Below are 288,358 nucleotides of genomic sequence, written 5' to 3' on the forward strand. Positions count from 1 at the left end.
GGGGAGGGACACAGCTCAAACCACCAAGGCTTCCTCACAAATAAGTGCACTCAGCAATAGCCAGGATAAGTGGGTTACTGACTGATAGTTGACTGACCCTGCTTCAGACTGACCTACAGGACACATCCAAACACTCAGGAGCCAAAAACTCAGAGGGTTTATTTGCTGTCAGAGAGGTGAGGGTTATCAGCTTAGCTCCAAGGAGCAGAAATGATCCAAACCTGCAGTTTGGTATGTTTGTGAATATAGAAAATGCATCAGTAGCCCTGGACAGTCTCTCTCTGCTCCTTAGAACAGGGAATCATTAAGGTTGGAAAAGATCTTTAAGATTACCTAGTCCAACCATCCATCTATTAACAACATTGCCCTGTAAATCATAGCCCTCCAGCATCACATCTCCATCAATCTTGAACACCTCCAGGATCAGTGATTCCCTCACCTCGCTGAGCAACCTGTGCCAGTGCATTACCACTCTTTCAGAGAACAAATTTTTCCTAATATCCAACCTGAAAGGCACATGTATAACCATAGCTTCCCATAAAGCAACATTGCGGAAGCAGTCAGCCAGATCCCCCACTGGGGAGCACATACATGAGCCCATGGACACCACCATCCCTCACAGAACCAATCTGAGGGTCACCCGGTCATCACCACCAAAGTTTGATGATGCCACACCACCTCCGCATGCCCACACTGCACCATGTGCAAGTGGAAGCAGGAAGGTCATCTTTCATCACCACAGCCCTCTGTGCTCTTCAGTCACCACTGCGGGTTACCACCATCACATTCTTGGTACAAGGTCAGACCTGCAAGCACACATGAAAAGCTTTTCAAAGCTTATGGCAGCAGTGAATGGCCCTGCAGTCAGGGTGACTGATGAGGAGCAGGCTGCTGAGATAAATACTAATATCCTTGGATTTTAAATGCATGGGCTCAGCACCACCTGTCCCAACCTAATTTACTTGAGGGAGACTGTGAGGCATACCTGACATTTAGGAAGGTTCTGCTAGCCCCCCTTCCATCTCCTCTTTCCTATCACCTGCAGTGGTGGTATGACAGCAGAAGTTGAGCCTTCCCGCCAATATTCCGTTACATGTTGCCACATGACAGATAGCAGCAGAGGGACAGCCTGACGCAATGGCGTCTGACATGGAAGTCCATGTGAAGCCAAGGCGTATCATTGAATTCTTCCATGCACAAACAATGGCACCTACTGACAATCATCAACACTTGCTGAACATTTATGGAGAACAACCAGTGGATGTGAGCACAATGAGTAGTGCATTTCAGCAGTGGCAACAGTGGGTCATGTCTGCTGGTGTCCGTATCTATAAGCACAGCATACAGGCTCTTGTTCATCAGTGGCAAAAATGCACAGCTAATGGCAGCGACTATATTAAAAAGTAGTTCTTCATAGCTAAGAATTTGATCTATCTAGTTCTTTGTATCTGTTGCAATTTCCTTGAAAATAAATAGGAGGCATTACTTTCAGAGCAACCTACATATAGCATCAGACCTTTTTGTCACAAAAGAAAGATTTTATGTGGAAGTAAATGATAAAAAAAATATATTTTTTTTTCCCCTCTCCAGGCAACAAGAAAGCATCATTTTCAGCATGAATTCTCACAGAATCACAGAATTGTAGGGGTTGGAAGGGACCTCCAGAGATCATCGAGTCCAACCCCCCTGCCAAAGCAGGTTCCCTACACAATTCTGGAGAAGTCCTGCCTAGGAAAGTGACATACTGTCAGAAGTAGACCCCCACTCTTGAGTCTAATTAGAAGATTAGAAACCTTCACTGTTCAGCAAGGTTTTGAGAGGACAGAAGCCTGAGGCAGCTAGATGTGGGAATATGAACCATACCATATTCATGCAGCTTTCTCATGTTCTTTCTGTAACCAAGATCCATCTGTTTATCATCAACAGAAATACATTCTGGGACAAAGCACATTGTTAATAGGGTGCGTTTGAGAGGAAAGTCACAAGGAAGTGCCCTAAACTAAGTGATTTCTGAAGGTAATGGCTATACAGTTCATACCACACAGTAGCACAGCTCTAATAGATATTTTACTTCAGTCATCACCATTAACAGTGTGTTTCTGCAGGCCAGATTCAAAACCAAAACAGAATAGGTGGCAAAGCAAATTCCCTGGTTAAGAGATAATAGTTCATAAAAAAATATTTTCAGGCTTATAAAATATGATACAAGATAACTGCAAAATAATAGCTATATTTAAGAATGGTGAAAGGAGAAGGATAAAGAATTTACCTAACTCAACCAAGGATGCAATCTTTCCTCTAGAGAAGCATGAAGATTCTGGATCCTTCCAAAGATTTCAAACCTGGTACCCACTTTATCATTTTAAAAGGTAATAAATGTGAAATAAATACACAGAAATTAGTATTTGTGAAGCTATAAGCACATACATACACACTGAAGAAAAGGAAACCTCATAGAACATGGCACACTCAAGTCCACACATGCTCAGCTATTTGAAGACATTATTTTCTTTCTCCTCCTCATGAGGAAAACAGGACTCACTGTACACAGCAGAACAATTCATTTTGTCTGTAAGTTTGTCTCCAATAGTAACTTAAGGCAGTGTTTCAAAGTATGGAGACTATTCTTCAAGAAATAGTCCTATATTATCTTGCACCTATGAAACTACATATTAATTCCAAAATATTAACTCATTTGAAGGCCTTTTACCCCTCATCTCAAATTCCTCTGCTTCTAAAATACCAATATTAATGTCAGCACCCAGAGATCCTGATTTTAGGCCACAGTCCTACTCCATTCAGAACTGTATGAACATGAATGGTGAGATCACGCTAACACGCTTCACTGAGGTACTGTAAAAATACAGCTGAAGCGATTCCTCTGAGGGATGCCCCACGCTTGGATATTACACACAGTTGGATATCAGTTTGACTGAGAGCTGGACATTCTCCAACATTTCAGAAAAAAAAAAAAAAAAAGGAAAACAAGAACATCTCAGAGGTTGAACAGTTTCTATGTGAAGCAGTCAAAAAGTCAGTGACCACAAAAAAAGATTATTGTATTTACGTAAATAATATATTACACATTATATACATTATGTATAAAGGTATATATATGTCAAGAGTTCTTTCTACATTCATCTGCATGTGCGTAACTACTAGATTTCTACCAATAAAATGCAAAGGATGCACAATAACACAAGGGGCATGGGGTGAAATGCTGTACAAGAGAAGCATGTTAATGGTGAGCCTAAAGCGCACAAAGTGCACTCTAACCTGCAAGAGGATTTAAGTCTTCTCTCCCTAAAGCCTGCACAACTCAGAAAGAAGCATTTTGCAAGTGACACGCCCGAGTTTAAATCAAAGGTTATGGAAAGATTTTTGTTTTCCTGTTGCCCTTATTTCAGCTTCTAGTGATTTAACAACATGCTGCGCTATCAGTCTTCATTTGCCATCTTGATTTCCTGCCTCTCCCATTGTAAATGCAGTTCGGACTAACTTTACTTGTACAGTTGCTCTTAGGTTCACAGAAGGTTCTCTGAAGACAGGTAGACACTAGAGTAACTCAAGCAAATTATTTTATCTGGTAACAGATTTTATATGTATACTTATTTTATAAATGTTTATATCTTTGTTTTATAAAAGATAAATAATAAAAATAAGTAGCTTCCTTTTCTACAACTGTACCCAAATGAAAAATGGATTTGTTTACTGGTAGAAGCTTGACTGTATGAGTTAAGAGTCAGGACAGAAATAAAAGCTCAGATTGGATCTTTTCCAACAGGACCTAAACCCGGAAGAATTACAGTAGTCTTGTGATACAGAAAGAAGTTATATAACACTTGCCATTCCCTTTCAGTAATTTCCAAAGATGACTTCACAGTTTGCTCTATGGACTTGCTCTGTGTGCAAGGTGATCTACTTTCCAGGTTCAAGTTGCTATTATCTATGACTGAAACTGATGACCCTAGCATAAGAGTCAATTTAGTTCCCAAATTCACTGAGTTGAACAAGTTCCTTGCATCATACTAGATCACATGGCTTGTATAACAGGTCATTTAATCTCTGCTCATCCCAGTAGTTTGTGTTTGATTTACAGGCATACAGTCTTGATCTGAATATTTCAGGAGATGGGTATCACTTTGATCGGACAAACCAAGGCACTGCTAAAAATATAGGATGGGCTCCACCTTCAGTCACAGCCCCAGGACATGAGCATGAGTGGATGCCAGTCACCTCTTCCCTCCTGTGGCAGGAGCTCTTCCCATACCTTGGGAAGCCTCCATGGCTGCTGCCAGTCCTCTGACTTCTCTCAGTTGATTAACTCCAGCATGAAGAACAAGCAGCAGTGGAAAAGTGAATATAAAACATTCCTGCTTGTACAAGTGGGAGATGAGGCTCATTCCTGACAGAACATATCAGCAGAGAGGTGGGAGGCCTGTTTACATACAGAGAAGTAGAGAACAGATCTAGCATTTCTCCACAAGCTTTAGCTCCTACTTATTAATCACTATCCCTATTTAAAGCAGAATGTGAAGGTAAAGAGGAGAAGCCACTTCATTCCAACCGACTCGCAGAGGCATGAACCTGGTCCAAATTGTATCCAATTCTTGGGTTTGTCGGTAGCCTTCTAATGGCCAAAGAATCTTCCTCTCACCTCCTGTAATATTGTAGAGGTGTGATATTACCAAGAAGGGGGCTTTGAGCTTTCTTACAATGAGTTTTGCCCCAGAAAACAAAACAAACACAGCCAAATGGATGGCAGCATCCTGCTTCACTGAAGCAGTAGAGTACTAAAAGCGTGCTGATCTCAAGGCAGGCCTTATTCATGCAGACAGGCTCATTAGCTTAGTCAGGATGAAGAAGCAAATAAGCCAGGGCACTGCCAGCAATCATTGGTAGCTTTTTGTGGCAGTGGTTCTTAGAGAAAAGGGAGGGGAGAAGTCAGTCACTTTGTGAAGCAAAGAGTTCACTTGCTTGAGCCGATTATTCTAGCCTGAAATCCAAAGCAAGTTACAGCTATACAGAAACAAACCTCAGCTGCAGACAATGAAAAGAGAATTCCCTCTCAATCTATGAAAGGTGGTTAACTGAGGCTTATCTTTAAGCAGGCCACACTTCACATCCCACTGCAAAAGGTTGGATGCTCTTCCCTTCATCTTCTACTTGAATTGCCACAGAAACCACCATTAAATGGTACTGTACTTCAGAGTAAAGTAACCCCCAATTCACTTTGTATCACAGATGACTTGTGGAGGAAAAGCACATTCTTCCAGCTGTTTCCATTTCATCCTGCTTTTTTGTTTTTGAAGGAGAAGAACATTTGTTTTCAATTTGTCCATAAATAAATGGAAAACACAGCTGAGAGGCCTGGTGTGATTTTTATAGAAAGTTCATTTTTAGAAATCTGATAAGCTTATAATGACATATGTTTAAAATCACAATAATATAAAATACAGAAACTTTAAAAAACTAGTTGTAAAGCACTTTAATATTTATTTTATCTAGCACTTAGCAGCATTTGTCAAGTATTGCATGTTGGGTGAAACTCTGGACCCGGATTCTGAAAGCATGAGGAAACACCTTGCAGATCTTCAACAAGGTACTAACCCAGAAGGCTCTCCAACCCAAAAGATACTGCACATGTGAGCAGCCCCTATCCAGAAGGAGGCTTGCTCATCTGAAGAGCGTTCCAGCACAATGCTGTGTCAGGACAGGCTGCTGCTGTCAGCTTAACTGAGAAACAAATCGAGAGAGCACCTGCAATGCTAATCAGATATTTGCTACCAACTGTCTGCTGCGACTTCAAGGACTATTACAGGTCCTCTGGCTGGAAGAGGGAACTAACAGACTAGGACTTAACCCTCCTCAGGACAAAACTGCTTGGGTTTTTCCCAAGCTTGAGAGTTACCTCACAAGCCAGCATGAGAATTACTTGCTCATGTTTATCAAAATGACTCATGAAAGCAATGGACTGCACCTCCATTTTACTCAAACTGCTTTGACACAGACCAGACATAAGATTACCAATGCTACTGATGACATCTGTTCCTCAACCTCTCAGCCAGTAAAGAGATAAATCTACTTTCAGATGCGTGAGAAAGACTAAACAAGCCCTGATGACAGCCAGAGCACAACAGCAAACCAACTAGCCACCTTATCTTCCCATAAAGTTTTAAAGTATTAAAAAAAAAAAAAAAAAAAAAAGAATCACCATCATCAGGAGTTATGCCACCACTGTAGCAAAATTGTACCAGAAAATTTTCCAGCCTGAAGAATTTTTTCCTGATCATTCAGTGAGATCACTGATTTGTGGTAGGTTTAAACGCAGTAGAGCAACCCAAGGAGAATGGGACAAAAGTCAGAGGGGGGCAGAACATAGCTCCAATATAATAGCATATCTTGGAATGTTCAAAGTCCCCCTCTGCAGTCCTAGAGCTATAAAACTGTACGTAATCTTCTACTTTGCTAAAATATAATCACTCCATGTCATGCCTATGTCATTTACATTATATGAATAAGAGCTTGACAACATAACATGATGTTAAAGAATATTTTGAGTCTGACTTGAATTTTAATCCTGAGTTGCTGAAGCTATAAGAAGTGCTGTTCTTGAAGAAAAGCGATTTTTAGCTTGCACCATGGCTTGTGAAAGCTATGGGAAGCCATTAATAAGCAGAGAGGTTTTTATTTCATAGGCTCTGGCTTCCACCTCTCAGGTTTTCCATGGAATCAGAAATCCTGGCCTGTTAGTATCAGAACAGTACCTGGAAGAGGTACAACATGCAGCCCCGGGAAGCTTCTAAATCTGCACAGGAGATGCTGCACCTCCTACATAAGGATGCATGTGCTGTGTTAAAGGAGATGTGAGACTTGGGGGAAGTTTCCTGTGGAAGATTTGAGGTCAGAAAGGAGCACCCTGTCTCAGACCAGCTGGCTGGGTCCAGCTCTCCAGCATAGGGGAACCTCCTCAGAGCTTACAGGAACAGTCAGGCAGCAAAAAGAGCCTCGCTCAAGGAACTACAGCAGTCATATCCATCCTTTAATCCAGAATAAAACCCCCATCTTAAAAGCAAAGTCTGGTACAGAATAGCCCAGAGGTGATTACTGCAGGGCCTGAGGGGAAGAAAACGGGACAGCAGCCACTGCCTCTCAGGGATGGTCAGGCAACCCTTGCTTACACGTCTGGAAGGAAGGAATGGTTTCCTTTTTTGCTTTTAGGCATTATTTCCTAAAGTTTTAGTGGCCATCTAGCACACACACACAAATATGATATCAGTTCCCTCATCACAGCCTGTGTAGTTGACAGTACAGATTGTGATTCTATCACATATGACTTTCAAAAAAATTGAAAGGGAACTGCTGACTCACAGCCTTCTAAGGCCTTCCTACAGCTGTGCTGCCTCCCAAAGAGGCAGACAGTGCTTTTCACTGTAACTTTAGGAGATGTTAACTCATCATTTCAAGAGAACCTTCTGTTTCCAGATAAACACGTGGAACAGGCTGCTTAATGAAACAAGACTTCTTCACAAAAGAAGTTCAGCATGGCTCTCTGGACATAATCTTGACTGTGAGAGCCAAAAATAACTTCACTGAAACCCAATGGAAGCCTTTAAGCAAAGTTCTGTAGCCTTTAGGTACCTCCTGCTCTAGTGCTTTAGCTCCCCTTGATCTAAAAGCATTGAATTAAAAATCTCCCACAGCCTCCATCTTTGTAATATACTGATTCACATTACCCACACACACACACCCTGTGAGGACATGACAGATTCGTTCCCGTCATCTTCTACCACTCCTTAAGGAAAATATGTCACCAGCATCCCACCTGTCACATACTGAGTCACCTCCCAGTTAAACATATTTCTTATTCGGATTTTTTTTTTTCCCCGATTCAACAGATAAACATACTTCATTTGTCAGAACAGCTCACTTCCTCAGGAAAAGAGCTGAAGGTTATGCTAATCATCTGCCAAAACACTTGCTGTAAAGCATGTGCTTATAAGTGTTCCTGGAAGCAGTGAAAGGTATGAGGGATCTGTTTCAATCAGATACTGAGGAAAGGGGGCCTCTTACAGTGGATAAGAAAAAGATAACTCTGCTTATGGACAATCCTATCATATGGAGTAAGGATTGCTACATGGCAGAAGGATGTTACATGAGCTGGTTTTATACACTATAATCCAACTTAAAGCATGTATGAGAGCTGTTGATGGGTGCCATAGGACCAGACAAGCTCTTCTTGCATGCAAGCTGTTTGCAGCACCCCAAGATGCTAAGTCTTCATCCTGACCAGGAGGCCCAAGAACCTGTGTATAACAAGCTATTTCCACCCGTTCTGTGATATTAGTCTCAATTCTGAGGTGGACACAAAGCGTGAGGATTATATATGGGTTATTTGCTCATGGAGCAATCTGGCAGCAGAATTAGGAGCAAGTTTGGCATTGCCACTCTTGGCTTTGTGCTTTAATCAAACTCCACAGAAGACCAAGGAGGCCCAGGAACTGGTCTTCCTATCTCTAATGTCAGGAACTGATTACAGAGGCACCATTGGCTCTTGTTCTCACCAGTACAGCTCCAGTCTGATTGAAAATTTCTTGGCTAAGGGCTGGTTCAGAAAGGAGCCATAAACTGATAATATCCATTACTACAGGAACCAAGAACTTAATCTCTGATGGTTATTTCCCAAAGTAAATATTTAAATAAACTAACATCTATAAAATAATAAAATGTCATTAGAGATAAGCAAGATTCTAGAACTTATTCTCAAAAGTTGCAGGAAATTTTATTTCCAAATTCTCTCAACATATGAGAAGCTGAGAGAGCTGGAGCTGTTTGGGCTGGAGAAGAGAAGGCTCCAGGGAGACCTGAGAGAGGTCTTTCAGCATCTAAAGGGAGGCAGTAAGAAAGAAGGGGACAGACCCTTTAGCAAGGTCTGCTGTGAAAAGACAAGAGGAAATGGTTTCAAACTAAAGGAGGGGAGACTGAACATAAGGAAGAAAGGGTTTGGTTTTTTTGTTTGTTTGGTTGGTTTCTTACAGTAAGAGTGGTGAGGCACTGGCACAGGTTGCCCAGAGAGGTGGTGGATGCCTCGTCCTTGGAGACACTCAAGGTCAGGCTGGACAGGGCTCTGAGCACCTGATGTAGCTGCAGGTGTCCCTGTTCATTGCAGAAAAGGTGGACAGATGATCCTTTCCAACTCAAACAATTCTGTGGTTGGATTGAAAAAGAATCACTATGTTAGAAATAGACAATCTAAGAACGTTTTTCTTGTTAATAGCAGAAAAAGTTTCCTGTAAGCAGAAGTCTGTGAACAGACCCTAGCAGAACAGTTAGGTTTATTTTAGCACTGTCTTTAAGGAACATGGCCCATACAAATAGCCTCCCTATTTGCACCTGCTTGTAGCATCCAGATTGATCTGTCATCATAAAATACTCCAAGACTCTCATAAAAGTTCTCTCTCATCCAATAATCCAAGAAGCACTATGAACCTACAAGCTTCTTCATTCCTTTTTTTTTTTCCTCCTCCTTTCTGAGATGAGATTGTTTTTTTCTGCCAAAGATCTTCAATTCCTAGTTCCAATCCCTCAGTTTGCAAAATAAGTAGTCATCATTACTCTGTCCATTTGTGTCATTGCCTTATGACATTTAAAATCACCTCAACAAGAGAAGGAAGACACTGCATGAAACGTTTCAGCCCCAACCTCAAGAGCACAGACTGCAGTGAGCCTCGACCAGGCGGAGCCGAGGGAGGAAGAGGAGGAGCAGAGCCGAGGGCTGCAGCAGGTGCAGGGCTTCCATTCACAGGCATGCTGACCCTCTGTAAGAGCATGGCAGGAATTTCAAATGGGATTAGCCACCCAGACAAGAGAAAGGTCATACTTGACATTTCCCCTGGAAATTCTTATGCAAATAGACCTCTGATACTCATGACATTTTTTTCACACACATCTAATAGCCATACATATGTAAAAAGAAAATGATAAAATGTGATGACTAATTTATGTAAATCTCATAAAGGCAATAACATTGAGGGCTGACTAGCTAGAAACATTAGTCAGGCAAAGGAGCACAATATTATTGTGCTCCTCTTGTATTTGCTGCTATTTGAAACTAGTTTATTTTGGTAGGGTTATTTGTTTAGCTTTCAGCAAGCACTCAGTGCCATGCAAGGAGGGGACCATAGAGCCCTGCTCATTAGTAATGAGCAGAGCAATTTCACAGCTTTATTTTGAATGGCTTTGGTTTATGCAGTGGGGGCAGGAGATAGAAGTGTGAGAGAGAGAACCAAAGGGAGGCTTGTTTTGCTGTCTGCAAAGACAGTCATACCCAGCCTGACTCTGACATGAATTTTTGTACTCAAATAATAGCATCTGAATCATTGAATGGCTTACATTGGAGGGAACCTCAAAGATCATCTAGTTCCAATCCCTGTCATGGGCAGAGCTGCCTCCCAACAGATCAGGCTGTGCAGGGCCCCATCAAGCCTGGTCTTGAACGCCTTCAGGGATGGGGCACCCACAGCTTCTCTGCGCAAACTGTGTCAGGATTTCACCACCCTCTGAGTAAAGAATTTCTTCCTAACATCTAACTGAAATCTCCATTCTTTTAGTTTAAAGCCATCCTGAATATCCAAGGAACATCCAAGCAATTCACATACGATACTGCAGTAACATGAAGGGTATATGGAGAAGCCATTTGGTTGAAACAACCTTTTTCTCACCTCAAGGAGCCTTGACAAGAGCGTTAAGGTCACATCCACCTGCTCCCAAAATCTGCAACATCAGCTTGCAGTTACTGCTATTTCTACCACTAACTTTTATGAGCAAGTTTCCTGTCCCTGTTTTCTTTTGTAGTTGAAAAACTAGATGTAGCACAAGTGCCTGAAGTATGTTAGAAGTGCAGGCTGAACAAAGTAAAGGGGACTGATATTTTGGTTGCCATGTCAGCAAACCATGAGGAGTGCACGGCAGCATTTGCAACAGTCTCCCACTATGGTAGGAAGCTGAATCAGCCAAAGCTAAATATAAACTAGGTAGAGAAAATCCAGCACTTTCAGAGGTCTTGCTTAATTTAGACTGCAGCTAGGAACAGGTTTTACTTCATTTGTTAGCATCACTTACTGTACTTCAGTGCATTTATTCCAGTACCAAAGTGGTTTGAAAGGGCACTGCCTCATTTTACCCAGATGGGGGTGAGGGAAAACGTTTATTAAACTCCCTCAAGCTTATTTATTTTTCTCAGAGCTAATTACCTGCCCACACTGACTTAATTCAGTTTATTACAAGTTTTAAAATGACAAGTTCATCTGAGACCGGAAAACAGTTTACTTTAGCAACAACAAAAGGCCAAAATCCTGCAAGTGCTTACATATATGCTTCACATTTTGCATGTAAATAATCCCATGCTTATAATAATAGTAATCCCAGTTCATTGAAATGAAAAGACTGAAAAGCGATCATTGTTTTCCCAGGCAAAGAGTGCAGGATGAGAAAGAAACAAATTAAAAATATGGATGATTAATTCATTTCCCCTCTTCCACTAAACACACACATATCCTGAAGCAATTTCAGATATTTAGAGTTTCTTCTGTAAACAACCTAGTTTGTCAGAGTCTTAGTAATTCTACAGAGCAATTTATTTAGATCCAACATGGCAACAACTTCAAACTTGGAACAACTAAGAAAGTGCTCCACTTGATATTCAGCCTCCCTTTAAAAGGGAGAGGGGAAAAAAAATAAACCACTAAAGAAAATTATATTTGAATGTTATAGAAAGGAAATAAATAGTAATTCCTTGAGCTTCTCACTGAGATTCGTCTCTATTACTTGTTTGCTGGGTAAGCCCAGGTGCATTGCTACAAGCAGAGTCACCCTTGGTTAGAGCTGGCAGAACTGATCAAAACACAGCCAGCATACTTGACACTCAGGGCAAGGCCCAAATTCCATGTTATGAGCCAGAAGGAGGCTTGGACTGGAAGTGATCATTGATTTAGGGCATGAGTGTCCAACTTTTTGGCTTGCCTGGGCCATTTTGAGCAGACAGGAATTGCATATACAATATGTAATATACTTAATGTGCATAAATAACAAAAAGCTTCATTTAAGTATTTATCAAAATGTAGGAAACAGAGCAACAAAAACATGAAGCTGGAGGGATTTTGTTTCCCTGTTTTCACAAAACTATTGCATCAGTGTCTTGTTCAATGGAAGTAGCTGCAACTCTCAGTGAATTATCAAGGTGCTCATCAGATATTTTTGATGACATTACTCTTCCTGTGCTTCATCCTTGAGAAGGCTTGGTCACAAACATACGTACTGCCAAAAAGCAGTTAATGAATAAAGTGTGATTGTGAAACATGGAATATCTTTCTCTGTTAAAATAGGTCTTATAAAAGTTCACTAAAGAGCCACAACTAAGTTTTTCTTTGAGTCTGGTTGCAACTCTATGTGTTCCATTTGGAAATGTGTGTGTAATGCATTTATGTCAACTGAAAATGGCATCACAAATATACCCCCCAAAAAACCAATGTGTTTCTTGGAAGTCTTGAAACCTATTCTCAAATACCCTTATCAAAATGGAAATTATGTTCAGAGGACTATATTTAGCCAGTGCATCAAAATACATGAAATCATTTGCTGCAACTTGAGCATGTCGTAACTTAAGTTTCATTTCAAATGCCCACGTGGTCTGAAACATCACACAGATAAATTCATTTTCCACCTTGAAGACAGTTTAGCTCATTTAAACAAGAGGTTAAATCCACAAAAAATGCTAGATCTGTAAGCCATTTCTCCATCTTCACATTGTGGCATAAAATTTTTTTGTTTCCATAAAGAACTTGGTTTCATTTTGTATACCATAAAGCTTTTTTTAGCATTTTAACTCAACTTTGTCGCCTTCAGAAAAGTAAATGATGTCCCCCCCCAGTCAGCATCCATACTTTCAAGGAACTCCTGGAACCAGAAAAGAATCAATCCATTGGACTTCATGAAATTCACAGCTTTGATGACATTTGCTATTTTTAAAGTTTTTGCACATAAATTTTCTTGATGTTTGATGCAATGATAGTTCATCAAACATGAGTTGCTGGTGGAAATTGCATTGCCTTCTTTTAAGTTTGTAAGTTTGTTTTTTTTTGTTTTTTGTTTTTTTTAAATGACCATCACCCAGGGCAACACTGGTAGCAACATCAGATATGTCAACAAAAGTTAAGAAAATGACCTTAATGTGTTTTGTTTTTCTTACTGCTTCATACAAACCAAGATGTTTATTGTGCCTTTCAATGACATCAATGAAGCCATTTCTTCAGTGATATTATGATCATTATCAATACCTCTGATGAAAACAGCTAGTTGAGCATATCTGTAGCACCAGTATTCAGCAGTACATGCAGACCACAGGCTCAACATGCCTCATTTAGGGCATTAAATGACCACGTACTGACATGAGTTAAAATATGGCTTCTTCTATGAACATGCTACCACAGATGCTGCAGAGAAACTGGGTAAGATAGTCCATGTTAAAGCCAGCACTTCTCTGGTTTGCTCACTAAAATTCCATCTGGCTTGCATCTCTCTGCACTACATTGCAGCCAAAGTTTTGACATGTATTTGAGACCTCTAACGTGTGGGCACAGTGAGAGAGCCCAGACAGGTAGCCCACAAGATATGTTCAGTGGGCAGAGGGACATCATTATTTGTGGAAAAAAAAAAAAAAAGCCTGAAATGACATGCAAATATCTAAAAACAACATTGCTAACGGTCACAGGCAACTTACCAGATACTAAGAGCAGCAAAGGCATTAGTAAGTGGAAATAGCCCTATTAGATAAACGTGGGTTCCTGCACAGGATGATGAGAACAAGATACCCTACTTGGCCTGACACCAGGTCATGCTTTTTCCACTTGGTGTAAAAAAAAAAAAAAAACAAAAAAAAAAAAACACCACTCTTTCTGAAGTTTCTTCTGCTATTTTCAAACTTTCAAACCTGACTTTCATATTGCCATCGCTGAACCCATAAGAGATCTAACAAGTGGAAAGAATTAAAACATTTTCTTGCATGAATTTTCCTATAACTGCTCTTCATCAGATTCCCATAACAGAAGTAACCTAGATGTGCACAAACAGTAAACTTGAATAAAGTAATCTGGAGCAGGATAATTGCTCTGAGATTCCTCCATTTTCACCAGATACATACCTGTTTAGCTATTACCAACAGAGCTAGTCAGCCCACCGCAAGCCAACCCATGGCTTGCTGACAGGCCACCCCATATAACATTCCTGGTACATCAGACAAAAAGAAAACAGAGAGTAACACAGCTGCCTGTTGTACTTGGGAACAGTCGAGAAGAAAAAGAAAAATCATATGCAAAACCTACTCCAGATGGACACCACTGTTCAGCATCATGAAGCTCTCACACCCCACATCAGCCTGAGCTTCCTCTTACTTACATGTCAAAGGCCCCAGTGACACATAGCTTCCTGCAGCATAACAGCGTTAGGGGTGGCCCACAGCTCTCCAGACATGGCTGGTCATGCAGGTACCCTAACACAGAGCACTTCCGAGTTCATTTTAGAAATAAAACATATTATTCTTCAGAGGTTTATTCTCACACATTTCATGCCCTAAGGGTGTGATTAATTGCATAATAAAAGGGCAAGTACCACTTTCCAGTGGATAGTTTTGAAAGGCTATGAACACACGTGGATGTTTTTCCTACGGAAAATTACGTGGCACTGAAAATCTTTATGTATCTGCATATTCAGACCAACCTGCATTATCTAGTGAGCAATTCTCTAATAGACTTCAAGGCGGGGGGGGGGGAAGTACTGTAAGATGTAAGCACACTCAAAGGAAGTTGCACAATCTGTATCAACATTGCCAAATTATTTAACATAGATGTATGGAGCACAAACAACACAAGGCTTGGATCACAAGATCAGGTATACGTTTACTATGGTATCCCTGCCGCAGATGTCACCAGGGCACTCCAGCTACCCTCCCTGTTACCCCAACAGAGTAGCAATAGTCAGAATTAACAAGTTGGCATTGAATCAGCAAGTCCAAGAGAGCATTTTTATACATTTATGTATAAAAAGTTACTTAAGAGAGGAGTACAATACATAGTGGTAACTAAAGATAAATTATCCCCTTCAGAAAATTCTGACAAGATTGGGTAAAAACAAGAATTGCTATAAAAGCCTTGCAGAAAAGCGATCTCCCTCCTTTAATTTCTACATGGCTGGAAGTCAGATACAGTTTTTTCCTTTCTGTTTCAGACTACTGAAGACTAAGCCTCTTGAAGACGGATTGAAAACTTAATTTAAAAAAAAACAAACAAACAAAAAAAAACATACTAATATAGTTTTTGGATGACTGAAGAACGTATAACAGCTTTACTCTGCTGTATCTAAGCCAGACAGCCAGTCCAGAGGAAGGCAAAATAGGAAAGGGGTCTCAGCTTAAGCTCGTGGGTGGCTCACCCATTTTCTTCTAACAGGAAGATGATTTTCTTCCCTCCCCTCCCCTCCCCCCCCCAATAGAAACAGTACATTTTGTCTTTAACTGAAAATAGCAGAAGAGTATAAGATTCATATACTAAGAGAGGTACAACGCACAATCAAATTCTAGGGTGAGGTGGCTTCGTTGTTGTATTGTTGGTTTTCTTGGTTTGTTTGCTTTTTTGCAGATTTCTGTAGTATCTCCTAATTTCCTTCCCATTTCATTTTACAGAATTTCTTCCATCTCCCTTAAACAGACCCTCTTTAAGCCCACAGATAACCAGGAAGCCTCCTCTTTCTGACTCTATCAAAACTGCTTTTCAGAACCAGAGAGGCATTATTTCCTCCAGGGCCTGAAGGCATTGCCCCAGAAATAACTTTTCCAGCCTCCCCATCAGGGAAACACAGCAATCCAAAGCTCTGCACCAGCTGGAGGGCGGGGGGCTCCTGCTCTGGGGGCGGGTTTTGGCTTACCTGACTGCACAACCCCATCAAAAAGAAACAAGGAGCGGCTTTGCTTCCCGCTGCTGAAGAGCTTGGGAAGGAGCACGGAGCAATTTGCACGGGTGTGCAAGATTGAATGTTAAATAAAAAGGACCAACAAAATTTGTTTTGCAGTTTATTAATGGGAAAGTTTTGCTATAATTAATCAGGGCCCATGAGGCTGCTCTCCAGCGCGCCATGCCTCCCTGCCCCCAGCCAGCCCCACGCGGCCTGAAATTCTGCAAAGCCCCACATTGTTCTCCCTGACACCGGATCAGCCAACACAAAAAAGCAACTGCCAGCTCAAAAGCAATCCGGCGATAGAGCCTGGTGCTATCTAATCAAGGGCAAAAGGTCACTTCCGAACAACTGGGCAATAAAAGATTATTTCCAGCCGCGGAACAGAAAGGCCCCGTGGTGGATGCTTGAAAGGGGGGGTTGGAGGAGGGCAAAAGGGCTCCCGTCTGTGGGAGGAAGTGCATTGAATACAGCCAGCAGACGGGAACCATCTGGCTTTGTGCGCGGTCTGTTCTCCAGGAGAGAGAAAAAGCCCCCTCAGCGGGCCGCTGACTCCACGCAACAATTCAAGCCTCTGTTTCCCCCCTCCCACTTCCCCCCCACCCCGAATTTAAGAGTGGCTTTCCCAGGCACGGCAGGACCAGGAAGGGGAGCTTTCCCCAGGGGCGGATGCACCGTGCAGTGCCGGGCCCTGGCTGTAACGTGGTCACAGAGGGCTCAATTCAGGGCAGCCAGCCTGCAGACAGCCAGGTGGGGTCTTCTGGCTGTGTTTTTCACAGCAAACAGAGGTTTTAGCCCTTCACTTCAGGCCAGGCAGGCTACAGGCCACACGGCTCCTCTCAAGGCACAGCACACAAATCCTGCAAGCAATGGGTCCCAGTGAGCTCAAGGCTGGGGCCTGAGCTAACGGCTGCCCAGTAACCCTGTTGCACGGTGGGAATGAAGCAGTTAAACGCTCAGTTTATCAACAGAAAACAACAACTGAGCCTTTGTCCAAACAGGGTGCATTAGGAAACCGCTTGGCAGGGCTCATATGCATGAGAAACCAGGGCAGCTGGGAAACACTGATGTGCGCGTTTTTGAGAGCTGCGAAGACATTTGGTGAGAAAAATACTCCCTGCATTCATTTTCTCCTAGGTCAGCTTCAGAAAGAACTCAAGAATTCTGAACGTGTCTGACACAGCTTAGCACTCAAAGGGTTTCATTGAAAAAATGCACCAAGAAACTCCTCAAAGCAAGAGTTAAAAGTGAGAAACATGACAGAGCAGGCCCTCCACCACACCCTGAAAAAAAAAAAAAAAAAAAAAAAAAAAGCAGCAGCAACAGCACTGTGACCAAATGGTCAGAGCAGGGGCTGAACAGCTGCAGCATTTATTCCCTCCAGCTCTGCAAAGCTGAGGCACAGTGCAGGTACACCTGTGTTTCCACTGCTGTCCCACCAAAGGGCTAGGTATCAAACAGATAGAGAAACGTGCAGGTTATCGTTCAGAGACAAAAGGCTGATGGAAAATCTTACAGTTAAAATGCATCACTGTAAAAGGGTAAAAAAAACCTAAACACCACCATATTGTCACTCTCCAATCCACCTCCCCCCTTCCCTCCACCAGCTGAGCCACTCAGTATCTATTCTCAGTTTCTAAGCAGCTAAAGATTTCTAATTAGGCAAAGGCATCTTTCTGTAAGGATTTGAAATGCTCATGGATATTGAGGAAGCATAGGCATAGGGCTCTCCCTTCACTTCCCCTATTTCCTTAACAGCTGAACAGAAAGCACTACAGTGTTCATCGGAGTGAGGTTACAACCATGCAGCAGACATGGAAACCACGTTCCATTGGCTGTGCGAGCCCAGTGGGAAAACAGCCTGAAGGTGGAAAAAATACATATACACAAGCAGGTGAATCTCAGGTCGAGCCTGTTGCTGCTTTAATAACAACTTTCAACACTTCAGGAAGTGAAACCACTTACCAGAGCAATAAAAGTCAGGGCAAGGAGTAGTGCTAATTAAGCTTGTACCCAGAGCAGTCCACCCACAGACTAAGCCAGGTAAGATGGTAAAAGCATCATCAGGAAGATCACAGCTCCAAAATCCCAGAGCACATCCTACAACAGGATTTTGCACAGAGCTTTTAAGGAGAAGCAAACTACAGATTTCCACAAGCATCCCAAAAAAATGCCTCCCCCAAAGGGATGCTTCTTTGCCCCAGCATTTCAGTAATCATACTTCAGTCATAGTCAAGCCAAACACGTCAGACTGGGGGCAAGCATATTCTCCCTCAAAACACCAAAAAACAAAACAAAAACAAACAAACAAAAACACCAAAAACAAAAACCACCAACAGAAGTGATTACTTCAGAGCTATACCAGCATCCCGGGAGATCAGATTACATCCCCCTAGCCCTGTGCTAAGCAGCCATCTTCATTTCCAGTTTGTGTTAATTACAAGCCTCTGCTTTAGGTAGCCTAGAAACTTGGTGGTTCAAGAGGGGAAACAAAAAAATAATAATTCACATCTTATGAGAAGCAGCCCAGCAACCCAAAGTCTCTGAGAGGTAAGAAGCCATCTCAGCATAAACAAACAATAGAGCTGCACTTCCATACAGGCAAGTAGCATGCAAGTAGCTGCAAATACCACAGGTAGCTGCAAATACTGCAAATAGCAATTCTAAGCCACACTGCTTCCTGGGGCTGCTATCAGACAGTCCATGCCCAATAGCTTCCCACCACCAGCCACATACACCACAAGGCCTGCAAGGTTTTACTCCTGCACTATTTGTATCACAAAAGCCTCCCAAAGCTCCAGTGCTGATGGTGCTCTTAACAAGCACCATGCAAGTGAGCTTACCCTCATCAGATAACTACCACAGCTTAGTCTCTCTGGAAGTTCTTTCAGAGAGTAGACACTGTAATTCACACACTAAGCAGCTGAAGCTCAACCACGGTTCGCAGGCCGGCATGGTTACCCACACACGTCAGAAAGCATGCTGCTACTGAACCTAATACCCCAGCAGAGACTCACCAAACATTCACCACATGCTCCAGAGCAACTCCAACACAAAAGGAGATGGTGCCATCGCAGCCATGAAGGAGCAGTTGGTCCATTTCAGGTAACAATGTAGCAGAGCTCGGAGCAGGTCTGGAGAAGACTAGGGCACTCACATCAAGTGGAACAGCCCTCTCTTACCTCTATATATTAGCGAAGGCACTGTTCTGGGTGTGCTCCTCAGCTGAGATGAATTTGCACCTGATGACTTGGTGCAGCTACCCTCCAGGTGCAGAAACGAGCCCCACACAGGGGCCTCTGATTGCTCACAGCTTTCAGGACAAAAGTTCTCCATTCCAGCCCAGCTCACTGAGCCTGCCGTGCCCTGGGTACCCTAACCTGCCCAGCCAACAGCCTGCAGGTACACTGCTTGATCCCACTGCCTTGGGATGCTTCAGGGAAGCACGCTGCAGTAATCTCCTCTGCAGATTAGCCACGCAATCGCTATTTCTTACATCCAGTTGTAAATCACAGGGTTTCCTGCCTGGGCCTAGATAAGAAGATAACCCCTAGGCTACACACTAGCTGACAATATCAAGTCTTTTTGTTAGAGAAATGATTGCAGATGACTAAGTGCTTTCACCTGCTTCTCTTTGCCAGGTGATGTCTCAGCCCTGTGCCCCCAACTGAGCTAGGCCTGTACTGACAAAGCTGTGGGGGCAAGGGGAGGCCACGGGGCGTTAAGGGGAGGCTGAGGCCCAGCTGTGGGCCAGGCCGCATGGTCACCAAAAAGCAGCTTGTTCAAGGACAGGCTGGGATATCATTGGGAGCTTTCACCATTCTGCCTTTTGGTGTGCTACCCACTTGTCTGGGAGGCATCTGTGAAAGGATATCATGAAGGTCACACATAACCAAAACTGAATAGGCAAGCATTTTCCCTACCCACCGTTGGTTTTGGCAAATTAACGTTCTCTGAGTATCACAACGGAGACACTGCTTTCTGCAGCAGCGTACAGGTAAGGCTGGCAACCAGAACAGCCTGCCCAAAGACATGGAAAAGATCTTAGACGTACGAGAGGAAAAGCTTTGCTGTTTGTTGACTGCATTTGCAAATATCTCCGCATATCCCCTCTATGCCCACAGAACGCAAAAGCAGAAATTGTTGCCTATTGCACAGCTAGGTCACTGGATATTCTTTTTACTGTGAGTTGTATTTTATGTAAACACTCCAGAAGAGGCAAAAATATCTCTCTTTAAAAACATGTCTCAGTGGAAGCCAGAAAGTGAGCCATTGATGTCAACTGCAGGACAAAATGAATTCATTGAGCTAAGGTGGTTGCAGCTAAGTCACCTCATGTCCCTCCAGCCACCCAATCTCAGCACTTGTGACAATCAGAAAGATCAGTGCAGTGGAATGGTGATCTAGGAGGTGTAATGACAAAGGGTCTACTAGTATGATGGAAATGCATTACAAAGGAAAAGTGCTCACCTGTCTCCAAAGATTTAGGCTCACAAAGAAAACTCCACCAAGGAGGGATCTCCAACCAGAGATCCTTCCCCAGCAACAGTCAGTCCCCCTTCAATCAGGTCAGGCTCCACCCCTTATGGTTGCACAGCTGAATTGCCTTCACCTGTGCTCCCAGGGCTGATCCAGTCCTTTCCCCAGGTGCTTAATCAGTGGTTCGGGCCATGACACAACAATTTTTGTTCCATTTTCCATTCCACATTTTTCTTTCCATTGTTTTAATTAGCCTCACTTAAATTTCAGAAGTAAAAATTAAGAGTATCAAAGTTTACAAGACTTGAGATACTAGGCATGTAGATAGACAACAAAATACACCTCAGTGTTCCTGTTCATTCACACCCCTGCAATTGTTCTAGTCTCAGCTCTTCTACTATGGCCCCTATGCAGCAGCATCCATGCCCAGCCTTATCTTGACTATTCCAAGGTATAAACTAAAGGCAAAATGAGCAACAGAGGCCCATCCTCTCATTTGTTCCTGCTCTGAAGAAGACATACATCCTCTGTGACTCTGCTTTCCTGTTCTCCACTGGGGATATTTTTTATTGCAAGATTCACAGTCAGACAATTCACTGATTCACAATCAGTGAGGTCATAGAAGGGAGAACTGCAACAAGAAGGAGGAAAAACATCGGTAGGTTACAGAGTCAGCCAGTTATTCCAATAGCCTTGCAGATGGTGAGAACAAGAGGCAAAAGTAATATCCCCAGTTAAAGCTAACTAAATGCTACAAGCCTCATGGGAAACTCAGAAACGAAGCTGTAAACTGCAGAATTGCTTCTTGCTTTCATTTCTTCCTTTTTTTCTTCTTTGTTTTCAGATAGTTTGCTTACACGTTCAAATTCATGTAGATATCATTCATGTACAGAATTCTAAAAGGTGCTGCTAGAAAATCTTGCCCTTTTTTGGCTCATCGATCTGAATCATTCCATGTGATATCAGTAACCACCTACACAGCTGCACCTTCAGGCAGGGAAGTGAGGAGAGAGCAGATGACTGCCCAGAGCCCATTTACCATGGAGAAGCAGCTTGAGGCTGAGGCCTCCAGGTATGGCCATGCGTGGCATTTCACCGGTGCCAAAGTGAAGCATCACAAGTTCTTTTCTTTTCCCTCTAAGGATCAGCTGTATCAATGTCACCAGTGCAGACAGCAGGCTCCAGCCAGTGGTGCCACCAGCAAGCAAAGCCCCTGGCTGGCAAAGGCAAGCAGGACAAAAGCAGCCCTGGGGTGGCGAGTGCAGTAGATGAAGGGCTGTGCTCCTGAGTAGGACTGCTTGCATCGGGCCAGAATAACTGGAGCAGGTTTTGCCGCCGTTAACTTTTCATCTCTGCTCTAGCTTTAGCACACATCGTGTTTGCAGATGCTAAAGGCAAGAGTGCATTTACATACCGGACACCTACATTATGTGCGTGCACGACTCTCCTGCCTATTCAGGAAGTTTCCGCATACGCAGTGAGGCCAACGAATCAGCTTTTCGTGCAAACCGTCAGTTTTTTGTGTTGTTTTGTTTTTTGTTTGTTTGTTTTACTTTTTTTGGGGGGGGGTTGTTTGTTTTGTTTGCTTGTTTAGTTTTTCCCATTTTTTCAACGCCCGCCCAGCCGCTACCCCACAGCCTGCAGACACGGAGCCCACTCCTAAGGCTGACGTTCATTTTGATGCTAATCTCTCCCCGGCTCCCTGCGGGGAGCCCAAGCATCCCCATTCAGACGTTTCCTCTCCGCCCCAGCCACGTGGGTGTATCTCTAGATACATACAAATCATGGCGCAAGAGCATCTTCTTTGGCAGCTCCTTTCCAAGTGCCCACAGCTCTGTATTAACGAGATATGGTAAACAACGGGCGCCGTATTTAAGATAAGCTGTAAAGAACACGTGTTTTCCTAGGATTGAATAGACATGAGAAAATATTTAGCCGTCCTACAAAAATGTCAGCAAGGTATGAGAAGTACGCACCTAATAAAAGAGATAGAAGATACAATAAAAAGGGGCCCTAATCAAAGAGCAGGTCCGTAGCAGCAGCAAACACTCGCACTGATGAAGGAGGGCGGCCTGACCGGGCTTTTCTGCTCATCCTGCAGCACTGCTAGCAACCTAACGCCTCTCTGCCCTGTTTTCCCCACTATCCCTTTGGGTTTATGTGGGACCCATCGTGCTGTGACCTGGCACCGCGGCCGCAGAACAGCGGTGCTGTGTTGGGAGCTCAGGGTGTGCTTCTTCCACCTCCATCAGTCTTTTTTTTTTAAAAAAAAAAACCGCAGAGCAAACATTATCTATTGTTAATTACCTGTAAAGTAGGGCTTTAGCCACTTCCCCAGTTTCTAAGAGCTCTGAAGTGAAACCTGAAAGAAGCCACCCATTGTTTTCAATTGTGCAAGAGCCAGGAGCAAATAGGGCTCAAATTGCAGCTCTGAAAGGCAACAGGAAATTGGCATCCCGGTAATCTGCTCCCGACTATTCATAGTAACAAAGGCTACATTCCTCCTAAAATATTCCCCATTAGAAACCCAAGGCTGATCTATTTAGTAAGGCCCACAGAATAAATCTGTGGAAATAAAGGTTTTTAATTAGAAGGCCATAGGATATGGCTCTAGCTTCCAGCCCCGCGAGCACCGTGTCGTATTTAGAGCCCTGCCTCGTTTCCCACATCTCCAGACACCCGACGATCAGGATCACTGCCATTTCCAAATATTAACAAACCCCAAACTGACAAACCCGGAGCTGTTGGGACTGCACAGCACGCTATACCAAGGGCATTTACAATTGGCCCCTGTGCTGTTATCACATACCTTTCCACATAGGAGTATTATCGCTTCCAAATCAGCGCAGTCGGAGGCACACACCTACACAGCCTGTGGCACGTTACAACACCCAATTTATAAATACTCTCCAGAAAGTGCTACAATGGCAGATGCTGACTGCCTTCCCCATTCATTCATTTACTCGTTCATTCAGCTTTCTGTGCAGCAGAGTGACTTTACAGTGGAACACCACACTGCAGAGGGAGAGCTGCTGCCTCTGGGGCTCTGCGCAGCCCTCTCATCTTGGTCTTCCCCGCAGCAAAGGGAAACGCTTTCCTCAGAGATTTTTTTGTCATTCCTTATGAAAAGAATGCGTTTTCAGTACAAGCTCAAAATGCTCTGAGCTACTTGGTGAAGAGATATTGCAATTTTGGCCACCCGAACAGATAAAGTTGTCCCCAGCCAAGTACATTAGAGTTGTCAGCAGGCAGAGCAAACCGGATTAGCGATTACAGGGGATGCTATCTGCACCTGGCAGTGGTGATGTGATGAATGAGGGGAGGAATCACCACGTGAATGCTCCTGCTCCAATATGAGGCAAGAGATGGAAAGGGGAAAGCAAGCCTACCGATTCAAAAACTCAGGATTTGAAAAACTCACACAAAAAGATATACGAGACTCCAGAAGGACTTCATCTATGTCCCCCACTTGCTCCTGCAGTGATCCTTTGACTGGTTATTACAGCAGAAATGGTGCATTTCCAGCTGTAACAGTATTTCCTTACGTAGCTCTGCAGGTTGGTAAACCTAAGCACAAACACTAGGTGCTGTCAAATTTTGGCACAGTTCATATCTAGATCTGAACTTTGAACCAAAATGAAAACCTGAGACTCAGCTGTATTTCCCACTCTGGCTAACCAGGATCATCATCACTGTGAATTTAAGGGAGACAGATCTTGCAGAAACACATTACAGCAGTGAGTGCCCAGTAGCTGAGGGGTAGGTGACTCACACAACAATGTTCTTTTTTTTTCATTCAGAAGAGCTTTGCCTGCGTTGTAGAACAAGGAACAAGCACACGATTCTCTGAAAAGAGGAGGTGTGCTACAGGACACAATAGGAAATGGATTTGAGTAGGAAATAGATTTTGCTGAAAATGGAAAATGGCAGCTGGGAAGCCTTGATGTTAAAAACAAGATACTATGCAACCTACCAAAATTCAGAGAATGGAAAAAAGCCACAGCACCTCCTCCGTTGTCCCTTGCAAGTGGATTATTCATTTTCATCTTCAAGTGTCCTGCTCAGAGCATGTAGATCCAAAAGTATCTCACTGAACACTGTCAGTAAGAAATAGTGCTGTTGAGAGGATCTTTCCCAGGCCAGACAACATCAATGTTTTTTCCTGCTTTAAATGTGGAAGAAGAATCCCCATAGTGTCAGAAGGGCTGTCAGATGGTCTGAATCCTGAAGTGTTCTCCAGAAGATGCACAATTTCTTTAAAGTCTGTTAAAGAGTTAATCAACCAGATAATTTCAGCATATGCTTGGAATATTCCAACATCTTTTCCCACTTACTCTGACAGATCAACTAGGAACATGCTAATACTGATAAATCTTAGTCATTTATAATACAGCATTCCATGTAAACCAATCTAATTAATACCATCGCCGCAAAATAAAGAAAAAAAGAGAAAAAGAGAGAAGAAAACCAGCACCAGGATGGAGCCCACTCAGTACTGGCTGCTGGGCACTAGCTACTAGTGGCTGTACGTTGTCCTCAAGAGAACACAGGAGGTGGTGTAAATCTGTTGACTTCATTCAGAAGCAATATTCTGTGTTACCAAAGCAGCCATACTACGGTCGTGGCCTCGAAAGGTCAGGCAGGATGTGAGCTCCATTGTTTTCCCTATTGCACAAACACAATGTTCAGCCCTTTGGGGTAGAGCCCCTGTCAAACATTTGTGCTTTTTGACAATGTGTTCTGTAGGATATTTGTTTTCAGAGTTGCAGGCTGTACACATATACAAAGACAGTGCAAGAGAGGCGTGCTTACCACTACACCTTTCTGCAGTGGTTAGACAAATGTATGATTCTTTAAAAAATGAGCAATTCACAATAATTGTATTTTCAAGCTGCAGATAACTAGCTTTGTAATACATGTAACAATGCCATTCCCCTGGGATGGCACCTCTTTCCTTTGGCAACGCGGTCTTAGGTTTTATTCCAGATGCAAGTGTATCAAGAGCACTGACAGATCATAGCACTCAGTATGGCTGGGTTTCGCCCCTCCATACTTAAACCTAGTGAGAGTATGTGTGGTTTACAGGAAATCTGTCCCATGTTTGTATTTACTAATAAGTAAATGAGGAAGTTTCTCATCTGAAGATACCTGCACCTGGAGAAGCAAGAGTGGCAACTGCAAGTGTTACACCGGGGAAAATAACAGCATTGTATCTCTTGGTCATAAATATAAACTGAGCAACGCACATCACTGGGAATAAAGCTAGGCTAACAGGCTACCTACTAAATATGCTACTGCTATCAGTGAAAAAGGTGAGAAATAGTTGCAGCTAGGAAGGAAAAAACTACCTCTGATCCGCCCTGACAGCAACTTGACAAATGCTAATCGGGACACCTGCACCACCCACACACTTTATAAGGCTGGTAAATCCAACTGCGGGATATGTGAACAGAACTGTATCCCAGGTTTCTGGATGCACCACTGTGACTGTGTGCTCCAGCTGGAAGAAAGCCAACAGTTCTTCAGGATTCCTTAGCATCTTGAGGTAATTTTAGCAGAACAAGAATCACAAAAGCATCAGTGAGTCCTGAACATTCCTCCAGGACAAAAAAAGAGAGAAAAAAAAAAAGAAATCTCTTTCTTCATATAAGTCCATTAAAACATTTCATATAGCCCTTTTAATCCCTCTTAACAGATTTGTTTTATCACAGAGAGAGGAGCTAATCCTCTCCCACCTGTCTTTATGATACGGAACCATAAACAAGAGCAAGTACTTTTCATTTGTTAAGCATTAACCTCCCCCCGGATAACACTATCACCCACACTAGAATTAGTGTAATGAAGCTACCTTTAGCCCAACACATGAACTCTCCAATTTTCACCCTAACAATATATTCTTGCAGCAAGGAACATGGAAACTTAACATGCTTCCCAAACTCATCTCTTAGCACAGTTTTCAAGGTGCTAAGCAAACACAGACCTGAATCCCAGCCTGCAGAAGCTTCCCTTTTTCCTTCCTCACAGACTCTACATGAGAAATTTCAGCACTCTGCTGCATACAACCAGATGGCCAGCTTGTTCAAATCCATCAGTGACCTATACAATTAGGTTAGTAGGTCAGCTGAACATCTTGCCTAATTACACATGTCCAATCCTTTTACACACCAAGTGCCTTTTTTTTTTTTCTTCCTCCAAAATAAGAGTGATCTGAAAATGGTTAAAAAATCATTATCATTTGCATTGTAACAGCGACTGGACCTCAGACAGTCTGACTTGTGGAAAGTAACCTGAGCAACACTGACAAGTTCTGAAGAACTCAGTCTCCCAGTCACCAAAATTTCCATTACCATTTGGCAAGTCTGTTCAGCTCCTGACATGACACTGTATCTCTAGGTGGACATTCCAGTTACTGTATTGTAGGAAGTAGAACTGACCATAATGCCTGACCATTGTGAGCAAATTTAAAATAGCTTCTGTCTCTCCAAGTCCTGGAGGCTTCTTCGTGCATCTGTCAGCTTGCTTAACGCCACCACCCCCAGAAAGACACCCACTTGCTCTCACGTGATCCTAGTAGGTTCTTACATCACAGAAATCTGCCTGAGAGGACACATACACTTCCATACATTAAGGCAATCAATACTGAGTTCTGAAGGACCCAAGAGTAAACCCAAATATAGATATACATCAAATACAAAAGATACAGCACCTACAACAATCTGTTACTTCCACTGGCTCAACACTGCCTTCCCTAGGTTCACAGCACTTAGAGTAACAATTAAGACATACAGTGAACGGTTATCGTTTGAATCTGCATAGGTCAAATGTTCCTCCTAAGAAACTGCAAGTCCCCACTTCAGGTACTTGGCTGGAAACGAGAGGCAGAGGCCAACAACGTATATTTCTTTCCTCGAAGAGGAAGAACCTGCACCATTCCAAGCAAGCTTACTCAATGCAGAGCTGGATTGTATCCAGTTATGGAAATGTGCTTGGCTCAGTATTTTTGATGGTCAATACATAGTCTTAAGAACAGTCTTATCTGACCAATGGTGACTGCTTGACAAGGATTTCATTGTCTCTCGAGGGCTGTTTGCAGCTGCCACTGTTGGAGAAGTATCAGTGATAAGGAAGTAGTTCAAAGTGAGTCACTTACTCCTCAGAAACATTCTTTTCTTGGCTTTGGTTCATCTCAAGAAGAACAAATCTTGGAAAGCAGATTAAAGTACACACTGCCATCCCACCAGCTTCCTCTCCTGTAATTTCTGTCATGTTTACATGCAGGATTACCAACTGTATTCCACAAAGCAAATGGTTTCTTAGAAGCATTCATATTACAATTTCACTGCATACCTTGAAGAAATCATACAATAAAGAACACAACTTCCAGTCAGCTCAGACAACACTGGATCGAGTCCGATGGAGTTAGATACAAAAGCCCAGCTTACTCAAATCATCAGCATACTGCGAGTTACAACAGCTTGAGTATGACAATTCAAAGCAGCGAGATTTCAAAATGCAGTGACACGTTTGTCAGATTATTACTATGCTCTTTAAGTGGAGTTTCTCTAGAACCACTTTCCTGGAATACCACGTGCAATTACATCCCTTTAATAAACCTTTTGCTTTAAAAGAATTGCGAGGTTTGCCTTGACCCACACGGACAGAAGAGTGAATGGGGAAACCTCTTAATGAAAAGCTTTTTTGTTGAATACGTGTTAAATGGCCACAAACAGCCGTGACACTTGGGTCACCCTTAAGAGCCTTTAATTTAAAGACAAGGTAGACTCAGTTGACATTGGGAAAACTATGGGAAAAGAGCCAAGCAAGCCACACACATACGTACGTTCCCATATGCATACACAACCTTCAAAGCTAGCAAGCTGCAGAAACACAAATGTTGTTTTATATCCTGCCTCTTGGTTTTTATTTAGATTTGAGCTTAATAGGTTCATTGCTTCAACTGACATACAATTTAACCAGCCAAGAAGTTCCATGGAGGAAAATTTAAAGTACTTTTACATGTTAATTTGGAATTCTTTAAAAAAGGAAAAAAAAAAAAAAGAGAAAGAGAAACCCTTGAAGTTATGGTTTCCTCCTTCACAAATAAATGTCCAAATGCTATTAAGTAAACAGGGCCTATACCTCCTGGCACTGTCCAGCACAACGCATACATCCAATTGCAAAACCTTGCTTGACAAGTAGTTAGCAAACTTAAAATTAGGTAAACTAAACTAGAGCACACACTAGTGGTTTTGAAGTAACAACAGGAAGTTACTTGCTACCTGATATCCCACTAGGAAGGAAAAATAAAAATAGAAATCAAGAACCCAGAATATGCACGAGTAGCTCACAACTTCTTGTTGTAACAAAAGAACTCAAGAGCCATTTTCATTAATTAATATATTTTCTGCATTATAGTTAACATATGTACTTTCTTCGTGTCATCCTTATTTCGTTAAGTATTGATATTTTGTTATATCAGACATGAGTACATTTTCAAAGTTTTTTTGCAATAAATATCATAAAATAATAGAGATTCACATAATAAATATTCTTTACAATAAAAAAAGTTTTAACAGACTTTTGTCTTAAAAATAGTTGGGATTCAACTTTGTGTTTTATACATAAAATATACAAAAAAGGACCACAATTTGTGGCTAAGGCAATAAAACAGGGAACAGAATAAAATTATAAAGTACAGAGCAGAGCTAAATCCACTAAACCAAAGGATCACGAGAAACATTAAAGATTCTAGAACATTTAGGTGACTCAATGACACCTGAAGGCTGTCTGGATACATGAACACCACCAACTTTAATATCAGCATGATACTGATGGACTAAAACAACAGGAGAAGGGTGGAGTGAGCAATATCCTTCAAACATTTGACAGCAAGAGAAAAACAAGTACAGTTGCAGCCATAATGTCTCCAATGTGAAGATCTACACAGTGTAGCAAAAACCAAAGTTGTGTTAGGAAAGAATTAAAAACAAAGCAATAGGAACAATTGGCTAACTCTCAGGACTGAGAATATTGCAAAAGTCAAAAAAGGAGGAAAACAAACAAACCAGAAAGCAGGCTGCTTACTGAAGAATCAGGCCTTTTGTTTGGTAAAGCCTTGCATCTCTCTCCGGAAAGAACACAGACAAGAAGTTATTTCACAATCCAGCTCACTCATGAGAGTTATTCCGTGGAGGTACCCAAGGGGGTCAGAGGAAAAAAAATATATAAATTGCTGAGAATGAAAAACATCTTTGGGAAGATATTCAGAGCAAGAAGCTGCAAGAGCCAAATTAGCCCTCACTGTCTCTTTCAGGAGTGGTTCAGTTACAGACTCAGAAGACCCTGCCAAAGTGGGTGGCAGACACAGATACCAAGTCCACACTTACCAAAGAGCAGCAAATGACTATACGTAAAACACTCCACACTCAGTTGACTCAATTACAGGAGGAGAACAAAGATTCAAAGGGAATAACTTGTGTTTTTGAAGGAGGGGGGGGTGAAAGAAAGCAGCCCCCCTTACGCACCCCTAAAGGGGGGAAGGGAAGAAAAAATATTTATATATCAGCTACAACCTGAAAAATCAGAAGTTGGAGGAAGTAAACCTCCCTCCAAAAATCATGACGGCTTGCCCTGACCCCGGGAGGGGCAACTCTCCAGTTTACAATAGACAGTGTTGGAGTTCTTGCATCGGCAGCCCGGACGATTGACGCGGTCGTAACACCCTCGACACAGTTTTAGGCATCCTTTTGCAGGAGGGTAACAGAGCAAGCAAGGCAAAAACAAGGACATGGCTCCCATGCACAGGTACCTAGAACAGCAATGTGACTGGGAGCAAGAGCAGGGATTATCCGCGTATGAGTCCCCTTCATCGTCGTTAGAACAGTGGTAGAAGATCCCTTTGACCAAACACATGCAGGTGCCATACTCCACCATGCTCTCCGCCGAGCACAAGCACTGCCGGTTGCAGGCCAAGCAAGAAGGCAAGGCCCTGGGGGCTGTGCACTCACCACACTTGCACTTCCCACACTGTTCGCAGATAAACTTGTGCTGCGTCAAGTCCTCTTTCAAAGGACCCTTCAGGTCATCTACAATCAGCGACGACTGCTTGGGTTGCGTCTGGATTGTCCGCTCGGACCTGTGGCCCGGCCACGATGGAGGTGACCGTCCCAGCAGTCCTTGCTCCGAAGAAGCACTGCTGTTGCTCCCAGAGCTGGCCGCGCTCCCCGTGCTGGTTGATCTGCTCAAAACAGGGACCCTCGCATTATGCTGATGTGCCACGTGCCCCACGTGGCTGGGTCTGTGTTCATAATTGTTATTCACATTAATCGGTATGATCTCATGAGTCCTTTCGTGCTTCTCTTGCCTCGGTGCTGTCCGCGGACCGGATTTTTTCACCACAGATGGACCCTCAGTGTAATCATTGCTGCCGCGGATCGCCTTGATCTGGTCCAGCGACAAGATAGCTGTAGGCTGGCTCTCCCGCTCGTACTCCAGCCGCTGCCGGCTGTCCAGAGAGGGCTGCTGAATCACCACCAGCGAACCACCACTGCCGTGCTGGCTTTGGGGCTCCATCTGTAGTGATCTCTACTTCTGGCATTCAGCAGGAACCTGGCATGCATCTGAAATCCTAGAATAATAACGAGAAGACAGGAGGTATAAATAAACATTGCTTGTGTACATATATACACGCATACACAAGATCAAGCACAAAAGAGGAACAAAGAACAGGATGCTGTCTGAAAATAAAAATGCTATAGCAAACCACAAATTGCCCGAGCCACCTGGTGCCGAACTCTTTCAGCAGGGGATTACAGCAACGCTGAGGATCTGGCCAAAGTCCAGCAGCGAGGAGAGCCCGGGCATGGCATCATAGGTGAGGAATGCTGGAGGAGACCCCTCGCCATTAAAATGAAAACTCAGAAAGAAAATAACTATAAAAATCACTATTAACCTGTGCACTAACTTGGCAAGCCATACAAGTGCGTGCTTCTCGCGTGCTACCGAACTTGGTGTCTACTTAGCAACACAGTTCTGCCTGCCCCCAAAACTAAGCTGGAAAGGGGAAAAAAGCTCTGTCAAGTCAGCGCTCTGCTGGCAGAATGAAGGGCACACACAATCCTTGCGTTTCTGCCAGGATCTACAGCACCAGAAAGCTGAAGAGATCTGCACTCCATTGCATTTGGGTACAGCTCCTCCTGGAAGCAAGTGTGCACACAGCAGAGCCTCAGAGTAAGTCAGGTGGACAAAGCATTTCCTACAGAAATTCAGCATCCAAACCTTACAAAATTAACATCTTCAGATACTTTCTCACCAAAGGGCAGAGAGTGAATATGGATACAAGAGTATAAGACAAGCTAAGTGTCTTAGCTAATCTAAGCTATAATAAAGTTCTTCACTGACTCTCTAGCTAAAGTGGATAAACAGATCCCTTCGTACAAGATAAACCAACCGAAAGCTTCCCAAACACAACCCTCACAGTTTATCTTTCAACTACTGACCCAAAGATTACAAACGCTGACCAGGAAAACTGCAGTGACAGCACTGCACCCGTTTAAGAGCTGCACGAGACCCACGTAAAAGCTGCCGCTCTTATACATAAAGCTAAGAAAATAAACTGCTTCCGCTTAAAAGAAAGCCCAGGACAATTCACTCCCCTTTCACCCCCACAAGGTGTCACACACAAATGCACAGTGGAGCGGACAGGCAGCACTAGGACACATGCTGCGGCCAGGGCAAGGAGCACGTCCCGCTCCCAGAGCGCAGGGCAGGCAGGCTCGCTGCAGCAGGTGGGGATGCATGTCCGCTGCCGACCACTCAGAGAAGCGGTACCCGTTCATAAGGATGCAAAAGTTCCCGCGCTCGTCTGCCCGGTAAAGATCGCAATTCATATTTAGGGTCAGCAGACGAAGGAAGAAAACATATGAAACGGTTCCACGCCACCGCGCTCTTTTCAATTCATCCCACACCACGAGCCGCTCTCTTCCCAGGAGCCGAACGCGAACCCGCGACACGCACCGAGCGTGAAGGGAGGTGAGAAGGGCGAGACGCACACGCAGCTGCGGCAGCCCGGATTGAGCTCCCGGGGGAGCAACACGCGATCTCCTCAGGAAACGCGACAGCCCCCGCTGCCTCCTCCGGGGGACGCGGACTGACAGCACCAGCTGCGGGCCGGGAGCGGAGAGAACGGCGAGAAGGTCAACCTCCAGCGTCAAAAGCGGCCGCCCCCCCGCCTGCGGCCAGGCGCACGAAGTAACACAGCGCACACGGGGCAGGAGAGCGCGGCGCTGCCCCCTTCCAGTCCCTCCCCGTCCCGCCCCGCTCCCGCGGAGCTCGGGCGGCCCCGGGCGGGCGGCGCCCTCTGCGAGCGGAGCGGGGAGGAAGGAAGAGGAGGGGAATTAAAAGAAAAAAAAAAAAAAAAAAAAAAGTTATGAATGAAAACAAGGGCTGCCCCCCCTTCTGCGGGGGGAGGGCGCAGCCCGAGGTCGCCGCCGCCTCACGAGGGCGGACTTCCCGGCGTTTAAAGCGGCAGCGCCGGCACGGGGATTCCCCGCCGCCGGCTCCGGGGCCCCGCGCAGCCCCTCCAGGAGGCGGCCGTGCGCTCCTTTTCGGGGCGCCTCGGTCCCGCACGAGAGCCGCCCCGCAGCGCGGTCCCGTCCCGAGAGCGGACCCCAGCTTCCCGCCGCGTGGGTTCTGTCAGGGCGCCCTCCCGCCCGCGCCCCTCTGGCGGCGGCTTTCCCGGGACACGGCGGTGCTGCAGGAGGCGGAGGGGGCGCGCGCGTGTGCCCGTGCCCGGCGGCACCTGCTCGGCTCCTGGCGCGTGCATGCCGCAGGCCCCCGCCTCCAGCTCCCCGCGGCTCAGACACCAGTCCCCAACGTGCTTCTCGCCACGCAGCCGCCGCTGACGGCGGCGCTTGCTGCAGCTCGGGCTGCCACAGATCGCGCCCGGCGGGCAGAGCACGAAGCCGCGTCGGGCGGCACCCAGCGAGCGCACCGCACGGCCGTCAACGCGCCGAGAAAGCCCTTTGCAGGCGCTCTGCACCAGCCGGGCTCTCTGAGCCGACCCTGCGGGTCGCTCTTCCTCCGCCGCTTCGGAGCTCATTCCCCGCGCCGCGCGCGGTCCTTGCAAACGGGCGCTGCGCCGCACCGCGCGGTCCTCGCCGCGGACGCGGAGCAGCCCGAAGCGCTGCGCTGCCATGTGCCCGCTGCCGAAGGCTGACACGCTGCGAGCGCGCCCGCACCCCGCGGCCCCCCTGCACCTGCCTCGGCCCCGCACGCCCGCGCTCACCTGAGGGCGAGGAGGCAGCCCGCTTCCCGAGGCACATTGGCGGCCGCGGCGCGGGGTCCAGCCCGGGCAGTGCAGGCAGCCGCGCGCCGCTCCGCGCCCTCCCGGTCCCGCCGCCGTGCCGGAGTGAGGGCGGCCGCGCTCCGCCGCCTTTCAGCGCGCAGCCCCCGCCCGCCGCCCGGCCGCGCCCCCGTGATGTCAATGTGTCACCGCGCGGCGCCCCCGAAATCCCGGAGTGGACTCCCGCGCCCTCCCGGGAGCTGCTCCCGCCGCTCGAGCCGAGGTCACGGCCGCCGGCCTCCTCCCTCCTTCCTTCCCTCTTTCCTTTCTTCCTTCCCTCCCTCCCTCCCGCCGCGGCCCTCGGGCGAGCTCGGGGCGGGGCAGCGCGGCGCCGCTCGGCACAGCCCCGGCCCAGCGCCTCCCGGCACGTGCTGAGGCCGCCCGCCCGCCCCGCCCGCAGCGTCAGGTGGCGGCACCGCCCGGCCGGCAGGGGGCGCCCTGCAAGAGGGCACTGCACGGCCCAGGAGGGTCCGGAGCTTCGTGCCCCGCTGAGCTCCGTCAGCCAATGACTTCAGAAAGCATTATGCTTATAATCCGTTACCCTTGTACCCATCCACTGGATGGAAGACCACTCTTTGCGGGCAGGTACTGAAGCACTGGGGATTTACAGGGCTCACTCCTTGGCCTCACTGCCCTCCCAGGCCTGGCTCTGCAGATGTCCATGGGAAGTTTGGCACTTGTGGCCTTCCTACTATGATGATGGAGAGGGCGCAGCAATGCCTTCAAAGCCATTGTTGCCTTTGCTTAATGCTCTCTCTGATACACGCTATTGTTTGAGTAACTACAGAGCATTAAAAAGCAACTACACAGAGAAAAATCATGGAGCGACTAAGGTTGGAAAAGACTTCTAAGGTCATCCAGTCCAACCATTAACCCATCCCCACCATAGCCACTAACCATGTCCCTCAGTGGCAGGTCCACATGGTCCTCTCCGGATGGTGACTCCATCTCCTTTCTGCGAGAAAAAGAAATGATAGAAAAAGAAATCAACATTTTGAGAGTTATAAACAATAACGCAACATACTGGGATGTGCGAGACTGTTAGTACCTGGCTAACCATGCCCGAAGTCCCCAGCCTGGAGCACTGCAATCAGCTTTTTGCAGTCTTTCTCAGGAGACTGATATTCTGCATCATTTTGTCCCAAAGCAAAAAATAAAAACACATTAAGAATACACAAAGCAGCTTAGGAACCTTCACCCAAAAGCAAATCATTGTTACAGTGCCAGTACAAAAGTATTTTGCTGTCACATCTTCTGTCTGCCCAGACCACACTCTCACAGTTCAATTGCATTAATCTAAGATTAACTAATCTTAATCTAAGATTGAGTTAATCTAGATTAATTGCATTAATCTTCACTAGGCTTGTGAAGAAAATGTCCAGGCTACACTTTTTGTTTCTGCTACTGTACTAAAAAAAAAAAAAAAGAAAAAAGCTTCAACCATGAAATAAAAACATTTTTGCATTAAAGTTATATACTGAATATAATTACAAACTTAGAAGTAGTAAGAACAGGCGACTGATAAACACAAGCCACAAATACTGTCTTCCAGCTACAGAGGTTTCAGTGACATCAGCATGAAAATCTTAGGTACTGCCACAAAGATAGGCCAATTCATCATTGATATTGCTAGGGAAATTAGGCAGTGTGATTGCCCACCCAAACCATGCTCACCGCTGCGAGCGGAAAGCAAAAAGCTATTTTCACTGAACCCCATCTGAAATTTGTGGAACCTATCGCTGCTCAAAATAACAATAAACCCTGCCGAACAACAAAAATTACTGTGGAACTTTGCTTTGTAGTGCTTTGTAGGCCAGTACACTACATTTTAGATGTCTTTAGAAACAGCATTTCTGTATGTGTGCTCCATGCAGTAATTCTAATAGCAACATCGACTGTAGGAGCATCAGAGGCAGCAGGAGGCAAACTGCAGGCAGACTGCAGGTAACCATGCTGCTGGGGCCATAGAGCCAAGAATACTGCACCTAGCAACCAGCTGTCTTCTCTTAGGAGGCAGAGTGCTTTTTTTCCTAGGAAACTGCTATAAAAACACTGCTAAACACCTTTTTTTTTTTGCACATCGCTAAAGCAGGTACAACCTTAAAAAGCTATGCCAAGCGTAACAGCTTAATTTTAGAAATACAATACAGGGCTTAAATGGGTGGCTAAAATAATCAAAAATACTGGCAACAGTCTACTATCACTTGGCACCAGAATTAACACTCCATTGCAACAAGGCAAAACCCTCCAAATATATCAGAAGGCTCTCCACACATTCAAGCAAACATGCCTGCATCTCCTGCAAGTCATCTCAGATTTTTCTTGGAAATGATAGCAGTAAAAACTTTCATTAGAAAATGGAGAGCTAGAATTCTGGAGAATAAGTTGGCAACTTGGAAGAAGACTGACACACCTTATGACTACATCCTGGCACAACCTTGCTTTGAGGATTGACAGACAGACAGGAATCCAAGCTGTCCTGCAGGGAGCCTCTCTCTTATACTGACAATTAAAGGAGTCAATAGAGACCAGCCCTCTATGCACAGAGTTAATCCTCATGACAAACCTCTGAGAATTAGGTTCAAGAGACTGAATGATCGCTGATAGTCATGATTCAGCCCCTATTTCCACTTTCACTTGCGGGATAACTACAGATAATCTCCTCATTCTGCAGTCTTGTAGTGCTTCTCCCTGGTAGTGGATGGCTCATTTTTGTTTGCTTGTTTGTTTATTTTTCCTAATCCACACTTTCCTAACTCACTCGATTGACTTTCATAGATTGTGAACCACACCTCTGTAAAGGTGAACTGTGATCCTCCCGCTACCTGTGATTAATAACAGTGCTTCCATCCCACTGAGGAGTACCTTTATACATCCCCCAAGTGACATCTAGCCCATGCTAAGGCACACATCCCAACTGAGAAGGGGGATGCATTCTCGGACCACACATCAGCACCTCACGCCTCCTCCTCAGCAGTATGAGGTTGCTTCATCTGCAAAAAGCAAAAGCCGTCCCATCTATCCTCACACGGTGTCATTTCAGACAAAACAGGTGTCCAACAGCCTATGCTTGAAGAATTCGATATTTACTGTTCCCATCACTCATCTTCTTTGGTGATAAGTATCTTAAGCCAATATGGCTTTGAGGAAACTCAGCAGAGAAAGTGTTTATCTTTGCACAAGTTATTTGTCAGTCACCTATGAACCTTCACAGCTGTAACAACAATTATAAAGTTATACAGGAATTTAAAAGCAATTAAAAAAACAACAATGCAGATTAGCATCTAAAGCCAGATACAATTAGAAGCAAAATTGCTGTGCCAGTCTCCTTACCTGTAGAACGTGTAAGTCATGCATTCACCCGTGCTGTGCAGAGGGAAGCTTGCAGAGGCTGTGAGGAAGAGCTGGGCTCTGCAGCTCCAAGGCCTGTGTGTGTCAGAAACACAAGAAAGTACTTTGCAGCTATCAGCACTGGGAAGCTCAGGACCCACAGTGTGCTCAGGGAATCTCTGAAATGGAGTGCAGTGAAACTGCGTGCTCTTGAGGAGAAGAATTCACCAGCACTGCGAATAGCTGTTGAGCACTGCTGTAATAATTGGACATTTTCCTATCAGCTCACTGGAAATCTCAGCAGCCCTGTCTGAAACATGGCATGAAATAAAGATGTTCCGAAGAGCCGAAGTGAAAATCATACCTGTGATAGTGGAGGCACACCTTGAAAGACACAGGACACCTTGAAAGACACAGTGAACCATTCCAGGGTAGGAAAGAGAAAGTGAAGGAGGTTGTGAGGTTGTGTTTCCGATCATGCTTTCTGCTAGACAGGTTGACCTTTATCTGAGATCAAAGGGACCAGCGGCTGGGGATTTCTCCAGCTACCGTGCAAGGAGTGTTTTGAGAGCTGTGTGAAGAAGCGCAGCCACGTACAGCCACTGCTCTGTGCTGTCAGTGCACGGGCTGGGAGCAGGCACACAGGAAATTCTCAGTAGCAAATACAATCTTGACTTTTCTCTTTAGAAGATAACATCAGTTTTTCTTAGAGGCAGATAGTACGAGGCAACAGCCAGGCGAACCTCTGAGAACAAAGGACTGAACCTCAACTTGAACCTGCTTTGTGAACACGTGAACATTGAATCAAAGTGCAGGGGGAAATGTTGCAGAGCGAGGGGCTTGCTCCATACCCACGTTTAACGCTAGTTGAAAAGAAAGAAAATCCAAAGGTTCAATAAGTTTAGAGTTTGGCAAAGTGCTGCTCTTCCCATCTCTTGCATCAAATCAGACAAACCAATGTTTTCAGTGCATATTTCTCCCAGACAGTTCTGTGCTGGGGTTAGAGATACAACCTGAAAACAGAATTTTGTAAATGAAGTTTTTTGAGAAACACCAGGGTAGGCCGCAACTCAAGTAGCACCTGTATCACTTTTTAGCCTTCCCCTGTGATATTTTGTAAGGCAGTCTTGCTTTTGCTGTGAAGAATTAGCAAAGTAACTTTTGCTGCCAAAAATGCAATTGAAGACAAGCAGCACTGAAGAAAAGCTGTAGGAATGACAGCACATCTGCAGAGACACCTAACAAGAAGCAAAACTGTTTGCTCTTCAAAGCACAGTGTGTCTGTTCACTGCTTGCTATTTGCTTGTCCTGTAGGGAACTGATACATTACTTTTCCCCTTCAGAGTCACATTTATTCGCTTTCTGTTGAGTTTCTCTCTCAGAGAACTCTTTTAAGACCTTGTGTCTAGCTGCTGCACTGATTGTCTGGCCTTAACACAAGATGATTCAGTGCAAGCAGGAAACCTGAGTAATTTAATTTCTGTAACTGCATGAATTTAAGTAGTTCCTTAAGCCTGTTTTTCCTTTTCTCTTGCTTTCTCCTACAGCTGAGTTAGGTAACAAACAGGTAGAGCTACAAAGCTTCTCACAGTGGGATTAAGCGCTGTCGATCTAGCTGCGTAAGTATGTGCTGAGAGCTGACTGAAAGGAGGTGGCTGTTTTAATTATAGCTGATAAAATACCAGCCAGAGGAAATCCACCAGGTCTGAATAATAGCCTTGCTCTTCAAAAACAACCGAGGAACAAACCTTTCCCATTTCTGTTCAAGAAGTGGCCGCTCCCTGGGTGTGGACTGTATTATCACAGGAAGAGTGAAAGCTCTGTGCTAATTCAAAGACATTGCTCTGTGCGTGTTTTTATTAGCTCACCACTTGTGGAGACTCGGCTATTGGTACCTCAGTACATCTCTAGGAATGCCAACTGTTGATCAGGTTGTGCAATCTGTCACCGCCTGCTAAAGGAGGTCTCAGGAGCAGCATTTCCAATTTGATTTGAAAATATACATGGAAACCTGAGACTGCTTTTAGCAAGAATGATGGGGTTGGCCTGATGAACACAATTTCTTTTGTTGTTCTCGAGAACACTGTGTCAACAACTAAGTTCAGATTCCCTCTGCAGCTGCAACAGCTTCTGTAGGGAAGCTGTAACTTATGTCTATGTCACATTCTTGGTTCTGCTTTACCAATTGAAAGCTATTTCAATGAGATTTTAAGATACAGCCTTCAGTTCCCTGGAATGCAAGAAGGGAGGAAGTTTATCCACGGATCCCTCAAAAAGAAGTTCGTACTGAGAGATGATGGTTTTTTTTTCCACTGACACCTCTTCCTCTGCACCTTACTACTGGTAATAGTGCTTATGGAAACGCATATCTAGAGAACCAATTCTCCCATAGACAGGGCACTGTCATGGACTTGGGGCCAGAAACTGGCTGCAGGAAAATAAACGTGCCACAGAATGTCCTTACAGGCAGACACATGCATTTCTGGCTGCAGCATCATCCCCTTCAATATGTAAGTATCTAGGGATTTTGACTTCTCATGGGGAAAAAAAGGAAAAAACAAAAAGAAACAACAACAAAAAAATTTCCTTTACTCTTTTATGGCTGAAAAGACATGGAAGAGATCTCTCATCCAATAAGACAATTATACAATATCATTTTGATATATATATACATTTTTTTTTCTGGTCTTCTTTGAAAGATATTATTTTGTATTTATCAATTCAAATATTAAGCGCCTTATGTGTTTAATGTGGTTTGTTGTACTTTGCTTTCACTACCTCAGTGAGAGCTTTCTAGTCACATCTTGGCATTTTTCTTCGCAGTAACAACTGTCTGACCAGGAACAGTGAGCACCAAACGCCTGACTGTTCCTTGGGAAAGTGAATGTTAATCCTGGCTCCCTCTGGGATTCATGAAGAATTCTGTGTTTTGGGGCTATCTGTGTGTTTGCTCTGTGCTGTAGTTACTTATCTAATATATCTATATATTCCATCTATACATAAATATTAACCCTCAAGGGCTTTTGTTTCGAAACGGTCTGATTTCTCTTTACTTGACAGTAAAGAACATGTCACTGCACATACCACAACGTTACTGATGGAAAACCTCGTTTCCATTGCGGTGGGAGACAGGCCAGGGATGACACAAGAACTGTGCTTCTCGAATTGGGCACGGGCTGATAGGAAAGTCTGCTGGGTGTCACCCAGAAGAGCACGACACACTAACAGGTACATGTTACAACACCAAAAGCTGGGGGTGGAGGTAGGAGAGGTGTTTCCCTCTTAGACTTCCTCAGTAAGTTTCTTTGGAAACTACAATGTTTCTTATTTCTTTCTCTGATTCATTAAACGTGCTGGTCTTGAGAAGCCAAAGAACTTCAGTGTGTGAAGACCGCATCTCCTATTGAAACATGCACTCTTTACAGTATCTCAAAGCCTAATCAGCATCTCGTATCTATTGCTTCCCAGGTTCAGGAAACTGAAGCTCACTGGTTTTGAAAGTTATTCAGAAAATGGGGTAACTACCTTCTGAAACACCACATTAGCACCACCACAAAGTGAGCATTTTTGGACCACTGCTATACTTAAGTATTATAATAATAATTCACGTGACTGGTGCTTTACTGTTGCTTACAGCTGGTTGCGTATGGTATAGTCTAGCCCAAAAGAAAGATCTGATTAAGTAGAAAAATATGAAGTGTGCCCCATTGAATGATTAAGAACTTTATCCAATGGAAGAAATGAAAAAATACAAAATGCATTGCCTTTTCCAGCATTCTTACTGAGCATGTTCCCACTGGCTTTTGTCTTAGCTTAGAAATGTGGACGTCACTGCCTGACTGAACTCAGTGTTTGCAGTTATTTCCTGTCCTGTTGTTAAGTAAATAAAGAAAAAAAAAAAAAAGCAACCAGAACAGCTCCCTAGTGGGCTCCACTCTGTTATGCACAGCAGACCAGCCAGAGACCTCAGAGTATTCAAAAAGGTCTTCAGCTTCAGCAGATATTGGGGTCAACTGCTGCTTATGTCTGTATCTCTTAAAAGTAGTGAGACAGCTCCCATTGCCAGGAGTAGTTTTCTGCTCAGTAGAGGATAATTATCAAAACATCAGCCTGTTAGAACTTAAACACCACTCTTTTCCTATAGCTAAGATTGCTTTTCTAATGTTTCTCCAAATGCCTAATAACAAACAAACAAACAAAAAAAAAAAAACAAAAAAAAAAACCAGAAGCCTATCATATTCTTATACATATAAGATACGGTTTTCCACATATTGCTACCATATTCTGAGTTTTTGATGCAAGTATGGTACAGATTGCCCATTGGGACCTTCAAAAGACAGTGGTTTTATCACATAAATCAATGGGAAAAAAGCATGAAAAGTAAACAAAAAACAAAAATTTCAAAGCTGGATTGGTGTCAAGAATTAAAACTATTTACCATTCTTTTCTAAACTTGCCACACACACAAAAATAATTTGAGTCAATTACAAATACTCCCATAGACTCATTAGCTCCTGTAGACTTAATTTTGCAGGGTGCCAATTGCTTTAAAAAAAAAAAAAATAATAATCCCAGCACTTCTTAGAAAACCAAAGAAAGAACCAGTTGCTTAGAAGTTTCTCCTAAAGCAGGAAGGGAGAATTAACCTCCTGGGGCAGATCTTGAAAACGTTGTCTTTTACAAGAGTTATTGATACATACCACCAAAGCACTAAAAGGTACCAAGTAGATTCTGTGGCAGTTATCATTCTCGATTGGATTACATTATTAATATCACAATGACAATAATCTTCATACCAATCTTCATACCAGTTTAAAAATGGGCATTTGAAAATGTTGCAGAAATTTTTCAAGTACGCAAAAAAATTCACCTGCAGGGACTTACACTGACTTCTGGATATGAGATCCCTATCATATCAAAAGAGCAACATTCTAAAAGGAACATGGATACCCAAGAAAGAAGACCTTGCAGCCAGTCTTTCACTTTGGGGTAAGACTGGGAAGTCAGACTGGCAAACAGAGATATGTCAATAAAAGCCTATTTAATCTCAAGTGCATTTGCAGGTTCCTTGCCAACTGATGCTTGGAAACCCTGCCTGCAGCAGCAGGGTTGGAACTAGATTGCTTTGACATCTCTTCCATCTCAAGCCATTCTGTGATTCTATAGCTTCTGGAAGTTACACATTTTCTAAATTATATGCATCTGTCATGCACTGTTAGTTATTCGGATACCAGTATGTATACTAGTTTATTCCTATAAAGATGTGAGAGAGGTAGTGAATGAAAACAATTTATTTCAACTTTGCTCCCTGTGGAACAGATAAACTGTAAAAATTATGGGTAGTATACATAGAGTGCTGTTGGACCATTAATTCTATTACAAGCTTAGCCTTCAAATTAAAATTAAAAAAAAAAAAAAATAACCACAGGATTTCCTCTGTGCGTATGATCAAGTGATCTCTTATGACAAGCAAAGTCAAAATGGTGAAAAAGGAACAGACAACCTTCATCAACCATTTTAAGAACATGAAGAAAAATGTATTTGAAAGGTAAGTTGAAGAATAGGCTCCAAAGCAAAGCCATCCAACAGCAGAGTCCAGCCAGAATTCACACGGTTCTTCTTGGTCCTTTGACAAGCTGCATAAGCTGCAGGAGAGCCTATACTTACTGCAACTCTTTCAAACTCTTAGGAAAAAATAAAAATTAAAAAAACACTGGAGTTCCTAGTACTGTGGACGTTATCAACATTAAATGCATTTTTAATATTGGTAAAAAAAATTGTCATATCAACTCTCTGAATAGTAAAATTAGTGGACAATGCTTTAGCTCTTTAGAGCCAGTCAGATTTAAATGCCGGTCTACTGGGTCCTGAAGCAGGCCCATAATACGAAGCAAGACCCACAGCTTAGGAAACCTCATGGACGTTTAGTGCTAACACGATTGGCATGTTGCTTTGTCTTGTTCCCAATAGATTCCCTGACAAAGATAATTACCAAAAAGTGAATCTCTGAGGAAAACAAAAGGAGCTTTTCGTGAAGTATTTTACAGTTGTAAGCACGAGCCAATTCTTACAACATTCAATACACACTCATTGTTTCCAATGGGAAGTTGGATTGCACCCTATTTTGCAAAACCAAATGCAGTATAAACTTTTTCAATGTACTTTTTCACAATTTACTCTCTCAGAGGACTTGATATGTTTATCAGAAGAATGGTTTGGTCATAAGCAAATAAAAGTAGACAAGTAAAATCCTGACTGGACGACATCCTCATCCAGTTCTCTATGGCACAGCTCTCCCCCTGACTTTACAGGAAAGGATGCCTCGCTGATGGCTGGCGGATGTTACTGTGCAGATATACTGTTTGTTTGATGAAACATGCCATCTTTCAGATCACTTCCACATCACAAATGCTTTCAGCACTGCTTTATGCTCTGCTGAGCTGCATCTAGGAAGACGATCCCTTCTGACAGCGGATGGCAAAAGGAGGCAGAACAAGACAAGAGGAAAGGTGGAAAGGACAAAAACAAATGATGAGGAAAGCTCAGCAGAAGGAATAGATCAATAATGTTGGACTTATCTTTTTGGCAGCAATGCACTAAGCTCTCGTTCCACATTTCACAAAGGAAGCATGAATAATTCCTCTATTGTCAGCACCTTTCCAACATACTTCATACCACTGTGCTCCAAGAGGGGAGATAAGTGAACAGCTTCTAGGTATAAAAGAGGCAATGACTGAGCTCCTGGAGGAGAACTACCCCTATGGTATGGTCTGTGCACTGCATTATTAGCAGTCATCAAATTAATCGCTGCATCTGTAAGCAACAGAGCAAACACAAATTGATAGGTACCATATATGCGACTGACAGACTCATAAACACACTGGGCTGTTCCCACGGCATTGCTGAGTCCAGCTGAGAGAAGTATGAATACTTTTGAACACAATTTTCAAGAGCAATGATTACTTAGGACATTAATATACCCAGCAGCCTTTCAAACTGCCACTTAATGTCAAAAGTGAAATGAGATTGCACTGGGAAGTTCACTGCCTGCGATAAGGCACTAGAAATCACTTGCAAAGAGGGCTTGTTTCACCAAAAGACGTGCCAAGGACAGAGCCTCCATTACTACTTTCAGCTCTCCATATCACAGCAAGACTTTAGTCAGACTACATTCTGTTCTAACTTTTTCTTTCACTGTTTCCCCACCCAACTTCACACAAATTCTTACAAAGGTTATGTACAGACTTGTACAAAATTGAGATTGACACTAGCTGCTGGAGAATTTCCCAGAGCAAGTTTAACAGAGATTATATAACATGTTAAATCTGTGTTGTTGTTGTTGTTGTTTTTAATACAGTTATTATACTACTAGTTTCTTCTTCCTAGCTTAACCTTCTAACCACCCTTTCAAACAGTTAACTGTGTTTTGTAGAGATTCAAAATCTGAGGTTATTATACACATCTTGTTTGCAGCCATTACATAACTCAGGACAAATGTGTTACAACTGGAGGGTCTTAGCAAGTCGTAACAACTATTATTTTCTTTCTGTATATACTACTGTGAAAGTCCTGGGAGGTGGAAGAAAATCTTTTTTGCAGTTGATGTAAAAGCAGACACACAAAGCTAGTGTAGAACTTGACTTCTACTCTATTTTTTAATCAGAGATATGCATCCAGAGACCACTATGGGAAGCAAAAATGACTGAAATTGCTCCAGTGCATGGCAAGCTGTGCCAGATGAGAAGTCATTTTGTATATAATTTGTTCTGACTTCCAAGCTCCACAGGTTCTTATCTCACTTCCAAACAGAATTCAAAACCCTGATAATCCTGGTCTGCACAGCTCTGCTTCATCTCAGCTGTTGTGTCTCCTGGGTCCCCAAGATAACATAATAGGATAAATTCAGCTTAAAATTACAGCACAACATTAGAACATTAGAAGGCACTGGCTATACCCAAAACATCAGGCTAAAGAGTCCAATGCTGATAGAAATGATTTCAAGGTGTAGAGCACATCTTTGTGCAAAGCCATCTCCAAGACACCAAATCAACAGTTCTGAAAGGATACCCAGAGCAAAGCTGGCTGTATGTCGTTCCAGAGGAATCACCAGGCAAAACCCTGTTGCTTTTCTTGGACATTCTTGAGAGTCACACGCTTTTACCATGCAGTAACATGGAACTTTCTTTTTTAAAATAATCTATGGAGATTTCTTTTTATAGCATTGGGGCTTTTTTAATTTCAGGCTTAGGGTAAAACCTAAGGACTTTTAGGAAAAAAAAAAAAAGAAAAAAAAAAGCCTAAGAGTTACAAACACCCCTCTTCTCCAGCTGATGCTCACTCACAAGGTTGATTTTGTCATCACACCACACCAGTATCTTCCTGAATTCAGAACGCATAACCCCAGGTTAACTTAAAATAGTCACTATGGCTACACCAGGGTGGATGCTTAAATGCAAACTGCCTACAGCTCGTTTGGTCAGTATGGCAGACCTTGCCAGTAGGAATGGCCAAAGGAATGGCCCAGGGCATTGTCTCAGTTTCTCCTGAAGCCATTAGGCTCTGTGCAGCAGAGTGCAGAGCAGTGCAGGGATGCTACTCCTCCCAACGCTCTGCTTCAGCCCCTACAGGTGCTGTTCTGGGACCTTACTCCAAGTGTCCCACAGTTGAGAAGTCAGTTGCACTCTCTCGTTTCACACGGCCCACAGTTCTAACTTCACATCTGCTTAGCACGTTCTTTTCCACAAAACAACCATCTCCTATCACAAGATCTCAGGGGACAACCAAGAAAACTTCCATGAAAAACAGCAGGGAGGAAAAAAACATCCTGCTGGAGGTACTGGATCCTTTTGATGGTTACAAATACTTATAGGAAAATAAAACTTTTTTGAGCTTAATGATGTACTGTGGGCTTTCCTTCCCCATCTCATTGTTTTTCACGTGGAGTTTAGAAACAAACAATGAGCAGACTTAGAAGGAGGAAGTTTTCCACATATGCTTTCTATTAATTTTATTTCCTCCCCAGATTTTCTTATATTTTTACTCGCCAACATTTTCCTTCTGTTCTCATTGAGGAAAACAGGCAGAATTCCCCTCCTTTCTCCCCTAGTTGCTACTAAATTTCTGGAAGATCCAGAAGACATTTCATTTATTCATTTATTAAAAAATAAAAAAATAAAAAAAAAATGTTTCTTGCAGCAGTGCTGGCTGCTGCCAATGTTATTATAATGAAATATTTCCAAGAGGATAAGAAATCTGTAAAAATACCATGATTTCATTCTGTTCTAGCCATAACAGGTACAAGCAATGCACAGAAGTAAGCCATAGCACTGTACAGGTTGGCTCTGCTTTATACTCTAATAAAACACTCCAGTAAAAAGATGACATCAGAAGATGACATCTGGGGACTCTCTCACCTCAGGAACAGAATTCCATGAAGGTCATCTCTCTGCATTACCCAGAGACTTTGAGACCAATGCAAAAGCCAGTGGGTTTGGCCTAGGAGAACTTAATCGTAGAATCATAGAATGGCCTGGGTTGAGAAGGACCACAATGATCATCTAGTTTCAACCCCCCTGCTATGAGCAGGGTCTCCAACCAGCAGACCAGGCTGCCCAGAGCCACATCCAGCCTGGCCTTGAATGCCTCCGGGGATGGGGCATCCACAGCCTCCTTGGGCAACCTGTTCCAGTGCATCACCACCCTCTGTGTGAAAAAATTCCTCCTAATTTCTAACCTAAACCTCCCCTGTCCGTCCCTGTTTAAAACCATTCCCTCTTGTCCTGTCACTACCCACCCTCACAAACAGCTGTTCCCCCTCCTGTTTATAAGCTCCCTTTAAGTACTGGAAGGCTGCAATGAGGTCTCCCTGGAGCCTTCTCTTTTCCAAGCTAAACAAGCTCAGTTCCCTCAACCTTTCCTCATAGGAGAGGTGCTCCAGCCCTCTGATCATCTTAGTAGCCCTCCTCTGGACCCGCTCCAAGAGCTCCACATCCTTCCTGTACTGGGGGCCCCAGACCTGGATGCAGTACTGCAGATGGGGCCTCACAAGAGCCGAGTAGAGAGGGACAGTCACCTCCCTCTCCCTGCTGGCCACCTCTTTTTTAATGCAGCCCAGAACACAGTTGGCCTTCCAGGCTGCAAGTGCACACTGCTGGCTTACGTCCAGCTTAATCTTGAATTCGATTTTACTTTGAAAGAAAGAAAACATGAATCATAATCTCAACTTAAGTATTTGAGAGAGTCGGGTTCCAGTAGAACATCTGCTAATCCAGCGTTGATGAGGTTAATGAGATCAAAGCCAGATCCCACTGAGAGTTTAACAGAGATGCTTCCTAACACAGGGCAGAGTGACTACAGCTCCATTTCAAGGTCACAAACACACCAAAATCAGCATCAAGATGACACAGATCAGCCCTTGCTCTGATTATGCTCTCTATTCCCCCCCTTTCTGCCTCCCACCAACTCCCTCAGCCCCTATCTCTCCAAACTAAAATCAGTCAGTGTTTGATTTCAGGGCAGTAATTCACATGATCATCTTCAAGCATTTTCTCCATCTCCTCTCATCCCTAGCCTCTACTAGGCAGTGAGGGCTCTTCGGGCTCTGCTTCAGGCACTTACCTTTTTACCCCGCAGGCACAGTGACCCAAAAGTCCAATCCCTTCAATTCCGTGATTCTGCAAAAAGCTCAGACCCGCAGCAGTCAAGTACATGGGGAGCAACTCTCCCACCATCTTCTTTTAATTCTCCCCAGCAAGCAAGGAGGGGTCTAACAAAGCTCTATGCAGCCAATTGTGTTATCAAGGCACTTGGCACTACCAGCTGACCCTTGATTGCTATTCATGCCTCGGGAAAATAAAACACTCTTTTGTAGTGAAAGTGTAACTGGTTACTATGATGCATTACATTAACAAAAGCAGCTTTTAACCAAAATTATGGATGATGAAAGCCTGGATGTGGGCTCAGACCAAGGTAACCAGTTGTTTCTACACATTTCAGACAGCTTAACCAAGATTTTCACAACACCAAGAAAGAGGTGGATGAGTTATGTTACATGTTTGTAGAAAAAACGTCAGTGAGTTCTGTAAACCAAATTTCAAGGATTTTCTGTTGCAGGAATTGTTGTGTGGCAGCACCCTGTGTACACAACGGCCAGCACTGCAGTAACCTCAATATTCACAGTGTCTCTGGTATTTTTGTGCTTTGCTTGAAACTTACATAGAATGTTTTCATATGCTTTTATATTTCTTTTTTTTTTTTTTTTTTTTTTTCCAATGGTACTGCTTATTAAAGAGCGTAACTATCTGAAAGGTAGTTATCTGTTGGGTAGAAGGGTAGGGTTTGCTGATTTGATGGAATAAGCACCATTTAGGTGGTGAGTAAGCATTTTGGCACATTAAAAGTTATCTTTGTGTCCTAATCTACTGTGAGGCACTCCTTGGCCTTCACATCCGCAGCCCTGTTATAGGGATCCCTAACTCTCAAGGCAATAGCTCTCCATTAAAGCTGCAGTTTAAAGCCCAGGTTTGGGTTGTGGCAGTGCAGCCAAGGGGACATTCACCTGAAAGGAGCCCGATGGCTTTGGTCACCTCATCATTCTGCACCCAACACAGCCAGCTCCCGGCTAACACAGCAATCCAAATGCCACAGAATGCCTCACACATAACTCCACGAGGCCAAATGAACACATTTCATATCCTCAGCTTTGGGAAAGCTTGCTGACAGGGAAGTTGCTTTCCATAGCATTAAGCAGAGAAGGCTGGACGGGAGCAGCTACCCTGTGTGAAACTTGAGGCTCTCTCCAGCAGTGTAGAGAAAAGACATGACCTCACTGTTCCACAACCCAGATAATCCATTCCTGGATAAAGTGAGACTTGATGAGTGCTTCACCTTGAAGGTTATCAGAGTTTTCCACACTCCGTGGAGGTGCTTGCTTCCCCAGGCAGGGATGTGAGAACTCTTCTGTGTTAGTGAAGGAGATAAAGCCATCAGGGGGTGGCAGCTGAGACCACACAGCCACGCCACACAGGCGCAGGCACTGAGAACTACAGCGTTTCCAGGCCTATTCATGTACACAGGACGGAGGTATGTCGCTCCGAAAGTAATGCTTCCTAATTTCCACAGAAACAACAGCTACAAAGAGCACGATAACACTAATGATAGAGCAAATTCTCAGCTACTCTTTTTCAACAGTCATCACCATCAGCTATGCATTTTTGCCAGCTATGAACAAGAGTCTGCATGCTGTGCTAAATCACTACCTGGGCCCTCTCATCCCTCTCCAATGACTGCAAAAGGAAGCGAGAACAACCTCATTCCTCTAGCCTTATAGTGAGAGGAATTCAAGCCTTTCTGCTATGGGTTTTGAGGCAACGCACTAACCTCAAATTTTGCTGAAAAGACCCCAAAACTGCTTGAGTATTGGCTTAATGGGAAGGAATGTCATCTGGTTGCCATTGCCTTCCCTTGCAGCACCTGCACTCCTGCTGGAGGCCTGCCATGTGAGCACAGAGTAGAACTCTTCCCGCATCACTGCACTCTTTGGCAGATGGGTTAACAGGGAAAACATGCCTCCTTCTGCTGTCGGAACATTGCAGGTGCTGGGTTTAAGTCTGCAGGCAAGAGTGACACAATTTAGAATACTCAACACAGAACACACGAAGCACTGGAGAAAATGCATGGCCTGGTTTCTTACAGAAGAATTTGTAATAAATGAACAGGCAGAAGTTGCAGAAGGAGCAGACAAAATCCAAGATTAGGGGTAGGTTTCAGCTGAAATATTTCTCTTCCACATGCCAACTTGCCATTCAAAAGTATGCCCACATTCAATTACAATCCTGCATACATTTTGAACCCACTCCTTAAGAACAGATCTTTACTGAGCTGCATTTATGAGATCACCTTCAGCATTTTCTTTCATGTCAAGGAGAAAAAAGGCATCAGCAAAAGCAAAAGATTTTATGGTTCCTCACAGACAAAAATAATTGTAATTCATTTCAACCAACCAACAACTGTAAGCACAAATAGAGAAGAGCCAACCAAAAGCCTTACAACCAGTCTCCTTCACCTTGCCTATTGCAGTAAGGAGGGGTAATTTTCCTATTCACAAACTCACAAGTATCCCCATCTAACTCCAGCTCAACCAGACAGCACACAGGAAAGCACCGTGCTTTACCTGTCAGCTTCCTCTACCCTTGCCATGCCCCATCATCATGGGGTTTGCACAGAGCACCATCCCCACGCAGCCTCACTCACAGCACTGATCGCTGACGCTGATCTACAGGAGCGTTGTGTTTGGCACATGCCCAGTTTCTAGAGGAAGAACCACACTTTGACATTGAAAATAAGTGAAGCAACTAAAAGGACAGAGCCAGAATACACAAACCTGAAAAATCAGCTCTACAGACACAAAACTCGTAAGGGCTGACAAATTTGCTGATTTTAAATAGTCATCCTTGAAAATGAACTCAGCAAGCCTCACGTTCCATTCACGCTCACACTGCAGAAAATTATCCACAGTAAACTTCATTCTTTTTCCAGGATTAAGAATTGTGTATTGTGCTTGCAGTGAGAATCTGTTTTACGCATTAGGGAAAATACAGAACTGGATGTCTTTCAGGTTAAGCGAAGGCATTTCTGCATGTTGATCGTAAATATTCTCTCGGTCATTCTTTGGCAAAACTGTCAAAAGACATTTTATGCCATTTTTCAAGACGTTGTTATTGGAGGAAGAAGTTAAACTCTGTATTTAAACAAAATGTGCCTGAAACATTGAAAAGCTGATTTAATGTTAACAATTCTGCAATTCAAGCAGTACGTGGGCCAAAAACCAGCTCCAAAAGATAATGGCCGGCAGGAAAAGGACTGCATTCCTAAAGAATGTAAAGAAATAAGTATGGAAACCAGTTCAGGAAGTAAAGAGGGAACGGGAGAGAGATGTTCCTCTCAAATGTGTTCTTTTCTGTTTGCCAAGCTTCTATCATTTTATTAAAATAATATCTCACGCACACACCCAAACAACAGTAAAGGTGATTAACCCAGTAGTTGAAAGCACTCCTCTATCTCTGATTTATTCTGAAGCATCGAGGTATTCAGGCTTATATGGTCTCACACTGCAAGCAGCTTGATTCGGTGCCAAGGCACAATGTGTGCATGAAAGCAGGCTGTGAAAAGTTCAGCTCTGAAGTGAAAATGGCTCATGTCAATGCTAGAGGAGTTCTGAAGTGCCCTGTCCAGCAGTGCCCTTGTCTGCCTCTTCCAATGGGAGCCTGAGGGTGCAGAGGCGCTCGCTGGAAGCCCACCCCTCAATCCCAGCCAGTGCAGTAGCCCATTTCATAGAAGCACAGAATCATTTCAGCTGGAAGGGACCCTTAAAGGCCATTCAGTCCAACCCCCCTACAAGGAACAGTGACACGTACAGCTACATCAGGTGCTCAGAGCTCCATCCAGCCTGATCTTGAGCATCTCCAGGGACAGAAGGATTCTTCAAGGAGGTTTCAAGATGATTACAAAAGGGCTCTCATGCTGACAAGCATTGACCAAAATTGTATTCCAGCAGGAATTTGGGTTTATTTTCCAGAATTCCGACAAGAAACATCTAAATGTAACGGTTACTATAAATGGCTCTCACATCCTGAACTCCAGGTCGAGAATACATAATTTAGAAAAGGATAAAGGAGTTTCAAATGTGGCCTGGATCCCCAAGGCAATTTTTCCTGTTTTCTTTTTTTTTTCCCTTTGCCTGCTGAGTGGGTATGGGAAAGAAAAAGAATTCCCTGAACACATATCAGAACTAAGTAAACTATTTGCTTTTCTGAATCTTCTAATCCTGGTCAATGACAGTAAAATTAAATGCTAATTATAACAACAAGAAGTTAAGCTGAAACTAATAAAAAGTTATCATTATAATACATAATGAGATTTCTTTTTTAAAGGCTACAAATTGCAGGCACGGTGGAACTGCATAAAGAGAGAAAAAACATAAGGCCAAGAGATTACTTCTTACCTTTCATACTGATAATATCATTAAATGTGATAGAAATCTCTTAAGTGTATGCAAATTTCTTACTAAAAACCAGACATTTGTAAATAAATAGCACTCTCACGAACAGAAATACAATGGCTGCAGGAAAGAAAGGTCTTCAGAACCATCAATAAATAGATGCCAAAGACAATCTTACACTTGCTAAAGCCTGAAAAAGATCTCTCCTGCTTACTCCAAGAAGTAAAAGCAGGGCTTGCCTAAAATTTTGACTTGTAAATTCTTCTACTTACCTGCAAAGCACAAAGGAAGCACAGAATTAAGCAATGAAATTCTGGTTTTTGTCACCTTTTAGAATTTTTGTTAATGTTCAGATTGGTTTTGTTGCATTATTCCCTCTATTTTTCATTCCCAGAATAGAAAAGCTGCCTTTCCACCGTGGGGAAGAATGCTGAAGATCAATTTGCTTAATTAATTCTTACATCAAGTGCAAGAGCAGGGAGCCCAGAAATATCTGCTGCTGTTTCAACAGGTGATATAACAAAGAAGTAATTTGAAAAGATCTTATCTGTCCCTAAACCATTTTGTGGTCATTTACAGCACTTTTTGTAAGGTTTTCTTATTCATTTGTAGCTGTGATTTCCTCTGACTGACTGGAAATTACCAATCAACGCTCATATTTACGCATGTTGATGGAAGCAAACAACATCATCTTTCACTGATGCCTGGAAGTGGTTTCAGGTGAGGCAAGAATCAGATGCAGGTTGCTTTCTGAAATGTGTTGGAAGCCTGGTGATGTACAATTTGTAACGTGCCCGCTTTAAAGCACGCGTGAAACACTGCTGCTGAAGATTGAAGATAAATGCTTTGCTGTAATCAATCAGGGAAGTGCTATGGTCGGCAAGCCTGTTTGGCAGCTTCTCTGGAGATCGTAAATCAAAAGATTCAGAATAATTTCCAGCATTTTTGTAGTGAGGCCACTCCCCAAGTCTGTGCAGTGCTGGGAGGGTCCCTGGGATTAAACTGGATTTGAGGCACGAACAAACGAAGGCAGCAATGACACTCACTGCAGTTCTTTTAAAGGCCAAGAATCCACTAAAACCTTAGATTTTGGGAATTACTTTTGGACTGATGGGTGTAGACTCAGAAATACTGAGTTAAACCAGCACTCTTACGGCCTCTGAAATGCAGATTATGCCACTGGAAATGTAAAATACAAAGTTTAGGTGATTTCTGTTAAAAATCCACATGGGCATTTATTATGATGATTTCACATTTGAGTAACGTTGGACATTCCATGTACAATGCAAAATTCTTCTGCTTTTGTCAGCTTTACAAAGGAAATTTGCTATTCACACCATGAACAGGCATACGTATTGGTTTGCCTTTCAGAGCGCGTGCAGTCCACTTTGCTGCTGATAATCTGCATAAAACTGGATTAAGGAATCGGGAATTCTTGGTGTCACAACCATCAATGCAGCCCGAAAGTGCCGTCCCAAGATACGTTTGGCATTGATGTCTTCTTGAAGTGCCAGCAGGGCAGCTTCTCTACAGACTGCTGTTATCTGCAACGACACAAAGCATCCCACCTTGTTATTGTTTTAAAATGTATTGCTTGAAATGAAGAAAGCAAGCATGAGGTTATCAGCACATTCCAAACACCAGATACCCATAGGACAGAGTTTCTCTGACACTTTCTTTTTTTAATTTAAATAAATGAGGCTGTGGGTGATTAGCACTTCCCAGCAACGGGATAGAGCTCCAAATTCAAACCACAGTAACATTACGTTTCATGCATGAGTATGCTGCAAATTACTTTAACTTGATAATCACATTACCTTGCCTTAACCCCTCTGCAACACCTGATAAATTAAAACTCCAGAAAGCAGCAATACATTTTTCTGTCCCCAAAGCACAAGAGCAGATATTCCCAGGCTCTGCAGGCACTTTTCCTTTTAAACTTTAAGCTGGGAAAGAAGTAAAACCAATTAATTCAGCAAGGAAAGCTCGAAGGAGAGGGGTATGTGGAAAGGGAGGGGGGTGAAGGTCTCGTACCCTGAAATGTGTTTTTAAGCTCTCTGGACTTCAGACAGCGGAAACAGACTGATGCCAGTGTCATTCTAAAGACACATTGCTGTGGTGAAAAGAGCTTGTGGAATGAAAAGAGATATTGTGATTTCCAGTGCAACAGGGAAAACAGTGATTGATATTGACTGCTCCCTTATATCTGTAAATGAAAGAGCCAGCTGAAACACATTTGTCCAGCTATTCAGCATATTTTCTCTGTTTGTTCACTTACTGAAAAGAGTTCCCCTGCTTATGCTGTGCTAATGGTTGCCAAAGCCGTTTAGTAGCTTTTTAGAGGATTTAGCCGCATGTTTAGGAAGCTTTCACAAGAAAACATGCATGGATTTAGATGGCTTTGTCAAGTTTCAACAATATTACTTTTAGTTCCTTGCTGCTCTAATGAACAGTGAAGCTAAACACTGCTGTTATGCATTTTAATGCACTTCAGAGACAGTTAAAGGTGGAAGCAGAGCTGAGCTTTAGTGCCCTGGCTTCTTAGGGAGATAAGCAATGCATCTTTCTGGAAAGTAATGCAGGTACTTCAGTCCTTCCATTCAGGTTTTTCACTAAGTAGGTGGTGTGACTATTTCCTATTTTCCAGCACAAACACAAAGATATTGGGAAATTTAAAAAGAAATAAAATAATAATAATAATAAAAAAAGCAGAATACAAAACTGAGATCAACCCCCCACACATCGCCACCTCTGCTTGAAACCAAACATAGCAGTCTTTCAAAAGAGAGAAGACTCAGGATGGAGAAACAGATCCCAGACATCCTGGACTCCAAAGCTGTGCTTATCCTTAAGGAAGGCTGCGTTCTCCCTTGCCAAATGCAGCACTAAGGGCAAGTTTTGCACAACACAAAGAGGAAGAGACCTCTGGGTTCTGTCCTTTCAGTTCTGCTCACACAGACCAACTATCTACAGCACCAAAATGATGAAGGGTTCTGAAGTTCAGTTGTTCAGTTAGTGATATATTGCACTGAAGAAGAAGCTAAGTAAAGGCTGTCACACTGGCAGATCCAAAAAAGAAGGCACTCTATTGCCAGTCCTATCTCTTCCTGTTTCATTTGCGCAGGGATACATTTGGGAGGAATTTGCCCATAAGCCAATACTTCTGATGATGTCTAGATGCTTTCTTTGAGCTGTACAAAGAGTAGCAGTAACAGCAACCATAATTAAGGATTTTTTTTTCTTTTAATTGCATTCAGAAAGACTGAAACATAAGTTCTGTGGTAACCAAAAATTATGAGACATGAGGAAAAACCAGAAAAAGATATTCTGTTATTTGGTATTCAGGTATATCTGAACTGCTTTTAAGGGAAGAGGAAAAAATTTTAAGGCATAAGTTATCGTCCTCTCTTTTCCTGGCTGCACTCAGAATTTTTGTGAACAATATCTTTCATATAATTTTGAGTAATAAAGAGTAGGCAATATGGGACAGTGTTTAAAATTCAGGCCCTTGCACATGGTCAAAGAAGACCCAGGGCATTGTTTCCATTCCTTTGCTAACTGAGGACATCAGGTCTCTAATAGATACTTCTTGTCATAATCATACTGGGACATCTCATACCAGACCAAGAAACGGAAGGGATTTAAAACTTCATTTCTTCCTGGATTAAAGCACAGTATATGTCAGGTTGAGTGAGACAAAGAGGAAAGGGAATAGAAGGGGCTTACAGACACACAGAAGAAAATCAGTGGCTTTTCAACACAGTGTGCAAGGTCCTTCCCCACAGGACTCAGCATCACTCCCACACCAGGCCCTATATCTAGATCATGAGTTTTAAAACCTTGCAGCAGACTTTTCCTCAGTCTGTCCAATTACTTTCTTAAATCACTTCTCCTTTTGGCCTCCATAACATCCTGTGATGAGTGCCACAATCTAATCATGCACTGTACGAAAAAGCACTTCTGTTTGTCTTCAAGTGGGTAATTTCAAGAAGTGCCTCCTAGTTCCTGTGTTATGAGAGCAGCGACTCATCTGCTCCCTGTTCATCTTCCCCGCATCATCAGTGATGGCATGGACTTTCACTATACCCCCCTCAGCCAGGTCTCCACAAGCCCTCAGTGACAGTCCCTGCAGAGCCCTCAGGTTCTGCTCTGCCCTGTGCCTGGAGCTGCACCACGGCACTGAAATGCTTTTGGGGTGATTTTTTTTCCAGAAAATAACTCATAACACCTTCAGCAGCTTTTTCCGTGCAAAAACACCTAATTTAGACCTCATACTTGTGAGTTTGAACCCTGTCTGACTTTCTTTTCTTTCCACTGCACTTATCAGCTTGAACAGCATCTGCCTGCTTGAGTAGATGAATGCTGTTAAGCACCATTACTTACTTGTTTTAAAGCAATTCTTACCTATTTTCAAATACAAATCCGAAGGATCACAATTTCTGTCTTTTCAGTTAAAAAAGACTTTCAAATCTCAGCATGCTGTAAAGAATAGGAATAATGTCCTATTGCTGTCCCAGAGACAAAATTGCAGCTAAGAACACTGAAGGACAAAACAGGTATTCTCAGCTTCATCTGAATTGAGAGCAGCTTTCAGCAATGACCATTAAAGTGGTGATGAAGACATTAAGCGAATGTCAGAAACAACACTGCTTGAAAAGCAACAGGCCAGGCAGCAGGTAATTAAACAAGTAAGGGGTGAAGGTTGTTACAGCAGGGATGAATAGCAAGCCAGGTGGGGCTGAATATTACTAAATCTATAAGTGCCGGAATATATCCTATGTTGATTATTAGCATCATTACAAATGAAAATTTAACAGACATGTTTCTCATTTTCAATTCAGTGAGAGCAAATTACTGACCTGTTTACTGACATTAGTCTGATGTCTGGTCTTAACACGGAAATAATTTTCAAGCCTGCTTTAAAGAACAAATTACCATTTTTTTCTGGTTAACAACAGAGTTGAACATAAGGAGTGATTTATCATCTGAGTGAGTGCTTCCAAGGTCAGAAAGTAAGCAGCTCATTTACTCCTGCTTGAGGCCCAAAAGGCACTGTGTCAGGTTATCCTGGGAGGAACAGAGAGCCCCAGTGAGCCATCCAAATCACACAGCTCAAGTGCAACCAGCAGTGCCACACACAAGCTTGCAGCCACTGCCCAAGTAACGGTGGGTCCCAAAAAGCAACGGGTTTACACTGGCTCCACTTCCAGCAAGTACAAAATGCCGGGTGCTGGCTGCAGCCCCCTGAGCAAGCAATGCTCAGCACAACCCATCCTTTCCGTGCCATTTCACTGGGCTGGCTCTGCCCACTCCTGGCAGCGAGCACCAGACCTTTCCCGGTGAATGAAAGTCCTTTTCAGCTTTTTTGTGTTTAAAGTGCTCTAAATAGCTTTAAAGAATCTTAAAAAAAAAAAAAAAAAAGGAAAAGCAAGAAAGAAATGAGCTTCTGTGTTAAAGCCTTAGGTATTCTCAAGAAGGTGGTTTTGTTCATGCAGGGTCTGCGGGGAACACCTGTGAATGTCGGCTTTAATTGGGCTGCAGCTGGTGTCAATTGTGCACACAGTCCCTGGCAGACACTGCCTGCACATTGTGTTTCATTCCTTTTTCCTTCCTTTTTAATTCACTCCTCCACCCCACCAGTTAAAGTTGTAAGGGATTGTGTGTAAGAGGGATTAGGAGGCTGGAAGCAGAATGGTGCCGTGGACTGTGAATAGCACGACACGGCGTGCTGCCCTGCAGGAGGCTACCTGCGAGCTGCTCCGTGGCACCAGGGCAGGCTGCTGGGCCCCGAGGTGGGCGCTGACCCCCAGTGTGGTCCCATGAGGGGACTGCTGGCCCCACTGGGTCCCTCCGTGGTGGGGAGCGGCACCGCAGCCCACTCTGTGACCCTCTGTGCAGACACAACCCACTGCTGGCCACAGCCTCTAGTGTAGGTGCAGGCACGAGGTTGGGCCTTTCATACCAGGCACAAACCACCAGACCACTGGGAAAGCAATCCAGATGCTGGCTGACCACTGGGTTACTGTTCTAACAGCATCATGCTGCTTCTGATGGGCAGAGCAGTTGGGGTATCACAGCATGACACTGGCAGCAAGGCATGCCCCAGATAATGTTTGCATACAAGATGCTGCTTTGGAGATAAAAATGCTGTCTTAAGATGCCATAATTGCCATTTTATTCCCCTTGAAAACAGGGGACAAAATTGAGTGATTTTTAAGTGTTGAGAGGTAGACTTTTGATGCATTTCAAAAAGTCTTCAATTTTGTATTTCTCTCATGTTTCAGCTTTCCTGTTTATATATAAAATAGGAAATACAGGATAACATGCCTTTCTTCTCTGAGAAGATTAATCCTTACAGCCCACTACAAATCTTGCTCTGTTTAGGAGAACAAGCTTCCAACACTAGGAAATAATTGATTGCCCCGTGATAAATTTTCATCTCATCTTTGAACAACAGAATTACCCCTATATGGGCACCTCTTCCTTCCACTCACTCTGTGATCTGTAGATTTAAATCAGATGGGTTCTGTGTTCGATCATCCTGAAAATGGAAAATCACATCTTCTAAATGGAAGACAATGAAATATATTAGTGCAATACTTTTCATACAGTACCCATTCACTCCGAAGACTCGTGCTGCACCCATCACTGGAGCTTTGCAGGGAATTGACTTAAGAACTGGTTGTCTCTTTACACAACTTTCATAACCTGCTACAGCAATGCTAGAAAAAAGCAAGTGTGCAAAGCACTCACTGGCCATGTAAGCACCCCAGTGAGACAGAGGCTTCTCTGATCTCTAAGCAACTATGTTTTAAAACATTATTAAATGTTTTCCTGAAGCTGAAGTGCATACATGTATTCTGGTTCTGTGTTCATGACCACTGCTCCTATTCGTATTGAAACCATTCTCTGCAATGAAACACTGTATTCAAATATTATGTTCTTACAGAAAGATAGGCTTCCTTCTTCCTTGTTTATTAAAAAGACATTTAATATGAGTCGATGTTGGACAGTTACTTTAAAAGAGAGAGGAAGAAGCAAGCACCTTTGTAATTCTTAAATAAAAAGGATAGGTATTATGTGTGTCTTGTGTCTCTGATCCAACAAACCGAGCTAATGATCTCTGCTATTCCTGATTTCTTTTATGAGAGGTCGTTAAGGAAATGTAATTGAACAAAACCAGCTCCTTTAATGATCACTATAGGTAACTTCAGAATAGACAGGCTCAAGTCTTCACTTAGTGTTTAATCTGCAGTGTGCTTATTTGCGTAACTTCACAGATTGATGCACTTGCCACTACATGTGCATGTGTACAGAGCCTACCTGATGATCTGCACCAGGGACATTAAGTTTTCATTCTACCTGAGTACACACAGTCTGAGCAGGACAGCAGTCCCCTTGGATCTTTCCATGGTGGCCACAGCTACTCTGGGGCTGCGTAGAGACCATGTCCTCCTCTTGGTCTCAGCCAGGGGGGCTGGGCTTCATGCTTGTTTGCCTACTGTGGTCATAGCACGTGGCACACCAGTGAGGAACCGAGCCAGGCCACTGGTCCTGTGCTTGCCGCTGGTCCTGTGCTCTCATGGGGCAGCAACCAATGATCACATAATGCTGCATGTAACTGCTCCTACAGGACCAAAAACTGAGCAGGGCTGTGCCTGGGCAGCAGATATTATCGCATGTATCAGTAGCTCTTAATATTCTATGAAGTTCAAACACACACAGAGAAAAATAAGGAAAAGATAAGGTAAGTCGCCAAAACTAAGCATATGTATCATAACTATAACACATGATGACAGCTAGTGAGAATAAACCAGAGCCTTTAGTGGTACATGGTAAGTGTCATCATACATACCTCTACTCATCCCAACATGTTCTAACAGAGCGAAACTTCGAACCCATCTGTAAGCTTTCTTTATTCTTCTTTCCACTCTCTTAAAAATGTTAGTAGATGTGGTATCCTTCCAAGCAATATATAAAACATGTAAATTCCAATTTAACTTCTGTAACTACAAGCCCAAAATGCAGCTAGTTTCCAAAACGTACTGTGTCGATATGGATCCCATCACTTTGGTAGAGACATGTCATAGCTACACCTTTCACAAAGGAATTCCGTAACGAAACGAGTTTTTACATGCTGGGACTAAATATTTTTAAACAGCGCTCTCTGCCAACTTCAAGTTTCAGCTATATTTGTGCAACTGAAAAAAGAATCACACACATGTTTCTATACAAGATTAAGCTGCATTTCTGGTTAACCTCAGAATTATTTCATTTTTATATAAACATTTAATGAGAAAGTTTAACTTCTTCCCTTCAGTGAGAAAAAGGAAGCCAAGCCACTAGAAAAACAGTCTTTCTGTATGTACACATACATATGTGTGTGTGTTCATTTTAATTAAAAGTAATTAACAGAATACTGTGTTCTCACTCAAAGTATGCTGTTACTACAGAGGACCTGCACAGTAAGCCAATGCTATTTTGCTGAATGCCGCTAGCAAGGTGGATTGAATTATGCAACTAAAAATTTAAAAGACTTGGAGAAGATCGTTAGCTGTAGCCATCAGAAGTTTCTCTCTAGAAAAGCAAAACAAAAGAAAAACAACAGAACAGATTTGTCAGCTTCTACCTGAGGAAACCTATCAGTGTATGGGCATTAATTAGCTCTTTTGTTTGCTCAGCTTCTTGCAGATGATGAGGCTGAGCAACACATTCAGCATATTCCAACTTTCTTGCATTGAAAAATAATGCTTTTGCTTCTTAAGCCAGTGTTTCCCTTCTTAAGTTTAACCTAGGAGAGCAGCAGAGGTCTTAGACTCCTATCAAAACAAAGCAAATAAATTCAATTCAGCAAAAGGAATTGGGAGACGTGTCCTCCCTTCCCTAAAAATATTTATTCTTTTGTCAGTAGAACTCAGCCAGTCTAGAACTGTCTTTCAACTTGTTTCAGCTCCAGTAGCATTTCTGTTACATTATGTCACCAGCAAAAGATGGCTGAATCCACTCAACAGAAAGCCAAAAAAAAAAAATCTTTTTCATGGTTTTTGAAATCCTGTTTTCATCCTGTTTTTAGACCTTCCACTGTGGCAAATACTATTTCTGATTTGGATCTGGTATACCAAGTTAACAGCAAATATATTTATAGTACCTATGTACTATACCATAATACAGTACAGTAAAATGCAAACAAACTCAGCTAAAAATACTGGCCACAAAATCTAGGAAATCTTTTGTAGTCCTTCTGTTTCTATCTGTTGGATAGAAAGCATACAAGTCATAGGATAATGAGAATAAAAGGGATGTTATACCTTCTGTTTTTTTCTGTATGGCTATTTACACACACATATATATCCTGAATTGAGGCAGGGAGTGGGAAAATACATTTGTTGCGTAGTGCTTTTAGACTGAAAGATGAATTATGTCCTTAATGGGAGCTCCCTTGCTTTTCATTTATTGGATCTCAGTTCCTGGAAGGTGCGAGATGTCTCTGGTGGAGTATCTATTTCCTTGGCAGAGTGCTAGAGGAATTTCAGACTGTTTCTAAGTTTACCTCTTGGAGCTTCCCATGGTACCCAGCTGCTCATGTTTCCCAAGAAAATCAGAAGATTGCATGCCTGCATTCTAGGGAGGCAGAGCAGTCAGACCTAAGAAGCAATGCTGTTGCCAAAGGTAGATCCCTCCGTGCATGGTTATTACTCCTTAAGGAAGAAGCAGAAAGGCTGGTAAAGAACTTAAAAGTTAAGCTTTAGGTTCTTAAGTAAGGCAAGTTTTGCTAGTGCAAAAAAAGCCTAAAAGGAATCAGCAAGAAAAAACAAGAAATGTCATAAATACAAGGAAGAATAGTGGCGTGCAAACAATTACTTCTAGTTAAGGATTTATTTAAGAGGCATACTTTAGTAGAAATAGAAAATAGAACAGAAGATCAAGAAAATAGCAGTAATACAGACGTGACAGTGAAAGCTGTGCTGCCATGACAGATGGTGAACCTAAACAAATGACACAGTGGCCACCTTCTCTCTTTGATCTGCTCCCTTGATGAGCCCGTCCAAGGGCAAGGGCAGAAGCCTAATCCAGCTGTACTGAAGAAGGCAGCTGGGGCTGCTTTAGTACACTGAACCAGCTCACTCAAGCTGCAGGGCAGTGAGGAAGGATATTTGGAGTTATTCAGTCCTAAACCATTCAATACAATTCTGTTGTCAATAACAGCCTATCTGCTAACTACTTTCTGTTTCAGTAAAAGCTTCCAGCAATATATTTCAGGTGTAGCCCTGTTGTGTCTGCTGAATCACTGAGTGCATACATTGAGGAATTCATAGCACTGTCCAGAGCAGTGTGTCTCTCCAAGTAGCACAGATTGTCACTGGTGTGGGCATACCTAGCACACTGGGAACAAACCACAGGATCACATGAGGCAAGAACCTGTAGTTGGAGCTGCCCCTTACCTTCAGGGAGATGTTGTGAGTGACCAGATCAACACAACATCTGCTGTTGCAATGTTAACATTAAAGGATATCATTTGAGTGCCCTCTTGCAGCTGAAAAGATTGACTCCATGTTATGTCTGAAAATCACTTAAGAATTCTGGGTAACTGAATCTGATTGTTACTCCTATGATAACAGATCTTGCTTAGAAAATTTTTTCATTTCCTCTCCTTCGTATTCAGAAACTCCTCAGTTTGTGCCATGGTATTAAAAAAATCTCCCTGGTCTCTGGGGTTTTCTCCCTCTCCTTTCTTGTCTAGGCAAGACAACATAATGCAAATTTCTACTGTGACAAAGACATAGAAAATGCATCTGCATTTCTCTGTAAGTTCAAAACTTACACTCAGCATTTTTTACATTCATTGAGATAATGTCAGGCACCTCCCAGCTTTCCTGGCAGTAAGAAAAAGGTTTTAAGGTTTTCCAGGACAGCATCTTACAGTATGACAGAGACCAATACAGCAGGGAATCACGCCCAAAGGAATTGGTATGGCTGCAGTGCAGCAGAAAATGCCACAAGAGTGAGATGACAAAGATCCACTATCACAGAACTAAGGACCACAGCTAAAAAACCTCTAAAGTCAGTAAGAAACATCAGTGACACCAGCAACAGGTCTGTTTTGTACTGCTGAGGGACCCTGAGCTGACAGGTGCCATGTTTGTGGGACAAACTGAAGCTACCAAAAGTTTACCAAAAGCAAGTTTGCCTCTTTCTCCTTCCCTGATTTACCTTACAAAGAGTAAGCTCTGCCAGCCATAACATAATGGTTCCCCTACTTTCCATAGCTGGAGAGTTATCCCAGCTCTGTTTGTGCTAACTGCTACAAAGAGAAGGGAGGAAAGAAAGATGAAGGTAACAGCTATCATGGAGTGCAATGGAAGAGACAAGCAGGACCCTTGGACCGGGAAAACTTTTGGCAGAGGGAACCAAGAAGAAAACGAGAAGAAAACCCAACACTGTGGGTTGTGAAGATCCTAGCTTTTCCTCAAATCCATAGCCTGAAGAGTAAGAACATAAAGCAGCCTTACCCATATGTCATGTTTCATAGTTCATACAAGAACTATGCAAGTTTAGGTCTTCAAAATACCTAACAGTCTGCTTTGGGAGAAGCTGGTAAATACACAGAGAAAAGCTCACCTGTTCCTCTTACCTGCAGAGCTGTGGATGCAATCATCCTCATACAGCCTGCAGCACACATGGTGGCCTTCTGATGACTTGCCATACATATTTTACTTCACTGAATTGGGCAGCCAAGCTATGCAATTCCACAGTCAAGCATCACTGCACAACCAGCACTGCCTCTTGTCAAGAGATGAGTTTGTAAGATTCACCCAGGAACTGCCTACATGTTGGAGAAAGGGGGAACTTACCGGTGAATTACATCTACTCATTTTATGTTGGATGCACAGACACCAGGGTTGCAACGGTGAGTGTTTCAGTGCCTGTATAAACACAGTGAAAGAGTGAGGACAGCATGTATGGGGTGCTAGCACAGAAGCACTGGTTTACATACTGAACTGAAATACTATACTCTCTCTGTTTTTTAATGAGCCTGTAATCTCAAGATTCTTAGCACTTCCTACTTGAAATCACATTCAACATATTTCATGATATCTGGAGGACTTTGTCACGTCAATGATCCGCTGTGTCTGGTATGAGAGCATCCAAAATGCATGAGATGTCATGAGGAAGCTGGATTTCATTGCTTCCTCTTCATGGTGTGATGCCACCCAACCTGTCTGGTGCACATACCGCAGCCTCAGACTTCTGATATTTCACTCAGGTGTGGGTCATTCAAAACCCCATGGAAGAAATATTTCAACATTCAGACTTTTTCTTTTTTTTTAAGAGGAAGACCTTCCACACCTCAGTGGACATCGCATTCAAAGCACACTGCCAAATATTATGTGATGTCCTTTCCAGAGTTAATTTTTAATTTCCTGACTTCTCTGCATGAGAAATTTTCAGATTGTCTTGGCAGTCACTTGACAGCATGTGCAGACCTAACTGCAGAAGTGAATGCAGTGTCAGCCCAAATGCAAACCTCCAGACTGAGTAATTTCTGCAGAATTAGTTAGTTTGCTAAATAAAGTTCCAGAAAGCACTGCAGTCCAAGAAATGATCACAAATATAAGGTAAAGGGCACAATCCTTACAAACCTTGCCCCAGTCTGCCATGCACTAAGGGGACACAGGTGTCCTGAACACATCACTCAAAAACCCGATGATTTTCCATTTCATTTTTTAATGCCGCGGTTCCAAACCCACAGATGTTGTGCATGGCTATAAATCTTGGCACCCTCTCCGTTATGGAAGAATTTCCCCTGGTATTCAGCGTTCCTTGTTTCACCTTAAGTCACCCTAATCATGCTGACATCTACTATCGATGATTATATTAGCCCTAAAAGATCCTTAAACAAATGAAAAGGACTGACTTCCACTCCTAAAGTTCTGCTTCCAATTTTCTAAAGGAAATTAAATAATGTATAAATCAAATGCTGGGCGCAAGCCCAGGCAGCTGAACATCGCTTTGTCCTTTCAAAGTGAAGAGGAAGTGTCTGCTACAGAAGGGACAAGCCAAGAGAAATAAAGTTTAACCTCAGCTCCATGTGAAAGTGATTTGGGATAATCGAGGGAATCTGCAAAGAGGTTAAAACTGGGACCACATAGTAACAGCGGAACGTTACACAATGATCAAAAATCTATCAGGGGCTGACCTTCACCTGGGGGAACTGTGTGGCCCTCGCAGCTCATTATGCTGGAGTGGAGCGTGAAGGGCAGGAGGAAGAGCAGACGAGCAGGAAGGGGAAATCTATTTATAGCGTGTGCTTGTCATGTCAGGGTAATCTTACCATTTTTCTCAGGTTTGCTATATTCATAAATAAGTTCTGCCTGACAACTTTACAGCAAGGCGGCTATGCAGGAAACATTCACATTGCTTTCCACTTCTTCTTTAGCTAATACACTAATACACCTCAGACTGTTGAGGCCGCCACCAAGAGACTTCTTAATTTATGCACTATTGATGGACTACTGGTCCTTCTCTATAAGATGGTATATATCCATAAGGGGAAAAAACACTAAAATTGTGCTAGACATTTTCCTGGTATAATCTGCTAAGCAAGAGATGGCTGTAATTGCCACAAGGTATTTCATAAAACTATTGGAACATATGCAGTTTGTAATATGATTTCCATATTAAAAGAAGATTCTGATCAAGTTTACACGGTTTCAAGAAGACTTTGCACTGACATTTTTGCACACGGAAGATCAGCACTGGACTTCACAATTAGGGTCAACATAACCCTGCTCACATAACCCAGACTTTGATGGAGAGACAAAGATGTGACGTCCAGCTATTAACACTTCAACTATGTACATTCCTGCCCATTTAGAAAATCTTCCTCTCCTCAATTTTAAAGGCTATAGAATATTTTAGATGCCATGCAAATAGCCCTTAAAAACAGTCTAATCCCTTCACTTCCTTCAGAAAGCAACAAAATTATTTTCAGCACTGTCACTTAGTTGTTTTGTCTGTCAAAACACTAACTGAGCAGCTGGCAAAGCATGGATAGCCACATAACAGCTACATGCACACAGCAAATTAACAAACATCCTGCTTAGCTGTTGCAAACAAGTCAGGAAATGCTTCACAGCTAAAAAAATAAACAGAATAAAAACAAATACCCCTCCCCGAATATCTTCTTTTAGTTTTCCCTTTTAAAAAGGCGAGTTCATAGACATACTCCTACAGCGTAGAACTATTTTATATTTAAAAAGCATAATGACTGTCATTTAAATCTCGGGATGCAAACTCGTCTGAACATTAGCACAACTGATTCAGAAGAACTAACAGATTTACTGGGCTCGTAGACTTGTAATTTATCAACAATTATCCATACACTTTAGATACCTATAAAAGATTAGATCAGACTTCAGGAACACTTTATTAGCATAAAGAGGCAATTCCATCAGCTGCTATGAGCACAGAGCTTCACCTATCCATCTATCCATCTTCCACACTACCTCCCTCTCAACAGAGCCTGTGCTAATGAAGTGTCAGCCTGTGCCAAGGCTGTTTAAAAGAGCAAAGCAAGCAAAGGAAGTAGGGTTTTAGTGGGACCACAAGGCTTTACACAAACACTGCTAGAATAAACGCCTCCGTAAAGACCTCCAAGTTTCTCATCACTTTGTCTCGGCAGGTTACCAAATCTTGAGAAGGAAAAAGAAAACAACAAAAAATAAAACTTTAAAGGAGGATGGAAAATAGTAGGAAGTTTTCACAGAATGTGGTTGTTTGCCATCCTTGAATTTAAACAAAACCAGGTGCACAATATGTTACTCACACATGAGAAGAGGAGAGCCAGCAAAAGAAGGAGATCTGTCTCTCTCTCTCTCTCTCTTTTTTCCTCACTCCTTTCAAGAAAGCATCCCTGAAAGCTCACAAGCATATGCTTCGGGCTCCACTGACGTCAGTAAACACCACTGAAGTAAAGCTTATGCTTACACACATTCCAAAACACATCTGCTGTGTATAATTGGAAGCTGAATGGAAGCTATAAATCAGAAACAGAATGTATTCAATCAACAAACAAGACATCTTTTGTCTTTAAGGTGATGGTACTCATTCCAAAATTTTGCACTCATTAGAATCCACTGTTAAAATGAGAGACAATTTCTAACACTGAATTCAACCAATTAATTTACAAATGCTAAAACATTTGCACTAATAACAGAAAGACATCACAATTAGCACCAATGTGTCACATTTCTTTGGTTCTTTGTAACTAAACCCCAGCATTAACATTAAATAGTTAAAATAGTTACAGATAGGTTACTGCATGCAAAGCACCTGACAGCAGTAATTGCATCCTGGGTTTTCCATATCTCTGATGTACTATGTATTTAACATAAAGATCTTCTACAAACTACTGTAATTCATTTTACTGAATTCTCTGTTCACAAGGTGCAAAACCATTTGCATTTCACATCTACACATGCTAAATACCTGACACAGGAAGCCTGGGGCTTGCTGAGAGCTGCAATGCACACAGGGCACAGGCAATGGTACATACTAGCCCACCATGCATTATTCTCTGCATTAATGCAAAATTAACCAGTAAGGGCTTACACCTATTTCTTTAATCAGAAAAGTCTCCAGTAAAAGGAAAAGAGGAAGAAACACGAAGGTCTGGTACAAGGCTACCCATTCCCACTGATGCCAACTGGATAATCTGCTCCAGTTCATTAGATCCCATATGGTAACGTCTGTGCTGCGATAATCGTCTTCATACAGGTAGTTACTTTTCTTTAAAAACCTATCATCTGTCTACTGGCAATAACAAGGTTCACCATGGCCTGCAGTGACTTTGAGGTTATTACTGTCTGTACAGTCATTCATTATTTAAGCACAGGACATTGCCTCTCATGTCTCGTAACACAGAGCAAAGACAACCTGACCTGAAGCTGAACGAGTGTTAATGCATACTTGAAACAGGCACAAAGCATTACAGTTCTCACTAGAAATACAGTTTGGTGCAAGCATGAAGGCACGCAGCCTGTAACACAGTTAGTTGCACGTGCTTTTATTTGAAAATAATCTCACTGTGGTAGAGATCTCCCAGAAATAGAGAACAAGCTTTGCTATGAGCTATATCAGTTCCAATACGGGCAGTGGGCTGATGGTGGTTTCTATGGTGCTTGGTGTGGCCAGGGCTAGCCTTGCCTAAGCAAAAACCAGTCCTGAAATAAGATACTGACTATAGAACTACTTTTTCAGAATGAAACAGTAGCTCCAAGGTGGACAAAAGAAATGCAGATTGCAATATGCTTAACAAATAGAGAAAGTTACCTTTCTCCTGTATTTTGCTTTGGGAGTTATTAGTACCTGGATATTCTCCATGGTTGAAAGTGCATTAATGAGCTAAAAGACACAGTAATTTATCCTGCAGATGACCTACATGCAGCAGCCATGTGTGTTTATGATCACTTCATCTGGCAATGAGCATTTGACACAATGCAAAGCTGAGGTAGAAAAATGCACTGTTCCTCAAGCTGACTAATTAAATCTCTACTTAATTTGGAAAAGGGCACTTTGAAAATAAACAATAATTTTCAGCAGACTGTAAAAAAAATAGGCAACAAATGAATCTCATAAGGTAAGGCCTGAAAGCTATTACAAGCACCAAAGAAGGTGATTTTAATTCCCACAATACCACTCTGAGTGCTCACACAAGTGCGCCTCTGACATTGCAAACAGTACATTCATGTTTACACTTTATTACTAAAAGAGAAGCCTAAGTGTGCGTTTTGTACTTGCAGAAGTTTTCCTTTTGTTCTGCTTCAAGAGCAACAGAACTCCAATATCTGCAGAGATGATCAAAGCTTACGTTATAATTTCTATGAATCACAAAAACAGTAAGCGATGGCTGAGCTGAAATAGTACCCACCATTCATGTGTTAGGCATCAAACTATGGCTTGCATCTAAAAGCAACACTGTCAGTTGTCACCCTCTGCATTTTACTAACAACCGATAAAACAAGCAGGAAGTCCCATTTTCCCCAGGAGACATGGGTGGAAAGAGCAGCCAGGCCAAGCCTTGCCTCCCCACCAAAGGCAGCTGGGGCTTCGGTGCCCCTCAGCTCCCACCAAAGCCATCCCATGGCCTTGAGTCACTTCAGCAAGGCCTCATCTACACAGGATGTTATTCTGGAACAGCAACCGCATTTAAATTCACTCCCTATCTCATTCCAGGACAACTTCCTCACGTTGACGTGCCCTCAGAAGTACAAGAAAGAGCATTCGTCTGTGGCTGCATTTAGCCCGAGGCTGAAGTCTCATGAGGTAACAGAGAATAGAGATCTGGCTTTATCTTATAAACGGTGTGAATATATATCACCACCCTTTGGAATGAAACCAACATTTTCTCTCTAATCTCCCAACCGTTTCCCACAGAAAGCGTGTACTTTCTCCAGCCCAGGAAAGAAGGCAAGGACATTAGGAAAATCAGAGGGATTGCAGAGCACAGAAAGCCTGCGTCAGCTGCGTACAAAGAGCACATTTCCCAACCCAAGCTACTGGAGCTATGAAATGGTCTCTGTCACTGACTGGGAAACTACCAGGATGGCCAAGAGAAAAGCAGTGCAAAATGTACTGAGAAACAATACCGCAGAGCTTTGGGACTGGCTCCCCAGATGGAATTAAAGGTAAGCCAGATAATACAGATAAGCATGGAGCAAAGTACGTGGGTAGAGATTGAAGCTTTTCACGTATATTGAAATGACAATGTCAAATTACAGTTTTTTGTGGCAAACACAACTGCCACCCTCCCACTCACACAGCCGGTGTACAAAGTTTGTAACTCAGGAGTTCTCGTGTGCTCCTTAACTCTCACAGGAAATACATTTTTTGCTGTCCTGGCAGGTCAGACCGCTAACCATATCCCTCAGAGATCATCTGCCCACTTCCCCTCTTCCCTGCACAAGCCAGCAAAGAGGCTCAGGTTTCCCAACACAAAAGGAGAACTCAGATAGGGACACCACGGCAGACATATACATCCTGGAGTACAGCCGGGCAAAGTTGTAATTTGTAATGGCAACAGGAACATAGAGATGCCAAATAGAAAACACGAATTAACTAAAAGCTTTGGTTTAAGGAGAAGGCCGTGCAGGTTGAAATCCACACAGAAGTGCCAGCATCTGCTGCAGCATCAAGCACGTGTGAGCAAATGTCACAGAGGCTGCCAGTCTCCTTTGCACTTCCCCCATTAAACCTTTTCAAATAAGGATTCTAATTTTTTTGGGGTTTTTTTGAATGTGTGTTCCCAGGTCCACGAAACATGCTAGTTCCCTTAGAAGAATTCTTTCTCTTTTCCTTTTCCTTTTTTGTTCTGTTTCTTTCCTCCTGAGAGACGAGTTACAACTTCAAACTACGTTGGGCTGCAACTTCAGTGCTGCAGAATCCCCGCTCACCCGTACTTCTCTTTCCTCAATTCCTCCCTATCTGATTTACTGTTTACTTGGAGAACATATGGGAAACATGCACGGAAAGCATGTATCCGGGTTCATGTTCAGAATAAATACTTTTTATGACTATTCCTGTGACCTGCAGCAATAGACTAGATTAGTCACCCACAACTATGTATAATCATATAATCATTTAAATACGTTTTCAAAACAGAATACGTTTTAAGGGACAGATCAACCTCTATAGTCTCTCTAACACCCATTTCCTACAACTTCACCATTTTCACCTGAGATAAAAAGCATTATCTTTGAAGTGTGGAGTTCTCCCTCAAACATACAGTGAAGGAATAGAAATAAACTTGAAATTATTAGTGCTATCCAGTCTACTCAGTTTTCTTAAGGAAAGAATGATGAAGAATTGCAATAGATAAATATCTGAAAACTGATGCTGAGGCTGAAGTAAATGTGTGATTTATCAACATGTACAAAGTAACTTTTTTCACAAAAGTAACTTCCAAAGCAGAATATGCAATTTAATCTAAAGGCAAATAAACAAAAGGCTCAAATATAACCTCACCCATTATACTTAGCAACGGAATTGAAAAGAAATCTTAACAAAGCCATTTTGAATTGAAACATGTTAAATCTTTTCAAGTCAAAACATTCTGAATTCTTCTAGGGTAAAAAAAAAAAAAAAAAGTTAAGGACAAAAATCCTGATTTCCTAATTTAGTTCTGTATTAGTAACAAAACAGCTAGGTCCTGCTTTACTGTGGTTTACTTTGGGTTTTTCTTCTCCTCTCTACTATCATTCACCTTGGATTGCAGAAAAATCTGATGTATCTCTTTTGTTGTAGAAAATGGTCTTGATAATCTTTTAAGGGCTGTTGCATATATAGCTACCAGCCGTGAATGCTGCTTGCAGCTTTCCTCCTCATCTCTTCACCATCCACCACGCAGAAGCCAGAAGTCACCTGCCGCAGGAGAGCTACAGAACATCTCTTCAGCCAAACTGCCCGATTGTTTCTGATTCCAAGGCTTAAGCAAGCTACACAGACATTTTCCTTTTGTCACAATCCAGTCATATCCAAAAGATGAAAAACAGAGAGATTTCATAAGGCTACTTGGCTTTTACAGCTGTTTTTTTTTTGTATGAAACAGACATCGGGTGTTATTTCTATAGCTCCAAGTGCTGCAGTAAATCTCTAAAAATGAAAGCGGTTTTGTTTTCTTACTTTTTAAGAAATGCTTCTCCCATGTGTTTCTAGGAGGGTTTCTGAGGCACTCTACAGTCTTTCTGTCTCACCACAACAGTGCAGTTCAGAAAAATACTTGAGCAAAAGCACACTTAAGACTCCATTTATTCCTATCCAGCGTAAAGGATTTTGAATCAAGAGGAACTTCAAGCACACAGCTTTCCTGAACTGAGGTCTCTCAGCAGGTTAGCAGTCAGGCACATGCGGACTCGTGGTACTGACCACACTGCTGAAAAAGTCACGCTGTTCTTGGAAGAGTGGTTGATTGATCTCTGCTGGCCAGCCAGTCCCTTCACCAGCTTCATCCGCACTCAGAAAATGCAGTCTCTGGAAAATTATTTGAAATAACAGATTTCCCTTCAGCAGGCTTGCTTGTTGTTCTGCTTATTTGGGGAGCAGAAGGCTGCTGTGAGGGGAGTCATTATTTGCTGAAATGCAAAAAATTCATTTTCACATGTAATTACTTCTATTAATATGTATCATTTTACATACATAATACATCTACATACGGAATCTATTATTATTGAGGAAATGATTTTTTAATGGGGATGACTGAACAATACTTGAGAGAAAATGTTCAAACCAATGTTAATTTGCAGCAAGAAGTCTGGATTTCATACCCCAGACCAGCCCAATCATCCTATGCTTACACCTTGAGAACAGAATTCAACTTGTATGGCTTTTCCAGGCTCTGCAAACTTCCTAAGCCTAAATTTAAACTCTGCCTCTGTCAAAGAGCTTTAAAAGTTAGAAACTGTTTCAGCTCTACAGAAGAATGAAGAGGTAGCTCACTGTATTTCTGCATTCTATCCATGGAAGTATTTTTATTCTCCCCATTTTCTTACAGAGCCTGTGACTGCCCTCCTCTCCTAGCCTCAAACTCATACAAAAAAAAAAAAAAAAAAAAAAAAGAGAGAGAGAAAGAAGAATTAGGTAATACAGTTACTTCTGTATAAATGTAGTTAATTATATTCTCAATTGCTAAATTGCTAAATTGTTTGTTTTCTCCCTCCCTGCATGCTGGGGTTAATTAAGCTCCTTAAATGCTGCATATGAATTAAGAAGGAACAAACAACCAAAATAATACTGGCTGTTCTCCTATGAAAAAAATCTGGTGGTAAAATGTCTTGGCAGGCTATACATTAGTAGAAAAATACTGCTGAATTTTCAATGGTAAAAATAAAGTGACTAAAAACTTTTTGCCATCAAAAGGAGAGACTTTCAAGAAAGTGCATTCATGGTAGAAGAGAGCTAGTTTCTTTCAGAAATCACAAAAAAACCCAGGGATGAATTATTACTATCAAATACAAGCCTCAAAATAGAATCTCTGTTATCGTAATGCAAATATGAACGCATATTTGCTATTCCTGCAAAACGTTATCATTACTGTTCCAACTTGCAGGGGACAACCTGTTCCTTGCAGATCCTGACTGACTAGAACTGGACTAGGTTCACCATTTTCACACCAATAACGTTGTTTTGCTCACCTTCAGAAAGCACAGCACAGGTAATGCTTATCAGATGATTCTGCAAGGATCTGCTCTGGCTCTGCTGGAAAAGTCTCAGGAGCCCCAGCACTACGAGGAGAGCAGAGCAGCTCCTACAGTCCCCAGTGCTGTCACTGGTCCCAGCACCTTATCTTGCCCTCACTGTTTGCCCTTGGACAGACAGCAGTTTTATGCACTTTTTTGCAGGCTGAACTGATACATTACTCTCTTTTTTTTTTTTCTTCTCCTCACTTATTTATTTATTCATGGTCTCTCTGAATCTCCAGCTATTTTCCTTGTCAGAAATGTCCCTTTATACTAATTACAATTTCCTGGAAGATGAATATTTGCTTCTAATAATCCCTCGACTTCTCTCATTAATCACGTTATTCTTTTCTTTATTTTTGCTTTAGTCCACACAAACTTCTTCAGTATCCTCTGCTTTATTCAAATAAAGCATGGCAGATCTGCCTTGTCTCCATTCTTTTTTTCTTTTTTAATTTTAGCAACTTTCTAGGCTTCCTTGCTGCATTTTCCAGGTGTCTCTTTCAATGACATGGTATGAAAAAGGCAGTGAAACTGATACCAGCCCATTCTGGTTTAATGCAAGTTACTGGTAATATTCCATAGTAGCCAAGTGCTGAAACAGATGTGTGTACTGCCGAAGACATAATTTGTGGTAACATCCCAATGGTATTTTTGAAGGTAGGTCCTGATTTTTAATCTGCACATTGCAAAATCAGTCCAATAGCAAGAAATAAGGCAAATGGACTAGAAAATTATCCTTGGTTCTTACAGCTGATATACCTCCTAACAAGGAGGGCTCAAAACCACAAATCTGAACTAAAATAACTCATGTATAGGAAGAGGACTGGATCATCATGTTTGTCATTCTCTGCTTAGCTTTCTTTGGAGTGAAAACTGGCAGATGATCTGTCCAAAAGAACCTGGCAGTATTTGGAATTAGGGAGGACAATGCAGGCATTTCTCCCGTTACATAAGTGGCCCATAGATGCTACCATATACAGTGTTGAATGCCTTCTAAGCCTTGTGTAACAACAGATTTTAAATATAAATCAGAACACCAGCACCACTTCAGGCTTTGAAATACAGTTTACCTCTTACCAAATATGATGTGTCAAATTAATCATGAAATTCACAAGAAAAAAGAAACCTCTTAGATGATCCAAGCATCTCCCTGCAAGTCCAGGACTGTTGCCAATGAAATGCAGGATTGGCAGAAGAGAGATTTATTGCCACAGTTTCTTAACTCTATATTTCGTACTTTAGTAAGCCATCCTATCCTGCTTCACATGGTGCGTTTAACAAGTAGTCAAAAGTAATTTAAGAAGTAAAATGCACTTGTCATCACAATATGCAGTGCTGAGCACTGCTTATTTCCTGTAAGACTTTGTTAAAAAATAAATTGACTGCAGGCAGTCTACAGGTTTGGCATTTCCTCTGAAGGCCAGCATTCACCAAGGGTGCACCTACACCAAAGCTATAACTGAAACAATCCAGACCATACTGTTAGAACTGCATGCAGCCAGCAGCTCGCCTGATTTTCCACCACTTGGCTGAGCCAGTGGCCCATTCCTTTCCTGCATCCTCTGAGCAGAGTCCTACATGTGAAATTGGTTTCATTCACATTGCATACCTGCATTACTCTTATGTATGCACTGCACTAGGGAAGAGATTTGCTGCATAATTGCTAACTGCTAATTAAAAATCACATTAGTAAGAATGTACTGGATGGCAGGAGTGGCAACTCAAAAGAGCTTGCTGCTTCAGAAAGATATGAAGAGAGCAGCAGGCTTACAGTAGTACTGAGGCCAAGCTGAGTTGTGCTCGATTCCAAAACACTTCCCAAAACAAAAGAGATTCATCTGGCCCCTACTTCTCACTGACACATACAGTCATGTCTTGAATGAGAAAACCACAAAAAGACACCCTGAAAGACCTGGCACTTATTGTACATTTACAGTGACACAGTTGGGGACAAAATGAAGCAAGGAACATGTCTACTCTTTGGTATAACTGAAATGCAAGAGGCTTTCTTGATCACGGAGAAATCATTTTGCCATATGAAAATGTAATCACACAGAGTGAGCAGGGCAGTTTGTGCATTAGTTGGCTCGACAGAAGTGAACTGCTGGGAAGCGGGGCATAAAAGTGGCAGCACTACAACATCCCTTCAAAAATACATGTTACCTTGAAAATTGAAAAAGAAAGCTTGATACTCACATTCTCTGTTATTCCTCCTGACTAGTTAACAGTATACATTAAATTAGAAGACATTTTAATCTTTAGGAATTAAATAAATAGTACTTGGATTTAGCAAGCTTAAACATGTACTTGATTTTAAGTGCATTAAATAATTCCATTGGTTATAGAGAATTTTTTATGCACATGAAAATGTTTGAAATGCTGTAGGGTAATAATCCAAACTTTCACTAGGCCAGAAATGAGTCGGTATTAACATTCTGGCTTTGGTTGAAGTGATAAAGGTGATGAAATTCAGCTGAAGAGTTAAATGCAGACCTGAAACCCTCTCAAAACTTGAAACTGGGTCAGACCGATTTTTAATTAGCAGTTAGCAATTATGCAGCAAATCTCTTCCCTAGTGCAACACATACATAAAAGTAATGCAGGTATGCAAGAGGATACATCAGTTCCTTGGTGGAAGAGCACATTTTGGAGGGCTGTGGCACCCTTGTGCACTTCCATGACCAAGAACAGCAGCAAAATGCTGTCACAAATGGAACATTAAGGCTTCAAATAGCTAACTACAGATCTTTTTTGTTCATGTTTGTGATTAATTCCTTCTTCTCTATGTTTCATGTACAAACCAGACAGCTTGGAACAGAAACCTGACAAGCTATTTATGAAATCTGTCGCACATGCAGAATTGAAGGAAGCTGACTGCTGCAGTAAATATACAGTCGGCTGGAACACATATAATGAAAACATTTTTGGGTTTGAAATAGCCTCAAAATGCAGCACGCCTCCAACATGACCTGGCTGGATGAGCAGTTTGTAGCTTTTTCTCCTTCCTCTTTAACAGTAAATTCACTGACTGAGCTAAGGGATGTTCAGTAAAGAGGAAGGACTAGTAGACTCACCTCCAACAGTGCAAAGATAGAGCTGTGTACAATCAAGTACTAAGGCATTTATAGCACAATATGTAATGCACTGCCTGTTGCCATCCAAAGGTATAGTTCTGGAAAATCCATAGTCGTAGTGAAATAATTAAATATGTGGTAAAAGACCCTACTATGCCTTTGTAAGTAGGAAAAGAGACACAAATATATAGTCACAAAAGAGACACAATAAGGGTAATGCAAGTAAGACGCAAAACCCAAATGAACAGTTATTATGTGAGCAGCTCAACTGAATGAAATGAAAACGTCCTAGTGATAATATGAACCATTTTTTAAAGCTTCTAGCAAAAGTTGAATTTTTCCATCACTTACGAGAGATTTGGGCTGAGTATATTATCCTGATAGCGCTAATGCTTATCAATACATAATAGCCATCCTTTGCTATTGTTTGAAGTAAGGGAAGTAATTAAAGTAGTCATAAGCATTCTGATACAACCTGGTTGTTTCCTCTCGGTGTATGTAATGAAATGCCCCTCCCAGCACCACGCTCGCTGTTCATTAACTCTCCGCAATAAACATCATGCTTCCATATCACACATCTGAAAGCACTCCTCAACTGTGAGGTTGGGCAACAGCACTACGCTATGCAAAACCAGCCAAGTCCAGTCAGGAAACAGATTAATTTGAAACCCTTAATTAATGACTGAACATTTACACAGTCAAGATTTATGAGTTACAAGGAAGTAAGTCCAAAACATAACACTCCCTCCTGCATGCAAGCTTTCATTTTAATAGTAAACAATTAGCCTAGGGTAAGACAGTGTCTAAATTCTCAAGTTCATTTTCTTCCTCCAGCTTCCAAGCATTTGCAAAAGATAAACTGATTCTGTGCTTTTTTGGGGGGAGGCCTTTTTTTTTTTTCACTAGTCTTACATAAATATCATTACTAATAAACAAGTGTTAATGAATGCAAAACACCAATTTTTTTTTTTTTTTTTCCCAAATAAAGAAATCAGTAGTTTCAGACTGTTATTTTAAATAACCTAAGTAACACCATATTTAGTAACAGTGGACATCAAAAATGAGGAATAAACTTTCAGTTTTGAACATTCTGGTTATATTCCATTTTGGATCATAATCACAGCAGCACTTTCTTCGGAAGAGAACTGACACCTTATTATGAGGAGTGCTTACTGTTTGAATATTAGGACTGCCAGCTCTTGTGAATCCCTCAGGCCTTATTCTAGAAAAGTCAAAATCAGGAAAAGTTTTGCTCTCTTGTTTATGCTAAATTAGTGAATACATTTTTTTGCCTGCAAATTCTGTCTTGCCAATAAATGAGTGTGGTTTGTTCTTCCACCCAGATCATGCAACACGTAAATAAGCAAAAGTGATCACAGGAATGGCAATATCCCAATATCCTGCAATATCAGAGAGCAATCTGAGTGTGTGATGGGCCACAGACAAGTTACATGCTCCCCCAGCAAGGGGATTCCTCAAAACACCTTTCTGCATGTAAACAGTCACATCTGCGAATGCAGAAGTAACCACGAACGCAAGCAGAACACAGGTTTGTGTTTTTTATTATTTCCCTTCCTGTGGCAGCGTGCCAATGCTGAACATGTAGTGCACACTGTGAACCCCAAACCTATACAGCAAGGCTCGCTCCCATGTGCTCTGGGCATTGGCACAAATTGCTGGGTAGGCAATTTCACCTCTGCAAAACAGAACAAGCTACCTCAGAGGTGATAATGAGTCACTGTCCCTGCTGTCCCGTGAAACACGTAGATTTTGCACTGAAGGACATGGTTAGTGGGCATGCTGTGGATGGATTGATGGTTGGACTACATAATCCTAGTTTTTTTTCCAACTTTAATTATTCTATGACTCCATGAAAATGCTTTGTGACTGTTATGAGAAAAATCTCCCACAATCTGCCTCCTGGCTGCTTCTGTTTGGTCCTTCCTCCTCGGCTGAGCAAAGAAAACCAGTCCTTGCATGCGACAGCGGCTGCTGGAGAGAAATCAGGTTCTCTTGACACAGACTCACTTGGAAACATGCATTGCAAATACTGGCAGCCTAGGTGCTGTGTACATCATTTTTTCCCCCTTCTTCATCAGTTTCTCATCAAACAGGAGCTCACTGGGAACAGTTCCGCAAAAAGACAAAGCTGATTTATCCCAGCATAAAGCAAAGAAAGACAAAAACATACAGGACAAAACAGAAGACAGATTGCTACTTTCCAGCTCCCTTCCACCCAATGCAATGTTTCACTATGCAATGTAAGTAAAATAGTTATCATTTAGTTTTATAACAAATTTATTATTGGAAATGAAGTGTGAAGCTAATCTCTGTTTGATGACAATTATCCTCAAATAATAACACCCGCTTCTTCAAAAAAGAAAATCAAACAAATCCAAAGCAGCCCTTTTAAATAGAGCAAAATACTCTTAGTTCTCTTCCCTTACAATGGGGATGTCAAGACCAATTAACTAGCACAGCCATCTGCAGTTTCGCTCTGTTTTCTTCCATTGCAAGTGGACAGCCCAGCTCCCATGGCTCTCTTCTACTCCGTGTCAGAGAAAGTCTGAGTTGTTTTCCACCTGAGGCTCCTTGATGTCTTTGATACTCAAAGCCAGGACACAAAAAGCTTAGGCTGAGAACTTGGTAACAGTTAGAAGCAGTTTAATTAAAAAGCAAAATGTTCCACAGGATTGCTCCTACCATAGCTAATAATTTGCTGCACAGCTATTACCATGCTGTTTCCATCTGCCAATAACCATTTAATCTTTTTGCCAAAGGCAGTGGAAAGCCTTAGGTATTTTCATATGTATTTTAGGGGAACCATAAAAGATAAATTGGAAATAGCAACTTCCAATTCTTGAAATACAAAAATCAGAGCTAGACTAGAGCATACAGCCATCAGTGTTTCACAAACTGCCTGACAGCTTCTACTCCACGCAGTGTTTGAAGGGTAAGACTCAAGTTTGGTGCAAATGCACAATCTTTGGTAGAATCCAAGTAAAAAACACGAAGTGAGCCACAGATAGCTCCCCTTAAAGTGCATTCCTCAACAGGACTGCAACTCTCATTCACAAGAAAACCCAGTGTTCAGGAGCGCATTCAAAACAGAAAGTATATGACATAAGTGCAAATCTCTGTCTGACAATGTCAGTAAGGTTGCAAATACCTTTCCACCTTCTACACCATGGCTATCTTAATCCTCATCAGCTTCTCAGCCTGTTCTAGAGTTCCTGCTGCACAGCTACATCTCCCCAAAGAGTCTGCAATTCTCACAAGGTTATCACTACAGTTTGTGGTTAAAGAAGAAAAGCCTGATATCTCCCTACAAAAAACTCACTCAGAAAAATAAAAGTATGCATAATCCAAACTCCTTTGAAAGAAAGGATGATAGCAAGTATGTAAGATTGTGATGGATATCCTTTTTTTTTTTTTTTATGAGAAATACTAAAGAATATCACAGTTACAATGCTAAAACAAGAACAATCAAGCTCTCCAATCACTATATTGTTAGTGGCCATCCCTCCCAAAATAAGCTCAACGTTTACTTAATTAAAATGAAATTTTGTTTCCATGCCATGAGAAAGGATTGGATGCAGAATAGTTGGTGCATGTTCTATACAAATGAAGCTTAATAATGACACCTTTTATGTTTAAAACTCAGTATACCCAGTGTTTAAGATACTTACTGTCTAACAGCAGACAGTGATTTTATTAGATATGTTTCTATTAATTGTTTATTACTAGGTTCCAAGTTTTCACAAGAAACAATTACTTCACCAATGGCTGCAAAAGGCAAACATCCTATTTCATATGTACACAAAGATACCACTATATATTCAAATATTTCAATTCACACACACCTCTCCAATCTTTGTGGCTCAGTGAAGTGTAAACAGTTAGCATTGTTATTAAAACACACATTCTTCATTCACAGGAACAATGCTCAGCTAGATTAATAAGCTTTTATTCCCAGGCTCTATTATTCCTCTGCCATTCATTAACATTTCTTCCACCTTGACGGCAATTTAGCTGGCACAACACTGGAAATACAAGTAGGTCAGTACAAGGTGTTCCTCTGTACATTTTCATAGGTTATAAACATCCCATCTGAGTTAGCCTTCAGGTACTGCATTTAAATATTCCTAATGCCAACTAAGATAATAATCAGAACTCTTGGGGATCTTACTGTCCAAGTACTACGCTTATTTACGGAAGACGGATTCTGTTAAGACTGATGAGGCAATTTCAGTAGGGAGGCAGGGAACCCTCTGCAGCTCTCCTGGCCAACCTGATGCCTGAGACCATGCCTCAGTGCTACCTCCAAGGGAAAGCCCCTTAAAATCCTCACCGTGTCCAAAGAGAAAAATGTATATAAGTGTGGAAAAAGCCAGACTGAGCACCGAGGTCTCACAGTCAGACACTGCATACTATTAAAAGAAATCATAACAGGCATTTAAGCCAGTCAGACACGCTTTAATCTCAGGACATGGGAAACAGCAGGAGATGCAAGAACATTTACTTTTTTCTCCCTTGTTTATGAAAAATGTGGCTACAAACCAGTGTTTTCACTGAAAACCTACCAAAAACTTTGGACGATTCTTTTGCTAACGTGCTTTGTCATAATCAGTGTTCACAACAATTTATATACATTGAGGACCTGGTCTTGCAATAGGGGTACAAGAGTCAAGGATCAAGATTTCATTCTCTATGAAATGCAAAGTCTTATTGATGACTTTCTCTGATTTTTACACCTTATCTCATACTTCAGTGCTTGAACTGAGTCAAACTCAAAGCAGCAAACTTCTAACTACATTCCCTATAATACATACCTTACAAGACAAGTTGCCATCACTACAGGCTTAAATCAGGAAAAAGAGGTCACTGGGAAAAACATGCTGAATTTTTTTCTTTTCTTTTTTTCCCATAAAGGCAAAGCCTATCACTCTGCACTGATTTGAGCCTTTATATTATGTAAATGAAAGCACTTCAAAAAGCAGAAAGCAATCGACACTTTCAGTTCCTTCCTGATGATAGCAAATGCTGCTTTAACTCTCAACATTAAATACCTACATTTGTGATTACTGGCATATGGAAAACGTGTGATATAAACCACTGATGAATAATCCTCCCTTTCAGATTGGGGGAAAAAAAAAAAAAAAAAAGGAAAAAAAAAAAAAAAGAAGAATGAATTAAATTAGTTGTTGCTACAAATAACTCACAGGCAAAAAATAAAATTAAAAGAAAACAATAGCAGTAGCCTAAAGAGGCATATTTTTTCCTTCAGGAATGAATTCCCATCTGCTTTTAAAGACCAACATGTTTTTCCATTACGAGGAATTACAGCCAAAACCAGGACAAGAAAGCAGCAGAGTCACAAGCAAGAGCAGAGGGCAAGGGAAGCTGGCTGAGTATCAGTCAAGGACCCTCTTTACGAGGCCTTGCTGCAGTGACGGCTGAGCAACCCCTGCAGTGATGGCAGCATACTGTCCTCTGCAAGCCACAGCTCAGCAGTGGCTCTGTCCTGCAGCCCTGGCCATTCTGGTGAAATTTTGCTCCTTATGGTTTCATATAAGTTCATCAGAAACAAGCAGCACTGTCAGCAGAGTACTGCTTGCTTCTTGCATGGTTAATGCTCATGTTGCTGGTTCTCTCTCCAGACAGGCATGCAGCATGAACCAGCCCTTCGGGGGCATGGTGAGGGTACGAGTATCCGTGTACAAAACCCAGGCAGACAATGCCATTAAAATAATTAATGAAGACACAAGTGACAAAGGAGGAAAAGACATACTGAAATTAGCCCTAATTTCCCTGAACCCCAGGCAGTCCATCATTCACAGAATCCAAATTTTCAGGTTTGAGAAGCTGGATAAATTTTATACCTAAATGCTGTTTGGGACACACTTGGGGGCTCATTCAAATTCCCTGTGGCATTCTCCCCAAATTTCTTTAAGGACTGCAGCTCTTTGGGTTGTTTAGGAAGCAGTGCTGACAGTACCCTCCTGAGCTGTTAATGGGGCTGACCTTTTCGGAAATGCTACTGTCCCTTCAGCCAGATGCATTAAATCTCATCTGCTTGATTAAACTATTAGCAAATCATTATCTCACTGAAGGATAAAATGTTCTTCCCCAGATGAGCAAGCCATGCATAAATTTCAGTGCAAACACTCCTCTGTATATCAAGCCTTATGTTTTACATAAACACACTAATTGTCAGCCCTGTTTTATATACTGGTGGGATGAATGCACGCAGGATGAATGCAGTTCTTTTTTGGGTCCTGGCTGAGACAAGACATGATGAGAAACAACCCACTCAATGCTACCGTCCCCAGCCCCATCTCGGAAAAACACAGGAACGGAACCAGATCCTTCTAAAGCAGCTGAAAAGGAGATCGGGGAGGCATGGCACAATGCCACGACACTCTCGGGCTGATGAGTGATTACCCAGGCACTCAAACTGCCCTGGTTTTCAGTCTGTCCAAGCACATTCTGCACGTACGAGGTTCTTGCGAGACCGGCAGTAAGCAAAATCCCATGGGAAGTCCTGTGTAGTTAGTTATTTCCTTTCAAGTGATTCATCTCATTTATCCCAAGCACTGACATTCAGAAAACATCTTGAATGCCAGGTATTTCCTCACCTTCCAGCCACCTGTGCCAAACACATCCTTGGTGCTGATAAACATGTGTAGGAAGGTGGTGATCCTGTATTACCCATATTGGATGAAGGCTGAGTCTTTTTTCCACACTCACCCACACAAAAATGTTCACTTTTCAATGACTGACATGAATTAATAGATCTTATGCATCAATCCAAGAGAAACTTCAGAGGTTCATCTGAGGTCTTAATCTTGCTGTATATTTCAGTGTGATGGCATCCCTTGTCATACAGGATAATGTTATATTTTGGTGCAGAGCAAAGCAGGACTCCTTCATACGGAAAGGCTGTCTAGCAGAGTCAAGCCAGAGCTAATTCAGCACAGATAATTTAACTAACAAAGCACATTTTCAAACCACATATTTCCGATGAGACACAAGCTTTTTGTGTATGTGTGTGTGTGTGTGTGTGTGTGGTATCTTACAAGTTCAAAACCTGAGGCTCAGTCCCACGGCACAGCATGTTGAGCACCTTCAACAACTGATGAATTGAATGGGAATTGAACATGCTCTGCACGTAGTATAACTAAGCAGAAAAGAATAAAACCACATTCATGCTTAAAAAATGAAAACCATGAGCTTTAGCCAGAATTTCCAGAGTCACAGAAACTCTTCTCTATTATATTTAATTTTAATTTTTTTTTTAAATTGTCTTAATTCCCTAAAGTCTGAATATATAGGCTGCTACACAGTGGATCAGTGGATACATTGCTGTTTAAAAATGTTAGAAAGTCTTTCTCTGAAGTTTGGAAGATCTTTTGCTTCATGGAAAACTGCATATGAAGAAGATAATATATCCTAATTTGTCTGGTGCCTTGTTTTCTTTATATCTAAGCCCTCTCTTGTGCTTATTGTAGATGTACTTTAATAACTGTTTTTTCCCACTCTTTTAAAATACTGTTTACATTTCTGTATGCCTATAATGAAATATATCCTCATTTCTTTTGTAGTTAGTGACTTCTTATAAGAGAAAGAAAGGAGCACTGGTTTGGTTGTTTGAGGTGTTTGGTTTCTTTTTAAGTTTCTAGTTTTAGTATGTCTGCATCCGGTAAACAAGTACATGCATGTTTTGAAATAAATATTTTAATAGGCAAAGGCTTCAGCTGATTAGAGCTAGTGTGCTGCTGCAAATACACTTTTTTTGGCATCAAATATGCACTCATTTGAGCCACAGCAAACCTTCATTAGATTTTTTTTCTTTTTTTTTTTTCCCCATTGTGTTCCCATCGAGAGTTATTGCAAAGTGAGAAAGATATTTTTTACATTAACTACTCTGCTCTGACTAAAAACCAGTGAAAGATTTACAGGTGCCCAGATTCCCGCTTTACTATTGTTTCCTGTAAGCATGGAAACTGATAATGCTATAGAAACAATGTCAGGCTCTGCTTTCACCATGACCTGATTTTAAGAGTCAGTCTCATCAGCTTATCTTTATAAGAACACCTATGTACCCTAATCAAGAATATTTAATTTGTTTTATTATTTCTAAATAACTTTAAACTCAAAACAAGTGAATATTTGGTTTCAGCTTCTACCTAAAACCTCCCTCTTTGTTATTGCCTTCTGAACTGTGACAAAACTGTAACATAGCTGGGGTTCAAACAATTAAAGAAGGTCCTTCACTCTACCAGGTTTATTTTCCTTTTAAGATCATCAACTTCTAGAATAAAATATCTCTGTAGTGGTGAAACTTTCTATGGTGGTCTTAGTCCCTTGCTCATTCCTTTTCACAAAGAAAACTTCAGAGATCTGAAGTAAGGTACATTCCTTCCATTTAGTTTTTAAAGGCAAATGATACTTTTATTTATTTATTTAACAACAGAAGTGTAACAAAGATATCGGCCTTTGCTTTATAAAGGTTACTGTCCTTTCCCCAGGTGAACAGGTGTGACAGCTACAACCTCTCATTTCTGGAACAATGTATAATTAAAAAGTTACAGGGTAAACAATTTCCTAATCAGACACTGTCCACATAATTTTGCTCTTACTTGCACTACAAAGGGTTTTAGAATCATAGAATCATTCAGGTTGGGAAAGACTCCTAAGACCACCAAGTTCAACTATTGCCTAACACTCCAAGTCCACCACTAAATCATGTCAAATCTCTTAAATACCACCAGAGATGGGGACTCCACCACCTCCCTGGGCAGTACAATTCCATTGCCTGACCACCCTCCCCATGAAGAAATTCTTCCTGATACCCAACCTAAGCCTCCTTTGGCACAGCATGAAGCCATTGTCTCACATCCTATCACTTGTCACTTGGAAAAAAAAAACAGACTGGCACACACTTTGCTGCAATTTCCTTTCAGGTGGTTGCAGAGTGATGAGCTCTTCCCTGAGCCTCCTCCTTCCCAGACTAGCAACCTCAGCTCCCTCAGCCATTCCTCATAGGTCTTTGAGACAGATTGAGACTACAGATCTCAAGCCTACAAGTATGATAAATCTAATCTGAACTTCAAATGAAAAAGGTGAACCTCTGAGTTCTTTGATGGCCAATCTTCCATAATGCAAGCTGGCTGTAACATCAGGAAAGAAAACAAATGAGATCGAAAGAACTCACATTATTTGCAATGCAAAACATAACACTTCTGTGCTTGGATCTTTAACTAATCACACTTCATAGAAACATGGTGACATACCAAACAGATAAAATTTCTCCACATGAAGAATGGCAGTGAAAATGCTCTGGAAAAAACTATGCCCAGATTGAACAATCTCTGAGTGAAGACATCTCCAAAGCCATTACAAATTATCTTCAGTTCTATAAAGGGGCAATTTTGCTCAAAATAAAGTGCAATAAGATAAAAGAAGAATTAAATTTTTAAGAGATTCGATGTTACAAGGCATTTGTTACTCTAACCAGTTTTATTACTTACTACTTTTTATTACTTATTACAGCAGACCTATCCTTGTAGCCAGCTGCCCTGTGCGTGGCTCCCACGGTGCTAGCCAGAGGTTGAGGCAGTCAGGGGAAAAGGAAAAGCTAAGGATGCAGCCAAATAAGCTGCCTTAAAGGATAGAGAGTATGTTTCTTGGTGTTGGTATTGGCTCCAAGGCCAAACACTGCAATTCAGAAATGTCTAAAAACTCTCTCACTGTCCTGATTTACAGACATTCGGGTATCCATGAAGAAAAGCCTAAAGCACCACTGTAGAGCAGAGCTGTGAAGGTATCACCATGCAGTGCAGAAGGGCCAGGAATTAAAGATCAAACTAAATGTCATATATTCCTAAAAAGCAGAGGCTTTGCTTTACCTATTTAATTGCTACATTAAAAGCTAACTACATTGATATTTATGTGAAACTTCACTTGCACATGAGAGAAGGAAATTCTAGTTCATCGTCATAAATTATCTTCTATCTTCTCTCAAGTGAAACAGTGGGAAGTAAACACCCTATTTTCCTACTGGATGGACCTTTAACATACTCATTAAGATAAACGTATGTCCAGCAGATGAATGGAGATAACTGGTCATAAGGGCTGACACGCAAAAAAATGCACGTGCTGAACTATGTGTACTGAACTATTCATTTCATCGTAGGATGGCTCAAGGTAACTTGACATGAAACCCCCATCTATAGAGCACCCTCTAGTCACAAAACCAAGCATTTTCCATTTCTTTTTCTAAACAAAGGGTATAACAGTGGAATGAGAACTTGCCATTCAACAGCGGAAACTATTTGTAAAGCTGGGAAGCTGAAGACACTAGGAAGAAAAGGCTTTAATGAAACTGGCCTCTGTGCGTGCCAACTGTCAAGACTTTTTATATATTTTTCCAAGGAACACTGACTGAGGATTTTTCCATGTTTACTCTTTACATCTCAATTATTACAATTCTTTGAAGGATGCCAAACTACAAAATTCATAAGAAATGCATATTAGAAACAGGCAGGCTTTTTTCCCCTGCAACTAGTCTGCAGTTGCATTCAATGACCCATTAACTTATTTTTGGTTCTGTACAAAGCCAGCATCAAGACATTTGCAACTCATTATCTAAGCTAAGCACAAGAATTCACCACTAGAGCCTCGGCTGACCCAGATCCAAAGGAAATCCCCATATGCTTGGAATTTCTGAAATACAAGCATTACAGTCGTTGCCTGGTAAGAAAACAGTTTCCATACACAACCAAAGATATGTTTATATTTATGTTTTTGGAGGCTTATAACTTGGCAAGAAGCACATATATCTTTCCAGGGCAGTAAAATTTTTATCACTGACATCAGGGTAAAAATACAGTAAAGTAACCAATCCACAACACCGAGGCAGTATAGATGCAACAGCTCTCTAGACCGATATTTTAGCCCACAATAGGAAATTCTTTACTTTTATTAAATTATTATAATGAAATCCCACTTTCAACTGCAAATAGAAGTCCAATACAAAACAGCTTCACTCACTGTGTCATTAATTCGTTGCCAGAGCATGGCTTGTCCTGTACTGCAGGGGAGGAAGGCCACAGGGCATTTAACTTTGGTCTCTGCCCTTACAGAGCCTCCTGGAACAAGCCTTGAAGCTAGTCTGGATGCTAGAGTTGCACATACAGCTGCACATGCTGAGGTCTGACCCCAGTGCCTTTGACTTGGAGAAGGGCATCTGCTGCACTCTCAGCAGTGCCCTCACCAGCCAGAGGTTGCTTGTGGGCAATATAGCTCTGTAAAATGCACCAGCACTGCAGTCGTTAAATGAGCAGAAGCCTTGCCTGGGAGTAAAGAATAATTAGTGGCCAGTTGAGAACAGCCATCAGCATTACAGGAGTCATGCAAACACTTTGGTCATTTTTTCTTTCGGATCAAGACAAAAGTTCAGCTTATTTCCTTGTATTTGTAAACAGCACACAGAAAGATGGGGTGAAGTAAGGCAATCACATTTTCCACTCTGCTATGGAAAATGTAGGTGACTAAGTAATTAGAGATGGTATGATAATGCATACAATAGGACTGGCTACAATAAGGCAGAAACCTTAACTGTGGCATTTCATATCTTCTAAGAGATCGAATTGGCAAACTAAATAACATTCTTTGAATTTCTGAATTATCATAAAATCATAGAATGAGGAAATAATGAAATATTCTTCTATAAGACACTACCATGAATAATACTCAGGGAGCTGAGTGGTGACCACAACACTAACCATTATTGCCAGGCAGCCTATTTGAATTATTTTCTCCTCCAACCCAGGCGGGAAATAATTGCCTGACATACACTGTCAGAAGCTGACTAACAGCAATGAGCTATAAGAGCTGCTGTGAACTCTTGATTATACAGAATACGAAAATATGAGCCTTAAGTGACCAGTGAATATCCTGCAATTCCCTTATGCTGTCTGACAATTGTGTCTCTCCTTCAATCTGATGCCATTCACCACAATCCTAAATGCAAAATATCCCTGGGGAGACCCATTTGAAATGTCTAGGCAGCTGGGGACACTTGCCTCCATTTCCTTGAGCTCATTCTGGCAGCACATCCTAATGAAGCCACCCGTGACCTTACTAAGGCTCATCCTGGAAGAAGCCCTTTCTCTGGCAGCAGTACTCTGATAGGGATCTTGAAGGTTAAAGAAAACCCAAAACACTGATATTCCGTTTTCTGAACAGAAACACAGAAATCATAATATACTCAGTCAAACAGTCTCTTTTTATGACTCCATCCTCTCACCTACCATTTTGAAACGACTCATGGAATGATACCTGGATGACGCTTGATTTCAATTTTAAAACCACCATTTTGTGCATTGGCTCTGTGGCTATTACCATACAAAAAGCTTTACCTCTGCTCCTGAATACTTGTGGGTGTGCTGAACAAGCTCTGCTAAGCAGATTTCCTCACTGACTGGCATGGACCGAAAATGAAGTTTGAAGATCTCCCCACGAGTGGCTGCATCTGGCAAAGGCACATAGATAATTCTGTCTATTCTTCCCGGTCTCAGCAAAGCCTGCAAGGAAAATGTCACAGAAAGTGGTATAAGGAACAGCACATCACATCAAGAAAGTAAAAACAGTAAGTCAATTAAAAACAATAATAGCAACAAAACCCAAAAACCAATTTCAGCAGAAGCAAGAAACTGCACAAGAACAATTAAGCTATGTGCTAGAGAGATTACTCTCTCACACTGCAATATATCAGTCACTGAAAAGACAGTAAAGCTATTCAGCTTGTGAAATACCAGTTGATGGAAAAAAGGCATCATAAAGGAACTAAAGTCATTTTCCTAAAATAATAATTCTAGGCTTGTTGCAAGGTGTACTGGAATGCTAGGGCTTGGCAAAAGGACAGGTGGCAATGGACATTTCCTAAGTTCAGATCTTCAATCAAGAGAAACAGAGGAAAAGAAAGCTGAAGTAAAGCTGGCATCCTGCATTCGTATTTATTTATCCCACATTACTAGCATTGCACACACTTAACCAAGAACATAGTCACGTTTTTCACACACAGTAAGGTAATTCTAAACAGAGACAGTGATGTTCACCTTTAAAAAGGAGGAGAAAAAAACCACAGACTTGCAAAAATAATGTAGTTTTGGCATCAGTTTTGGATTGTTGGAAGAACGTTTCTCCTGTGCCACAAAACAGCTGAAAATTCAGCAAATGATTAGTTACAAGGCCAGGCTCCAGTTCTGCAGCGTCATACAAGTACAGGGAACCAGTGCCACAAAAAGCAGCTGGAGGGTTGTCCGGGGAGTTCATCCCTGGGACAGGTCAGCGATGAGGCTGTGAAAACTCTATCCTTGAGGCTGGGTGCGATGAAGCCAAGCCCTCCTCAATCTAGTGCTGGTGACAGTCCTGCACCTCATGGGTGGGGGGACCGCAAGGCCTCCGGAAGCCCTCTTCAGCCAAGCTTTCTATCATTCCATGGTTTCTGGACTGGGTCAATAAGTAAATACTATCTATGAATAAAACGATTATGTCTGATACGCAGGAGAAGCCAAATCCTTAGATTAATGAGATGAGAGGAAGCTTATTTCCCTGTATTTTTACAAATCTGTAAGATTTTTTTAAAATTAAAACCATTTACTGTAAAAAACCCTAAAAAATAAAAATTAAAACTCTCCCAGCCTGACTTGACATTTGAGGGGAAAAAAAAAGTGCAGAGCAAATGCACCTAAATAGTATTTAAAAACTATTTCTTAAAAACTAGGCAATGTTTATAAGATTCAGCATGTAACCTAAATTGTTTTTATGTTATGATTCTCCCTTGGGCAGAGTAGTTCAAGTTTCAGATGACTGGAGATATTGCATGGCTGTCCTGGGCTGTCAGCCAATAAGTCTTTTCCCAGCCTGATCATGTCAGTGAAAGTCATGCTGAAAAAAATAGTAGGAAAGAACTTTTCTTCCTGCACAGCATTGATCAAGTTAACACCCTTCCTAGAGTTTCTTTAAAAAGACTGTTGTGGTGCTTCAGAATGGAAAAATGCATCCTGAATGTTAAGAGATGTCTTGTTATTTTTAAAACAGAACATGAAAATGTTCAGTAGAAAGCACATGGCACTGCCGTGTGTTTCATTGGCCTAGCTAAGGACATAGCAAGGGAAGACTTAAGGTCCACACCTAGCCCCATACTCTGTCTCTATCAGCGGCCAATGCTGGATCCCAACAGAGGAGAGCAAGAAGCAAGCTGTCCACCAGTACTTCCTTATCAGACTGTGCTACTTGCCCCAGCACTCTGGGTATATTCACCAAGAACTCAACACAGCAGTGATAACAAAACTAGTGTGCAATTTGGGGTCTAAACCATGTGTGCATCAGGATGTTGAGAACACACCTGGAAGAGAAATTTGCATGTTTCAAGACTAGGCTTGGAGGAAGAGGAATTACACTGCAATTGCATTCTGCGTGCTGTTAAGAAAATGCCCATAGATAACTGCTATTTAGAAGAAATACAAAATGCTCACAAGAGTAAAATGGTGCATCTCTTTTAAATCCATGCAGGTTTAATCAGGAAGCCTAGATAATTAGAACATTTTCTAGAGACATCTTAGATCCTACTAATAAATAATCACGGCAGTTGTGCAAGAGGGTCAGCAAAAAAGGTCCTGACCAGCCGCAACCAAACGCTAGAGCCACAGGTTTTCAGCTGTGGGACAGACTCTTAACATAATGCAGCACCCACTCTAGCAAAGTACAAATGCAGATATCAAAGAATGAATGAATTTTTTTGCTCCACATTACTTAAAATTGAGTTTCTTCCAGTTTGTCCCAAACGCTTTGTATATCATATATATAGTCTTAGTTGGAAGCTCAAGATTAAAACACGCCTCTTGCTACAGTCAAGCATAGGAATGTTATCCAAGATAACCAGATGTGCTGGAATCCTACAAAACAAAGCGCAAGTCAGTCTCTGCAGTGCTTCCTCGTTAAGTAAACAGACAAAAAAGAGAGGAGAGAAAATATTCTGTTAACTTCACTTGTGAGGAGTTCCAAATTCCCTCCTCCAAAGAGAAAAGCAGATTCACCTGAGAACTGGTCTCTACCAGTGGTCACAGCAGGTCAACCAGATGGACAAACCTGGCTTCCCTGCAAGACCCTGGGCACAGCCGGACTTTTCCCTGAAGGCCAACAGCAAAGTGTCCCAACACTTTGACTTTTGGCAAGCTTCAGAGGAACTAAGAGTAGAGGCCAGAAACGGGTTGCAGAGCTGTTGTGTTGCCCGTGAGTGTGAAGACAACCAGAGGGCAATGGCAAGCCAAGGCCACCTTGTTAGCCTCCTCTGCTAGACGTTGAGGATTTTGTCTCAGTGTTCTCACACTCAGTTTTCCTTCTTGGTCAAAATAATTTGGTAGTCAGAACCGAGCTGCACACAGAGCATAGCACTAAAGGAACAAGATATCATTTTTGATATTTTTGCACTGTTGGAAGTTTCTTCTGAAGGAAAATGAGCTCTTCCTGGTTTGCTTATAGAAGCTTGATCTGGTATTTTGTGTCAACAGCTGCAGCACCATTATCACCAAGGCCATTAATGGATGCTGACACAATCGTCTTCCTCAGATCCATTTCACTCGCACAAGTAAAGAAGGCTTTTGGAGATGATTGCTCAGAGCATGCTATGACTTTTACAGGCTGTCCCAGAAGACAAAGCTTCAAGCTTGCAACTTCCCCTCTAGAAATGTTCATGGGGAGAAAAAAGCACAGCCAGGTCACCTCTAGCCCAGCTCCACGGCTCAGAGGGTGCGGTGGGCACGGCAGCCTGGGGACTCACCAGCCATCACGGGTTGGAGATGAAGCCACCTGGAATTGACCCTCACTGCCAAACTGAAGGAGGAGAAGTTTGGCAAGAGCAGCAGCAGCAGGAGAAGCAAGACTTGGCTGTGCGAGGAGAGGCAGCTGGGGGAGGGTGAAGAGTTGAAACGAGGCTGCAGGTTCGGGCAGATAGGAGCTGCTGGGAGTACAAAATTAACTGCTTGCGGCTGGGAGATGCAGAACTGATTTGAGGCTAGGAGCACACAGAAGGTGGGAAGTTGATGCAGCCAAAATTAATTGATGTGTGCACAGAGCTACATAATTCACTGATGTAAAGATGTGAGGGTTGCATAATTTATGTAGGCCAGGAAGGGCACAAAATTAAGTAATTGGGGTTTTGGTAGAAACCAGAATACTTCATGCCATTATGCCTTTCTTTTGCAAGTTTATGTAATTTTTTGTTGTTACCACAACAGTTATGAAAGGGGTCTGAGTGCCCACACACTGAAGGGTTATGAGCAGTAAACATACACAATATTCTTCAGAGGAGCAACAGCATTCAGGAAAGTAAGATAATCATCAAGTAATACACAGTATCATCAATAGAAAAAAACACACTTTAATTAAGAAGAAACTATTGCCCTTTGAAAAAGAAATGCTTAAATTCTGTACTAATTAGAGTATTACTTCAAAATATAGCATTGGAAAAGATAAATGGTTCAAAAATGTGTATTTTGTGTGCAATTATGAAGATAATTATTTCAGGAAGCAAAACTTAAATATGCAAAGCCAGGAAAATATTTGTGGTTCCTGTTAAGAATGAACTAGAATTAACCCTAGGGCTTTGCTAATTTTCTTCTTCTTTTCCTTTTTTTTTTTTCTTCCCAACATAGTTAGCTTTTTTCAAAGAATGCTTGGCCATTTCAGCAACTACATCATCAAACAATGCAGAATTGTAACACTGCTAGAAGCACCCACAGCTGATGAGCCATCTCTAAGATGGAAAAAGTAGCTTTCCTATTGACATACTTCTTCAGTTACATCTACATTCATCAAAATTTTCTTGATTGGATCTTGCAACAAAACTGCATACATAACATAAATGTAATACCAGGAAACATCATGAACGCTGACAAAAATTTTGATAGCAAATTGTAAAGTACGTAGCAAAGCATAAGCTGCACAGTAAAGTGCATATTTAGGTGCGTAAGAGAGAGCAAGTAGGTTCAGCAGGTAACAGAAGTTCATCTGGAGAATTAATGTTACTGCATGTTCTCTGCTGCAATCAATCTCCACAAGCAGGAACGGATTTTTATATTAAATTTAAGGCAAGTATATACTTTCTTCTTCTTATTATTATTGTTAATAACACAGAACCTGAAAAACACAACTAAAAGTTTAATCCTGCCTTTGGAGTCCATTGAGATTAGACCACAGAAGAAAATGAGAAAACTGGAAATAATAGAACAATCTGTTTCCTTTGTAATTAAATCCTCCCAACTTGAATTAACAATTGCTATTTATGAACCCTGGGTATAGTCCCTACTTACATGAACTCCTGAACATAAGAGGTACTTTATATCTTGTAGTCTAATTTAGTAATGCAAATCTTTTTACTTTCATCATTAGAGTATTTAAACATATGTAAAGCATTTAGAAGTAAGTCATGTTCCTGCTGTGTAACTTTTTGTGAGATCCTTTCAGTGTTCTTGCACACATGTCAGGACAGATGTATTGCAAGAAAGGAAAGTATTGGGGGTAAGAGATAGGCCAAGGAAGTTAATTTGTTAACAACAATGAAAGGATCTTCTGGAGCCATGATATTTCATCTTGCAGAAGTGAATTCAGCTCCCATAAAGATGCTTCAGCTATACTTCAAGGCTCAATGTGTGTGAAATTTTCATTCTTACTTTGTGCCAGGGGAGGTCAAGATTCCAGTGCAATATGTCAAGAAACACTTAGAATTTTAGGATCTTTGAAAGTTGCTCTTTAAACAGACAAGTGGAACCTTTGTGCAACCATGGATTAATTAAGCAAGACTAGAAGGTACTAAGGAGAAAAGGGAGGCAGGGAAAACATTTGTGTCAGTATCGTGCACTTGAAAACTATGGTCCTGGGGAGATCTAAATATTATTGCTCTGCAAGGTTTTTCTTCCTCCTCCATCTGGCACGAGCTTACTCAGCAGGCAACACTGCCTCGCCATTTCAGGGGACACACTTATGCGCCATGTCACAAGGCTGGAGTATTGTAGTCACAGGCTCCTGAGTCAAGCAATACTGCTGTTTTCTCGCCAAGAGCCCCTTTCCTCACACTCTTCCTCCTCCCCACCTTCTTCCTCCTGTGCCAACACCTGTCACCACCATCAGCACATGCCAACATCTCTAACCAGTTCCCCTCTTTGATGACTTGTTTGTTGGTCACCACCCTTGTACTTCTCCCAAGATTTGTGCAGATTATTCTCAGCTCTCATTACACAACATCTACAATTGCACTTGGGGTGGAGTAGTTTTCTTCCTTAGATTACAGTATACCCACTAATGTAAAATCTCATCTGCAGACAGAATTTTATTAGATATTATTGGAGACTAGGCCCTGCAAAATGCTGCATTCTCCTTTTCAGTCCCTACAGAAAGTCTTTACATTCTACCAAGCTTTCTTGGAAGGAAGATAAGGAAGCTATACAACCCCTCTGTCATGTCAGTCTTGCTCAAGACCCGGAGCATTGTGCAAGTTGACAAGAAAAGACATGATACATTTGACAGCAGGTGTTCAAGAAGAATGTGCACTATCAAGTGGCAGTGTGAATATTTTACTCAGACACTAACCATAATTACTAATTAAAGGCAGAGAACAAATATAAACCCGACAAATAGTAAAGCAATTTGATCAAGGATACAGTTTATACAATCCCAGTCAAAAACAAAATGAAGCAATACGGAGAGTTAACCGTCTGAAAAATAAGACTCTAATCTGCCCCGTCTGTTAAGCAAATGTCCCTGCCTGCGTAGTATTCATCACTTTTCTCATCCTCCAGGTGTAACACCAGTAGCTTATCTTTTTACTCCAACCACAGATTTTTAGCTGTTTACAGTTTGTGTCATCAGCAGAAAAGAGAAACTTCTCAGTGTAATTCACTGCATGCTCTGAAATGGCTTTCTTTGCTAGCTACCTACAGGAAACAACACCTTCAGCTGTCATTACAGATCAGTTCCAGAAGGCAGAAAAATTACAAACTCTTATTTTCTTATAGAACAAAACTTGAGAAAAGAACTGCCTTTACTCAGTAGAAACCATTGGTGTTCCTCATTTGAACAGTATATCCCACTTCTTTGTGTTTCACAGCACATCAGCCACTTCCACCAATGTGGGTGGGGATTTTACATGGATATGAGCATTGCTTCAATAACTGAAGCTTATAACTGAAGTTATAAACAGTGCATCAAGAAAGCAAAAATGTTCAGAGTTGATGTGAAACCACATTCAGCCTACATGTCCAAAGCATCCAGAGCTTATGATTTTGAGATAGTTCTTTTTGCCCATGTGTGCAGTCAGGCACAGATGAGGTCCTACTGTGGGCTGGTTCTCTAATCCCCACAATTGCATTATCACCACATAGTGCTGCCTGAATCTGGCATCTACACCACAGCCCTGGCCACGCTGCCAAACAGTGGGGTTTTGGGCTGCTCCAGGCTGGAAGTAAATGTGCTTCTGCCTTTGGGGATATGGCACTGAGAATGTAGTGCTGGGGATTATTTATTTGCTTTATCTTGTCTACGCAGCTCAGTGAAGAGGCTCCGGGTCCCTCCTGCCTCCTCATAAGCATGCTGGGGACACATGTTGAGAATGGCCAGGAAAAACAGGGACAGCTTGCAGGGTTTATGCCTCTCTGCCACCTAAACAAAGTGCTTGCTGAAGCTGAGAAGAGCTGAAAACCTGTTTGCAAAACAAAACTGCAAAGAGCTGGACATATTAAAATATCCTTTTTTTTAATCAGAGGAACATCACTGTCCCAAACCAACGTGCATCACAGTGCTGACACAGACAGACTTTGATTAATATAGCTAATTTAAGGGGAATCGTAGAGAAAGAGGGCTTGAGGAGACTTGTTCCTTGCAGCAGTGAGACCATGTAAACACAACTGTAAGGAACAATGTGCTCCTTGGCCCATGCAGACAATACCAGTGTACGTTTCTATGTGTTTTTGTTCAGATAGGATTAAAATATCTCAAGAAATAGAGTTTCAATCACTTCTCTTGGCAGAAACATCTGCAGGCAGATATTCTGCAGCTGCAGAACTAGTATCTCCATGCTTTTTTTTTTTTTTTTTTTTTTACTGATATTTCAAACAGTTAAATTGGCCAGTTGGCACGGCTTACTGCAATGCTCCCTGGGAGCCAAGTTTTGCCCAGGCCTCGATCTATAAAAGTCTAAACCTGTCAGCAACACACCACATTTTCAAAGCAATAAAAGCAGTGCAAATCCAAGCAACCCTACTGATATGATTCCAGATACTCCACTTTATTGCGATGGAAATTCAACTCGAAATTGAGCCTCTTAAAAGTATTCAAAGATGTGCAGACTTTGACAGCAGAATCAGGCTGCTTCTCTGCTCCGCACTGTGAACATTATCTCAGAAAAACTGAAGCAATTCAGCAGATTCTCTACAATCAGACTACCTTCTGGACAACCTAATAAAAGTTTTCAAGTGATGAGCTATTAAAAAAAAAAAAGAAAAAGTGCCCGGCCTTACTTCTTGTTCCTGTCCTTGTGTCAGTCCCAGATCCCAGCGCAGGGCCGTAGCTCTGGCTTCCTTTGCAAGTGGAACTTCAGCCACGAGCTCTTGTTCTCACCTGTGGCAAATCTTAGTGGAGTGATGTGAGGAAAGAGGATGTCCTGAGCTTTGGCTGCTGTCCCACAACTTCAGTAAGAAGCAGCAGTGAGCTAGGACTCTGCCACTTGCTGGACTGCACAGAGAGGTTTTGATATGGAGAGGGAATTGTAACTCCTCTTCCTGTTCTCTAAACAGGATGCAATGCTTCTTCCCAGGTTTCTAATAAAATAATTTGCAGTGAAGTTAACTAAAGGAAAAAAACCAAAATCTATAGTCTGTGAATAAGCAATGTAACACACCCTCTTCAGCGTATGTTTACATAAGGGAGTCCTCCATGCTCCCATTTAAGAGGTGCAAAACCTCAGGAATGCCAGCTCTTTTTTTTTTCTCCTCCCTCTTTTTTGGGGGTGGGGGTTTAATAAAAGAACCCCTTTAGAAAAGATAACAATTACATGTAATGGAACCTGGAACAAGACTCTTTTGGCAATTAATCACCCAGGAGCCGTTGCAATCCTGCAGGCTGTTTCTGACAGATTTTGAGAGCATTACAGGAATCACTGGGATAAGATGTGCCTGGGCTGGCTCCTGACAGGGACCGATCATGTACAAAGTGGGTTGTTGGTTTTGGGGCTTTTGAGTTTGTATATTCATACAGATGCACACCTATACACACACACAGCCGTGTGCGCCCATATACACATCTATATGGAATTCTTTCTTTACATACATGCAACAACTGCAGAATTCATTATTAGCCCAGAGGCAGAAAAAGAAAGGAAGAAAGAAAAAAAGAAAATAAAGTCCTTTTTTCCTCTTAGCAAAGATGAGCTATCCATCACTTAACAGAGATACTTCCTGTTTTGAAGCAGTTGGGAAGGCATGACTTCCAACCCAAATACTTGGCTTGGCAAACTATTCCTGTGTTGACAGATGCTTTTATAACCACTTCATTCCACCTGAAGTTTCAGCATAAAAGGAGGTGGGTTTTTTCTTTTCTCTCTCTCTCTCTTTTTTTTTTTTTCTGAAGGAGGAGAAAGGGAAAGCAGAAAGGAGAGGAAAGGGAAGTAAAAGGAAGGAAAATACCACAATTATAACAGCTGGATGACAGAGGTTAGCATAGCTCTGACAGATGTTACCATATAACCTTATAATGACATGCTAGAGGAAAAAAAAACCAAAACCTGTTCCTTGTAGGAAAGAGAATTTTGAACCCTTGCCAAAATATTACAATTCACTTCAGAAGCTTTTGAAAATTGTAACAACAATCTACCATATAACAAAATAGATTTCCGTACAAACCTACAGCTTTAGTTTACCATTACTCTGACAGAATAAATTACCAGCACTGGATGAGATTCTTTTCAGAGGAACAACTTCTCCTCAAGTGACAAAACACACAGCACACCAGCTCCATCAGGATCTGCCTAGCAGCACTTTTTTTCATCTTCTATGTTCTGTTTTCATAGGATTCATTAGCACTTCTCAGGATCGAATACTGCAGTGCGTGACAAGCAGCAATAAAGATGCATTGCACATGAGAAGATGTGTCTGTAAAGTTGCACGATCCACTTTACATAACCTTTTGTCATTATCAGTTTCTGTACTGCTTACACCTGGTTACTTTGGTGACTATCCTACCACAAAAATCTTGAACACTTTCCCTGGCTTGAGACCGAATTTCACAGACCTGTCTAACAAACTACAAATAAATAAAGTGTAAAAGAAATGTTCACTGACTGAAATAGGAATGTGAAACAATCTGCTTCTGAAGAAACAGATCAACAGAGTGGGAAGCAACATCCATGAAACAATTAAAAAGCAGTTACAAAAGGCAATCAATGACCTTCCATTACAGCCAATGCTGTGGCAGAAGAAAAGTAGACTACAGCTTTCATTATTTGAAATACGCTATTTTACTATCACAGCTCTGGAAGACCACTTGAAGCAACGAAGTAGATGCTGGTCCCAATAACAGTCATTCAATGGAAAAGCCATTCAACTTGAAGAATAAAGTCACAATATAAAAAATACCACTAATTTGTGTTTGAAATTGGAGACCAAGGTGATCTACTCTTTAAAACCTGTCTCAACATTTATTTTTCAAAAAGTTGTGTAGCGAAACCAATAAATACTGTTTCAAACACCTTTCTGGGAGAGGTATGGCCCTCTCAGCCCTTACTAACATACACACGTTAGGTGCAACCCAGCTGACTGGTGCCACTTGGGGACCAACCAATGCACCCAAGATACTTCTCCGAGTGTAGCATGTATTGTCAGTGAGGCTTCTCACTGTCAAGGGGGAAGCTGTCGGCCAGCAGGAGCCTGCTGAGAACAACAAATAACACAAATAGTTCTCTTGCCGTGTTTTCAGTACAGGAACGAGCAGAAAACACTCTAGGATTTTAACTGATAGTCCAGATGTCTAAATGCCAAGGAAGCCCTCTCACTCTTCCAAAAAAAAAATGCACTCTTAAACAATTCTTATTTACAACTTGTGAAGAAATTATATGAGTATATATCATAGAAAAGAAGCAGCTCATCAGCATCCCTGAAGCAGAGGGCACACAGCAAAGCACTGGGTGCCGGGGGCCATCTAGCAGCAGACATGCAACACAAGACTTTAACTACAGCCACGCAGTTGCTGGGGCCAGAGGAACACGCCAAGTAAGCCGTGCTGCTTGGGAACAGCCAGGTGCTGCCCCTGATGACACCACAGCCATAGCTGCACAGGTGACACGGTTCCAGAGGTTGAGAATGTGTGGGTAGGACAAAAGAACTGCACACTCAACTACAAGATCTCAGAGAGCAACATGACAGGATATGAATGTAGTCAAGAAAGAGCCTAATTAAGAACAGCAGTGCACTGGCTGGGTCAGAAGCCAGGATACTCTGCTTCAAGAAAAGGCCCCAGCAGACATGCCTTCTCTTATTACTGTAAGCAGACAATCACTGACTTCCTCCACCCGGATGCAGGAAGACAACTTGGTGGTTTTCTCCCTCAAACATGCAGAAACCACTTTATGTGTTGATCTTAGAAACTGGTGGGTGGTGCTGAGTTTACATAAATTACAGTGCTTACTGTGGCTGTCAGCTGCAAGTGACAGATACAGCTTGGACTTCAGGATTAAAATACGTGTTTTCTAGTTATTAGGCCTGGAGCAGCGCTGATAAAAGTCCTGAAATCAGTTTAGAAGTCTGCCAAGTGCTTATACACCCCAACAGACATGAAATGTTGAATAAAAAACTTTGGTGTCAATCAACCCACATTTTTCCCCTACACTGTCAAGAATTAGCTCAAACAAATGTGAGATTCCTGACTGTTGCCCATATACCATTCTTCCTGAATGCCTCCTTTTTTGTTAAGTCACCCATGACGTCCACCTCCAAGCACTTTTTCGAGGGAGGAATTATTTTGGTCAGCCCCTGTTTCATCTTCTAAAGTCAGTCAGAAGGGATTCCTGCTATGGCAGACAGTCTGGCATCAGATCTGGCTTAATTCTTACCACATATCCCAGATATTTCCATCTTTGTTTCTGGATAATTTAAGAGATTAAGTCTTGTTCAACTCCCTGACGAATCTCAGTTTTTGTTATAAATTCATTTCATTTAATACCTACTATTTCCCTGAGGCATTTACTTTCAAAAGCTTTTAGATGTCTGTCTGTACCTTTGGTGGATTTCCAGCTTTTGCATCCATCTGTTAAGGTGGAAGCAAAATTTCTGTGGAAAACTCAGAGATCAGTTTTAAATCATAGATTATCAACATCCAAATCTTTTTCGTGCTGGTAAATGCAGCTTCTGTCTTGCTGATATATATTATCATTTCTTTCTGGGCATCTTGTTAGCTCTCACCTTGCTGCCATGCAACTTGAAGCTGCCTGTTCTGCATATGACTTGTTTTTATATCACATTAATGGAGCTGAAGATTGCTGCAGTTCTTGTTACATCGTTATGTCAATTTGGGTTTTAACTTTTTTTTCTTTTTTTTCTTTTGTGCATGAATGTCTCTTGGTTGCCTGAAAAAAAAAACACCTACCTGTGGTTTCTAACAATGTACATTCTACTAGAGCCAACCTTTTCTCTTGTACTTTTTCCTCGTCAAAAGAGCAGTGATTCCAAATAGCAGAAGTGAAGTACTGCACCTCTACTTGACACCATTGTCTACAGGAAGGAGTATTCATTCTGTCAATACATACTATGAGCAAGTAAGCTTCACCTTGATCTAAAGCCTTGACGAGGCAATTACTCTTCTTAACATATCCTGTCATTTCAAGATGTTACAGACTCAATCCTGATGGACAAAGTCAAATATTATCTTTGAGTATAATCTAGTTTATAGAACATGGTTGTTTCAGATGAGTTATGGTGGGGATTAAACCTGATCAGCACATGATCATCCTTTTGTTCATTGAACTTCAGCTGCCTTTTTTTTTGCCTGAAACAACACAGCAAAAGACTTTTCTACCAATAAAAAAGCATAGTATCATACTAAACACCATAGTAGTTTAGGCTTTAATTTCTGTGTGTGTGCAATTAAAACTTTTCTACTGACTCCATAGTTAAAAAATTCAATTATTTTTACCCATGGAGCCTTTGAACACTTTCTGAGGGCTGTACATTTCCATGTCTTTAGTTTTTGTATCATGTCTTGCGCTACTCAGCTGTTTGGTATTATCATTGCTTATTTTTGTCTCTTTTTGTTACTAAGGTATGGGCTTTTTTTCCTTAGCAGGCATCTTGAAGGGTATAACTGTGCTGGTAAATTGTTTTCCATTCACCTTAATGCTCATTTATGCTTCCTTGATAAGATCAGCAATGTATCTCTTTTATCTTCTTATACTGCATACACTTGTGAATACTTAAAAATTTACGTAACTTATAGGGTTTACTTTTTCCCCCCCAAAAGTAACAATGTTTGAATAGTTATTTTGTCCAATTTTCTCAGCTTTTACACTTACAAACCTATTGTTTTTTTCTAAATGCTTGAACGTCTTGAAAAATACACTCATTGCACAAGCACCAAAACTGCCAGGCAGAAAGGACCAAAACCAAACTCAGTAATGCTGAACTCTTGAGGTGAATTCATTTTTCAAAGAGGCTTCCATGTTAAGTGTTTTGGGAGTATTCTTCTTCCATTTGTAAGTGTTCAAATAAGTGCGAGCTTCCAAAAGAAACAAGCCTGCACTTTGCAGGAATGCAAGTTTTTGAAACCTGCAGTAATTTCAAAGCATAAATACTTAAGTTATTGCCACATCCAAGCTGTACATTCAGTGTTGCAGAATCTCACTCTTTCAGCACCATGGAACTGTGATGTACTAACAAAGCAGAAATAACATGGATGGTACCATCACCTAAAAGAAGCTCCATGGTTTTCCTGTCAAACTTCATTGGTGAGTTATTGCTCATTTGTAAAGTAGAAATAGGAAATAAAAATCCATTCAGTGTTCATAGCAAAGGTCTTCCCAGAACTCAAAGGTCCTGAAAATTTATTAGGTTACTTGCTTGGGAGTAATTTCAAACTATTAGATTTATCTTGGGCTCCAATTATTGTTTAGAAATAAGTTTGAACTGTTGTTAGTTTAGCAGAAACATTTGATTACTTCATCTGTCTTTATGTAGTAATACTCAGTAGGTGCTATACAGGTATGCAAAGTACCGTTTAATACAGACAGTAGCACAGTTCAGGATACACTTTAGGAATAACATCCCCAGAGCTTGATGTTGCCCAAAGGCAATGAGGCTTGTAAGGAGACACCTACCTTTATTCTCTACTGACTTGGATTTAACTGAGCATTTGCAAATTGCAGGAACTGTAGCAACATATCTAATGTTTAGATTATTTAGCTTACTTCTCAGTGATATCAATACTTAAGGCTGACAACTAATGACGAGATAATTTTTAAGATTAGCCTCTGAAAATTGACAATTCTTGAGCTCTAGTGTTAGCAAAGGAATGCAAGGAAAACAAAATTCTATTTCACATTAGTAGCTAGATTTCCAACAATGAGATACTCAGAACTCTTGAAATTCCCTCCCACATATACTTTAGTTTTCAAAATTATTCACATATTCATTCTGAATCCATGAAGCTGTGCTTTGGCTGAAGGCCAAGGTAAACAGAATCAAACACTTTAAGCAAGCTGTTCTGATGAAAAAATCAGAGTTTCAAATTCTTTCTCAGGATGCAAAGATTTAATGTACCAATAGTATATGCATGAACAAATCAGTCTGTGGGAAGTCTATGCAAGGGAAATTCAGCACCTCTTAAGACGAGCATCAGAACAAGAACAATGACTGAAGCCAGGAGAATTGCATGCATGTTCTCTAAAGGCTTGTGCATTTCCACAAAATACAGACTTGGCACATACTCAAGGCCAATGAAGAATTGCCACAGTCACAGTCCCTGTGAAAACAGTACATTGAAGTAAACACACCCTCAAAAGAAGTAGAGACACTTAATGAGGACAGGAGAAAGTCAGAACACGCAGAAACATTTACCATTCTATGGCCAGATAGAGGATGGGGGACTAGTACAACATCCTTTTACTGTAGATTTCCAGGTGAAAGAATGAACTTGGCTATGGAGCACCTTTCTGCACAATGGTAGAAACTCCAGTTCTTGATACTTTAGGACTGAACAGTCTGCTAAAAAGATTTCTGCAGACAACTTGCCTATATATATGCACAGCACGTGATGACATTTCCCAGCAGTTACTCTTTTTATCTGCACTTGAACATTTTATTTTCAATGCAGAGAACAGGAAACAATTTGATTCTAACAGGAATTATTGAAGAGATTTCTTCGTGCTGTATTTTCTCTCAGAAAGTGTTGACAATAAATTAGAAAAACATATTTAAAATGTAAAAATGAAGATTATTAAAACGTAAGCTGAAATAAGTTGCTCCCCAGACCGAGTTAAGGATTGTGAACATCAGATTTTGATGCAACTACAACTTCACATCTGCCCAAGGTAAGTTAAAAGTCATTTGTGGATGCACAATTTAAATCTTCCCTTGCAAAAGATGCTTGGCTAAAGATCTCTTTTTTGAAGGCTGATCTTTTAAAAACAATACTTGTACGTAATAGAGAACACGGTTTCAAAACTTTTGTTCTTAAATGTAGCCACAAAACTGCTAGCATTATAAAGAAAGTAAAGCAAAAATGCCACACTACAGTAACCTACAGAGATGGGTGTTAGCATCTGCATTGGAGAGTTCTCTCAGCAAAGCAAACTGACTTTGCTGTGGCAGTACTCAGATCTCCAAAGATTTGGTATTTGTTTCTGGAAACACCTGCACAGAAACTAACATGAATGTTTCATAACTTTCAGGAGTTTTGATCTCCAGGAAGACTTATTGGCCAACAAAACAGTCGTTGGTGCTTCCAAGAGCATCACATCAACCAAAGATGGTGGGGGGACAATGAATCTCTACATTAATGCTTCTTCTGTTTCACTCCGCACATAGGAAATGCTTTCAGAAAAATCCCAAAGGCTCTTGCACACAATGCAGAGCCTGCCCTTGTTGCACAATACTTCACACTTTATTTTCTTACACATTAGTTCAGCCCTGAGACTGATGAAAGCCCTCTCAGCTGCACTACAGCTGTGAGCAGCTGCAGTTCTGGACCTGGCCACCACTTGTGACTCCCGTTTTTCCAATTGCTAGTTTAGTTGAGATTTTAGTATCTCATCTGATATTTTCTTCATAAAGAAAGAGTTGGTTTCAGTTAAAAGTAAATAGCATTGACCCAGAAAAAAACTGACTTAGTGATTTCAAAATGAAAATACTTGAATTAAGGATGGAATATGCTGATCTAAGTAAATCTACGAACAGACAGGTCCTTCTCTCAATTTATTGTCTTCTTTTCTTGAGCAAAAAATATAAAAGCACACAAAACAAAAAGCATTTCCTAAGAAGTGAATTGAATTTATTACAGTTACTGCTATATTGTAATATAAACACTACTGCTTACAGATCTTGCAGATAGTTGGAGACAAAATAAGAAGAAATTATTCCTATCCATTAACCCAACTCTACCTTCCTCAAAATAAAATAGTACGAAGCAACTTTTCACTTTCATTGCAATAATCATCACAAAACTATGCTCAATTTATGAAATGAAGGACTATTTCTCACTTGCTTTTGAATGACAACTTGATACACACAGAGAGAAACAATATTTAAGAATTCTATTAGCTACTATATATCTGATGGAGGCTAACTACATTAATGTAGATGATGTTAATCTCTGTATTGCTGAGATGAAACCTGACACAATGTAAATGGTATTGAAAATACCTTTAACTTCCTTATTTTTTTTCCCTCATTAAAACAGGCTTTTGGAATATCCCCAAATACTTTCCTTCTCTTTACCCTGGAAGTTTTCATCCTTATGAATTTCAGTGAAGAAGCTTTAAGAAGTAACAACTGCAGCAAAAATGTTTAGTTACTAAACTAGGTTTTAAACAGTACCTGTGGGAGCACATGGTCCTCACATGAAGTTACTTAAAAGTAAACCTGCAGGAATTATTGTTAAATAATGCTATGATTATCAAAGAAAATTATTACCTGTGAGTCATTTTATGTTAATTACAATACAATATTTGAAAGGCAATGTAGGTACAGTTTATTCTGCAGTGCTCCTAAGGGAGTTTAATGAGCAGTCCCTCTAGGAACAATAGGAAGGGACGTGACACAGCTCTCACACAGACCAGATGCATGTACCAAATCCATTCCACATATGCTGAAGTCTACATCAGCCTTGAAATTGGCAGGAATGCACTGATGCAGTAAAACTAATGAAAATGTGTTACAAGAGGCTACAAACAGCCCTAAAACTGTTTAGAGAAAATAATGGAATCATAGACCTGACCAAATTTCCAAATCCCATATTCTAATGCACTTAAAATACCCACTTCACTTTTTAAAGATCTCTCCAAACAATGGTTTGATTTAGCAGTACTCTCAAAAAATCTGAGAACCGTTCAGGAAAAGCTATTCACAAACTATTTATAAGTGATGGGAGAATATCACTCAGGCAGCATTTATATATGCATTAAATAGAAAAGTAACAGAATTTTCAACTCTTCCAGAACAAAACTGGATCATGCTAATGCTTTTCAGAAGGCAAAATCTTCTTCTACAGCAACCACCATTTTTAAATGAGATGTAATAAACAAAGCTTATATATTACTCATGTGTGATGCTGTGTTTATGTGAGAGCTCAGCAGGAGTCATCATTGCTCAGTTCTGTGAACTAGACTACAGAGATATCTCTTTGCAGAGCTTGCTTTGGATTATTTTTCAGAGTACCCTTATAGTACCTCCTCACAATTCAGATTCAAAAGTCTACTGAAGAAGGAAATCACTGTAACTACATACAGCTACATTTTTTGCAAAATGAGAACTGCATTCTGCTGTGGGAAACCAGTGTAGTTAAAATTAAATTGCAGCCAGTGTCTTCTCCATAATATGAACCAGCAAAGTTTATATAACCTAAAAACACCAAATCTTGGGCAACTGAATCTTACTGATATCCCCTCATTGAGCCTTTTCAGTCACTAAAGGAATTATCTGTAAGAAACCTTGATCAACCCACAAGGATTATAGACAGTCCTATTCTGCCCGAGGAAATTAAAGCCCAGGTTAAGGAGCTTCCTTTCTGAGGAATTGCAACTAAAGAATAAGCAGCACGAACTGCTTCTACTACAGAAGAAAACTGTCTGGAGTTGGAGCCAGACTAGAGAGGAAAGAACAAGAGAAAAGAGAAAACACAGGAGCACAAAGAGAACAGAAGAAGCCAAAAAGAAGAAAATAAAGAGTATTTTCCATGATGATCTGACAAAAGAGTCAAAAGATGTCAATGAAATTCACACACATATGAGAAATTCTTGAAAGGGTATGCCATAATCAGCACTGCAGAGCTTGATGGTGAATGAACTCAGCAGTTAGATCTGGTCAGATCTTTGTTTTCCTTTATTTCTCAAAAACAAAAGCAAGACTTAATAATGTTTATATGGTGCCTCCTTGGAGTTCCTGCTTGGGGACCATGAACTGTGGAGCAGTCATGCTCTGCAAGCTGCTTGGCTGAGCTACACCCCTCAGGATGCACTGTGAGAACGAGTGATGGCACATGGCCTTTAAGTTTGGGGGGCATCCAGCATTGACTATGAGCAGAGGGGTCCAAAAGCTGAACTACAGTACCTAGCAAGTACAGAGACAGTGTTTTCAAACCAAAGCACTTCCAGTGAACTAGGGAATTCACGTGAATAACGTTTTGTTCAGTCAAAACTCATTTTCTATTAAAATAAATCAATCAGAAACGTTGATTATTCATATTGGAAAGTAAGATCTTAATTTTTTACCACAGGAGCATCTTCAAGAAGTTATCTGCTATAAGAGGAACAAGAAATCTGCTTTTCTTCAGTCACATGGTTATCTCAACTATGCTTCAAATATTGTAAGTGTGATAAAGAAACACCATCAGGTCCTTTCCACTCTAAATGGAACTAACAATTCAAAGTTAAGCTGATGGCTTTCTAGAAACAGGAACAGTTAAAAATTCTTGCTTTTTCTATGCACGCTAGCCAAGATCAGATAATTTTATAAATTATTCTTGTTACATTTTAATCCATGGAAACCCACTGACCAATATTTTACTGGAAGAAAAACCTGTTCCAAATTATTTGCCATTGTTTCTTAGAATCATTCAAACAAAAGCACAACAGTATGGTATATATAACTTGAGCTATATAATCAAAGAAAAACTAATCTGAGAGACAAGCAGTGTAACAATGCCTATTCTTTACATTCTTTTGATAAGTGCAATCTAGAACTCCTCCAGGGAATACGCCCAATCTTCTCTGCTGTCTTAACATGTTATCTTGAAGTCTCTTCTATTATCTACGCCTAACATACAATGACAGATTATCCTTCTATAGCTTGACACAGCATTAGAAGCAGGACTTGGGAATCTAGCCAAATACCTGAGGCTAAATCCCTAACACATTAAAATTCTATTTACTATTGCCCATAAAGCTATTTTATATATAAAAATGCAAAAGGATCCATATGGAATTAAGTGGGTTGTTCATTTCTGTGGCCTTTTTTCTTTTTTTTTCTTTTTTTTTTTTTTTTGGTACCCAAAGGAACTAGGTCAATACTGTCCAGAATTGCATGACATGTTTTATACTTCTAAGAAAGGAAAACCGTTCTACTTATTAATGTTGTTTTGGGGAAGACAGTACTAAATTCATGTCAATTTTTCTCATTTGAATTTTCAGCACACGGAACAGTACAATAACCATTATGCAGAATAATACATATTTTTATGGGAAATACTGGTACCGACATCTGCCATTGGAGCTTAAAAAGCAGCAGTATTCTATTAGATGGGACAGTCACCACAGGAAAATGAAGTACACATTTTGCCACAGGTCTATTTTAATTTCAGAGGTATGCAAAGAAACCTAAATTCTGTGAGACATTTAACACAGCAGTTACAAGATCCACCTACTTGTTTTCATCAATATCAACTTCTGTATCAGTTCCCTCCAATTTCTTTAGCCACTTGATACCAAACTGCATGAATGCCATTGCTCTCCACTCTTTTACACTTCTGGGTGCCCTACTTTCACCTTTTAGCCTTTTTGAGTTATATGGGTGGGAAAAACAATATGTCAGCAGAACAGATCACATCCGAAGGCAACTGTTTAGCTGCCATTTTCCATTAAACACCTACTGTACATGCAGAAATCAAGGTTTATGGAAGTCACACCTGACCAAATCTGGATAGATATTTCACAAAGATAACAAAGTTTAAAGGGAGGAAAAGATTGCAATCTCTTTTCCAGAATACAAGAAGTGACAGTTACTCAACCAAACCACAGAATAAGGAAAAGAGAACAATAATAGAATGGGCAAAACTACGTGAAGAATTCATTTCCTTGTTAGTTTTGTTCTGAGAAATACAGAAGTGGTATTTTTTGCTGAAATTAAGAAAGCTTGAAGCAGGCAAAGGTCTCAGCGATCATAAAGAGTTGGACAACTTTAAATAGATGGATCACTAGACAGTGCATCTAAACTACAACTAGGAGTTGAACTTCACAAGGGCTGATGGCTAGCTCATGCTATTCTACCTTGAGAGCAAAAACATATAATTTTCATAACTATGTGACTGAAAGAAACCCTATGGAATTCATTCAACTAACATGGGATGGTTAAGAGTTGTTACCTCCACATGAATTAAACTATGGTTTTAAAAGAATGGGCAATGTCTCCATACAAACTCCAGTGCTGATCACTCACATGTATCAACATCGGTAAATATATCTGATTTTGTCTTTAATTTGTTTGAAATTAATATAAACAAGATCTTTCAAAATTCAAATTTTAAAAGACATAGATAGCCCTTTGAATAGAAAATGGCAGGCAAGTTAGAAATACATTTTTTTCATTGAACTTAAGCACCAGTTGTTGTAGGTCAATCCCAGCAGTCTGGTCTCATCTCTTTCCAGCCCTGCTGGAAAAGCACAAACATTGCTGCCTCAACATCAGTCAGAAGTCCAGGGAGTATGAAGAGGAGCTCATCATTCCTCAACCTGAACCTTCTTAATCATCAGCTGTTCGTAGTTGTTAAGATGCTTAAATCATAGTCAATGCATGTTAACATCATGGATAGATCCCACTTGTGTGCACCACTATAAACAACATGTAATTCCTTTGACAGTTCATGTCCGAAGTGTTTAGGGATGCTGGGATTATTTTAAAGTTTATTTTACTTTTCCAGCACACTGACATTCCAGCTGATAGCTGGAAGTATATTAACACTCCAAACTACTTAAAATATTCAAAAGTTGATAGTAAGTGGAGGAAAAGGTAGCAGATATGGATAAGAATGCTGAATCACATGCTTACCTCAAGCAAAGGTACTGTTTATCTTTGATAAAGTAAATAAGTAGCTACACTGAAAGCATTTATATTCCACTATCACAAGACACTGTTTTACAGGCAAATGCTTTGGAAGACGTAAAGAGGGCAACACTTAAAAATCATAATTTCCCTGTGCAGGCAAAAGAACATTTCTGCAAAACTGAGCATATATATATGCATATATATATATATGCAGTATCTTAAACTGATCAATAATAGTAATAGATTTCTCTTGATGGATAGTCATATAAATAAAACAGATAATTTTGCTCAACCACAAGTATTTTTCAGGAATCGGTACCCATTTTGATGAAAGCTTTCTTCAAAACATTTTGGACTTTTGTCTCTACTGAGTGAGAAGCAATTGTGTAAGTATGTGAGACCAAAGCTTAAAGTGACTTATTGTTTTGAATAATCCAGTGACATTTTTTTTTTCTTATTTAAGGAGGAAATAAATCAGATTGTGTCGTGACCATAAATATCTCAAGCGTCAGCTTATGAACACCTATGAATAGGGGGGGTTATATGGCTAAACACAGATTCAAGTTAATCAGCCTACACGCCACTAATAGACAGTGAATTCTGAATTACAATTCATTTCTCCATAATAAAGATATCTAAACAGAAAAAGCAACTTATATTCATTAATATCAACTATCAAAATGCAACAGACTATAAAGGAAATAGTTTAACTTCAGTGAATCCCCTTCTGCCCTTCAGTGCTGTGACATTTATTTTTCACCTCATCATTGTTATTACAAACCCAGGGTAAGAAGAATTGGAACCATTCAGCATTACACACTTATACAGTAATAAAAATGCCATATAATTTGTGCACCACTTAATACATAACATACTGAACAATTTTAGCCTCATGATATTGAATTAAAATATGTAACAAATTTTTAAATATCTCATTAGTAATAAGATGGTAATGTAACAACAGATGCAATGTACCAAATACTAATTTCAAATTATTTGGTATTTTTTGTATTAAAATATAGATGAAGAAAGTACAGAAGTGCAACAAATATAATTTTATTTTGTGCAGTCACGGTTTTGCTGTCATAGGGTTTTTCTCATTTGATTTTGTTTTTTACTTGCCAGTTTGCTTGAATAATCATTGTTCTTGGTTTAAAGACCATTCTCTATATTGGACCATTTAAGAAAATTTTAATGAACTCAAATACTTCATGATGCACTACAAAAGATCTGTAATTTCAGGAACATGAAGAACGCTGTAACAGTGGAGGAAAATCTGAGTTTAAGAAAAATATTGGAGAGGTTTGAAATAAAAACAAGTTACTGAATGCAGACATTGGCTGCTAAGGCTTTATGAACACTTGTGCTACCTTATAACCTTTTGCCTTGGATGACTTCTAGATCACCAGGAGCTACTGAAAGAACTTTTCAGCTCCTATCAACATTTGGCACTGTAGACCCTAAAAGCTGCTAAAGAATTTGCAGCAATACTTGTTCTGTTTGTTACTGGCTGATTTTTCGTGTAAGACCTTGCCTTTCACGTAACCTCTCTAACCTCAAGTAGCATCTCACTAGTCTGCAATATTTTGGCGTAGGCGAAAAAAATAAAATATTTTATATACTTGAATCATTAAACGATTTTTAAAAACACCTTTCAGAGCTAATTAACATCAGAGCATGATTTAAGACCAAGCAAGAAACATCAAAAGACATTACAACATTGTTTGATGCTCCTCTCTTGGCAAAAAGCCTTCCACCATTTCATAGAGGGAAAACAAATGTTTCCAGTTACACGTATGCTCACACTGTTGGCTAAGTGAGGCCAGATCTATCTCTGTTAACTACATTGGTATGCCTTAGATGCCAGTAGGCTTTCAGTATTCCTCAGAAATAAGAGGTTTATCCTCTAGCAATACCTGGACAATAAGGGGTGATTATGAGACAAAAACATACCGACTTCTACAGGAAAATAAATGGATATGAATACAGCGCAATTCAATATTAAGAATCTTATTTCTGCATCCACAAAACATATTTTCTTCAAGGAGCTAAGCAATCACACAACAATTACTAAAAACTACAGACTTCTTGGAGTAGTTTAAAGGAGACTGAAATGAGAATTAGTCCCATTATCATACGAGAACATGCTACCAGTGAAATGAGGACTGGCTTCCCACGGCATCGCATTCCACTTTACTGACCAGTCCCACCCCAGTCCTTCTAGAGGGAGAGCAGAGAGCTGCTGGAAGGCATGAGTAGAATCTTTTTGTGCTCTTTCCTACAGGTAACTGGAAAGTCTGGAGGCACACAAAAACTGTTCCAACAAACAGATAGAAGAAACTTAAAACAGTTTGTGATTTGTAATGTAAAGTGCAAGTGTGACACACAAACGTTTTGAAGCTCTTTCTTGGATAACTATTTTTTTAGAATGGTTTCTGGATATATATTTTTCTGGATATTCTGGTGCGTAAATTGAATGGAAAAATAAACAGAATATAATATATATATCTACAAAGAACAGATGTAAATACATCATCACAGCACAACAAATATACTCAGAAAAAAAGTCTGCAAGATTTTGTTGTCTTCAGACTAGAAAGTGTAAGGATATCAGAGGGAAAAATACAACAAAGCAACTAGAGAAGGCTAATGAGGTATAGCTCTTCACTGAATATCCTTGGGTGTACAGAACTACCAAGAACAAGTAAAAGATACAATGAATAAAAAGTTTTCTACAGAATAACTGGCAATACCATTTATACTATTGCTTGATATTTGCTTTTTTTCTTCTACTGAAACAAAAGGATCTTTAAAGTAGCTTTCTATTCTTTGTTTGTCTATGGGCACTCTCAGTCTTTACTATAGCACAACAATATACAGCCTTTGACAAAGTGAGTGGTGCACAGCCACAAAACATTTTTGATCTTTGACCTACAAATCAATCTGGGGATTTTCAGTCCCTTTGGTAACAGCAGTGGCAGCGTGGGAAATGACAGAGCTAAAACACTTCTGACCCATCACCAATGAAGGCACCCCACACCAGCACACAAAATATGGCAGCTGCTTTTCCTTTTCTGTGCGCGATGATGAACCTCAGCAATCACCTTTCTCTGTGTATGAGGGACCATCTTACGGTGCCTGGGAGCCACAAAAGTCTGGCAAACTATTTGGCTCTGCTTTAAATATTATGCAGATTACAGAGGACAGAGAACAAGTTCTACTCTGTAAACACAATTAATAGCTGGTACATCTGTACTTCTGCATTCAGGTTTTTCATTTTAACAATTTACTCTCTGAGTTGCACAAGTGTGTCTTCATTTATTTGTCAGCATCAAAATCCACAGACTTTTCCCTATGATTACTGGGACAAGGAGTGCCAGTAGTAGGCAAGACTTGCCACTGGGTTCCCAAATAACTAGTTTGATTTCCAAACCAAATTGGCACCCTGGAATACTGAGCTCAGGGAAGCTCAGAACCAAGGAGATCAAGCTGCCATTCAGGGAAGTCATTAAAAGCCAGTCTTTAAATAAGGAAGGGCCTAAGACTGACATTTTGAGAATCTTTTTTTTCCTCTCCGTATCTCCATGGCAAATTCACTAGTGCTCTAAAATCTTCCTGGATCACCTGATTGAGAATAAATGACTCAGGAACAATGCAAGGGAGTTCTAACTTAAAAATTCAAAACTGAGCGTAAATGTAGCAGGTATTGTACAAGAACACAGAAGGCTGCCACACTAGGAAGAGAAATTTAACTGTCTGAAAGGAGTAGATGGAAGAGTAAAAATGGCTGAGCGTCTACACAAAAAGAAAATTTGACCAATTACCTTGTCAATGGAGACCTGACAGTAGCTGAATGAACAAGCAGGAATCCACCTTAGTAATAATAAATTAGCAGATATAACGATAACAGTATGGTCATACGCAGTTCTGATTTCAGTGGTTATAATGCAGTTTTGCAAGGAAGCTTTTGGTGTACCTACTAGTCTAGAGCACCAGTAGTCATTCAGTAAGCCTGTTAAAAATGTTTTAGATTTTTTTAGTATCTAGAATACTGATGTCTAACTTTATTGTAGGCAATAGAAATGAAAGACCTGGGTGTCAACAGACAGGTTCTATTCAATGGCTTTGGCAGTTGTAATCCTTTTCTCTCCATCTGCCTGTTTTAAAATTCTGTCTCAAAATTTGTCATAGGACAAATGAAAACGAAGTAACAAAAAGCTCACAATCAGAAAAGATGAGACTGCAAAGGACAACACAAGAAGCAAAAAGTTTTCAGATGCATAGAAGCTAGAGATGCAGCCATTTGTCTCAAGTTAATTAACAGCCCTATTTCCCCACTAATCAGAATAAGTTAATTATTGATAGCCTCAGCACATTTATCAATTACTAGAAGAAACTGGTTCTCCATTCAGGATCAAGTGCAAGTGCTTCTAAATCCTTCCATGCACGTGCATGTAGTATCACCTTGGAAAACAAAGCAAAATTTAAAGCAGTTTGTTCAGGCAAACTTCCCCAGTCTTGGGGTTAAAATTATGAGAGAAGAAAGAATATTCTGCAGTGTTTTTGTTTTGCTGTGCAACTTCCTCTGTATAGTCAAGATAGTCCTAATTGATATTTGTACAGAACACCAGTAATCTTGCCTATGTGCATTGTATCAGGCATGGGTAAAATTAATCCTCGGTATGTGAGGACAGACAAGAGATGTAAGTATGCTTTTCAATCCAAGCTGTCAAACTGAAAGAAAGCAGTCATTACGATAAATATATTTGAAGCCTATTTCTTAGACATAGTATAATCCCTTTCCTCAAAGCAAAAAGCCTTCATTCTATACGTACCTTCTATTTTTGTACACACCGCTCCCCATTTTTGAAATAATACTTTGGCAAAGCATATGAAAAATTCAAAAATGTTTGGTTGAGTTTTGGCAAAGCTTGAAAAGTATAAGGAAAGTCTGGGAAACAGGAGGCCAAGCACACGTAATGACGACTTTGTTCTTGTATATAGGCTGAGTTATTCATAGCCCATAATTTCATGGATGTCTGTATTCACAATTTGCAGGTTTTATACAAGTGTTCGTATTTCTCTAGAAATATCAAGTCTAAAAGGCTTTTCATTCTAAAATAAAAGGATATGAGCATGAAGCTGCAATGTACCTGTTAACCGAAATTTGCTTCAAGCAAGGTGTGACTTAGAACAATTATGTATACCTGTTACATGCCATTTCTCTGAAGAGATGCCAACCCCAGCTAGGCTAAATCTCTAACATGCTGTCAGAAGCTAGGGAAGCATCTGCATTAAGCACAGACAACACTATCCTGCTATTTACCTTCACCTACAGAGAGCAACTCTGCATGAGCTAGGAGGTGGCTGGCATCACCTCTGAGGCTGCTCCTATCTCTGCACTCGAGTGATCAAATCCAGAGATGTCTGTCAGTAACCACATATACGCTGGTGTTGCCTTTCCCTCAACGCACAGTTCTGACTCCGTGATCCTCTACTGACCAAGTCAGCAAGCCGTCCAACATCTTTTAAAGAATATCCACTTCTCTTCTGCTTTTTTAAAATTCTGTTTACTTATTAAAATAATTATTTATTAGTAATTTAACTTCAACTGACTATTGGATACCGGATGCAGGAATTGTTTTACATGGCATAGTCAAGGAAAAGGAAATTCTTACCTGAAGGGAGTCAAAGGCAGAGGAAAAACATAACAATCAATGGATATAAGATAGCAGGGAAGTCAGCAGGGAACAGCTATGGGTACAGAAAGGTCACAAATCTCTCAAATCATGACCATTGTTTGCTTAGCTAGAATAAATCTGGAAACATGAGTAGGTAACTCAGACTGGGAAGCCATACTCAAATTTCACACTATATTTGAAAATTCTTCCAGGCGCTTTAGGAGTATGAGCCCTAAACGCCTGACAGGATGGGCTCCCCAATTTTTCAGAAGTTAGTGCAATTTTTTTTCAAGTTTCACATTCACAGAGGTCATATCAGACTGAATTAATAATCTTAATAATCTAGAGAAATGACTACTACAGTTCAGGCAATTTTCTGGGGCACCTTCAACACAGTAAAAGTTGTGGATGGCAAGGAGGAGAAAGAAGAAGATGAATCCTTAGAGAAAAAATGATTTTAACAATTCCTTCTGGGGGATAACTTTTCTTGAGTTCCTGCAACCCAGGAATATGCCATGTATTATCTTTGGTTTAAAGTGCAGCTGAACTCTGAAGAGCAGATGGACAGAGACTGGAAAGATTTACGTGGCTAAAGGATGGTTTTGGTTTTACTGTGAGCTGGTGCCCAACTCTGATTTAAGATGTGCTGAGAAGGCTTTATCTAAAGTAAAAATAAATTACTGTTCTTCACGTAGATTTATGTGTCAGGAGTCTAAAGCACAGAATGTATACTTAATGAGTTTTATAAAACTATATAAATAAACAAAAATGAAATCACACTGTGGGATGTCCCTGTCTTGTGTCTCTCAATAGTATCTAAATTAGATATGGTTTATTTTCAACATGCATTTAAATATGCTCACAGAAACACACTAATTATCAGTCTGCAAGATCAGCTTGGGTTTTGAGAGCCAATTAAGTTCCCCACGGGTTTATTTTTGTCAGAAAAGTCAGGGGACACAACTCAAAACACACACAGGAAGCATATTTGCTGCGTAAGATGAGATTTTTACAATTACTTTTCTGACTATAAATATACTTCATTTCTTTTTCCTAACTCTACATTTCCCATATATGATTCATGGTGTCATGCAAAGGTCACTCGGGTCCTCAGCATTGAGAGGTTATATAAACATGGATCTAGAGGAAGCAAAATGAATCAGATAGACAGGAGACAGAGAGCAGACTCTCTGGAATTGCTAACTAGAGGGAGGGAGAGCTAAAGCCAGATGATCAACATTTAAAAATTCCATTTTCAAGTTGTAACTTCACACCAAACACAAAGAAATGCAGCATTGCTGTGTAGGACAATAAGCAGCAAATGTTTCATTTAAGAGAGCTCAGTTGGGTGGAGGAGCAGGGAGACAAAATGACAAAATTCCCAATATTTATCCTTTTGGAACTATCTGACAACCTTAGTGTCCCACTTTCTTGTGTCATGCCACAAGCCCAGAACTTAGGCAGATCACTGCTTCAAAGTCTTAGCACTGGCAAGGCCTTGCAGCCGAAGCCCAGACTCAAACACTGCCATTTTGAACTTAGTTTTCTGTCTGGCTAATTACTCCACAAGTGAAACAAAAGTTGAAGACTATATTCTTTCCTTTTCCAAGGTACTTCTGTTAATCCTATTGCCTTTAGCTACAATCACTGGCATTATGAACTAAAATGCTTTTAGAGGGATAGTATCAGAGAAACAGAGCAATAATTTATAATTTCACATCTTCCAAATACTGTAATATAAACAGCAACACTTAATGTTCATAGCATTTCTGTAAACGAACACAGTTTTAAAAGTGTGAGAATTGAGGAGCAAAGTCTTTTAGTGGTTTGTCAGAAGCATCCTAGAATTTCAGTGGTCAAATTAGAATTAGCATCCATTTTTTTGCTTTTCATGTTTCACATGTGTGCAGCCTTTTAATCCTCCTTTCCCTCAAGCAACTTCTACGCTCTTAGAGTAAGCAGCAACTCCAGCTCTATGATAAAGCATTGAAATGGAAAAGCGAGACGAAGTAGCTGGCTTTTAATGAGTTGTTGGTGAACAGGTTGGGTAGTAGCACAATGGTCAGCTTTGACTTATGTCACAGAACAAAGAAAGTCCCATATCTCAGAAAAAAATCCATCCTCAGAGTCACTAGGCTAGCCCTACACACCCTGGCCCAGCCAGCATTCAGTTCATACAGGTGAGTGTGCACTTGCCTCTAAACTGGACCAGGGAAATCTAGGATGCAAGCTCTGCTGCAAGCCCAAGAGACTTGAACAAATGCATTCTTCTGCAAACTTGAGCTTCTACTTCAGTGCAGGTCATGCTGCTGTTCATGACTGTAGATGTTATGTTAGAAGTAATGGCTGCTCCCTTGCTGAACAACCTCTGAAGAATATTTTCTTCATTAAGACATTAACTGAAGATGAAAAGGTCAATACTCATTCCATTATTCCTGTAAGGATCAGTCAGGCCAAGAAAGAGCACAACCGGAATATCTGAAATCTCAAGCATACCTATTTAAAACTTGACAAGCAGTGGAAATATGTAACCCAGTGTGCCTGAGCACAGTTCACAAAACCCCAGTTTCCATTGGAAAAGGAAGCTCTACACAAAACAGAAGTAAATTGTGTGGGTAGTCTAGATTTTATTATAGTCCTAAATTTTTTTATAATTTTGTTCCCTGGTATGCCTTGTTTTTCTCTCACTTAAAACATCCCTGAAGTATGTGATGGTCCCAGTAGATTCAGTTATGGAGAGTTGGCAAATGACAATACATTTGCACAGAAGCATTTTTCATGGATTTATGTATTACCCAGTACAGTTTATTTCTTTCGCTGTCAACGAATAAACTAAATTCTGAATTTCTAAAAACTAGAAGTGGGAAAGGAAGTAAATGCTACTATTATTCCCGTTAGCCTGCAATCAGGAAGCTAAAGACTGTCTGTCACTCCCAGATGTCAATTTTGTAGCTTCGTTGCTATATGTAATGGCAAGGTCCTCAACACAACTCCCTGAAGCAGCTTCATATGTTCTTCTTGCCTTAGTACAGTCTTACTGCAATACCTAAAAATCTATCAGTATTTCATTCTATTTTGTTTTGAATGCCTGTTGTTTCTATTACTCATCAAATAAAATTCAAAACATAAATGGAACAAGATGGCAGAAACTAGCTTCCAGCTCTAAATTCCTGACACTACAAACCAAAGCCTGTAATTTATAGCTAGGAAAAAAAAAACAAAAAAAAAAAAACGCAATAACTTCTTGTTATTGTTACCTTTATTTGAGAGGTTACAGCCAAAACCTATCCAAATTCCAGACAGTGCAGAAACAGTCACACTTTCTCCTGCCAGTTCACAGCATGTTAGGACAGGAATAATTTTTTTGATGGAGGACAGCGTGGTTAGGCTTTTGCAGAGAAATAACTTTGTGAACGGTGATTTCAGAAACACTATCTGTGTTCACTGACAAAACCGATAATAGCCACACCTCTGGCATGCAACCTGCATGTTCCCAATTGGACCAACACCCATTTCCTCTGCTCTTGTTCTCGTGCTGCAGATCATCATTGTTGTATATCTGGAGATCTGGCTGATATCTTTCACTGCAACTTCACTTTCTCTTACAGTTCTTCCACGTTTTTAGCAAAGTCAGTGCCGATTCTCCAACTCCAGTGAAAACCATTCCCAAAATACTAACATCCTTTCACCAATTTTCCATTCTTACAACTCTAATCCCAGTTTGTCTTTAACCGACATTTTCCACGACAATCTTTTACCTATATCATTGGATATTATCTTCCTCACCAATCCAATATTTGATTACTTTTCCACTGACTTCATCTGACACCAATAGAGGTGTGCAAGTCTGTCTTCCCTCATTTCCTACATTTGACCTTTGTCAAGGGTCTGGTTGCTTGCTTGCCTTTGTTTCTTCTCCTACCATTCTTACGCTGACTACTCATAAATTCTCAGGTTCGGTATTTCACTCTCTTCCTCAAATCAAAATCCTGAGCAGCGCCTCATAAAATCCTTGCAGAGAGCCACCATCAGCTAAGGAATGACATGGACAGATCAGCTGATTTATTTACATCCACCACTTTTCCCAGTCTTTACCCCATCAGTCAAGGTTCCAACCTGAGCACATCTGACTTGGCCCATTTTCAGAGTTCTTCACTGTAATGTGAGATGCAAACTTTGCACGTATTTTCCGCAAAATATTTATAAAATAGATTATCAAAATACCAACTCCTGCCTCACACCTCAGCTTACATTGCAGTACTCCATCATGACTCGTCAGATGCTTGCTGTATTTAAAACCAAACACACACACAAAGTAATATTAGACCTCTTCCAACACTTGGACTTAGGAGTGCTTTTTGCCAATAATTTTTGCTGCATGCCCTCCAAATACTTCTTCAGTCTCTTCATAGCTATGAAACACACACGCACCCACATCAAAACCCGAAGTCCTTACAAAATTTAGCCCATTAACATGCCAAGGCCAGTCTATGATGTTTTTATAGCTTTGCTGTTTTCACCTTTCTACCTGTAGTCTTTTGTTGTCTCAAGTCCTGTAAAAAGATTAACAGTTGTTCTGGTCACAAATCTTAATGGTGCTCTTGTCTCTGAGCAATGGATTTGACACCTCAAAGTCCCAAGGCATTGCCATTTGGTAAATAATGACAAACTAAAATTTCTGTCCAATTATAGGTAGCTCCAAAAGTAATGCCTCCTATATGTTTCCATAGAAACTACAACAGATACAACAAGCACAATGATGTTACATGATATAACAATTTTTCAGCTGCTACACACTATTTTTCCACATAGCCACCACCACTAGCTGTGCGTTTTCACCAGTGATGAACAAAAGCGTGCATGCTGCATTAGTAAAAATCTGCACCAGTGGAGGTGATCCACTGTTGCCACTGCTGAAACGTACTACCTGCTCCCTCACTGTTCTCACATCCACTGTTTGCTATCCATCAGTGTTCAGCAAGAATCAATAAATATCAATGGGTGCCATTGTTTTTGCATGGAGGAATTCAGTGATACTCCTTTCCTCCATACTTCCATATCAAACACCACTTTGTCAACTGCCCTTCTGCTGCCATCTGTCACATGGCAACAAAACATAATGGGATATTGGTGGGAAGGTTCAAACTCTACTGCCCTACCACCAATATCCACCTCTGATGTTGAGGGACAGCTTAATAAAATAGAAGGCATTACTTTTGGAGCAGCACTTGCACTTCAAGATGAGGTACTTTATAATTCTCTCCTGTACACTAGCCATTAAAAGCCTAACCACGGTCTGCATTTCTGAGATTTCAGCAGTCCTTTAATACCCATGTTATGCCTCTTTTTCCTACTTGCAAACAATATAAAAATGAAGTGTACCACTTGATTAGTATTTCACACTAATTTAAACCAAACAACTTCAGTTCTCAAAGCACAAAAGAATATTTTCGAGACATCTTCAAAAACATTCTCTAAGCATAAGAACAATTTCAAGAAGTATTTACAGAGACTGCAGAAATTCAATTTTATAGATGGAATAATGGAAAGTAGAAAAATCTATTAGTTTGTACCAGCAAAATCATATAGAATCACCAATAGGCCTTCAAATATAACCTTATCCAACGTCTCTTCATCTGACTTTACCCAACAAATTATAACCCTAACAGTGCAATAAAATAATAAGGTTCAGAATGTTCATAATGAGGTTCAGGAAGGATTTTGAAGGGCAGCAAAGCCTAAGAGTCTCGTATCTTCTTTTCACTCAGATGGAACAACCAGATGAAGAAATCACTTAGTGATTTGCAGATCCTGATCGGTTTCTTTGCCAATTAATACTTGCAAAATGATCTACTTAATTGTAGTCTAAGATACAATTATTGAGAACAAAATCCAGACTAGTGAGAATATTCCCAAGTAAGTTAGTGAGAGTAAAATGTAATTTTATAGGAATTAGGCTATGACTGAGTACAGCATTACAAACAAACCATTACAAAAGCTCCTGCTTTTCCATCTAACAAGAACCAGCTATTGCTCTACAGTGTGGGCAATGGCTCCTGGTACAATTAGCCATACAGCCAGGTCCACTCGCAGAAGACAGAACAAAAGGATAATGAAACCTCATTTCATACTGAAGACATCCCCACATCCAGTACTAAATCAGTCATTTTCAGAATGGAACCTGTGTAGATTACTTTGTGCAGGTAACACCAGTTAAGACTTCTGCATGGAACAAGTTCCCTCCTGGGACACTGAGAACCCTGTCTCAGACCCACACTACCAAATTTGACAGACATCTTTCATCACAGAGCTGCCTCTCAATGTTGCCAAGATCTCAAGCTACAGCTCCCAAAAAGAGGGAGTGGGAGAACAACACCAGCAGGAGCAGAGTCTGCTTGCAGATGAACCTGAGGGCGCCTTTCCCTGCCTCGGGCAAATCACTCCTCCCAGACCGGGCTATGGTCTCAGCCAAGGAAAGGCCTTCAGCTTCTGCTGGCAATGCTCCAGGCACTTTCCACCAATTGTTAAAAGCAAACGCAAAGCTGAGCTGTGCTTTAAGAAAAATTCTCTGTGTTTTTCCTTTGCTAACACGGCAGCTGAGCATGCACCAAAACCGAGCCACACCCAGCCACAGGCACTGCTCTAGGAAAGCCTCCAGCTACCTCCTGACGATGTCATCAGGTGAAGCAGGCACTCGGTGCCCTAAATAAACAGTGCTGGGCGAGGGAATGAATTACTGACATTTCCGGATCTCAAAAGAGACCTCCGGAGCCTCAGCTCCTTTCCAGGTCAGACTGGCTGCCGCCACTGACGCTGACAGGGAAAGGGAGAGCCACGGTGCTGCCTTTAGTGGGCAAGGGCCAGGCACAGAGACAGAAAAATCTATTTCTAATACCTCTCAGGCTTCTGCGTTACAGAAACCTGTTAGCCCAGCCTTTTGTTGTTATTGTTCTATCAACGGGATTAAGATCCTTATCTCAGTAGCTGTTTTCCTAAAGTTAAAAACCAGTACTAGTTATGGAATCTGGGAAGAGAAATGGACTGGAGAGCATGGGGCTGTTCACATGCCCCAGGTGCAGAATGCTAACTTCAGGCCAGGGATGTGATGTATTTACATCCATTTAGAAGAACTAACGAATAAACAGAAGCTCCTGTTCCACCCAAATCCAATTTCTCTACTCAAAATGCAGATTTAGTATGATGGAAAGACTGAAATGGAAGACGCATAAAGAGTTTTCTAACCTCAGAAAAAAAGTAAACAACCCACCATGTCAATTATTTTAATAGCACTTGCAGATGAAGTCCACGGTATTCAAAGGCTTTTCAGTGATCCTGGGAACCTCTGGCCTTCAGACTACACAACCTTGACTTTTCTTCTTATCTCTAAGAATTACTATGAATGGGGAAAGGAATAATCCCAGGAAAACAATTTCACATTGAGTGATATACTCTACACTTCAAATCTGGGACTTCCAATATAACTTGCTCAGCAGAAACAGTTTCTTCTAACTACTGAGAATTAAACAGAGATCATTACAGCTTCCCCAAGTCCCACCTCTTCCCTGTTTCACGTGCAGTGTGTCTCACCTTGCTTCTTCCATTGGGGATTCCAGAATGTGGCTGGGCACAGCAGATCCTGGGAATCAATCCTTGCTCAAAAGAAATTTGCAGGAATCCTTGGTAAGCCTAAGGTCCTCACAGAACAAACTATAATGTCTTAATCTTCACAAAAGATGTAACTCAGTATCACAAACCCAAGCACGCAAAATATCACAAAATATTTTCAATATACTGACCTACCGAGTTGTTTAGATGTCATTAATAAACATCTATCATTTGTCAAGCTCATTTTAAATAGGTTTTTAATCATTTTAAATAGGGCAAACAGCTGAACATTCCTATTCCCACATAATGCAGAACAGTATTTTTTAGGTCTGTTTTGCTATTATTATGTAGCTGATGTCCTTCCATCAGCTCTTTGAAAGAATCTATCCTTTAACAATTACTGTCAAAATTCAAACAGTACAAGAAGTCTGCACCCAACTGCTATTAGAGCTGTCTCTCTGCTCATTTAATAGGTGCCTTTTACTGGATCTAGAAGAAAGAAGTGTGGAAATTTTGTATCTCTTCAAGAGTTTTCCCCTCTAACTGCAGTAATGGTTAAGAAATGCATTGTATTGAACAGAGAACTAAAAAACAAGCAAGATGCAGCCATCACACATTACAGGTCTTGTCACATGCAACAGGGATGCCCCTATGCATAATTAACTCACGGAAGGACAGTTTCAGCTTAGTAGTTACCTTAAATTACACTGCCCTAATTGTTACTGCCAGGGTACAGTCTTTCCGAGACTGAAGTTACGGTGTCTTTAAAGAGGGCAAAATACTTAATTTCATATCAGGACCATATGGACTAAAAGAAGACACTGAGGGAATAAGTCTCTCCCTGCTGTCATGCCATCCTTCTTTCAAAACACTTGGGACATCAGTTTCCAAACGATGGGACTTTCTTTTTAGTTGCAAATCATTCTGAGTGTTTGGTAACAGCGGTTTGTGTGTACTAACCAGGCAGCTAGGATGGTCAGGATAGAAAGTGCATGCTCTTCTTGATCATCACAATAATGATTTTTAAATAAAAACAAAACAATTTTCTTTTGACGCAAGCGTGGAACCAATTTCTTTGTTCCACTTTGTGCTGCCTTCAACATACCACCACTCTTCTATGGTTTATTCATCAGATCTGTCTTGACTTGACAGTAGAAGTAACACTGCTTTAAAAAAATAAAAAGAAAAGAAAATCTCCACCACTCTTTCTCTGACCCAGTGAACCTCTTCTGTAACTTTATAGCAGAGAACAGTCCTGCTCTGTGTTTCAATCTTATTAAATGCTTTTAAGATTTTAATCATTCATTCATTGGCTGCTAAGTGAATATTATATCCCTTTCCTGTAGGCAATCAGATACCATAATACTTTAATGTTAAAACTTGTTACTGCTGCATACAAAAAAGTAACAAATAGTTTCTCATTTAGTGCTGGATTGGTACCCAGAACACCACCTAACCAGCTGCAAATATCCTGAAGGCATCTTTATTAATTGAGCGAACCTGACAATACCTGAAAACAAAACTGAAAAAGAAAATGCTTATAATGAAAAAAAAAAAAAAAAAAGGCACAGTTTTAAAACAACAGCTAACAGTGGTGACACAGGATTTTTACAGGTACATGCTACAATTATATCAGTGCTTTACAATAACATTTTCAATTTTCACTGAAAAGCTCCATTACCATTGTTTTTGTTTCTTCTTTTTGTTTACCAAGAGAACTGCAAAAATTAACAGTCTGGTCATGTGTTTTGCAGCAATTACTGTAACGCACCAACAGAGAAAAACCAGTGTGGATGATATGCACGCTAATACTCTGTACCTCCAAAGTGCAATTTGGGAAATTGAGTAATTCTTGTATTCTTTCTTAGGCATCTACACTTTGGCAGTTGCTAGGGACTGGAAATTAGTTAAGATGAACCATCAGCCTGGCTCCTTTTATGCTCCTAGGGTTTGAAAATAACGCAATGAATTGGAAGAATGTTTATGCACAGCTTGGTGAAAGCTTCCCAGCTGCAGGGTCAGCTCAGGAACCTGAGCCAAGGAGTGATTGCTCCCACCACTGCAACATCCCTTGCCCTGTGTTGCCTCAAGCACTGGTGTGCACTACAGCTGGGGAAATGAACGCTGACTGACTTTTGCTGGGTTCTCCTTTTTAGTCATGTCCCTCACTGCATATCACCTTGAAGGCACACAAATGTACACGCTCACGCTGAGCAGGAGGCAGCAACAAACTGCTGTCAAACATGCAGCTGTAACCTCTTGATGCGTGCTCTGCTTCTTTTAAATGAATGCCTATTTTGAAATACATGATCGCCATCAGCATGAGGTTGGATTGCTCGTCTTCTAAATATGAAAACAATCATATTATGATTATTTAACTAAGTTTTCCATCATGAAAAAATGTAAAAACTTTCTCTTAATTCCAGATGAAACACTTGCTCTGAATTAAGCTATGATACGACACAATAACCACATAAATTATTGAAAAATATTTTCTTTCAGTCCTCTGCTTTTGCTCTTCTTTCCTGCTCTTTCAACTCCCCAAGGATCCGACCTCAAGCACAATAAAGTCAATGACATTTTTTTTTTTCCACTATCTTCATCAGATTTTTGGGTCAGGACCAAAGTTGTTTCCCCCCCATAATAGTTACAGGCAAAATAGGCGGAATAATAAGCTGTTGACAGGTAATACTAATTTACAGTCTTATGAGAGCTAGAAGCATCACACAGAGATATGCTGTAAACCGAGCGCAGTATTATTTGCAACATACACATTTTCCTGTCTCAGGTTTCTTTACAATCATAACAACAACTTCTCTTTTTGAAGACAAGTTTTCCTCCATATTATTATGTCTTTTAAATCATTGGGTATCTCCTAGTCTGTCATCGAATAATAAAGAACACAATGAGTGTATAAAAAGTCAGAAAGGAATTCTTTCATACTTCTAACAAGATGGTTCTGTCAGTTTTGCAGCTCAGACCACGCTCTACACATTAACGAGATAAAGAGGCAGCTGACAATTTTGAATGATGATCTTTTAAAAACATACACATTTTTAAAATCTTCATGTTACAGAAACATCTCAGTTAAAAGAAGGGAACACAGTGGATGAGGTAACAGGGAAGAATTACTGCCTTTCCATCAATTCCAATGAAAATTTTTCCTTCAACAGTCATTTCCCTCCAAAAATGTTAATTCCCCTGCCAATTGGTACTCCATGAAAATGAAAAAAATAAAAATAACAAAAAATTTAAAAATCCATTTGCTGATTTAAATTTTGAATAAGTACATTCATGTGCGAAATATTTCTTGTCCATGCTGCTTACCAACAAATAGCATTTCTAAACGTCAGTTTGTACCACTGAATTACAAAGAAGGTATTGCTATTTCTTACTTTATGCTGAACTTTGCCATCCTTCATGCCTGCTATACCTTTATTCTCCATGGGAGCCCTCTGCCTTTCAATAAGCTACTAAACCACTACAGACAGAAAGGAGCCATGACTCTTGGGGGAAGCTTATAGCATCCCCCACAAATAAAAACAAACACCATCAGGCTTCTTCCTCACCTATATATTAATTGATTTGTGTGTGTGTGTGTGTGTACATGTATACATACCGATTTGTTATATTTAACAAGAGAACTCGAGGGGGGGAAAAAGGCAAAAAACCTGGTATGATCTCATGCTTTTTGGTATGGACCCATCCAACAGCAATGTGAAAGTTTGGTTGCAGTGGAATGGGCCCCCTGAGCATCACACCAAGCACACAGTGACTTTTCCGTAAGTGAATGAGGTTATCCTTAGCCCAGAAGGCTAACCCAATAAAGGGCATTCTTTCAGCTGGAGAAGAAAGATTCTACTGAAAGTCACTTCTTTTATCCTGACTGTTTAGCATAAACAGGAAAGATCCAAATTAGACGAGATACCTCACAATCCTTAATTTACTGTAGTGCCATTTAGCCACTACTCTGCAATCAGAAAGGACTTATTACTGCTGGGAGATGAGGTTGGTAATAAATTCAACATTTTCCATTTTGGAGTCTATTCTCGTCTCGACAGGCTACCAGTACAGCTATTCTCAGAAAGCTGAAATACCTATTAACTCAAATGCAAATAACTCATCTGTCATTGAGAGTCACCAGGTTTTTCTCTTCTACTGGTTCATGCAGTTCCATTGATGTATTTTGCCTTGCACTAATGATGAAGGCATCTTGAACAAGTTCACAAATGCACAAAAAATAAACTCTATTGTGTTTTTCAGTGTGTAGCTCCAAATCAAGAAGCCAGCGACGTGTAAATAGATTTCAGCTCAAGCAATGCAAAATAAAACAGCACTGCTGCAAAGCCAGGCACTATGAAATTAGTGCCATTTGAGAAAGCTTAAATAAACATCCTCAGCATATTATTTGCATTTCTGTAATCATTTACTGTAATTTCTTCAATTTAAACATCCATACATAAATACATTTTGTTTAATCAGCAATCACATAAAATCAGAAGAAAACAAATTTGGCAAGATATCAAAATGAGGGCTCTTGCCAACAGCTACACCTACCCTGCAAGATATATCAGCACAGACTTCCAGGCAGATCTACTATTTATAACTGAAACTCACCTTGAAACAACGCAAGGCAAAGATGTAAATTTAACCCAAAAAATACACAGCCCTTTACTAAGCCACACATGCAATCTTTTTTTCTCTTCAGCAAGCTGTTTTGCAGGACACCCTGTTGTGAAAACACAGTCACTGAACAACTGTAACAAAAGGGGCTCTGATGAATTCTGTGGCTTCACTTTTCTACCTGGAATAGTCATATTGCCACAGCAATGGGAAAGGTATGAGCAATTCTTTAAACAGTTGTTTTAATCCCGATGCCAAGCCTTTTGGTTAGGAAGAATTTTTTTGACTGAGTTGAAAGTCTATCACAAGTACACAGAAAGACCTAGGGCAAGAACAAAGGTGCAGGGCAGAAGCTAGTTTATTCAGGCTTGTCAAGTTAAATCTTGTAAAGTATGTACACATTTAATTGTTTTCATCACTTATATATGTTCTAAGTGTGGAGGGGCCTCCTGAATCTTTTCAGGTAGGACGCAAGCTCTGACTCTGACTCCTGCTTGATCTGCAAGAAAGTCATTCATTTCTGGCACAATCTGAAGCTTTAAAAGACTTTTTTTCTGTCGCATTAAACACAGGCCATTTAGAGTCGTTAAATTTATTTCAAGCAAAAATCTCTCAACAGCAGCCTGAGCTCTGCAAGCAGCCTAATGGTGGATTAGACACATTATAAAGGATTAAACAAAGCAATAAAGTAATGGGGAATAAATGAGGGGCAATGAGAGTGTGGGAGACGCACTGTAATTGAGAAGGCATTATAAAATGAGATACCAATTGTGATAACTGCTGTAAAACAGCTCAAGAAAGCGCAGCTTTCTGCTTTCTCTCTTTTGTTGTCACTTATTTTTCTGAATGAGTGGATTTGCTGCCTCTTTTCTTCTAAAAAATGAAAGATTACAAAAGGGACACCTGGAAAAACACGGATGTGGTCTCTTAGCTCCAAGCCCACCTCCCTGCAGCCCCTCATGCACACTCCTTGCCACCCAGGCTCCTCCCCACCTCCTTTCTTTCCTCAAAAGCAGTTCCTGTCAGCCACAGGAATGCCAAGCCATTCTTTCAGGTAGCTCAGCCTCACCATTTCTCCTTTCACATGTCAGGATGTGCCATTCAACAGAGCTTTGTAGGCACATGTTGGGAGGGTTTTTTCAGCATCAGTACCAGGAGTGCACACAAATGTTTTAAGAACAAAACAGGGAGCTCTCTGTACCAGCCTACCAGGTCCTCAAAGACCATTTGATTGCCTTTATACAAAGATTTTCCTCCTAGCACTTGCTTTTTGGCATTGTTTTGACAAATGCTAGCTACAAGAGGTCCCAGGGAAAAGAAGAAAAAGGTTGCATATCTTTATTCACCGGCAATAGTATTTTAGACAGAAGAATGACAACCTCAGAGGAATCTCTTTGTTACACCGTTAAGGTTTTAGCTGACAGATTTAAAAAAGCAAGGCCTTGGGCAATCAGCTCCAATCAGCTTCTCTCCACCTAAAAGGAAATAAAGGTGCTTATCCTACTCAGTAACCTGACTTGCCTCCTGTAGCTAGAGAAGCAAGCACCCACAGAGCCCAATGAGAACAGCAGCCACTAAGGAGAATGCAGATCTATGACGCACCTAGAATGCTGCTGTGAAAATATTAGTGAGAGAAGTCTGTCCCCAACTATGTATTTCATGTAGTTACTCCCAGCTAGACATAAATATTCAGCAAAACAGCAGGACTGATACATCACCTCTTGGTTACACAGAGTTCTATCCTCGACATATGGTTAAGCCAAATTGACCTCAAGAAGTAAGATACTGAATATAAGTCATGATATATGCCCTTAAAACAAAGCCTTACTACATTGATGCTTGGGACAGATGCAAAATAACAGATCACCCTCTAAGAATTTACAGTACTGGAAAATATCTATTTTTTCCACGATATAACAGATTGACTTATTTTACACAATCAAGAGCTCTGCAACATTCATACTAACAACAGAATGGAGTTAATGCATGATGTCTCCTAGTCAGGGATGGAAAGGATGGCCTAGCTGAAAATCATCTGGGGACAAGACAGGCTTTTGTACAGTCTGCTGCTCTATGAAGAAACATTTCTGGGGAGGCCAATTTGCTTCTTTCCAGTGTGGTGATTTTGGGAAACAGCAATCAGGGAAACATCAGAGCTTTGCAGGAAATTCTCAGAGATCAAATGTACACTGGGAATTGCACAACAGCTCACTGGAGGTACTACTGGGACAGGTGTTTGAAACAATAGATTCTGTTTTCTTTTAGGAATACTGAGGGGAATTTAAGGTCTCTGAGCCCTTTCCCAAAAATACAACTAACAAGATTACCAGCCCACAGTCCAACACTGCGGCAAAACAAGTACAAAAACAACCAGAAATCGTTCCGTTACACCCACTGCCTGCAAAGCAAACTCTAGGCAAGCTTTCAGCCTCTTGTGGAAGGGTTCCTCCAGTATACCCTGGAGCTATGTTTCATAGCAGAGCTCTCTGGTCTCACAAGTTCCACAGAAAGCAATCCACAGAAGTCATGAAGAATTAGATGGGTGATCTCTATCCATATTGATCAATAGTAAATATCACATGGCAAGCATCAACAGCAAGATCACGCACATTAATTGCTTGCTTTGCAAAGAAAAGGACGCCTGCTTTCTTTTTCCATAACAAAAGAATACTAAAGTTCCTCATAGTGTCCCTCTTCCAAAATCAAAAATAGTTGCCAAAAATATAATCTGTATATGGTTAGTGGGAAAAAAAAAATCCTGAGGGAAAGGTAGTGTGCATGTAGTTTCCACTATCTACCACACAGAGTATTTAGGAAACAAACATTCTTTTCCCTACAATGACAAAACAAGTTATGTGAGCAAGATGAAATGATTCGCAAGTTTGGGCTTTATTCCAAAACCCCTATATATTAAACCCAACCATTACCTGGATCATCGTGTCTGTTTTCTGAAGAATATAATAGATGGAAATCTGCTTCTTAAACTGTTTTTCATGTAACAGGAAACAGTCCAAATAGCATTGCAACAGCAACATTCACAAAGGCAAAGAAAGGACTGATTTTGAAGTCAGGCTTTTTCCTGCTGAATGCTTTTTTCTTTAACAAAAATTGAAAGTGTGTGTTTTCACCAACTTGGTTTGTATCTCTGTTAGGCCACATTTTTTCAAGGTACTTGTGATCCAAAAAAAACATATTCCACTACAATCTGATACATAAGGCTTTTATACAGTCATGCCAGACTGGTACAGAGAAGCTCATAAACGATGCACAGGCAGCTACATGGAGCACACGCACAGATAAGTAACATCACAAATAAAAATCATTTTCCTCCAAAATTTGGTCATAATGAAACCAGATGATTAAAATATGCATCTCACTGAAAATAAAACAGGTTCCCTTGCACAAAAAAAACCCCGTTCAGTAGACAAAAATTGATGAACATTATTAACCATGATCTGTTAACTTCCTAGTCTCAACATTCTGAGCTACCAGTGCTACTACCTTCTCAAATAAACACAGCTTTTGGAAAGGTTAAACCTGAGAGATCCTCATCGGAAAGTCCCTGAGTAAATTATAACATTTGATGATGGCATTCCTGTGTCTTTTGGAACCAGGCAGGGGAAGTAAGGGTAGGTCATTATAAGCCACTTGCCTTTACAACCGGCTGTAAAAGACAATGAGGACAGGAAGCTTCCCACCGAGATCAAGGTGCACAATCCCCAGCTAAAAATAAACAAGCACCGATAGTCACATCTGCTGGAAAATATCATTGGAGCCTGAATTCCCAGGTGCCAAAGCAACGGGAAGAGAATGCCTCAGCTCAGCAGGCTCTCCAAAGACCACAAAATGATAATTACAGGGATTGGCAATGATTGCTGTTCGTGTTAACACTGCAGATAAAATTATCAGGGAGCTAGCTTGCTTTATCGAGGAAAAAAAATTAAATAAAAATCAGATTTAAAATGCTTTTATTCCTACATCCACATCATTTGCTAGCTCTCAAACACAAGCCTGGAGACAATCTGTAGCAAAACCACCCTATTAAAAGTAAAGGGAGTAGGAGAAAGCCTCAGATGTCCTCCCCTTTCTTCCCGTATTTCAACTGTGAGGGCACCTCCCAGAGATAACAAAGAGCTGGCAGCTCAGCTCCACATTTCTGCCACTTGCGGTCCGCTCAGCAATTTTAAGGCACAGGCAGTGTGCTGTAGGACACCAGAGCAGGCTGTGCTTTTCCTCTCTCAGTGGATGGGATCCCTTTCCTCTCTTATCCTAATTAAGTCACCGAGTTGGCTAACATTGGACTTTAGACACCTGAGGGCTCCAGAGCAACTCTGTGTCATTCTGAAAGCTGCTTATCCTGTGCTTTAGCACCAGCTTGCCCACCCCACCAGCACTGCTTGCAGCTTCTGCTGGCACAGGCAAGGACACAGCTGAAACGCAGGAGATGCCTTTGGCACTGCTGCTGGAGCACACCTGCAGCTCATAACCCAGCTGAGAAAATTACAGCCCTCTGCCACCAGGGCTTCCACAGCCCCAAGCTAACAAACCAACCTGAGCAGCCAGTGAGGAGCCTCCACAGCACAGCTTAACAGTTACCATAATTTAGCTTATGTGATTTTCATCTGTAGATCTCCTGCTTTTACAACAAAGTTGATTCTTATTTCTGGCCTCCATTCCACAGACATGGTTATTGTGTTTACTTATTTATTCTAACCTTAACAAGTCCATCTTAAATGCAGCTTCACAAAAGTAAGGGGCAAAGACTTACATAGGAGGTGAGCTGCAGCTCCTCCCCCCTGCACTCCTCACCCTGAACTGGAGGTGGTCACGCCGTCAGCATGGCTTCTGCAACCTGTGAAAACTGCGACTACAATCTGAATCATAACATTCTTCCCTAGCCTGATTATTATTATTATTATTATTATTTTTTAAAGAAAGGCCTGACAATAGACTAGACACTGCAGTGGAAATAATCAAAATTCATAATGCTCCAAGAATTCAATCTGATTCCATCAGTGCATAAGTTTATTGGACCTGAGGCTGTTCCATTTCATTCTTAGATATCCTACAAGAGTTTTAAAAACAATGCATTGGAAACCACTTCTGGCTGTCAGTACTAGGAAAGACTGCGCACAGGAACGAACTCAGAAACCTGATCTAAAGATTACCTAAACAAAAACAAGACCCAGGACTAAAATACAGAATGAAAAGCACTCCAGCTGCAACAGGGCAGGAGGAGCATTGTGTTTCGGTTGAAGCCTTTATAATGTTTTAATTACTGACATTTCATGGTGCACCACTCGAAGCTTCCTGCTCCAAATAGCTTTGCATGTTCTCAGTACTCCTCACCTGCATGCTGGGGGGCTCGCTATTTCTTCAGCTTCAAATGGCTTTCTAAAACAGTGCCTTTTTCAGAGCCACCCAAGAATGGCCACAACTGCCATGGGAGAACTGCTGCTGTCTGGTTGTAACCATACGCTCATCATGAAATACAGAATAGCATAATTATACAGAGAAGGTGATTTTAAAAAGAGAGTTCCCACAGAAAAATGGAGTTAGTGAGGAAAAAACAGTCATTACCTTTTAAAAAAAAATAAAATTAAAAATAGCCTTATTTCTTGTTGATAACTATTTTCAAAGCACCTGTTAGTGCAAAGCATTGCTGGCTAATCTTTGTCATTCTCCTGCAGACTCCACTGCACACGTAACCCTGAGAGCTATCTCACACATTCTCTTGGACACATTTTCCACATCATTTGAATATATCCTTCCCTTATAACTGCTCTGGCACGACATTAAGGAAGCTGTGGCTCAGATGGTAAATCCAGGACCATCTTGAAAGGAAAGCTGGTAAATTAAGCTATATTCAAATTAAACGGGAAACCACTGGTTGTTTAGATTTTATAAAACTACCCCTAAGAACAAAAGGCATTTTAAATTCCTGTTGACTGCCTAATAGCAGGAGCTATATTCTGGTTCCAGAGAATTCAGTGTACAATATAAACAGCCCTCACTTACCCACCTGTGAGAGCCTTCAACCTGTAGCAGTCCTAAGGCCCTGTTCTTCAAGATACCAAGGCAAAATGAAGTTTATGAGCTTATAATTGTTCCATCTCAACCCACCATGCTCATTAAGAAATTTAATTTAGCAGGATTCAGATCTGCTGCATATAAATGAAATGCTCAGCACATCACTCCATCACACAAAAGCACTCTTTTCAGCACAGCTGAGGATATCATGCTCCAGATGAGGAAAATAAGAGGAACCATTTTTTAGGGTCTTTTCTGGATCAGGACTATCTTCCAGAAGGAAAAGCAATGTTTACACAGAAAAGAAGCAAGTTACAAAATATTCTGCAAAACTGAATTGTTTTAAAACACAAATTAATTATTCTTTTAAATCTAAGTTAACAAGATCCTTGACAGTCTGTAAGATAAACATAGAGATGCAGAGAAATAGGTCACGTTAGTTTCTAACATAGAAGACTTCTGCAGCAAAAACCTCTGCAAAATAACTCTGTGCACAAAAACATCACAGAGGTTCTACTGATGAGCTACCAGAGTTTATTAGAACAGTAATTCATTTCAGCATGCTAAAGCAGCTCAACCCGATCGCCTTCTCAGACCAGTTATCCTCTCAGCTGCTTTTGTTTATTTATTTGTTTTGGATCAGATGGAGAAGGAAACTTCCTGAAGCCAGAGTGCTGGGAGGACAAGCCTTTGGTTCAACTGCTGTGCTGATGGAGATCAGACACACAGCTTTGGGGGAAACCTCTCATTTCACATTTTAAACACCTGCATTAAAAAAAAAAACAGTCTTGCTCTGATCAGAGGAATCAGGGGACTGGGATTTATGAGTAAGACTGTCAAGAGTATAAGAAACAGAATACGGTATTTCCAGCTCACTTGCCAAATAGGTATTATGACTGCAGTTCGTTTTACATAGATTCAAGCAAGCAAAAAAAAAAAGAGAAATGAAGAAAAAATAAAAAAAGCCTTACACTCTTACAGAGAAACATCAGGGATTAAATGTCAATAGCAAATCTCTCAGTACTTCCTGCCACCAGGCCAAATAAAGCCTGTTTCCAAGCCAAACATCTGCTTTGTCTTTCCCAAACAGGAACTCAGAAGAAGGAAATGTAGCACCCTTTACAACCATGTCATAAGACAGCATTTTTAAAATTCCACTCAATTCAAAACAATTTACCTGTAAAATCTGTGAAAGTGTAAATATTAAGGAAAAGAAAAAGAAAAAGAAAAAAAGAGTACTATTTGTCCTGTATTCCTCAAGGGCTTCCATGAGCAAGACATCGTTCATCAATCATGCACTGCCGAGGATATTCACCCAGGCTAATGCTTTTCACAGAAGTCCCCATTCCATATGCATTAATTCTAAAAGAATAAACCAGACTGACATTTATTATGTGCATATGTATATAGAACCCTCTTTCTCTTTTGCTCTCTAACGTACTCAATTACACAAAAATGAGGTGTTCAAATGACATTAACACAATTTGGGTGTACAGCTTTATCTGTGTCTACGCTATCAATGTCTTCACAGTAACTAGAGATGATTACACGTTTTCCTATTTCCCTGCTCTTTGCTTCAACTAGAGAGCAACATTATAGTAAACTAGATTATACACTGTAAATTGATGCTGCAAATTAACATATGTAAACGTTGGGCCAGGAGACTGCATCAGAGTTCTTGTAGCAAAGCATTCTAATGCAGTGGGGGCTTCCTAGGAACTGCATTTGAAATTCCCTGCTGTCATTTGTGAAGGCTGACAAAAGACTGTCCCCATAGATAACAAAGCAGCATTCTTTATGAGGAGTTGGGATCTTTTCAAATGAATGCAAGACTTCTACAATTACAAGTAACAGGCTGTACTTCTTCATTTTAGAAAGAAAACCCTCGTGGATGCCAATACAGGTGGAGGCAAACTTTGAAACTTAGCATGCATTGTGAAATAATCTAGAAATGTTCCCCCTGCATTTTACAGAGCTAAACAAATTTCTGATGTATTTTCCTTCAAACAGTTATGTATCTCATGTATGAAAAATGCCTGTTTTTTATAACGGCATACCAAAAATTTCAAAGCAGATGTGGAAGAAAGCAACCAAAGATATCTTTCACTTATATTTGAGCTGCTGTTTCATCCAGTTGAACCGTACCAATTTACACCACCTGACAGTCTTACCAAAACATTCTCTGCATTTTTGTACACACAATTAATTAATTCTCAAGCCACGTTGTTGAGATGCTCAGATCAGCCTTCTCTTTTTACATGAAGGAGATGTACTAACAAAACTTAGAGAGGCAGGAAGGAGCAAAGCCAGCTTAGCACTTTTTGTTCTTTAATCCTGTGATTGCTCTCACAGATCACAGTGCACGTAAAAGCTATGCTACTGTTCAGAAAAGATTTAAAATTAAGAGTAGTATTTGGCTATGAACTTCAAACACAGTTCAAAACCATGGTGAAGACAATGCCTTAGCAGAAAACAAGAAGGAAAGTAGAGAGAGAATGGAGATAGTCCACACACACCAATAAACAAAACCACTATCAAGAACTGAATAAAACAGCTCAATAAATTGACTATCAGTTCTGATTATGAGGGCTCTTCTAACAAAAAGACTGAATTCTCTGTATTGGACAACATCCACAATGGAGAAGCAGAATGAGAAATTCAAATCAAATTACTTTTTAGATTCAAAATATGCACACAGTTCAGTTTCTTAAAGTCCAGATACATCAGTAATGAATAAAGAGATTGAAACTCTTTTGCAAATAGAAAATAGATTTTACTTTCCCCTGATAAATACTACTGGCATTGTTATTTAGGTATTACAGCAGTAAACAGCAAAGTACAGCCTCTCATAGTGAAAGGGGTTTTGATACATAACAATACTTACTTAGTGTGCGTTATTTAAAAAAAATATGTTGTTAGGACTTGTTGAGGTTTTTAGTTGTTTTTATCTTGTGTATCTTCCGCATCAGTTTGAAGCCAAAAATCGTGTTTCCACACGAAATTTAATAGTCTTATTTTGTACTACTGGGCATCCTGCACTGCAACAAGCTGCAACTTTCTGACAAAGGCAGCTGGCATTGTGGGGGACACATTACAATTTTTTAGATCAACATTTGAAAGAAAAACTGTCATTAAGCACCTCTGTAATACAGGAGGAATGGATGCCCATCTTCCCTTCATCTCCTTTACAACATCCAGTACACTTACAAATCCTTACATACATTGATAATGCAAGGATTGCTAAGAGATATTTCTTCTTAAACTGCTTAAACTGTGTGTGAATCTGTACTGCTGGTGGAAACCCTTTTCTCTATTCTTGAGCTACATAATATAGAAGCAGACAGGAAACCGAAACTGAGATTTGAAAAAGAACTGATAAGTGCCAAAACACATAAAAAAAACCAAAACAAACAAAACAACAAAACAACCTTCAGGCCTTGAGTCCCATTTCCTCAAGTTTGCTGTTACATTGGACATAGGAATAAGGGGAACGGTGCTCCAGCTCGGACCACCTGGTAGGCTGCTGAAAAGCCAGGAAGGCCTGGGAGCCTCTGGATCTCACTGAAATGAAAGACCTTTTCCCATCCAGCCACCCTTAATTGCTCAGTGTGTTTCCTGGAGATCAGAAAGAAAATGAATTGCTGCTCAATTCACTAAAATCCTGTTCTATAGCTCACTTTAAAAACGACAACAACAACAACAAAATCAATGAGAGGGAAAAATCATGAAAGAGCAGCCAAGGAAAATGGGTGACTGAACATAAAGAAGCTTGGATCTAATTCCTAGGCTACCTTTAGTTTCCCATATAGTTTTGATCATATACTAACCTACCACAGCTGCTAATCATTTCAGCTGCTTCTTAGATGGATAAAATCCACAAACAGCTGTGATCTCTCAAAGTATTTTGGTGGAAAGTGCTATGTAGATGCCACCCTACATTCAGTTACACGCTCTCTACCAGAGGTGTGTATCTCTTCTTTAAAGATATGTTCCAGGAATATGGTCCTGCAGCACCTTCCTAACAGCTAAGCCTGCAAGAGCTTTTCCAGTAAAGTTTCCAAGGACTCAAGAAAGAGCAAGCAGGCCTTTCGAAAGGTCAAGCAGTTAGTATTATGGGAGCAGTGTTTATGAACTTACCTTGCCATCAACCAGTTCCCATCCTATATGCAAACTTTATTATCACAGTTCTTTTATAACCTAGTCAGCAATATTTCCCAAGGGTGCTCCCTTGTAATATGAAAAACAAGGACACTAGCAAAACAAAAACTGGAGTTAAATTGGAAATTAATGAGAGACCATTTATGAATTCCCTTCCTGTGAGAACTAAATTAGCAAAACTGAGTATTTTGGAAATGTGAACATCTACAATGGAATTAATTTGTGTGAATCTTTTAGTATGACACACATTGAAAGACTTTGTTTCAGATGTGCTAAATCAATAAAGGGCTCTCTCACTACTGTCAGCCTAATAAACATATAAATGGTACAGAACTATTCCTCTGATGTACTCTCACATGATAGCAAATAGGAAGAGATTATTATTTTCACTTAATGAAATTGTCATCTAATTTATTGTATCTGGTTTTGGGAGATTAAAAAAAAAAACTTCTGAGAAGCAATACTTACCATATGACCTGAGCACCATCCACTGCATAATTCCCCAAGTATTTCAGTAAAGCATCAGACACAAGTTTCTATTAAGCTGGCCTCTTAGCACACATTAATTGTTAGTAGCTTGTGAGGGGATTAGAGAGAAGGAGAAAGGAATACAATGAAGAAACATAGGGGATTGAGAAGAAATAGCAGTGACTCACAATACACTAAACTACAGTAAAGTACTCAAAAAAAGGAGAAAGAAGTGTTAGAAAACATGAATGTGTTTTGTTAAATCTAACAAGTAACTCAAATCCCACCCCAGGAGGTACCAGTCACATCCTGTTCCCTTCAGCAACAGCGTGGTTTCAGCAGTAAATTCTGGAGTTTATTTTTGGAGCAAGGATTTTCTCTGACAGCTATAAAATACTTGCAAAAATTTAATTTGAGGAACACATTATTCCTCTGCTGCTGGAGCAGCAAGAACATGAGCAGCAAATAACTGATCTCAGACACAAGGTACTGGCACAGTGGAGCACAGATGACAATCGAGTGGACTTAATGGTCCATCATCAGATTGGCTTCCCAATCAGCACTCTGCTGGGTAGCACACTGTCACTCTGTTAATCACAGGGGTCTGAGTAAAGGGACAGTTCTGCCCCTCACACTGTTTAATGACAAGCAACGTACATGCAGTCTAAGGTTTTAACATGAAGAACAGATGTCCTTGCACGAGTGCCCGTGAGTTCTGGATCGGCCTCATTCTTTAGAGGAGGAAGGTAACGCGAACAGTTTTACTTCATTTGCATCTGTCATTTTTCAGTTGACTAATTGACAAAATCAGAAGATGATTCTTTAGAAATGGCTTTGAAATGTCTGGAAAGTTTTCCAGCAGAAAATTCTGATTTTCAAGATTGAATTATGCAAACCGCTCTGTGCATCTTGGTTGCTTCTGTAGTCTGTGTATTTCTATAAGGAATAGAGGAGTTTTCCACACCAGTACACAGCTAAGAACAGACCTGTTCTGTTTGATTCCCCTAGCTATTGCAGCTTCTGATACTCAAAATGCAGCAAATCCAGCAAAACATTATGAGCTTCTTCCCTGCTTCTTTCATCCAGACAGTTACAATTAATTCAGTAGGTTTAAGTATTTTAGTACACATATTTTAGATTTACTTTGGTTATTAAATATTGGAAAAGAACATCTAAAGATTTCTACTAGATTCAACCACAGCTGCAGTTTACCTATCTCCAAAATTAAAAGTCACAACAAAAAGGACTGGAGCAAAAATGTAACCATCCTCTCAAACTCCTGTGCTCCATTACAGACCCTGGAATTTCCAGGAAAATCAGAAAAAAAGATACTTGGAGCAGGAAAGAAAGGTCAGTTATTTTACAATTCAAACAGGTTTGAATTTTCATTTTCTTATAGATAAGTTCCCCATAGCTGAATAAGCATCGCTGCCTTAAGAACTATCAAAGCATACCAATGTTACTGCATCTGGCAATACCACCATAAGGACAGTCAAACTTCTTCATCCCGCCTGTTTACCCACATTGGTTTTCTTATGTCATTTTCATGCCAAAATGAGGACTGCGAGTTTCTTGGGGCAGCAAGAAGCTTGCTTATACTTGTACTGGTACAAATCCAGCCTAGTTTTAGGCTGTAACAAAATGAGGAAAAAAATGACGATAGCAAAATACACACTGAAAACCTACATTCCATTATTTTACTACAATCACTGAGTGTGTTTGCCATTTTTTTCATATGGTAGCACCTAAACAATAGTAAGAAAAATACACACTTTGGAAAGACGGTAGCTGGTATTTCAGAAGTAATTAAGATCAATGGAAGGCTTCCAAACTAGCCCACTAATGTATCATGCACAGCCTATTAAGCTTGACACAGCAAGCTTTTTCTCATGGCCTTGACTGCAATGACTATTTAACATATCTGGTGTGTGCTGTCCCTTAGGACCACATAGACTTCATAAACTGTTAGGACAAACACTGACATGCATCTAACTTTGTTTATCACTGAAGCCAGGCCAAACAGTGCTAATTGGAGTTCTTCTGTTAAACAACGTTTACACTCTAATTAGTCCACTTCCTAAACCAAATGTTCCAAGAAAAGCTAAGATTATATGGCAAGCTGCCACTGAATTACATTTCATCAAGTACATGATTTCACAAACAGACACAGACAGGTAACAGAGTAAATGCAAAATGATGATCCTATATACGTGGCTACACAACATACAGAAAGTCTCCACTGTCTCAGAAGGGAAACAGTTCTGTGATTTTAACTGAGGATTTATCCAACTGTTTTATCCAATGAGAGACAACGGGGGCAGGCAGAAGACCTCTCCAAGAGAATAATATGCTGTAATTTGAATGTGAATGCACCAGACTGCTAACATTATAGTTTAGACAACTTACAAAATAATAAATAATTTCTAAAAATCACACAAAAAAAGGCAGTCAGATGAAAAATAAAACCTGGTTGTTTTGTATGGATAAACTCCAGACTATTTTGGAGGAAGAAAGGAGATTGAAAATAATTGAATCTCTGGTAAGGTCAATAAGAGCAAGTGCCCACATCCCACACACAGGCAGCCCCTAGGCATGGAGAGGACAAGAGGAAGCAAAGGAAAAGAGAAGCCACTGACAGCAAAGCAAACTGCAAGATCGAAGTAGTGAAAGAGAGTGGTCTCAGGGGAAGTATCCCCTTTTCCCTCCATTTTCTTTCCAGGATGGATTTGGTTATGAGATAGTGTCCTTTGGAACACCCAAATTTTTGTTTACCCTGAATATGATCAAATGTTTTATTATGTATAATAGAATAATTGAAAAAGAGAGTCAAAAGGCTTGAGCATTAAGGTTTCTAGTGCTACTTCTTTGGAAGGCTACTTGCAGAAAAAAAACACGGCAGAAGTATAGATGTTTTCATGCATCAGTTTGATTTCCAAGAGTGTTCCTCAGAGCCCAGGCGGTCAGTACAAGGCCAAGCACAAAAGGATCCTGGTCTCTAGACACTACTGTGTTATCAGCACCACTGATAATCACAAATGCCTTTTGCTCTGTTTAATGAAAGGAGGAAAAACTCTTGACCTGGAATTTCAAGCTAACTTTGCAATTTTTGTCTTCTGACCCCATAGTCTCTGACCTGTGTTTCATTTCACTCTGATGCTGAAAGACTTCCTCGTGCAGCTACAGCCAAGCGCCAGACATGCTGTCTGATCTGGTCCGGATCTTCAGCAACCTTATCTCCAGCCAGAAACTTCCTCTGCAACTACAAAGGAGACCAGCACCACATTTGACTCTCTGCTGTACTCTAAACAGAAAGGAGAAAAACCCGCAGGCCCAGACACCTGGTCCCAGACCTGGTCCCAGACACCTCAGGAGCTGCCTGACTTCCCCCCCTCTGCCCCACGGGGCAGCATCTTGCCTACATACCTTGAGCTAAAAGGGGCTCCCTTTCACTGCCTGTGCCTTCACAGCCTGTGGCCATGCCTATTAAACACAAACCCATGTCTCAAGAAGGTCCTTTCTGCTTCCCACACACAGCTTCAAACAGTTTTCCCCTCTACCACCAGGTACCATCTGATAAGAGCAGCTGGCTCTGAACTGTCCCTCTCTGGACTGGGAAGATACGGAGAAAAGCTGTGGGAAGAGGTAAGTGCCCATGGCCCAGGGAGTGCCCTGCAGTGAGATAAGATTCCTCCAAGATGTGAAAAAATCAAACTGGCAAAGGACAAGCACAGCAGATAGGAGAGGGGCAGAAGTAAGGTCCATTAACCAATACTTGACCATTTCTAGGATGCATCTGGGAGCTCTGCTTGATTTCCCTACCCAAGCTTTCACTTTGCTAGCCAGAGATTCCCTCAGAAATAGGGGGAGGATGCACAACATCCTTCCTGCTTGGAGTCTTTCTATATCACTCTAGAAAAATTGCTAGTTTCTCCTCTCCATAGCTCAATCTTTTCTAAACCACATGATCTAGATATGACCCTTTCTAAATCATATACTCTCACAACTGGAACTGCAGTCTTTTTTAGCTCACTGGTTTCTCAGTTATCAAACCCAAGAGCACTGCATTGCTTAGAAGACTGTAATCGTAAGAAAACAAGCACTTCCAACAGTTTAGCATTGTCAAAAGGAAGCAAACAGCTAATAGACTAGTAGAACTGTCCCTTCAAAACCTCTACCTGAAACACCAATAATTTTACTTATTAACAAGTTTATTTTTAATTCAATTCTTAATCTCTACTATTATTAAAGGAATAAATGTTTTTTCCAGCGGTGGGGAAATCCATGCAGAATCCAAGGCCACTTAGTTAAACTCCCAAACGCATCACGTTGCTGATAGAAGAAAAAGCAGTTTCTGCAGCTTTGTTTATGCTTGTGAATGCCAAAGGATATATTCAAAGTAACATGTAATCAGCAACCTGCAGAGTATAATTAAGAATAAAGCACAATGCTCCACACATGGTCCATACTGCAAATGTAATCAGCTTCAGAAGATTTCTTTCTTAAAACATGAAAACCTTGAAAAAATTCATGCCCTTAGTATAACTGAATCTGTCACGCAAGTTTTATGAACGCTCTCATGGACTGGCAATCATGATTTATTTTTGACATTTCTTTACAAAGCAAGACCATTTTTTTTTGCCTGTACATGTGTTTGGAAGAATATTTCAGAATTCAAGCTGTTACTGTTGGTAATCTAATATTCCTACAGAACCAGAAATGCCACAAAATGTCATCTATAAAGCAGAGTGGATACTATTTCAGGGCTGTATACGCTCAAAAATGCAAACAAGAAGTTCTGCATTAGCGTAATTTTTGAAATAAAAGTAGTAAGAAATATTTATCAAGAAAATACACTCAGGGTCAGATTTTCAGGATCTTTTGCCTGCAGAAATGCTTTTGCAAAAGCAGCATTCCAGAACAGTTCTAGGGCTAGCAGAGAATAAGAGCAATTAAAAAGCATAGCAAAGCTGTCAGCAGCTTCCTTCTTGTTCAGGCTACTGTGATTTCTGCTTTTAAGAACACATCCACTTTGATGAAAGAAATGAAAGACTGAGAATGACTATATGTGCTAAATATACTCTAGTAGAAGATAGCATGTATCTCATGTAACTCACCTTAAATTCTCCCTACCACCAAAGTCTGTGACCATAATAGACAGGTAGAGCCTGCTGAGAATTTGGGACGTGATACCCAACAGAGAGAGACCCCAGAGACTCTCCCCCAGATAGGTGTAGCCTCTCCCTCACTTAGCAGCATGTCTGAAGCAGCAAGCAGCTTCTCACACCATGTCATAGCAAAGGTCACATTTCAATGGACCTCACTTCTCTTGATAGGCATGAACCTCCACCCCATCCCCACAGGGAAGGGATGATGGCCTGGATGGAAAAATGATCACCATTAAGTATCCCTCAACTTTGAACTTTGCCTCAGGCATGGTAATGAGTGTTTTGAACTTCTGAAAGAAAATTAAGAGAATACGGACTTCTTTAATTCTCTCTTCTCCGCTTGTCTACAAAGACATAAATGGCTACACTAATCCTGCTGGAACACTTGTATTCCAGGATTAATGCTCCTTACCCTCTTTGCTTGTATTATGTACACATAGACATCCCAGCACGCAAGTGTCCCCGTGAGGGGCTGTACTGAGAAAGCTCCCACAGGATAACTGCATCAAAGAGCCTCCTCCGAGGATGAAATCCTTATCTCTGCTGCTCATTTGTTCCTTTCCTGTTAACTTGAAACAAAAAGAAAAGCTAACTGCTGCAGTTCTTCTGACTGCTAGTTTGTGAACTGTTGGACAGCTCAGGGACCGTTTCCTCTACCATGAAAATTTTCTTTCTCATAAGATAACACAATTTTTTATGAGATCATGCAGTTTCTGGGCCAAATTCGCCCACAGTTTTCAGTGTAGACCCAGTAAATCTAAAACATCTGGGCAGATATGACAAAGACTAGAAGTTAGCCTTTTGAGTCTCGGCAATATTAGTCTCCTCATGCTTAGTGCCATAATGCTCAAGATAATTTTTTTTTTAATTACAAGTTATTTTTCAAATTCAAGTTGCGAGAGACACTTGCTTTTAATTCACTAAATTAGAAAAATGAAAACGTATCTTTTACTAACAGTGGGAAACCGCTACTGTTTCATTCCTCTACAAGAGAGGTCTGATTCCATCAGAAGCTGACAAGATGGAGATTCCCCTTCATCCCTGCAGCTCTAATGCTGCAGACGTCAGATCCATCAGATTCCTCCTGCAACATCTGTCAAGACGTGAGACATTTATGAACACAGAACAGGATTTACTTAGCTGGGCCTTAAGCTAATAGAGGTATAGAATTGTAAACAGGCAGTGCTTTAGGACAAAACATGTCAAAAGAGCAGAATTTAAACAATGACATGTAAAGAAAAATGAAGAACCAATCTCTTGTAATTAGATTCAAAATACGCCTAGCCCCTGTTCCTCCTGCCATAGCTACAACAGATAAGGCACATATAAGTGCCTCCTTTAGCAACTGTAAAAAGCAATACTTAATAGAGAGTAAGCCTTATTTGATGCAACAGATACAAAGTAAAGAAGAAAAAAAATGATCCATAAACAAACAGCATTTCCTCAGTTGCCAATGGAACTTAAAAGAGTCTATTCTTTAGCATTCTTACTGATTAAGGCTGCCTCTAGCAGAGGACAGCCTCTAGCTCTTGAAAGTAGATTTACATGAAAACTCTGTTTGTGTTCCCTAACATTCATTATTGCAGGCTGACACTGAAGAAGGAGTAGTGTGCTATGTCTCGTATTTTCTTCAACCACTCCAGCTAATCATTAATTTATTTATTTTTGAAATAGTAACAGACAGCTGAAATCCAATTGTTTTTTTCAAATAAAGCGTAGCAAACACTGTACATTTTAATAAGCAAAAATATTGTTGTATTTAATACTCTAGTTTGTAAGCACAGAAATAATAATAATAAAAAAGTATTCACAAAGCAAAAACATTGCTGCCATTCATATTACTTACTGAGTAGATTAGATTAGAAAAACTGATGCTCACTCTAACATCATTATGTTATGATCATATCCATAATTGTTTCCTAAGGTCCCCTCTGCTGGCAAAAGTAATGAGATTCGGGAGTACAAATAAATGAGATACAGTTATATGAGTTGTACTGCCATGAAGAATAGAAAAATCACATTCTGAAAAAATAGACCTTCAGGTACATCTCCAAACAGGCTCAAATGTTCTAATCAAAAGAATGCATTTCCCACATTGGCCAGCAAATTAACAGTCATCACCTCTACTATGAGACATCTCCAGTATATTCATACAAGGCTTTTAACTAGCTTAATATCTCAAGTTTGGGAAATTCTGCAAATGCTACAGTAGCAGTAAATATAGTAGATAAGAAATGGCTGCTTTATAAGGCATCAAAACCAACACTATTTCCATTCCGCAATTTATTTTTTCATACAAGGTTTTAGCTGTCATTTAGAATACAAAATTAAACTGCCATATTCTACACCAAGTGTGTAGATATACATATATACTACATGCCAGAAGAAAATAAATTTAATTTTAAAAATTTCCCTCCTACGTATGTTTTCGTATGGCCTTTTTCTCCATCCTGTTCAAGTCACTGCACTTACTTTCCATGCCAGGGTAGCTCTATTTCTCCCCTGGATGAATACGCTACTTCCTCCAACATGCGCAGAACACACACGGTCGTTTTCTATGTATTGTTATAATACATAATGTCTATAAGCACCTGTGGAACTGAACAGTGAACTTTACCCCCGTGCCTGATGCTGGCCAGACAAAGGTGACTGGATACCGAATTGTTTTGGCAAACAGCTCAATCAGGAAGGTTAAAAGTGTGGATAAAAACACAGATAGCTACAAACAAGTCCACTGCCAACCTGCAGGAAACCCACAATATATTTAGTTCATGTCGTGACTTACATTCCTTTATATGTGCATGCTCCATGTCAAATGAATAACTTAGTTTCTATGCCAAGTGAAGCAATGATGCTCCCCACTTTTGCTATCACCAGTTCCTTTCAATTTCTCTGTGCTGTAACTTGAATTCCCTGGGTATTGTTGGGAGGGGGAAGGAGAGGCAGGGTGGCAACACTGTGTTTATTATCAAAGGCACGCTCACCCATTTCAGAGAAGACAGGGTAACAACGATGTTAGCAGACAATGACTGCTTTAATAGGTGGAAATTAAAGGCTAGGAAAGAAAACTTACGGGAAAAAAGGTCTCTAAAAATAAATAAAGAAATGAGATTTTACATATAACACAGCAACTGCCAGTTGAAAACAAGAGGGAAAGCTGGGAAGGAAATGCAGGAGAAGAGTTAACAGAGAGCAATAAAATATGCAATGGAATAAAATTTGGGGAGTGGATAAAAGGAATCAGAAGAAAACAAAAGCCTTGAAATAGACACGAGACTACAGCCTCTTGAAATATCTTTTATAATGTCACTTGTCCTATGACCACTGACATATTTCAGTCGAGTTTCATCAGGTAATTGAGTTTCTGGTATCACATCACAATATATTGGAAGCTTCCTCAAAGGCATTTTATTTTGTCATAAATGACAAAGTGAAAGGTAGCTGACACGAACAGAAAGGCAGAGACACACTACGATGGAGAAATACAGTGCCAGGGAAAGACAAGAGGAGGATTACAAAAGGAGGGAGGACAAGCAGACAAAAACTTGAAACCATGAAGTCAACAGAAAGAAAAAAGGTCAAGCAGAGAGCAACGGAGAATTTCAGCTGTTGAATAGACCAGTGTTCACAAAAGGAGCAAGTCAGAAGGAAAACCATCATTAGTGGTGGAAAAGGGCAAGTTGTGGTTCACAGAAAAACAATTGAGAAAGATCTGGAGGGGAAGAAAAAACACAAAACACAGTTTGGTAAAGACTACCTTAAGTGAATGAACTGGAAGAATGGACAGGAGGTGTCATCCAGAGAACAGGAAGATGGCTCAAAAAAAAAAAAAGATTCTAGAGACACAGCAATCTGGTTGTTTTTGACCTTGGTAATGGAGCACTTGTCTGGAATATTTGATAAACAAATGGGTCTTGAAATTAAAAAGAAACAACAACAAAGGCAACAAGAAGAAAAACGGATAAACTCTGAATCATCACTTTTGGCACTTCTGACGTTTCTGAAATAGTTCTGTCATTCCACTGCTTTTTTGTTTGCAAGCAAATTTAACTGTACAGCATGAAAGGAAATAGATTTTGAATATGTGAGAAAAAAGTGATCACAATGGCAATTACACACCATCATTATGCCTATACACGCATTAAAAAAGTGCCTAGGAATTACGTGCACATAAATTCAGTAGCTAATGTCTGAGAAATTAAAGAACAAACTGAAAGCTAGATAGGATGTTTCTGAAAGGGCAACACAATACAGACATTGGTCATCACTACCTAATGCAAGGACTGACGGAAACTTCCAAAACACAGTTTGTAATTCTATCTTCAACAGCATACAGGAAAAGTACTATCTGTATGAATCAGCTGACAAATGAAAAAAAGATAAAGTTCCTGGCATTCATACCATTCTCTGGGGCAAAGAAACATGTGCCTGAAAGCATTTTCATTTCTGTAATGTGTTTCTTTACAAGCTTTGCCCTTCTTACTGAACCAAACCACGATGTTAGTTAATGCGATTAACTAACAGTAATTAATCTACTCTCATAAATTGTCCTTGTCTTTTATTTTGCAGTTGTGATTATAACAGTTTGTTGGCTTACCCCTGGAAATCTGTATTTTCTAGGAAAAAAAAAAATAAATTAAGCAGTGGTTTATATTGGTCTTTATATCAAGAGGAACATTTTCAGAAATGAAATGGCTCTTAAATACTATGGAATCTTTTGAGTGTTTCACATTCCTCTCATTTCACGTAGACCTGGTGAACTTGATGAAGAAATCAGGCTTTGGAGGCGAACAAGAGGAAGAAAAAAATGCACTATTCCACAGAAAAAAAAGTTTAGTAAGTTGCATAAGAGGTAGTCATAAAATTCTAACTAGTTCTAATTAGTTTAGATATCTCTTCTGTGCTACTTCAGAAGTGTTTCCTGACATGGGGGCGTTGACTACACTTCTTTATGAAATCCAAAAGGAAAAAAAGCAAGGCAGATGGTAAAATAAACAAACAAAAAGAAGAAAGTGTAATGCTAGCAGTAGTGAAGAAGACACTTAAGAAGGAGCTGCAGTAAACTTTGCAGCTGAGGACTAATGAATACTTCCACTTCTTTTCTCATGATCACCAGCGTGGTACCAAGTCACATCCGAGTCACAACCTGCTGCCCTTGAGGTGGGCTGTCATCCTGGCAAGCTGCACAACACACTCCGAGCCCTTGCGAGGATTTCACTTCTCAATGAATTAGTGTTTAACATTGAGAACGCCTTTCATCATCGGCTTGTACTGCCTTCAGGTGCCTATAAATTCCTCTCAGTCTTTATGTAGCACTTGTCTATCAGACCATGTCATCAATTTTACTGCAGGCAAGAGGCAGCCACACCTCTTCCTGAGACACAGACAGCACAACATAACCACAGCCACTCGTGCGTTATCATTACATCAGCTCACTGCCAACTGTGGATCACCAGGACTCTCTTTGCAGACCATGTCCCTTCTCTCCTCTGCTGTTAACACACAATGAAAAGCCAATTGTATCCCATAAGAAAGATTTTTTCTTTCGTTATGACTTCACTGCTCATTCACAGCCTTTTTATTGACTATGCCAAGTCTACATGAAAATAAACCATTAGGTGATACGTGCTATCTGAATGGAAATGAATACCTAACAAATGCTTAAAAACAATCAGTCTCTTCAGCTTTTTTAAACTAAGTCTGTTCTGCACTTGCTTGTAAAAAGTTATTCCGTTAAAGATGGATTCATTACAATGACGGCTTCCCCAGGAAATGTTAAAAAGCAACACATGAACACAGCTTTTCCTCAAGGGACAAGGCAAATCACAAGATGAGATGGGCAACGTATAACGCGAGGGTCACTGATTTAATCTTGCCTATGGTCAAGAGAGATCTGAAGCTGTAACCATCACCTCACCACTGCTTGGTTAACGTGCTGGTGCCCTGCTCACCTACAGGTAGGAATTCATTCATATGATGTTATCAGCCAGCTGTGGGATTCTTCAATGAAACAGAAGGATGAATGAAGAGAAAGATCAAAGCATTTCCTGCCCAAAGTTACCATTGTCCACTTAAACTCATATCTCAGGGGCTAGTCAAAATTTGCACTTCCACTGATAAACGGTCACTCAGGTCCTGGTCCTGAATCCTGAACTTAACACTGCACACACACACATATTCCAGTTAACGATTAGCATTTTTCTTTTTAACTTACATTACTCACAAATGCAATTGAGCTAGGCCAAAAACGTAGACAAAATTAAATGAGAAGCCTTATGTAAGAATGATAATCTAAGTACAGAGGATTTTAAAGGCAAACTTTTCCATACGTTTGACACTGAAATACATACTGTGTGTTAAAGGAAGCAGTCTCCTCAAGTTCATTTTAAGAGCTGAGTGAGGTATGCAGACACTTGAAGCTAAGGCTTAATTTCATTTAATTAGTTTTTTTCTTCAAAAGGGACAATGAGAATGATGGCACATTCCTGTGCAGACCCCAGGAACACCTCTTGCCAGCTGTAATACTCAAAACTCAGATGCCAGCAGCAGGTCAGGTCTAACTGCCTGACAAAAGCAGAAAGAACCAAAGGCAATGGAATCCCCAAATCTCAGTGCAATTACTGCCCTGAAGCACAGTGACTGGGCTCATCACCCACTGCAATTAATATCAAGTAAAGGGAGTTCAGCTAAACTGCCCTAATGGTTCAAACTACTGTGCTTTGGCACAGGACAAGACCCCACTCATAATTCTTTTACCTCATCTCAGCAGCAACTTTAAGTTCAGGGGTAGGAAAGCCATGCAATCTGATAACTCCAAGGCTTGAGATCACCAGTCCATACTTCTATTGCATACAGTACCCTTCTGTTGGAATCATGAGATACAGCTGGTCAGTGCTGTCAAACACCATTTTTCGGTGTCATATTTAAGTATTCCGGGAACAGCTTCAGTGTCTTAGCAGTGACTGTATCTATCCCCTGTCGATGGAACATTGTGGTGCTTGCTCTCCAGGTCCCCACTGGATAAGAGAGTGAAGGCAAACCATCAAATTATTCTTACAAGACAATTCAGTCTTCAAATTGCTAAATTTCACCCAAATGTGTATCTTGTTTGTCACTCCTTTGATTCTGTTTTCATAGGAATAAAGTAATGATAAACAAATTACTACACAAAAGCATGTGAGCTTTGGCAGGCAGTTTCAAAGCTATTGACAAAAACCAGTCTATTCACTGCGAGCGTCCTACTTTTACAATCTGTCTCTCTGATCAGGATGCAGAGGACTAATTCAATCGTTTCCGATGGAAAAATACCAGGTGGGTGTGTTTGTTTTCCAGACAATGGTTTGCCAAGTGGAGCTTTTCTTTACCTACCTCCATCTCTTTATCCTTCATCTATCCTACACCTTTGTTTAAAATTATTATTATGAACTGCACAATTTGTCCTGAAATACTTAATTTCTGAAATACTTGATTTCCATATAAACTCATTAAAAAAAAAGAAAGAAAGAAAGAAAGAAAGAAATGGGAAAAGGGAAAGAAAAAACAAGATAAATAAAAAAGTTTAGTGAGGAGAAAAAACATTTCAGTTAGCTGGGACCTTACAAAGAGCTACTTAGAATCACAGAACCATAGAATTGCTCAGGTTGGAAAAAGACCTTAAAGATCATCAAGTCCAACCACAAGCTAACCATACTACCGTAACTAACAATCCTCCATTAAATTATGTCCCTGAACACCACATCCAAATGGTTTATGAACACATCCAAGGACGGTGACTCAACCACGTACCTGGGGAGCCCATTCCAGTGCTTAACAACCCTTTCTGTAAAGAAGTTTTTCCTGATATCCAACCTAACCTTACCCTGGTGCAACTTGAGGCCACTTCCCCTCATCCTGTCACCAGTGAGAAGCAACCAACCCTGCTCTCATTGTAAGCACTTTTCAGATATTGGAAGAGAGCAATAAGGTCTCCCCTCAGCCTCCTTTTCCCCAGACTAAACAACCCCAGTTCCTTCAGTAGCTAAATCAAGGCAGGCTAAATCTCACAGACAGATCTACAGTATGTAGAAATAGTAAATGTTAAAATCCATTTTGTACTGTAATTTGTTAAGCCATTCAAAGAGAATTTTGTACTCTAAATTGGATTTCTTCAAAGCTCTTTCAATAGTAATAGGCTAAATACAGCAGACCACACAATAAATTTGCAACTTATTGTACCCTACCTGAAAGCTGGAGTCACTGGCACTAGCAAGTCGATTTGCTCCCTGGTCTTCAAACTATGTCAGGGCTTTTCATACATGAGTCACCAGGAACAGAAAAAGAGCACATGAAAATCTTATCATAGAGGCTGTATATCCCAGTGTTTTAACCTCAGAGCAGCACCAGCTACATCTACCGTTTCAATACCACTTGTAGACTCTTGAAAAAGCAAAATTTCATAGTGTAAGCAAAGCTATTTCAGTCATGGTTTAGAATCTTGCCAAAAAAGAACTCTAACAGCTCTCCTTTAACTATATTGTTTATTAGGAATGTAAGAACAATCTATCTAATGCAACATATTTATCAATATTTCTCTTACATTTCCAAGGCAAGTGCCTGTTCTCTTTTGCAACTGAGCACAACTGGGGTAACAGTCTGAGATTTAAGACATACGACAGGCTTGAGCCCACATCAGAAGGTCTCTCTTACATTTCTGAAAACTATTTGACTAGTTTGTGTTTCAGTTTGTTTTGTTTTTCTGGCTACCACACCTCTATGCTGTCCCCATTAAAGTGTGCTCCAGGCTGCAGCCTTTCCTCTTGTTGGATTTCCAGGACCTGTGGAAAGGTATTATTGAGCCCTTTCAAGGTTGCAAGCTTCTGCAAGAAGTGGGCCTCATCTCTCTGGAGGAATTGCTACCCCATGTTTACAGCTGCAGACAGACGGGCAGAAATGATCAAAAAAAAAAAATTCTTGCCATTTGAAGGCCATAACATTTTCAACAACCTGGCAATTGTGAAAACTTCAGAGTTTTCTAAACTGTTATGCTAAAAGACAGAAATTTTGGAGGAGAATTGGATATAATTTAGAAGTTGTTTTCACATCCATAATCATTACCAGTGAAAGTTTGAGATTTGGAAAGGAGTGGATATATTTTTTCTTCCTCATTTTTGTCCGGATGGTTGATTCATAGTCTTAATCTTTATAAAACAAATGCTTAATCTTTATAACAGAAGCAGTTCCTCCAAATGAAAAAATTATGGCAGAAATATGAGGCAATTTCTACAGAGTAAGTAACTCCTAGAAAAAAACCACCACCAACTAAAACACCTGAATTCTGAACATCTTACATATAAATTACAGATACACGTTCCTTTCAGTGAAGAGTTAGACAATTAGACAAACAGCCTCTGGGCTTAGCAGGTTTCCCTTGAAATTTCTGTCATAAATAATGGCTACATCTTATTTTGACCAGCACTTTTTCAGTTGAAAACCTGCAAATATTTAACCATCCACCATCTCCTGCCTCTCTGATTGACGAGCAAAGCTGAGCTATTAACTCAGAGTTCAGACATAACATTCAGAGTCCTAGGCCAATTCCGCATTGGAAAGGAAGCTGACCATAACTTGGAGCTTATCACCTCCTACATCACAAGAGCTTTAGATTGCAATTGCATCAACTAGGCAGCTTTTCACTTCAGCAAACCACTCATCTAGGTCTCTCTCTTTCAAATCCTCCACACGGCAGACTCTTCACAAAGGGCACAAACCAGCATTACAGTACAAATCCACAAACGACCATCCACTGAAGAGCTCTCTTTCTGTTATCTCCATACAGTGACAAGAAAATACAAAGCAGAGCTCAGCCCTTCAAAGAGTAGATGATGAACTCTGGACTGGTCGTGCTTCAGAAGTTTAAGGTCTGAGAATATTTTAATTAAACAAAATTAGTATTTTTATTAACATCTAAGACTCTGCCACATGTGGAAAGAGAAAGCATAATGTTGAGTTCCCACGATTCTCTTTGTCTTTGCTCTCCAAACACACACGCATTAGAGGACTTATTTCACTTCTGCAGCTTTTCTTTGTTTCAGCAACAAACTGGAGAAAAACCAAAGCACTCTCCTTTCTTCAGCACTCCTCCTACTGCAAATGATCTGCTTTTAATTACAACTAACATTTAAAACAGACATTAGAAAGGAGAAGCTACCCCTTTATAATTATGGAGCTGATAATTACCTGGTGACTTGTAACAGAACTGTTTTCAATGCATCCTCCTTCCTCTCTCCCTTGATAATGTAATCTAATCTCCTGGCTATGCTTTCATCTGGCATCCAATGCTGTTCATTGTTTATCAAACAACAATCTTTTCTTAGGTAATGACAGAACAAAGGCAAGGAAGAGCAACTTTGGTAATACTACAGCACTTACCACTTCAAAAGTAACCGTGTCAGTATAATTTACATTGCCTGTGTGCTTTTTATTTTTTTCCTCTTAAATCTAGTATTATATTCTCTATGTGAGCCCATGACCTATGCTCATCCTTTTACTGGACAGTCCCCTCCCTCTCCCTGCTGCCACTCTTCTGCTGATGCAGCCAGGATGCAGTTAGCCTTTCGGGCTGCAAGGGCACACTGCTGGCTCACATCCAGCTTTTGTCCAGCAGGACCCCCAAGTCTTTCTCTGCAAGGCTGCTCTCGCTGAGCTCTTCTCCGAGTCTGTACTTATATCTGGGATTGCCTCAATCCAAATGCAACACCTTGCCCTTGGCTTTGTTGAACCTCTCATGAGGGCCACATGGGCCCACTTCTGAAGCTTTCAAGGTCCCTATATCATAGATGCCTTTGCATTTGAAAGAATAGGCAATGTCCTGTGGCAAGGAAATCACGTGCTTTATGACACCAGACTACCACAAAGTCTTAGCAATAATGTGCAAATACTTCTTTTTCAAACACATTTTCCTCTCTCAATAGCACAGTTAGAAATTCTGATAGACTACAAAACAAGTTAAATTTCTCAAATTTCTTACACCTCTCAAAAAGAGGTCAGGCTGTAGAAGTTTCTGCTTTGGATTTTCTGGGACTAATCGTGTTTCCTACCAGTGCTTGTACTCCATATTCCATTTGCCTTAACTTTCACATCCAGAAACCAGAACAGGATGATTTTCCCAACATCCTATCTGTGCTATGATCAAGACTTAATTCTGGTGTAATAAAGAACCAGGACCACTTAAGCCTTAACTTTTTGAGAGTTTGTAACTAAAATTGGTCAGCAATTGGTAGAAGCTTGGTATCCAACCAGACATAGTGTGTTCCTCTGCATAAATGGTACCTGCAGCCCCAAGATAGGACTAATCACTGAATTCCAATGTGCTTACTCTTGCCACCTACCTTGTCACCAGAAATGATGCAAAACAATTAAAAAGTAGACATAGGAGAAGGAAGAGAAAGATGAGTATGAGGTATACAGATACATAATAGCATTGTAGTTTGAGCTTTAATATCTTAATATAGAAAGAAATGTAATGTATGCATTATTATAAAACAAAGCCCCTGGGTACCACTTTCGAAGTCTTCACAAGTTCAAGTGAGCATGCCCTGGCCACACTTGTATAAAACTGATGACAAAAGCGTAACAGCTTTACAGTGTGCAACACTGACCCAAACTACTGTTGTTAAGGAGATGATGATGCACTTTCCCAGTTCACTTTTCATGCAGTTTGAACAGATACAGAAAGAAACTCCATCCTCCCCAACAAACAGCTGCAATGAATGTTTCTGACACCGCTCTCAGAAGATACAGTGAAACAAACTGCTTAATGAGGAACAAACTAATGGAAGACTCAGATCAATAAAATTAAAAAAACACACAAAAATGCAGTTGTGTATGAGTGCGAGTTCCAAGTTCTGATATCGTTTCAGTCCAATTTATAACACTGCCCTGGTGCCTGCAAATCAAGTCACTTCCAGAACTAAGGGTGGGAAAAATCAAATAATATCACTGAAAGTCAAGTTTGAGATTTATATATTCTTTTATAAGCCAACAACTCAGACATCCATTCCTTGAAGCATAGTAGTTCAGTTTCCTAATGACACTAACTTATCCCACGCTAGTGAAAAGAAAAAAAAAACAAAAAATACAAAGGGGAAAGGGTTCTCTCCTGAGAACCTTCTGCATCCTGAGTGAAAAGAAGGCAACAGAAGAAAAAAAGTAATTATGAAGGATCATAAGTAATTATGATAATATGATTTCAGAAGCCTTCAAAATAATTATCTTTGCAGGCATTCACATAGTTACAGGAAGCTCACGAGGACTACCTGAAGAGTTATGTCAAAGCTTTGCTGTCAGCACAGAACTCTTCTGATTCTCCAAATGAAGAAAGGCCTCAGGATCTAGTTATCCAACTAAAACTGATACTTAAGCCGTGCCATAAGAAAGCAGTAGTTGCAGATCTATTTCTCAAGCACAAAAGGAGTGAAGCTATAAAATGCAAGCTTATTTATTTAATGCCAGCGCTTAAGAGCTTTTACTGACTCAAAGCGATTACGCCTCTGGCAATCCTGCAAGAAAGTAGGGCACTGCCTCCCCTGCCCGCTCCCCCATGCGCGAGGGAAGCTGTTGTGACACGGAACAGGTGTGGAGCTTTGACTCACCAGCCACGCACGACTTCCCATTACACACCCATCACTTATGGGACCACTCATATTGTCTTCTGCTACGAGGTTAAGCTGGAGGTGAAAGAAGCCATGCCACATCCTATCAATCCGACAGCATGCACACAAAACCTGTCTCTTTGCATCTGTTACATGCAGAGAAGCTGTACCTGCTGTGCCTCCTCCCTATGCAGTCCTGCTCTGGCCTCTTCTGTGTTACCAAAACAACCCATCACACTCTGAGAAGCTTTTGAGTAAATGGAGTACATCTCTAGCTAAAGGAAAAGTTTCATCAGCAATGCTAACCATTTAATTTCCTTCCCATCACTCAAATAACAGCAGTGAGCAAATCAGATGGATTTAGGCTGTTTCTAGTGGTATTTGTTTTTAAGTGGATACACTGCCAGCTGTGACAGCAACACCACTTCAGTAATTGGAACTCAGCAGCTTTTGCACCTGAGCCTTTCAGCAAAATCCTCTTGCTGTGGCTCCCCTGACATTCCCCGAGCAAAACACTGGCTCATGAAGAGAAACCCAGGATAATTCAGAACAAGTTAATTCAGGTACCAGTCACACAGTTTGATTAATGCAACCTTCAGATTCAATCAAAACCTGTTTCTCCACAATGCCACGTGAACAGCAACATTACTGTTAACTGTGCTGCTCCATGGTCCAGCTCATTCAGATCAGAACAGCTTAGCACAGCCCAGTGTCAGCTCAGACACTTCCTTACGTTGCTTTTACACCATAGTTTTCCACCTGAAAAACTGGGAGAGACGATGGAACAATTTGCACAAGAAGCACTGACAACCCATGTGCCTCTCACAAAAGCTGCAATTATTTAATCTACCCTCTATTCAGTGCTGACGAGTAATAAGATCGGCCTCCCTGCAGGGCACGTGCAAGTATTAAAAAATCTCTGTGCCTGTTTATCTCCTGTGCTTTCACAGGAGGGAGAGGCATTTCTTGGTCAGCCAGAGCTGAGCCCTGGCTGGGCTACTGACAAGAAAGCAGCCCCTCCATTACAAAGGGCAGGTAATAAATGAAAGAGGAATGTGTGTTCAGCCTCGGCAAGGGGTGAGAGCTACAGGGTCCTTCAGCCCCTTCCTCCCCTGTCACAGGGAAACCTTGCAGCAACGCGGTGTGTTTCACACACACAGCTGCTTGCTGCTACTCCTCATGATGCACACCACAGCCAGTAATTCTTGGTAAACGCTAAGGTTAACAAAGCTGCAACTATTATTGAATATCACTTGTAAAAATGACAAGCTGTGAATGAATCATAGCTTTATGAGGCACCCATTATCCCTAGCCTATAAGAAAACTGTTGTAATTAGCTTTCCCATCACTGTTCCCAATCCTTCTTACCTTTTGTAATAAAATCTTAGCACGATTACTACTTCTATTTTACTATAAAAGAGTTGTGCTATGATTTTGCTACAAAGGAAATTTTAACAGTTAAAGTGCATGTTCCAGAAAATTAAAATTGGGGTCTTCAGTTTTCTAAGAAAGTGCTGTAACAGCTGAACAAGGAAAGATTATTTTAACCTCCAAAGGCTATTGTTCCTTTTTTTCTCCCCCAAAATTGTATGGAGCCAGACAACATAAGACTGCTGTGCCCTGGGCTAGAATGGAAGGGGGGATGACAGGAGGGGTGCCTGTTTACAATTACTCCATTCCTGTTTTTAATGAATCTTTCTGAATGACCACTAAGTGCTGGTTTTGTTCTTTGGAACAAGGGAGCTATTACTGGAGGACTGCAAAAAGGAAGGAAAAGGGAAAGCAAACGGAAAGCTGCCAAACTCAAAGGCGTTTCAAACATTTCAGCTGTATATCCCGGAGGTAATCTGCTCACAGGCTCAAGGCTGTCCCTACACATTTGTAGCCTCTTTTCTTCCTCTTCCTTGACAGGCTAAAAGGAAATAGCTGAGATAAAGGGTAACCAAACCAAAATAAAAATTCACAGGTACCTACTAAAACATGAAAAACTGCATTATGAAAATGGGGGTAACAAGAACTAAATCACCATCTACATATGTTGTTACTGCTACATGCGTGCAAGCCTTCCAAAAGCTCATCAGCAGACTTCAAGAGGAAGGGAGGAAGGGATGGGTCACCTTGGTCTTGCACCCTCTGCCTTGCTCACCCTCTGGCAGCTGCCCTTCTCCAGAATCTGGACTCATGTCCCAAATAAGCCACTAACAAAAAGCAAATAAATAAATAAATAAAGCTAATATATTCTACTTCAGCAAGGTCAAAAAATTAAATGGTACAGATACAAGAAAACAGCACTATGTGTTTTGTCTTGTGTGTGGTGTGTTTTAAGTACTGTCAACACACGTTTAAGGAACATCCTTACATGCAGTTTAAGTAATGTTGCCATGTCAGATTTATGCCAGTGAAACCATCATGCAAATTACCAGGTTTTCTATATGTGCATATTATATATTATATTGAAAACATTACTAAGAAGAAAATATTTTACTCTAATTCTTAGAAAAAAATCATAGGTGCTGCATGACTTGCTATATGACTGTCCACTTACAAAGCTGAATGGAAGGGGTCAGTTTCAATTAACTAACATTCACTATCATCATTATTTTTAGTTTACAAAAGGTACTGGTCATCTACCACGTATGAAACCATCCCACTTGCACCAGGATATTAAAACGTCATGGCTGTGATCTCACAGGTCTGGAGCACTGCTCCTTATTGCATCATTTCCAATAGTTTAAAAAGCCACCAGACCTGGGCTTGTATAAACCAAAGCTGTACATGAGATTCCTGCATCTCAAAGAAACACGTATTAACATTCACCTGCTGGACACAGGATGAAGATGGAAATAGTTCTGCACAGCTTTTCAGTTTGCCTATTCCTCCTGTATAGAAGCAGGTTTTTTGTACTGTCCATAAATCATGAACTTGGTACTGCAGGAGAGGAGCCCCAAATCAGCTAACGCAGTAAAGAGGAGATTGTCCAATCAATCTTCAATATTTCGAAGCAAAGTAAAAGGAGAGAAAGAGGAAGGATGACAAACCAAAACAGCAGAAATTAAGTTTACCTCAAGTTCTTTTTTCAATTTAGAGAACTAACAAATCAATAAACAATTGTTTACTTTCATACTAATACTTAGACAAAGCATTTAAAAAAAAAAAAAGCTAAAGGGTGGAAAATGTAATAATAAGCTTGTATCTACTTCTCTGAGTGGAAGCAGTGCAAAAGAAAGCTTTTCTTAATTGGCAGCACGCATGGGATTCCTAACTTACAAAAGTGAAATATATTATTCAGCATATTGGTTAATCATGTGTGGCTTTTGCTACAGCTTATCATGAAGGATTTGTCAATAGTTCTGCAGCCAACATGGTAAAAGCAAAAATAAAAACAAAATAAAAGGAAATCTCATAACAACATATTGTCTCAGAGTACCGTATACAGCAAGAAACTGCTCTAAACAGAAAATTAGCAGTCATTATCTCACAAAAGCACTACCCGTCTTTTATTTTAAGTATCACTTCACATGTGTATTTGAAAGAGGCTGACATCAGTTAAACATCATCTGTGTACCTTCATCCTTCAACCTGAGGATGTACTTAGAGACTTGGAAATGCTATGACTTATTTGATGATAAGAAATTGTATTGCTTTTACACTTTTTGCCTGCAATGGTGGCTGAAATGCATGTTTTCACTATCAGGTTGATGCAACTCAAACGTGAGACAGTTCATGATAAGAAGGAATGGTCTAAAGTTGCACCAGGGGAGGTTCAGGTTGAGTATTTGGAAAAATTTCTCCAAAAGAGTGGTGAGGTACTGGAATAGGCTGCCCAGAAGGTGGTGGGGTCACCATCTCTTGGGGTGCTCAGTAATGTGGAGAATTGGAACTGAGGGACATGGATAGAGGACATGAGAGGGATGGGTTGGTGGTTGGACTGGATGATCTTAGAGGTCTTTTCCAACCTTAATGATTCTATGATTCAAGACAAGTCACCACATATCCACCATGGCCCACAATGCAGGACGTGCTTTGCCAAGGAACAGATGCCACAATTCAGCTGACCAACTCTGCTGCTGTTTGTGTAACAAAGCTTTTGGTCTTCTTTTTGTGAGGATCCTCCAAGCTCCAGAAAGCAGAGAGCAAATAATATCAGCTACTATGAAGACTGGGATTCATTTTAAAATATACATGTGACAACACACATTTATATTTAATTATTCCTAAAATCTGGATAGTTTTATTACCTGGATAAGCAGGAAATCCATTCTATAATCTGGCTAAGATGCTCACCTCAGTGACACACAATGGCAGTGATCGCTGTGAGCAATTTGTCTCTTATATTTCTTTTCCATATCCAGCCAAGATGAAAATCATAGTGATAAAAGACATGTTCCTTCATCGGAAAGCAGCTGCACTTCCCAAACAACCAAGCCTGCCGATCTCAGCCTCCTCCACAACACCGTATCAGTCTCAACCACATTGCTGCATAGCACTGACCTATTTTTATATCATCTCTATGCTGCTCAGCTTATATCTCAGCACTGTGTTTGTTTTTTGATTGTTGCTACACTCTGAGCAGATATTTTTACTGGCATTGCGCCATCCATAAGTAATCCCTCAAACAAATACATTGTGCTCGTGAAATCTCAGATGGGACCCTATAACATACACACAGAGGGGAACAAAATAAAGCTGCAGCTGCCTATGTAGTTCTGGTAAACTCCCAGAATTTAGCTTTACTGCCTTAAAATGGCTTTTATCAGATTTTCTCTTTGTATTTTTGAGACTTAAAAGACACCTAATCTGAGAGGAAAACCAGAAAGTCTGTCACGTGGCACACTCCTGATAGAAGGAGGACACAGGGTCCTTACCTCTTATAGTGGGCAGGGACGGGTGTTTCCTTCAGCATTTTACATGGTACCTAACCCAAACCCGATCACTGCCTATGGCTCCCAGCAGCCTCCTGCACGTGCTAAGCTAAGTAGACAATTCACAGACCAGACACTTTGCATCTGGATGAAGAGAACAATTTGTGGTGGCAGGATATTATTCTGTATGCGGACCAGCCATTTGAAAGTTCCACCACAGTTACATAGCCTGCAGACTGTACTATTTGCAAAGCAGCAGAGAAATGATTTCTTTCAAGACTTGGCTTCTTTTTCTGGCCCCTAAGGAGCAATGTGGTCCAGCGGTTACCAGCATCACAACCAAACCCAGACCTCTCTGAAAGTCTGTGGAACTAAATGGATGCCATTTAAGACCTCTGCTACAGTTACAATTAGACTCCTGCTTCTCCACAAGTATCTAATATGACCGCAAGCAACATCTCAATCATGTCATCTGCAAATAAGGCAAGCACTCACTGCTTGCCTTCTATCCGACATACAGTTCCACACTGACTCCAGAATGCAAAGAATTAACAGTCGCTCAAGAGAACAGCATGCATGATTTTATTTACTTGTTTGTTAGATACTTTGCCCTTATCTTTACCACAGAGAATAGTGGGGGTGCTTGTATATCCTCACCTCTTTCCTCACCCCAAGCCCAACGTCCAGCTTTGTGCTCCACAGATGAAAGCCATCATGGAAAATGAGACTGCAATCCGCACACAGAAAGCAGCACACTGTCCAGAACATCCAAAACACAGAGAGGATGTTTGGAGACTTTTCTGATAAGCCCATTAAATTTGCTAAACAAATACATTTTCCACGGCTGAATCTAGGGGAATCCTCCTAGGGGAAGCAGTTCTCCTGTCTGGATTATCACCAACGCTCTAAAGACGAAGAGCCTGCAGTTTTTCAACACTTGATTTAATCTTGACAAATTATTCCCTTCCCTTCTTTAGAAAAAATAATGTCTTTTGCTCTCATGTTCAGCTACAGGACTGTCAAGAACCAGATCAGTCCATAACAAAGAGGAGCAAGCACAGAATACTGCAGTTAGAGTGGCTAACACCTGACATTATTTCCTTTGTGTTATCTACAGCCTTTGGTACTGCAGCTGTCAAAGAGAGTGAATGGATTCTTCTGGGTTTCTTGCCTGCTTTACTCATGCACAAACATTCACATAAGTGGGCTTTTTTGGCTTGTCCTGTGCCATTCAGGTAAAAGGCACAACTGCATCAACAGAAGATCTCTCCTTTTCTCCTTTGCCAGCGTAGCTAGCAAAATGGAGCTTGGGGACAACCTCAACTGCAGCCCCACAGTGGCACTGAACCCATCCAACTACTCCAGTACACTTACAACTGCGCGGACCTTGGGAACAGAGAAGACTCAAGCAGGATTTCAGACAGATGGATCAAACTTAATGCATTGAAAACATTTCTTTTTAAGTTACTTAAACTTCTGTTAATTCAAGCTGGTGTGTAATTTACAATGAGTTGCACAAAAGTGTGACATTAGGTTGAATTTCTTTTCACATACAACATCATTACTGTTAGCCTTTTGTCAGCTGACACTTCTTTGGGAAGCATACCATTGAAGAGAAAGTCGGAAACAAGGGTATCTTAAAAGGAAATTCCTCACTTTCTTTTTCCTCCATAAAATACAACAAAGATTATTTCAGGATTAAACCTGCAGCATCTTTGGGGTGTCATCCACAGACCAGATAAAAACTGCAGTGAAACTGAGCACAAAGATGAGACTGTTTTTCACAGCATTTTCATCAGAGGTTTTAACTGGCAACTACGTAAAGTTGGACTTAGCAAGTTAAATTTGGAGAAGAAAAATCTACCCTCCTGACTCCTGGTTTCCTTTTTGGATGCATTTTGGAATGCAGGCAACTACTTCACATGTTCTGGAGGGCAGCTGTATGCCTATGTTATATGTTAACAGCTAATTTAAAGGGTACAGAGAACAGAATCAGTGATATGGACAGTCTAAACAGCATCATGCCAGACAACAATAGTTCTACTAATTCTTACATAATTTATTTTCTGCCTTTATTTGCCACGTTTTTGCTTCTTTGCTTCCTCCTGTCACCAGCATTTGGATGCGCTCTATTCTTTCTTTTCTGTAGACTGAAGTGCAGTACTTCAAAACACAGCCATGATGGCTACACCACCTTTTTACTGAAAAGGGAAGAAAAAAGATTTTTTTCCCATTTGCTCTTTTTCCTTCACTCACCTTCTCAATTCCTTGCATCTTTTGTCATTACCACACAACAGAGATTTCCTGTTAGAGAGTCTGTTTAGATGAGCTTAGATGGGATGATGCATGAAGATTAAATGCTAATGGCCAGGTGTGTTCAGAGGGTGCAAACGATGTGTGTAATACCCAGAGGTCTGCATGGCAGGAGTTATTTGCAAAATCACTTTTTTAGACATTTCAGTAACAATGCAAGTTTTGCACATTCCAAACAAACAAATAATAAAGAGAAACTATTATAAGAGGACCTTCAATCAAGGTAAAATATTTCTAATTAGTTTCAAAGTTAATTTTAAAAAGAGTCTCTGTTGCTTTCCTCTATAACCTTTCTATTCTTTAGAAAGACAAAATAAATCTCAGAAATAACCAGTCAGTTAGTAAGCGCCAGAAAGTGGCACTTGATTATGAAATTTAATTACTTCTGACTTGATCTCCATTACATATTATCAGTCTTGGCCATCATTCCACAGCCACCACAGAAAAAAATCAAGGGACAAAGTTCAGTGAAAATCCCCTAACCTCCTTATTTTTTGCAGGTGATTTTAAACTGCAATAATAGATTAAAAAGGAAATTAGTAATCATGTTAATGGCACAAGTTCATGCTGAAGCTTTCAATTTCTCCTAACACAGCTTCATTCTGCAGATTTTCTTCTCCATATGACTCTATTACAGTGTCAAACAGAGAAGTTTCCACGCTGAAGCTGCGATTTTCCCTTTATGGCTTATTAGAGCCAATTTAAGCCACAATAATGAAAAGTAAGGAAACAAAACAAATGCACAGCTGTCATTTAAAAACATATATTCTTAAAAGGCTTTAGGGGTATCATTTATGAAACGCAAAGAGATTTCCTTCTTTAGCAGTGTTCCAACACATTACTCTTTTGTGCTTACTCCAAGACAAGAACATACTTGCCTAACATGTCAGCGAGGTATTTATACAAAGGCAACTCTTCAGAAACCTATTACTGTGAACACAAAACAGGAAGTACAATAATACCACCAGTGTATGTTAAATAATGCTTAGTATATAAACTGTGTTCTTCAATTAATGAGTAGAGTTAACCCCTTTAGGGGAAAGGGAGATGTGAAGTGTGAATTGAAAATACTGACTCACAAGAAAACCTTTGACCATCTTTCCCACAACATTTTTTATATTGTTGACTTTTTTTTCCTCCTCCCATTCTTGTAGGAGAACACAACGGAGGCCAGAATTTACAATCCAAGATGACAGTTAATTTTCTAAGTGAGAAAAAGTGAGAGTAGAAGTTTGATGACATATTGTGAGGAGGGAAAAAAGGCATGAAAATACAGTAAAGTAAAGGTGCCATAAATGCTTAATGATAATCTGCACTCTGCAACTTCTTTCTGCTATCATGCTTTCACTAACTAATCCTTGTAACAACTATGCCATATGGGAGGTACAACTTTAGGAAACAACTCCATCAACTATTCAAATACGGTTGTACTGGTGTACAAGGGTCACAAATATTTATAGCAGGATGCTAATAAAAATACCATACAATGTGAAAATTCTTCAGCAACATAGCTGGTATCCTCCAGAACATCATGATTAAAGTAGAGGTTAAAAATGAATACAAATATTTTTGTCTGTAAGCATTAAGCGCTGAATTTGGAGAAACACATTTTTACATAAATAAAAACAACAACCCAAAACATATCCCATGGTGAGACAGACTCGCCAGGCATAAAAGCTCTCTCCTCACACGTGTGGAATAAGAAAATACTCTTGAACAGAGTGAGAGAATACAACTGAGACGACGCAATCACCAGCACATTCTTTGCAAAACAGCCAGAGACGCAGTCAAAATAAATAAATAAAAGTTCAAGCACTTCCTAAACACAAAGATTGGAAACCCAAAACGCATTCTCATGCCAGTGGGCAAAAATCAAAGCTCCTCTTCTCCAAAGGTTTGGCAAACCTGAATCTATTTCCAAATGTGTAAGAACATCAGTTCTGACACAGCTTGGTCGCACAGTCTCTCATTTGCACAGAGCTTTGAAAGCTAACAGATGGAACTTTGCTTTGACTGCCATCTGCTGATCCCCTGTTTTGCAAACCAGGGGAGTTGTTCCAAAAGACACATACAAAGCTTTCAAAATCTTCATGTCTCTTCTTTCAGTTCCTGGTAACAAAGAAACTGGAGAATTAGAGACAGCGCATATTTATGTTTAAACAAAATCAAAATCAACCAACAGCCCTGATATCTGTAGCACTTCAGACAGTTTTCAGACCACCAACAAACAAAAAGCTTAATAATTGAGTGTGTGAATAAGATGCCTACTTCAACAAAATCAATTCACACAGATTCATTACAAGAAATAGAGGATCAGGTACAACAGCTGCTCCTTACAGAAAAGGAGAACATAACCGAAGCAACTATTAAAAAAAGTAAGGAAAGTATAAAATAGTAATAGGCCATCTTCATAGCCCTCTACAAGAGAGAAAATCACAACAATCCAATTTAACACAAAAATCTTTGGTATTTATATAAGGTCTTTGTTTCACTGTATTCTCACAGAAAAAAAAAAGAAAAATCTCTCACACACAGAATAGAAATTTACTTTCAAGACCTGGGCATTTTGCTGATTCGTTCCTTCAAAAAGAAGCTTACACTTCTTAAAGGGCTCAGCGAGTTGCTGATATGAAGATGAGGAAACGATCAAAACCAGCTCCAAAAATGTTTTTTATCATTACAACCCACCATTACACTCATGTTACTACAGCTCAACGCAGAAACTGAAGCAGTAAAAGATTTATATTCCTGTTCTATACAGGAATAATTTTTCTGGTCATGGAGCTTTAGCATATAGAAGCATCTGTAAGTGGAAAAATCAAGTGAATATATTTATTCAAGTGGACAACCTTAAAGCTGAACGGGCTCAGAACTGCCGAAACAATGGCTGTTTCAGTCCAATCTGTATTCATGGTATATTCTTGCCTGATCTATTACCAACTCTAGCCACCTTTTCTAGTTCCCGAAGCTCCAATTCTGTAAACATGCATATATTTCCTTAGCCTTAGAGCAAAACGTAAACGATTCCAGTGTTGGGAAAAAAAAAAGATGCACTCTTTGTCCTATGGGAAAACAGCTACAAAGGTTGGAGCAGGGACTGAAGGAGTTCCAACAAATCAAGTTACAAGTTAAGATCTTTTGTATCAGTATTTTTATGAGAATCAGATCCACCTGAATAAAAAGTAAACTCATGGAAATCTCACCACAAAAACAGGCTGACATTTGAATAATGAGTTTAGATTTTTGTACAAGCCCAGAAAGTTCAGGTGGCACGCCAGGTACACAAATTCTGGTAATTCTCAATGAAACCACAATTTCTATTCTCTTAGAACAGTACTAATTAAAACAATTTCATTTAAAATGTATTCAGTGTCTCAGAAGGTTAATGGTCCAACTTATATTTTGCCTTCTTTCAGAACTTACATTGTTTGTGTTATGTCACAACATTGCTGGTAGATCACATTAAAATACAACTTTGTTGTGGAAAAGTGTGTGCTTAAACAATTTCTTTATTTGTGAAAAGGCATCTTATGTGAAATGTATTTTGTTTTCATGTTCAAAACAAAGACAGAACAGATCCCCATTTCTTTACAAAGCTTGCAAATGATCTAGTACAAATCGTGCACACAATGTAGGACCTTCAGTGCTTCAGTTTCCTTTTCATGCTCAGTCCTCTGGAAAGAAAAGCAACTCCTTAAAAGTATGCCTGGAAACAAGACTTCAGTCATAACTGAAAACTCCTTGGATGCAAAAGGATTGCACAGTCACAGAGGAGGGAAGGGTTTTGTCTCCTGTGAATGTTAACCAGCAATTTTCTTAAGAAGCAGTGACACAACAGCACCTAATGCCTCAGTTACAGTCTCCACAGCAGTTACAGCTATGCCACCTTGTTCTCACCACTATGGTGGTCACTTCTGCATCCCGACACACAAACAATACAGAGGTCTTCAATAAGAAGGTGCTGTTCTTCTACAGCTACTATACAAGCCATGATTGCAGCAAGGTGCACAATCTGTTTCCACTTCACATCTCACTCCTTGCACTGTTCCATTTTATTTTTTTTTTTCCTCTGGAGAATAGGCAGTTGAAGCAGCATCACAAAATATCTCACTGTTGCTGTGCAAAGTTTACATTCTGACAGGAAAATGCACACGAACAAGACAAAAATACTCCAGTAGTTATTTTCCAAACAACAAAAGAACTGTTATTTTGCACTTGCTGGTACTGATAAGATAGACTTTCCATTAAAAGAAAGAAAATCATCTGCTTCTCTCAATTTCTGCTGCAGAAACCCAGGCTGTTAAGAGCAATATCCAGTGAAGACAAAATTTAAGGTTTGTACTCTAGCTTCCCTGGGGACTACATTGCTTTTAAGTCAAAGCAGGGAAGCTCAAAAGATCACAACAAAAAAGAACCAATGAGGAAATCTAGGACAAAGCCAGTTACACTTCCTCACACCTACACTCTACTGGCATCATTAGTGCATGAAGACAACACAGAATAGCAGATCAAAATGGTACTTAAACACTAAAACAGGTACTGAACATAGTTCAAAATGAAATGTATGAAAAAACGGGGTTTCATTTAGAAAAAAAAAAAAATCAGGAGAATTTTTTTTTAAGTTTGCACAGAATACTTACATTTCTTAATAAAAACTAAAATAAATGGCCATTTTATAAGTGTAGTAACATGCTCCAAGGTGCGTGTTTGCCAATTACACACACCTCACATGTTGACTGATGAACACACACACCCTGGCGTGTGTTCTTGATTACATATCTCACGTGCCTCCCTGTTAAGTAATGGATTAAGACTTGCCTTGCAAACTGGCTAACACTGCCCCTTCTCGCTCGGTGACTTCTGCAGAAAATAGTCACAGCTAAGAAAAACAAACTTCTGGAGCAGAGTTACGCTACTTGCAATCTTAAATACACGCTCTCCATCTACAAGGCCTAACCCTGTGCTAACCTTCATTTTCTGTGCCATTATCAGTCCCCTCAAACTGGGTTGGCATTCAGCATTTTTCTGCATGCTTTTTTTTCATACCAACTAATTGTCCCCAGTGTCTGCCTGTTTCACTACTGCCATTTTTATGAAAAGACAGGCATGCTCACGCTCTCTATGCAGTGACAAGATACACTGCAGTATGAAGACAGTCTTCTTCTAGAATGTTTTTTTCCTCTTTCTTTTTTTAAAAAAGTTGGTTTTTGTTTTGCTTTGCTTCTACTTGAAACAGTATGCTTATTTTGAATAAATGGTAACTATTGTATAATAGTTCCAACAGAAAGGCACGCTTAGTACAATACAAGAGATTCCTCAGCTTGCTAGAAGACAATCCATGAGGTTGGTTTTTTTGCCTTTTTTTTTTTTTTTTTTTTTTTTTCTCCAGTGACAGGACTTAATTCCTGAGATATCAGCATCAGAACCTGTGGCTTACACAATAATTTCTGACAATAAGGCAGAGTAAAAAGCAAACACGTTGCAATGCTTATTGTTCTTCTTCTCTTCCTTCTCAGAATCCGTGTGAAACAGGGCAAATGAATTCAAATTCTCTAAGTTCATGGTATTGTGGGATGCTTTATCTCTTATTCTTCTGTTTTCAGCAAGTCTAACTGTGCTTGTCAGGATCTGCCCTCAGGTAGCAGCATGCAGCGTCAGGGTAGAAGCCTTTCCTATGCTACCTCTCTATTGTGACACACTACAGAGCCCTTAACCTCATCTATTTCTCCCGTATAAAATTTACATTTTGTTTATGACGCTTAGTACCAAAGAAATGACATAATATAGGAGCCATGACTTCCAGCAGTATAGCTACATGAGGATGAACGCTGAGGGTAAAGAACTCTATAAGGATTTCAGGAGCCTTAGCAAATAGGCAATATTCAGTGAAAGCAAACGCAAAATTATGAACATGGGAAACTCAGTTGTTCATTCATATATAAAAGCATGAGTTCTGAGATGAACAATTACCACTGAAGAGGCAGACTTTCTAATTTTAATAGACAGTCATGAAAACTTGAGCTCTGTGCTTGGCAGCAGTCAAACAAGCAAATTAAGTGTTCAAAATTGCAAACTGCTAATAACAGTGTAAAGAACAAAACAGAAAGCACCATTATGCACGCATGCAAATCCATGTTTCACCAGCACCTTGAATACTGAGTGCAATCCCAATTCTTTTCTCTCAAAAAGGATATAGTAGACTGGGAAAAATTTCAGAGAGGGATAGAAAGTCATAAAACATATTTGGTTTAAGGAATAGTTGCCTTTCTTCTCATTTTGCATAGGATCACCTTGTTTACCCGCTCATTTTTGCAGGTCAGTTCTTTCAACAAGATTACATTGCTTCATAGCAAGGTGGAAGGGTGTACATAAGGGAAATCATGAAAAATTATGTAAAATTGCCATCAGCTGAGCTTACATACAGGTTCTAAAATATCCAAAGAACTCTTTCTTTTTAAAACTTACCTATGACACATTAATGAGAGCCCTACAGTTTTGTCTCACTTTAACCTCTTCTCCCATCTGTGAAGTGAAAGCTACATAAGTTGCCCTCCTTTCTCATATTAGGGTTTTGGAAAGTTATGCTCTGGCAAGAAACACAGAAGTGTATTCATGCACTTACATAAAGCTGCAACCCCCTGATGAAATAGTCCAATGTTTCAACAGGTTTATTTACCTCTGTTTATTTACCTTCATACTTTATTAATGCTCTTTGTTTTCACCAGAAAAAAAAAAAAAAGGCACCCTCTAATGGCATTGATACAAGTTCTGTCATCCTTTTCCATCATCCTGCCAGCCCAGTTTCCAAACATACTTTCCAAAGCAGAACTCCCTTTGCAGGAAAAAACAAAGCACATGTGCAGGAAAAACAGACATGGAGGGGTAGGGGAGTGGAAAAGACTTATTGCACAAACTTACAGATGTTGGTCTGAGGTTACAGAGAAAAGATAACAGTAGTACCAGTGTAAATTTAACATATGCATTTAATTTCATAACAGATTTTTCTTTAAGTAATATAATATGTATGCTGGAATTATAACTTAGAGCGAGGATATTAATGGGAAAATTGAATACGCATCCTGTTTGAAGTAGTGGCTAGAAAAAGTGAAGAAGTTCATTTTTAGGTTTGCAAGATAGAAACAATACGAAGCAGGAGCTGTCAGCATTATGTTACCATCAGAACAAAGGAACAGTTACCAAAAACATCTTCTTCACCATCTGACAGGCAACAGAAAATTTGGAAGATGTTCTAGACAGCAACTGGAATATTGTTATAAAGCATGTATGAAACACAATTAAAGGAGGGCTGTTTTAAACTCTTCTCTGTACATCTGGAACAAACATGCTTCCCTGTAACACAACACTTAATTCGCCACGGAGGGAGTGTACTTTCATTTACAACAAAGGAAAAAGTAACTACACCCTGTTTAATTAAATTCTTCAGCTCAGTAAGAACGAGTAACAGACACAAGCCCCAAAAGAGGCAGTCACCTCAGATTTTTACAACTGCTGAGAGAAGGCCTGTCTACCACTGCCCAGCACTGCTGAATCAAAACACTCATTTGACTTTCAGACATTTCTCTCTCAATCAGATTCAAAGACCTTATAGCCTACATGCTTTTCTAGATCATTCAAAAAATTTGAGAATTTGTTGTGATTCTGAGCAAGTTTTTATAGTTGTATACACATCAAACCACACAGAGCTTCAAATAAACTTTTGTTATTAAACATGTAATCCTGAGGTATTCTGGTGACCTACAAAGTCATACACTAAGCCTGCACTGATCACAAGAGACAGTAATGTGAAAAGAGCCCTGGCTTTCTGCTCCTGCAGGTATGCATAACAATCCCTCCACGTACCTTATAAAAATGATATATTATAAATCAACAACTCCCAGATTGTTTCCGTTTTGATTATAGTACTGCCTTCATTCAGTTTGATGTTAAGACTTTTTTTAAATAACTAAGAACCTGGTTTTCTCGAACAAGTCCATTTTCTTTATTGATACCTGCACTGCACTTGAATGCTATTTTTACCAGTGCATAAGCAGAACATATACTAGATGTGCAAGGTATCCACCTTTTATCACTGCTAGAACAAACAAAATGTAAAGTTGGAGTTCTTTCAATGAGAAAAAAAGAATACTCAACTAGTATGAACTCTTCAATGAAGTCTTATTCTGCCCACAGAAATCTCACAAAGACAACACTATTAATAAACTGAACAGACAATGACTACATCCAATACTCCTGAAGAACCTTAAGCAAAAGCTTACTCATCCTTACTGAGAAACAAGTGCATATCAACTAACGAGCTGCATTCAATACGTCTTGGGTGTCTTTTACTAACATGGAAAGATTGATCCTATTCCAACATGCCCATTACAAAGCTCTTACATTCAGAGGTTTTCTAAAAGTAAAATTTAAAAGGTCACCTCCTTTCTACATACAAGCAAACAAAGAAACCATACACTGATCCCTCACGCTTCTCTCTCCCAGCACAGTCACAAGGTGTGCTGAGGTACGATCCACACTAACCAGCGGCACAGACAATCCTCAGCTTTCTGTTTCACCATGACTTCCATTTTTACTGAAACATCCTTCACTCTGTTAGGAGGGAGATAAGTATCTGCACTTATTATAATATAAAATGCTGAGTGACTTCTATAAGATGAGGCATTTGGTAGTTTATTCTATTCTGAGCTTTGACCTTCTTGTACTTTCCAAGCTGGCTGTCTGCCTTCAACTGATTTGTTTTGTAACATTCCAGTCAAAACATTTCAGCTGTTGCATGAGAAGGAGACTAGGAAAAATATGTTGCTTTGTTTACAATTTAAAAAAGCCAATAAAATGACTTCACCCTAACCTTTGGAGGAAAGTCTTGAGATCTGACCATGCTAGGATTTGAAACTTCTTAGTTAGAAAAACTCAGTGATTTTTCTTGATATTTAACAGATACATTTTCAAAGATTGAAACTACCAAGATTTGAGGAGTCTGCATGTTCCTGCTGAATCCAGACTACCAAAGTCACAGCAGGAAAACGACCTCTCCTCTCAGTGGAGTAATCTGAGTCTAGTCAAGCAGGAGGAGATGAAAGAGGATACCAGAACAGATTCTGGAAGGAACAAGAGCCAGATACGGAGAATGAACACACTGAAGTCAGGAATCTGGACTCTGCGGCAAAATCCACAGTCATTAAGAAAAATTCTAGATACAGGATCCCAGAAGGCAAAGAGAAGTGGGAAATGCTGGCTGGGCAGGCAGGCGAAGATAAAAAATTGGGGAGATTTGGATGACTGAGAAAATGAATTTACTGAGCTTGGGAGAAAGAATTTGTGAAAAGCAAAATGCATCCAAGCACAGAGGGGAAAAAAAAAATACATGAGTAGAGCAAATAGAGTAAGAACAAGGATGATACTGAATTAGGTTTGCCAAAGATGAAGAAATCAGGAGACAAAGAAAATGCAGACCAAGAGGATACTGGGTAAAGAATAGAACCACAGAATGGCTTAGGTTGGAAGGGACCTCAAGGATCATGAATCTCCAACCCCACTGCCACATGCAGGGCCACCAACCTCCCCATTTAATACTAGACCAGGCTGCCCAGGGCCCCATCCAATCTGGCTTTGAACACCTCCAGGGATGGGGCATCCACAACCTCTCTGGGCAGCCTGTTCCAGCACCTCAGCACCCTCGTAGTAAAAAACTTTCCCTTGATAGCCAACCTAACTTTTCCCTCCTTCAACTTAAAACCATTTCCCCTTGTCCTGCAGTTATCTACCCCTTCAAAGAGTTGACTCCCCTCCTGTTTATATGCTCCCTTTAGGAGCATATAGCATTTACTTCAGTACCTAAAGGCTGCAATGAGGTCACCCCATACCCTTCTTTTCTCCAGGCTGAACAAGCCCAGCTCCCTCAGCCTGTCTTTGTAGGGGAGATGCTCCAGCCCTCTGATTATCTTTGTGGCCCTCCTCTGCACCCTCTCCAACAGCTCCCTGTCTTTCTCATATTGTAAAAAGAGAAAAGACAAAACGTCCCACAAAGAACAGCAAAGTAGTTGAACACTGTTGTCAATTTACCGCTTACTTCAAGCAACCAAGTTTTCCACAACAAATCTAGAGGCTCCCGTAGAGCTGATAACCATGAAGATATCAACATGACACTGCACCATGGGTTCCAGACTCTCACACCAGAAACTGGTAATTATTAATCTCATTTCAAACATTGTAAATCAGAGCTCTTAAAAATAAGGAAATGTAGGTATTAGGGTAATTAAAGGTGATCATAATGAATTGTAAAAATAATTTTCTAAATTAGTGCAATTTAATTAATCATGCACAATGAATACCACTTTCATTAACAGAGTTAAGGACTGCACGATGATTCATATGCACAAAGAACAATGAATTAAGATTGTACACGCAATCTTACCTATGGCATTTCTGAAGTCATGGGTGTTCAACAAGCACAACAGTCTCTACAATGCTATTTTAATACAGTGTTCACAAAAGCACTTCATATATACTGCACATTTTGCATCCGCAGAGAGAAAGGCTAAGCAAAAGACCAGTTGCAAACCAAACCCTAAATGTGTTTATGGCTACTGGGCAAGTATCCTAACTGGGCATTTCTCTCGTTATGTAGCTCACAGCACCACATTAACTAGAATCATGCCCTTAAAAATCAACCCTTTTGAAATGTCTCATCCTTAACTGTTATCGCTACCCTAGTGAAGTTTATTACATATGAAAAGATTCATGCCATATAACACAGCGTCTGTGAAATGTACCTTGCTGTGCATTTTTCATCTGCCATGAAGTAGTGTATCTCTAGCTACACGTCCCTAAGGCTCTGATAGCTCCTGAGGGTGCTCCTGGAGGAACTGAGGCAAGCCATATGCAACCCAGCTGCACTGCTCCTCTGCATGGCCTGACATTTCATACAAAAGGGAAAGATTGAGCTGGAAGGATTTAGTAGGCAGAAGTTAGCATCACATAGGCTGTTCTCAAGTAATTCAAGTAGGAAGCTAAACATCGTGTTTCAACAAGCAGACAAAAGTTTTAGGGGTTAAAACTTACTGTACAGGTACATGAACCTTAATAATAAAATTACTATTAATTCTCTAGACAAAGGTGCTATGTTTGCCTCTAAATCCACATGAAGAATTCAGTTGACCTAACCCAGTGCTACAGGTACTGCTTAAATTCACTTCACTTCTAGAGGCATGATTCATCTTAACACCCAAGCATATGTTCTCATGCTCTCTTACAAACAGTGTCACTTTCATGTTACACACACACACAAAAAAACCCTCACACCCAAAAAACAAAAACAAATGAAGAAAAGGCAAACAAAACCAACCCCACCGTGGAGATACCAACGTGGTATCTCAATTACAGACTCACTGAACTGCTGCATGGTGTGGTACAAATAGCACTCTGATAAGCCTCCCAAATTTCCCACTTTTAATAGTTTGGAGGTTTTCTGACACGTTGTGCCTTCATCGGTATTCTCTGAGGATAGGACATAGGAATAAAAACAAACTCTGGCCATTACTCTGCCATCTTTGTACTTTTCCAAACTTGTATGTATGCTGTATTTCCAAATATGTCAGCTTTGATACCTTCAAATAAGTTTTCTGGCACGTGTCGCAGAGTTTATGAAAGTATTAGTGATGCTACACTACATGAACGAATCAATGTAAGGAATGCCTTCTGTTATAAAGAATAAGAGCAGGCATATTTACTTCTGTTCTACTTGAAGTAAAACTATTATATTTTTACATACGCTGTTTGGTTTTATGTTTTCACAGACAAAATAAAGCCAATTTATCCTGGCCCTATGGTGTGTCTGTTAAAGGAGAAAATATGCAGCCCAGCAAGTTTTCCCTCCAACCCCTTATTAAAGGCAGGTAATAAATCTTGAGTGAAAAAGTCACTGTGCTCTTCAGCTGTCACCACTAAGATTTTATTTTTTTTTAAAACCATAGCAGCCTTAAGGCTGATTTACTACTCAGGCCTCCACACTCTGACAATCGATGCTGGAAACAAAAATCACTTTTGCACACCTGGAAATATTTTATTTGCTGTACTCATGAGAAAACAAAGTTTTCATCAGCAAGGAAGGGGGTGGGGATGAAGGAAGGAGAGAGCTTCAGGTGAATCTTAAAACCCAGTTCTCGACTCAAAGAGGAATATTATATACGTACATTCACGGGGAACATAGAAACTAACTCTGTGTTCAGACAGGTTGATAAGGTGCTGGAGGAGCTCAGGGTTCACTATCCAATCCAGCCTCAAATCATCAACTTTGAGATCCTGGCCAATAAACAGCAGTGTTGGCCAACAATGTCTGTCCAGTGTTTTCAGTATAACAGATGAAAATAATTTGCAACATTAAAAACATTTTACTCCCGCTTATGCTTTTCTTCTTTTAAATAAACTTAGAAAGCTCTTAATCACCTGAAAATGTAAGCATCTTTTATTAATAATGGCAAAATTAGATCTCTGAGAAACAGCTACTTTCCAGAGCACATCTTTGCCTTAGTCACAGTTACAAGTTTAACTGCATTAAAGGGTAAAAACCCAAACACATACCAGAGAAAACCAATTGATGGAAAATGTGAAGGTGCCAAGATTGTGAAACAATTTTAAAATGTCAGACCCTCTTTTCAATGGCATGTAGTTTGATATCATTTTTCCCTAAAGCCTAATTTTTTGAAAATTTATGATATGCTCCAGAACAATCTTGTCTTCAAAAGAAATCCCACATCTTCTGTTATTTCAAAGAACCATACTTGCACCTGGGCAAAATGATGTAAACACGCTAGGTGCTGGCTGACTAAAAAGTCACAAGACAAAATCTCTCTCTGCTTTTAATCCCAGGGCTTTAGAAGAATATGAGGAGTGCCTTTTGACGAGCAGAGAGGCATTTCAGCATTTCAAGAAAAAAATGTTAAAAAAAATATTGACGGTTCAGCAGTATGGAGAGGCATGGTGATTGCATTTACATGGTTTGATTGCTATTCTGAAACACATTCCCACCTGTTCTATCCTAGTGATAACTACAAAGTCCATCCACAAATGAAGACTGGTTTCAGTCATGTAATATCAGACAGGGCAAGCAGTTTAACAGGTTACTTGTCAGTTATCTCCTGTGATCCCCAGACTGGACTACTTCCTCTCCAGTAACCTAGCTATCATAAAAATACTTAGACAAGGCATTAAGTGTCCCAACACTGTCTCCTTCTAAAAGTACCTACTCTTGTGCCATCAGTCTTCCAAATCGGACAAAATCTGCGTAGAAGCAATACTGAGATGCAACAGCCAGAAATGTATCCCAGTTTCCTGTCTGGGACTCAGCTCATATTACATCACTGCAAGGCTAAGAGACACTTGAGTGGCTTATCCTCAAACCAAACCCAACGTAGAGTAGGATGAACAGGTAAAAATATTTACAAGCAGCAGGGAGCAGTAAAATGGTTTTCAGAGGAGGTGGAGACAAACGCTTCACAGAAGTACACAGCAGGACAAGAAGGCAGAAGTTTTGGGAAGCTAGACTGCTAGATACAAAGAAAAAAAAGAATCATGGTGAGGGCGGTCAAACATGAAGCAGGTGCCCAGAGAGGCTCTGAAAACTCCATTCATGGAGATACATAAAGACAAGTCTGGAACAACCTCACCTAACACTGAAGTCGGCCCTGCACAAGCATGAGGTTGAACTGGAAGATCCCCAAAGGCCTCTTCCAACCTGGAGCTTTCTGTGACCTTTGATTAAATTTGGAGGTCACAGAGCGGAGCAGAGCACGTGACTAGTGGGCTGTGTGGCCTGTAACTCCAGTCCTACATTACGTTTGGAAAAACTGAAATAGAACCTAGTCAAGGCTGTATGAAGACACTCTGGTAAAACGTATCTGACCAAAATGGAAATCACACACAGACAAATACGCAAATAGAAGAATATAATATGTGGAAATGAGTTAAGTAAATGCTACTGCATCTGACTGCTAAGCATGCATCTAGTATCACCTGCTTTACAACAGCACCTACCCATTTCCAGACAATAATGAATAAATATGCCAGATTCTTTCCTATTTCTTTTAACTTGTAAAACTGCAAACCTAAATATTTGAATTTCTTCCATAAGCCTTCAGAAAGACAGAACTTTGATGTTTTAAAAGAGGAAAGATTGTTTACTTTTGCTGCAGGCAAGAAATTATAATTTCTTTACTGATTCTGCCAAATGGCTCTATCATGGACTTTTTATTTTCATCAAAACAAGCCACTTTAAATTAAGGTTGTCCCAAAATTGCACACAGTAATCACCATTTTAAGGGTCAAATTCACTTGTCAAACCTCTGTTTGACTTCTCTGACCAAGAGAACTCCTCCAAAGCCCAAATGAACCACAGGGGAGGAAAGTTTTATTCTATTTCCCCATAGTTGGCAGTTGCTAGGATGAATATTGGCTGCAGTTTTATTTTGTTCCTATAAGCAGTCTAGAAAACTCAATATCCACATGGTTCTTAAATGAAATAAGCTGAACTCCGGCGGTTAAGACACTGAAGTCAACTGATCTTCTCTGCAGAACAGTGCGGACTGAAGACTTCAGGGTGAAGGAAGAGAGGGTAGAAGAGAGAAGGTAAGGAGGCAGGCTGGAGAGTATGACACTTTTAAAGCAATATAACTGTTCTAAAGGAGGCAGCAAAAATCTTCTGCACTGGCACAATCCACAGAACACATGTTCTTATACTAGCACGCAAGATACTTCAAGATTAGAAGCCAAACTGTACTAAAAAAGTAATTTTTAAAGATTCAGTATTCAGTATCAGTAGAGCTTCTGGTTTGAGCTACACTTGAAGCCCATAAACACCGATGCAATCCAGACCATCATCAATTTAGAGACAGTGAGTAACGCTGACAGCGCAGGCTCTCATTAATCTTCATTTGTCCTATCACATCCTGTCATTCTTATGCAAATAGCATATTTGACGATGCATCTTTTCTGCACCCCATGATAAGGACAAGTGAAGCTGTCAGGAGCACCAGGATGTCATTGTATATCACAAGCCATCCCTTCACTTATCACCTTGTGTTTTACACCATCGCCGATGTGTTTGACAATCAAATTTGACCCAGCAGGAGGTAAAACTATCAGATACCACAGTAACAGGCATCTTGCTTCCTGTGCTGAAACATTCACCAAGGTCCCTGGGGATCTGACAGTTTCTTTTCCTTAATTGTACCCTGGCTATTGGAGATGAAATGCAGAGGAAAAAGGTATCAGCATGGGCAGGAAACAACAAAAATTCACCTTCCTCACCCAAGAACTAAGGTCAGCATTAGAAGTTTAGGAAAATACAGGTTTCACTGCAAGAGATAAGGACACGCAGTCCTGTTGAGTTGATCTAGGTTTTCTCCTGTGGAGATCTGTTGGACTACAGTGAAAAGCTTGTCCATGCATATATGAAAAGATCACTTAATGTCAAGCAAATCAAAATATACACAGTGCTCAAAATAAATTATGTTCGGTTTGTAGCGATGAGTGAGATTTCTTGTTAGGCCAACTGATACGTGGGAAAATACCAGCAAGCTCTGAATTGCAAGCAGCTCCATGAAATTACTGTAAAATATTTCAGGCATGAAAAAAAATCACTCTTGAGTGGAGAAGTCATCAAAAGTTAGAAGTATTTTTCCTACTATTGCTCATCAATTCTACCTCTACAGTAAATAGAAAACCAAGATTAAAGGGTAGTTTTACTATTCTTACTGACTCACAATGTTTTGTTTCTGTATCACTTTCCAAGTATGTTCAGAACATCTTGTTCCAGAGTACATCTTGTTCCAGAGTACTTCTAACTGAAATCACTCTTTCTCCATCATATGTAGGGTGAAATCGGTACATGCTGGTTTTGTTTCGTTACTTCAATGGAAATTATCCCAAAATACTTCCAGCATAGCATGAATGGGATGCAAAGTAGCTATGTAGCCCCAAACATGGCACGCAACATAAGTCTGGAATAATATTTCAATAAAATCATGACATCTTAGAGGAACTATATTACTAATAGACATTTATAACAAGTCAAAACAAGTTCACCCTTAAACATAACTCTATGAAAGACTGATTCAAAATCATTCACTACTCAAAACCAACAAAGTGTAGCGCTTGCAGGGATGACCGTGTCCACACTAGGCACAGGGCAACACCCTTAAATGCGATATTCCCACGTGCTGTTTTCAAAGTAAAGAACACAAGATTGCCTTGTGCCTTTATACAACATGTAAAGTTCACACATTAAGAATTACTGCATGGTCATGATACACCTACACAAACAGGACACTCATTTATCGTCATATATTACTGAAATAATATTTCCAATACACTGATTTAATACAAGTTTACACTTTCAAAGGCATCAGTGATTACTAAGCGAACTGTAAATCCATATGGAGAAATCTAATTAACTGAAGTTCAAAACAAACACTTTCTGGTGTCCATCTTTTTTTTTTTTTTTTTCTCCAGGAAAGAAAAAGTGTATAGCCTGGTGTAGCTTACCTGGTTTGTCTGAAGCATGATGTGAGTTATACCAACTCAAACATGATTGTCCAGTCCCTTTAAATCACAGTTTAAACACTTTCTCCAGACTGGTGAAATTTTGCTCTGCTATTCTACAAGCAAACACTTTCTACGAAATTATCAGAACTTTTTTCTTTCTATCTTCGCAGAAATCATTTTAAAAATATCTAAAATATCAATCTACAGTTTCTAGTTAATAACATTCCTATAATCACACAGATCACTATTCTGAGAAGCACTGTCTAGTGGAACTTAGACCTGTTAGTCAGGATTAACTTGGGGTTAGAATACATCAGCCTAACGCTGCCATCTCAACACAAGTGTGTTGTTAGTTCTGCATTTCCTCTCTTCTTTTACCATCAGAGTTCATACTCTATAAGGATATATATGTATTATATTCTTGCTTTCAGCCACCACAGTGTCTACAGATCTTGCCTGTGGTAGCTAGCATGGTTCCCTACACACAGAGTATTCAGGTGCTGCTGGTAAATGCAAGAAAAAAAAGTTGGAGTTGAAAGTGGGGTTTCCACAACATGCTGCAAGTACTGGATCAGTGATGTTGCAGAACCTAGCTAATTTCCGTGTAAGCCCATCTCTCCTCTGACTGTGTCACCTATTCAGTGATGGGCTATCCCCCTATCATTTCCTGGCTTCAAGGCTGCTTTTAGTTAAAATAAATGATTCCTGGAAAGGCAGATATACAAACAGATTTTTTCAGAATCAATATCTCCTCTCATCACGCCCAGAAATTCAGATGCAAGGAAGATGCCAATTTTTTATCCTCCAGATTAAAATTAAAACTTCCAGGTACTAGGGCTGGATCTGCATCAGTGACAGAGATATAGTGCATATATATCTAGCAATTTCAGTTCTACGTGTTTTGTGTATTGCAGGGTGGCCCCTTTAACACACGCTAGTTTTGTCCCAGGTAAATGCCAATATTTCAGATAAAAACGCAAACCACAAGAAAACAGCATTCACAGGGAAGGGAAATCTAGGCAAAGGGAGAGTGACACGAGAATTGAATGCCCAGGTGTGCCAGGCACAGTGCCAGGTGACGGAGTGACCCAAACAATGAACTGACCCCAAAGGAAATTTCTGTTCAACCGATCACAATTTTTCAAGTTCAGCTTAGTCCGACGCCAAAGATCGTTACCAAAGAAAGCTGAAATCAATCTGACTAAAATTAAAATCTATGGAAAATCTCGGTTTTGCATAAGTGTATTTTTCCACTGATTTGCCACTTCTTGCTGAATACACTTTGCGAGTTCTACTTCGCCTTAGCAGACGCATAGATAGTCCTTAAGGAAGCTGTAAGCAAGCCTTTATCAGGCTGCTATCAGCTGGGTGGCTTCCGGCAGTTCAAAAGGCAAGAAGCTGTGTTATGCAGCCAAAATAAAAGGTTTTTTTTTCTTCCTCAAAACTTCACGTGTACACTAATATTGTTTTAAAAGCTTGCACCTCATACATATTTTTACCTGAATGCTCCAAGACAAACAGAAAAACACTATTCCAGAAATATCTTTAAATGTAAGAATTTGTTAACATTGAAAATAAGAAAATATTTTAAGAAACCCTACAAAAAGACCAGGAAAAATAAATTTCATTAGCTTGTCATCAAATTCACGAATGCTGTGAAGGTGAAAAGCTGCAGAATAAAGAAACCTCACCAACGCCACGAAACATATCTTAAAGGAAATCACTTCAGACTGGTCCGTCTACTGCACTTAGCTGTGAGAAGACACAGCAGTGGCAGACTTTTAAAGTGGATTTTGTAGAGGGCTGCTGGGTTTGTTTTGCATTTGGAGGCTTTCTGCTTTAAGTGTTACAACCATTCTGGTTTTACATACTTGTCTCTCCAGCAAGGCTGCTGCGAGACTTAAGGAGAAACCGTGCTGTCCGCAGCTGGAACCCCCACTGCTGGCAGCAGGCAAACAGCACGGAGGAGATATTTAATCTTTTGAAAGGAAGCAACTAATGAAACCAGCAGTCCAGCAAACTCTTGCATAAACAAACATAACAGAAGCAAAACCCACAAAAGCAGTTTGACAGAAATGTTGCTGCACAAGTTCAATGAGCTCAATTTAAGAATAATTTCTTCTAGGAAACAGACACTGGGGGATATCACAAAACATTTTGTTTCTGTTAAAACATTTGTATAGGGAAAAAAATGCCAGGGACGTTTAAACCATTCCTTTGCCTTGCCACCATTTTCCAACTTCTACCCTCATCGTAAAATTATTAGACAACAGTTTGCAGAGTAAACAAAGAGAACTGAATTATTCCAGAATCAGGCCTTCTCAAGAGAACGGTGCATTCAACACTGCATCTATTCGTACCTTGTCTATCATGTCCGGTCTGTTTGTAGCTGCCAAAATTGTCACGTCCTTCAGCTGCTCTATCCCATCCATTTCCGTCAACAGCTGAGCCAAGACACGGTCTGCTACATTCCCAGCACCTGAAGAGCTGAATAAAAAAAAATAAAATTACAGCTTTTGTTTGTCCTTCCCAGAAATTTGGAGAAAGGAAAAAAATCTAGAGTTCTATTCAATTTATAGGGATACACTTTTTTTAATGTTTAATTTAATTCTGATTTTTATTTTCAATTTCAATACCTGAATGTAAAATACTTTCGATCATATGAAATTAGTAAATGCAAGTTGAAGGATTAGTCCTTCAAAAGATTGCTGGGTATTCAGAAACCAGATGAGGTTTATTACTTACTAACCTACTTCAGAAGTTGTAAAGATTTTACAGAATGTGGATAACTGGAATAAACATTTCTAAGATAACCAGATCCATCCAGATTCTTTTCTAGTCAGGCAGATTTTAATTTCCAGCATCCTGCAAGTGAATGCTTACACCATCTTGGATGAAAAATTACTTAGTTAACGTATTTTACAGAGTTGGTCTACATTTGTACATCCTCTCCATCAAATGAGTACAAATTCAGTGCATACCAACTCCTTCAAAATAGCACTGTCAGTCCTTTGATGCCAGGAAAGAAAGACTGAGAAACAGAAAACTCCAATTTGAAAGTGCCAATATGCGAAACACCTAAAGAGGCAAGACAAAGTATTCTAAGTGTTTATTTATTTAGTTAGTTAGGCAATTAGCCCTGGTAACATTGTAGTTTACAGAAAAAAAATTGTTTAAATAGATGTAGCAAAATATATTACAAAAATAAACCAGTATATTAGTTAAACCTTCCAATATTTTAAAAAAGAATAAGTGATATACCACCTTCTTTCTAGGCATTTACAATGTATGTGCTCACATACATATATCCATGTGTATACATGGTCACACATGCTGTAAGAATGCAGAAGACACTACATAATTAAACCAAGACCAAGCACCTGTGTTGCAATAAGTAATAAATGTCATCAGCAGTTGTGTTCTTTACACTATGACATCCTTTTAATTCTGCATAAAGAGGCTTTATTTCTGAAATATTATTAAAAAATAGGTCAGATCAGGTTTTACTTTTTCAAAGATGCTGTGCCTAGGAGATACAAGGCCTGTGCACAGACAACCATTCACTCAGATATAGGGGGTGAAGTGAAGCAGTGGGAGCCCTGAGAGCCTGGCTGTTGGTCACCACCACCTCCAGTTGTGGGGAAGGCCCTCAACACCTGCTAAAATGCCATTTAAAATACAGCTTAAAGAAATAAACCTCTCTTGTTTGTGATCGCTGAAGACAGATTAGTTCTAAGCCACTGAGCGCTGAGCTTTTCCAGCAGATGCAGGCAGGATGCCCCCATCCAGCTGTGGCACTTGGCACCAGTGCGGCCATCCACCACTAAGGCAGCCAATGTGCCTCCTGAGAGCCCTGGAGCCAACACAACATGCCACTGCCACCACTGCACAGATTTCCTCCTAATAAGCTCTGTAGCTTTCCTGTTCTGCAACCGGTTCTGTAATTTACCAGAGAAAAATAGTTAACTTATCAGACCTAGCCTGGAAAGTATCTTTGAGGAGCTAGAATAAATGCTGGCTAAGAGAGTTTTTAGGTTGCTAACAAATATTAGAGAAGGGACTTGGGTCAGCTCGTTGTCAGCTTTTTGGTTTGCTGCAGCCAAGCTAGGAACTCCCAAGGGCTATCAGAGCATGTCTAACACAGCCCTGAGTCACAGCCCCTAGCTTTCCAGAGGGCTGAGCGTGATAAAACACTTCAGGTGTTGCACAAGGATGGCAAATGCTTTTCGAAGAACACAGAACTGGAAGGAAATTAAAATCAACTTTGTAACATAAGCTGGTCTCAGGTGGGATTCGGGCCTCCCATCTCGCACTAGTTTCACATTCACTCAACTTTATACCCCATGGGCTGCATACAAGGAAAAGCTAAGCAAAGGGAAAAACATTAGGAGTGGGACCAAAATGTTAGTGTTATATGAGATGATCTGAACCCAGAAGGCATTGGGGGAGATGTCAAACGTTTTTTTAAAGAAACAAAGAAGAAATACCTGTTTATAAAGAGAGGTGACTAGAACGGATATTACATCTTTCCCCAGTATAAACATTTCTTTTACAAGTATCAGACTAAAAGAAAAAAAAGTTTCCAAGGAAAACTCCCACTGTTAGAGGTGAACATATCCTGCAGTTTCACACAGTTAGGGCATAATCAGAAAATCACTGTTAAGCAGTCATGGATGGCATCCTGCTCCTCAAACAACAACAGAGGGGGGACCCCAGCATATTAGCAGGGGTTCTGTTACTACCTGTTAGAAGTGGAATACTAAGATTTTAAAACCACATATGGAAAAAATATCAAAAATAATAGTACTATCAAATGAAGACATGTCTGGGATCTGTGACACCAGAAGTTTTCAATTTTGGTGCTTTTGCTGACAGAGCTCACTAAGTCATCATATGATGCACCATATTTAGCACAGAGTCTAGAGCAAATTAGCTTTTGGCTTCAGAGGATGCCCCATGAAACTCCCAGCAGGCATGTGCGATCTCTTTACAAGCCGCTCTGAGTTGCATTGCACGCCCCGAGAACGCTAGCACTGCTTAAGCTGTTAATCTGAAGGGTGACACGCAAGTACGCTTTTTTCCATTTTCCCATGATTTCCCAGCAAGGGTTTCAAATTAACACAGGCAACTTTCATTAAAGCTGCCTGGACTTTTGACGCAAACAGCAGTCGGAGAAACAAATTATGATTAACCCTCCAGTCCCATGCAGGCGCTGCCAAAACCAACTTCCAGCCAAGCGACTGCCTTTGCCCCCCTTAACCTGACCTCTGTGGGTTGATGTCATCATTGCAACTGCATGAAAATCACTCTCTGAAGGCACGTAGTGGTACAAACTAATTTCCTGTCAACACGCCGCCTGCAAATCCCAGCGGTCGGAATTAGGAACCTTACATAATCCATGCAGGGCCATGTGTGCATGGATGCGTGCACACAAGAGCTGTGCCCCCACCAGAAATACCTTGAACTTCAAAATAAAAATGTGTGAGGAAAGAGCAGCCTGGCTGCTACACGTGGGCCTCAGAATTCTGAGTAATCTCTAATGGTGTCGTAATTAAATACATCAGTCTGTAAGCTACGTGCTATTTTAATCTTTTTGCCAATTCCTAAATCCTCGAAGTAGTTATAAAGGGAGAAAAACATATCTGCTTATACTGGTTTACCACAGTAGGCAGATCCAGATACCCTCCCCCACATGAAGTTTCAGCTGGTGCTGCAGAAGCCCCAACCAGCCTTGGGCTGCATGCCCTTCCAACACCCTTCCCTCGACCAACAACAGAGAGGCTTCTCGAATTGCCAAGCCCACCAGGTAAAACTATCTATGGGGAATAAAAACCTGCTCACAGTATTTTTTTTGTGCTAAAGGCACTTCCAGTGTGCATTCTGGCAGAAGAAAACACATTCTACAGTGTACCAGTGCCTTACCATTAACCTGAATTAATTTTTACCATCTGCTGCATCTGAGAGAATGCTGCCCAGCCCCAAACTGAATTATGCAGGTGAGGGCCACCCATAACTCCCCTTCTTTTTCTCATCTCCTCAGGATTCATCCAGTGCCCATTCTCACCACCTGGAATTAGAGGCCAACAAGAACCATCCTTTCCACATGAATGCTTGAAGCTGCTCTCACACTTTTTCCCATAAATATAAGACTAACTGCAACTTGATTCTACCACTGCACCAAGAAGTACATAAAATTTATCAGCATATATTTACCATATAACTCTTCACACCAAGGAGACTTTTCAGACACAATCAGACGTAAGTAATCAGCAGACTTAAATAGAATCGTTAAGGTTGAAAAAGACTTCTATGATCATCTAGTCCTGCCTTCTGCCTACCACCAATATTGCCCACTAAGCCACGTCCCTCAGCGTCACATCTTCACATTTCTTGATAACCTCCAGGGAGGGTGACTCCACCACCTCCCTGAACAGCCTGTGCCACTGCATCACCACTCTTTCAGAGAAGAAATTTCTCCCAACCTGAACCTCCTCTGGTGCAACTTATGGCCAATCCCTCTCATCCTATCGTTGTTACCTGGGATCAGAGACTGACTCACACATTGTTACAACCTCCTTTCATGCAGTTGTGGAGAGCCATCAGGTCTCCCCTGAGCCTCCTCTTCTCCAGACTAAACAATCCCAGTTCCCTCAGCTGCTTCTCATAAGACCCATGCTCCAGACCCTTCACAGCTTCACTGCCCTTCTCTGGACGTGTGCCAGGTCCTGTTACCTTTCTTGCTATAGCTAGTTTGTTGACAGCAACAGCTTACTTGTTTTCTATGTTCTCACTTGTTTAGCTCTCCTTCCCTATCCACCCCCCCCATCTAGCAGGTTTGTTTCATATTTGAAAATTGAAGTCCAAGAAAGCAGTACTTATGATTTTACCTCATGATCAAATGTAGTAAGCAACCTCACTGCAAACTGATGCAAATATACATTTGCACAGGCTGAAAACTGAGAACACTCCCATAGCCAAGGCAATGAATGTTTTTTCAGAACAACAGATGTTATTTCCATTGGAAAAACCTATTTAAATCCTGATCTTCAATTAAATCCCGTCAAGGAAAACCAGTAACTCTCCTTCTGCCACGGCCTTCAGTGGCAATGAAACCATCAGAACACGTTAGCTACAGAATCAGGACCTTAATTTGATTACGTTGATAAATGATAGACTTGAAAATGCAGGAACTATGCACACACCAACACTGAGAGCACTCTTACACTCACAGGCAGGCCTGCAAAGTGGCAGGAGCAGGCCTCAGGGCAGGCACCCGGCTCACTTACTGCCCAGGGATTCATCTCTGCACAGCTGAAATCTGTAATGCAGATCTGGTGAGGAGGAGTACAGCCCACCTGCCTCTCCAAATCAGCACATCAGGCAAGATTCACCTACAGAGATAAAAGCTGCTTTTCTTATTATTCTCTCTAACAAAAGAATTGCAATGACAGCCAAAAGCGACGGGTTTTAAAAGTACTCACTGGACATGATATCATCTCAAATAACTCCTTTCCTGGAATCTCTGGAAATAATTTCCTCTCACAACAAATGCAAAACTCATTGACACAACAGAACGGCTGGTATCCTAACAATTAATGCTGGCTGAAGCAGACCTTGCTGTCAGGCCCTCAGCCCTGTGCAGATGCAGGGCAGAAGGCTTCAGTCACACCTTAGTGCGTGTTATTGTTGTGCTCCAGAATTACTAATTCAGTCTTCTACGTACGTGAACATGCAGCAAATAATGTATCTTGTAAAGCATAAAGGCATAGGAAGCATACCTAGGTACAAATGGTCGTTATGGCCGAATTCACATCTGGCACAAGTACAGCACAACTCCAGTGCGTATTATTAATTCAAACCATCACTGATACCACATAATTGGATGCTATTAAAAAAAATCTAGGAGAAAGACGCCTGCATAATATCACCTCAGTGTATTGGCTGTTCATAAAACAACAACAAAAAAACATGTCTTCAGTGCTGAGATAATAAACATTCCCAATATCAAGGAATTTTTCTGCCTGTATCAGCAGAAATATTCCAAAGGAAGAAATTCTAAATCCCTCTCTCCATCAGCACCCTACAATTAGATGTTGTTGTATTCATAAAATCATAGAATGGCCTGGGTTGAAAACGACCATAATGATCATCAAGTTTCAACTCCCCTGCTATGCGCAAGGTTGCCAAACACCAGACCAGGCTGCTCGGGGAATATTTGACATACACCTGTATCACTTTTACCCCCTATATTGTTTCACATCTTCTGTTTCCTCAAGACCAAAATTCACATCTGATATAAAGGAAATGTCCAGAGGAAACTTGGGAGAGTCACCAAAATTCAGAGACCAGGTAGAACATTTTGCTTTATGGTTATCTCCAGCCCCAAAACTTTCTTTACTCTTTTTTCTTTTTTTTTTTTTTTTTTTTTTTTTTTTTTAATTATTACAAAAGCACTAAAAATTTGAGGAACTCTTAGAGTTCCTTGAGTGACCATCAAGTCTAAGCAAACTTCCCTAAAATGAAAAATTGGGCTTCATGAAAACTGGAAACAGTGCTCAGCTGTCAGCAGGTGACACTGTATTAAACATAGCCCATAGGTCACTTTTTACATCCTAATTACCCTCCATATTCATGTGATCAACATCTTCCACTTGACAAAATTTCTTATTATTGCAGCTTTTCAGAAGTCAGTGAAGCAGGCCCAGAAAAAGGCAACACAAATGAAGGAGAAAAGGAGCCAGCCTGAGATGGGCTCAGAACCACCAGGATCTCTTCCAGGGGGCTTTTTCCCCTGCATTCTTCTGAACCCTCATGTATTGGACAGTGATCCATCACCCGTTTCCATCTGCTGACAACCAACTCCAGACATGTGTCTGTAAAGGACAGATGTTGGGCCACGCATTCATCTGACACCAGCAGTACCCAGCTGAAACAAGAAGATGCTAACATCTACAGTTCTCCTATTCCTTCAACACTGATGTCACCTTAAAAATAGCCACACACCTGATGCACAGTGTATTTCCCATTTCCTTTCATTCTGTTTCCCTCAGCATTTCTCTTATGTGCATTCCTGAAAGTTAATCAAGTCGAAAACTGTAATCAATCATGTCAACCAGGGAAGTTAGAACAGTTTAAATTGGAAGCATTACAGACATAGAAGCAAGTAACTAGACTGGAATTCATTTCATTATAACGATATTTAAATACGAGAGGCTTACACTGATCTGGAATAAGTTTCAATTATATGTTTTGATGACAACTAGTTCTCCTTTTATTTCTTTTTTTTTTTTTAATACTATTTTTAATTTATCTTAAAAAAAAAAAAAAAAAAGAAGTATTAAATGATTACAGTCTTAACCCTGCTGGCAGTTGCAGCCTGCTTGGGCCCATTTAGCATGGGTAAGCTGATCTTTTCCTATAATCAACATCATACCAGAAAGCAAAGTGGCCATCACTTGTGCCTGCTTCTGATTCCTCTAAACCAAGCATGTTTCATCCAGGCCTCAGGCAGGAATCCAGACAACAGCTCAGATGCATGTCTTTGGCTGAAGCACCTTGCTGCAGAATCAGCCTTGCTGCAGCACTCTTCTGCACTATGGAACAGGCTTACCTACTTCACAGACTTCATAGGTTTCTCTAAATCCTGTAAATTTATCCATGCATTTGAATGACGGCAAAAAAACAGTTTACAAATTCAGTCCTGCTTCCACTGATGCCAGTGAAAGGCTTACTGACTCGAAATGGGCACAAAGCTTAAAGTGTAAAATTATGGTAAAGACTGGCAAAATTAAACTTTGTTGTTGTTTTCATGAAGGAAGAAACACAGACTTAAAACACATTGTGATAAAGGATTTTTGCTGGACAGGAAGCAGTTTTGGTTCTTTTTTGCTTTTCAAAAATAAAGAGATTGCAAAAATTTCTCATACGTATACAGCATATGGGCAACGTTATTTGTTAAAATTGCTATTTCAAAGCAAATTACAAGTTTTACTGTATGATTCGGTTGTTTCAAAACTTTTGCTTCTCCACCATTCCTTTTAGGCCTAAAGTAGACAGCTGGTATCAGCCACGTGGCTTTTTCACCCCCACACAATATTTTCATTTGAATGGCAAAGACATTGAAGATCCCAGACCACAACCACAGACATTTTGAATGCCTCAGTTCTCCATCAAATCCAAACTCAGCTGATGTTCTCTGATTCAGGGACAACGAGTGTCAATGTAAGTCAAAATAGCCAAGTTGCTTAGCTTAGTCATCTACTAGCATCAACTCAAGTATGGCACAGGAAAATTGTTTCTTCACATAATTTGGCCTTACATAATACATAACAGTAGGGTGACAATACCTACAGCTCTTCTGCTGGTGACTTACCATGTGCACTGTAGTTTTCTATCCTATCTAACGCTGCTTTGCTTTGTCCCAGCTCATAGATTTCACCTCTCCCATGACAGAGGCTGCCAATGACACCAGGAATTTGCATAGATATAAGCACATGACTGTATCTTTGAGTGTACAGTGTAAACATGTGCTGTAATACCCCAAAAAGACAGACAGCTTAATTTAAAAAGACTGATCATTATCCCTGTTAAAAGCACAGGTGTACAGAAGAGAAGCCACGATTCCTCATAGCTTCATGTGCCCTGGAAGTCGAGGCTGCAGTGAAAACAGCACAACTTCCAGACATTTTGAGTCAATTATTTTGTGGCTTCAGAATGTAGTTATCGGGGGCCCAACACTCAGGATAGCATAGCTCCCCAGAAGAGCATCATCAACCTGTAGGGGATTTGTACCAAAGCCTCTTCACTTCATCACTTCTACTTTTGCTCCGAAATACTACTGTTCATCTACTCATTTGTACTGGCACTCACTAATGCAAGGTACTTATCTTTGTTCCTCAATTTTTTTTTTTTTTTTCCCCTGCTTTGAAAATGGTATTTAACAGTCTTTCCCATCAGCCTACATTTCCTATCTTACATTACAAAGATCTGCAGTTAAAGGGGAAAATGCTTTGCTTCTGAAAAACAAGAAAAGGAACAAATATGTCCATTGCCCAAAAATCCTAAAAATCCTACTTATATAAACAATGTCCCATTTCCAAAGCACATAGATTTCTTAAGTTCAGCAAACAGACTGTCTGTGCTGCATTTACACAGAGCCATGTTCATTCATCACTTTCAAGTCTAATTACCAAGCCATTTCCCTCTTGGCAACCTCTAATGGCCAGAAGAATTAGGTTTTACATAGTCAGGATACCAAGGAATAACAAATACCCATAATTCTTCGCAGCTGTGCAATTTGTTAAAGAGACTTGAGCTCTGAGCAGGGAAGGGATTACTGAGAGGCAAACATTCCTCTCCATGTGCTGCCGTATCTGGACCAGTCCTGCGGGGCTCCCTTTAGCACAGTCTCTCCTATACAGTGTTCTAACATCAACTTGCAAAAGCAAAGAAAAAAAAATATTATCAATCTATCATTAATTACAGCTATAGGACAACAGAGAAGATTTTGTGCATCACACAGCTCATTTGAAATATGCCAAGTCGTAGGTTGCATGAGCTTCTTCCACAGTACCAACCCACAATAAAGGAGAATTCACTACCAAAAGTCTTCCTGGTTTTCAGAGGTTTCTCCTGTCTTAATGTGATCATCTATCCTACTCTAGACTCACTGTGTACCTCTGATTTCCCCTCCATCTTTTCATTTCTAGATTTATCATTTATTCTTTAGAATCAGTTTTAGTACATTCTTCCCTTTTTCCTTCTCAGTCCATCCAAACCCTATTCTTACCTTGTTTTTGTTTAATTTTTATTTCTCTCTAAGCTTCCTTGAATGCCTCAACATAAATCAGAGCGAAAAGTCTTCCAAGAGGGCTTAGATACACCAGAAAGGGCATTACAATTACAGAATTTTGGCTTGGGACTAGTAAAATAAATAAAACACTGTGGCAGACCTGAATTCAGCTACGTTTGCCATGGCTTGTGTGGTGTCAGACGGTCCATGGAGTGGTGCAAACAGGAAGATCCTCTAGTTCTGTTGATCTACCTGCTATAACTGGCTACAATCAATTACCGAGTCTATTAATCTGTATGTGCTTGCTGATGAGAAGGGATTGTTTAGCGACCTCTACAGAGAGTTGGGAGCTAAACATCTATGTATTTCAAACCCACACGTTTTAGTCAAATTTAAACAAGTACTAATGGGTTAATAAATATTTGGCAGTGCTCTGAAGAGCATTAAGCAATTAATGTTACTTCACATCTGTATATTAGATGTGAACTACAAAACTGCTCCCGCAACTTCCAGAAAAGCACGAACTGTTATCTCTTGACACATCATGTGAGGACCAGGAACGGGTACCTGCCCAGCAAGTTTTGAGATGCACAAACCCCACAGCCCACAAAATCCTAAGATTTAAGCCAAGAAGAAAATCTTTTCCAAAGTTGTACCACAGAGAGTTTTTCACTGGCAAGACAGAGAAAACCAATTCAACCAACAGAGGGAATAGGGAGACAATATAAACAGGTGTTTCCTTGAAAACTTCACTATGGCTAGTTAACAGTACAGGAAATGGATCTCCAGAGGCCACAAATCGTTAGCATCTCTAATGCATTTGCAAATTCCTACTGTGCGAAGTCAGCCTGTAAAAAAAGGTCATTTCTAATAAGTGCCTTGTCTGGTTTCCTACACCATTTAATTTCAGATGAATTTTATGAGAACTCTGCTACATATTTTACCTCCCATCTGGTTCAGATTTGACAATGAAATATTTGTGTGTCCCACCCTGTTCTTTTTAAAGCTCCAAAACCAGATGTCTCCAGCACAACATGACTGCAGCAGGTCATACCACATTCTTCAGCAAGCTGTGCCAGGCCTACTACCCCCCACAGACAGTTCCAGGTAAGGTAAAATTAGGTTATTTATCCCCTAAAAGAATAAAACAAATAAACAAACTCAATGCCTTCAGGGCATGGGGTGAAAAGGCTGATTAAAATGTACTGCGTCTTATTCTTCCAAACAGTTTTATCTTGATGAAGCAGTGTTTCTGAAAGCTAAACACATTAACATTTCAGCAAGGGGAAATTTTTTTCTTCCTATTGGCTTGATTCCAGCACACATTTCTGCAGCTTCTCTATTGCGATAAGCAGGCAGGTGTTTCAGTGCATGCCACAGGTTGGCAGGCATTTCTAGGAAGTCTACAGATTTCACAGTTGCATACACTGTATTATGAGAAGGATGCTGTGAAGACATATCAGCTTTTACAGTTGCATTTGTTCATATGTTCATTTGTTACCAGTTTCACAGGGCAGCTCCGTGCTACTCTGGATGTCATCTCCTGTTATGTACACAGTTTCAGTTGCTGAAATATCAAAAGGACTGATGTACTTCACCCTCTTCTGCAGATACTAACAGCCCCCTTACAATACAGAGCGATCTGAATGGATGCTGAGGTAGCTTCTTTTCCAAAAACAGAATGGAAATCTGACATGCCTTTGAACTAGAGAAATACTTCCTGCATGCCTACATTTCATAATTCTTCAGGCAAATCTAACAAAACAGGAAAACAACAAACAGTCATTTACTCATTTACTAGAAGTATTTTATGGAAAGATACTCCCAGGAACAACTCCTCCCATAGCCAGCCAAATCTTAAATGCCACTGTAGCAAACAAAACCACCTATGATCCTCCTTCAGACAAAAGTTAAACACCTCCCATAACCAATAACAGGAAGGGTATTTTAGTAAGATTGTTAGCTGTTTGCACAAGAATCCCTTTTTAAGCTCAAAATTCCCAGAACTATTTCATGAAGTTTTTCCCTTGGCAAAAAGCTTAAATGCAAGTTTGAATTTTAGCATACGGGTAATCTCTGTAGAAATTCCAAAGTTATATAACATAAAATCATCTCCTTTCCTTGATGGAGATATTATATTAGGACAGTGCAACAACCTTGGGAAAAGAAAGGAGTTGGTTACTGAAAATAACTGCAGGTTAAAACCACAGTAAAGAGCCCAAGAGAATGAGAACCAGCAGAATTCTTCTTGCTCGTGACATGAGAAAGAAGGAACTTCACCAACTTACCTGTTTGTACCAACTTAAATATGCTTGATATCGCTACTCTTTTGCATGTGGAAATATATTTAATAACATAATTCTAGAAAAACAATACACTTCTGATTGCACGACATAAAAGTAATTTATCAGAAAACAACATCTGTGATTTTTATAACAGAATTTACTTACTTTCCCCTTTCAACTGCCAAGGCATCTATTTCATCAAAGAAAAGAATCGAAGGAGACACCATTCTGGCTTTCCTAAAGATCTAAAAAAACAACAATGGTGCACTCAGTTTTAAGGGACTGACATTTCTTACATAATGCTATCACCACTGTATACATCAAAAGCTACAGAGCATCGCAGAAGAGCCATAAGGCACATAGAAGAACCCATTTTTTTTAAAAACACACCTTTCAGTGGGTATTCATGATTCTATGTGATATAGGCTTATAGTGAAAGTTGCTACTGGAGACTAAATTGGACGTGCATCATGAGGTTGCAGGAGGACGTAAAACACACAGATCCCTTCTGCTTTGTTTTGTTTTTAAACTTAAACCAAAAGGAGATTTTTTGGAAAATTTAAAGGTAACCTTATAAGCACAGAAGGATTTGGGTGCCAAGACAGCTTGTGCTTTCTCACCTCTCTCACTGCTCGTTCCGACTCACCAACATATTTATTCATCAGTTCAGGTCCCTACAAAACAAAAAAAAATAAACATTTTAAAAATATGTTAACATCTCCAATGACTGTCACAAGCTGCCAGTGCTGTGATACTGGTGGCCCTACAAGGAATTTTGATATTTTGCCACTTACAAAGGTCTTGTTCTACCCATACCAAGTATTCTTCCTTTTGTTATAGCAAGTAACTACTTGTAGGTTAGTCCTCTTACTGTAACGCTTACCTACTACTCTTATGTGAAACAACATTAACCAAAAAACTAAACACATCAGTTCTTAGAAGTTTATGGATCAATAACAGCAACAATGTACCTGCAAGTCAATTGAAAAAGATGAATTGCAGGAAAGCATTTACATATACACCCAACATGCTTCCTATCTAGCCAAACACCAAAACAACGACCTAAACCCATATCAAGCAGAACTTTTTGAATCTGACAGCTTGCAGGTCCAGAAAGAAGCAGCTGCCACTGCAGCACACCTGAAACCTATCTATCTACGAGGGCTCCATCCCTAGTGAGAAAGCTGTTCAGTGTCTTCACTGATTTGCATTCCTTCTCCTCTTTGCTGAGACTGCTAAGCACGATTATTAGTGCCAGCTGCTGCCGTGCCTGTCTATACTCACAGTCCTGTCCACCAGGAACAGAATGAAGACCACAGGGTCAACATTCAAGTCTTGAGCCAGTACTGACAATTACAAAAAGCAAAACAATGGAGAATTCTCAGAGCATTTTCTGTTTTGCTGTATCCTGTAGGATAGGCTGCTAAAATAATGCTTCTTAATGGGACTAAGATTCTCATGGGATTGGTAATGACTCACTGACTTCAGCCTGGTTTGCATCAACGCTGACCTACAGCCATGACCAGCGTGATTATCCACTGCCCTGAACAAAATGAGCCAGTGGCTTCAGGCTGTTTTCCAGGGAACAGGTGCCCTCATAATTTCACCAGCAGCAATGACATCCTTCTTCACAGCTGGAAAGCTGCACAGTCTTCCTGTGCTTCAGTGCAGTGAGTCCCTTCAGGCAAGGCTCTGCTCTGAGCAGTAAGGCAGTTTTAAACAAGTTATGCTAGAATTAAAATGGGTGGCATATGCATGCTTACACACTGACAGTGACAGAGCTTCTGGTGCAAACCCTACTTCAGTGGGGCTGTCTGGACTTTGTACACAGACCAGCAGAAAAAAAAGATTAATTTCTCCAAAAACACAGCACAAACTGCTTTTACGCAGTCTCCCCATCTCCTCAGCTATTTGCAGCATTTCAGTAAAACTTAGGATAAAATCAGTGCACTGACAGTGGCACCACTGGAAAGTACCTTTGCAAATGTCCGTGAATAATGTATACTCTAATAAGAAAAGCACAGTTATCTAGCATCAGCAAAGCATACTGGCTATGTCATAGTTTTCTGTTTTCTTTTATTTTTTAGTGTTGTCTATTAGTCCATAGGACCAGGTAGCAGCAGCCAGCCATAGTGTACCATGTGGATAAAGTCAAACTGTTTAAGGGCTGAAGAAGAATACTGCTCATCTTGCCAGAAAAAAACTAGAACGATACAGCTCACGCTGTGTCCATCCTTCAGCCTTCCCCCCTAAAACAACTGCTGCAGCAGCTAATGTTGAAGTGTCACCTGCAGGCTTTCTACATTCGGAATTTGAATCTGTCAGATACCTGCAGAGAAACAGAACCATTCAGACACATAAGTGAGGAAAGAAGACTGAAAAAATAAGGTGAGAGAAATATGAGGCTATTTCCACTGTGGACCCCAAAGACAAGGACGTGCAGCCAGTTATGCAGAAGTGGATCATAGCTCACACAGACAGCATCCAGCTGCCCTGGGCCTTTGCCATTCATCATGTTCATTGCAGATGAGGAATCTGATAGTGCAGGCCTAACAAATCCTTAAGTAACAGGAGAGCAGCTTTCGCCTTCTGTCTAGCTTTCTTTCAAACCCAGCTGATGCACTGAGAACCCTCTGCCCAGAAGTACAGACTTCTATTACTTGCTTTTCCTTGAAATGTTTCTCTCGCGCCCTTATTCTTAAAAGCAATCTTGATCTGTATCAATATTCTCACGGAAGACAATATCATCCACATCAGTGCCAATGGTGTACTCCTCTAGTACGACAAACAACATCAAGCAGTCTGACATTTCTTTTGTCTGAGCAAAAACTTAAAACTACTCCCTTTGAGCTTTAATATAAAATATAATTTCAGATGCTTGGAGTTTTATTTTTAATTAAGCATTAAAGTATATGATCAAGGTAACATCAAAGCAATAAATGCTGTTTAAAATGTTTCCAAAGAGAATTATTTGAATGCATGGTTTTGCTGTAAGCTTTGGCTTGAAACTTTTCTCCATTTCTCTCTTTATTAAGCAGCAACTCAAGGTGAATGACCACTATGTATTAATGACCTGTGCCTCCTCAAGGAGAATTTCATGAAAGTTGATTTGAAGAAGAAGGTCTCCAGAGTTCACCACTCTCATCAACAATACCAAAACTGCCATTCAGAACCACACAGTTTATTAGAAGCAGCTTGGAACTGTTATTATACATGGTAATAAAAGGAAAAGACTCCAAATTAAGAGAAAGAGAAAGAAGAATTGGTGTACGGTTCATCTAATGCAAACACTTAAAACCACAACACAAAACTAGAAATGTTCAAAGAAGCTAGATGTAGAAGTTGGATGTAGAAATCAAATTGGGCTAGCTTCAGTCCAACCTGAGCTGAACTTCTGCCTTGCCGCTTGTGCTGTCCTCTAGCAGGGACTGAGAGCCATTCTTCCAAAGGATCTGACCGTATGCCAAGCAGCCGAGCAGCCATCAAGTCACTGGCTGCCAGCTGAGCACCGATTCAAATTTTCTGAAGGCTCAACTTCTCTTTTCAGAGAAGCTTCCTTAGCAGTTGGAAACCATACAAGAAATACCAAGAATATATTTTTTAATTATTTTTCAATGTTTTTCTAATGCTTCAAAAATCAGATGACGTGACCTTCATTAGTCAGCAAATTGACAGTTGGTGAAACATCATATTTGGCCTGGGGATGGTCACACTGATTCCATTAAAAGTTGCTGATATACTGATGGAGAGGCTTAGGATCAAGAGGCACAGTTTAATGATGCATAGCTCTGTTCTCTTCTGCAACACAAAATCCTCAATATGAAAGAACATGAAGAAATAAAACCTGTTCCTTCTGGTAATTTGCACAGTGCCTCCAAAACCAGAAAAACATTTGGAGAAGGAAGTTGGCAGAAGCCACTGTAGCATAGCTGTGCGTACAATCATACAATTTGTGAGCTACGATCCAGAGCAATGGGACAAAATTTGCCAATTCAGGCACACTGCATACTGCTGGGTTTTTATTTATTCAACCTCAGTGCAGAGAGTTTCCATACATGCACGGTTGAAAGGCGATCCCATCCTGATTTATAAGATGCATGACCCTTCTGTCATGAAACCTCCCATTTGTTTACGTCTGGATTGGGTGTGGATTTTCCTCTTATGTTGGTAATGGTCTTGTTTTGTTGTTGTTTTTTTTTCCAGTAACAAGAAAAAGAAAATGCATTTTAAATACGATCAGAATAAACTTGAAAGATTAACTGCACAAAAGATAAAACCTCTGTGTACAGGCTACAACACAAGATAAGCTTATGTGCACTTTGTTATGACAGAAGTTCACAATGTTTTAAACAGCAAGAGCAACATCTGGTATCCCTGAAGGTAAACAGTATGGGTAATTTTTCTAACCAGTGCTTAAATTTATCTGGAGACTTCTTTTTTTACCACCTGAAAATACTATGGCAATGACTTTCAACTGATACAAAATCCTCACTTTTTCTCTCTTTATATACATAAAGTACATTATATATATATATATATATATATATATATATATATATATATATATATAAAAAACTGTTTTGACAATCAACTAAGTTATGTACTTATGCTTGTTGAGCCAGACAGACATGGCTCCAGATTTCTTCAGCAACATAGGTTTGTTCTCTCCTCTCTTACAATATTTCCACCATAACAACACATGAAGGTTTGGGGCTCTAACACACATTAAAACGTGTTAACTATGGAGTGCAATTTCTATTTTTTAAAAAAATCCTAAGAATTAGAGAATTTCTATCATCTCCTACACATTATTACTCCATAATATTTAATGCAGTCTCTTTTTTGTCATGTCCAAAGTAGAAACAGTTCAACAGACATGAAAACATCAGTCACATATTTCATTTCAAATGAAGTGTCTAGAAACTGTGAAGCACAAAAGAAACAAAAAGAAAACTTCATGTCAATTCTTAGCAGTTCTCAGTCACTCAGACCAAGCTCACTTGCCTGCATTCAGACACTGGCGCCTGAGTTAGGCATTTACAGTAACTGATCTGGAGAGGCAGACATCAACCTGCAGATGTGATCCACCTAGCTCTGATGTGCTGACTTCTCACCAGGCTGCTGGAGCAACATGAACAGCCAGCTCTGAGGAGCATGGCTTGATGCCAGCCACCACCAGTACAGTTTTCATGGAGTCAGATTCAATATTCTGGCTGGTTTTGTTTCCAGCTCCCCAGCTTCATGATGATGTAAGTGAGCAACCTGCTATCACAACACTGACTGATTTGGAAGGAACTCAGAAATCAGTTACTTTGCATGTTAAGCAGCACGACAGAAAAACATTTGCTTATAAAAAACAGAGTTTATTTGCTTGATAAGAATAAAGCCTGCTTCTTCTCTTCAGGGCTGTTCGCTGACTTAACCTGCACCACTCTGATTCTAAGCAGCCCACAAGCCCCAGGCTCAGCACGCTCGCCATGTGAAACACTTCCTCTTCCCCTGCCCAGCATACCAAAGGACACTAGAAAAAACTTGTTGGCAAGATTTACGGTGCAGTGTCTTAAAAATTTCAAATTAGACAGGTTTCTGTAGGCTCCAGAATATCTTAGGGAGCAGGCTGGCAACAGACTGTGAACTGCAGCCCTTGCAATTACGGTTCTAATAGAAAAGGGGGAAAGAAACAGAGACAGAAGATAATCTCTGAATCATTTTCTGTCTGCACATTCTCTGTTGGAAAGCTTACGGTAAGAATGGATGACTGTCTTATTTTTTGTTGGGCAAAACATGCAGACAGCCTGAGGATCAGAAGTCTTCATTAATGTACCTCAAATTGCTATCCTTTGTGGAAAATGTTAAACATCAGAAAATTTTCTTAATATACTTTGTTTCATTATCGGATAATTAACAGGCATGGTACTGTAAATGCGTTACTACAAATCTTTTGTAAGCTTTATCAAATGTTTGCCAGAGTTTCCCATAAAACCACAAGGCTTCTTCGTTTTTAAATGTGTTGCTCAGCTAGTCACAGCCACCCAGCTTTTTTCATCCTCTGGCTCACAGAAATCCCTGTCAGAAGGCAAACTATCTTCCCAAATTCAATGACAGTTCTTCACAAAGCACAGCACTCAGCCTTTCCAAGCCTCATTAATCTGTTTGAACTTCCCCAGCCAACAGCTGAAGGGAAAAGCAGAGGAAACTTCAATTGGAAAATATTTTGACGTAATTGACCCAGACGACAAACTAAACTTAAGCACATGTCAAGCACAGAGAATGGTACAAAAGCATCTGCAGGGCAATACAGGAAGTTAAATCAAGCCAAGGTGAAATCAGACCTCTGAGAACACTGTATATTTTTGTAATTACTGCTAATTGAGAAAAGAGAAAAAAATGCCTTCAGCCCAAGCTCTTAAGTAACAGGAGAAAAAAAAGTATATGTTGGGAATATTTTTTCTAACCTTCTATTTGTTTTCTCCTCTAGCACAACTGGAGCTCCTAACCAACAAAATTAATATTTTAGAGCAATGTAATACGTATGTGTTGCCTGCACCACTGATTTGCCTGGCATTAATTACTTACCATCACAGGTGTTTTGGTTGTTGTTTTTGGTTTTAAATATTGTTTCCATCTTTCGAGAGATTTACAACGATCATTGTGTCTCACTCAGCTGAATTCTAAGGGGTTTAACTTTTGGGAATCTAAGTTTTCTGAAAGGCTAGGCTGTTGGGTTTTTTTGGTTTGGGTTTTTTTTTTTTTCAGTATCACTATGTGAGTTTTCACTTTAATTTTGATTTTAAAGAAAAAATATATTAAGAAGCACTGAGCAGCAAGAGGAAAAATGATGCTTCTAAAACCATTACAAGCACATAGAAGTTCTTGGTATTTATTTAGTAAACTCAAGTAATCTGCATGTTGCACAGAAGCAGCACTCAGCCCCCTTGATGATACAACACAGAGCAAAGCCTTCTGAATTCAGCAGGGAGTCTCTCTCTGATTTTAGCCAGCTGAGTAGTGCATGATGCCATCAACAATATGCAGCCCCTCTGGGTACACTGCATCCTGGGCTCATGGACAACTCAAGAGGCAAAAGGATTTCCCAATCCCTGTGGCCCTTTTGGGACCACCAGGTGCTGCAGGTGGAGCCTATTGGCTTTACAATATAAGAGGAAACGTCAGTGTTCATTTTGTAATAGGCAAAAACCGAAAAGCACAACTGTTTTCTTGGTAGCAAAGTTAATTACATAGATACCATAACAACAGAGAGATTAAAACATACTTTTTCTACAAGGTGCTTCCCAGAAAACGAAGGGAAAACCCACAAAGAAAAGTAATATTCACTAGATTCTTAACACAATGATGTAAGAATTCCTAAAAAATAAAAATAAAAAAATCCAAGAGGGCAGGCGTAGCAGATCCAAACAAATCAAGGTGTGAGACAAATGCAGATAAAATTATCCTCATTTCCCACTCTTTGAAATAAAGCAAGATATCAAAGTTTCCTTCAAAAATGTCCTTACAATATCACTTTGACATCGTAGTGGTCGAATCAACAGACATCTCAAAAAAACAGTTAGTCAGAACTGAATTTAAACATGGGAACTGTTAAATTAGCACAGAGAAATAATCCACGTGTAAACAAAAGAGAAGAAGGGGGTAGAAATCACAGAAACAATGCAGTAATGTTCAACTTCAGAAAATTAGATTGCATCTAAAGCAAAAATGTCACAGAAGGAGCAGTATATAACAGAAGGGTGTCAGCATCCTAGCAGAAGTTGAAAATCACGTCCCCCATCCTAATAAGGTTTATAGGTGTAATATCTGCATAAAATTTTCCCATTGGTAGAAGAAATGCATAAAATACATCTCTGAGAAAAAAAATAGAAGCTTTGGGGACTGCGCAAGAGGAGCACGAAGAAGACACAAGAGCACATAGAAGACTGACAGAAGTAAGAATTCAACCTGATCGGAAAGTTTTGATAAAACCAAGACTGATGTTCAATCACTAACGAATGAAAAAATCGTCCTAATTCACTCCTTCACCCAGTCATCTACCTGCGTATATTCATGATTACAAAGCACTAACAGCACTCCTGGAAGTTGAGCAGAATTCGGCTGTCTTTTGGTAAGAGGTTTTGAGGAAAAAAATGTATCAAGATGAACACTAAAACCCTGGGAAGCCTCAATGCTATAAGAGATTTAGAAGAGGGGTGATAGGAAGTAACAGAAAGAGTCATTCCCTGGGAAACAGTTGAAAACCTCCTCCGGAGTAAATTTAGCTGATATATTGTATGCAAGACAAAGAAAGACAGTCAGTGAAGGAATAAAAATAAACAGTTCCCCTTAGGAATTGTAAAAACAAACAAGCAAAGCAACCGCTTTTCTCTGGAAAAGCGAAAGGTCACCCATCTCGATGAAAATACAGCTATAAAAAGTTTTGGAAAAGTATCAAAGAACGTGTTTACAAAAGGGCACATTCATTGTAATACTAACCATTCAAACTTCACAATAGATTTCAGGAGAGAACAGGATGTAACGTCAAACATCTGTTATCACATTATTTTCTTCAGCTCCTCTGCCCAGAAATTGCATCTAGACTTTGCCTAGCTTCCAGACCACGTTAGAAACAAGTCAGACGTGCATTCGAGGCCACGCCATGTGATCACGTCTAATAACGCACTGTGACAACCAGTCACTCCAAAGACACTCGGAAACATCATGTTTTAGGAGATGACATACAGCCCAGAGTAAGTACTTAACCTAAGAGAGGCAGCTAGCCAAATCAGAGAGACACTGCACATACACATCTGGACAATAGCACAGAGTCCTCCTGGACCAGGAGATGCCTGCTGCATTCCAGTTGCTCACTTCTGGAAAGAGATGCACTCACCGCACCCACGTGCCTTGAATGTGGTAGGGCCATCTTCCAAAAACCACAGGTCCAACTAAGAGCCACACAAAACCTATCCAGTTCCCTGTCAGGTTTCAGGCACGGGGAAGAGAGGTGGCACCCTGCCACGGCCTCATGCATCGCCAGAACAATGCCTCCTGCCCACGGTCCGCTCCTGGGAAGGGCCCAAGAACCTTAACCCTCTGAACTATGCTGCAGGAGCACACGTATCCTACCGGCTGTACCGCAGACACTTTTCATCAAGGTCACTCATTTGGAGCAGAACCAAGGAAGAAAAACAGATCCGAAAAGTAAATCATCACAAAACTCTCTTCCATTTCAAAAATGCTGATATCAGTTACAGCAACAAAGATGTGAGACGTAACAAAGGGAAAACTGTCAGAATTACAAGAAAAATTATTTTGCTCAAAAAAAAAAAAAAAAAATTGTATTCATCTACTCTGGATTTATTGCAGGAACACAATCAGTGGAAATGAATTCAAGCCTGTTGTGCTTTAAGAAGTGCTACAGACAGTGATGTTTAACACATTTAGTACATGATGGATGTTGCCTTTTCTGTCCAGGAAGCAAATGTAAAGTTAGGGAAAGTGGGCTACATTCCCTTCCTGGAGACAAGCTATCCAAGGCTGGACACACTCCACTGATGTGCCTCTTAAAACATCTGTACATTGAATATTTGACTACTTCCAGGCCAAGGGATTAAGTCGAGAGAGAAGAATTTCCCCAAGGTAGCCCCTTCTGCTGCAGCTGTGGGGGTTACACCCTTAGAATTACACCCTGAAGAAAGGCTGCATTACTGTATCAAAAGCATTTCATGTTGGTGCACCTTAAGATGCCTCACACTCAGCCCAAGCCATTCTTTATGATGATACAGCTCCAGCAGGCATTTCAATGATGCAGTAAGACTGATGAATGAACAGGTGACATCAACATTCGTTTTTAATTGTTTGGGGGGGGGGGGGGAAGGGGGTTGTTATTTGTTTTTTGTTTTTCCAAATTGAAACTTTTATTTCCCTTCCTTTCAGGCATCAGTGCATTGGGCAAAACAATGAAAGAATGTTTTCTTAAGAAGCACAGGAAGAAAAGGTTACTTTGTTTACCAGTAACTCTGGAGTACAAAGACCAACTTTGTCTTCATGGAAGGCAGGAAAGCCAGCATTTAAGGGCCGAGGTTTCTGAGACCCTTCTTGATGGTGTGACTGTGACCCAGAGGCCTATCTGCAGCACCAGGAGGCACATGCAGCAGAGGGCTGCAGGGTCAGTGCAACCACTTCTGCCTCCAGAGCTCCGCTGGCAGTGTAGCTCAAAGGTCAGGCACAGGAGGGAGCTCTGCAAGGGCTAGCAATGCCAAACATTCTGTGAGTGAAGGGATGCTCAACAGAGAAGAATATGTGATCATACTGTTGGAGAGATACTTTTAAAAGAAAAATACTTAAACAAATGTTTTTCCTTGCACCTCATTAACATTCTTACACAGCTGCAAGACTACTCCATGTGGAATCACTCTATCTTCTTTCCTTTCTATGCATTGAAGCTCCATATTATTATTTAATAACTTCCATTCATGCATTTTCCATACAACCTGCAGTAATCAATTACACTGTTTCACAGGCAACTTCTCTGTGCTTCTTAATGCTGAGAGAACATCCCACTGATCCAAGAGCACTCCAGATATAACAAATTTTGCAAACTTTCAAAGTCATGATGAAATAGAATCACTTCCCCTGAAAACAACACTAACTGGGCATGAGAAACCTGTAACAAAACAGGGGTAGTATGACAAAGAAAGTGATTTTACTTAGGAATAAGAATGAGCATAAGAGATGAGACAATAATATCTCTAAGCAAGCAAGTAAATATTACAGTAAGAACAGCTACCCACTGTCCAGATTTGCATTGTTGAAGAATTTCATTGTTTCCATGAAAAAACTTTTACAATAAAATAATGCTAATAATTAAGACTTTTCACTAGAATAAAAATAGCATTTAAGTGCTACTCAACCTTATCTCTATGCTTTGAGAAAGAGAGAGAGAAAAAGAGCCACAAGCATCTAAGGAAGCAGCAGTCCTCTTCACAAGACAATACACATGCTAAGAAATGCAAAGAGCCACTGGATTTTACCACTGGAAATTGATAAATTGTTATCTGAGAGTTAAGAAACTCTAAGAATGAATGGCCTACCTTCACTGCCAAGAAGTTGAGGCCACTTTCATGAGCCAAAGCTTTCGCTATCATTGTTTTTGAGCATCCAGGAGGTCCATAAAGCAGCACACCTTTTGGAGGCTGAATCCCCATTCGGATGAAGGAGTCAGGATGCTTGAGAGGCCATTCAACTGCCTGCTTCAATTTCAGCTTGACATCTTCTAGTCCTCCTATGTCTGACCAAGATATCTGCAAAACAGACCAATTTTATTATTATAAAAATTAAAAAATGACAGCATGACCATCTAGGCAATAACACTTTCTGTTATCATGAATCACAACTCAGCTCTCTTTTTCACTCCACTGATGCAGAAATTCTAAATTTGGTGTCTTTCTTGAGTATTTACTTGAGTATTTACATGAAGACTGCATGAGACCAAGAAGGTTTTACTTAGTGTTGCTCTGGTCCTAGGTGTTTGACTTCAGTAAGCTCAACTTTTGAGCAGGGTTTGTCCAGTTGCCAGCACCATCACTCCTATCTATGACAGAAGCACTACAGTCTTGACTAGAAACTGATAAACAAACAAATATCTATGAAAATAACAGAATATTATTCAAACTCAACTAGTAGTCAAATTTGCTTTGTTAAATACACAAGACAGGCTTGTCATAGATAACAAATATGTCCTTCCCAAAACAGCACACAGATCTAAAACATGCTACACATCTCCAGCTCAAACCAAGCCTGAGAATTTTACCCACATTCTCCGCTCATTCTTTGTTCTGTCACCATCCATTCCCATCCACCTTAAATATTAAACACATCAAGACACACCAAAATCAAATGATCTTCTGTCTTAAAACGCTCTTCAAAAAATTTACTAGACATAAATCACCATTCAATTTCAAGCCAAACTTGAAACACAAGCAGAATATCACCAAGAGGCAATGGATCACCTTTCTCTGTTATCACTCCTGGCTCATCCCTATTTCCCTGATACCAGCTCAGAAGGTCAGAGCAAAGAGAAGACTGAATAAGACCCAGCAGAGTAACTAAGTAGCAGGAGGAAAGGATTTTAGTGGGAGCGTTACCAAAGCGGCAGGACTGTTCTGGTAACTCAAAAGCCAACTTCTGCAGCCTGGCAATACTCCTTCTTGAGGCACTTTTTCAAAGAAGTAATGTAAAAACAAAAAAACAAACAAACAACAACAACAACAAAACACAACAAAACATCCTTTTCTGTTGCTGTTCCATAATACCAGCAAGACCAGCCACACAATCAAATTAAAGAATGGCAGCAAATACATGGAAATCGGCTGCACAAAAAGGTCTCTAGTTTTTACAGTTGGACTAGATGATGCTAGTGATCTTTTCCAACCTTAATGATTCTGTGATTCTATGAAATGAAAGCATTTGTCTTAATTCAGTAAAAATAGTAAAGTGAGAAACTCCCCAATGGTGTAGAAGTGAAGAGGGAAAGAGAAGCTCAAATTCATACCACCTAGCTTTCACCTGCATACCTTGGGCTCCCAAAGTCTAAAGAGAGAGACCTTCACAGAGTGACCCAGCTGAAGGATGAACACTTCCAGAGACACCTAGTCTCTCACTCAGCTTCTCCCTCTTTCATTTGGATGGAGCAGATACAGTGACAAGATGACTGAGTTAGGCACATAATAGGCCTAAAAGTTTGAAAGACTCCTTCCTGAACTGAAAGATTCCTGCCTGAACTGTCACAATAAGAGACGGAAACACACCTATAGATGTTTAGTTACCATAAAAAAGACATACAAGTTTTAAGAAAGCAAAGACGTGTATCAAACGCCTTACTTCCAAATACAGAAACAACCTCTTTTAGCTCAAATTTCATGCCTGATTCCCATTTTCAGTATGAGTGCTCCCTCACACCTGCTAGTGCATGGTTTTGTAATGTCCTCCTTGCAAGACAAAGAGATTTTGACAAACACAAAGGAAGAACCTTAAAACTGATTAAGCCATCAGGAATTTCCTACAACTTTTTAGCAACAGTAGGCAAACCCACTAGAGGTACTTGCACACACAGAAAAAGCCAGGGAGAAAACACATGTATGTTCTTTTACCCCCTCTTAAATACACACTATTGCATAGATTGCATTATTTAAATGGCTTTAGGACCTGCTATATAATATCTATCATCACCAGTGATGGAAATTATAAAGATGGTGAAGTGAGTCCTCTCTATATATTGGAAAATCTGGAGACTTGCTCTGATTTTGCTTACATTTTAAAAATGGAAAGGGAGAAGTGAGGCGGGACATACAAACTGGGACACTAAAGGTGAGCTTGCAAAGTACGAGTTAAAAAACAAACAAACCAACAAAGAAGTTAACCAGGCATAATTTCAGCCAATTTAATCAGGTGGAATTCGAACAGCAATGGTGTTAAAAGCAAAAGCAGCTAATAACACACTACCTTCACATTCTGGAGAAGTCTTTCACAAAATATATTTCTTTTTCACTCTTCAAAAGGAGAGAGGTAAGTGGGGGAAAATCCACCACAGTCTACCAACACTGATACACTCAGAACTAAGGATTCATTTAGATTCACATAAGCTAGTATACACTTAACCGAATTAGGAGGATTGCTTTTGCAAACCATCCTCAGGAATTTCCTGACAGCAATTAACACACATTACAGTACACACAGCAGAATGCCTAGCTACACATCCTAACCTGCACATGGACTGAAGGGAAAAGCCTTGCAACACAGCAATTAAGTGTGATATTCTGTCACTGTGGAAGTGGTGGAAAAGATTAGCCTTAGGGCTGAGCTTACACATCCGGACACAGCCACAGAGACAGACAGTGATCTGCTTCAGTGCAAAAGGCACCAAGATTTCATTACTGCCATAATCTTTAGCTCTCCCCAGGTCAACACAGCTCAAATATGATGCAGAACAGCAACTCCCCAGAGGTTGTGAGCAGCAGCAATAAAGAAATAAAGCAGGCGTGCAAAGGATGTTTCTTCCAGAACCTTTTGTCTGCAAAGACACAAATCTGAGTGTTGAATTACAGTAAAGGGAATGAGGCAGGCAAGTGAAATCCACAGCATTCCCAAATATTTCTGAAAAACCCACAGGAGAGGGAAGAACTGCAACTGCGGTGCAACTTTCCAAACAGCTGAAGTATTAACTTCCTGATTTATAACCTGCATCCCCTTTCTCCTAAATTCCTGCTGCAAAAAACCTTCTAACAAGGTTGTGACACATAGCAAAGTTCAAGAAAGGTTCTGAACAAACGGAAACTGAGAAACCATGTAGAAGCAGGCAGACAAGTCTTTTGCTTTGGTCCCAGCAAGGCACGCAGCACTGATTTCAGAGAAGAAGCACTGCAAAGTTTAAACAATTTGGAATTCATAATAAAGTAAGTATGAGGGGTAACACCAACCCCCAAAAACAAAAATGGAAAATGGTCTCTAGACTACAAGGGAAGAAGCATTTCAACTACATTCCTTTAATGGGGGCTTTATTTATAAGTTTCTCTGCACTCTGCTCATTCAATTTGCACATAGCTACTTCAAAACAGTTGAAAATGACAACCACCTTAGGAAAAAAACAGTTAAAAATCACAAAAATCTCAACTAATTCAGCATGTGCATCAATGGATTTACTTATAACCAAGTGCATAGCCCAAAAGGTCCATTCACACAAAGGGGGCTGCCGAGCGAGGAATATATCTACAACTAGCAGCAAGAGGATATCATTAATATTAACATCAGATTCCCATCTGCTATTTGGAAAACAAACAAACAAATAAACAACAACACAACAGATCATTTATTTCATGTCTGAAGATATTTTAAGAAAGGATTTTGTAGATGACAAACAGCACTGATGTCAGACTTTGAAACATGAAGGAATGTAATACCTGATTTTCTAACAATATTACCTGTACAACTGTCAACCTGGATAGCTCCTAGGAAAAGGAGAGAAGGCAAAGAAAAACTATTACAGTTTTACAAATGAGAATATAATGAAGGATAATTTTACAAAATACGACAAATGCATTAGCCAGAATAAAAAAGTTTCTTGAAGAATGCCACATTCCTATCTTGTTCACGCTTTCCTTTGCTTTTCTCCCCTCAGCATATTTTCTAAATTTTGATAAAAATACAACAAACAGGAGTAAGGAAGCTCCTGTAGGCATGCATTACTGCAGAGCAGTTATATAGTGTACCACAGTATAGCATGTTAGCATCCAATTAGTAAAGTGCTGAAAAGTTAAATGGTGCAAGTCCATGTACATAAAGTACTGGATTGAAATAAGGGCAATTAGTAAAGAGGAATAACTTACTCCAAAAATGAGGGAAGGTTACAGTTCTGTATTCACACTACTTTGACTTTCACAAACAGCTGTGCAAGGTATTTCCCAATACTTAGACAGCTTCAGAACACAGACAGATACCTTATGTTGATAGAAAGGTAGCTCCACAGTCCAAAAATAGTGGTTAAACTCAACTCAAGCATCTCCTTCAGTAGCTTAATGTAGGACAACACACTTTCTGAATGCATCTGGTATATTTGGAGCCTAGCTTCCACTTTAAACTCACCACAGGCACCAAATAAGTGACCTGAAATTTACCCTATATCTGCACAGCATATTCACTATTTTCTAAAAATCAACATAAAAATCAGTAAGCACTAAAGGAATGTGCACTAGATCATGCCTTCCTTCCAACAAAGGAATGAATTTTAGTAGTATTCCAGTGACTCAGCTGGCATTTAACAAAAACGTGACATCTGAGAAAGCCACCAGAAGGATGGTTTTATGGATTACAAGAGCCTGAGTAGTAGGTTGATCTGGATTCAGACTATACTTTCTGCAGGACTTTGACTTACATATGTCTTAACTGTGTTGTTGAGCAGTAGCTCCAAATGGGTTGATATGTCTAGAAGGCACAAAGCAGTGATAACGACATGAGCCCAAGAGACAGCAGCACAGTAAGCAACAAGAGGATTAGCAGTTCTGGTTCTAAGCAGAACTAATTAGCTCTTGTGGATATTAATGCCTCTACACCATTTCCAGAAAAAGCTGTCAGGGGCCAACCCAGGCATTTCTACCAAGCACTCCACTGCACAGCGTGGACTCTTAACAAGCCAAGTGTGATATCCGACCTGGCTGCATGCAGCATCCTGTTCAAAGATTTTATTTCCTATTCTTATAGTATGGGAATAGGGGTCTGTAGCTGTGTAACTTAATTCCCTGATGACTCATAGTCATGCAGTAAGATATAAATGTTTTCTTCAGGTTGGAGAGCTGATGAGAAACATTGGCACAACTGCTAGCAGAGTCAAAATGTAGCATGATGAAATACAATGTATTCTTTTGCTGAATCTTCTTAAACCAGATGAGAGCCACAGACCAATTTATGTGTTACAGTCATTCAGTAGCAGGCACAACATAACTGAAAGGGTTGCGAGCGAGGTAACGATGACTGAATCTGGCACTGCCAAAAGAACTGTTTGTGTAATGACAGCACCTGATGGGTAAGTGACCACTTACCTACAGAGCCCGATTCTGCCCTCAAAGCTTTGTGATTTTTGAAGACATCCAGGTCACAGTAGTAAGAACTGCACGTGGAGTTAATCAGCTGCTTTACACAAATCACAGCAATCACTCTCTCTCTGTTTCAATACGCTTTGATTACAAATGCTATCTTGGTTTCTACTTAAATTTGTATCTGCTTTACAGAAGGCTTCAGCTTACACAGCTAATCAAGATCAGCTTTAAGCAGACATCTTAAGATTTTTACTCCATTAACGTGCTCAGAACATAAAAGTGCGGATCAGGAAATGTGCTTCTACACAACCAGTTCTTTCCAAAGCATTGCAAACTAAATAGGTTTTCAAAATTATAATTAATTAAATATGCAAACAAAAAGATGATGCACAGCATTTATTGGCAACTTGAGACTTCCGCTTTACAAACCAACTCTCTTTTGGTAAGCCGTTTCAATGCGTAGCTGTGACTCTTAATGTGGCTCTAACAATGTCGCTAGTGTACTGCAAAAAACAACTTACTTTTGGCACATCGACTGCCACCTCCCTCATGGCGCTGGGCCTGACATCCTTCATCCCCTGCAGGAAGTCATTGAAAGCAATCATCACTGACCCAGCCACCTCGGTGTCTGAGGGGCGAGCTCTCTTCCCCAGAGCTCTCCGCAGCGCGTACAGACCTATTAAAAACAAAAAGCAGAAAAACATGTAGACTTCATCCTGTTTCTCACAAACATGAAGCGCACAATGGACAAACACACAGCAGCACTGGAAAGGAAATGACATTCAAAAGCATGCCCCAGCGCCGGGCCCTAACTAGGTCAAGGAACATGCAAGACACTTCTGTGGAGAGAGGAAGAAAAAGGGGATTTTATGACCACATATAAACAGAATATAAACTAGATTGCTTCCAAAAGACAGAACAAAACAGCCTTATCCCCGTGTTCCAAGAGATGAAGCTAAGAGGGCAAGAATATCCGTACACTGACCTAAACACATTTTTAAACCACAAACTGGGAAGAGGGAGAGATAACGAGTAATTGAGGCAAGTGTTAAATCAGTACTCGTAAGACAGCTGTAAAACTGTCCATTTCTCTGTTGATTAGGATTCTCTTTTCCTTTGTAACCCTGTTCTACGAATCAAAACAGTTCAGTGTGTGATCTGTCAATGCATAACAAGTATAATAATCCTGAGTGTAGGCATACAGCCACGTATGCACTCCACATACACACAGATATGTAGGATAACCTGCCATGTGCTGCAAGAAAATATGAGGCAGCCACTGCAGCACCAGTTAGTCTTGCATGACCATAAAAAGGCAAACATTTGTTAAATCTTTTCTATATTTAACCAAACAAAACATCAATTAACGCTACATGAAAGCACAATAAATGGGATAAGCTGTTTCTGAAAATAGATGTGGTGTTAACTTTCAGCAGATTATTGTCTTTATTCTACAGAGGAATGGTAGATGGGGACACGCAGTTTCTGACAATGACAGGAATTCTGCATTTCCTACAATATATACAGCGTGTGAAGAGATATAATACCTCCCCTGTGCACCAGTACAGCTGGTGTCTCTCCATTAACTGCCAATTATGACAGAGCCACAGCACCTGCATTTAATACCCCAGCTCTTAATACAATAATGAAAAAAAAGTTTGTAATTCAGGTTTCCCCTTGTGCAGAACATCCAGAACTAATAAGATATGTAAATAAAAACATTCCACAAGGCTGAGGAGAAAATGAAAATCTGGTCACCAGAGGACACATATAAAATACAACTGACTCATTTTAATAAGCCAGACAGTTTTCATGGTTCTTCTTCCCCCTTTCTTCCTTCCTCCAGAACAGTTCATTTCAAGCAAATGAAAAACTTGAGTGAGGAGGCACCCCTGCAGAATTAAAATTTGCATTCAAGCAAATAACAAATGGGGTGAGTTATTCTAGAGGCACTGTGATAAATGCTCAGAGGTGAAAGCAGGCACTGGGGGTCAAGTCCTATATATTCTTTTGGGTAAAGTCAATTCCTGTAGCATACTCACCCTAACATGAAAGAATAAATAAAATATTAGGAAATTAAGGCTTGGAGAAAGCAGCTCCGAGTTTCCTTTCTGTACATAACTATTCCATCAGTTATGCTCGTTTAGCACAAATTTTAATCTCACCATGGCTATCTTTTTTTCCATTATGTAAGGAATTCCTAAAATAAATGACTTGACTTCAAAGTGGAGAGAGAACACCACATAGAAAGGCCCAAAGAGAAGGGCGCTCTTCATGATGGTGCCTATCTGTGCTGCTGGAACATAAGAATGAAACTGCAGTCACTGGCAGTGGGTCTGAGATGCCACAGCCTTGATCCAGAACAGGAATAGCAAAGTCACAGCTCTCCAGACAAAGCCTGAATTCATTTCAACACATGCATGCACACGCCATTGCACAGGTCAGCATTTAATTGAAACAATGTTTTTACATTAAAACAATAATAAAAAACAGATTGAAAAAGAAAGCATGATTCTTCCTGTTTCCTCCTGTTATCATAATCATTCTTTCCTGCACTTCAGACTGACCTCTAACCAGAGGGGGGGAAAAAAAAAGCCTTACAAACAGAAGGATACAGTCAGCAGCCTGCCTGAGGGAAAAAAACACATCTTTGTCTGGAGACACCGAGAGACACATGTAACATACGGAAACATGGGGCAGGGCGCACAGTGGGCTGCTGGGAGCAGGGCACAGGCAAGGGAGGTGAAACACCACAGCAAACATGAGCTCATCACTGCTGAAGATGGAGATGAACTGAAGATTCAGACAGGATGAGGGGTGGTAGAGATGGTCAGCGGATCCTCCCTGTGGGGAAAGGGACCAGCCTGGTCCCCAGGGTTCTCCTGTGCTGAGCAGGAATGCAGCTCAGAGGGCAGTGACTGCAACTGTGAGCAATGCTGATCCTTGGGGGAGTATAAATGGAAAATCCCAGTTAAAAAAAATAACACAAAAAACTGGAAAGAAACAAGCATAATAAGTCATGCATGATTACAAACAATGGAAAATAAACAATCTGTTCCAGTCCAGCAACTGTGCACTCCACCTCACTAACTCATCCTGTCTGTCTAGAACAGAGGAAATTAAGTGGACAGGAGGGAAAAAGCCAGCAGAACACGTTGTCCTGGTACAGCTGATCCTTCCTTGGTACCAGGCTGAGCAGGAGGTAGGTAGCATTGTTTCCTGCAAGACTTTCCTGTTCGTAGTTTGGCTAAGGGTTGGCACATTAGATCAGAATCACAAATGCCTGAGCCTAAAAATAGACTCTACTACACTGCTGCATTTGTCAGTCTGTGTATAATTACATACTACTGTAAATAATAGAAAGCATCCACTCCAAACAGAGAACACACATACTTCAGGCTTTAAAAACAGAATATACACAACACATAAGGAAATGAACCAAACCAAACAAAATCATTAATCATGCTTCTTTCAGTGCCATCAGACATTTCTTCTGCTAATCTGCCCTGCCTGGACTTACTCTACCCGAAGCACAATACCAGAACTTGTAATTTCTGTGCAAGTTTGTTTACAAGAGGAAACGTTTCTTCTTCCCTGCTAATCAGGCATTTTCCTCCCAGATTATCATGGCCAAGTCCAGGATACACGCACCATTTCTCCCTGCAACAACTTTCAGATCCAACCCAATGCTTTCCTGCTGGAAACAGAAAGTACAGCAGCACATGGAAAGATTTCAGCTCCCTAATGGCTCTACATGGGGCATCCTCCTGTACTTCTTGATCTCTAGACACTATCCTCCAAAATTTAAGTTTTACCCATAGAAGAAAACATTTCTTTTAACTTAGACTCAATTTTGAACTTCAGAAACCATAAGAGGGGTATCCTTCATGAGCAATGGGTACAAAGTTATTCCAATGTTTAATATTTTTAAGATGAGGAACTCCTCTCCTTTATGCGTTACCATTTTTACTTGCTGCAGTCATTCATGACTGAACGCTAGGAAATCCCTTAAAGGACTTCATGCACCACATTCTATAAATCACAAGCATTCCTGATTATAAAATGTCATTAAAAAAAATGGAGTTCACAGCACCTTATTACATAAAGATATTGGATGGTCAAATTCAAAGGAGAAAAGAGAACACGTATGTATTTTGTTTGCAGATGTGCACAGATGCATAAGAACACAGAGCTCATTAATGTAGCAGACGGAGGGAGACCTGGCTGTCATCAGCTAAGGTGACACACCCTCACATGTTCAATCTTGCATCCTATGCAGCCCCAGCAAAACTGTCACGGTGAGGAAGCCACAAAAGCAGCTGCCATGAGCACTGAGGGACAACAGAGCCATGTCTTAGCAAAGCCACTCATTCCCTCTGCTCCACAGGCAAAGCAATGGCACAACAGCACTGGGTCTGCGCACCACTAGTGAACTTTCCTCTTACCTGGGGGCAGGAGTCATCACAGCCAGCACAGATGTGTACCTCCATCTGCGTCCCAAGAACTCACCACAATTTAGGTTTTTTTGGGTTGGTCTGGTTTAGTTGGTACAGAAGCAAACGCACCAATCGATTACCAAGAAATGAGAAAATATCTATGGATAAGACAGCTATAAACATATTTCTAAAACTTATTTCTTGTGAGTTTAACCTCTACGCAAAATTCATGCCCACATAGAATTTTTTCAGAAAGCAGAAACTCCTACCTTTGCTCTCATAATCATATTCTGCAATTTGTGTTTAGCTGCCAGCCTCATAAGTGAAAATCCCCTAAGAACTTTTGTATGCTCTTTGCACAAAAAAGATAATACTCTGAAACCTTTCATAGCCATAACTCTGCAAACTCACTCAGCTAACCTGAGCACTGATCTGCTGAGGGGAATCTGTGTGTGATTTACAGTCCTGCACGAGGAGCTCCGGCATCTGCTGGGACACGTCTATGGGGCTGACTGCGAGTTGCTGAAATCTACAGCAAGGGAGGCAAAGGAAGAAAGGAGGAACTGTATTTTCCAAGTTTCTTTCATACAGGAAACAGTTTATTCACAGATCAGATAGGCACGCACCAAGCAGATGACAACAGAAAGAAATGAGGAGGGCAGCCCGCTTTTCAGGCTGCTCTTCTGTGCAATGCTCCTAAGCATAGGTGAGAAGAACAAAGGCTGCCTTTGCTGTCCTGGTACCAGGCAGAGAGACAAGACACAGCAAGCAGTGGCTAAGTGCTGCTCTAGTTGTGAGTAGGAATACTGTCAGACCACAGCAAGTGAGGAAGCCAAGGAAAATTTCTCATAGAAAAATTGAAAGTTATGTGTCCCAACTGCAGTCATTCATTCCACAAATACCTACTAGTAATTAATACCACTACAAAACCAATGCAGATACAAAAACCAAAGTTGCTGGCAAAATGTCACTATCTTTATCAAGTAAAAAATCCTAGATTTGCCATTATGTATGAAACCATTTTATCTGGAGTCCAGGAGGGAGCAGAAAACGCTGCCCTTTTCTGCTATAGCACCATTTCTACATGGATAGCTCAAATAAAGCACAGCCATGCTCTAGTCGTGGGGCATTTCTTTTTCTAGGTAAACTAGTCCCAGATACAGTAAGCATCACCCTTTACTCATATACTGATAAAAACCATAACTTTTCAACCTGAGTATGAGCATCTACTCAGAACAGATCTTAAACGTGACACACATTTCAAACAAGTCATTTCCCAAAAAAGTATGTCTGTGCCTCAGAGGAAAAAAAAGCTTTATCCCAAATATTTAATTCTAATTTGTAACTGGAACGCACTCCAGAACCAGGAAATCAAAGAACACTTTTCACCACAAGGGACCTGGTCTGAATCACCTGTGATAACTCAGAGCCTGCTTAACACAGAGCTACAGTGAACATGAACTCTGTCGGCAGCAGAAAGGCACCAAGGTGCACATGTGCTGGCCAGCAGCAGCAGTGAGCGTGGTTGTCCCACCTGGACTGGAGGTGGAACATCAGCAAGGACACAGTAGGAGACAAGGAGGGAAGCACACACCTTGCAGAACCCTGGTTAAGGCAAGTGACCTGAGTAAGACTGGTCCTGTTATCAAGAAGAAAGTCTACTGAGTTGCTTCTCAGCTGAGATTAAAGGTCCTGAAGTCTTCCTCAGCCCTTAGACGAGTAAACCCTCCCAGGTCAGCACAAGGGAACCAGCAGGTCCTGGCTCAACCCTGGTGGCATACGGCTGGCCTCTTGCCCTCGCTCCCACCTCTCCTCCTGCATGGCCATGCGTGGAACACTAGTTATGATGGAAAAAATCAAACTTCATATCTCCTGACAACAATATTCTCCATAGGAAAAAAAAAAAACAAACATTCAAGAAAGAAAACAAAAAAAAAGACAGATGTTAAATACGAAAAAATAACTGCAAAAAGAAACATACAAGAGCATCTCTTTAGAAAGGCAGACAGTAGGGCAAGTGTTTTATTTTAGCACACGTGTGCTCAGACAGCCATCCTTCTGTGCAAGTGAGTTACGGAAAGACTAGGAAAAAAGATTCAAAAACATTGCAATCTCATCAGAACAGCGCTGAGCAGAAGTTAAAGGGTGAGAGTCTCACCCTCTGCAGCTGAAACATAGTCCAGAGAAGCCACGTCACTCCATTACATGTGCCTGCAAGCAAGTGTACATTTGTTCATAACACATTAAGAATGCAAAAAAGATCATTTACTTCAGCTTAAAATTATGGATATTTATGGCCTCTGCATTATGGACCCAACCTTAAAACTACAGAGCACAGCACTGCCTTACAGCTCCTTAATGCCAAGGATGGAAATTGATTCTCTTGGTCTTGTTACACTGGAGATTAGTGTGATGGAGCATTGTGCAAGAAAACTTGCACATTCCAGTCTAAACATTCATTAGCTGTGTTACTTCTACAGCACATCTGAGTTTTTCAGCACATTTTAGAATCCTGTGTTCTGGCATTTCTACGAAAATCTCTCCATTTCATACGAATGCATTCTTCAATAAACCAGTATTAATAATATTCCCATCAAAACCATGTTTTCTAAATGACCTTTGTGCACCAAGACAAGTGGCCTTTCCCCAACTTGTTTTGTACAGCAACAGAAATTGGAAAGTGCCTTCCCTTTCTTATCTGTAACTGTGACCAGTCAATCTGCAAACAAGCCCAAAAATGCCCTGCAAAATAAATAAACTCACAGGCTTTGGTCACCCACTGCCTTTATCACTTTTTCAACAGAGCAGTGCCAGAGCCCACATTCCTACTCTTGGGATTATAGCCCAAGAACAATATTTACGTTTACTGCACACCCTCAGCAGAACCCTGGTCCAAATCGTCTTGGGAAAGGCTCAAGCTGAACCATGATTTTCAAGGCTTAGAAAAAGGCCTGGATCTCAGGGAATTTCTCTCCTCATGGATCATGGCGAATAACTAACTAATTAATTAATTAATTAATTAAAGGAGACCTGCAATTGCTTTGCCTCGTTTTGTTCTGATGCAAGAGAGCAAAGGCAGATGAACAGCCCCGCAGATTTTCAGGGTGAGTTGCAGAAATTCTTTTCTTTCATACATGGTGCAGAAGCAAGTTTCTCGGCTCCAGAAAAAAAACCAACAAAAAAAAGTACAGTATTCTATTAAGTCACCTCTATTTCTACAGACCTAATACCTCCCCATAGTCAATATTCCAAGGTACAAATCCTAACCATATTATTTATGAGAATGCAAGGGCAATAAAAGGGACAAATGATTTTGATGGACAACAAGATCTGAAGACAACAGAATTTTTTAAGGGATGGACCATCAAATTGCATCTTATGTCTATGCAAGTTGTGTAGCTCCTCAGATTCAGTAGTAATGCTGACTTATGCTACTCAAAAACACAGCTCAACTTCTTATTTCTGTAAGGTTTTTGCTAATAGCAGATCAAATCAGGGAGCCACTATAATCTCAAAATCTAAGCAAGGCGATGCCTTTAATCGTAATGCAGTCTGGTGATTTGCAAAGCTTTGATGCAAAGCAAAGCGATTACTGCTTCTCTCACACTAGTTTGGAAGTTACACTGGTTGCAGCATCCTTACTGGAACCAAACTGATGTTATTGCAAGACAGACCACAATTTAAACAAAGACATTTGTTCTTCCTCTCCTCGTGATGCTATCTTATCACAGTCCAAGTGTTTTATATCAGCACACTGAAATTATGTGCAATGAACAAGGATGTTTGAGATAAATTCTAAGAGTTACAAAGCAAATACTTCCTCTCTTTGTAAACAACGTGACTGAACCCACTTCTTGAAGAAATCAAGTTATATTTATATTCACTCTCTTGAAATGCTACAAGCAGCCATAGAAGGATAAGTTTATAAAAAATTGCTATATTTGGAAACCTTTGTTGCTAAGCATCTTCTAACATTCAGTACAGTTTATACCATTCATGTCCCCAGTACATAATTAACATTTCATATGTTTTTCCAAAAAAGTGGAGTGCTTATCTTTGTTGTTAAATTAAAACCATTATTATTTTTTAGGGAATTAATAAAAGGCTGTGTGGCCACTTAATTAAAGCAGAAGCAACAAGATCTCAGGAGGGTACAAACATGGACATTACATGCAAGGACATGGCAGTCTATTTCCCAAACGTTGCCTCCACCTGGAGACAGAACAATTCTGAAGGCAGCTGTTCACATTAGAAGGTAGTCTACTAAACAATTTAGGTAAACGTCTTCCAATCTTAAGAATACAAGTTTCTCAGCTGCACACATCAGTAAGCCCTTTCCTCGGCAGCACTTCTGTGCACATGAATCCCATAGAGGATACTCAAGTCATCCGGAGACGACCGTGAGGATCCCATCGTACGCTGATGTCCAAGGGGTAATGGGTAACTGCCTACTGAGGTACTGGCAGGTTTTCCATACTATGCTGTCATCCTTTAGGACAGGTTGCAAGAAGCAGCAACACACACTTAACGGTGGAAATCACAAGCAGACTGCCAGGCAGTAAAGAAACCTAACAAATCACTGTTTTTCCAGTGTAGTCGTTATAGACAATGGAACCTTGAATAGAGATGACGTATGTTAATTCTGAGAAGCCTTTCATACAAACCAGTGATTCTTGCCACAGTAGGACTGACATTTTTGATTTCAACTTTGTAAGACTGATCATAAGCAATTTCTTAGTTATTTCCAAATCTGACAAACAGTATCTTGCTTAACACTAGATAAGTACATGTAACTTGTGCAACAGCAAGGCCTGGGACACAGAGCTGATGCTCATCACCCCGTTGTCAGCTCTTGCAACAATATCATAAGGCTCATGATACCTAGCATTTTTTCATACAAACAGCCAGATGATTTTGTCACTTCATTTTATGCTAAGGCTATCTTCTGTAGTGGAAAAGAAGGTACTGAAAGAAAAATCCTCTAATACTTTAGAAGGATGAAATAAAACCACGCTTAACTGATGATTACACCATCCATACATGAGTATTTCACGTGTTTGGTCACATTAAGACTGGAAAAGCCCAGAGAATGACACACGTTCTCTGGGTTTCTTGTCTCCATTTCTTCTCCTTGCCCATTCCAGCATACACAACATTGCCCTTCCTTACATCACAAACACAAGACAGTAGAAGCGTTCAGTGCAAGTTGATCTTAAGAGGCTCCTGAAAATTCTTAATGACTTCCATGAAAATGCACTGAGCTGCTGGACAGAAAAGAGAAATGGTTTGTCTGACCCCAGAAGTATAAGCAAGCACTTCTTGCATGGAGAACAAGCGAGTTCTGCCAAGAAAACAGTTGGAATATATTTAACTCTACAATAGCTGTTTACTTTCAGTTAATTCACATTAGTCAGAACTGGATAGAAGACAAACAAAAGCTTTTATAATGAGGGATGTTAGAAAACTTAACTATTGATGCCAAAGTGAAAGTTTTGGCTGTCGTAGCCATACAGTTATTACTTTTACCATGTTATATTGATTTCTACAACCTTGGTTTATATAAGCACTACATACACAATATTATACATGTGCATAAAAAATAAAAACAAAGTTGAAGTATAAAGATAAGGAAGGATGAGTCCTTCAGAAATTCTCTAAACTTTGTGTTGAGAATATAAACAGTTCCAGCTTGTAAACTTTCAGGCTTTCCAACCACAGACAAAGCATCTCAAGATGCTAAAGGAGTAACCAAGAGCCAAGAGATCTCCAATCAACAAGCAAGAATAATCTTGCTGTAACAACCGAGTTCGGAATTCACGCCTCTAAATTCATTTCCATGTTTTACCCGTACTTGCATGCATGTCAGACAGTATTGTTGCATTTAAAATTTGCAAAGGAACTCTTAACTCAGATACCACCGGAATATTAAACATCTTGATTACGTAGAAACTCACACCAGCAGTATTAACCATACGTTTACATTGTGTTTTATATTTTAATAAATACGAACATCGGGTTCAATTCTGAGCACCACATTACCAGAAGATTATTGATGAACTGGAGGCAGTTCAGAGAAAATCAACAGAAGTTCTCAGAAGGCAGGAAGGGCTTATTTATGAGGAAAGATTAAACGAGCTAAATATTTATAGTTTGGCTAAGTAATGAATGAGGAGGTAGGGGACATGAGAACAGCCTTCAGATATCTGAAGGGTGTAAACACTAAGGAGGGAGAGACTGAACGTGTTATACAAGGATGTAAATAGAAATAATAGGATAAAAGTAAACAAGGAATACTTAGGCAGACTATCAGAAAGCATTCCTGGACAGCAAGCTGTCTTGGCCCACAGCACAGTTTCTGAAGTGAAGCAATAGGAGCCCACTGCTCGGCAAAACAACAAAAAAAGACAAATCACTGGAACACTTGCCACATGGAACAAGCCTGTGCTGCTACGGAGAAACTACCTCATAAAAGTTCTCTTTTCTAAGACTAACTCCAGTGAAACTAGTAATATTTTACAAGGTGTTGAAAATTTAATATAAAAATAGATTTCGAGAGCTTAAACAATAAAAAAAACCCACACTACTATGGATATTCCTTAACCACTAGCAATTTAATTTCTGTGTATGTAATGTTAGAGCAGCTGGGCTGTATTTTCCCCAGCAGAGGTCACTCCAAGTTAGCAAATGACAGATATTTAACAGCATGGCTTCAAACTTCAGGGAATATCAATGAAAAAGGACAAATCCTCATTCCCCTGTTCCAAGCACTGGGTTTGCATGCAAAGCTCCCAGATAGCAGTGCATCCTGCAGTCCCACTGGTAGGTGCCAGAGCTTTGGGTCTATACAGAACTGAGAAAACACTTAACATTCAGTGTACACAATGTTTAGAATTTGCTGTCTGAAAAGCCCTCTTAAAGAGGGTAAATATTTCCTCTTTGCAGCTGGATGAGAAAATATCCAGAATTCACAAGCAGCACTGAGGCTGGATCACAACTGGAATTCAAAACACAACATTTTTCAATGAAAATTTTAGATTACCTTAGTTAAGGATTTAATATGTGAGGACTGTGACATAGGCACACTGACAAACTCCCAAAAGCACAGTGGAAGAAAAACAGACAGGGAGCCTCTTCTTTTGCTGTTGGTTGTACACATTTGTCTTTAAATGAACGTTTGCTAACTTAGAACACAACCACAACCAGCAGAACACAAACACAACCAGCAGAAGAGCACTTTATGAGGCCTTGCTGTGTCCATACATATTTTTTTTCATCTTGATCTGTGCAAAGTCCACAAATTCTTATTTGAGAACCATCTCCTTAAAATTCTGGAAATTGGCAAGCAAAGATCTTGCCGTTCCCAGCGCCATCAGTGCTAATAAAACTTCTGTCAGCTTAATAGTTAATTCTGATGCAAGAAGTAACTGTGCAGGGTCACTGCCAGAGGAAGCTGTCCAAGTGCCAAAGGAAATAGAAGTAACCAGCACATACAGCAAATACATATTTGCCAACTATATGGGAGCAAACATGCGTAAGCAGAACTGAAGAGTCATATTTTGACTAGACTGCTTTAAGCAGCTGTTCTTGGGTATTCTCAAGGTCCAACACTTAAACCGTGTCGACACATTCTAGCAAAATGTAAGAACTGATACAGCGCACTTTCAGTATTTCGGCCAATGAAAACAGAGCTGAGCTTGTGTTTAAGCACTGCCTGGAACATACTGAACCCTTCTTGCAGGATGTGTGGATGGTTCCACAATGCTGTGCTGGTACCGGAGGCCAGGGGAGGCCCCCATGCTGTGCCCCAGCTGAGCTGCCTGACCCAACCAGCACACACACAGCCCCAGTCACAGGCTCCTGCTAACAGACAAATTACACAGAAGCACGCAGTACAGAATTAATCAACACTCAATGTCTCAGCATCTTGGGAATGCGGATCTGCAGGACAAGCTGTCCAGCCTAAGCAACACGGGATTTCAATCCAAGCAGAAAAATTCCTAGGGGTAGGTCAGTTAACTCACTAAACCACTAGAAAACCAAGAGACAGATATCAGGTGTCCCAGAACTGGCACAAGGGACTCCTGGTATTAATAATCTTAACATTCGTTTTTAAAATCAATAAATGCTCAAACATTTTCTGGGTCTGTGCAGGAGCAGACTGGTGTTCCTCATGCTCTGTGCTGGACTAAATTTCCTTTGACAGAAAAAAATATCAGATCTCATCCTTTCAAAAGCCATTAGTAGACTAGTTAGTGGATTATATATTTATTATTTATATATATTTATTATTTATATATATTATATATCTGTTAGGTAGCTCAAGAGGACTTAAAACATCAAGACACAGACTTGCAGAACTTTATATCCATTAGTGGATTTCTATTTGTTTTCATTTTTTTTAAAAAGAGGCTAACTGTTAAGGAAGATACTGAATAAGACACACAAATCCTTACCTGCCTCCTTGCACAAGGCTGCTAAGTCAGCACCCACATAACCATGCGCGCTATCAGCCAGTTGCATCATCTCTGCTGCCGTGAGAGAATGGGGAACCTTCTTCAGAAGCTTCTGTAGTATGTCCAGGCGGTCCTGGGCGTTAGGAATTCCTATTTCTATTTCTTTATCAAAACGGCCGGGTCTGCGCAGTGCTGCATCTAGCACATGAGGGCGATTGGTGGCCCCCAGTACCATGAGCTGCCCTTCACTGCCTTCCTGAAGACATCAAACAATGCAAAATATTAACTGTAAACACGTTTATAAACATATATAAATGTAATTTAACATAAACATATTTCCTACTTACTTTTCACAGCTCCTACACACATTAAATCCTGATGGTAGACCTAAAGGAGCAAAGCAAATCAACCCCTGAACTGTACCTGCAATTTAGCAATACCTTAGGTTTTATGTACATACAAACAACAAAAGAGAAACTACACTCCAAGATCCCCAAATCCCAGCATATACCTCTCTAATTCCCAAGAACTTGCTTTCCAGTATCAGGAAAGTAAGCACCTAGGAAAAAACAGTCAGCATTTAGGCTAGAAGGTAGTGCTGGCACAAGAACAAAAAGGTTTCAATAGATCCTGAACAAACAAGGTTGGGAGGCAAATCATTTAGGGTATAAAAAGCAACAGAGATGGCAGGTTACAGAACCCCCTGTAGGCTCAGTAGGAAAAGCAAAGTCAAAAATCCTAACTAGTTTCCTCAAATTCTGCTTTTCACATTCAAAGAGAGGCAAAATCAATGACGTCACTTGCACTGTCATTTGCATTTTGAGAACGCAGTACTTTCTCCATGGAAAACAGTCAGCAGTCTTTGCCAAGAGAAAACATGTTCTGACTGTGAACAATCCGTGACCGGTCAGCAAAAGCCACAATGCAGTAAAATAGCAAGAAACTTGCAGATTAAATAAACAGCAGAGGCTCATTTTTCATATTGTGGACAGAGTTCTTTTGTCTCTCCCGCTAGTAAACAGAAAAGAATGAATGACAGACTGGCAAATTTTATGGCCTTAATCTGTAATACACTAATGTGAATTGAATTCACTGTTTCTTCAGTAGGCTTTTGTTATATCCTACATTTTACTATGGCAATCTTAAAATAGTCATTGTTTCCTTTAGTAATGTAGACCACATATCATCAGAAATATCTTGATCTCTTTGCCAGAGCAATCAAATCAGCTAGTTTAGTTCGACAAGCTCGCAGTAAAATTTCAGTTTTGTCTCCAGAACTACAGAAGTAGAAGTCCAATGAAAGACCAGAAATGGAGAAAAAATTTACTTTCTTTTTATCCCACAGCTACCAGGAGATATTCCCTCCCTATGCCTAGCATCCAATAAAGCATTAGATCACTACATAAAGTTTCATCTAGGGCTATTTTCCCCTGAATGACATATCTAAAATTGGCTTAAAAGAAGTAAAATTATTTTACTCAGTTAGTTCCCATACACACTGATTGTCTTAATGAGTCTACTTACAGAGCCAATGCCATCCATTAATGTCAGCAAGGAAGCTACAACTCTCTTTTCCACTTCATTCTGAGCTCCTTCTCTCTTTGGGCAGAGTGCATCCAATTCATCTATAAATATAATAGAAGGACGACTAGAAGAAAAAATGGAAAAAAAAACCTAAAAATCTGTTAGGTAGCTCAAGAGGACTTCAAACATCAAGACACAGACTTGCAGAACTTTATAAGGAAAATATCCAGTTCCAATGAAAATTAATGAGCATCCCACTGCTTTAAGCAACTGAAAGTTTCAACACAGAGTATGGCACTACTCTAAAGGAGAACCAAAATGAGTAAAATATCAGATAATATCTTCAATGACCAAGTCACTTTACTCTCCTATGACTCTCTTCCAAAGACTCAATACCAATTTAGGGAATAAAAACACAGCCTCTTACTTGCCACCTACACAGATGCATCATGTGACAGCATTTTGCTAAAGTATTATCAACAACAACCATCTCAAAGTCTGCCTCAATCAGATCCAATAAATTTGCCACCATAATTGAAAGGCATGCTATATCCAGGACCAACACCAGCTCATCTAGAGCTAGCTTTCACATCCCAGCTCAGTCTTACACTGCTCTTTAAAGACAAAAGTAAAAAAAATTTGGATCCCGGTGAAACTCTGGCTCATGCTTCCACCTGCTGAGCTAAGTGCACCACGCACTAATGACACAGATAAAGCACTCTGGCACCTTCTGTAACAGACCCTTAAACAGAGTAGCATCCAAAACATTTAACAGGCATACTAGAATTTCACTGTTCCCCTTTCACTTAGCTCTATAGAAATAAATTTTTTTCCTTTTAAAGACCACTGCAAGAAAAGAAAAATGATTCAATTCAAAGATTCTTGCAAATGTTTTTCTTTTAAAACCATTAACTCTGGGAACAATACCGCAAAGAAATGAGCACGAATATAATTATCCAAAAAAACATACCGCAAAGAAGCTTCGGCAAATATCTGACGTAGTCTTGATTCAGATTCTCCATAAAACCTATGATAATTAAAACATTTTAATAAGAAATGGCGAGGCTTTTTTGTGTTTTCTGAGCAATTTAAATAATTACTGCTTGTGTGTTCCAAAAAGCCATAGCGCACCTTCTCAAAGTCTACAGCAAATTTATAAAGCACATGCAAATCGGAAATAACCACAAGGACAAAAAACAGGTTAAAAAGCACAAGGATACACCTATGTCCTAAATAGCAAAAAATCAAAACTGCACTTGGAACAATTTATGTCTGTGTTTTTAAAGAACAACAAAGAAAAGTCTTCCGGAGTCATTAATCTGTACACTGTCATCTATTAATTTCAAATACAATTCAACAAGTAAAGTAATTCAAATACGCATCAGCAACTAAAGTAACTCCTCTGGTTGCAGAAACAGCATGCGACTGCAGGTGCAGTTTTAGTCTTCTTTTTAATTCAGTCCATGCTTACCCAAATTTCTAAGCCAAATTCAATGAAACTCTGTTACTGCAACAAGAAAGAGGAGTCCTACTTGAGAGAAGCCTTTCCCATCTGTTTTTAACTCTTGGATGGCTAGCCTACAGCCAATTCAACAGAAGATGATGGGCCTCCAATGGGTAGATGCCCACACAGATTGTGGGCTAACGTATCTACAGAATTAATTAACATAAACTGAGTGGACTTACTTGCTTATTATTTCAGGACCATTAATAACAGTTACGTGAGCGCCAACCTCACTTGCAATGGCTTTGGCAATGAGAGTCTTCCCAGTACCTGGAGGGCCATACAACAGGACTCCTCTAGGAGGTGAGATTCCTTCAAACCAGCACATGCACACAAACAGAGAAGAGAGTCATTTGTGATAAATGCCTCATTTATCATTTGCACATTATGCTGCATTTGCACATTTTGCTGCCTCACAGTTATTACTGATTAGAACTTGATCGCAGCATTCACTTCTCTAGCCAACGTTATTCTTTTCATTTCGCTATAATGGCATTTTCAGGGGAAAGAGCTCTCTACAAGATGTGTGACACTTAGACGGGATGCATATTCAGCTTTTTTAAAGTCCAAATTATTTTGTTTAAAAAGAAAACATTTCAATTGTTTTATTTTCTTTCGTGGTTTTCCCTGTGTTTTAGGGGTTATTTTTTCCAAAAAATTATTGGTCTAAGCACCTCATCTTCACAAATGTTCTTTTTGAAGTTATTAATGACTCCTACAGTGCCATTATTCCAAATTTTCAACACCAGGAAGCCACCTTTCCTCCACACTCCAGGGATCTCAGAAATACCACAAGCCTGGACTGAAGTACTCAGCTACACCCTACAGCAGTCATGAAAAAAAAATGAAAAATACATACCCATGTGTGAAAAGGACAAACGTGCCCCTTTAATAGCAAACATGAAAAGCCAAAGCAGACAAAAGGATGCACAGAACATAATGGACACTGAAAGAACAAAATATTCCTGGGTCCAGCTAAAACTGGATACAAGCTACAGATGACCGCAGTGAAGTTAGACTGTGACCCCAACTGGAAAAGAAGATTTCAGACCAGCGAAGGCAAATTGAGAGAGTAGAAAGCCAAAAGCAAAAACTGAAAATTAAGAAGGTTCCCCCCAAAAGAGGGGACCAACTTTGGATGAAGTGCGTTGCCACAGTAACAGAGGGTAAGACACCTGATGTAGGCACAAAGACTGAGTCTTAGGAACACAAAAGGGCAAAACTGATGGGCTAATTGACAGAGGACAGGAATAGTGCCTTTGCAGACAGCCCACTTTCTAAGAGCCCATTCCAGCACACACTGCTCCCTCGTGTGGTGTTTCTGGTACCGCAGGATATAGAGCCACCTGGCAGCTCTGGCCTCCAGGGCAGCCCCTCTGCCTCTGCTCCCAACACTCCTGTGGTTGTGGAAGAAGCAGAGTCTGACTGGATACACTGGGAGCCAAGTGTGAAGAACCTTGCTGCTGAAGCAACATTTGGGTCAACACAAGAACACGTGGTGATGCTGGGGTTGGAGGTCAGAGCTGGACAGTGCAGGGAAGGAGGCTCCTCACAGCATCCCACTATTTGCTATAAACTCTGACTAAGCATATTTGAGTTGTCTTAGATATAGATACATGTTACTTTCCTACTGAATTACTTTTCACACAAGCTAACCACTACATCTTCATCGCAGCCATGCAGTACAAACTGTAAAACAGTTTGACAATGCTTGGACACACAGGTATGCTGGATCAGCACAACATAAAATTCAGTGCATATTTTGGTAAAAATAACTTGGTTTATAAGAAAAAAAAAAAAAAAGTCACATTAGAGGAAAAAAATTACTAGTATCAAGTGAAGAAAGTCAACTCTTAGCATCATACCGTAACTCTTGAACAATTCAGCTTGCTTCAGGGGCAGTTCAACCATTTCTCTAATAGTTTTGAGCTGGCTGCTTAAACCTCCTATCATGTCATAGGTAACTTGGGGTCCATGGTCACTATCTTCTTCTATGTTCGTCCTAGTTTCTATAAAATTGATTCTAGTTCTTGAAGAAATGTAATAAAAAGTGTCTGTGCTGCTGAATGCTCCAGGTTTGGCAGCCGATGGAAGCCTCTCACTGCCTTCTTTCCCAGGCAGCTCCAAACCAGCAGCCAAGTCTGCAGTACCCTCTCTGCTGCAGGCTTCATCTCCCTGAGAACCTTGAGCAGCAGCTGTCACAGCAGAACTGGGAGTAACTGGTGAACCCAGACACACCGGTTTGCATGGAGTGCTCGCAGATGCAGCCTCTGGATCTTCATCAATGTCCATCCTGCTGAGCTGTAAGGACAGATCCAGTGCACTCATCTCCAAGTCAGATTTCTCCAGGTCTGGCTCACACATCTCGCTGGAAATGGCACCAGCCTGGGCATGCAGCTCCAGACTGTCCGTCCCCTTCACCTTCATCACCAGCACATTACACAGTTTGCCATAGAAACTGAATGCCAGGAGATTTTCTGGTAAAACAACTTTCCCATCTGTGAGAGAATTGAAAAGAAAAAAAAAGGAGAAAGTTGATAAAAGTAATTGGTGGCAATAATTTTAGGATAGCCTTCACAGAAAATGTAAAGAGTAACACCAAATGTAAAATTAACACCACAGAAGGTAGTTCATAGTTTACATGTAATTTCAGGTAATAAAAATGATCCTTTTATACATAAAAAGACTGTACTGGATAAACATTTGTCATCATACATAAACTCTTGTACTAAGCCCATCATTACTTGAGCATTCTGAACTTCACACAGTGTGCACAGCAGGATTACAGAATTAATACTGTAAGATGTAAAAAATTTGTATTTGCTGTGTGCCCCATAGGTTCACAGTATTTCATATTCAGCCTTAAGCCTTGATCTACAGAAAGTAAAGTTTTATCTCTGTGTTGGCAGAGAGAGAGCTGGAAATGTGATCTTTATGCACCCTACGGGCACAGAAAAGCACTGATGTAAACAGGAGTTATTATTTCCAGCCAAATTCACAAATCTGGAATCCAATTTGTGTTTCCTGCTTCTTAGCTTGCCAGCACTGTTATACTATTATAACTATATATATAACTATATATATATATATTATAACTATACTATTCCTAAACCAGAAGGTTTTTACTGAGAAATTAAAACTTTGAATTCCAATACCTTGAAAAACACACTGGTTATATTTTTTCCTTACTTACAAACACTTGCTACCCAATGAAAAGTAATTTTGCTTATTTATTATCAACACATTAAAGATTCAGATCATGGGATTTCACACCAGTACTGATCCCTTATCTTGTTCTTAATGCATAATATTGTTCTCTTTTTCATCGCCACACAAGAGAATCCCAAAGTCCATCAGCCAGTAGGCCAACAATGGCAGCTCAACAACTGTATTTGAAACAGCCGTAGGTACAAAGGACAGAAAGAGCAGGATTAAGACAAGTTAGATATTTGAGTCATAGTAATATGACTTAGCCCAAAGAAGATCCCTGTGAGAAGAATAATCCCTTCTATTTCGGCATAAGCCCTTAAGTGAGAACAGAGAAAACACTCTGCTTTTCTGTCCAAAATGTCCTTCCACTGCACTATAAAAAACTGAATAGTCAAAAGAAAAGCAACAAAATTTATACCTAAGTTTCTCAGCAGACAGACTGACATTTCCTCAGCATTAATGCAGGCATCTTTATCCCTGTGGTAAGAAGAAACAATATTTTTTCAGTCACTAACTGCTACAAAAACTAGAGTCTATGGAAGCTATGCCACCAAGGCACGAGGACAATGAATACCACCAACTTTACACACTGAGATTTAACCCCACAACCGGAAGAGATAAATGAGCTCCTCTTTGGCTCCAGTAACAACTCCTAAGATATCAGTCACACAGCTAACAAAATGAGTGTTTGTATGTAATTTTGTTCCATTTTTCATACAAAATGCTGCAATAAATAACAGAGTAAACTACATTTACAAATTTAGATTATATATTATGAGCCCACAGGTCAGCCCCTGTAAGAGAACAGCATCACCTAAAACATTTGAATCAGATGCAGCAGCTGCAAATAAAATTATGACCAAGAGAGGGAGCTCCAAGCCTAGAAATAAAAATCCATGTGTCAGTTTCAGAGATCAAAACAGTAACTTAAGGGAATGAGGCATTCTGCTATCAGAGGGGAGCCCTCAAAATGGCACAGCTGCTCCTGACAAGCACACACTCAATTGCACTGCTGGGGTCTGAGACTGAAGGTTGGTTTTAACTGGAAAATAAATAATGCATGCAAGCAAATCCCCAGAGATACAAATTTTCAGAGAATAAATTATACCTGTAAAGCATCTAGAAAAGTAAGAAATTCTGGGACAACGGGATTCCATTTATTCTTTTAATAACTAATATTCTTATCTGATGGATTGGCTGTAAATTTACAGTTAACTTAGTACATATCAACTCACTGTAATTTACTACAGTGGTTTGCAGTACATCAGTAGGCTTAAAACAGACTAACTCCTGTTTGTATGTGTCCTCTCCTAGAGCCATTCTAGAAAAACCTTGATTTATGTGACTTTTAATTTGAGGGCGCACTGTGCATAGCATTTCTAGGAGCCCAAGTAAAGGATTCTGGCACAAAATCCTTCTTCAGAAAGAAAATTCTCCCTTTGAAACAGTTTCAAAAAGAATTACAGTTATCCCAAGTATTTCAGAAGTGATGCCTCTGATTTCATCCTTATCACAGGTGCACAGAATATCCAGAGCTGGAAGGGATGCACAAGTCCAACTCCTGGGTCTGCGCAGGACCACCTGAAATTCAAATCCTATGTCTTTTATAACCAAACTGTTTGCAGTAACAATCAAATATTGCAATATCAAATCAAACTTCCTATAGGACTAAATTAGCAGTAGCAAAAATCTGCAATGACATGATTTTTTCATTTTCTTAGAGAAATTACAGGTGTTGGGAGACTTTTCAAAGTGATTAGAAAACAGCTTTATTTAGGAAATAACCATAACCAGATTCTGCATCAACCCACATGCTGACTGCGGAACGTTAAGTCAGTGACAAAGATAAGAAGTCATTCAGCAGACCAATAAATGGCTAATTTTTCAAAGCCTTTGTAATTTCAAGACAGCCTTAATCTGCACTTTCTGCTCTCCACCCTTGGTGAATTCAGAGGGGAAAAAAAAAAAACCCCTTCTGCGAGAGTTTCCAGTTAAAAAAAAACCAACAAACATTCCAATAAGTAAAAGCCACACACATCATAGATGAAGCTCTGAGGGCTCTCCCAAGCCTGTCAGCCCTCCACTGCCCCAGCCATGGCACAACTTCTCACCACGAGCTCCTCAGGAAGCAGCTTGTAGCACAACCTCCAATGACAACAGCCACAACACAGGCTCCTTCTGGTTCTTTCTAACCTAACATCAACACTGTGCAGAGACCATCCTTGGGCCTTACATGTGACTCAGGAGCTTAAAGAACCCACCCTAACTACACAGTCACAATCTCGCTCTCCACAACAGCATTAATCCTCCCTCAGCTGAGATCTCCTCACGCTGCAGCTGACCCACTCTGCTTCCCACACAGGAGGCAGCAGTTAGCCACCAGGTATTAAACTTCAGCCTTCTTCATCCCTCAAGCATCTGTGGATGCTTAATTTTCAAAGAATCGCACGATACCCTGAGCTGGAAAGGACCCATAAGAATTACCAATTCCAACTCCTGGATCCATACAGCACCACCCAAAAATCAGACAATATGTCTGAGAGTGCTGTTCCTTGAACTCTGGCAGCTCAGGGCCATAATCACTGCCCTGGGCAGCCTGTTCCATGCCCACCACCTTCTGCTGTAGAACCTCTTCCTAACACCCAACCTGACCCTCCCCTGACACAGCCTCATGCCATTCCCTTGGATCTTACATACTGATTTCATGCAAGCATGAAAGGAAAATGGTACCTTTTAAGAGTGTGCAGTGCAAAGCAGATGCCTTGCAGTATGCACATTGGTAGGGGACAAGATATTCCATACCTCATCTTCACAGCAACTTCCTCTGCTTGGATGACCGCACCAGTCACGGGCTGTACGGTGATGGCATCACCCACACTGACTCTCAGGCTCTTCTGTGTGGTGTCACTCAGCCCAATCTTCCCACCTGGGAAGCCTGAAGTGGGCCAGGCAGTGCAGACCTGGAAGAATCATAGAATCGTAGGTTGGAAAAGACAACTAAGATTATCTAGTGCAACCATCCACCTACCACCAACATTGCCCGCTAAACCGTGTCCCTCAGTGCCACATCTACATGTTTCTTGAACACCTCCAGGAACAATTATTCCATCAGTTCCCTTGCCTGTGCAAGTACATCACCAATCTTTCAGATGTTTATCCCAATGTCCAACCCAAAACTCCCCTGGTGCAACCTGAAGCCATCACCTCTCATCCCATCACTGTTAACTGGCAGAAGAGGTTGATGCCAATTAACACCTTGCCACAACCTCCTGTCAGGCAATTGTACAGGGCCTATAAAATCTCCTCAGAGCCTCCTCTTCTCCAGACTGAACAACCACGGCTCCCTCAGCCCTATGTGAGTGAAGTGCTTTAGACCCTTCCCAGCTCTGCTGCCCTTCTCTAGACACATTGTAGGGCATGGATGTCTTTCTTGTAGTTAAGTGCCCAAAAGTGAACACAGTAACTGAGATATGGCCTCATCAGTGACAAGTACAGGGAGACAACCATCTCCCTGGTCCTGCTGGCAACACTACTTCTGGTAGAAACCAGGATGCCATTCAAAGCAGGTTCAAAGCAAACAGCTGTCAGCCGCCCCACATGCAGTTCTCCAAAGTAAGCAATATTAATAAAAACACGGGCTGAGGAAGAAGGAGGATTAGATTGCAACCCGGTTCCACAGAGGGCTAAGGTACGAGTAGCTAAGGTACCGAGTTTCCCAGCGGACGGAAACGCGAGGGCTGCCCAAAGAAGGCGCACAGTATGGAGGGGCCTCACCCACCTCCTGCTTTCCTCCCGCCGCCGTGAGCAGCACCGGGCGACCGATGCAGATGTTGGCGGCCTTCATACTGTTCAGAGACAGCTGCGCCAGGGCTCTCCGGAACATCTTGGGGATTTTGTCATCTTCTGAAAGGTTCGGGAAAAGCACATCACCGCTCTGCACACGGGACACGCGCCGCACACCCCGCGCTCCCACACGAGCACGCCCGCAGGCCGCGCCTCAGCGGCACGGGCCGCGCACAGACAGAGCGCGTTCCTGTGGCACCGAAGGCCGGGTGAGAGCCGGGCCCGCGTGCCGTTTACCAAGCAGACCTCACGTCTGCCGCAGCGAAAGGCCGTCGGTGCCGACGCCGCTTCGGGGCGGCAGATCCCGGCTTCGGGGCCGCTCACACCGTCTGGGCCGCATACCTGCCTGCACCGCCTCGGCGACGTGCAGCAGCGGCGGCCCGCCCTCGGCCCCGCCGGCCAGCGGGGAGCTCCCGCCCGGGGCCGACCGCCCCCTGCTTCTTCGCCGGGCGGCCATGCCGCCCGCCGGCCGCCGCGCAGTGCTTCCGGAGGCGGAGGCCGGCGCCGCCCCCGGGGCGGCCGCTTCCCGCCGCTCCATGGCGGGGCCGGCGCTGTGGCGGGCGCTGCGCGGGGCGCGGGGCCGGGGGTTGGCGGCCGGGGGGGGTCGGGGCGCACCGCAGCCTCGGCTGGACAAGTATGGCGGGGTGAGCGTAGAGCTGGCCGAGCTGCGCTGGCCTCGCCGCCGGGAGCGGGCCGCCTTCGGGCGCTGGCTGCGGGGCAAGTGGCGGACACGGGGTCGGCGGAGCCGGGCGGGCGGGGGAGGTGGGTGCGCGCGGCCGGGCGAGAGCGGCACCGCGCTGCCGGTAACCTAATGCCGCTTACAGCGTAGTGCTGCTGATGCCGCTCTGCCTCCCCCTGGTACGTATTTATTAGGCCCGGAGCGTCGGGCCCGAGCGCAGACGTCCCCGCAGAAACCCTACCTTGCGCGCCACTGGAAGCCGGCCGGCTGGTGGTCTGTCCTAAACTTCGCGTCTCCAGGCCTGCGGCCTGACCGGTGGCCCCGCGTTTCTCTTCCAGCCTCGGTCGCCCAGTGGCAGCAGGAAGGCCGGGTCGCCGTCTGGCTCCACGTTCCCATCCTCCAGAGCGGGCTGCTGGCCGTGGCCGCGTCGCAGGGCTTTGACTTCCATCACGCGGAGTCAGGCTCGGCCACCCTGACGCGGTGGCTGGGCGAGGGGCCCAGCAGGCTGCCCGCCTTCGCCAGCCACCAGCTGGGAGTCGCAGGTGAGTGGCATGGAGCTGCCGCGGGAAGGCTGGCAGCAAATGTGGGAATAGTGATAGGAACGTGGGATCGCTCCACCGATCTGCCCTGAGTGCATCTGTGCGTTTCTCAATCTTCTGATTTCTGCAGCCATTCCAATTGAGGAAAAAGTCTGTGCACGGGGCAGACGGAAGCGGCAGTGATTGCTAAGGAGCTAGCGCAGCTGTTGGCTGCAAGTGTCACAGTCCAGAAGCTGCTCTGACATGTCTGTGTAACAGGGCTATGTCCCAAGCACCTGGACAATACCTAGGCCCATCTAGACCTCCCCCCAACCACTGCTGGAAAGGTTGCTCTAAAAAGGAAGGAAACTCAGGACCAAGAAGACGGCGTCCCATTTCTTACACATCACAGTGCAAGGAAGTAATGGTGAGCCAAAACTACAGTCAGCTTGAACTCAGCCTCATCAAACGTGCATGCATCTGCCTTCCTTCTCAGCAGTCATCCACAGACACACTGCTACAAGAAATCAGCAATTTCTTGTAGGCTGGAGATGATGGCTCAGGCCGTGCCAGCCCGGTGCAGGTTGTGCACATCTCCCCCTGAATGTCCTCACTTTTTCGGTCTTGGCTGCGAGGGGCCGAGTGACCCTTCTTGCTGTGACAGGAGCTGGGCTGTTGGCAGCAGGCCAGGTTGAAAGTGAGCATTCGAAAAGCAATGGCTTCAATTACCAAACGGTGCTGTGGTCAGTGTGAGCTTGCAGCTAGAAAGCCAGCAGAGGGCAGCGTGGAAGCTGAAGGCAGGCTGGGTTTTTCAATGGGCATGTTAGAGCATGTTTTCCTGGTGGACGAAAATCTCACCATTAAAATATGTGGCATTAAACTCGAGTTAAGATAATGCATTCTCAAAAAAAAAAAGAAAAAAAAAAGCACCGTATTAGCACTTTTATTTCTCGCATTTTTGAGGAGATATGACTAACTGAAAGGGGATTTTTGTGCAGTAGGTTGTGCATAGCTGAAAGTGCTGCCTAAAAGAAAATCATGCAGTGGGAGTGTTGTGGCCCCGGTGGGTTGTCAGGAAAGGCTCGCTGTAAGAAAAATCGATCTGGAAAAATTATAGCAGGAAAACCTGCACTTTCAAAATATCATTTGCTGTTGTGTTTTTGATCAGTTACATTCTGTGAAAATAGAAAATGAAATCTCTGAGAAAAGAAGCAGTTTAATAAATGGGAAGATATGGATTTCATAGTTTTTGCACACATGTAAATATTACACAACAGATAACGTATATAGTGTGCTACTGCTTTTCAAATCTGTCCTTCTTATCCATGGCTGAAAATTCTTTTAACGGGTGAAGACCTCAGAAAAGCATTTGGTGAACTAAGCTGACATTTCTGCATATGAAAGCAATTACTGCAATAATATTTTTATGTTTTATGCACCATCAGTGGATGTGGAACACACTGCAGAAATGCACCAAGCACTGTGGACATCACCTGGCATGTGTTTAACCTGTTATCTTTCTACCCCATCAAATAGATCCTGGGTAGCAGAAGTATTTTGTTCTATTTTTAACTCATTTTATTCTAATACCAAAATATTTAAATATGGTCACACTTTACATCAGCAGTGTGCATGTGCCAAACTCCAGGTGTCCTTATTTCTTGCGCAAAAAAACCTCTGTGTTTTAGAATAATCACTTAGGGATTAATGGGCATGGTGGTGATGGGCTGATGGTTGACTAGATGATCTTAGCAGTCTTTTCCAACCTTCATGACACTATGATAGCTTCTGCAGTAAGGAGAAACAAACTTGCTGCTGAGAGTCCTCATCTCAGCACTATTGCCAGCCAGCTAAAGACAAGGCTTTGTCCCTTGAGCATTCTGGAGATAAACAGCAGAGCCTGCACTGCCAAGCAGACCAGCAGCTGTTGTTGTACTGTCTGTGGCTTCCCACGTGGTGAACACCGCACATCCAGGGCTGCTGCCTTACCCTCAGCCAGCCAAGAGATGACAAAGGTGTGAATAAGCAAGGTCAGGCCATATTGGCTAGACTAGATCAGAATTGCCAAGAAGAGAAAGTAGCAAATGTTACTCATAGGGTTTGGCCATTATTGTTTAGAAATAGTGGAATATGTGATGCATCTCCTGGCTAACTTACTGCATCCGTTCGTAGGCGGCAGGATTTTCCAAATATGTAAAGGGACAGGAAAGCTTCTGGTGAATGAAATGATCAAGGAGTTTTTGAAAAGCACTTGGGAAGTTCTCTGCCATCCAGAAAGTGACATATTTGTAAATATGCCCCATAGCAATGGCATAAGAAGAGAAGTTGAGAAGGAAGAGTAAAGCGAAAGAAGCTTTTACTTAAGGAACTGTATGGAGCGAGCCGCTGCACGAAGGTCAGCCTGCTGGGAGGATGCCTTATGCAGTCATGGCTGTCCATGCAATCACAAGTGATTTAAAAGAAGGCACCAGGCTGTTTTACAAATCAATACCTGCTGCTGCTTGGTCATGTTTATAAAGCAAGCCCTCAGGGGTGCTTGCCAAACAACTGGTCTGCTGTTATGAACATCTTGTCACATGCTTACATCAACTGTAAATAAAACTGCCAGAGGGAAGGTATTTTTCCCCTCCATTACTTATCATGAAGTTGTCTCAGGGCTTTCAAACATAAGATTCTTACCTACCAACAAAAAGCAGTCAAAAGAAATCAGCGTTGTACCAGTGACTGCTTGGTTAGTCTCAAGCATCAGCCTTTCTGGAAAGGCATCCTAGGGCTGGATCATTTAAAGAGTGGAAGTTCTCAAAACCAAAATCTGAGCCAATGGGTCAGAGCCTGGCCTCACTGATGCTGAGCAGGTGTGGCCCAGTGAGCTGCAGCAGGGGACTCTCAATTTTGCTTGGCAAAACAAGACCAGAGAGCGAAGCCTATCAGTGCTATTTCTTACTTCTTGCTTTGCATTTAAGTGTCATCTCTTAGAGATTCTGGATATCTCAGAGAATTCTATGGCCAGAAACTACATTCACAGGCATCAGTTTTTGGGGAAAAAATGAGTTCTTCCTGTCTGGTTCATACTGCAGCATCCTGTCTTCAGCAGTTCACCTGGGTCTCAGCAAACCATCAGGCTAAAAAAGGCTTTTCTAGAAAATAATCCCTGCAATCACAGCATGCATCAAAAACTCCCACTTCCCTTTTTTCCCCTCTTTTGATCAGTACAGTACTTGAACCTGGGCATTGCTAAATATTTACAAGAGAAATGAGATCATTGTCACAAATAATGGGAAGCAGATTCGTGACTACCCTCTTAAAGCACATCCTTTGACATATCTTGAAGGAGAACTAGTATTTCATTTTTTAAGTATTCCTCCTACACATAATTCTACCATGTATTTTTTATTTTATTTTTTTTTAAAGAAAGATGTTTTGTGCTGGACACTCATATCTTAATGATTCCCTTCTGTGGAAATATTTCTCCATAGCATTTTAAATGTGCATATCATCACAGAGCTATCCATATATTCTTCCTCTTGCTATACAGTGCCAGAAGCACTTTTCACCCACTAATTTTAAACCCACATATGACTGATGTGGAAAAGGACCTGGTAAGCTGCACCGCTGTACTTATTCTGCTCACCACAGCGCACAGCTTTAAAATCTGACAGAATGCCTGTTTTAAAGGGAAAACATTTTTACACTATGACTAATGAGAGTGACATGATGCTTAGACATGCAAGCACTTGGGTTTTAAACAGTAGGAAAACTCTGTGGGAGAAATTCCTGGGCTCAGCATGAGGATGCATGGAAAAGCTGAATTTCTCATTCATACATTCTAATAGATGTAGTTCTTTAAGTGAAAGCATCATTTTTCCACTTGGGAGCAATGGTCTTTGATTAACAAGTTAATCAGAGACTGTGCACTGTCATCGGTTGTTTTATGGGCAGTGGAGTATGAGTCCGTTTAGTTGCTGGAATTTTTTCCTCAGCAGTACACGTCAGCCCCCCAAGTATTAAAATTTGAGTGTTATCAGCCAGAAAACACACTTACTGCTTCATTGTAAGCAGTTTTGTCATGAATTTCACTGGAGAGAAGTTCTTGCCTATCCTGGCTATTTGGCCAGAATAAGGGGAAAAAAATCTCTTATTTCAGTAAGATTACACATTCCTGCTGAAGAAAGCAGCATTGCTGGGTTATCCGTAGACATTCTGATCTTGCATTCTTTAGGTCTGATAATGATCATTAGGGGTTTGTCACACTTCATCAAAACACATTAAATTGTTCAACATCTTTTTCAATATTGTCTCTCTAATAGGTGCTGTATTGGATGAAAACAATGGAAAGGTGCTGGTTGTACAAGACAGAAATAAGGTAAGTTTGCTACAGGGCTGTAAAATAGAGAAGTTCATTTAGGTTTATATGGTTTCTCCCTCCTTTCATCAAATTCATTTAGGCGAATGATCCCAGCTAAGGTCCACAAGCATGAAGACAGGTACGTGCACGCATGCTCATTTGTATTGCATTTGTGTTTATCTTACTTGACGATTTTTAACATTCATTAGTAGTGCATTAGATTAAAAAGCATGATAGGTAGAAAAAGGACAAGGTTAAGTAATGTAGTTGGTTACTACTAAAAAGCAACAGTGTAAGTATTCCAGGCACTAGCATATCTGTACAAAAGAATACCTACTTCTTCCTTGATGAGCATTCAGTTTGCAGTTCCCAGTACTGTGAAGATGTACCAGATCGCTGGCTTTGTCCTTCCTCTGCCACACCACATGGGTTAGAAGAGTCCAAGAAACCCACTCTGTTTCTTGGCTTCATCACCCCGTACCTCTTCTGCTTCATGCTTTATGTTTCTCCTGTAACTGATCCAGGAGTACCTGAGCTTATGTTTGGATCCATGCAGATCTCTAGAAAGCACTCACAGCTTAAAGCAGATTTTGGGAGACTGTGATTTTGCTTGGTTTCTGAAATTCCAGGCATATTTGTGGGATTAAATAAGCAATGCCATGGTTGGCCATGACCTGTAAACCACCTGTGTAAAGCAGGTGTAAAGATTGTGAATTTCTCACAAACCAAAGTGCTTGACCTCACTACAGAGGATGCCAAACCAGAGAGCGTTAGTGTGGTGGGGGTGGGTTATGTGATGTGGCTTGAGGTAACCGAGCATCCATCACTGCAAATTTCTTCTAGCAACTATCAAGCTAACCTAGGTTTTAACACAGAAGTGCATAAAGCTCACTAGCTCATTTGCAGCTGTCTCTGCTAGTCTGTTTAAAATACATTTAGTTTACACTGTGCTTTGAAGACAAAGGATCTTTCATAAATGAAGTAAGCATCTCTAGGACAGCAAGGTTATTTGCAGTTTTAACACGGGAAAAAAAAAGTCAAAATCTCTACATGCTAACTGAAGTACACAGGGTTGCATCATCTTTATAATTCAATCTAAGCCAAAATCTCACTGGCTATATTGTTCTGCTTTTCCTGAAATAACTACTAAAGAATTTTTCTTGGAAACCAAGTTAACCATCACTTCATGGTAATACAACAGTTAATGAAAATGTGTTTTCACTGGCAGATTCAATCACTGAACTTGCAATGCAAACTGGGAGGAAGAATCCTTTTCTTGTTCCATATAGATTGCTGATTGTATATTTTTACTTAGTGTACAGTAAAATTTCAAGGACTTCTCTACAACGAGATCTTCAGGCTTTCATTCAATAATTACCAATTAAAGCATAAACACAGTATGCAAGGCATAGGCTCCAGAAATGGTTCTAATCCCAGAGAGCCTCTAAGAAAAGAACAGTATGTAATACAAATACTCCATTTGTTTTTCCTTAACATTTCTGTGCATGTAACAGTGAGAAACTGCATGCTGACCTTTCAATAAGTACCTTAAATAAAAGAGATCTCAAAGAGTAAAAATGGAAGCTACACATTCTGCAACCTCAAAGGAAGCAGTAGCTTCCTAAGCCCATGGGACAACAGATTTTTAAGATTTAACTTACTAACACTGAGTTATTGCTAAAGCTCAACCACAGCCATTTTAAGTGCAAATATCTCTGTCCAGTTTTACAGTGAGACATCAGATGTTCTGTTGAGGTTCAACATCCAATTCTATACTCACCAGAATTTGCTTCCATACCCTCTGGTCCCTGAATGTAACAGGACCAAGTACAGCACCACACTTTTCTCTGGCTCCATCTGAAAGGTGGGATGACATTCCAGGTCAGCTGTTTCTGCTTACCTTTGTAGAACAAAGCTGTTATTACAGTGGGTGAGCTGAAAGGAGAAAAGTGATTGTTTCTGTCTCTTCTCCTTACAGCTCATTTTTATTTCTTTATTTAAATTAAGTATAAAAACTGAGGTGTGTGAATACCCATACAGTTCTTGTGCAGCAAGCAGTTACCTCCGTGCAAGCAAATTGGCTCAGACAGTTATTTGCCAATGCCAGTCCCACCACTCTTCTCTCCTCCTTCCTCCCAAATGAACCACTTCCCCGAAATGGGTAATTATAGATTATGGTCTGGAAGGTTTAGAAATTTTAAGTTTATATGCAGCTTTATAATAGAAGCTTGTGGATTTTTAAGAGCTGTTTGGGTTTCATCATGAAAGGACAATTCCACTGCACACACAGCAAGATTTCCAGGATCTGAAAGCAAATCTTAAAGCCAGCAAATCTATGTACTTTCCATCTGCACTATTTTTAATCTATTACTCTCAATTCCTATCCAAGCCCTTTATGAGTGCCCAGAAAAAAGCATTTTCCAATGTAATCAGTGGGGCTTAAAATCCCTGGAAAGCTAACTTTTTTTTTTTTTTGCTAGCATATATTTTTTTCTGCATTAGTTTCTAGTTGAAGGTTAGTTAACTTCTTCTTATACACATATTTATTAAGGAAAGGAATAAAAAGTGGTATGTAAAATAAAATCCTGCAGATCTTTGTGCATTTGCCAGAGGTGTAGGAACTAGGACTTCGTAACCAGTATCGATTACAGCACCACGTCTGCAGTTCTGTTCTAAGTACTGAACTTTATTGCAGTTCTATAAATGCTTCTTTACATAAATCACACACAAGGCCTCGGTTTTGGAACTCCATAAAAACAAGTGACAGGTTGCACAAAATGGTTATTACAGACACACACAGTCATCTTAAAGCCAGTGCAGTATAGAACAGTACTAAATCATACCTGTTTGTAAGATTAAATATATATACATTTTTTAAAAGCCAGAAACATGGAAGTGGGATACATTAGTGATTAAATATAAGAGTATATAGTCTATAGCAGCTTTTTAAAATATTCAACTACTATCTAGTTATCTAGCAGCAACATTGTCTAATGATTGTTAGACAGTTTCTTTCAGTCAGTAGATGTTTTGTTCCAATATTTCATACAGACTGTAGATGTCTCTGATCATCACATTAGCAAGAAAAAATAGTTTCTACTTAAATCTTTACTGACATTTGTAAGAGTAATTACAATACCTCAACTTCACATAATGTGTTAACTGTCACCTTCATATTCCAGAGTACAAAATGGGCTGCATACTTCATTAATATTTTTTTCTCCAATGCAGACCATAAATGGATGGAAATTCCCAGGAGGTCTGTCTAATCCTGGTGAAGACATTGGTAAGTTCAACAATAACAGGTCAGACATCAATGGAACTACAAAGACATTAACACTGAAATACATAGTGACCCACATCACTCCTGTGACTACTCACTGCCTTGAAATAATGGCTAATGGATTAAGTGACACAATCTTATGACATGAAGGTTAGGGTGAGATCATATTGAGGTCAGGGAAGCATTATAACATCTCCATTTTTGCACAGGTTCTCATAAGTACTTAAAGCCAACTTTCATAGGTTTGTTGGGTATGTTGCAGTAAGAGCAAGAAGCACAAAGGACTTAAATAATCAGCAGATAACAAAACGTAAAACTGAAATCGCAAGTCCTCAGCTCACACTGCAATCCAGGGCAGGGGGCTCAGAGACGTCCTGGGCAAAAATCTAACATTTCCAGCTTTCAATATTTGTGTGCAAAACAGCAATAAATACACATGCTTCCTTCCACCCTCATCCACTGATTTGCTTACACTAAGAGCTCTTGGCACAGGACCAGCGTAAATGCAGTTCCTGATGTTTGGGGCCACCTACTTTGAGGTGACATAAGGCACTTCTGCATTAAGAAACAATGCTGTTTTGAGGACAGCTATTTCTACCTAGCATAGCACAAGTGATGCTCAACACAGCTGCTGCACTTACGTTCAAAGGTGAATGAATAAGGATGTGTACAAAGAGATAGAAGATTGTGCTTTTGTCCTTGTATTTCACCTCCTGAAACTACAATCCACAGACTGGTTAATTCTTAAATTATACTGCAGTTATTAGGTAGGTCTTAGTTTCAAAAGGTAAACTCACAGTTATTTAGCCCACATCTGTCTTCGGACAGGAATATATTCTTCTAATAAGTGATGTTTGACAAAAACGCTGCCCAGAGCAACGCAGAAGCTCTACAAACAGTACTGATACCTTAAAATCTGTTTCATACCTTATCTTAGCAGTGATCCTATAGCAATGTGTGGAAAGCTTGTATTCCAATTCATTATTTCAACACAGGGAGAAAGTTGACTTGTAGGTTTTGCAACTCTGGAATCACGTTTCAACTGCATTGTCAAACAGTGATAGAAATCAAAATTCTTTGTTCACCACTGCAATTATGTTCAGCACAATGGAATGGCTTCATGCTTTTTAAAGAACCCCCAACACTGTTTGTTGCCTAGCCAGACACTCTTGCCCTTAGAGTAAGAGGATCTGAGCCAAGAGATACCAGAGGAGCTTTTGTAGTGAGGGAAAAGAATAACTAGAATGAGAGACTGCTTCACTAGGGCAATTCTGAGTACCAGCAGCCATCCCTCAAGTAACAGGTGAGATTATGGATGGAGCCTGGATGTAAATATTAAGAAGGACCAGGAAGAAACAAATCACTCAGAGCTCCCCTCCTACCTCTGCTTAACAATATCACAATAAATGCTATGGTTCTGTGCATCACATTTCAATATTAAATTAGTAATGAATAAAATAAAAAAAAATTTTTTACTTTTTCCATCACTTACGTGAAATCTTATAAACTCACCCAAGAGTCCAAATTTTAAGCGGTGTTACAACGCTTGAAAATCCTGTGATTATTGAAGCAACAAAATACATGACTGCTAACTTTAATGAGAACAAATTGATTTGCACAAGTAATCTGAATAGCTTCATAATGGTGATTATGCAAATAGAATAATCTGTGCGCTTTGCTTATTTCTGAGATTCAAGCCCTACTGTTTCTTCTAGTTTAAGTGTCATATTTAAAATACATACATTAAAACAGAAAAAGAAAATGGCACTTGATCTAAAAGAAAAGCTCAAAGCTTAAATTAAATCTCTGTTCAGTTTTTCTTACCATAGCCTGCCTTGGCATTCTGCCCAATCTCAGTTGTTTACCTTCTTTGACCATTTCTGTGCAATGCATCCCTTATAATAAAAATCACTTGCTCTAGGGAGTTTGCTTTGCAACACTTTTAAACCAGAGGACTGCAAGGGCCACCCTGGGCTGTGTACAGTGCAGTCTCCCTAGGCATTAGTAATGGCACATGAGTATCTTTCCCTATAGCCAGTTGCCTTGTAATTAAAACTGCAGTGAAAGTTACAAACACAAATGTTCTGCAGGCACTAGGTATTAATGGGCTTCCAATCCCCCAAAGGCCTCTATATATTTGATGTTAAACTTATGCAGAACATTCTGCTGCAAGATAGAAGACAAATTTCAAAACTACACCCTGGAGACAGTATTATGGAAAGTTTCTTTCATCTTTTTGTAGCATATGCAAAAGAAAGGTAGTTTGCAATTAGTTTTATTCAGGGACCAAAAAGTTAGCTTGTCCTTGTGTAGAAAGGCAAACAAGCTGTGCATTTTGAAAAGCTTGCTAAGCAGAAGAGAAGATGTTTATTCTGGGATCAAAAGGTTTAAAGAGTGTATGTTCTTGTATATACTGAAAGAATTGCTCTCTTTGCCTAGGAGACACGGCAGTTCGAGAGGTTTTTGAAGAGACTGGCATCAAGTCAGAGTTCAAGTCCATCCTAAGCATAAGACAGCAACACAAACACCCTGGAGCCTTTGGGAAGTCAGACATGTACATCATCTGTCGCCTGCAGCCCTCCTCCTTCACCATCAACTTCTGCCAGCAGGAATGCTTGCGGTGTGAGTGGATGGACCTGGACGAGCTTGCCAGGACAAAACATGCTACTCCCATCACGAGCAACGTAGCTAAGCTGTTACTTTATGGATACCGGGAAGGCTTTGATAAAATTGATATAACCATGAGAGAGTTTCCAGCTGTTTACACAGGCCGCTTCTACAAACTATACCACAGGGAGCTGCCTGAATCCTATAGAAACATTACATGATAGCAACAAATTTCACATAATTATATTAATAATTTAAAATTTTTATTCAGAGTTACTTAGACCATATTGAAATTATTTGTGGACTTATTTTTGAGAAGAAAAAAAATCAGTATTTATTCTCTAATAAGCTACAGATATATAAATTATTTTAAATGGCAAGTTTTCCTGTTAGCGTGCATCAGTTAGTTTCCCTTTACTCTGTAAAGTGAATATAAAGTAAATAAAATAGCTCTATAGAAATCTCTAGCGGAAAATAGAGGTGTTACTGATCCTGAAAAATAGATTCTCTACATAATTTTACCTCCACACACACTGGCACAATAGGTTTACAGAGCAGTATGAAGACAGGAAGAAACATTCATGTTTTAACCTTTCTGCAAAAGTAGCTGATATCAGCAAACAACAGCTTCTATTTTTACTAGTTTGGTGAGGAGCAAGAAACTCTGCCTCTTAAAGTGTAGTGTGGCATACGTTCAGAACCCACCCTGCAAATCAGCTTTTAGCAGACATTGGAAGAAAAAGGATAGCTTTCTGTCCAGGTCCAGTTTTTGGTCCGGGTTTGTACTGTCCAGTTCTTTTCAGTGCCACATACCAATCAGAGTACTTCCGTGACCGGTAAGTGTTATAGTTATTAGATTCCAAACGCTCAAAAAAGAAACATTCTTCTGTTGCACATTTCTGAAAGAGAAAAAGAAAGGGATTATTTGATACTTCATCACAACCCAGCACTTGGTCTGATTTACAGGACTAACTTATGATATTAACTTAGCAGTACTTTCAGATTTAAGAAATTTGTATGAAATGTTTCATGCTTAAAGAAAAATACAATTACTGTTAATGTAGTGTTTAAAACACCTACAAAAATTATTTTTAACTATGACTCATTAATTGTCTCTAATAAAGACAAAGCAGATTCTATCCCGGTTTTGCTTCTTTCTGTCTGAAATATAGTCAGGTGTAAGGAGAGCCATGTCTATCAGCACTGATTGACAGATCCCAACTCCCAGGTTGTGCATATTCATATTCACAGTATTTTCCTACAGTCACCAGAGAGAAGATGCTCAGCTGCACTAAGCTGCTTAGAAAGTTGAGCCTGCTTTAAGCAACAATGCAATGTAGTTCAATCCGCACATCTCTGCACTCAGTGGAAACCAATGCTCCCCAAGAGTGACCACGCTGAAGAGAAAGTATCTTAATTTTCTCATGATTCCATTCAGATCAGTGAGATCATTTAAGAAAATTCTTGCAATAGATGATGTTCAATTCACAAGTTTCCCTGGATGCCTGTTATGTCCCAGTGGAGAAAAAACATCGCTAATGGAATTGTGTCTGGTACTTAGAGCTATTGACAGTCAAGAGAAAGCAGGAAAGTTTAACTGCAGTTATCCCATAGCATATTCACAACAAGAAAAAAAAAAGATTATCCCTGTCAATCAATAATCTTGTTCCAGTAGCATAAATAGCACCAAATTTGCCTGCAGAACCTATACATTAAACAAGAAAAATACACTCAAATGAAAAGACGGATGAAGTTCAACACTGCAATTAACTTACTGGGGGAGGGAGAGCACGGTTATACATGTTTACCCTGAAAAAGAGTTTGGGATGCCTGGAGGAAGAAGGAAACATGCAAAAACTTGGAGAGAAAACAGGAGATGTAAGGAAATTTCCTATACAAGCAAGCAAATCTTAGCTACAGTCTTCTGGTAATATTCATTAATAGATAAAGTGGCTGTACAATCAATGAATCTACAGATGATATAGTATATCCAGGAGTTTGGCTGATGTAATTATCATACTAGAGCAGGAAAGAAGAACACTCATCTTACCCTGGGCTCACGTGGTAAACTCCAGTGGAGTGGATCTCCAGTAGGGATCCTTCCCCACTGGTAGTCAGCTCTTAAATGGGTCTAGGAGAGGTGGAGCCAGGCTCCACCCCTTCCTGCAGCACAGGTGAATTGCCTTCACCTGTGCTCCCGTGGCTGACTCATTGCTCGCCTCTGCAAGTGATTAATCAGAGGTTCAGGCCGTGACTCAGCAGCCCCATACACTAGCCAAACTAAACTATTTCAGACTAAAAAAAAAAGGTGAGTTGAAAGAACCAGACTTCACAGAGAACGCACAGAAACACACGAGTTCATTCCTTACACATGCCCAGTTTCTGCAGCTACAAGCAATTAAGTCATTCAAATGCAGTCTATAATAAAGTAATCCATCTCCAAACATATGTCTTCAAGTCTTGGCAATAAAAAAAATACAGCTCCTCCACTTCAGCCATTTTCAGAGAAGACTTTTGGTTTCTAAGGAAAAGAACTTAGGAAAAAAACCACCCATAATTAATTTATCATTTTCATAAATGACTAATGCTTTAATATTTGAAATAGCATTGACCAAATGAATTTTCATATGATTTATATTTTAAATAATCGTTCTGAAGAGTGATTATAATGTAACGCCTTTCAGCGTAGCAGTGGGAAAACAGATGCATTAACCAATGATTCAAGTCTGAAATGGATTACAGGCAGCCTTAAGAGGACACAGAAACAACGTAAGAAAGAACAGCGTTTGGGAACGGAACAGAACTTGGAGCCCAGTGTAGGTTAGTGCAGTGGAAACTGAAGCCCTGTGCTGGGCTCAGCCTCAGCTGCCACCAGCATGGGAAACCATCACAGTGAACCAAAGCAGGCACCAACAGGCTGGACACAAGTGAAAGACAACTTGGCACAAAAGCAACACAATCACAGTTCAAAGAAACACACTCCTCCTATTGGGCTTCCTCAAATTTTTCAGGTTTATGAAGAAAAATAGATTAAACTCCCCAGACACATTCATGCAACTTGTGGGTGTGATAAAAATAACCAAAAATAACCAAAAGTTGGCAGTAGAACATAAAAAAAAAAAAAAAGAAAAAAAGAAAAAAAAGAAAACCTATTCTTTAAGTTGACAAAGATTACTTAGAAAGGTGCCACATGGTTTGCTCTGAACACCGAAGTCCTCATTTCTGCACAAAGCTTAACTGATAAATATTCTTGTGCCACAATTCTAATCCCTGAGACCGAAGGGAAAAAATGTCCCTTCAGTCTAGCAGAGCCTGCCTGATCACAGCTCAACCACATCAACGTGATGGGCTGTACACTACTGGCAATTTATTTGTTGTGAAATAGGAAAGGCAGTCAAAAACAGTCGTTCCTTTCACAAGAAATATTGAGACGTTTCTTCATAAAATGAAATAATCAGAAACATTTGATTCCATAAAGTGAAAATACTTAATCAGCGTAATTAAATGAAACTAAAAAGTCAAAATAAAACACAGTAGCCATATTATAAGTGAAATGTTTTGATTCTGCCATTCAAAATCTGGTGGAGTTCTGAAAAAATATTTCTGAGAAAATATTCTTGGTTAAAAAAGCATTTTCCAAGGAAGGCTTTAGATTAGCTGTATCAATCACCAGCCATCTCTTCTACCAACCAGATCAGTAAACACCACCACTCTCCCACAACAACAGAAATCTGTTGGCAGAGGGCACACAGAGCTTAATGAAAAGCCACATCTAGATTTCAAGACAGGAATGCAGCCCACCACGCAAAGCATCACTGTAAGTAGTAAGATACTGGCTAAGCAAAAAGCCATTTTGCAAAAATCAAACTAGGCACAAACCACAAAGACACAAAGAACACAACTGGAAGAAAAGCGAGGCTGAATGATGATTTTCAAATGGATTTATGAAGCTGATAGTATGTTTATTAAACATTAGAAACTGATACTTGATAGTAATGAGAAAGAAGAAAGAAGACAGACATTAAGAAGTGTTTACATAAGACTATTACGCTTACCCAATGTCATAAGGGGCTGTAAGTCTTAAAATGTTTGTTTCACATAGCAGAAACCTGGCTCACACAACAAAGCAAGACGCAAGCACAGATAGGAGAGCCTGCAATTACAGAAGAGGCAAACACACCCAGGACAAAGAATAAACTATGTAAAGTGATGTTCAACTTAGTGTGCATCTGTGCAATACCAAAGAGATTCTTAATTGTGGTATCTCAAAAAAAACAGGTCCGGAAAGACGGGCATGCTCTTAGCTGTTGAATCACTTGGCAACATACCATACGTGCCTATGAACAAAACTGAACAGGGAAGGAACATGGGCCTAGGCTGGTTTACTGATGACTAAGAAGGTGATCAGACAAGGAAAAAATAAAATAAAATAAATAAATAAATGAAAAATTGAGAAAATAACCAGCAGTTTCACCACAGAAATTTGTGAAGGCCTCATAATGTTTAGGGGTTTAATGTTCTTCCTGAGAATAAATCTATCTTTCAAATTCTGTCATAATTGGAAAGTATGCTGTTAAAAACTAGTGATGGAAAAACACAGAATACTCGAATAAAGAATTCAACAGCTGCTTAGAAATTAAAGCTCAGCAGTATTTTTAAAGGAATACCCAAAGATCTCAGCAGATACAAATTCACATGCACTGATGAGATCACTTCAGCACAAAAATTTCCAGAACGCGCTCTTACAACGCTCCTGCTGAAACAACCCTCCTCAAACTGAAGAAGAAACGCTGGCAATTATGCACAGTTCCACGGACGTGTTTATAGGCAGAAAAGAGCAGTGGCACAACTGACAACTAACTCACAGAAATCCTCCTGGAAAACACAGCTTGTGCCTCAGAGAACAATTGCAGAACTGCAGAAATAGTCATTAGATGTGAAACACAGGCTGGCTGAAGAACAAAACCTTCTTAGAGCAAGGAGTTTTCTCCTATGAATAGCAAATCTGAAGGGTTGCAGGAAGCAGTGTTTGCAGCAAACATGATTCAAGTAAAAGCCATTTCCAAAACCGCTGTGCATAGCTGCAACAGAGGCACATCCTACAAAGGACACAGTCAAGATCCACTGTGCAACAGGAGGCTGGAAATCCCAAATACAAACACAGCCAACTGTTCGCAATTTTACAACTGATGCCAAACGTTTACTTTGACCATTCACTGCTGCTTAGGCTAAGGAGGGTAATTTGAACAGGAAGCAGAATGCCAGCACACCAGTACCACAGGAAATTCCCAATTATCCTTAATACAAGAATAGCACAGTAGACTACTATTCACATTTTCTTCAACTGATCTGTCAAAACATCCAAGTAAATAACACTGTAACTTGAAATGGGTTATTTAATTATATTCCCAGGCATAAACAGAACCTGTTTGGAGAAGCAAGAGATGGTGCGCTACGTGGTTGAGAAGCACACCAGGGCTCCCTGCACTCACAAAGCTGCTGAAATATTCCGTTTGCCTCTGGACTAATTTCACTGAGACTAATTTCACTTTCGCTTAGTGACTTCTGTAGCCCTTCGCATGGGCCTTTCACTAGCTGCAGTTCAGCTGGGGTTAGGAATTCACTTTATTATTAATACCTGTTCCCAGTGTTGTTAGCTGGGAACAACAGAATCCAAATGTGACTATTTTCAGGATACCAAAAGCATCACAGCTAGTTTAAAACTAAAATTCCAGTGGGGTGCTCCACAACGGTATTTCATTGGACATTACATTTAAAGATTGTTCGAATTCAAAGTTATGAACATGGACAAAAGATTTTTTTTCTTGCACAGGCTGCCCAGAGATCTATGAAAGCTCCACCCCTGGAGGTGCTCAAGGCCAGGCTGGATGGGGCCCTGGGCAGCCTGAGCTGGTGGGAGGCAACCAGCCCACAGCAGGGGGTTGGGACTAGATGGACTTTGAGGTCCTGTGCAACCCAAGCCATTCTGTGGTTCTACAATTTACAGCCTCTATTTAAGATTTAGGCCTTGGAGATCTCATTACCTTTCAGATTCTGCTAAGCAGATTGGCTTCAAAACACAGTTAAAAATTAATGCGATGGCAATAAAAAAGAACAGAGTTTAAATTAAAATTAGTGCTAACAAACTAGTTTTATTTATTTATTTATTTTTAATTCTATCATTATATTGACAAAAATGTTTTTCTTGCCAACTCACTAGCTTGGAAGTGTATGTACTCAAAAAAAAAAGAAAAAAAAAAAAAGAAAACAACTTGGTTCCCTACAAAAAGGAGAATGAGAAAGTAATACGCACAAGCTACTGCCAAAAACATCAAAGTTTTGTACGAGTTGGCTTTACCTTCTACTTTAAAAGGGTCTTTACCATCACTTATGTGAAAGGAAACTTAAGAGGAAAAAATTACTCTGGAGGAAAAAAAGGGAGAACATTTATACTTTTTCTTTGTTCGCATCGTTTCCTACCCCACACATTCATTCTGACTTCTCTCTCACAGACAGTGCCACTCCACTTAAATTCTTTAGCATGCACTGCTGTTGGTGAGTGAAGGCAGAAACCTCTCTCTTAATTGACACAAGTTTTTCTGAGCTGATTTCTCCCCAATACATCGCACAGACTGAAAAGAGGACCTAGCAATAAGATAGAGAGATACATTAAGAAATACTGCTTACCAGTGCCAGCAATCTGCCATCCTCCTTCATAGCCAGAAACCGGTTTGCACTTACACCTTTGATTGATACCACTCCTCTTTCTTCTGCTTGAAGCTGGAGTTTGACTGTGAACAACAGGAAAAAGTTATTACGAACTCGGCAACAGAAAGCTAAGTTATTCTCCTGTACACATTTCACATGGAAGCAATTCAAAACAAAACAACTCCTGAAGCAATACTTTATGGCCCTGTTAGCTGCTTACAGATAGGAATTTTTTAACATTCTTAGAGCTCTCTCTTAATGCTTATAGAACAGCAGCAGAGAGACTGTATGGTTAGGCTGCCAATGCTCAAACGTATGAGTATCTTCTCTGGTTAAGGCTTAGGACTATGCAGCACTGTACCTCTGTGGAAGCTGCTAAATACTCCACAGGTTCCCAGCAGACAGCACTGATGCACTTACAGCGTGACCTCCAGCAATTAAGCGAAAAGGAAAACGGCAAAAGTAGATGACTATAGCAAAGACACAAGAGACGGTGCTGTACAAATTAGGCACATGAAAGTGGATGCAATTCATTAAAAGAAACAACAACACCAGCAACCCTCTAAATAGTCATGATTTCTTGAAAGCCTGTAGGAACACAGGCACAGCATTTACCTACTGACAGTGAAACAGAACAAAGTCTGAACTGAGATTTCTGGTCATGAGCGAAACACAGTAGTTCACAAGCATTTCCCCCTTTACTTACAGCTTGTCTCAAGACATGAAGATAAGCATTTTTCTTTCCTTCTTCTTTTGCAATTCCTCACATCACCTCATTCAGAACAACCAATCGAGCCTTCAGTGGTTAAAACAACAGGACGCGGCCCAGGGAGTTTGCATATATGCTGCATTTCTACCGAACTCCAACAAGAGTATCTGCAATACGTTAACTCACAGCCCAGACTTTTCAGCCATTAGTACGTAGGACTGAGAATACAACCGTACAGAAAGTCCACTGAGCATCTTCTCAATGTCTCAGGTTTTTGAGACTCAAAAGAAATCTAAACACTGTGCTGGAGCTTCCTTTTTTCTGGAGAACTAGCAGAGGGAGAAACAGCAATGTGCACGTTGTCCTAAACCTCACACAAGGCACTATTTAATCCCAACCATTTCAAAACATCTCCCTCTGAAAGTTCAACTCTGATTGTTTAAAATGTCATTTGGAAACTACAGGCACTCTGGACTGCTTACAGCTTCACATGCAGTCTTCTCCCCCCTCTCTCCCTGCCTTCAAAGAATAACGAAGCCTTTACTTGGTTCTGCTTCACTGCGGGCGTGCCCGAGCAATACAACTTTATCTGATTTCTGCTAAAAACAAACAACCATCTCAGTAACACTTCCCCAAATCCCTATTTGCCCTCTGTTCTGGATGGCCACTCCTTCCAGACAAAACTGGACCTGCAAAGTCCGTTAGCACACAGAAGCAATCCCAGATTTTCCTGCACCGTGCTGTGCTTTCACTTACAGGGATTTTTAAGAGAATGGTATTTCCATGGAGAAAGCAAGAGCATTGCAACACAGCCATCCACAAAATAAGGAACAGCAGAGGAATAGTTTCTTGCCTTCCTGGGGTACTTGGAGAAAAAACACTTTTGCCAAAGAACTGCAGCAGCTAAAGAAAGAACAACCAGTGCACTGCAAGCTGCTATGGGTTACATGCCCATCAGGTGTTAGAGTAAAGGATGTGACTCATCTGGTGCGAGACTTATCGGTGTTTCCAAAAACCAACTGGACTGAAACTCTGTTTTCATTCCAGAAATTATTTTGGGAATTAGTAGGGGAAAAAAAAAGAAAGAAATAAAGAAAAAAACAACAACAAAAAAAATTATTTTGCATTTGAAAATGCAATAGAGAGAGATCTAACTGCGACAAAGCCCAGCAAGACGAAATGACAGCTACACGTGGAAGTACTCAGCAACAGACTTGCAGACAAAACAGTCTGGGTTTGCTGCTCAGAACCAGCATTTCCAGCTCATGTCCTGTATCATAAGACAGGTATTGCAGATTGGTGAGATGAGTCTGACAGGCGATATCAGTACACGAGTCTCATGCACCCCTCTGCTCTCATGAAGCGTTATCAGTTCTTCTATTTAAAGATGTATTAGAATTATACAGCTTCACCCTTTAACTCTCAGAATAAATGTTTGAAGCAACGGTAAGGTTTGCAGTGGAAGCATCTCCGAGGATTCTGAGGGTGGCTGCGGCTCATTTGACCTTCTGTTTTGAGGAAAAGATTTTCAGTCCAAATGGAAGACGTTTTTCTGCTTTTCTGAAGGAAAGGACTGAAAAAGTCCTAATAGTGAGAACGCAGGAACAGGGAACTTTTGGGATAACTGTCGCAAACTCTTTTTCAAGCACTCCACTGGATTTTATAAACGTGCTGGCAGATACTGTGTTCACACTGACTCCTCCAATTTTTATACAGATCGGAAGCCAAATTAATGCAAACGCTACTCTATAAAGAAGAAATGGTTTATTGTGGATTATGTGCCTGTTGCCATTTTACACAAATAAAAAAATATCAATAACCAAGATCTTTCCAAATCACTAATAGCCCAAGACTTCTAAGGAATACAGAAACCTCTGCTTTTGTAGGAAGACAGCTGAAATGCTGAATTTCACCCCAGATTCCAGTACCCAAAACACAGCCCTCCCTGCATTAGGCCAACAACAGAGCTGTGAGCAGCTTCCAGCAACATGCAACACCCAGCCTTTGGGGGAAGCTGGAGCACAGAGAAGTGCTCTGTGCAGGGACTGGGGGGAAAGGGACTTGTGAGGTGCACCCAAACATGCTTAACAAGGAACAGCTGTGTCAACCATCTGAAAAGCAAGGTGATGGGGTTTAGCTGAGCAGAACTTAACAGAATACTTGGCACTGCTGATCCATATCTTTTGTACCCCTTAAGTCACCAACAGCAACCGTTGAAATGTGAGCCATCATTTTAGGTGTATTCATAACATTTGTCTTTAGTGTATTTGAATCTCAAAACCATGAAAACCTTTGGACATGACACTGAATAATCATGAGACGTGACAGCAATCGCTCCACGCCTTAAAACCATGCTCACCAGCTGTTCCCCCTTGACAAAATGTAGGTCATTTAATCAAGAAGTTTGTAACCTAAGAAGGAAGCACAGAACATCGTCAAACAGCTAATTGTGAACCCGGGGGCCAAAAGGGTGTGTTTTCCCAGTTATTTTCACAGTCCTTTGGGAGGGCTCCTCCAGGACAGCACAATATATGTACGTGCTTCACTATTCACGTTCACTGAACACCCTTTGGTTTGTGGTGAATGCCACAAATGCGGTTTGGTAGCAACAAAGGACCCGGCACACTGAGCAAACATCATCGGGACTAAGGCTGCATCACCGCAAGGTTATAAAATATACAGCACTCCCATCCCAGTTGTAACCTACATGACCTTTACTATAAAGGAGCATTCACTACTGCTAATAAGACTTTCTCTTGCACTTCTCCCTAATAAAGTGAAATGTGATCACCTTCCCTTTGTTTACCAAGTAAGAGGAAATGAAGTGCAAGGCGGAAAAATTTCTTCTCATGCCACAGTAGAAACTCTCAGGAAGAAAGATAAAGTGGTATCTTTGGGAAGATACAAGAAGAGATGACTAGAAGAAAGATAAAGTTAAGGCACTGAACTGTAATTAGAAGATGAATTTGAAGCCCTCTTCTGCAGCAGCCTTCTCACACTTGAAGATAGGATTGCAGAAGTATCCTAAATAAAGCCCTCTTCTGAGCAGTTTCCTTGTTCCTGTGCTGTGCACGATCACAAAACTTTGACCTGGACAAAGGAATTGGTTCACAAACCACAACATACAGCTTTAACAACATGACTGCAGCAGGCATATGCAACCTGCATATACTGCAGTGTTGAGTTCCCAGAAGGAAAGAGTGCTACGGTACTAGATGTAGAAGGGTGACAATCTCAAATCCACATTAAAATAATAATAGATATTAATTGCCCTTGGGACAGAATGTATCAAGCAAATTTTTTAACCAGAATGTTGGTGTGGTTTTGTTTTGTTTTTGTTTTTTTTAAATAATAAATACATGCTTTTGTTCCTTTGTTTAAAAAAAAAAAAAAATTAAAATAACTGGCCCAAAAGCAAGAAGCACTGAAAGCGTTCCAGGGAAAAGAAATGCAATATAAAAAAAAAAAAAAGCACATGACAGACAAGCCTCCTTTTGCTCACCCTGCAGGGGACATCTGGAGATTCCTTCACACTACTCTCCTGGCAGCCCTGTTCCCTAACTACTGTGCTGCAATAAGCCCAGGGGCAAAGTACCCCAGCTGGGCCACCAACCCTCCATAATCAACTTGCCCTTGCAAGCAAAAACTGAATTTGATTTTTACATGGGAATCCTTTTGCAGAATTTCAGAGAAACTCACAGTAACAGAATGAAAAAGAAATCCCCAGATCTTGTACGTCTGCAAAATTTACAAGTCTGTTTGTCATTTTCTTGAACTAAAAAATGCTTTCACAGAGGACTCTATCCAAATTCTTTCCCCAGCTACTAATTAAGAGCAGTGCATCCCACCTCCAAAGTGTGGGAATTCTACATCTTTTTGGCAGCTGAGCTGAGAAAGCTCTGGTCCCCATGCAGATACGCACTGCACACCAACAGCACTGACTGCAGCACTGTGCTCCTGCCCTGCAGCCAGCAAAGCCCTGCAGGCACTCATGGCACTGCTGGCCTGTGCATAACAGACTGCAGTTACAGCACTGATGTGACCATCCCTCTCGCACAGGATACACGGCCAGGGCAAATCTACAGGTTAAACTTGCCAGTGTGTTTGAGAAAGAACGATAAATGGGCATTTATTTCACCATTAGGAGAGGCACCTCTAAGAATGTGAAAATTGAAAAGTGATATTCAATAGCACTGTAGCTGGCAAGGTTTCTATCAGATCTCTGTTACCTACTGCATCTTTCCCACGCTTTCTTTGAGAGCTCAAAAAAAAGTATTTCCAGCTCAGTTTTGCGTACTCCAGTAGAGGAAAGAATTTTATGGCCAAGTAGCACAACGCAGACAGAGCAGACGCCTGCAGACGTGGAGAATGCAGAAACTCTGTATGATTTCCAGAAGGTCTTCTACTGACCTGAGCGCCAGAACTGAAGAGTTACATGCACAGAGAAAACTTCAAGGTCCTCTTACAGCTCTCCCAGCCCAGCAAAGGTTTCGTATGGGCCCAAACCAAATAATACTACGCTGACTTAAATCATCCCAAATGGTTTTATCATTCTGCATCGTAAAGGGTTCAGCCAAAAGCCTCTTAGAAAATGGGCTTATTTAGAAGATCTTGTCAAAATCTAGAAACGAAATGTTTTAGGATGAGAGAGCTACAGGTTTTGCCTGGGGCAGCAGCTGTGTGCAAGGGCATGCACTGCGATTTCACTCACAGCAGCCATGCCATGGTATCACAAAGGAGGTGGGAAAGCAAGGGTCAGACTGAGGAAAAAAAGTGACAAAAACACATGAAGAAAAAAAAAAAAAAAGATGTAAAGAGCAAGCTGCAATGGAGAAAAGGCAGGGCAAGCATGCTATACCTGAAGTCACTGCACTGCAGCACAAGGAAGTGGGATTTGAGATGTATGAGTGGAGTCACGTCTCCTTTTTCCTACTCCTGCACAAGGATGTAGGAAATTTACCTACTACATAAAAAATCCTAAAGCAAGTACATGCCATGGGCATATACACTTGGGTACACTTGCACAACAAAGGAATCAGGGATAAAGGCTTGAACTACAATTGCACTACAGCTGACTTAGTGAAAATCACTACAAGTGGATCTCAGTACAGACACAGCCATGCTTTCACGGGATTCAGGTCAGGCCCTGCCAACTGCAGCCTCCTGCTCAGGGCCCGTCACCCCACAATGAAAATCCCACCACCCAATCTCATCGCAGTCAGTCACCCAAGCTAAACCTGAGCTTTCTAGGGCTCACCAAGGCTCACCAGAATGCCTTGCAGCTACACCTACTGCTGTTTGAGACAGACCACTGCCCCCCCCCCACACACAAGCAGGTTTCAACTCTGCAGGGTCTTCCTTGCACTGAAACATTGCTTCCAGGGCTGAAGCTGGTGGTCTCAATGTCCACTGCCAGCACACACAGCTCTGCGTTTTCCCACTTATCTCTCTTTCTCTCACACTTAAGACAGTGACTCTTCACGACTGTAACACCATCATTAAATCCCTGCAGGAATGTGATGGGAAATAGATTTTACCAAGAGGAACTCGGGCCCCAAGCACTGCCCAACTCCAATATTCATGTTGTGAACATCTCAACAGCAAATGCAGAGTGCTCGGACACAGCAAATAACAGAGCAGCTTACAGACTCTGGAAAAAGAGGAAGAACTTGATACTACTTCAGGCCTTTTGCACTAATATACAGCTGCTTTATTATAACTGGAAAGGTCATTAGTCAAACACCTTGGTTTACAAGAAAGGAGAGTTTCTGTACCCTCGAAAGCCCCAGGCTGCACGTCCCTGGATCAATGACTGTGTTACTGCAGCCTCTGCTACGGAAAAGAGAAATCCAAGCCAAAGGCTCAGGGCCCATCTCCAACATATTTGCAGAGGCCCTGTAAGGAAAACCCTTCCACGAGGCCCCCGAATGACACTGATGCAGAGCTGCTACGCCAGCTCCACGCTGGTTGTGCTCTGCAGCTCCATGCCTGCAGAAAATAGCAGGGCAGCAACACTCCACAGCCTTGCTGCTACGGAGGCAGAACAACTCCAGAGGGAGTAAAAAAATCAGAAATGTGAAGTTCAGAAAAAAAAAAAAGGGGGGGGGGGGGGGATGAAAATAAAAATTGATATTTTGCTAAACGTAACACCCTCAGAGTTCCCACTCCTGCACACTGTGTGGCTGAAGCTGACAATTCCTTCGCGCTCGGGGCAACTCCTATTCCCAGCCAGGTGTCCAGCAGGACACAGTTGGCTGCAATTGCTCCACAATGCACACACCAAACCTCCCAACCCTGAGGGCTGGCTCAAAAATAGACGTGCATGCACACACACACACTAACACCTCAGCTTTGGCATTCCCCAAGAACTGCCTTGTGGGCCAGAGATGCCTACTGAACCCGATCTCTAGCAATCAGAAACATCTTGGGCTGTATTTCTCCTATACGTAGCATACTCATGCCTTCTACTGACAAACTCTGCACCCAAGGTACCTCCAGTCCTGAAACTGCAAATGGGAAAACAGCACTTTGCTTGCTTTCTGCTTGCCCGTTGAAAATAACAGTGCCATCGGCAGAAATACACGCTGCCCAAACCCCAGAACACACGTGCAGGGTGGGCAGGAGGGACACAGACAAAAAGCAGCAAGCAGGCCCCAGCAAAAGAGGTGGTCATTTCATAAACAAAAACCACGGAACAGCAACAACAACAACAATAATCAAGCAAATGAAGTGCCACACTAAGAAACAGTGAGTCACGCTCCCATACAAAGGCACATTTCTTTGCTTTTGCATGACAGCATTCAAAGTGTATCTTTTTCCTTTCTGCCAGCCAGAGGCATAAAACCACTTGCAGACAGACCTAAGGTCTTTGAAACGTAAACATCCACAACAAAAATACACACTTCTGCAATACAAGCACTTTGAAAGTTCCGGCTGCACTTAAGGTTCAACGTGAGGTGCTGTGCACAGTAACAAGGAGTGGGGCCAGCTACCAGCTGACTAAGCCAGCCTTACAGCCATTCATTGGCTTTGGGGGCTTTAGTCAAAGTACAAGAAACACTGACTGTAATGAAAATCATTTCCCTATTTAGCTTCTCCCTTTGCTGTAAGTTGTATCTTAATTCCAGTGCCTACAAACGTCCAGCCCCACCCAATGTACACCTATCACCTCAGCAGTCCTCTTCAGGGAACACCGATTACTGACTGCAGAGCATCCTCAGATGCTCCCCATACACTGGATGGTACAGAAGTTGTTTCAGAATAACATAATGTGCACTCTCTCTAGCTAAAGCCAGGCTCAGCCCTCCTTGCCTATGTGCCTGCGTGTAAGATGCGCACAGTGGCACTTCTCCACTGCATGCAGCTTGCACCAACTGCACCATCAAACTTCACAGAGTGCTTTGAAAGTTGAAAGCACAGCAGCTGCTGTGTTCTGCTTACAAAACACAACCTGGGTATTTCATACTGCTGAGTCAAGTACAGAGCAATTGCTCGGCATTACATGAGGATATGAAGTGCCAGACACTACAAATACACCTTCCTATACAACATTTCTAAATCCCTGCTTGCATGCCAGCCCCCTGGTCACTGCAGAGGAACTAAATGCATCGTTCTGTTAAGAGGACAGAACCAGCAGGAAAATTCACCAGTAATTAATAGAGCTCCTTGGTAAAACTGAGTGCCAGTGACAAAGCCCAGTCTCTAAGTGTCAGTAACTTCACCCAATAACTTGATTTACAGCCGTATTTGAGGGCTTCATTAACAGAACCATGAATGCACATACACACATGGTTCTTCAGACTTGTCCCGCCTGATCTGTTTTACTGAGAGTAAAGTAATCCTTCACATTTCCTCCAACTGCTTTCACTTAGTATTCCCAACAATAAGTGGTAAAATAACCACTTTCCATTCTTCAGCTTTAAAACAAAGCTGCTGCAGCAATCCAGCCATAACATAATGCCACTGGCTGATGATAGAATTATCATTTGCAACTTGCAGAATTTAGGCTCTTCACATTTATTGCATATTCTCTGGTGTCTTACAGCTATGAACTGTTTTTCATTTGCAGAAAAATCAACACGCATAGAAGCAGGAACAAGGCAAAGCACACTCTGAAGATAAAAAAGTAAAATGTGTTACATTTAAACAGTATGTTTTAGTACAGTAACTACAGGAGAGTATGGTGCTGTAGAGATATTGGAGCACGCAGAGAACAGAGTCAGAGGAAAGGACAAGCCAGCACAGCAGCGGTGTGAGATTGTTAGCCCACAGATACAGCCAGCCTGGAGTCTGTAGGTGAAGAGGAAGAGCTGGACTTCAGGAGAGCCTGAAATACAGTGGTAACAGGGGAGCTGTGTCAGGCATGCAGGGTGCTAGAGGGGCATGGGAAGAAGAAATAACAGAGAGCTGCTGAGTAGAGATGATTGCTCAAGATCTCACCAAAAGGTTGAGACGGTGACAATGACAGTTTTGCACTTTTCAAATTTTCAGTACCAACAATAAAAGAGCTGATCAGAATCAATCACTAAGCCTTTAATAAATACTTATGCAAAGGCAATTTAAAGCAATCAAAATCCATACGCATGCACACAGCATTTCACTGGTGCCAGTTTACTGCAAGGACAATGCAAAGTCAACATTAAGCCCAGAGACTTACTTCATCCTCCGTGTATTTTATCCCCTTCCATCAGGCCATGTATCCACCCTGCGCTGACATTTAAATAACGCACCCACAGGGGAGCAGCACAGGCTGCACACAGTGAGGCCAGCAAAGGACAGCAGCTGTCAATCACTGCCAACTCACAACAGCCAACTGGAATCGTCACTAACAGCCCGACTTTGCTCGAATGCAGCCTTGCTCCCAAATAACGGGTTGTTCTTTGTATGAAACCAAATTCCCTAAATCCAAGAAAACGTGTAGCGTGGTTTCAGATCTTCCTCCAAGTGCTTAGGTAACACTCCTAGCTTTATCAGCCCCACTGCTGACTGGGAGGAGGCAGATGGCACACACAGTAGGACTCAGCCTGTGCTGGGGAGCCAACGACTGGGGTCTGCAGGGCCACGTGGAAAGCGATCAGGACAGTTTTGTATATCTCTGCAGATTTTATGAATCCTGCATTTCTAAGGACATGAGCACCGTGGGCCTTTCTTCCTCAATTTTCCTGTATCAACTACATTAGTATCAGTAAAACATACCAGTAAAACAGTATCAGTAAAACCACCAAGTGAATCTTTCACATCTGCATATTCAGAGACAAGGGCAGATGGACATTTAACTGTTAATCTCAGTTGCTCCACCAAACCTAGAGAAATCCAATGAATGGAATAGCTCTCCTACTTCACCCCACCAGAAACTGCTCTGCCCAACAAGTCTGTGTAGCAGGATACCCTAAGAGACAAGCAAACAGAGATGCCAGCCTCTCTCCATAAACATTCCACATACGCTGCATTCACTGCTTCTCCACGCTAAAATATGCACTCCTTTCTATATCCATCTCTCCTGGTATAGGTATCAACAGCACCCAGGGAAATACTGCACAAAACTACTCTCCAGGTGCAATCACCTACATCCAGAGTCAGAACAAGTCTTCCCCCAAGCTGCTAACCATGCTAACACTCATTGTAATATAGTCCTAAAATTACCATTCTAACCTGTGATGAACTATAGGTGACAACTGCATGGACTGCATCAGAAGTGTACCATGTAGTCAGTGTAAAATGACCTCCACCCAACTACATAGACACCATCTCATTTATTTATTCTCTCCAAGCCATCCATCAAGCAGGATACTGCACCTTGTCCTGCACTGTAACACATGAAACGGCTCAGGTCATGGCAAAAGATGGGCTGTGACACCAGAGCACCAGCTGCTGCTGAAACAGGAATGCTCCTGCCTGTCCCACACACCCAGCTGCACACTATCATCACCTCCCTCACACCAACTCTGGCACTTTCTGTGACATCCTGGGGAACCAACTCAATGCAATAAATCAAACAAAAACTAATGCAGTGGAAAGGACTGAGAGAACAAACACATTTCTGCCAATTCAGCAAAAGAAACTATCTGGCCCTTTTGTGAACTCAGGGCTAGAAGTAATGCCAACTACAGCACAGCTGAAACTGGGTGGGGGGAAAGAGTAAAAGAGACCACCCCTTTTAGCAGCAGAGACTTGTTAGGTCAGCTGAAGCATCTAGCCAAAGGATTTTGGTCAGTCAGCACAGCAGGTACTGTTCAAATACAACACTGAAGTAGTCAGAAAAGAAAAAAAAAAAAAGAAGAAATGAAGGGGGAATTTGGATAGACCAGCAGACTTGAGTACTTATTCCCCAGTATCTAGAAGCATCAAGAAATACTACTGCCTGCCAAAAACATAGTGCTGGTCCCACCAGGTACAACTGTCGTTTCCCCAAAAGAGGGATACCAAGCACAGGCTGAGCTGCTGTGCCACCTAATTCCAGAGTCTCATGTATTTTGCCGGTACACTTCAAAGTGGTAAGGATATTCTTCATCAGGAAAAGACAGTCACAGAGCTACAGCACATCCAGAATAGCAGCAGAACTACTAATTAAACACAGACGCAGAAATGTTTCCAGATGGACAACAAGCAGGCTGGGGATCGGACTGGGTCACCTTGAGAGAAGGAACACCATACAGTATTTCATAGCCATGAGCATCAGGATTTTGCAGTGTACAAATTCCAGGTGGAATCCTAGTGACTACTGTTTTATGAGATCTGCTGAAGTCTCATCACAACAGGCAAGCTACAAGCTCCACAGTACGAGATCATTACTTGACATCATATCATAACTACTGATGACTATAGAGTCTAGCTCCTAGTTTGCCCTTTCTCCTTTGAATCACTCAAGACAAGTGGTTTCAAGCTCTAAAAGTCAAACATGAGTGATAATCTATATACAGGATCACTCAACCAGAAGTGTACAGTGGTAGTTTGTGTAAGACGACCTCCACCCAACTTTGTAGACATCATCTCATTTATACTCTCGGACAAGCATATCAGCGTCCAGTCAAATTCTGACCCTACCCTGAGGAAACAAAACAAATACATAAGATGATAATCCTGAAATGGCATCAGCACTCCAGACAGTCACCCTTTAAATATTTTTATGGAAAAGCCAGGAGGGAGAAGAAGCAGACAAGAACTCTGGTTTACCCATATATTACCACAAAATACATTTTTGAAAATGACAAATAAAAGAGAGCTGCTTTAATTTGAAGTTCATGGTCTTGAGAGAAATTACTGAAGTTACTCATTTTCAAACAGAATTTAGATGTAATCTCACTACAGACTTTTGGGCTTCAAAAGTCATGCCATAAATATTTCGAATACTGCTTAGTAAGGATACCCAATTCAAAGATCATGTGCAAGTATTCTTTTTCAGGAATGGAAACTTAAGCATTCTCAGGATTTTTTTTTTTTTCTTTTTGAATTAAATTATATTAAGGTTACATAGTTCATACTAGTTTTAGTAGATAATTACATTAACCATGCTGCCACTGACAGCCAAACAGCTCCACTGTTTCCAGGGTCACATATCAGTAGCACAACTGATCACTTCCCTCGTACTTTAAAACAACATACGACGGCCAGTGATCTGAGAATCATGCTCCCAACCATGACAAAAAATTGTAATAATCAGAATACGAACTCAGTCTTCTTCTGAACAAATCAAGTTATGGATGAATTTAGCAGCTTTAGTTCTAATTGCTTAAACAAAGGAGGAAACACCAGAAAGTATCTTCCTACGGAATAAAAAGGAAGAAAAAAGAGAACAAATTTGTAGCTCAGGGAAAAGCAGCTCGGTCAAAAAACGAGTTTCACTTTAGCATATTAACAACATTAAAAGGTACAGAAACCACTGGAAAATTATAATTTTAAACTGCTTGCCACGTATAATAAACTGAGGGAGATGAGTAGCTTACAAAAAAAAAGAAGTCCATGAAAAGATTAGGTTTAATTAATTAGTCTCTTGACCTGAATTTTAAAATATAATTAAATAGAATTCTGGCCCTAAACTGCACGTCCCTCTCTTTCAGAGAACACAGCAGGTATGTGCATTCTGTGCAAAGTGAGAAAGAGACGAGGGTATTATTCTAGGATTTCCTCGTGACTGTTAATTCTACTGTCCAAACCAGATCTTCACCCATACCTGATCATTCAGCAGCCTGTGCCCTTAACACTGCTCTTGCTTTTATTATGGAATGGAAGATGAACTTAACATCTTTTTAAAACCTTTTGCAATATAACATCAAGCGTGTATTAAAGGGGGGGGGGGGGGGAGGGAAGAGAGAGAAAAAGGAAAAACCCACAGCTTTAATTAACTTCAATTTAGATTCTTTGTCTATCCAAAGAAATTGTATATTAAAAAAAAAAACAAAAAAAACAACACAACACACCATATATTACTAAAAAGTTTAAAATGCTTTTAAACTTAACTCTGCCACAAGATAAACTTTTTCTCATGACCAGCTGCACAGTTTTCAGACATTTATTAGCAGCTGCCAGATCTGATTTGCTTGATGAGCAATTCCAGAATACACGGCTCCATTTTATCAAGATCAAAAATATCCAGAAGTCTTCATCACATCTTCACCAAACATTAGATTTGTGTCGCTGCAGAGTTTTACTGAAAGACTTAATATACCCAAATAATGGGATCACAGAGAATTTTCACAAGAATTTGCATTTCTGTGACTGTCTCCATAATTTGGCCATATGCTGTAAAAATATTAAATATTATCTGTATTTACCATTCAGGTATGTTGGACATGAGCTGGACTTGCTTTTTTCGCTGTGAAGATGAATATTTAAGTACCATATGAGCATTCCTGATCTATGAAGCCTGTTAAAACACTGATGGGCTAAATCCTGCCCTCTAGTGTACCTGTGGACAGCTGTGCCCTGAGAATCTTCCACTCCTCCACCAGTCTTATCCGCACGAAGCAGAAAGCAGGTGGGAGATGGGACAATTCACATCTCTCATTTGCCTCCCTTCACCTTCAGAGAGCCCCCACTGCTCAGCTACACACCTCTGTGGCAGGTAAGATGCACTAAAATCAGAGTATGAGGATTAGCATGCATGATAACAGAACAGTGAATACCCACCCCTTAGCAGCACACTTGCCCCAGTGTGCCCAGCTAACATAGGCAGTCTGCCTCTCAATTACTTTACCTTACGGGACCCTGCAGGAAACACGACAGTATTTCTATGACAAAGTAAGCCAAAGACAGACATAAAGCACATTCTCAGCTTTTTTTTTTTCTCTTTTTTTTTTTTTTTCCTTCATGAGAGCTATGGTACCCCATTCCTAAAAACCAGCTACATCCAGGAAGAATTTCTGTATGGATCACGTTGCAAAGAATCAGTATTTGACAACAGCTGAGGTCTGTGCAGTAGATCAAAGGTGATGCCAAATGAATCCGCTTCCAGAAAAACTTCAGTAGAAACAAAAAATTCTGACATTTTGTGCCAGATTTCCAATAAATAAATAGATAATTAAATAATCAATCTCTCATTTATTGTTAGGATTTGGAATAGGATGCCCTGTTAACAGTTCTGGCCACATCAATGGGAAACTAAAATGGGAGACGAGACGATCTGAGTCCTAAATAACTTGCACACCTAGTTACGCAAAACTAAGCATTGGGTGTGGAACGGTTACACTGAAACACTTCTTGACATTCACCAAAGTCTCTGTTTCTGACAATGACAGCTAGCTTTCTTTCATTACCATGATTTTGCAAAATTTTACCTTCTTGACAAAGCTGGTAAGCCCTAAAGTCAGTACATACTTGAACATATTCATTCAAAAACTTTTAGAGCATAATCATTTAGATATTGCACATGATACAAATAAAACTCAGAAGTACTTATGAAAGGAACTTTCTTAAGAAGAAATTTTCCTGGACCAATATTACCCTACTTTACATTTCCCTGAGATATTTCTTGAAAGGCAGCCAGTTACTGAGCAAAAAGAAGGTATTTCAGACATCCGCAGGGTTGATGGAGCTCACACTATTGACTCCCTTCCGAGTGACAGACTGGAGTCTCATCACTTTGTTAACAAGTGGACAAAAGTGACAGAAGTGGCTCTGGTTCCTCAGATGTCTTGTTTTATGCCCATCATGAAATAGAGCAGCTTGAAAAGTTATGGAAATATACAAATGCCAACCATTCCTCAGTGAGGGAAACTGAAGGGAAAACAGCTGTGCTGTTAGACATTTTCTAAAACGTATGGATACACATTCCTTTTCCATTCCCCTTGCTTTTCCCTTTCACCAGCACTGTAGTCTCTTTGAGACAAAAAACTCCGGAGAGTTTCTGGAAGCCCTTCTAAAAAGACTGGGATCTTTGTACTTTTCTGCAACATAAACCAAAAGTTGTTGATCAACAACAAGACGTGGTTTTTTGTTTTGCTTTAAGAAACAAAACTCTAAGAAAGCCTCTTCTGTTTTTTGTTTGTCTGAAATGCACCTCTTGCAGGGGGGGGGGAAAAAAAATAAAACAAAAGCTCAACAGCAATCCCTAGGGTATGTCCAAAGGGGTACTTTGCTGATGTCAATGCGTACACGCATCAGATGTGGCAATATCAGCAATCTCAGATGTATTGTCCAGCTTTTTCACTATGTGAATCATAAGAGTCCACTCCTCCAGCACACAGGGCATGAACTTCCATTCCTTCATTCCACTGACGACACAATTATGAATAAACCAACATGAATGGGATGAGTGTGAAACAATCAAAACTCCTGACATCAAGACATAAACCAGACCATATACTTCTAACAAGCCGCCATTAGTGCTTAAGGCAGAACAGAGGAGGCAAAAGTAGTACATGAATAATGGAAATTTGTTTATAGCTTAAGTATTAAACTTTGGTCTGAAACATACAAAGAGAGCCATTCACCTTCTAAAATACAACACTTCCTTCAAAAGTGAAAATGAGAATGTAATAATCAAATGCTATTCTGTATAATTAGAATCATAAGATATCCCAAGTTGGAAAGGACCCATGGGGATCATCACATTCAACTCCTGGTTCCACACAGGACCAACCGAAAAATAAAAATCATAAGAACAGCAGTTCCCCCAATGACCACTCCTAGCTGTCCTGTAGTTATCCTAATCCAAATTCTCTGCAGCCATAATATTTCTTTTTTCAAAGCTGTCTTATAAAACCTTTTATTTAATCCAATAAAACCTTCAGTGCTGGAGGTGCGCATTTTCTTTGTTAATTTTTGAAGTCTTTTCACACTGTCCAAGATTTATGGCACTTCTTTGCCAGCCGTCACGCCAACGTGACCCGCCAGGCATGCCACAGGATTTCAGAGGCACTTCCCTTGAGCAGCACTCACCAGGTCAGAGTTTAACACTGCTCATAGCTGCACTGAGTGACATATTTATAACGAAGATGGCAGAGATGTGACCCACGTAATGTCACAGCAACACGCCTCACTGATGCTTTGAGCGTTGACTTCTCCCTTTTCTCTGCTTCTGAGAACTGAGGTCTTCCAAGAAAAAAAAAAAAAAAAGCTGTCTGATAGCAAGAAGAGGAGGGAGTCATCAGACTCAGAGCAAGTGCACAGCCTCACACCAGGGAAAGAGGGAGCAGCCTACGGAGAGTGGGCTCACCACATAATGCCCTCATCCCAGCCCATCACCTATACCACAGATCCTAAAGAGGAAAACAGCCTTCCAAGGGGAGTGCACAGAATGGAATCAGTACAGCAGTATCAACACTGGAAAGCCTTTCACCTGTAATTCACTGGTAGGAAAGCAGCATGAGAAGTCAGTTAAACAATTCTACTATTAATAAGGCTTAACAGGAAACACAGAACTAGAATTACTGAGCCAGAACATTCAAAAATTGAAAAAAAAAGAAGGAGCAACAAGGGCAAGCCCTACCACAAACAAGAAGGACAGCGTTTGGGGCAGCCTGGTCCAGCCCGGTGAGCACAGAGCAGCATGCAGACTCACAGCCCTTTTCAACACACAAGGCTGAAATGCCATGTGAGGCGAGGACCCAAGAGCAGCATCCGAGACCTGCCTACAGCATCCAATACACCCGAGTTGTCTTTTCCCTCCATGTCGCATTTTCAGCAAATCCCCAGAGCTACTTCTAGGCATAAGATTACCTGTTTTATAAACAAATTACACTTATTTCCTGTAAGAATTTCCACATTTCCCAAATACAAAAGGCTACAGAAGACAGTGCATTACTGTACTCGTTCCAGCACAGACCTGATGCTGTGCAGTCACTGGCCAGTATGCACGCAGAGCAGGTCTTTGGCTGGTAGGTGGTAAACCAGCACCATGCTTAAGGCACAGACCTTTGAGAAGCCCAGGCTCTATGATTTACCCTGTTGTTCTGGCAGCAAACGTCTTTTATTACTGCTCATGCAACACTGGGCATATCTCCCTTTAAAACTGTTTCTGAGAAAGAGAGAAATGCAAACGTACCAGATGCAGCCCAAAAGCTTCTTAGCTTTTTCTGGGAGCGTCAGTTGGACTAATAAACTTTCCCTACACACATCCTGTTAAACAAGCATCTTTACCCCATCTGATGCCAAACATTTCTACCAAAGGATCATGAAGTTGCACACACTCAGAGCGAAGTCCAACCTGGCAACACTGTTATTTGTGAACAGACTGTTGCAATGCTTCTTTGGAACTCCAAGAGGATTTTTTTGCAGATGGTGAAGGTCCTAAACCAGAACAGAATAAGAAGAATGAGAGCTTTTTGTCACTTGTGTGCCCACACACTGCTCTCATCTCCATTGCTCAGGCCTTGCTCCCACCTGTGCAACTGTCACTGGGAGGGCACCTTGGAACCAGGCAAAGGATTACAGTAACACATTTCACCAGTTTGCTGCACCAAGGCTCTGCAGGTAAGGCACTGCCTGCTCAGGGCGCTCATGCTATGTAACAACTGTGCTCAGATTGTCAACCTGACAGCTAAGCAGCAACAACTGGTACCTGCTGCAAGGAAACAGACATTTCACAGACCTGAAGCCACATGAACAAAACCTGAGGGCTGACAGCTTACAGAATGCTCTGAGGTGTGAAGGAAGGATCAGACACAGAGCACTGGTCTTAAGAGCAGCCCAAGCCCCGCCAGCAGCCTGCTCTGCCCGTTCAGGGTCTCCTCAGGACAGACTGCTGCTGCAGAACCACAGGATGCGGCTGCACCTTGTGTGCCCTTACCACATTCAATCATAAATCACACCATCCACAGTTTTCAGCCAGTGATATGCTCTGACCACTACAAGACCTGTTTCCTTAATCTACACCTCTGTTCCCAACTACTGTAATAAGAGAATAAGAACGCCTCTATTTGTGAGAGCATACACCAGAAAAACACCAGCTTCTTTCACCCTATGGTCAGCTGGCCCAAAGAGCCAGTAGCTAAGCACCCACTTGAGGGCCACGCAAACTAGTTTTGACACCTTTGGGCGCATCGGCAAACCCCGCGCACCTGGCGAGCCCTGGGGCACAGTGGAAAGAAGACGGGGAGGCTGAGAACAGCCGACCCGCGACACGGCAGCAGTGCCCGTGCAGCTCCGGGCACCGACCGACACGCGGCACGGGCAGGGACCGGCCGGGCCACTCACTGTGCGGATCGCTCTTCTCGCGGACGCCGTCCACCCTGCCGTCGGGGTTGATGCGCAGGAAGAAGCCGCCGTTCTTGCAGTAGAGCCGCTTGGGGTCCTTGAAGTGCCCGGGGGGAAAGGCGCCGCCACCCCCGTCGTCGGGCAGCGCCGGCAGCGTGGTGATGCTCCCCGCCGCCCCCGCCGCCATGCGCCGGGCCCCGGTGGCTCCCCGCCGCCCCGGGCCCCCGCCGGCCGCCGCCGCCAGCCCCGGGCGGGCTCGCCCCCTGCCGCGGCCGTCCAGCCTCGCCTCGGCCTGGCCCCGCTCGGCTCCTGGCCCCTCGCGGCCCGGCCCGGGAGCTGCGCAACGCCGCTGCCGGCCGCCGGGATGGAGGCAGGAGGGCGGCGGGCAGAGAGCGGCGGCTGCGGGCTCCCCGCGGCACCGGGCTGCCCCCGCCCCCGCCCGCCCCGCTCCACTCCGCGCCCGGGGGCCGTCCCGGGGGCGGGGGCCGCTGGCTGCCGGGGCACCGGGCGGGGACACGGGGGCGGCGGGGCCGCTCCGGCGGTAGCGGGATGATGGGGCGAGGGAGAGAGGGCGGGCTGCGGGTCGGGCGGCGTCTCCCTTGGCTTTGAAGGGAGAAGTAAATCGGAGAGTTACGCGGCCGCTGTATTAAAATGCGTAAGAGAATAAACTTGTATGGTGCTGTTCAAATCCGCACGGTGATCACCATTTCGCTTCTATACATGCACCACAGAGACAAACTCGCTCCGCTCCATTCAGTGGCAAATCGAGCACCTGTTACCTCCAAAAGCAACACAAGACAGCTGGAGGGGCCCTCCGGCAGCCTCACCGCTGTACCTAATATGCACGTCCTTTACCATGCCACACCTCCCGGGTGTGAGGCAGACACCTCTGCACACACCTGCTCGGCACAGAGGCTGTTTCTGCAACGCCCAGCAGCAGCACACCCACACCTGTGCCTGGGAAGCTGGGAGAGCCTTCCTGGTTCCGAGGCAGCAGAGCAGCCCTAGTCCTATCCCAACCCATACAGCAGCATTGGTTTTTTGCATTCCGCAGAGCCAACAAACTGCAGCTCACACTCAGACATGAACCAAAAGCAATATACATTGTCCAGCCTATGCTATTTGTGATAGTATTTTGCTAGCCCAGAGTAGTTTTGTTGCTGGCCAGCGTTCCCCCAGGTCTGATCCCTCACAAGCCATAAGCTGTAATTCATTTCCAGAATCAGTGACAGCTGTGCTGTCCCCACACCCTCACTCTGGAGGCTGAATCACAAAGAAGGCAGCACAGGGAGCTCAGTGCAGCCTAGGGTGTCAGCTGGCCACCCCAGTCATGCTGCAGGAAGGGGGTTTTGGCCTTGCTCACCAGCATCCCCATCTTTATGTTCCTCAGCTCCTGCTTCTTGCTGCCCAGCCACTTCCGATGCTTTCTGCTACTGTTCTCTAAAATCTGAATGTTATCACAGAACCCAAGAGTTTTACAGCCTCAGCCAACAGCAGAGATACTCCTCGTTCCCCCTTGCTCTTCGTTGCATTCAGGACTTCTTTTGTCTACAAAATGTAGGTTCTTCCATGTCCTCTTTCTAAGAAGGGGGAATTATACACATAGCTGAAGGGAAAGTGGGGAAAAAGTATCGTTCTTAAACCTACAAGAAGCTTTAACAAAATAGATGCTTTTCTAAAGAATAAATGTTCATAGATTTGCTTACCCATGGCTGATACTCTCTCATCAGGCCATATACATTCACACAGCACTCTACCATTGGGACTGAGGGATGGCACAGTCTAGGCAGGAGGCGACCTGATGCTGGGAGCACCCACGGCAGCACCTCTTAGCTGGCTGGAAGCCTGAATGCACGTTTTACAAGAGAGAGCCCTGACATATTCCAGATGCATCTGTAAAGAAGAATGGTAGAGACCAGCTCAGCAATGATAGGATGGCTCACCATTAATCAGCTCAAATCCCCTGCCAGGTGATCCTTTTAACAACTTGCGCAGCTTTAAGTGACCACCATTACAATGTATGGGGCTTAAGGGCTCTTGAGAAACTTGGTATTGGGACTTACAGCTGTGTGACCTCAAAATAGACAACAGAGCTGACATTCTCTCAGCTATTTGTACTCACCTCAAGATCTGTCCCACTACTCTTTTTCTTTCTGATATATGTTTGTTGTTTTTTTTTTTTTTTCCCCATTTCTCATCTTCAAATAGAAAACATGTCAGTTTTTATTTTCTCCACACTATTCTCTCCTGTACTCCAACCTTGTAACATGGTCATTAATATTCCTCAAAACAATTTTGGCACTGGTATTTTCCTTTCTTGTGGCCTTGACCACGTTACCCCCAGCACCACCCTTCCTTGGCTCAGATCTGGTGCACAATTACACCCGTACAGCAACTTCCCCTCCACCCAAGCCATTAATTAGCCCTGTTTTCAACCCCCTTTACTCACATTCTCATGGCCTGCTTACAATATAGTCCACGTTAGAATGCCTTGAACCCTACCTTTCTTCTACTTAAAAAGCAAATCTTAAAGCTCTGTTCTTTCGCCTGTTCCACTTATCTCAATTGTCTACCTTTCTGTATTTGTCTTGCATTGTTTAGCACACAGGGAGGTTTTTAATTGCATACCTCTTAGAGAGAAAAACCAGCTTTGTCCAGCACAGCTCTCATGCTCATGTGTCATACTGAATGTGAGGTACTCTTAATGCACATCCAAACATGGCTTGTATTCAATGCTCGAATTTTCTGGAGACTCTCAATAGCATCATCCTCAGAATACCTAAAAACAAAGAAAGAAAAAAACATAACAACTAAACAAACAACAAATTAAATAAGACATTTAGCCTTGTTACTGAAAAAAAAAAAACAAAAGAACCTTGAGAAACGCAAGACTAACCTTTCAGATTTTTTAGATTAAGGGTAACAAACTCCAACAGCTTTATTCCTTTATTTTTTAATTCTGAATCCAAAGTGCAAGACTCAGGTCTATGCCTTTGCCAGACTTCCTAGCAGGTACTACCACAAATCCTGCCATACCACAACCCCAAGAAATTTCAGTCCCCTTTTTATTTCCTTCATTGTGCTGGGACTGTGTGCGTGTGACCACCACACTGTGCAGACATCACAAGGCTGCAGTCCATCCTTGAGAAGCATGAGAAAGATCTGATTGACCATAAAATTAAACCAAACAAACAAAAAAAAAAGCCCTCACTTTTGCAAAGAAAATTAAAGCTACTGGAAATTAACAGGACACGTGGGCACCTCAACTACCTCCCCACCATTAAGACATGCCAGCGTATGGCTTGCATCAGCACAGCAGCAGGAAATGCCCCCAAGTATAAAAGATATATTACTGCTTAACTTTAAATATGTCTCTTTCTTTCAATGTCTGAGCATGAGGTTAAGAATTCAGTAGGAATTTATCCTCCAGAATTCTCAGTTCTTTCAGCATCCACAGCTGATATTTCTACTGTGAGTCAAAATTCACATTCTCGGGAGCTTATTCAGATGCTTCATCTGCTTTGTATGATGGAAGCATACAGCCACAGATCTTCCTCTAACAGTCTGAATTCATCTTCTAAGTGTTCATTACAATAAAATGCAGCCTCATTTTTTGCTCTCCTACTATTTTTAAGTGCAGTTTATTTCAAAAAGTTTCTGTATTTTAAGTATTAATTCATATTATTAATTGCCTGAGAAAGTCCTCTTGCACAGATATATTTTTTTCCATGCAACATAAGCTCAGCTTTTCATTTACATTTCTGATGACTTTATAACACTTGCTATGCCTTTCTAAAAGAAAATTTTCCAAATATATGCTTAGTTCAAATACAACGACACATGGCCAAAGCTTTGTTTTGGGCTGTCTTTACAAATGGCTGATGTTGGAAATATAGCAGGCCAAGATGGCTGAAGATAAGAGGACTAACAAACCGATGAGGCTTAAATTGGAAGTAAATCAAGTTTGTTGTGGTCCAAAATGATTGCACTTGGAAAAAGAACTAGACTGTCTAGAAGCAGTGATAGCTGTTGCAGATGTAAGAATAAAATAGTGACCTCAAACAAGAAATAATGTTCTAAAAAGAAACATTATGGAGGTTAAAGTTCAGAATCAGCAGTTACCATTCTCCCTCTAGTTTAGATGCGTCTAGGATCTCTGTACCCACGTTACATACAGTAATACAATAAGTCAGCAAAATTACTCCAGAAAAAAAGTAAGCAAAATCAATTTAAAGTCAAGATTGAGAATATGCAAGGAAAAAAAAAAAAAATTTTTAAAAACAATCTGATATCAAACTTGATTAACTCAAAGAATGAGTTCACATTGGATTTCAAGGAAACCTGCATTCGTTAAGATACAAAAATCCTTAGTAGGAGCAATACTAAATCCACTTCTTTCTCACAGCACTACGTTATAACTGTATATCATCATTCAGGCATTCACTGCTGCTGATCTCATGCCACTGGAAAGGCAGGGGCTGGAAGGTCTGTGGTCCAGCTGCACTTCCTATCTGCACCACAGCCGTGGCTGAGCTGCCTCAGCACAAGCTCTAAGTCAAGGCAGTTTAATGTTAAGTTGGTAGTCCCGCCACTTGTCCCAAAGCAACTGTCTCTGCTTATTACTCAGACACGTTAGTTTCATTACATCCAACCGCTCTGCTCAAACAAGGCTACTTAGATGTAAGTTGCAACAATTCTATTTGCAAGAGTTCTAAATATTGTCAGTATAAAGACTTCCACAACAGCTGAAGACTACTCTGGGAAAACACGTCTACCTCAGAGCGTTACACAGCCTAACGAGCGATCAGGAAATAGTGGAAGATCTATGGCTGAATCTTTTTCCTCTTGTAACTTATTCTCTTGTCTTACAAATTTCCTAAGATTCAAAACTTCCATATGAGCTAATTCTGTAGCAAATCAAATCATTCAAAGGACTGCATATATAAAAATATAGGTGTAGATAGGGCACATATTCTTCCTGTTCACTAACATGTTGTAGTAGAAGGTCAAACTAATTTCAGGAGGAATACAGGAAAAAAAAAATACTATTCCCAAGGAACAGGAGTTACCACATTATGCAGCTTTTGTCATTTCACATTTAAGAGCAAGGAGAGATGAGATCAGTGAGATGTTACAAAATAAACATTATTAAAATTGTTTATTAAAATTGTTAATAAAATAACATTATGTTGTTTTACTATATTATGGATTTATTTTCTACCACTTGCTCAACTGAAATATTGTTCCGCATTACCTCTGTAGAACACATTAGTTGGCAGGTTGAAAACATCTAGAACAAAGAAAACAAAACCCCAAATCTCTCTCTTGGTGAAAATCTGTACTTGCTGATAGTATTCCAGAAGGCACGTCACAACTCTCCAGTTTGTTTTCTCTTTGTTTCAGGGCTGTTTCCATGGATCCCCAAACCTAGGCCCCTCTGTAGGGCTCCCCAGAGCACAACACCACACAGCAGCAGGTCACAGACCAAGCATCACATGCAGAACACATACAGAATTCCCGTAGTAAGTTAACATGTTAAATCTGTTGCAAACATAGTTCAGGATACCAGCACACTAGTATTTGGGGAAAGACAGGCCCTGGAACGCTATTATATATAAGTGCAAAGATATCAGGCAGTCTCATGCTGCATCAGCTTTCAGTTCTAGAAAGGGAGAAATATCCCCAACAAGTTTGAGAAGCCATTTAGTGCTGGGATGGATGTAATTATTACTATTCCACCGCGTCCCAATTCACCTATTCACACAACGGCTATCTTAAGTGAGAAGCTTTTTGGAGCTCTCCCTTTCATCAGCTATAAAATCATTCCTACATGTCTGTAAGTTTAACATTATCACATACAAACCCATACTCCTTATAATATCTGAAGTTACAAGTACTGTAAGTGCAACTTAAGCCAACTGGCTGTTGTGAAACCTTGTTTGTTTCTTGGAGAGAAGCTCAGAGCATTTCTTTATGGCTGTTTAAAAAACTGTAATCTTCTGTCCACAGGCCAAAAAAGAATTTGTTTCCTGCCAAAAATAAATGACTTTCCCAATACTGTTCAGGCTATTACCTCAAACCTGGCTCACAATAGTTAACTTCCAGCCATCTGGGAGGTTAAACTGCTCCGTGATCTGTCCATTTCTATGCAGAGGCAATATAGATTACATAAGAATCGTACTTAGTTCATGTTCATTTCTCCCTTATTCCTGAATTAGCCTCCCTATTACAGTCTCACCAATTTTATCAAATACAATACTTAATGGAAATATTGAGAAAAATGTGGTCATCTTTGAGAATAAAATGAATAGTGAAAAGAGCCTCCATGTTGCCACATACTTCTTATCCCAGTGACATTAAACTGATGCGAAAATGGATTGTGCTTCTTCACCTCTAATAGAACTTCCATGTAAAGATATTGCTGTTTACAGACAAGACAGCAGATAATCTGCAAAATGACCGAAGAAGAACCTGCTCAGACTTTATTATTTTTATGTTGTTTTGCTCTGAAGAAGCTGTATTTCTTGGCCAAAAAACCACCAGCGAATGCTGAAGAATTTTACTCCAACTTCACTGTGGCTGGCCAGCTACCGACTTTGTCCTGTTCAAATGCCAACTGTGTCATTCCAGCCATTTCATAGTTAAGATGGCATTTGGGAAAACTCTTCAGATCCCTACACATCTGTGCAAGAAAAGCTAACCTTGCCTTAAAAAGAATGTTGAAGGTGCAAACTTCAAGCAAGAGTGACAGCGAGGTGAGAAGTTGGAGTTACAGGTGACATTACCATTCTGAGTCTTTTGTGCGACTCCTGGTCTGTTGGTGTTGTTAATCTGCCTTAACCTACAACTCACAAACTCTATTGACACCCAAAGTTAGTTATCAGCTGATAATGCAAAGGAAGCTGGGCCCACTAGCTTTGCCAGAGGCCACAGTTACATGATATTAAAAGTAAAGGGTTGTCTCTCACTCTACTGAGCAACAGTAGTTGGGGTCAACATATGCATGCCAGCAGTGTATTTCACTGTCTTACAACAGAAGCCAAATGGAAAGGCTCTGTAATCCTCTGGAGACCCAGGAATAAAAACTAGGAGGACACTGAAATAGGCACAGACTTGTCTTCCTTTCTTTTCTCTGATCCACCCTCCACCTCCAGCCTGTCTCATCTCCTCATCCTTTGTCCCCACCCTGTTCCTTTCCCATCCTCTGCTTTCAGTCGCAGGTTTCTAGCCTGTTTCTAAATCTTTCCTCAGCACTCATGCCAAGCTCTGTCTTCTGGACTACTTCTCCTCTGCATCTCACTATGGCTCCTAGCCATCTGCTCCATAGCTAGGTTTTCTTTCTCCATTTCTTCTTAATTCCTGCTTCTGTTTTTGAAGCTTAAAGCCTATGTTCTCATTCTCCAGCCAATTCTTGTAACTCTATAGCCTAGTTTTCCCATAAAATTTCCCCCTTCTTTATCTTAACAATTTTTCTCCTCCCAGTAGTTCCACCTCCCTATATTTCACTCTCCCCCAGTCCAATCTGATTAGGAATCACCATCACCTGCCTAGGTAGTGCACTTACTGTTTACAACAGTTTTCCCAGCTATAAAATAGGGCTAACATCACTGATCTAACTGACAAGGTAGCACTGGACATTTCACAGCCAGCTCTGGTGGGAGCCCTGCTCCCCAGACCACTCTGCTGCACTTCTCTCTCAGCTACAACCAGCCCTGGGGACCAAACACCACTCCACACCACCATGTCTCCTTGGGTCCCACTGTCCTCAGAATGCAAAGGTAGGGTTCAGAGAAAAAGAAAGGCTGGTTTGGCCACTTTCCTTTCAGCTATTTTCCAGCCCTTCAATATAGAAGTTCTAATTGAAGTCATTCTGAAGCATCGGGACCAGTTTAAGAATTATATATTAAAAAAAAAAAAGTCACAAGGCTTCCTCAAAGGTAAAACAAGATGAAGCTTCAACTGTTCAGTTTCAAATATGCATGAACTCCAGTCTAAGAAAAAGGCAGGAAAACTGAGATCATTTTTAAATCACATCCCTTACTTCAAAACCTTCCTTCTTCAAGAAGATACTATTGCATAGAATTCTCAGCAACTGCAGCTAGCGTTGATGATTCCCTTAATTAATTGTGTTACATATCTTTTATGTCAGTTTCTTCTAATATGAAATTTGGCTTTTCTTTTACTAATTTCTTATCCATTGTTGCACTTCATACTGTTGATGTTGAAATACAAACAAACAGGACACTCACCTCCAAGGTATTAGTCTCTTCTTATGACATCAGTGTGTAGGCTGTGCAAAAAATCAAGGCATCTGTTAGTCACTCGCACCATCTGTGTGGGCCTGTAGAAAGGAAGATGTAATCTCTCATATGGTTTTATACAAAACAGCAACAATCCATATTCAGCTGTGCAGATTAAATGGATCCCTGGAGGAGCTTCAGCCTGCCAGAGCGTGTGCTTGTGGGTGTCAGTTGTTGGGGGTCAACTCTTCAAAACACAGTGATGAAAAACTTCTTGTTTGTCCAGAAAATAAATTTGAGGGTGGTGGTAGTCAGTTTCACAGACTACAGTTTGTTAGCCAAACTATGCTGGCATTAAGTAGCATTTAAAAATCTCAGGGCCAACATCCTTTCTCAGTTTTACTGATATAAGAAAATTTGTTCTGGGGTGATCTAAATACAAGAAAGGAGAAAGTGATGATATCATTCCTTTTAGGTTTTGTCTTCCCTGGCCTGTCTGGAACTACCACCATGCTGTTCCTCACAGCAGGGAACACAGAGCTTACTGTGCAAAGGGAAAGTCAGCAGGTCTACGTATGTCTCACTGCACAGCAAGAAGCCAGCAGAGGGAAGACAAGAAATGCACAGGACATACCTCCAGGCTACCTCACCTATTTGTTTGGAATTTAAGATAACATTCTTTTTTGACTCACACCCTTCAAATAGCACCTCTCCGGAAGCCTATAAGGCATTATTAGTCACTGAATAATGCTTCTCCTTTCTCCTTAATATATTGTGAGCTACTTTTTTGGACATATTTTCTTTTTTGACATAACAAACTCTGATATTTATTTTCAGATTAAGAATATAGTTTATTACTGAACAAACTTGTTTCTCTGTTAGTGTTTTTATACTAGTGGCTAGTTTCAAGACACTTGACAATCTGTGTTACCATCCTGCATGTTCAAGTGCAGCATATTACATATGATCTTGTCAGGTCACAAGTTAGAAACTTCAGACCAAGATTGTCCAACATCCCCCTTTTTTTTTTCCCCCCACCACTTCATCTGCTTTCTTTTCAGAGAATAGCACTGCTAGCACTTCCACCCCAAGTTATTGGTAAACAATGCACAAAACAATTACAATGAATTCTGTGGTTCTCAAAAGTCAGTTCATTTGCTTTCTAAATGAGAAATCAATAATGCTCATCTAAACTCCACAGAAAAGTAAGTTAGTGCATGAATTTCTAGTTTCAGCAGATCTGTTAAGAAACTGAAAATCTTACTAGAACTGAATTGTACAAGTGCTTGAAAACATCTTGAAGCTTTCTTCTGAGAGGAGTTCTGTAAAGGAACAGTCCCAAAGTCAAAGAAGGTACAGGGACCATCTTCACAGTCCTGATAAACTCACCGGGGACACAGATGAACATAAATACTTTTTCCAGTCGTGCCTGCAAAACAGAGAACATTACAGAAAAGCAGAGAATCGTAACTTTTAAGAAACAAAAGATTCTGCAATTGTGAGAGAAGAGGAATGCAGTTTGTCATCTTATCCCAGGAGTCACCAGAAAGGCAGGAGTCAGGTTTCTAGAATATTAGATACTCAGTCAAAAAAAAAAAATAATAATAAAAATAAAAATAAAAATCTGCTAAATACAGCCCAGGAGCATTTTGTTACTAAAGCCAGAAAAGAACAAATGTTGTTGGTTGTTTTTTTTTTTGTTTTGTTTTTTTGTTTGTTCGTTTGTTTTTCCTTCTTTTTCTTTTCCTTTCCTGTAGTCATCCTTGTTTCTTAGTTTGCTACAGCTAACAGCAGATGCCCTCGTCTGGTTTCTAGAATAGGTCTCCCAGCTCCATGACAGCAAATAGATGAAACGGTTAAAAGTATCATAAAAAAAAAAAAAAAGAAAAGAAACAACCAACTCACAGGAGCTAGAGATAACAGAGAGGGAAAAATACACATATGGGGAGAAATGGAAGAAATATAAGGAACGAGTTGCTGCCAATGAGCCTATAGCCACTAAAAGGCTCAATATAACGTCAGAGTCATTTCATCGGAAAATTAGGTTAGTCATCTAATAAAATCTGTGATCACATTAAACAAATAGCTCAACTAGTATTTTGAACTAATTTGATTCCATGTTTAAAATTGTACAGCCAATCGTACATGACAGAGATACACAATTAGTAAATGTTCCAATGGGTCGATTGGATCTATTCAGGAGCACTATTTAAAGCCTTTTTTCAGTCTTGCAAGATAATTACGACTAAATTCACTTCACTGGAGTGGTTAGCTTGATGACAACACACTTTAAGTAAAATCTTTTCTGTTATTCTTCCTTAAACTTTTATGTTCATCACTGAGCATTACTTACTTCCAAAGTTACTTTCCATTTTGCTTGTTTTTTGAAATGTTCCATTCCCAGACAACAACTCCCACGGTCCCCAAATTAAGCATTTGAAATTGCAGTGCTGGGATGCACCTCGATCCAAGTCCTTTAAAGATCTACTGAACTCTATCAATTCATCATGGAAGCAATTGGTTTTAAGACATTTCTGTCAGTTCTTACTAGATGTTCTGACCCTATCCATCACATATGTGTAACAGCTTGGTTCTAGGACAGCAAAGAGAATTGAATAATTATATGAAAGAAACGCTGATGAAATTATTTCCATGAAAGAATTATAGTCAGCATAATTAGTAGCTTTATCCAATTATTTTAAAGCATTGTACTTAACAGATGGATGAAATTTTCCATAAGAAGAAAAAAAAGAAAGTGGCCCCTGAAATTTTACGAAGGTGTGAGCAAGTACTCCATTGCTGCCACATGTCCAAAACACAATGTCCTTATAGAGGTATAGGTACAAAAACTATATTATGGCGCCACATGTGAGGTGGTGACAAAATTAGTACTTTTGATTGTTAAAATTAATAAAGCAGGTTACCTTTGTTCTTATATTCACCCACCAAAATAGATCAGCACAAATAGTCTCTAACTTCAATCTTCTTAGGCCAACTTTATGTAAGGTTTATTAAAATAAATATATAAATATATATAAATATATTTAACATATATTATGATGTTTGGATTAGTACCATGTGAGATAATTAGAAAAACAATTATATTACACTTAGACACAAGGCTCTTTTCCAGTATGGTTACACAAAAGAAAGGCAAATCATGCTGTAAACACTGAAATGAAAACACCGGAACAAACTGTATGCAATTAACTTAGTTGACCATATGGAAGTGGTCAGAATCCAAATGAATATAAATAAAGAAACTGCATTTGCTTACCTTATGTCTGAATTTGCTTTTCATATACTTCAGCCAATAGATCAATAGTACTGGGAGCAATTTAGTTGTAATCCGTGCTCCACTGTAGTTAACTTGACTGTTGTTGACTTCAAGTCTGCAGAAGATCAAGCTAAGGACAGTCAAGAATTTCCCCACTTTTAAAAGCATTATCTCCAATATATCATAAATTAAAGGCAAGGCACAGACATCAGATCCTAACTGCCTTTTAAAGAAGAAATGTTCATCAGATCTTTACTAGGTAACTTCAGTTGTTGAAAAAAATCTTTAAGCATGTGCAATCAAATAAAGCAGCATAAAGAATGAGCACAAGTCAGAGGAGAGTTACACACAGCAAATAAATTCTGTTCATACTGATATGCACAAGGCATGCTTTTCGCTCATTAGGACACATTTTGAGGTTTTCAAATCTATCTGCTCAGTAGAAATCACTGCACGTCCACTGCCCATAGAAAGTCAATGATTCAAACCCAGTGATAGCCTCTATTTATTTATTTATTTATTGTAAGAGACCTAATTCATGAGAAGAGAAAAACAACAGCCATTCCTTTTGACAACTATATCTGTTGCTGGCCCTTCTGCAAATACAGCTGCCTTTTGCATGGGAGTGGTAACATGCTACGGGTTAGAGTAAAGATGCAACCATAACAACTTTCCATTTACCTCCCTTTGATACATTGTTACCTTGCTAATTACCAGTTCCCAAGAGTTAGGGAAAGAAGACATTTTTCTAAGGACTATGGCTACAGCCCAGGGAAAGCATAAACAAGCAAAAGCCTTTTGGTACACCCAACTTCCTCCCTCAGACAGATAGACATCATTTTTTTGGATAAGACACAATCTATCAATCCACAAAACAAAATTAAAACAATTAGTTCACTGCTAACACCAGCCAATTTATGTAATATCCTTTTACTCAGCATTTTGTATCTACTTCAGGATGAAAAATCTGAAGAATCTCAATAAAGCGTCTTTGGGGAATTGAAAGTAGGTTGTAGGGAATTGAAAGTCAGTTGTACTCACGGTCCTTCTCCAGTCATGGCTACTGTTGGCTGCTTGATAGTCTATATGTTACATCAGGGTTACTTCGCTACCAGTGAATAAGGAGGCCTTTATTTCATTAGAATCAGCAATGCAATTAGTGTTAACGTGCTTTAATTGTTATTAACAGCAGCTGTCAGTTTAAGTTGACTGAGCACAAATGCTCTGTGCTGCTGCTGTTGACATTATTCCATGAGGCACACAGAAGAATTAACTCCAGAACCCAGTTTGTCCAGAGAATCATTTTACAGATGGCAAGGGGCCAGAAAGTACCGACTGAATGATAGCAGTACTATGACTTACTGCTTTAACACACCTAGGAAATAAAGGAAAAGCTGAGAGTGTGGAGGTGAACAGGCTGGACGTAAATAATACCAATTTCTTCCCCAGAGAGCCTTTTTAGTAAAGAAATATGTTGGCAGTACACTTGCATCACCTTGAAACAGGACTAAGAACCTTTCCTGTTCAGTCAAGAAATAGAACCTTTGTCACTACTGTACGATGCCCTTCTAATATATATGTATGTATGTATGTATGTATGTATGTATTATATATATTTAAACATTTATTTCAGAACTCCATTCCCCTGCTCTTTCCAGAAAAATGAGCAGCAGCAAGCTGTTATGATTGCTGCAGCTTTGTTTAAATAAGAAAACTGGAAGAAAACAGAAGAAATGTCAGTTAACTAGCTTACAACTGGAAACAAAATATAATATGATCCAAACAAAGCTTATAAGACACATCAGATATCAGAACTCCGAAATTAAATTATATTTTTATGGTATCAAAATAAGAAAATATTAAGATTGAAGTTTGAAACTCAAATTACATTTGCTTTTACAGAAATTGTTTGCCACATACACCCTTAGTGATTTAGAACAGCCATGGAAAATTCAGTTGATTAGTCTTCTTTTAAAAGCCATTGGTTTTCACTCCTATTTGAGGCTCTTAATTCAGTTTTCCTTACTCAAAAGTTCTTAGTAATTTACCATATGATTAAGATAATATATACAGTGGACAAGATATTTAAAAAATCCTTTTGAAAGTCCCAATAATTTTGTAATGTTTGGATGTTCATAAAGGATCTGACCTACAGGAAGAAAGCTTATTCTGGATAGTACTATCATAGTCATCCACAATTATAATGAATATCTATGGCTTTGATGAAGAAAGATCTACTTAACATATGGATCTAACCTGAAAAACAGTGGGTAACATTTCCCTCAAAAAGCTAAAGGTGTGTGTAGAAAATAAAACCTGTATTGGGTTTCCATGAAAGAAAATGTTCTGCAATAATCGTAAACATAATGTCAGCATCCATTTCATTTATTTACAAGATTTGAGATCTTTCCATGGCTTTTCTTTTTCAGTAACTAAAGTTTCCATCTGTTACTCTTGCTCCTCCTGGAAATACAGCAGTAAATGATCATAAAAATTGTTATGAAGAACAGTGTATACCACTTTCCAGAACAGAAGGCACATTTCTACATGTCATAATAGTAGAATAAATGACGTACCATTTGCAGTGTCTCTAAAAAGACTGAGAACTCCAGAGCTGCAGTAAATTTCCCTGAATTCTGCAGAAGTCTCCTTTGACTGAAATATGGAGCCAATAAGGCATCAAAGCCTGAGGAAATGCACCTTCCACGAACATGCAGACACCACAGACTTTTGAGTACACAGGGGAATGGCTGCTGATTTCCAAAATGGAAGTTAATGTGTTCCTCTGCCACAAATAAATAAGTAGAGGTCTGGTGGATATCTGTTTTGCTTTCAACTCAGAATTTGTTTTATTTAGAGATTTTTAATTTATAATTATATCATGCTGGCTGAATGCTTAGTTGTGTTATGGCCCACTGCCCACAGAACCTAACTGTTGCAGTTTTTAATTTTTCCACGTTTCACAGATGGTCTGTTTTGCATTTCTTTTCTCCCTCCCTTCAAATATTAACTGTAAGAGTTAAAAATGAAAAAATAAATTTTAGGCTTTGAGGGGTTACTTACCTCCACAATTTATTGTGGAACTGAGCTGCTTCAGATTAATAAAATTCACTATCTATGGTTTTAAATATTAGCAACTTGTAAGGTCTTCAGAATTCAGACCAGACATAACAAATATCAGATGCTGTAATTCAAGTGCCTACAAAACTTCTCATAAGAAATAGCCATTTAACGTCAGCCTGCTATAGCGCACTGGATATTTTCTGCCTCAAAGGTACCTGTAAGGCAATAGGTAGATTTACTGGCTGATTTGGTGAGGGCTTGATAGTTAACAACAGATACAGACTGCTGGAAAACCAGAAAAACAGGAACAGTGATCTTCTCCCTCAATAGGAAGAACTAGCAAACATCCTTCTCCAGAGCAGTTCTTTCTGAGATTGCCCACTCTCAGGGCAGTTCTCTATATGGTGTACTGACCTTCCCACAGACAATCCAGTGGATTGAAAGAAAAAAAAACAAAACAAAAAACCAACCCCCATGGTTCCCACACATGTCCCAAGTACCACCAGTAGTCAATCTTTAGCATGATTTTAAAAAAAAGAGATATTATTGCCCATGTAAGACAAAAAAAAAAAACAAAACCACCAAAAACACACATTAAAAGAACATAAAACCAAAACAAACATCCAAGCAACATTTAAATATATAAATATATATATATATATATATAATGACATTCTACAGCCTGATCTGTACATTACTTCACATAATACATACACACGTTAACTTAATTTTTGGTGAATTTTCATCTACAAGACTGATTAAAAACCGAAGGTAGCCCAAGTTCTTCACAGAAGCAAATACTGAGATGTCGATCCTAAATATCTCACATTTGAGCATGTTCTGGGATTTGGTCTGAAGTCCTTCATTTTCCTGCCGATCTCAAATATGAATCACAATGGAGTTCATTTTCTGATCTCTTGCAGCCATTCTCATGGGACTTCATTATAAGCAGAATATAGAATGGATTTAAAGAAAATTACTTAGATGGATTTCTGGAATTGGCGTGTGCAAAAGGCTTTAAGAGGCTAAATGAGATCACAAGGCCATCATCTTTATGTGAATCCCTTCTTTCCATGCACATTTTGGAGGCCTGGGAAGAATTTTCTCTTGCCTAGATTTTGAATACAGAATACTACTCCCATAGAGACAACCTCTCTGCTGTAGAAAATACGCTTTGTTTGACTGTCTTGTCATTAAGGAACATGAGATTATTATCTAATAAAAGATGGTAACACCATAAGGCAATCCAAGGATAAATCCAATAGCACTTGTGATTCCTTCCCACTAAGTTAAATTTGAGCAGGACTTTTGCTATTGTTCTCAATAGACCATGACAAGAAACTCCAGGATTCCAAGCCAAATAAAAAAAGAGTAAATAAGTGTCTTGGAGCCACAAAGAATCCTTCTTAGGCTGCTGGCAACAGCATAGCTAACAAAATTAGCCACTACTTGTGACGTTCAAACACATGGGTGTCACCCAGGTGGAACAGATGACACATTAAACAACAGTCAGTCTCTGACTCTCTCATTGACCCCGAAAAAAAGGCCAGGTTGGATGGGGCCCTGGGCAGCCTGGTCTAGTGGGTGGTAGCCCTGCCCATGGCAGGGGATTGGAACTAGATGACCTTCAAGGTCGCCTCCAACCTAAGCCATTCTATGATTCTGTATTTAAGGAAGAAATTACTATCATTTGCTATGCAGATTATGCAAGTCATCCCACATCCATTTAGAGATGAGTACAGAACAGACTGTGTGATACAGAGGTTTTAACTAGTCATTCACCCAATGGGGATTATGGAAAGGTAAATTGGTGGCAAAGCTCCCCACACAAAATAAAGCCATTCTGATCTGTCTGTAAAGCAGATGTCTTGTTGCATAGTCAAGAGAAGGTAATACTCTCACTGGTGCCATTAAAAATAAATAAATAAATAAAATAAAACCAATATAAATCACAATGAAGACACGAAGGACAGTGAAAGACAAGAAACAAACTAAAGTTACCTCGGAAGATCTGCTGTGCTTTAAGAAAAGGAATCAACAGATTAATGCACATGGGCTTAAGGGAAGTAGATGTATAATGGCTACATGTTCCTGTTTTACAATGGGTCCCACAGTTCTGAGATGGACATACAGCAAGAGATTATCAGGCTATTTATCCAATTACTAATGGCACAGCACAGAATACTTTGTTGAGTGAAGTCTCCTACTGGGTCAGACCCTGACCTTAAAGGCTGCTCTGGGGAATCGAGGAAATCCCAGTATGTTGACAGCTTGGCTCCTGGGGATGAAAAATCATGCACAGGAGGAACTCATCACAACACTGACAGTATTAGCAGATGATCTGCTGTACAATACATACAAGTCTTAAAGGACTTGTATGTGAAATTTTAAACAAAGCTGGATCACCTTGGTTAGACTTAAACCCTGTGAAATTCCTAAGATGTCAAGCCAGGTAACTTCAAGTCTGTTTTCTCCTCAGGAAATTTGCTTCTTGTTTTCTTTTGTTTTTAAGATAAAAGTATTAAGTAAAACAGGTAGGTTTCCATCTATTCAGAATCCTTGCTGAAAGCAATGAGTTTGTAAACAAGGGAAGCAAAATATGGTACTAATTCATTGCAGAGGAAGTATAATTAAGAAAACATTATTTTTACAGTCCACAGTAAAAACCTTCAACAGCCAGAAACATTTGCTGTTTTCCAAAGCTTGAGTATTCCAAAAAGACTGTTTTCCATCCAGTATCACAAGAGGGAAATAACCAAAACCAAAATAATGTCTCACGGATTTTATTTTATGTATGAATCAACTAGTCTAAAGAAAATACTACCTTCTTTAACTGGAAGCATGGGAGAGTTCAAGGATACAGTACGTATTTTTAAAGAGAAGCCTAATACACATGTTTGGAAAGGAAAAGGACAAGACTTAGCTCCTGGCAGTATTTGCAGACATCCACAGACATTTTGAATAGAGGTATTCTTCTGGGGGCTTTCACCTTGTCTGAAGGTTTTGTACTTGTTCCAGGTCTTACGCTGTTTATTACTTTTTAAAAAGTCAAGTTATTCTTTCCTACTGCACTGCAAACTAGAACATTACTCCTGCTAATTCTGGGGACTCGAGCAAACAGAAAAAAAGAGCCAGACACAGATGAAAGCATAATTCTAAAAAAGTAATTCATGTTTTCAGTCAGGGAAGAAAAAAAAAAAAAAAAAAAAAATCAGACAGAAGGGGATAAGGATCTTTCTCAAGCTTGCAGCAAAAGAGTCAGTTAAAGCCAATTAATTTTCTTCTTGCAATACTTGCAATACTAGCTGTCTGAAATGCCTGACCCAGCACTGCATCACATCTGTGGCACAGAAACATGCAAAGGGCAGCTTTCTATGTTTTTGTCAGACCACAACTAACAAACAGAGATCCAGCTCTGAAGATCAGTATTTAAGCCATAAATAAAGAGATCTTATGTAAAGTAAGTGATCACAGATGATAGGGAATTCCTTTAAGGAGACATTAGAGAGAATCAGTGAAACTCAAAAAGAAAAAAGAAA

General features: G+C 40.7%; 4 protein-coding genes across 12 annotated transcripts; 1 reads left to right on the plus strand and 3 right to left on the minus strand.

Moving 5' to 3' along the window:
- Positions 1–23,523: 23,523 nt before the first annotated feature.
- SPRY1 (sprouty RTK signaling antagonist 1) lies at positions 23,524–33,898 on the minus strand. Of its 2 annotated transcripts, none has more exons than XM_048943110.1 (2): positions 33,767–33,898; positions 23,524–31,108 (listed from the first exon to the last, which is right to left on the minus strand). In XM_048943110.1, exon 2 carries the CDS (start codon positions 31,051–31,053, stop codon positions 30,097–30,099), a length of 957 nt encoding a protein of 318 aa, XP_048799067.1. In that variant the 5' UTR covers positions 31,054–31,108; positions 33,767–33,898; the 3' UTR covers positions 23,524–30,096. The 2 variants fall into 2 exon arrangements, with proteins under 2 accessions (XP_048799067.1, XP_048799068.1); XM_048943111.1 differs by lacking the exon at positions 33,767–33,898 and adding an exon at positions 32,497–32,826.
- A 15,911-nt stretch (positions 33,899–49,809) lies between these two features.
- On the minus strand, positions 49,810–234,221 carry SPATA5 (spermatogenesis associated 5). 8 transcript variants are annotated; one of them, XM_048943100.1, is made up of 17 exons: positions 234,102–234,221; positions 233,695–233,819; positions 232,719–232,876; positions 230,335–230,393; positions 228,572–229,204; positions 226,889–227,018; positions 226,173–226,229; positions 225,203–225,326; positions 223,679–223,934; positions 211,311–211,465; positions 205,294–205,503; positions 194,827–194,880; positions 194,372–194,451; positions 182,491–182,617; positions 88,887–89,051; positions 64,004–64,075; positions 49,810–53,695 (listed from the first exon to the last, which is right to left on the minus strand). In XM_048943100.1, the coding sequence occupies exons 1-17, from the start codon at positions 234,214–234,216 to the stop codon at positions 53,519–53,521; spliced, it is 2,697 nt and encodes an 898-aa protein (XP_048799057.1). In that variant the 5' UTR covers positions 234,217–234,221; the 3' UTR covers positions 49,810–53,518. The 8 variants fall into 8 exon arrangements, with proteins under 8 accessions (XP_048799057.1, XP_048799058.1, XP_048799059.1 ...); XM_048943101.1 differs by having other exon boundaries at positions 53,512–53,695; positions 233,695–233,816; XM_048943104.1 differs by lacking the exon at positions 49,810–53,695 and adding an exon at positions 57,651–61,849.
- A 7,561-nt stretch (positions 234,222–241,782) lies between these two features.
- Positions 241,783–245,412, plus strand: NUDT6 (nudix hydrolase 6). Its single transcript, XM_048943114.1, has 2 exons — positions 241,783–242,587; positions 245,024–245,412. The coding sequence occupies exons 1-2, from the start codon at positions 242,527–242,529 to the stop codon at positions 245,410–245,412; spliced, it is 450 nt and encodes a 149-aa protein (XP_048799071.1). The 5' UTR covers positions 241,783–242,526.
- A 492-nt stretch (positions 245,413–245,904) lies between these two features.
- FGF2 (fibroblast growth factor 2) lies at positions 245,905–270,452 on the minus strand. Its single transcript, XM_048943112.1, has 3 exons — positions 270,240–270,452; positions 251,879–251,982; positions 245,905–246,090 (listed from the first exon to the last, which is right to left on the minus strand). Exons 1-3 carry the CDS (start codon positions 270,424–270,426, stop codon positions 245,905–245,907), a joined length of 477 nt encoding a protein of 158 aa, XP_048799069.1. The 5' UTR covers positions 270,427–270,452.
- Between the last annotated feature and the right edge of the window lie 17,906 nt (positions 270,453–288,358).

This window comes from Lagopus muta, chromosome 4 (genome assembly GCF_023343835.1).
Source record: "Lagopus muta isolate bLagMut1 chromosome 4, bLagMut1 primary, whole genome shotgun sequence".
NCBI classification, from domain to species: domain Eukaryota; kingdom Metazoa; phylum Chordata; class Aves; order Galliformes; family Phasianidae; genus Lagopus; species Lagopus muta.

Coding starts and splice junctions, on each gene's coding strand:
- FGF2 (XM_048943112.1), bottom strand. CDS start 270,426: ATGGCGGCGGGGGCGGCGGGGAGCATCACCACGCTGCCGGCGCTGCCC. Junction 251,983..270,239: donor CGAGAAGAGCGATCCGCACA/GTGAGTGGCCCG, acceptor TGTTGTTCACAG/TCAAACTCCAGCTTCAAGCA. Junction 246,091..251,878: donor ATGGCAGATTGCTGGCACTG/GTAAGCAGTATT, acceptor TTTCTCTTTCAG/AAATGTGCAACAGAAGAATG.
- NUDT6 (XM_048943114.1), top strand. CDS start 242,527: ATGCAGACCATAAATGGATGGAAATTCCCAGGAGGTCTGTCTAATCCT. Junction 242,588..245,023: donor TAATCCTGGTGAAGACATTG/GTAAGTTCAACA, acceptor CTCTTTGCCTAG/GAGACACGGCAGTTCGAGAG.
- SPRY1 (XM_048943110.1), bottom strand. CDS start 31,053: ATGGAGCCCCAAAGCCAGCACGGCAGTGGTGGTTCGCTGGTGGTGATT.
- SPATA5 (XM_048943100.1), bottom strand. CDS start 234,216: ATGGCCGCCCGGCGAAGAAGCAGGGGGCGGTCGGCCCCGGGCGGGAGC. Junction 227,019..228,571: donor TGAATTGTTCAAGAGTTACG/GTATGATGCTAA, acceptor GCTGGTTTGAAG/GAATCTCACCTCCTAGAGGA. Junction 205,504..211,310: donor TGGCAGTCGATGTGCCAAAA/GTAAGTTGTTTT, acceptor TCTGTTTTGCAG/ATATCTTGGTCAGACATAGG.